The 246,466-nt window shown below is 47.4% G+C and overlaps 5 protein-coding genes and 3 long non-coding RNA genes across 13 annotated transcripts; 5 read left to right on the top strand and 3 right to left on the bottom strand.

The window, feature by feature from the left end:
* Positions 1-13,731: 13,731 nt before the first annotated feature.
* LOC309359805 (uncharacterized protein) lies at positions 13,732-38,040 on the bottom strand. The gene is made up of 10 exons (XM_081893945.1): positions 37,952-38,040; positions 31,009-31,275; positions 26,150-26,449; positions 23,783-24,958; positions 22,465-22,580; positions 22,032-22,164; positions 18,580-18,737; positions 16,861-17,000; positions 15,732-16,058; positions 13,732-15,034 (listed from the first exon to the last, which is right to left on the bottom strand). Exons 2-10 carry the CDS (start codon positions 31,205-31,207, stop codon positions 14,854-14,856), a joined length of 2,730 nt encoding a protein of 909 aa, XP_081750071.1. The 5' UTR covers positions 31,208-31,275; positions 37,952-38,040; the 3' UTR covers positions 13,732-14,853.
* A 9,893-nt stretch (positions 38,041-47,933) lies between these two features.
* Positions 47,934-59,189, top strand: HAUS7 (HAUS augmin like complex subunit 7). 2 transcript variants are annotated; one of them, XM_081894641.1, is made up of 10 exons: positions 47,934-48,022; positions 48,923-49,038; positions 51,195-51,262; positions 53,889-53,950; positions 55,062-55,135; positions 56,419-56,577; positions 56,854-56,950; positions 57,425-57,652; positions 58,166-58,277; positions 58,997-59,189. In XM_081894641.1, exons 1-10 carry the CDS (start codon positions 47,978-47,980, stop codon positions 59,068-59,070), a joined length of 1,035 nt encoding a protein of 344 aa, XP_081750767.1. In that variant the 5' UTR covers positions 47,934-47,977; the 3' UTR covers positions 59,071-59,189. The 2 variants fall into 2 exon arrangements, with proteins under 2 accessions (XP_081750767.1, XP_081750766.1); XM_081894640.1 differs by having other exon boundaries at positions 47,958-48,022; positions 48,816-49,038.
* A 31,628-nt stretch (positions 59,190-90,817) lies between these two features.
* On the top strand, positions 90,818-158,709 carry FLNA (filamin A). Of its 4 annotated transcripts, XM_081893590.1 has the most exons (48): positions 90,818-90,842; positions 92,933-93,418; positions 103,066-103,314; positions 103,798-103,895; positions 104,277-104,424; positions 104,946-105,064; positions 105,195-105,272; positions 105,372-105,534; positions 107,285-107,485; positions 107,975-108,112; positions 110,544-110,670; positions 111,953-112,089; positions 112,685-112,878; positions 113,562-113,675; positions 113,839-113,982; positions 114,338-114,461; positions 117,725-117,885; positions 117,981-118,071; positions 118,864-119,033; positions 119,490-119,607; positions 121,914-122,176; positions 123,072-123,669; positions 124,120-124,293; positions 124,807-124,969; positions 125,991-126,151; positions 127,296-127,466; positions 127,549-127,672; positions 128,343-128,499; positions 130,019-130,208; positions 130,469-130,492; positions 134,247-134,494; positions 138,555-138,662; positions 141,490-141,580; positions 142,543-142,683; positions 142,807-142,935; positions 143,323-143,496; positions 143,629-143,790; positions 143,925-144,128; positions 145,037-145,189; positions 146,216-146,338; positions 147,829-148,095; positions 149,621-149,758; positions 152,078-152,193; positions 152,939-153,071; positions 155,859-156,035; positions 156,132-156,350; positions 156,747-156,935; positions 157,793-158,709. In XM_081893590.1, exons 1-48 carry the CDS (start codon positions 90,833-90,835, stop codon positions 157,978-157,980), a joined length of 8,055 nt encoding a protein of 2,684 aa, XP_081749716.1. In that variant the 5' UTR covers positions 90,818-90,832; the 3' UTR covers positions 157,981-158,709. The 4 variants fall into 4 exon arrangements, with proteins under 4 accessions (XP_081749716.1, XP_081749717.1, XP_081749718.1 ...); XM_081893591.1 differs by lacking the exon at positions 130,469-130,492; XM_081893592.1 differs by lacking the exon at positions 138,555-138,662.
* Positions 158,710-158,823: 114 nt separating this feature from the next.
* Positions 158,824-182,029, bottom strand: LOC309360404. Its single transcript, XR_014164108.1, has 3 exons — positions 181,681-182,029; positions 172,795-174,058; positions 158,824-158,888 (listed from the first exon to the last, which is right to left on the bottom strand). It is a non-coding gene; the product is annotated as an uncharacterized lncRNA (long non-coding RNA).
* LOC309360558 lies at positions 179,155-180,527 on the top strand. The gene is made up of 2 exons (XR_014164213.1): positions 179,155-180,109; positions 180,487-180,527. It is a non-coding gene; the product is annotated as an uncharacterized lncRNA (long non-coding RNA).
* A 636-nt stretch (positions 182,030-182,665) lies between the features above and the next one.
* Positions 182,666-188,221, top strand: SSR4 (signal sequence receptor subunit 4). Its single transcript, XM_081894900.1, has 6 exons — positions 182,666-182,827; positions 185,134-185,252; positions 185,711-185,785; positions 186,632-186,721; positions 187,238-187,303; positions 188,089-188,221. The coding sequence occupies exons 1-6, from the start codon at positions 182,755-182,757 to the stop codon at positions 188,191-188,193; spliced, it is 528 nt and encodes a 175-aa protein (XP_081751026.1). The 5' UTR covers positions 182,666-182,754; the 3' UTR covers positions 188,194-188,221.
* A 2,695-nt stretch (positions 188,222-190,916) lies between these two features.
* On the bottom strand, positions 190,917-215,393 carry PDZD4 (PDZ domain containing 4). 2 transcript variants are annotated; one of them, XM_081894145.1, is made up of 8 exons: positions 214,938-215,393; positions 203,280-203,551; positions 201,595-201,685; positions 200,114-200,191; positions 197,869-197,931; positions 197,674-197,775; positions 194,647-194,757; positions 190,917-192,646 (listed from the first exon to the last, which is right to left on the bottom strand). In XM_081894145.1, exons 1-8 carry the CDS (start codon positions 214,995-214,997, stop codon positions 191,312-191,314), a joined length of 2,112 nt encoding a protein of 703 aa, XP_081750271.1. In that variant the 5' UTR covers positions 214,998-215,393; the 3' UTR covers positions 190,917-191,311. The 2 variants fall into 2 exon arrangements, with proteins under 2 accessions (XP_081750271.1, XP_081750270.1); XM_081894144.1 differs by having other exon boundaries at positions 200,093-200,191; positions 214,938-215,390.
* LOC309360398 lies at positions 196,526-197,667 on the top strand. The gene is made up of 3 exons (XR_014164100.1): positions 196,526-196,674; positions 196,711-196,996; positions 197,376-197,667. It is a non-coding gene; the product is annotated as an uncharacterized lncRNA (long non-coding RNA).
* Positions 215,394-246,466: the final 31,073 nt, after the last annotated feature.

Below are 246,466 nucleotides of genomic sequence, written 5' to 3'. Positions count from 1 at the left end.
TGCCTGTAGTTTCTGGAGAAATACTGCTGGTTGATGCGTTTCCCCCCAAACCAGCTTCCATCTGATTTGAAACCGTCAGCTGCAGTTACACTGAGCTGTATACCTTCCAGACATCCATTGCACATGCACAGATAATGGCTTCATTGAAAGGGAGCAAGGTGGGATGTTTTGCAGCTGCAGGGAAACTAACCAGGTAATGCACATCTCCCTGTCCCTTCTCTGGTGTGTACAGCAATGAAAAACATGGCTTGAAACGCAGCTGTGCTGGTAGTAGCTTTCCACCCACTGTGATGCTGGGCCATTTCAAAGCTCTGAACAGCTTGGGCCCAGGATACCTTCAGTTGGGCCTTACCCTGCATGTCCTGGGTCAGACACTGAGCTCACTGGGGGAGTACTCTTAGTAGTCCCTACCTGGACTTGTAGCACAACTCATGTCAACATGGCTTCAGAATAGAGGGTCCAGTAGAAAGTTGGCAGGCTCTGTCCTTGAATGCTACTCTGATGTTTTAATACTCTAGTATTAAATCACTCTGGGAGTTTTATGGCAAGTGTAAATGAATATTCACAGAGCCAGCTGTATGATGTGGAGCTGCCGGGGAAGGCCTTGGCACTGGGGAGCCCTTCTGAGGCCCTGGCAACTGCCCTAGGATGCCCGGTGCAGATGCAAGAGAATTGCTCGTGTGCTGGGAGAATGTATTTGAATAAAGCCGCCTTTGACAACCTTGTGCCCTCCAGATGTTTTGGACTACAACTCACATCAGTCCCAGCCAACATGACTGTAAGTTCCAGACTGATGGGACTTGTAGTCCAAAACAACTGGAGGGCACACCAGGTTTGCAAAGGCTGGATCTGATTATCTCATGAACGGAAAGTACTCCACTCCTACAGAGGAGGCTGCCCAGGACATCCCTCTGTGAGTTACTGCTCTTCTCTTGCCTTCTCCTGTTCTGGCTCAGCAACCGAGAACAGGGATTGATTGAATCATTCATCACTCTGCAGAAGCTCAGCATAATTTCCTTCCTACAGTAGAGGCAGCAAGTTGCATCTCCAGAATGGAGACTGAGGTGTACAGACTCTCCTGAGAGGGCCCTTAGAAATCTGCCTTGTGACAGGTTGGACTAGCCCAGTATTGTCTGGTCTGTCAGTGGCTCCCACAGTTTCTTTCACGTCACTTACTACCTTGTTCTTTGAATGGGATGTGCTCCAAACTGAACCTGGGGTTTTATGCATGCAAAGCATATGGTCCCTCTCCAAGTATAAGGACTTCTAACATTATAAAAAAATAAACATCCTTAGGTGAAGTAAGCATCCAGTTTCTATTGAGAAAAAAGTTTGAGAGATTACGCTTTACATAGATGTTTTAAAAAGTCAAGCCTTGTATTTCTGTTCTCCCCAGCACAGTAGCTTTGAAAGTAAAATATTGTCTGTTAAACACATTTTCACAGCATGTATAGTTATGTAAGATGGCAGTTTAATTTGGATTGCAAAGTACGTTTCTGAATTTTGGCTTTCCAAATACTTTTACTTTGGGGAAGGGCTTCAACTTTTGAAGTGCATCTGGACTAGTGTTGTGTGTGCGTTTTTCAAATTCTCTCTGTGACTCTAGGCTGCAGAGTATATTGACTACTACATCACATTTACAGCATCTCACACTGGTGAATTGTTTTCTGCAATTTGCCACCAGGGCTCTTTGGCACCTGAGGTGAACCCAGAAATGTTGTCCCCTGCTGGCCAGGGAAGAAAGGGTGAGTGAAGATCTACATCAGGGACAAGGGAGAAAATAAATATCTCCATCAGGATTTGCTGCCCTTGTGGAACCTGCCGCCTGAGGCAGTTGCTTCACCTTGCCTCACGGGTGGGCTGGCCCAGTTTGCAGCTGTTGATTAATTGAGGTCTTAAAGCTCTTCTGCAAGTCATTGTATAAGCATTTGAATAATTTTGTATATATTCAATTCATGATTTTCCATAACTTAGAACTTGATGGATGTCTGCCATTGGTACCTAGTCTGTATTGGCTTTGTTTTTGTTTTATAAAAACATCTGCTGTCTTTTGTGTTCTTTTTATTGTACAAGCAATGACCAATTGACCATGCACGAACCAGTAAATGGCTTTAAAAATGGCAAAATGGTCCGAAAACAATGCCTAGCAATCCCACGAGCCTTTGCAAGTACAATGCCAGGAGCTCTTGCACTGACCATTGAGGCCTGGGAAGAGTTGAAGTTCGAGCAAGGAGGATTGGGGGGAGCAATTGCGGTGGAGTTTGGTGTCTAGAAGTACTGCTGATTTTTCAAAGGATTTTTCAAGGGTTTGCAGAGGTTTAGAGGGCATTGGCAGGCTTTTCCAAAGGTGTTTCAAGTATATATGATTTCACGTAAATGTGTGGTGCCTTGGAATGCATCCCCCACGTAAATGGAGCGTTGCCTGTACATTGTACAACACAGAAGGGCTGACCCACCCCCCCTTGAAGCAAGGGGAGGAAATGCAGCGTAGCATCTAACAAGGGTCACCCCCCTCCCAGCAGTAAACACTATTCAGGACCTAACTGCACCATCGGGAGAGATCCCACCTGCAGTCTGCAGTGTCACAGTCCAGACAGGTTTACCTCCTCATTGGCTGTTTATAATAACCAAGCCTCAGAGAGAATGAGTTTAGAGAGGGAGAGAGCAATTCATGGCAGTGACAAAAAACCAAAGCCCTATACACCCCCCTTGTGCCCCAGCTTCACTTCCCTCTTCTAGATCTGTTATGTACTGAGTTGAATAGGATCCAGAATGCAGCAGTCTGATTGGTCCGCAGGAGCCACCCAATCCAACTCCGGGTGGAAGTGAATCTGCAACCTGATTGGCCTACAGGAGAATCCCAGAATTAGCCAATCACGTAGGGCCCATTGTATAAATAATGTATATAAAGCAGACATTTCAGGGGGAACTTCCATTCCTCACTACTCTGAGCTGAATAAAGGGCATGAAATCCACACTTGACTTGGAGTATATTTCAAGATCCCTCTTCTACCTGGCTGAGCAGCTGAGGCTGATGAGATTAGCATCCAGCGTGAGACAGTGTACCTGCAGGCTAGGTGGGGGGTGGGAATAGGATGTAAGGGGACCCCGCCCTTTGAGCTGCCTACAAGGGTTTGCAGGAAGGAGGGAGGGGCTCAGCCATCCAGTTATATAACAGGCTTTTCTGAGGGGGAGTTGTTAGTAAAAAGTCCAGTGGGGTGGGGTCATAGATGGCTAGGAACAGAGATGAGCAAAGGCCCACTAGATTGCAACCAGCCTCCCCTCCTCCTAGCATTTCTCCCTCCCTGCAGCTCTCCTCTCTCTTTTTCTCTGGCCAGCCTAGCAAGCAGCACTGTTTTCACAGCTGCAGCCGTCCTGTGCCTTGGAAACGGCATTACCTTACTGCTCCCCCCCCCCCCGGCCATCATCGCCCACCCTGCCCCAGGACGCGAGGGGCAGGAATGGTAAGGGCTGCTGTGAGATGCAAGCCAGAGACAGCTGCTTTCTGGGTTACAGGAATCAAGTCAAGGCAGACCAGAGGAAGAGGGTTGCTCCAAGGTCCAACTCCACCTTCCGCAACCGACAACAGGCAGTCAGAAACACCTCTCTTGCTTTGGTTTCTTCCAGACCCTTTCTGCCTCCCAGCGCCCTCTTCTCCATGAACTGTCTGTTCTCCGCATCATCAACAATTGTATAACCGGGGTGGTGAATGTCAAGCCCAGGGGGCAGATGTGCCACCGCAGGCCTCACCCCTCACTGGCCTGCTTTGCACCCTGAACATTTTTGCCCTCGAACCCCAATGATGCCTCTTGCCAGTCTGGGTGAAGGATAAGAGAGCATGTGTAGAAACTAGCACATGGTCCAAAAGCAAATTTTATATTTGTTACTTGGTGCACTCTTGCCTCTGGCCCTGCCTGCCACTGGGATGTGGCCCTCGAAAAATCTCCAAGGAGGAAATGCGGCCCCTGGGTTGAAAAGGTTTCCCCATCCCTGCTGCAAAACTCATACCCTCCAACATTTCTCTGCTGAAAATAGGGACATCTGATAACTTAGTTTGGTGTAAGGGATATTAATGCAACCCTTTCACGATGTATGTGGTTGGTCCCTAAGATTGTTTAACCAAGCCTGAATACTTTTTTAAATTTGTCTTTTTCCCCCAGGCAGACTGACCAGCTCCTTGTGTTTTTCGGGTTCCTCAGCAGCACCCTGCAGCATCAGGAACAGCTGCCTCTTGGTTTTTCATTGGCGTCTGTATGTGATGCAAAAAACCCCCACGTAACACTGAAAACCTGTCTGGGCCCCATGAGCTGTGTGCATCAAGGAGGGGCAGACAGCCCAGCCATTTTTTCCATGTTCCATTTGGGGCCTCTGGCTGGTGGCAGAGTCTTGGAGCCAAGTTGTCATTGGCCTCCTGCTCTCACAGTGCTGCTGTCTTTTTGGCTGTGAGGCTTGGATTAATGATGACGCCGGAGTTTCCAACCTCCCCCCTTCCGCCCTCTCCCACCCCACTTCTCCACCTCTCCAGTTTTCCCAGCCAGCACCATGACTAAGAGTCCCATTTTGCACATGGCTGCTGTGCACTGGCCTACCCTCCAACATTTCTCCCATGAAAATAGGGAGGTCCCATTCCATCATGATAATTTCACTATTTATACCCCACACATCTTACTGGGTTGCCCCAGCCACTCTGGGCAGCTTCCAACATATGTAAAAACATAATAAAACATTAAACATTAAATAAACTTCCCTATACAAGATTGCTTTCTGGCGGCTCGGTCGGATAACTCCACACCTTCCAACATTTCTCCAGTGAAAATAGAGACATCCTAAGGAAAAGTTGGACATTCTGGGATCAAATCTGAATCCGGGACGGTTTCTCTCTCTCTCTCTCTCTCTCTCTCTCTCTCTCTCTCTCTCTCTCTCTCTCTCATTGATAAAGAAATGATCGGAAATAATGCAATAGACACAAAAAAGAAAACTCTGATATAAAAAAGAAATAATAATTTTAGGATATCGAAAAATAAACAGAAAACCAGAAAGCATTCCTCCACCAACTTCCCATCCTTCTCCTTCCATGGTTCCTTTTGTCTCCTCTTTTTCTCGCATTTTCTTGGTTCACCTCGTCTATCACAAGTATTTATCTACACTTTAGTTTTTTATTATCCTACTGAAAATATCACCATCCTGCTGGGTTAATTGTGTTTTTATCATACTTTTTCATATATTCAATAATAAATATCCAGTCCTCCTTGTATCTTTCATCATTTTGATTTCTTATTCTAGTGGTCATCTCTGATAACTCGGTGTATTTTAACAGTTTAATATGCCATTCTTCTTTTGTTAAAGCTGGCACCTTAACATGTTTATAACTATGGATATGTAAATGTGTAGAATCCATGTACTGGTCAGAAATACAGGTGCTCCATGGAATAATTGCATGTTCTCTGAGGTGCAGAGAGGGCTGAGGGTCCATTCTGGCACTTGATGCAATTTCTGATTCAGCTGAAGCACAGCTGGTCTGCAGTTTTTGAAACCTGTTGAAACAATGCTCCCAGTCCTTTAAATTAGAGCTGTCTGGGCAAGGCTGAGATGCAGCCAGCTGTGATCAGTGCCATTTGTCTCCTGTTGGTTCGACATGCTGAAAAATATGTGTGGCATATGTATACATAGACAGGCACACATATAGTTGAGAACCTCACTTTTAAAAAGTGGCTATGTTTCAAGTTCTCAAGGTTTCACAGATGTATCTGCAATTATACAGGCTATGTCTTCAGCCGTTCAGGAGCACAGGAGCTTTTGCATTACACATACTGTATAGCTCAATCCAGATAAGACAGAGGCACTGTTAGTGGAGGTTCCCTAGGCTGGCTGGATGGGAGGTGGCCTGCTCTTCAGAGGGGTTACACTCCCTCTGAAGGAGCAGGTACGTAGCTTGGGGGTCCTCCTGAATCCTTTGCTGTCGCTTGAGGCTCAGGTGGCCTCAGTGGCACAGAGTACCTTCCATCAGCATTGGCTGGTGGCTCAGCTGCCCCCTTATCTGGACAGGGATAACCTAACTTCTGTTGCCTCTGCTCTGGTAACCTCTAGGCTGGATTACAGTAACACATTATAAGTAGGGCTGCCTCTGGAAACTTCAACTAGTGCAGAATTCGATGGACAGGTTGCTCACCAGAGCAAGACAGTTTGAGCAGATTACACTGATCGTGGCCCAACTGCACGGGCTGCCAGTTAGTTTCTGGGCCCAATTCAAAGTGCTGGTTTTGAACTATAAAGCCTTAAACAGCTCAGGTCCACAATACCTCAAGGACTGCCTTTCCTCATATAAACCATCCTGGACTCTGTGTTAATCATCTGAGGCCCTTCGTCGTGTGCTGCCTCCACGTGAGGTCTGGAGGGTGGCAACATGAGAACAAGCCTTTTCTGCAGTCATACATCTTTAGGTATCCAGCAAAATCCTTCTTCAACCAGGTCTTGGGCTGATTAATATTGTACAGCCTTTTAAATGTGTTTGTGGGAGGGTGGATTATGTTTTGTTTTAACTATTTATTTTGTGCTTTTATCCTGTGTTTTCATATTGTGAACTGCCCTGAGATCCACAGAGGAAGAGTGGTATATAAATTTAAACAGCAACAGCAACAACATCCCCCTCCCACTCTTTTGTCCTTCACTCCAAATGCAAAAGTCTATCAAACAAGTAAACATTGACAAGGCACACCCACACTCCTTTCCCCCTCTTTCCCCCTAGGAAAACCCCTGGTTTAGCGCTGGATTTCCCACAGGGTTTCCCACAGGTTGCCATTTGTGCTGATTTAGTGCTTAAGAGCAGGGGGGGGTTTGGGGGGGGGAGTGGCTGGGCAAATTATTTGTTTATTATTTATTCAACTCATACACCCTCCTATACCCAGAGGTCTCAGGGAGGTTCACAACAAGACCACAACATATAAAATCAAACCCAAAGCAGTAACTCCATACCCCCCCCCAAAAGCCACATTCTAAAAGGGTGCTGGATGTCAAACTGATAAACCAAAGGCCTGGTTAAAAAGGAATGTTTTTGCCTGGCGCCTGAAGGTGTGTAATGAAGGCACCAGGTAAACGTCCCTGGAGAGAGCATCCCACGGACTGGGAGCCACTGCAGAGAAGGCCTCTTCTCTTGTTGCCACCCTCTGGACCTCTCGAGGAAGAGGCACACGAAGGCAGGCCTCAGAAGGTGATCTCAGGGACCTGGTAGGTTCATATGGGGTGAGGCAGTCCTTGAGGTATTTCAGTCCTGAGCCGTTTAAGGCTTTATAGGTAAATAAGTGGATGATACTTAAAATTGATTAATAAGAGTGTTTTCTTTTTTCTTTTTGTCTGTTTATTTTTCCTTTGTTGTGTGCTTTTTGTTTTTGTGTGTGGAAATTTCAATAAAAAGCAAATAGATAGATAGATGATAGATAGATAGATGATAGATAGATAGATGATAGATAGATAGATAGATAGATAGATAGATAGATAGATAGATAGATAGATATAGATAGATAGATAGATAGATGATAGATAGATAGATAGATAGATAGATAGATAGATAGATAGATAGATAGATAGATAGATAGATAGATAGATGATAGATAGATGATAGATAGATAGATAGATAGATAGATAGATAGATAGATAGATAGATAGATAGATGATAGATAGATAGATGATAGATAGATAGGTCAAAACCAGCACTTTGAATTGGGCCCGGAAACTAATTGGTAGCCAAAACCTCTCAGACTAGGCACAGGACAAGCAGGAAACTGCTTGGACCTGTGCTTTCTAGGAGTGCACTGTTCATTATCAACACCTGAGCATATAAAAACAGCCCTGCCTAGTGGGTGGATCTTTCTCTCTCTCTCTTGTTTGCCTTTCGGATGTTGGGATACCGTGAGGCAGAAGAAAGCAGCTGGCACACGGTTGCACAATTTCTGTTTCCCAAAGAATTCAGGACAGGATGTGCAGGATATTTCTTGACCAAGAAAGTGGGTGAGAGAAGGAGGCGGGTGGTTTTAGAGAAGAGAATGGAATTTCCCCAGCTGGAGTCAGAACAGGAAACAGGGGTTAACAACACACTCCAGCTCTTGAGGCTCTGGAAGTTTGGACAGGCTTCGGTCTTCCTGGGGTACTTGGTAACTAAGAGGGGTCTCATCCGCCCCATACATTTAAAGCATTTTACAGCACTTGGAGAATCCTGGGAACTGTAGTTTGTTAAGGGTGCTGATCTTACAGAACTACAGTTCCAGCACCTGTGACAAACCCAGTCACCACCAGCTAGAGAGGAATAAAGGTTGTGGAGGAGTTGCACTTGCAAACCACTTCTCCCAGTAGGAAATTCTGATCTTTGGGGATTCAGCCACTCAGAATCTTTAGGATGTAATTTTGAAAGTATAAATAAAGTCATCCACAAAGGGGAAAAGGTCCTCAGTAGGATGCAGCAGCACAATCAATACACATTTCTCTCCTTCCTACTAAATGTTTCAGATGGGGGGTTCCCCCCTCTCTCTCTGTGGCCTTGTTGACCCCATTGGGCAGGCAGGTGAGAGGCAAAAGAAAGGATTGTATCCAACATAGTGTTTCATGAACTTTCTGCTTGCACAAGGATTTCTGCTTATACAACTGAACATTTTCCTTCTCTTCCTGCTCCTCCTAAATCTGTTCTAGGGGCTTCTTCTACCTCTATAACATATTCAGGCAGGGTGTAGTGTGCAGGGGGGGGGATATGAAGTAGTCCTGTTGCCTGGGCGGAAATGCCTGCGCTGACAGGATGGGTTGGTTGAGTACCTTCCAAAAATCTTTAAAATCCTGCTAGAGGAGCCATTCTTCCAAAAGAACAGTAGATTTGTGATGAATGGTTTACAACAAAAAGTAACACACGTGTGTGTGTAAATGTTCTATTCTGTCACAAGACATTCATTTTTGTCTCCGTGACCCCAACTAAGTTTTTAGAATAACAATTCAAATATTTTAGTACACTCGGATATTAAATATTCTGAAGGCATCCAGTTGCATAACACTCTAAGCTGATTTTCCTGGTAAATAACAGAGGCAATTCCTGCGCCGTGTTAAGTAATCTTCTACTCTGACTACAGCTGCAGTGATTTGAGGTGAGAATTGTCCATCAGATTCTCTGTTTTCACATTTGCTCACTTTTAGATTCATGTGACATTTTGCTTGTGTTTAACTATGACTGCAAAGCAGGAAGGACTGAACATGGAAGTTTCTGTATGCAAATCGTTTGCTCATTTTCCTGCATTCATTTCTGCGGAGCTTCTGTGGGAGAACTTACCTGCACAGTGTTCCCCATTATCCAACCTATCTCCTGTTACAATTCGGCTACCCTTACTGAGACCCAGCATCCAATATCTGGGAGCCAAACTATATCTGGGATACATCACTGGTTATCAGTGACTACTAACCATGATCGCTGTGCTGGTTGCTGAAATTGCAGGTGGGAAGAGTGTTGTTGTGCTCTGCTTCTGCTTTCAGACTTCCCGTAGGCACCTGGACAGCCACCGTGAGACTAGGATGTTGGATTAGATGGGCCTTTGGCCAGATCCAGCAGAGCCTTCCTTATGTCCCCATGAAAATCTCCCTCCCCAATCTGCTATTTGCATCTGGTCCCCTTGACACCAGTGGAAACTCCCCTGCCCTGGAGCTAATAGCAGCTTAAGGGGGGCAGAATGGTAGTCAGAAACAAAGTGTGAGAGGAAGGCTTAATTTCTTTCCCGCTGTGCTGCTGTTCCAATCCTGCTGCCTTCAATGACTCCCTCCCCTTCTTTCTCTTTCTGTATGTTTGTGTGAATAGACAGATAAATAGAGCTAGAGATATATTATGCACATAAATTGCTCACAGTAACTCTATCAGGTCCAGATCCCAGTAACTGGGGGGGCATTCCCCAAATCAAATATGGTAAGGGACAAGGAAGTGGGTGGGGGGACAATTGCCTGGGCTGGCACATATTCCTTCGCTTCAATAAACAAGAAAGCTGACTTTAACTAAATAGTTATTGCAAAATATTAAAAAGCAGCTCCAAGCAGCACTCTTAAAAACTCTGTTTTTCTCTCTCGGCTATTTAATATTGTTTATATCCAAGAGCAGGCCTTTAAGCCTTCCTGGAATCTTGAAATCAGGCATGGCACTCTCAGGAATCAGGCACATCTAATCTGATTGTGACTAAACAGGGCCAGGCTAACTTCAGTCTCTTGTGTGGTCTGCTGTTTTCTTCACTAAAATCCCCTATGGCCCTCCAATCTGTTTTTAATGTACGAAAAAGAGTACATCTGTAGGATATCCTAAGGCATGGCTAGTTTATATTAAATGATCCTGAGAATGCACTCCTAGTCAATATTGGAACAGACTCTGTCAAGAAGTGGTGGACTCTTCTTCCTAGGAGGTTTTTAAGGTGAAGTCGGATGGCCAATTGTCAGGGATGCTTCGGTGGAGATTCCTGCATTTCAGGGGGTTGGACTAGATGACCCTCGGGATCCTTTACAATTCTGTGATTCTATGATTCTGCCCACCCCCAGTTTAAAGCCCCTGAGTCCATCTTCCCCACTAACTTCCTCCCTATGTTGTCTGGCGCACAGGCACACACAAGCGAAAGGGTCTTGGCACAAAATTAGCTCTAGCTGTCTCGTGGGTGGTTCCTCCTTTGCGGGCTGTTGACCAGCAGGTGACCCAGCCTTCAGTGCTGCATCGCATCTTATCTGTGGTAACAGGCAAAGCAGCGGCAACAGCAGGTGCTGGAAGAGGCCTCTCCCTGCTGCTCCAGCACTCCTTGCCCTGGAGCACCAGATGGGCAGGAAGCCTGAGGAAAGAGGAGCAGCTTCTGTCGGTGATGCTAATAGGGGCAGACAAGGCTTTGGCTGGTCACATCAGGCACCGCAGCACATGGCAGGAAGCGAAGGCACTGGGAAGGGAGGAACATGTTGAGAAAGGGGGAAGACACTCATTTCCTCCGCAATTACAGCAGAACTCCACCTGTTCTTCTGCTATCACCTCACTAAAGTACAGCCAATAATGTAATTTCTTTAACAAGTATTTGGTATATACTTTGGTATATACATCCAACAAACTAATAGGGGAGATAATTGGCTGCTTTGTTAGGATCGCCTTTCTTAAATATAGGAATGACTATACTAATATTCCACTGAGCAAGGAAGTGACCACTATTATTAATTTCTGTAGCAGAGCTGCAGGGATAGAGGCCCAGAAATTGCAGGCTGCTTTCTACACTTCTCCAGTGATTCCATCTTCCCGAGACACCTTCCCATTTTTTAGATTTCACCAGGAGTGAAGGCTTTCCTCTGTATTGACAGTAGGGAGGTTGCTATCTGAACAGGGTTTCAGAACAAGGCCTTGGGGAATGGAATGCTGAACAGCTCTCAGAAATGGGCTCCCAAAGATGTGAGGGGATATTTGTCTGCCTCAATGTGCCCCTTGGCATGCCAAACGACCCATTCAGACCCCTCTCCCTCAATAGCTAACCAGCATCTCCCTCCCTAGGCCGTGCCCTCTCACCCCACCCTACACACGGGCTCCTCTGTCTTCTCCATGTTCTCCTTGGGTGATTTCCCCTGCCTGTAACTTGTCCTTGAACTTTGATAGTGCTTCTGGTCTGCCGAGACAGAGAAAAGTGTGTGTGTGTGTTGCAAAACCTCTGTCCATATCCCATGTGGCAAGGGGGATCCTCTGCCCTTGCCCCATGTTCCTTCAGTCCCCAGTACAGCATTTCTTCTCTCAGCTGACGTGCTCCTCTCCCTTCCCCACAGCTGGGCCCCACGAGGGACCCCTCAAGAGCAGAGAACAGTTAATGCCCAGCTTGCAGCTACAATCTCCTCCTGATCTGGATCACAACAAAGGCACTTCCTGTTTGGGGAAGGTCAGAGGGGCCAGCAGCAAATGCTGGCTTTGGCTCAGGCTCCTGCTACGCCTTCCAGTCCCCACGCCGGGCTGACCTAACAAATTGACCTCGCAAATTGGAACCAGCTTGGGAGGCTGCATCATAAGCTTCGAACCCCTGCCCCCACCCCCACCCTGAGCCATTTACTGCACAGACCGAACAAGGCTGTGCGGTCAGGATGAGCCTCAATGTGTCCTGCCCAGTGAGAGGCTACAGTTGCTCTTATGTGGCAGTGATGCCTCTGAGGGAAAGGCAGTGGTTATTCAAGGAGGTCTCCTTCTGAATCCATAGGGGTCCATGCATTATGAAGTGGCAGGCTGGAGGTTTACCAGATGTTGGCTCTCCTTTTTCTCCTTTGGTTTAAAGCAGCTGAGGTGAATGGGAGCATTTGGGTTGGGGCTGCTGGCCCAGAGCCTGAGGCCCAGAGCGGGTTCCCATCCCCCCACTTTCCCTAACTCGATATCCAGCTCTGTGGTTCTGTGATGTCCCTCCTGCCAGCAGACTTGCTTCCTCCTCTCTGACATCAAGGGAGAACTTCCCTCCTCCATCCCTGGGTGTTCCCTTGTGTTGTCCCACTCTCTGATTCTTCTCTTTCGTCCAGTGCTGCCAAAACATGCCAGATCCTGATGGAGCCAAGGGATCCATGCCCATGGCTTACCCAAAAGCAGGCTTGAGGGTCAAACGGATTATGTCTGAGGGCCAGAGATTCAAGTTGAAACAAAGCTCAGTCAGTAGAGCATGAGACTCTTAATTTCAGGGCCGTGGGTTTGAGCCTTGTGGGCCTTTGCTTAACAAAAACAGGGCCAAGTGCAGTTGTGCCATACAAATTACATTTCTGGGGGAATGCCTTTCTCTGCTCCCCTGGCTGGAGGCAGTGTCATCATGGTGTCTGTGAAAGGGGACAGAAGAGGCCTTATTTGCTCTCTGTGAGAAGTGAATGCTATGGGAAATCTCCATGCGTCTATTGGAATGTTAATGCTGTGACTCTTCCAGTTTGTGCTCAGTTTGTATATGTGTAAATTAAACCTTCTAATCACAGAAATGCCATCAGCCCAGTGACCTTCATTCTAAGGAAACCAAATCTGAGGGACTTGTTGGAACTCCTGAAACCTTTTCCTGCTCAGAGATTGGGGTTCATGTAACAGTACACAACGTTTTGCAAAGGGTGATGCAGAAGTTTCAGCAGCTTCTTCATTGTCCACTGCTTTACTGGAAATCAGTTATAAACAAGCATAGTGTGGCCTTTTGCACAGGAGCATCCAGCATCTTTGTTGTTCATGAGTTGCAGCCAAGTTGACTTTTTTATTCTTCATGAGGCATATCAGTGTTTTGAACTTTGGGTCAAGAGCATTTGTTTCATCATATGGTTTGCAAACCGCAAGCTCATCCTCTCCCTCTCAAAGGAGTCAGTGTTAACTTTAAACTTTGAGATACCTCGGGTTAAGAACTTACCGTAATTCGTTCTGGAGGTCCATTCTTAACCTGAAACTGTTCTTAACCTGAAGCACCACTTTAGCTAATGGGGCGTATCACTGCCGCCGTGGCGGCGTGATTTCTGTTCTCATTCTGAAGCAAAGTTCTTAACCCGAGGTACTATTTCTGGGTTAGCGGAATCTGTAACCTGAAGCATCTGTAACCTGAAGCTTCTGTAACCCGAGGTACTACTGTATATCCTGGGTCACTGTTAGGAATGATTAAGTAAGGTGCAGCAGAAAACAAAACACTTGAATTAATATGTTTTAAACTATTTTTTATTTTATTTAAAGAAGGTTTTTTAATTCACAAATTGAAAGAGCAAAAACAGTTATACATAAAACAATTGTGAAAGATTTCAACGTAAGTGAAGAAATACAGAAAGTATATAGCACCAGACATATTAATAACATTTACCACATAAGAAGGAGCTGGGATAAGAGCACTGAGCTGTCTGATAGAATTTGTGTTCATTTGTTGTTGTTGTTTTTTAAAAAAACTTCTTATCAAACTGATACACCGGAGAGAAAATGCTACCATATTGTGAGTTTTTGCTGTGGAAAGTCTAAAGAGAGAGAGTCTGGAATGCACCCCCTCACTCTTTATATGTAGCAGAATTTGGAGGGTTATGAGGTGGTAAAAGCCTCAGGTGCTGACTACAATGGTTAGGGTAGGGAGAGTAGAAACAACGCCCTTGGAAATGTTGTCAGTACCATATAGATGACAAAACACAGACCATCCATAACAAAACCTATCTACCTTCTGGTGCCAGACAGAAGATCTTGTTTAGGGATGTGGAATCGGTGGCCTTCCAGCTGCCTTTGGACTCTCATTTCCCACCAGCCTGAGCATAGCATGGCCAATGGTCAGGGATGATGGGAATTGGAGTCCAGCAACATCTGAAGGGCCACAGGCTTCTCCATGCCTGCACTAGAAGAACTTCTCTCAAGGCTTTTTCACAATTGCTTTGCTAAAGGCTCCTGCTAAAGGCCTTTGATTAACATGCTAACTGTCCTGTCCATCTGCTTGAAGAAGAGCTAAGGAGACAGTCTGGTGCTGCAACAGAGTCAGCAAAGGACACGGAAGCCTTGAGTTTTGTAGCAGGATGACAAGAGAGGCTCAAAGATATGCTGCTGCTTTGGGGGCACCGGGTGTCTGTGTGGAATGTTGTCTGCTAGGTATTCGCCTGGTCATCTGTGTTCACCTTTGTACATTTGTAATGTTTCCAGTACTCTCTCATCACAAAAAAACTGATTCCTTAAAAGACTGCCCCTGAAGCCTCTAGTGGGGAGCATGAAACAAGTGACAGAGAAGAGAGAGGTGCCTATTTCCTTGCCCCTGCAGCACTGTGATGTCTTGAAGAGCAATTATCTCTCCCCACGCCCCCAGGTTGGGACAGTGTTTGGTCCCATAGCTTGTGACCACCTCACAGCTGTTGCGAGTGATCTGCAAGGCACCTTTAGTAGTCGTCCTCTTCATTCTGTTGCGGCCGCAACACTACACTGTGGTAGGCTTTGATGCAGGAGAAGGCTGTGGGTGGGATCCGGCGGCGGTCAATCAAGTTGTTTTCCAGATGCATCGACACAATGTTCGAGTCCTCTGCCACCCGCGTGTCACAGACAGAGTTCAGGGGGACATGCCTGCCAGGAAGAGAGACTAAGAACCCTCAGCATCATGCAGCCCTTGACAGGGCTTCACATACAGTACCTTCTCTCTGCAGTACAAACAACAACCCTGTGAGGCGTCTGAGCATGATCCCCATATTACAGGTTTGGTCAGGAGAGGTGCTGACTGGCTTACCCAAGACAATGTAGTAGTGAGTTCATGGATAATAGGAGAATAAGATTAAAACTTCTTGGCTCACATGAGTCATCTTTAAAATGAGGGTGAGAGTAGCAAGGCTAGGAATCTGATTTCCCGTGTTTTATCTCAGGAGCAAAATACAACCTCAAGATACCAGGTACTGTATTTAAAATAGTTGCCTGCGGAGCCTGACAATAGCTGTTCTGTTGTGTGCTGGGCTGCCTGTGTGCTTGCTTGCTAATTGGTATATTTATATACATTCAGATTTTACACAAACGCCACCAGTCCCTACAGCACTGTTTCCTCCAAACAGACTGGCTGTAATGCCCTAGGATTTCTCATCGCTTGTGGATGCAAGAAGCACAAAGGAGCAAGGAGCAGAGTAGGCTCTCTTTTGGAGATGCAGAACCTGTGCCTTTCTCAGTACTGATGGACTCCCACAAGCCCCAGCCAGCAAGGCCAATGGTCAGGAATGATGCAAAGTGGAGTCCAATAACTATGCAAAGGGCCACTGTCTCCCCATCCCTGCTTTACCTGATGCGATTGTGGCTCAGTCTCAGAACCTGCAGCCCCTTTAAGTTCAGGATGCCACGGGGAATGGCTTGGAGCTGGTTGTTGTCCAAGAGCAGCTCAGCAAGGGAGCGGTAGAGCCCCAGGAAGGAGACGGCGTGGATGCCATCGTCCCGCAGTGCATTGTGTGACAGATGCAGAAACTCCAGGCCAGGCTTCATGTGGGCAAAGACGTAGCCAGGGATGCGCTCAATGCGGTTGTGGTGCAGAGTCAGCTGCTTCAGGTGCCGGGGTAGAAATGAAGGCACGTGCACCAGGCGGTTGTGAGACAGGTCCAAGGCCTCCAGCTTCCTGAGGAGGAAAAAGACACACACAGCCCTTGGGGATTCCTGACTTCCCAACAGTGGTGTTCTGGATTTCCTCCTATATACATGAATTGCTGCCATTCCCTTCCTTGGGGAAAACATTGCACTTGGGGGCATATTGTAGTTTAATATGGATGATAAACTTCCTGTATCTCTATTTTCTCTGTTGTCCATATGACAGTTACCTCCAGCCAGACCTACAACTTTATTATGAGGCATCTTGTCTTTGCTAGCTAAAGGAGTGGTTAGTATTGAAAAATACACAGGTGTTAGACTTGGAAGGACATGGCAATAAGTCTGGCTGGCATTCATATTTATGGTATGGTAAAGTTAAAATGCATAAAGGTTTCATGAATCATGTTATTAGGAAGAATTTATATACAGTATGAAATAAATATAAAAATCCGTTAGAAAAAGACATCTTTGTGGCTTTCTCCCATAGAAGCTATATCAGTGAAAAAAATGAAATATGAAAAACGAGTAGGCAACATGTAGAGATTCTTAATGGATGGAGATGTTAAAATAAAAAAGGTCTGGAGAAGATAAGTATAGTAACAGATTGATTACAATATCATCAACTTAATGAATTTTTCAAATTAGATAAAAGAAATAGATTTGTTAACCAAACCTCACAATTTGAAAGAGAACTTAAATAAATTTGTTTTTTAAAAAATGACAGTCACCTCCAAATCACCTTCCTACACTTTTCCCTCCCTCAATCTGGATTTTCTCATACCCTCTCCTTTTGGAGTATCACTGGCATGAGAAAATGATGCTGAGGTACTCACGGGAGGTTTATCCAGGCACGTGGAGCAATGCGATCCTCCTGCAATTTGTTGTTGCTCAGAACCAGCACAGTGAGGTTCAGGGTTTTGTTGAGGACACTCTCGGTCACCTCCTCAATGCGATTAGAGTCGAGGTGCAGCTCCTGCAAGGGTGGGAAACTGCTGATTTTAAATCTGTCTTTTAATATGACTCCAACTTCTCTCTCTCTCTCTCTCTCTCTCTCTCTCTCTCACACACACACACACACACACACAACACACAGTTGATTCCAGCATCCCCCCCCTTCCTTGGTTCCACTTCTGCTCAGTCCCTGTCCAGCTTTGTGTGGCAAGCAAATCCAGTACCTATTTCACACAACCCATCCACCTCTCAAACAACAACATACAGAACAACTCCAGAATGAGACAAGTTAAATGGGGCTGGACTGGAGACAGACAGTTGTTTTTAAAGAGAGATGAAGGTGGTATCACAGAAGCAGAGGGAAATAACCCTGCTGGACCAGCCCTAGTCCAGCATCCTGTTTCACACAATGGCCAACCAGGTGACTCTGGGAAGTCCACAAGGACATGAGGACAACATACAGTACACACCCCTCTCATGGTTGCAGTGTTAGAAAGTGAGACTTGAAGGAGCTAAATGGCACCTTCAACCTAGGTTATGGGCGCAACAACGGAATGTATAGGCACACTTTTTTATAACAAGAATACAAAGCTGAAAATGAATGAACTGCAGCTAAAATATTATGTTCATTTTTCACATGGTCTAGTCCTTCCCCTGCCTACCCCCTAATACAGTGGTACTCGGGTTACATACGCTTCAGATTACATACGCTTCAGGTTACACACTCCGCTAACCCAGAAATAGCGCTTCAGGTTAAGAACTTTGCTTCAGGATAAGAACAGAAATTGGGCTCTGGCAGCGGCAGCAGGAGGCCCCATTAGCTAAAGTTGTGCTTCAGGTTAAGAACAGTTTCAGGTTAAGTATGGACCTCCGGAACAAATTAAGTACTTAACCTGAGGTACCACTGTATTCTTAAGAGGGTCTCTTCTCCCGTCTTCAGAGAGTAGCTGAAAGTGAAGAGGCGGGAAAAGGTTCTGCTTTCCTTCCACTCTGCAGTTTTAATCCTAGGTGCAGTACTGCGCCCAGTATTTGGCTGATTTGGACAGTGGTGCTGCTGCCCTGAGCAGACAATGCAGACATCACTGGCTCACTTCAGAGCTTCTTTCTCTATCCTGGCCACTACCCAGAGGAGAAGCAGCGCCTTGTGAGAGCTCCGCAGCGCACTCCACTAGCCCGGCTAGTGACCTTCTAGGGTGGAGCGGGCAGGAGAGACCAGGAGACAGACCAGTTTGGCCCGGAGGGTTTCTAAAATAAGCACGGCTTAAAACACAAGTGTTAAGGTGGGGGGGCGGGAAGAGTAAGTTTAAGTTGAAGAACTTCATCCCTAGCTAGCAGAACCAGTGGTCAGGGATGATGGGAATTGTAGTCTCAAAACATCTGGAGGGTTTGCCTATGCCTGGGGTAGATCACTGCCTGTTTTTGATACTGGGTAGTAGTTCACAGCCTATTTGAAGTTGGACATTGCTTGCTGTATGGTATTCCTTTCAAATCTCATACATTACTTTATACCCTTTGACCTACCAGGTTTGGCTCCTGGTTCAGCTGACAGCCCCTGACTAGGGTCTGGTCCTGTTACAAAGAACAACCCCTGCTGTGCTCACCTGCAAGGAGGCAGGCAAACCTGACGGGATGGCTCGAAAGCGGTTCCGATCCAGTCGCAGGTAGATGAGTCTGCTCAGGGGCTTGAAGGTGGTGGGGAGCACGTTCCCGTCATGCAGCTCATTTGCCTCCAGCTCCAGGGTGAGCAGCTTGAAGAGGCCTGTGCAGAGGAGAGGTGAATCCATGAATCTCCTCTGACCACTTGCAGCCAACCTGCTTATTGAGCATTCATCCTGATGATGTTTGGCACAAAGATTGTGGGAACGTTATATGGCGGCAGCTATTTATTAAGCATTTGTTCTTATTTTTTTGCAGGAAGGTGATATGATGTTGCATCAAGCATATCCCACACTTTCCAGGGCATTTCCCCATCCTATTGATTGATTGATTGATTGATTGATTGATTTTGATTGATTTTCAAAATATAAAAGAGCAAGTTCCCCCCGCAACTACAATAAAGAAACTTCCCTGTTCCTTCCCATCATGTTTCCTTGCTGCAGAAAGCCCAGGTTTTTTGGGGGGGGAGGACAGTTTTGTTGCACAAGACCACTGGAGCCGTTTTAATTGTGCAATATAAATTTGCTGCTATGCCATTTAATTGTACCTGCAAAAATAACAACAATCTGGATGCGCCATCACAGTGCTGTGGCAGAATTAATTCTTTGAAGGCTCATGTATGAGATGAGAAGGGGGGCTCCCCAAATGTATTATGAAATGACATTGAGAAATCAGTCCAGTGCTGGAATTATACTGGGACAGGCAGAGCACCCCTTAAGGAAATGCACTAATCTCACTCCCTGAATTCCTCCAGGTTTAACCAAATCATGCCCTCCATAGCCTTTGAAAAACAGCTGCAAAGGAGGACCTCACAGAAGCTAAGAGGGCTCCCCCCCAACTGAAATACAGGACTGATATGCAGGTCAATATACATTTGAATATGGGTCAAATATTCCCCTCTCTGCCCACCCCCACTCTGCCTCCCATTACCAGCCTTACTCTTAAGCTCTTTGCCTTTTCACTGACATGGAGGGATTTAGCAAAGAATGGAGAAAGCTTCACCTGCCAAATTTCTGCCTCCCCAGGGTGCTTCAAAAGACATAGGGACAACAACAGTTTAACAGGGGAGAAATATATTGGCAACACAGCTATCAGAATCCCCCAATTGTTAAGGAACAAAAATTTCAAATTATATAAAATTAATGCATGTAAGCATATTAGTCCGATTTTTACATTTCCTTTCAGTTTCCACTGCTGGAACACTCTCAGGATGGACAGAGTAGAAACAACGGGCCTCTGTTAGCAGCAGAACTTGCTCCCAGGAGGCCCAGTGTGTATCCCAGCTTCCTGTTTAGCCCCCATTTATCAGCTGCTAACAAACTTCTCAGGAAACAACCCACACACATCCAGCACTGGGCAGTTATAGAAACAGAAAGAAGCTAGACCAGTAACAGCAGGCTTCCTGGCTTCCAAACCGATGGAAGATCTTCACACCGATATTGGAAATAGCATAACGTGTCTGCATGAACACGGTGCATTGCATTCAGTAGAGCGCTGGCTTTGTCAAAGGCCAATGCGGGGGCGGGGGGGACAACATATCTAGATTTGCCTTTGTAGTAGCGATCCATGAGATTTGTTTATGTGGGGGGTCTCCTTTTGCTACTGTTGTCTACTTTCAATGTGTCTGGGCAATAGTTTCAGGTCATTTAGACACATGGATGCTGTTAGCAAAATGAGGTCACTTGAAATCGCCGGGCATCCCATTATGTAATTGTTCTACTGTGCATCTTGATAACATGTGTGTGCACTGGGTATGGCTGCACCAGACACCGTAATCTGCAATGTAATTTGCCCATAAGGGTTTACAATATAAGCCTATGCATCTCTCCTCAGAAGTTGTTGGCACCTGTCTGTCTTGGGAGACAATGGAGTGTGCCTCCAGGGGGGCAGGGAGCCAAACTGCTGGAGAATCACATTGCCTGAAGTGACCTGGGGGGTGCAAGCCTGGTCAGTGTGTCTAGAGCAGGGGTAGGCAACCTAAGGCCCATGGGCTGGATGCGGCCCAATCGCCTTCTCAATCCGGCCTGTGGACGGTCCAGGAATCTGTATTTTTACATGAGTAGAATGTGTGCTTTTATTTAAAATGCATCTCTGGGTTATTTGTGGGGCATAGGAATTCGTTCATTATTTTTTTCAAAATATAGTCTGGCCCCCCACAAGGTCTGAGGGACGGTGGACTGGCCCATGGCTGAAAAAGAATGCTGACTCCTGGTCTAGAGGTCCTGGGCTGCCCAGATGACAAACCCCTCCCCCTCTTGGCCTCTCCAAAGGAAAGCAAAGAAATGAGTTTGGCACCAGCTGGGCTGCAGGAGTTGCCAGAAACAACATGTACAAAATGGCATCCAACTGTCTTGGAAACTCCACTCCAGATTTGTGTAGGATTTGCTCCTCAGCGTTTTCTTCCCCTGAATATGTTCCACAAGGCAGCAGTGGGGCAAAGGGAAATAAGAATGTGCCCTAGGACTCTGGAGACTAGGGTTCAAATTCCCACACAGCCACAGAATTCATGTTGGGCAGTCACTATCATTCAGCATCACCTACTTCGCAGGGTTGTTGTGAGGCTAAAATGGGTGGGGGAGAACTTTGTATGCTGCCTTGGGTTCCCTGGCAGCAAAGTGGCCTATAAATGTAGCAAATCATGAGCAAAAGAACAAATTCTTAACATCTTATTAAGCGGTTGCCATAGCTCTAGTCCTGCCTAAAATGTGGAGATCATAAAACAGAGTGGTTGTAATCACCACCACAATCTTAAATATTAACAGTGGCTATTCTACAGAAATGCCCACAAGCAACCTTCTCAAGAGACCTTTGGCCAATTAAACTATCTGTGGCCTTTTAAGTTGTGTATATGGGGTATTGTTTTCATTTCTTACTATCGTATGTATTTTTGTGTTTTTATATTGTAAACTACCCTGTGACCTTCAGATTAAGGGCAGTATAGAAATTTAATAAATAATGATATAATTTCCATGTCTCAGTGAAGTTCTCTTTGCTATGGAAAATGTATTTTTTTTCCTAATGACGAAGGGCTTCTGCACACTTCCATTCGTTCCGTGCCTAGAAACCATGGGGATCTGAGCAGTTTTCCGCTTGCCCCACTGAACTTTAGTGCTAAATCGGAGCAAACTTCAATCCTAAGAAAATCTGAATTACTGTTTGTTCCGATTGAGTGTTAAAGAGCACCTTTCCCTGAGGAAAGTGGCAGAACAGTAGGAAGTATAGATGAGCCCCTAGGTATCTATCCCAGAGTTTCAGAAATCTATAGGGAATGTGACTTAATAGGGTGCCGCCTTGTGTTTACAAAAATTCCGGCACCTAGGAATGAGGGCCTCTGATCATATGCAGAGTGCACACACACACACATCCAAGGAAGGACTTTTTATAAAGTGACCCCTACCTCGGAAGTTGTGTCTCTGCAGTCCTTCTAATTTATTGTCATTCATCTTTAGCTCTTGTAGTGAACTGGGCAAAGCTGGGACTGCAGTGAGGCGGTTCCCATCCAGATTCAGGCGCTTCAGCTTGGTGAGATTCTGCATGGAAGAAGAAAGGCACTGACGGGGTTGTGATCATGTTCAATAGTCATAAAGAAATAATTCGGGTATTATTGTCTTGCAAATGGGCAAATTATAGAGCAATGGCCCAACACATTCTTTGCATGTACAGTCCTAGTTTCAGAATCTCCTTTAATTGAAGAAGTTAGGAGTAATTGATCTCCAAAGGTGCCTGTAATAATCTATTTCCCCCTCAGTCCCCCCCCCCGAATAAATTGACTTCCCTCTTTGCTTCTGAACCTCCCTTCATAGCAAAAGGTCTTTCCCGTCTCCACTCACCTTGAAAGCTTCTGGGTGCAGACCTGCAGAATCCAGCTTGTTCTTGCTGAGATCCAGCCATTCTAGATTGGGCAGCCCCAAGAAAGTCCCAGCTGGGACATGTGTGATCTCATTCTCTGGGAAGCATAAAAGATGGAAGGTTACAGAGAAGATCACGCTCTGGGCCTTGTAGTGGCAACTCTAAAAGCCCAGCTCAGACATCTCAGTCTGTTCCTCCATTCTTTTTTAAAAAATCAATTTTATTAAAGGTTTTCAAACTAATATTCTATAAAATTCCAACTAAACTAAAGAGAATAATAGAAAACAATTTATCAAACAGAAACAACTAAAGAGAAAGAGAAAATGAAACACATAAATAATCCTCATATGATCCTTATAAGACACAAAATTATGCATACAGGTATATCTATATAGCCCATCAAATCTCCATAACATATTTGTCCATCTTAGTCTATAGTTATTTCCCTGTTAAATCATCCTTATGTTCCATCCTCATAGTCTCGTTCCCTCTTTTCCTTCCTCATAACCATGGTTTGAATGACCTGTGTTCCCACTTCCTGTGCACCAATTCCCTCCTCCAGTCTCTGCTTCCCAGTACCACAAGTTTGCAGGCAAACTATGGTTAGTGCTAACCTCCAAACCACTGTGATACATTGATGGGCCCCTGTATTTGGGTTCCTGTCGGAGCAAAAGTCATGATATTGATCCCAGCAGCACACAAACCTTTTGGGAATTCCAGATCTAGCTGGCTTCTATCCACCACACAGACATTTGGAAAAGGGGGAGAAAGGGCCCTTCCAAACTGGTGTTTGGCTGCAAGTGCCTTCTGCAACATATCCTCGCACAATTATAGTGGTGGATTTTTTCCTGCTTTATTTTTTGTTTTGTGATGCTTCCCCAATGCTACCACATTATTGCTGTCTAGAGGGGCTACAGTGCCACAAAAGCAAGAGGAAAAACACACCAAAACATTTGTGGTATGAAAAGTTAAAAGGATTTCAGCACTGATTGGAAATTAAACAGTCTGATCACCTGAAAACTTTGCAGGCACAAATAGTATTGAAAGCAGGATCATTAATAATGAGCGCACTGCAGAGTATCGACTGAACAAGGCTGCAATCCTATACACATTTACCTGGGAGTAAGTCCTACTGAGCTCAGTGGAGTTTACTTCTGAGTAGACATGTATAGGTTTGCACGATAAGCCAGTTATTGGGCTCAGAAGAGTGTTTACACTGGGAATGAGGTGAGGAAAGAGAAGCTGGAGAGGCACAGGTTGGTTAAGAAGAAAAATCCCTTTCCTGCCTCAGATATTCACCTGCCAGGTAGAGGGTTCTGAGCGCAGTGTCACTCAGCCTGGGCACATGTTTCAGGCGAGCATTGCCACAAGCGATGGCATGTTCAGAAAGCAGGCAGGTCACAGGCAAGGATGGCATTATGGGCTCATCTCTTTCCTTTGGCACGGCAGGTTGCCATTTTGGTGTGCCTCCTGCTCTGAAGACATTTTTATGAGATACGTTTTGCTCTTTCACAGCCTCAGTTTGGGTGACATTTCTGAAGGGGACACCAGGCAGATTCCTTGCTCGTGCCTGTCCACCTTTCCTCTGCAGGATGGCATGTTCTGCCCCTGCCAGTGACCGACTGACATTTCTGCGGGAAGAACTGGAGTCTTTCCTTGGCAATGCCCAACTGGCGTTCTGGTGAGAAGGTCTGTGCTCCTTGTTAACCTCTGCCCAACTGGTATTCCTTTGTTGGGAGCCATCCTGCTTCCCTGGCAATGCCTGGCTGGCATTCCTATGAGAAAATCTGGGTTTTTCCTGTGGCGCTGTCTGGCTGGCATTCTTATGGGTAAGGGTGGGCTCCTTCCTGACCTCAACCCAGCTGGTATTCCTGTTTGGGGTGATGAGCCTTTTCCCTGACAGTGCCTGGCTAGCATTTATGTGAGCAACTCTGAGCCGCTTATTCATCTGTGCCAGGCTGGCATTTCTCTGGGAGATGCCCTGCTTTTGCTGTGTCAGTGGCCAACTGGTGTTTGCCGACGGAATGCCATGTTCTTTCTCTGATTGTGCCTTGCTGGCCTTTTTCGGGAGAAGCCTGGGCTCTTTCACTCCCTGGGCCTGAGTGCCATTCCTAGTGAGGCCACTATACTCTTTCCGCATTGGGGTGTGACTGGCATTTCTGAAGAAGGGGCCATGGTCCTTTCTTGATGCTGGCTGGCTGGTGTTCCTGTGGGGAGAGATGTTCTCCTTCTGCAGCAGTGCCCGGCTGGCATTGCTTTGGATTATTCTGGGCTCCTTCCCTTCTTTTGCCTTGCCAGTATTTTTGTGGGTAGGACTAAAGAGTGCCTGGCTTTCATTTCCATGCCAAGGGCCTGGCACTTTTCCTATCTGTATCCGAGTACTATTCCTAGATGTGACAGCGTATTCCTTTCTTGCCTTTGCCTTCTGCGGGGTAACAGGTTCCCTCACTGGTGCTTTCTCTACATGGATCAAACCTGTGGAGAGAAGAGATGCGCAGTGAAAGGCAAAGCAGACTAAGACATTTTGGGACCTACATGACCCATCTCCGCTCCACCCCCACCTAACGGGGCCCAATACCTAATTAACAGTCCTTGGGGCACCATTGACCAGGTAGTTGCCCTGCACAAAGGCAGCATGGCTCACTCTCTCTCTTGCCCAGCTGTTCATTCAAACGGGGAGCCATGGGTTAGATCAGTCTTCCACTCAGCCACATGTTGAACTCCACTATCAGATGCAGGTGCCTTGTGCTTGGAGCCAGGTCTCTCGGAAGAGGCCTTCTGCATGCCACCATTTTACATTTCCCGCAGGGCCCCTTGGCAACACTATGCCGATGGTAGCTAAAAATGGCGCCTTGCAGCTCCCCACGACTGTTACCAAATAAACACCATTGATAAAGGAAGCGTCCCAAAGGAGTGCACTTCTCTGGGGCTCCCGACAGCCTGAGCATCAACCCTACCTGTATTAACTGTACAGTTAACCTCCACGGAGATTAGTGTGGGATGTTAGCATCCAAAATGCACGTGTCAAGGGCTGATGTTTGAAAGGACCTTGTGATTTCCGTTGGTTCTGTTATTCACAGTCTTGTGAGTCTTAGCAGTCAGAGCAGCAGGTGTCTTGTGTTGTGCTGCTGTCTGCCTTGGAGTCAGTATCGTCAGTCTGTAAACGTTTGTTAGTCTGCAACAGCTTAATCTAGGTGAGATGTTTTAGTGACTAAAAGAAACATCCACCTGTATTGTATATTTAATCTGAAACTAAGTAAAAGTCATATGTTCTTTAAACTTTAAAAGAGAGTGTATTGCGTAGTTTTTATAGGAGGGAAAAGAGAATAAAGAGTCAAACAGCCCAGGGCTGCCTTCTGCATACTCTGCAAATGGGAGCTACAATTCCCACAGTTAGAAGTAGTTTGTTAAGGGCACTAGATATAGTATCTCTGTGAGGAGTGAACTACAGTTCCCAGGACTCTTTGCAGGGTGTGTCTGCTCTAAATGTATGCTGCACACAAAGCCTTACTCAGAAGTAAGGCCCACTGAGTTTCGCAGGACTTACTTCCTAGTAAGCATGCTTGGAATTGCAGCCTAAAACTGGTAGGCAAGCTGAAAAATGAAACTGGTCCAAGCTTATTCACAGGCTGGACTTCATCCCTTTATTCCCACTCTTGTTCATACCTTTCTGAGGGTACATACTGCCTGCCTGGGTCAGGCTGAGGTTTGTCGCAGGGGCAGCGGATTCTGGTTTTGCACCCATGCTGCTGCTGGCAGTCTCTGCTCTCTTTGTGCCCAATATCTTCTTTCCAAATTTGGACAACTTCTTCGGCACACCTCCCTGCCCCAGATTTTGGCCATTCAGGTACTTGGGGAGCGCTGCCTCCTTCCTCCTCAAGACACTGTTCTTCAGGATCGAAGGCTTTTCACCTTTCTGGCGCAAGCCCTTTTCTCCTGCAACACTCTCTACAGATTTGAGGGTCTCTGCAAATTTGAAAGGGGAAACAAAAACCACGACACCTCGGTTATTTACTTAGGATTTGAAAAATGCACATCCTGCCTACCTATGTAATAGTCAGCTTCTAAAATTATGCCTCATCAGAGTGATCAGGAAACAGGACCAAAGTATGCATATTATGCTAATTAAGCAGATAGGATCAGATTTGCCCCCTAAGGCCTGGGATCATTAGGGGCAAGAAGCAGGTCAAGGTGCTACATCTGTGGTGTCCCTGAGGGCATTTCCTTTCCCCTCCCATGTGCATCAGTGGCTGCCAATAAGTCCTACCAGAAAATTCAGTGCGCTTCCCTTGGGTATACTACAGCAGGATGGTGAACCTGACTCTTGGTTCTAATGTGATGAGGGGCGCAGGGCTCACCCAGACTTCCTTTGGCACCCTGTTTCCAGGCACAGGTCCGGGCTTTAAAGTTCCCTGACCAAGCAGTTTTGTGTTTGCCCCACAGCTTTCCCTGGGAAAGCCCATGTTTTACTGCTGAAATGGAGCAAATGACCATCTGTGGAAAACCTGATTTCCATTTGCGCCCATTCAGTGGTAAAATGCAGGTTTTCCTGGGGAAAACGCCGAGATAAAATACAAAATGCTTGTATTTTAAGCTTTAAAGCCTGGACCTGTTCCTAGGAACTCTGCACAAAAGGAAGTCTGTGTGAGAAAAAGATTTTCTCTCTGGGCACTTACAGGTGGCCGATTGTTTTGGGTGGGATTCACTGGCCAATCACACATTTACAGTTGATTGGGAGGTCTCACACAAACAAACCCACTTCCCCAAAAGACCATAATTTCTTTGATAAGGAATATGGAAGAAAAATGCATGGGTGATGATCAATATGTGGTGATGATCTTTAACCTGGATGGCTTCAGAAGAGAATTAGGCTTATTCCTGGAGAATAAATCTGTCCATCAAAACCAGCCACTGGGAGAAGGCTGCTGTATTGCCTTTATGTCTGGCTAGTTGACTTCCTCGGAGGCGTCTCACTGTCCACCGTGGGAAACAGGATCATGGATCGGATCGGAATTTAGGGCTAGACAAGATAGAATCAAGGCGACTGGGCTTTAAATGCATAGTGCAGATGTAGACATTCCTTCGATATTCACAGTTTCTTGGTTCTCCAAGTGGTAGGGAGTTCCAAGGACAGCCATGACACAGCTAATTTCCTTATGCAGAAGGTGAATACTTGAGCCTGAGAGCGTTTTTGTGACAATGTGTTAGTTACATGTATACAGTTTGAGCTTGTGGGAACAAGCAAGGGCTCCAAACAGAGTTTGGGCAACCTATTTCTTGAAAGTTCATCCTGGGGTTAGTTTGTCTGCCACTGAGCATTTGTCTTGCATTCATCCTCATCTGCTATTAGTCATTTGTTCAGCCCACACTTTTCAGTGCATTTCTCCCCCATGTCTCAAACAGCAAGAAGGCCAGATTAACAGAATACCTCTTTTCCCATCCACCCCAATTTCTGGCTACATTTTAACCACTAGGTTTTTCCTGGTGCACACACTCTCTCACATTGGTATACAGTGGTACCTAAGGTTAAGAACATAATTTTGTTCTGGAGGTCCGTTCTTAACCTGAAACTGTTCTTAACCTGAAGCACCACTTTTGCTAATGAGGCCTCCGCCGCGCCGCCGGAGCACGATTTCTGTTCTCATCCTGAAGCAAAGTTCTTAACCTGAAACACTATTTCTGGGTTAGCGGAGTCTGTAACCTGAAGCATCTGTAACCTGAAGCGTCTGTAACTCGAGGTACCACTGTACACAGACATATACGCAGATAGGACACTGATCTCAACTTCCAGCATGGCTGGTAAGATGTGTCTAGTACTTAGTAGCCAGCAGCTATCGCAAACCATAAATGCTAATTTAAGCAAGTATCCTCTAGGAGTCAGTGCCCCTTTTAATAACATTCCCCTCACAATACTTTTATGTCCACTTCCCCCTACACTGCACACCTCAATGCTGTCCTTAAATTCTATTTTGGAAACTTCAGCTGGTGTAGAATTCTGCAACCCAGTTGCTTGCAAGGACATATTACTCCAGTTTTTGCTCATCTGCACTGGCTTCTTGCTTGCTTTGGGGCACAGTCAGGACCAGCCTTCCAAATGGATTAGAAAGGTCCATATAATATTAATTTATTCTATACTCTCAGTGGAGCTACTGCAGTCTGGGTCAAGTCGGTCCTGGGTGAAGCATAACATGATGAATGCTGTGACTTTGTTTGCTGAGTTCGCTGTGCACATCAACAGAATATTTTCTGCTGATTCTTGGGGCTATGCATCAAAAAATCTGGGTCAGCCCTTGCCAGAGGACACATACACAAGACCACACTTTTTTTTTTGACTTTGAATGAATGACCGCTGAATCACAACTGCTCTTTCAGGCTGTATTTCTAAGTTGATTTGCTGCTGGAGTCCTTTAGAACTGCTAACTGCCAAGAATTGCCTTTCCATATTAACTGGAAGTGGAATTAAAGCAGAAGTTCTGCATGGCATTATATTGGCATTAGTTTGTGGGTGCCTTGACTCCCCTAAACTCCTGGGTCAGGTGGGTCTTGGAGTTTGATCAGTGCTTGGAGTCGTAAGATGGGCTGCCAGGCAGTGTGAAAATACAGGTCAGCCTGATGATGGCCTCTAAGTATGAGTCCTTAACAGAGAACAAGGAGAGGGGGGATAAGCCATCAGCCAGCAAATGGATGGAGCCCAGCCCTGGGCTCTGGGTAGTTAGCAGAAGACAATGCCAGAGTTTTTAGGAGCAAGAAGTTTCAGGATTGCAGTTAGGTATGATGTAAGCAGGAGGAAATACAGCTGCAGTTTGCAAGCAGCAAGATGCTGAGGGGCTGGGGGAGGTCAGAGCACAATGTGAGCGGACACTTTGAATCTGAGGCTGCAGGAATGGGAGACACAGACCCTCCTGGAGTATGATGCTGGGAGCCCCTCCATCGGAGGCTCAGACTGTACAGATGAGTAAATAAACCACATCTCATAAAGACACCACAGTCTCTGCTGTTATAAGCACCTGGAGCCTGAAACCTAACTCTGCTCAGAGATTGGGGTGGCATGTAGCAATATTATACCGTTGTTAAACAATATATACCATAGCTAAAATCTTTCTACAATGTTTGCTGGCAAAAAGTTTTAGTCAGAAAAAGTCCTTGCCCATGTAAAATGAAAATCCTGCCCATGTTATTCCTTTCCGTTGACTGGAGGATTGTTGGTGATTGAATAACCTCAATTAATTGTCCCTGTTGCCGTTTCTCTTCCTGTCTGATAGAGAGGCTTTGATTACTGGTTTTCTTGCTCTTTTACTTTTTTATTTTTTATACTAAACAGTGTTATTTTACTATTTTTAAAAAAACAAAACAAAAACAAAAACCAAGTACTTAAAGACGACGACCACATCCATGATCAGAACACCACACTGGGCAATTAGCAGTCTAAACCTATTTACTTTGATGTCCATCTTACAGAGTCTAAAGCATGTGTTGGATTGCAGCCTAAGAGATGTTATTCAGCAGTAACCCTCCAGACGGAATAAACAGGAAGCAATAATATGGGGAGGACCTGCAAACTGGAACTTTAAAGCTGCAGTAGTCCTGAAAAGCTTCAACAGTCTGTGGAGACAACCCCCCAAAACACACACATATACCAAGTCTGCAAATTACAGGAGAATAACACAGAAACCAATGGACTACAATGATTTGACAACAGCATAATTTCTTCTCTCCATTAAAAGTATGCGAACAAAGGGTGGCAGTTTCAGATACCAGTGTGGAAGTAACCATAAATGTTGAGCAGAGGCTAGCTCCATGCATAAATGTATACTGAAAAAATGTGGGGAAATGTGCGTCCTTTTACCCCAGGAAAAACAACTGATGGCTTAAGGAACATATTTGTCCCCAGATGTTTGTTATCTGGGCCCTAGATTACATTTTGGTTTGCCTGGGGCTCATTAGCATAGCCATAGCCAAGAGGCTCACATGTAGTTTTGCCAAATGGCTCCAGTTGCTGCCATACGCCACTTGCTAAGGGGCTTATTCTCACATGGTAGCGCAATTTACACACATTCAAATTTATGGTCCACAACATCATTTATAGCATCTGCAATACTACAAATGGCACCACCACCAACCCCTACCTCTCCAGCGTGTGTAGCTTGTGGGAACATTTCCTTTTGGTTTTGCATCCTCCAGTTCTGGCAGCGGGGTAAGATTCTAGCTGAGCCTGCCTGCAAAATCCCAGCTGCATGTGGGACAACTCTTATTCGTAAATGTGGGCTGACACACTGCAGGACGGATGGGGCTAGACAAACAGGGCACAAAGTTTTGAAGCTGAGCTTCCCTTCTTCACAGTTGCCTTTTTTTCTGCAAGTGTCCAGAGGGGTGAGAGGCTGTATCAGTTTGGTACATTTCACTATTTTGTGGTAGTCTGCCCGGCGGCCCGCTTCATGTCCCACTGCTTCACTTTTCAGCCACGCCCCTTTGGAAGCCCCTCCCTGATGCAGTTCCACCACCCACACGGCCTCCCCCTGACTCACCTTCCGCCACACCCTGCCCCAAGATCAGCTCGCTTGCTGCCTGCTGCTTTCGTCGCTTCCCGGGATGGGCTGGCCCATCTAGGGCAGGAGAGGATGAGGAACTCAAGCCCTTGCTTGGGCTTTCAGGTTTTTTCCGGGCAGCCCAGCCAAGGGGAGCCCACAGAGCCAAGGCAAAGAGAGCAGGAAGAAGGAGCTTCATGCTTGCTCTGCCTTCCAGACTGCAAGCCTGCAGAGCTCCAGGCTGGTTTCACCACTCGGCGCATATTCCTGTACAGGGAGAGGTTTATATTCTTCATCCCCACAACTCTGACGATGGGGAGGAAGAGGGAGGGAGGGCTTTGACTGGAGCAAATGGAGGGAAAGCTCTGGCAGTAGCAAGGGGGCTCTGGCAGTTAATGTCTGTTGGGGGAGCCGGCTCACCTAAGACAGGGGAGTTTGTCTCTTAGCACCTGGCCAGGCTCCGAGGTCTCACTCCAATGAATGGCACTTCTGTGCATGCACACAACTGGCTACTGTGCAGAAACCGTGAGCGGCTCTTGTTAGGGAAGGCGATTTGACGCCTCCAGGGCCTTGCTGGCCATCCCAGCACACTGCCAGGTCTGTGACTACAGAAACCAGCATCCGCCTGGTGGAGGGGCCTGGGGTTTTGCTGGCTGGTGATGCAGCAGAGGGCCCTACAGGGGTCCAACATGGTCTCAGGGATTTGGGCAGGTTGTGAAGCTTCCCTTGAATGAGCCCTTTGTTTGGGGGCACCATAACGCTCAGAATGGCCGCCGTATCTCTCAAAGCCATGGCTTCCAAGCTGCCTTCTCTGGGGTATCTCGGAGGTTCCTCCTCTCAAGCTTGCCAGTCTTACCTCAGTTACAAACTGACAAGTTTACCACAGCCTACTCAGGGCACCAGTACTTTCCCTGCAATACCTAGTCCCGAGGGGTACGTGGGTCTTTAAAATATTTTGCAACCACTGATCTTCAGAAGATTCCAGGGCGGTGTACAGAAATGTTAATAAAACTGTTCACACAACAAAGGAATACAGTCTTATTTATTTTAAAAAATGTAACAACAGCAGCAGCAATTACTATATAATTTGGGGAAAGTTTGTCCAGTATTGTTGCCAAACTCAGCACAAAGGTTCCTAAGGTGGGGGGGGGGGCAGAGCCTTCTGTGGATTCCAGGGGCCATTTTGAGTCAAGATGGTGGACAAAAGCATCACTTTGGTGCAACATTGCCTGCTTTTTTGCATAGGTTTGGCCACATCTTGAGATACCATTTCCAAATTCGGCATGTGGGTTCCTGAGGAGGGGGCAGCAGTCACTGTCAATGTTTGGATGCTGGGCAGTTGTCCTTTCTTTCTCCACACTGAATAGCTGCCAATCTGCTTTCATGAAGATTAATGCTTCCCAATGTGTATGTGTATATGTATATGTGTGTATGTATGTATGTATGTATGTATGTATGTATGTATGCGGGACGTGGGTGGTGCTGTGGGTTAAACCACAGAGCCTAGGACTTGCCAATCAGAAGGTGGGTGGTTCGAATCCCCACGATAGGGTGAGCTCCCGTTGCTCAGTCCCTGCTCCTGCCAACATAGCAGTTCAAAAGCACGTCAAAGTGCAAGTAGATAAATAGGTACCGCTCCGGCGGGAAGGTAAACGACGTTTCTGTGCGCTGCTCTGGTTCGCCAGAAGCGGCTTAGTCATGCTGGCCACGTGACCCGGAAGCTGTACGCCGGCTCCCTCGGTCAATAAAGCAAGATAAGCGCCGCAACCCCAGAGTCGGCCACGACTGGACCTAATGTTCAGGGCTCCCTTTACCTATATAGCATATATAATTAGTTTAACGTCTTCTAAAAAAAACCCCCACCACACTTCACCATGCAAAAGCAGCTTGAACATAAGTGGGCGCATGATGCAAGAGGCAGTCCCATTACGTCGAAACCTCCACTTTCATCATCCCATGTGAAAGACGTGTGTGCCGCCTGCATTTCCAGCTTCTCACCAGGGGGTCCCAGGCAGAGAAGGCAAAGTACTGGGTTACTGCCTATTCTCCTGTCTCGTCCCAGTTGGTGTGTTGGTCAGTGCAGGCATGATTCACCCGTAGGGGCAGATTCTCCAGACAGGCTAAATGTTGTGTTTGTCTTCTTTGCAACCAGTATTATTTGCTTCCTTCAGTCTACCCATGACTTCCTCATCCTTCATAAATGTGTTCTGTTAGTTTTGCCATTATTGGTTTGAAGTGGCATGTGCCTCCACACAAGGTTGATTTGGGGTGAAACAAGGAGAATATTGTCCATGGTTTACAAATGTCACATTCTTTTATTTATAGCCTGAAATGGTACTACCCATAAAAAGCTATACCTGAAGCTGGGAGAGAGAGTTTTTCCTCGGGTCTAAACTAGACATGATGGGGTTTCTCCATGAATACTTTGGGACATCAAATTATTTTGAAATCATCTTGTTCAATATTATCCTGACCTGTTGGTAAAGATCTTTTCTCCACTGCAAAATATTTGACTGCCGACTCCACCCAGCTGCCATTTTAGTGGAAATAATTTCAGGAGGTCATTTTTGCTCAGTCCTACTGCTCTTTTTCAGACAGAGACACCTTACCCCTTTCCCCTGGCTGCATGTGAGTGTGTAAAATGCAGATGAGTCATGTCTACCAGCTATTACCTAGACTTCTTAGCTCCCATAGAGTCATGTCACCAGAACACCGGCTCTTCACAGTTTCCATCAAAATTTGAGACTCTGGTCAGATATATCCCAGGCCCTCAGGACAATCCATACTCAGAACCCTTTTCACAGAAATCTGTTGGGAAACTCATAAAAATATCCTACCTTGATATCAATATGTTTTGCCTCACAGGGCAAGTTGCAGCTTTGGTGTAATATCAATCAGAAAACTGCTCTATGGAGGAAAGGGTTAAACCCTCTACACACACACACACACAGAGTCACAGTCACAGTCTGAATTTAAGGGCTGCAATTGACCATATTAAGGAATCTCTTGCATCACATCCAGTTGGATTGATCATCTTTCTCCAACTCTGGTTGCCATTTTTTTTTAAATTACTACAGATGTTTCAATCCTATGAGTCACCCTAGCACTGAAGGAGCCGTGCCTTTCTCAGGTGTTTGGAAGAGATGGTGACAGGTCTGGCAACAGCTCCATGTGTGCACTGGTGTGCAACAGCTAATCATTATCCGCCACTAGCGACCAGGATTAGGGTGGTGCTGGAGTTATGGTGATGCGGATTACTACTTGCTCATTTCGGCTGAAACTGCTTCATAGGCACAGCCATTAAAAGTATGAAGTTGCACTATGGAAATGCATTAAATGCTCATTTAAAAAGACATCTTCCAGATCTGCCCCTCTACTTAAAGAGAATATTGAAATATGCCTGCAGTGAGTGTGTGTGCTGTAGAATCCAGCCTTCAGAAGACAAAGATCGAAAAAGTCAAAATCATAATTATGCATGTGCTACAATTCCACAGGAATGCAGAAAAATGTACAGAAATCATCTTCCCAATAATTTTAGATTTCTTGTTTGAAAAAGCATCTTTCTAGTCTTGATATGCAGTTATCTGCTAAAGCCTTTGAAACAGGAGAGTGGCTGAAAAAACCTGTATGCACATCACCAGCTTAAAACACATGTACTGTAAGTCATTATTTCTCTCAATTTGGATGGAAGCTGGTTTTGGGGGAAATGCAGTCAAAACACAGTATTTCATAAGAAATGGCAAGATAAATATGAATTGTGGCTAACATCATGTGTACAGCAGTGGGAGTCCACTGGATGCAAACTGGAGAGGACATTTGGCCTAATATTCCCAGTAGTGGGGCTTCAGTGCCCTTCAGTCCCTGCTCCACCCCCTAACTAGGGAAACAACCCTGAATAAATTAGACAAGTTAATATGAATTACAAATACATGCCCAATTTATATATATAATACAGGAATTCAACTTTTCTTGGCAAAAAATTTGAATGATCTAGTAGCAGAATTCTTCATTCATTTATTTATTGCATGTTTACTCAGAAATGGTTCTGCTATGTCATGGAGTTTACACATATTAACTGTGCATAGCATTGCTGCCCTTGTGTTGCACTTGCTTTATTTTTCTAAGAAATTACTACACCAATCAAAGTTTGGCTTTGTTTTTAAAACATCTCATTTGTTCTGAGCCAGTCTCATGATTTCAGTGCCAACACTTATTAAGTGTTATTAATAAGCCTGCAATTCAGGGCTATTAACCAGCACTTTTCCTAACAAACATGTTATTAAGTACTTGACAATTCGTGAATGTACTGTAATTCCCTCCTATAGTGAACTGACATTGTTGAAATGAAATGGGGACACCTAGACATAGATATGTCTACATAGAAAATGACATTTTATGAACAGCAAAGGTCAGATCAAAGGCTAATTTCAAAAAGCTTAAGGATCTACTCAGTGAAATCCCATAGTCAGAAATACTCAGAGGGAAGAGGGTCCAAGATGGATCAGAGTTTATTAAAGGTGGAATCCTGAAGTCACAAAAGCAGACAATTCTAAGAAGAAAGAAAAGTGAGAGGCAGCTAAAGAAACTAGTATGTCTGCTTAAGGAGCTTAGAGATGAGATGAGATTTAAAAAGGGCATGTATCAGAAAGGGAAGAAAGGGAAAATATATACAAGTAACCAACATTTGCAGAGAGAAGGTCAGATGAGCCAAAGTTCAGAATGAACTCAGGCTTGCAAGAGAGGTTAAAAATAATTTTAAGAGGTTTCTTTGGTTATGCTTGAAGCAAGAGAACAAGCAAGTTAACAGGTCCTTTGCGTGGAGAAGATGGAGATATGCTATTGGGTGACAGAAAGACGGTGGAACTGCTCAACACCTACTCAGTTTTCACCCAAAAGGAAAGCAGTGGCCAACCTGGTGAAAACTGGATGAAGAATGCAAGGAGGGAGCTGCAGCCCAAGACAGAAAAAGAGGTGGGAAGGCATTTAGTTGACAGTCCTACATCTCTCTCTTTGGCGATCACTCGTAGCCGAGTAAGATTGTCTTCCATAAACACGGTTTGAACAATGAGTCCGTAGGTGACTGTGGAGGCCAATTCTGGATCCACACGTCCTTCCACTGTGGGGATACTGTATTGGTTTCCGAGCGGGAGTTAGTTGACCACAGTATGGATTTGCCAAGCGTGCCTTCCTCTTGGCACGTTTCTCCCTTGCGTCCTGAGTTAGAGTGTCTTCAAAGCCTATGACACCTTTGGTAAAGGCTGTTCTCCAACTGGAGCCCTTGCAGGCCAGTGTTTCCCAGTTGTCAGTGTTTTATACTACATTTTTTTAGATTCCTACATTGCAGGGGTTGGACAACATAATCCTGAGGGTTGCATCCAACTCTACAGTTCTATGATTCTGTTATTCTGTCACCTGTGTGACAGAAACCTGTGAGTTCACAGATGCTGCATACCCACCATATATTTAAAGGCATGACCTTCTTTAAATAATCAATTAACCAATAGAGAGCTACAATTCTCAGCACCCTAAGCAAAGTAGTTCCCAGGATTCTTGGGTGAAGTCATGTGCTGTAAATGTGCATTGTGTACGTCACCAGGATGTTGATAGCCTAAAGCATACCCTCCAACATGCCCAGAGGAAAACTGGAGCACACATATTTTGGGGCTGTGATCTTGTGGGAGCCAGGTGACTCGTTGCTGCATCACACTGTTGACTCACGTTGAGCTTGTGGTCTACTAAGACCCCTTGATCCTTTTAATGTGTACTACTGTACATGCGGGTGGCGCTGTGGGTTAAACCACAGAGCCTAGGGCTTGCCGATCAGAAGGTCAGCGGTTTGAATCCCCACGATGGGGTGAGAGCCCGTTGCTCAGTCCCTGCTCCTGCCAACCTAGCAGTTCGAAAGCACGACAAAGTGCAAGTAGATAAATAGGTACCACTCTGGCGAGAAGGTAAATGGTGTTTCCGTGTGCTGTTCTGGTTCGCCAGAAGCGGCTTAGTCATGCTGGCCACATGACCCGGAAGTTGTACGCCGGCTCCCTCGGCCAATAAAGCGAGATGAGCGCCGCAACCCCAGAGTCGGCCACGACTGGACCTAATGGTCAGGAGTCCCTTTACCTTTCTTTACCGTCAAGCCAGGTGTCCCCCATCTTATATTTGTTTATCTGGTTCTTCCCGCCTAAGTGTAGAACCTTACATTTGTCCCTATTGAAATTCATTTTGTTAGTATGGGCCCAATTCTCCAATCTTTTAAGGTCATTTTGAATCCTGATTCCGTCTTCTGCCACATTGGCTACCCCTCCCAGTTGGGGGTCATCTGCAAATTTGAGGAGCATCCCATCAGTGCCTTAATCCATGTCATTTCTAAAGATGTTGAAGAACAATGGGCCCAGGACAGAAACCTGTGGCACCCCACTTGTCACTTATTTCCAGGATGACAGTGAACTATTAGCGAACACTCTTTGTGTTCAGTCAGTCAACCAGCTACAAATCCACCCAACAGTTACCTTGTCCAGCCCACATTTTACCAGCTTCTCCACAAGAATATCATGGGGAACTTTGTCAAAGCCTTTGTCAAGATACACTATGTCCACAGCATTCCCCTGATCCACCAAGCTTGTAACGAGAGAGAAAAACCCATCCTGGGGCTTAGTAATCTCAGCATCTTTTTCCAGGTACTCTTCACAAGTTTGGAGTACGAATGACTGAACTTGGGAACCTCCTATATTTGTGAAGTTGTCCGTGCATTTTAGAACCTTAATATGAGTAAGATATTTAGGGCTGGGGAAAGGTGTCACTATTCCTTTTCCTGTACCATAAATATGACCCCAAATATGAGGGGCCAGTTGTAGCCATAAAACAGAAGCATGCCACTTAGTGACTTAGGGATATGCTGCAAAATTTTATTGCAAGTCCCCCTTATAGGAACAATTTATCTGCCCACCTGTACAGCTGTCTGCCCAGATTTCCTCTCCAAGGCTCATCCCTGCCTAGCGAACACATGGCTTCAGTCAGCGGCTCCTGGTCCTCTTATGTGCGGTGATGCAGCCTTGGGAGCAAGAAGATGGGAAGACCGATAAATAGAGAGGTAAAGTTTATTACCATTCTTTATTCCAGAAGGGCTGCTGATGTGTTTCCCTCCCCTTTCCTGTTTTCATTCAACCTGGCCTCATTCTACTGATAGAAACCATCTTTCCCTCAGCCCAAGCGGCTGGTTCCCATTATGACACTACCCCCTCCCTGACCCCCTGAGAAGGCTGCTTATAAAAAACAAAACATTTTATGTAATTTTGTCCAAATAAATTCATGGCACACAAGACACCACCCCAGGCTCAGCATGGGACATTCTGAACTTCTAGCTTGGACGACTTCCCAAGCTTGGCTTGTGAGATAAGACATCAGTCAGAAGAAGAAGAAGAATGGGCTATCTCCTCCACCAAGAATAGAACAGGCCAAGGAACTAGTAACTAGTTTACTGAATCCTGGAAAAATGGGGGGGGGGGTTTGATACAATGCACTCCTCTCCCCTCTACATCTCTCTGCCAGGCTGCTCTCCCTTGTACAGTACAAATATTTGGCACTGCAGAAGCTAGGCTCAACATGGCATGCAGCAGCCAGTAACATCCATCCACTAACATCCATTATTAAGAATATATCTGTGCACAAATCTATATGTATGCTACTCTGTTTTTCATGTGCATTTGAGTCCATAGCTCCATACCAGTCAATGATAATAGAAGGTGGCAACTGATCTACCCACCCAAAACTCTGAAAAAAAATCCCTGGAGTGCTTCAGACCCCATTTGTCCACATCAAATTGGATTATCCACATATTGGGTAAACACAAATTTGTATGGGAAAGGAATCAAATTTGGTGTTGTTTGAGGGTACATCAAGTGGATTATGTGAATTTAATGGAAATGCAAACAGCTGCTAACACACAGTGAAGTCCAGTGTGAACGAGCTCTTAGTGAGGCTAGAATTGTACTTCAAATTGCACTTGTGTTGAGAGAACTGCACTGCCTCCCAACTGGATCCCAGGCATAACTGAAAAGTGCTGGTTTTAATATTTGAAGCCCTTAATGTTTGGGGTTTGATATGCCTTTTCCCATCCAAGTGTACTGATGTTCTCAGGTGGGGCCTTCATCACGTGCCTGACTTGAATTGTTGGATTTTAGGTTGGCTGGCAAAGTGGCCAAGCCTTTTCTAGGGTGATGTCTGCCCCATGAAATTCCCCGGTGACGTGTGATGGGCCTGTTTGGTTATGGTTCCCAGGAAATGAGTGAATATTGCTTTAGCTAAGAAAGCATGTGGGATTTAAACCCCCGTCCACTTCAGACCATATTGTGACTGCAGTGGGAAAGTCTGTAGCTGCTACGGTTTTGTTATACTTCTGCTTTCCTGTTTTTAATAAGTGAAATGTTATTGATGTAACTGTATATCTTCTGAGTTTTTATGTTGTAGGCCATCCTGAGGGATCTGTTAAAAACTGTGCAGCAGAATATAAACATGAATAATAAACAGCAAATCCTGAGCGCTCTTACTCAGATTTAAGTCACCTTGAGGAGTCTGTGGGATTTCTGAGTAAACATGCGTACGGCTCATGACCTGTAACCCTCAAACTGCTTCCTTGGAGGTAAACCCTCTTGGAAGATATGGGTCTAGGGCCAAATTGCACATCCACTTCACCCCATCACAGCCATGGCTTCTAGTTTGTCGTGTCGTGGGAACAGCAGAACAACTGCAGACGTTCCAGCATTTAACCAGGAACAATTTATTGTTATAAATTGTCTGGAAAATCCAGGAAAATAGAATGGTACAGTACAGAAATAGCAAGTTATCTCAGCTTTACTTTGGGGCCTAGCTCTTCCTGTGTCCTTGAGGTGATATACAGTGGTACCTTGGTTCTCAAACTTAATCCATTCCGGAAGTCCGTTCCAAAACCAAGGCATTCCGAAACCAAGGCACACTTTCCCATAGAAAGTCATGCAAAATGGATTAATCCATTCCAGACTTTTAAAAACAACCCCTAAAACAGCAATTTAACATGAATTTATTTATTTTTTACCTGCACTGATGATAGTCATTGTTTGGATGGGGGGCTTTTATCCATTTCTGCAGTCACACAATCAATCAGTAGCTGAATTGGGTTCCACACAGTCACAAAAACAAATTAACCAAAAAAGCCTCAAAAACAAAAACACAAAGTAAATAGCAAAAACAAAAGCGCCAAACTTAATCCATTCCGGAAGTCTGTTTGTCTTCCGAAATGTTCGAAAACCAAGGTGCAACTTCTAATCGGTGCAGGTCCCTCAGAAACAATAGCTGGCAGCCCCATCAGACGATCGGCTTCCGAAAAACATTCAAAAACCGGAACAATTACTTCCAGGTTTTCGGCATTTGGGAACCAAAGCATTTGGGAACCAAGGTACCACTGTACTTGCAACTGCTACCACTTCTACTGATGTAAAGGGTTTCCTGACCTGAAGGATTCTGCCCTGATGCACAGTTGCCCCTGGAAAATGCAGTAAGGCCTGGGTTACAGCCAACTCAATCTGTGTGGCGAGATGTTGTTGGTAGTCTACTGTATAGCCATCATGACTATTGGCCATGATATCCTTTTCCGCCACATATTAAGGAATGGGATGTTAAAGAGGCCTATGGAAAGAATAAAAATACTTGTCAGGAGAGACAATATGATGAGCCATTAATTTATAGGAACAGAGGGCAGAAGGGATGAAGACATGGGCTACCCAGCCCTCCTTTTCTCCCTGTGGCAAGGCTATAGTGTTTATCCAAGGTACACTGACTTGGTCTTCCCATTTTGTTGCTCCAGATCACTGGATAGTAGGATGTTCTTTAATATGACAATCTCAGTAAATTATTATGTGTGGCTTGGGATGCCTGAGGGAAGACATTTGTTACGATTGTGCAAGGATCTGTCAAACAACAGTACAAACAAAAATGTTTTCAGACAACTGAGGGACATGAGAAGGCAAATAGGACTTGGTATTATAGATGGAAGGTGCAAGGAAGGAGAGAAGGAAATTAAAAACATCATTTGAGCCAGGCCTCACTGAGGCTTTGCCCCAGAACTTGTTAACTTCTTCATATCAAGCTATGTTTTGCCAAAGGCAAAATGGGTTCTTTATTAGGGATCTCTGAAGCATGGACAAAACACAAGTAGTGAAGAAAGTCTGAAATTTATTGAGCTGCAATACCAGGCAGAGTAGAATACCAGGCAGAGGGCCTTCTCGGTAGTGGTGCCTGCCCTCCGGAACACCCTCCCACCATATGTCATGGAAATAAGCAGCTATCTTACTTTTAAAACAAAATTAAAAATTCCTTCCAGTAGCACCTCATAGAAGTGTGCATATACACAAAAGCTCATACCAATAACAAACTTAGTTGGTCTCTAAAGTGCTACTGGAAGGAATTTTTTTATTTTGTTTCGACTATGGCAGACCAACACGGCTACCTATCTGTTACTTTTAAAAGACATCTGGAGGCAGCCCTGTTTAGGGAAGTGATTAATTTTTAATATTCGGTTGGGAGCCACCCAGAGTGGGTGAGGAAACCCTGCCAGATGGGTGGGGTATAAATTATTATTACGTATTAATAATAATACTGATGACAACTCCTCCTTTCTGCTACTGGGAGCCCCAGGGATGTAGAGGCTGAGTAGACCTCCACCTGGGCAGGCTACGCAACACCTGTATGTTGGTTCAGGCCAGCATCATGGCTCCCCACTCTGCCTCTCTGACTCAAACCCTAAGGTTGTCCTGTGCCCCAAGTCCTGAGGCTTAATTGCTAAGCTAGGCTCTCCTGGCTTGATTGTTCAGCTACCTTGAGCCAGGCCAGCAGGCAAGCAAAGTAATTCATCTACAGCTGTGTTATCTCTGCAGCAGGGCATTCAAGTCAGCAAAGAGGCTGCATTAGACTCACTACTGCTGAGTTTAGGGGAGCCATGAAGCCTAATGTTATGAAGGGTTAATTGCGCAAGGCCACCCACACCTCCTTGTATTAACCATTTACCTTCCACTTTTCCACTGCAATTCCCTGTTAAAGGCACAGGAGCAGAGGTTGGAAAGCTAATAGCTACACTCCATCTTAATGTATTTTTTTACCATGGACCAGTTGGCCTGGACCTTTAACTCCCACCCCCCACCCCCACATAGGCAACTATGCTGGCTAATTTGGCCACCTCCATCTCATGCCCTGCAGGCCAAGCTCTTGTTGCCGGGCAACAGTAACACAAAGGCCCAGATGAAAGGAGGTCTTTTACAGCAGCACTTTGCTTGGTGCTGCACTCAGCTCATCCTGTGCTGCAGTGGGCAGTGGGGGTTGTTTGTGCAAAGCTGCAATGATGCCACAGTGCTGTTGTTTTTTTGCAGAGAACCTTCTCCAGATGTGGTTTTAAAAACATTTCACTCTACATGGAATGGCCAAAGCGTTTCTGAGTGGCACTGACCTCCCTTCCCCCTCCCCATTAATATTCTCTGCCATTCTTTATTTATCCAGACACTTTTGAGTCACAGGTGACCCTGCCAAGCAGTCCGTCTAGACGGAGAGTCATTCCCAAGCTATTCGGCTTTTCATTTCCTCCCTCTTGCAATTGGTGAAAACTACCCCCTTCCCCTCGACTAGGCCAGCTAGGTCTGCTTTACTTTCAGATCGCCACATGCGGAGACTGGCCTGAGCCAGGCTACATCTGATGGGTTGCCCAGCAACAAGAGCTGGGCCTGGAGTATGTGAGGTGAAGGCAGCCAAATTAGGGAGCAAAGTGGCCTAGATGGCAGAAAGCAGCATGTGGTCAGGGGAAGGGTCCTAACCAAACACACTGAGGTGTAGGGTTGCCAAATGTTTGATCTGCAGAAATCAGCAGGAGGCTTTACAGAGCAGAGATAAGAATACTACTCACATACTGTGAGAAATGTCAGTTAGTAATTTTAATAAAATTTCAGTTAAAGGCACAGGAGCAGTACAGACTTCTTTCCTAACCAGGTGGCAACCAACTTACAGAATAACATTTGGAAAGTTTGGAGTTTCTCCTCTTTTTTTAAACTGCAGAACCGTTGAATGGGAGTTCAGGGAGAAGCTGCACCTGCAGACGTTCCATTTCCCTCAGACCATTCATGCTTACATGAGCAGGCGTGTGAGCAGCAAGCAAGCTACTAGACTTGCATTTCCTGGTGCTCAAAACCTGGTCCAGGAGCTGCTCTTACGCACATGGGACAAAATCCAAAGGCTCTGTGTAGGCTTTCCATGTGTCGGGTTGTGTCCCCACATCCACCAGTGGAGCAGGAACTGGGAGGCTGCTGTCAAACTGGACACAAATGAGCTTGGGGTGCCCCCTGCTGGTGACTGGCAGGCATTACGTTAACCAAACCGGCCACTGGTGGCCATTTGAGGCCACTCAAAGCTATAATAAGGCCAAAAGAGAATGAAAAAGTAACGCATAAATAGGGAACGTAATATTGGTGTGTGCGCAGTACCAGTCTTTTCCTTTTTTATTAATATTTTATTTCATTTATAAAAAGATAGAGTGAGAAGGGGGAAAGTATGTAATCAAAAGTGAGAATGAAAAGAAATGAAAAATACATTATTACCATACATTAATATACAGCTGTGTATATTCTTATTCAGATCTGTGGACATAAAGCTCACACATTCCCCAAACAATTTTGTTTTTATTTACCCATGTATCTGTATTTACCCATGTATCTGTATTTATATATATTGACCCATGTATTGGTATTTGGATATTCGCATCTGATGCTTGTTCACAATGATGTGTGTATAATTTTTCTGTATCTTGTCTACTTTTTGAAGTATTTTTTAAAGTTACAGTAAAATCATTACCATCTATATTTGCATCATCAAGTTGAATCCAACATTTTATCCTATATGAAAACACATTTTAAGGAAAAAATCAAGGGAAGATGATGGGAGTTTGCATGGATGCAATAATAATTTTTAAAAGCTTTGGAGGCAACTAGGCAACACTGGATTGGAAGAGACCAGAAAGGCCACAACCAGAGTAGATCACAGTTCTAGGGGTGCTGCAGTAGGATTGCCAAACATAGGGTTGGCACTACAAAAAGCAGCAGAACCAATGCAAAATGTTGGCACTGAAATTAGAACTGTAAAAAATAGTACTTTTTGTTTTTTAAAAATCTCAAAAACAACTTTTAAAAAAAACTCCATATTTGAAACTATTAACTTGCAAGTTCTGCTTCCCAAAGGGACAGAGATATGTCTTGACATGTTAAAATGAAATACCTGTGTTTGACTAGTCAGAAGGCAATCCTGATAGGCTCTTTGGGGGCTCTTCTACATATGTATGTTTCAAACTTATAAGCTTACCATACAATAAAAAAATGGAAGGGGATATTACCCAGAATGTGAACTTACCAGACAGTTAGTTGTCTTGCTGTTTAGCAGTTGTGCATAAGTCTGATACATGCATTGAAAAACAAAGGGGAAGGAGGGCAAGTCTAGTAAGGCCCCACCCCACATTGAGAAAGTCAGTAACCCACTTTTTGGGGTGTAAAAATGTGGGGGGGGGGGGTTCAGTACAATAAGGTTGAAAACAATAGCACAACTTGACATATTCCTTGATGTGCTTTCTGCAAAATGTTTGCCAGACTTTGGCGGCGGTTTGGAGTGAATCAGACAACACTGGCTTTTGGGTTGACCCCATGACCCCCAGGTTTGAGGGTCTATTGCTCTGTTTGTGGGGCTTCAAAACACAGGGTTTTTGCTGCAAAACTTTTGCCAAACTTTGGTGCCAGTTTGAGGTGAATCAGACGACATTGGGGTTTTAGGTGTTAACTACAAACCCCAGTTTGATGTATCAATTTGTAGCGCGCTGCAAAACACAAGATTTTTTCTGCAAAACAGTTGCAAAACTCTAGCACCATTTTCAAGGGGATCCCAGATTTTGAGGTTCGCAGTCTTAAAGTGGTTACTAATAAATGTTACAAAATACAAAGTAACATTTTGCTTTTAAACAAGCTAGCAATGCGGTTCCATTTTCCTTAAGTCCTTAACTCACTTCAATACTTTTCCTTGCTCTGCTCCCAGAGAGAGATCCTAAGCAACTTGCTTGTTCACCATCTCAGGTTTCAGCTTCCTGCTGCGAGAGATTGCAGCTCAGTTTCCAGGATGAGTCACCAATTAGCCTAAAGGCTGAAAAAACATCCAACCTCTTTTGCCTCATTTGCCAGAGTGAAACCAGCTGCGCCAAATACAAACTTTTCTGCTTTGCATTTTAAATACAATGCATATAAACATTGCATTTTATGCGCATTAAATCTTACATCTTTAACATGGGGAAGGTTGTTGAGCCAGTGGTGGCTAGTCAGTTCAGATATGACGGGGGGGGGGGGGGAGGAAAGGATTGTGCTCCAGATTCAGAACCGAAAAAGCCTTGGCACATTGGCCGATGACCTTTGAGTAACTCCTGCCTTTCCATGCCGTTTTGGGAAACCAACGCTGTGCAATCACCTTCCGAGAAGGCTGGCAGCTCTTCCCTCCCCGTTTATCCTCATAATAACCCTTTGAGGCAGGCTAGGCCAGGCATAGGCAAACTCGGACCTCCAGATGTTTTGGGACTACAGTTTCCATCATCCCTGACCACTGGTCCTGTTAGCTAGGGATCATGGGAGTTGTAGGCCAAAAACATCTGGAGGACAGAGTTTGCCTATGCCTGGGCTAGGCTGAGAGACTGTGACTTGCCCAAGGGTCAGCCAGCGAGATTCATGGCTGAGTTTGAGCCCTGGTCTCGGGTGGTTAAAAACAAAACCCCAAATATGTGTGTGGGTTTGAGTCAGGACCTTCACTGTCCCTTCAAGAATGATTCCTGCTGGAGGCTGTGTGATAGGAATGTTGAGGTCTTAGATATATGGTAATGTTCATAAGCGTACCAACCAAGAACGTACATAGATCAGCACAGGAAGACCAACCTGAAACCATTTTGATTCCCAAACTGAGCAAATGATTTCTCTGCAAGGTCAAAGTGGGAAACCTCCCCATTGTCTCATTCCTCACAAATCGTGTCTTAAGGGCACATTTAATATATGAATAGGATGTGAGCCTGTGACTTGGCCAGGTACTCAGTATTTATCATTACAAAAGACTGGCCAGGCTCCCCAGGGTATCCAATCAAGTAACCTGCCAGACAGAAGATAGACAACAGCAGGAGAAAAACAACATTCAAATTTCTGTTTTAGACTGCCTTTTCTGTGATGTAGGTATGATGTATCTGGGGGTGGTCTTGATCTACAGGGTGGCAATTTCAAAAGTCTAAGGGCTTGCACACCATTGTTCTGGGTTCCTCTTCTCTCCTGCGTGTGGTGAGTGAGGACCCTGTTGCAACAGATAAATAAAGATCAGGCTTACTAGCTGCTTTGCTTCTCATTATTCTCTGGTTGGCCTCTGTTATTTTCTCCTACCAATAGGGAACCTTTGTTAGGATTCTATATGGACTCTTGGAGACCCCATAAGGGGAAAAAGGGCAGATTTTGTTTACAACTGTTGCAGGACCCCCCCCCCCATCATTTAGTTTGTACAAACTCGACACAAACGCTCACACACAACGTACGCAATGTTTCTGTTATAAATTCATAGAAAATCAACTGTACATCGGATCTACACCGGTCCACTTTTATTTTGCTCCATGAAGGAAGGACTATCAAAAAGGGATGGTTTGATACAGGACGGCCATAATGCCTTGAGCGTACCAGCACATATGCAGGAGCCCTACCCAGTTGGCATGCCAACCTTGATGGTCCTAGCAGAAGACCATCAAGGACACAAAGAACTTGCATATGGGAGTGGATTCAACATGGACTGAAACAATGGACAGTCATCAGCTCTTCTCTCTGGGGGCAGGAAACTGCCAGCTCTCCTTTGTCCTCTGGAAAATACTCACGGGGAGGGGGAAAGGAGGGACCAGCCAGGTGACAAGAAACTCAGATTACCACCACAACTCCTCCCTCAACCCCTCCTTTTTGTGATGTATCAATGATGTAGTCATGATGTAGTTCTAGGGGTGTAGCTTGGGGGATTAGTAGCTAATGAAAGTTGGGGTCATCTTTTGTTCGGGGCTTCCATCCTGTTCCACCTGGTGGCAAGTGGGAGTCTTGTCGAGACAGTCTTCAATCAAGACCAAGCCTCCTGGCTGCTGTTTTGCTCTATTATTCCTGGCTGGTGTCCTTGCTTTTTGTCCAAGGGAGCCCTCGGATTTCTCCGTTAACACAACAGAATGATTCCTGCTGGAGGCTGCGAGACTCAAGTTCGCCTTGTGCCATGTCTGCCACACGAATGGTAGTTTCTCGCTGCGAGTTTTGAGCCCCCTCTCCTGGCGGAACACGCCTTTTGTTGTAATTGGTTGCATGTTTTTAATAGACAGGACCGACTGAAAACATGCAGATTTCAAATCTATTTAAATTCGACCGACGTTTACTTGTATTGTGCTGTTGCTTTCTATGTTTTGGACTGTTCTTATTTTATCTGGAAGCCACCTCGAGTGAGTCCCTGTTGGGGAAAAGGCGGAGTGTGAATATTCATAATAAAAACTAGCAAGGAAGCCACAAGGGTCCAGTCGACGTCTACTTTTCCCTGGTGTGTGTGTGGGGGGAGGTATGTGTAAGATTTTCAAAACTGAACCATAAAAAACCACACCGAACAATGAGGGAACATACAACACGACGGAAACAGCAACACAAAACCCCAGTGTTTGTGAGGTGCGGGTGTGGGGGGCATAAGGCGTTCCGGAGGGGCAAACCAATTTTCAGCCTCCCCCCCCCCCCGTCCCCGGCTTGGTACAGCTCAGAAAGTTATGATTCTCCTGACGCCCCGCCTCCTCCCCTCCTCTCCCCGCCCTTGCTTCCAATCAGCTTCGAGGCTCCTCGATCCGCGGCGAATAGGAGCGGAGCGGAGGCGGCGCCTTGTACTCGGCGGGAAAATGGCGGTGGCTGCTGCTGCTGCTGCGCTTTTCGGGCGCTTGAAGGTATTCCGGGAGCGTCCTCGGGGCAGAGGCCTCGCCAAGCAGAGAGCGAGGCGGCGGCGGGGATGGGCCTCGTGGGACGCATTCAGACCCTCAGAGCCAGATTAGTGTTTCTGCGAAGAGGCTGAGCACAGGCCCTCAGCGCAGGGCTCTTCCATTACCGCAGAACTTGGAGACACAAATAAGCCGGCTGGCTGCAAAACGAGATGGTAACCGTCTCGTGAGCATAGTAGGACACGTGTAAGCCATGCCAGCAAAGGCCTCGAATGCAGACCTTGGGCTGAGGAAACCCTGAAGGATCCTGACATCTTCCTATGCAAGGTTGATGTCTGGGAACTTGTTTGATGCATTACTGTATTTTAATATTTGGTTGGAAGCCGCCCAGAGTGGCTGGGGAAGCCCAGCCAGATGGGTGGGGTAGAAATAATAAATTAGCAGTAGTAGTAGTAGTAGTATTACTAGTATTTCTGCAAAGTGGGTGAGCAATGCCCAGTGGCACTGGCTGAGCAGGACTGGCCCTGAGCACAGGTGTCTTCCGTTCTGTTGAGGTCTGGCTTATCGCATAACTGGAGACACAGTTGGGCTGAGGAAATCCTGAAGGATCCTGACATCTTCCGACCTTTTATGCAAGGTTGATGTCTGGGAATTTGATTCTGGCAAACAAGACCGCCTGCCTGCTACATTTGGTTGATACAAGACTGATTTCGGTAACATGCACGAGATTCTTTGAACACTTGCAATCCTGTATGTTTCCTGAGTATTGTCACTTGGAGTTTAAAATCGTTTCTTTCTTCAGTGAGTGCATATGAAGGTGAGGAAATGAGCACTGCATGGCTTAAAGAGACTTGTAGGGTGTTGCAGAATGTGACTGGAGTGTACCTGTCCCTGTTTGCCCTCTTACAGGAACTGGGCTGCCCTGCACTAGATGGTGTCTACCTGTCAGAGGCTAAAGACATACAGAAGTTGCTATGCGCTCCCTCCCCGCATCGCCTGGACATACTGGAATGGATTTGCGGCAGGTGACGGCCATCACCGTTTGATCCTTATTCCTTTAGTATTTGCCACTCTCTTCCTACTTCTAGACCAGTGATTCTCAAACATTTTCTCTGGGCCACACTTTCAGAATAAAAATTTGCTTGCACCACACTGAATTTGTTATGGATAAGAAATGCGTTGGCAAACAAAAAGAAACAACTCCTAGCACTTGTTGATTTATATTATAGAACACAACTACTTTATTATATGACCATAGGCCGTTCAGAAAATATAAAACAATTATTTTGATTCTATACTACACTGAAATATTTAAATGTTTCTTGGATTGTCCTTGAACCTACCCATCACACTTTGCATCCTCTCCTGCCACACCCCATGAGAAGCATTGTGCTAGGATCAGCTTCCCTGAGCAATGCTTGGCTCCTAATGGGAATCTGTAGCTTGAAGCAAAAACAGCTTTTGTTCTTCATTTACATATCTAAGACCACTTCTGCAGCTAGGCCAAAGTCCAAGGTCTGACAGCCCAGTACCCCCAAAATGACCACACAGAGAGCAGCAGATAGTGAGGGCAGCCCTGAACAGGTTTGGCATTGGCTGGGCTCACTGGGGCTGATGACGGGTCAGTCATTCTTGTTTTTTAAGCCCTCATAGGTGGAGGACAGACATGTACAGTACATGGTTACAGGTACACCTCATATTTTTGCATTAAAATATACAATGTTCTCTTATTTCTACTACAAAACGGTGTTTAACATAAGTTAGCAGAATCGTGATAGTACTGTGATTGTGATAGTACCATGACTTGAGTGAGTTTTAATGCACTATACTATACCACTCTGTACTGTCAGCTGTCAGGAGCAGGTCAGCAATAAAACACCTGGTTTTCATAGTCAACTCTTTATTCAAAGAAACCAAAGCAGTTCAGGCCGAATGATTAGAGCCACTCTTCCCAGTAGATCTTGCCCCAATGAGGCAGTTGCGAGGACTGAAGATCTCTGCCTTCCCACTCCTCTCTGACTCCTCCCCCAGCAACCTGAACCTCCTCCATCTTGTCTGTCTTTGCTTTGCCCTCTTCCTTCCTCTTTGTGTTCTGGGAGACCAGAGGGAGGAGAGCTGGTCACAGCAGGAGGGGCAGACCCCCTGGCTTCTTCAGCAGCCTGCCTCCGCTTTGCTTCTTGACCTGCTCTCTGCCACAGCCTCTTCCTGCTCACTAAACCGTGTTGCCTCTTCAGCTCCTGACACCACTTCCTCCTAGTCTTCTCCCTCCTCTCCCGCTGACCCCTCATAGTCATCCCACCACCAGTCCCCTGGCTCTGAGCCTTCTTCCCCTGGGGGTTCCCAAGCTGGTGCCCCCCCACTCCTCTGCTTCCAGCTAGTCCATGACATATACTATACACTATACTTGCCAAACAACAACTTACCAGCCACAAGCTGCTGCACCGTAACAGCCCGCTTTTCTAGGGAAATGGATCTCTGAGCAATCTGGGAATTTTGTGTAGTTGCTCTTGTCCCTTTGCTGTTGACACTTTTTTCCATACTGTGTACCATTCTACTTTCCCTGTCGTTATGATTATCCACCAACCCCCCTCAAATTGTGAGCAGGGACACGCTTACAGACAGTTTTTTTTTGTTATGAAGGCACTTTAGAAAATCATCATTATCGCCTCTGTCAGTACTGATCTGATTCTGAAAGAATCTTAGAATCAGAGAATTGTAGAGTTGGAAGGGTCCCTTGAGGGTCATCTAGTCCAGCCCTCTGCAATGCAGGAATCTTAACTAAAACATTCCTGACTGATTGTCATCTAACCTCTGCTTTAAACCCTCCAAGGAAGGAGAGGCCACCACCTTCTGAGGAAGCCTCTTCCACTGTCAAACAGCTCTTACAGCCAGAAAGTTCTTCCTTGTGTTTAGTCAGAATCTCCTCTTTTCTATATAGTTCTGTACTTTTTGCTTTCTCAAGCTTAGTCAGTAGTAGTAGTAGTTTTTAACTGCCCATCTCTCAATAATTAGAATTAATTTGTTATTAGTAGAGGGCTGGAGTAATTTGTCTGGCTTCTCGGGGTCAACTGCAGATGTATTGCTGAATCCAAATTTGGAGCAGATATGTGTCCCTTCTGCAGCTCATCAACAACGTTGCAGCAAGACTGTGGCCCTCACTTTGTTTTGTTCTTCCTTGCAGTGTGTCTCCAGCCCACCGAAAGCAGTTGTCATCTCTTGGAGAATCGCAGTCGGATTTGAAGATAAAAGGTACATATTGTGCTTTTGTTGGAAGGACAAGCATGTAATAATTGTCAGTCAAAGGGATTTGTTGGAACCGTATTGAAATGTGTTTGCATGTGTGTGGGCATGTATGTGTTCAGAGGACCTGCACGTTACAGGGAGCCTGATGGGGGAAGAGGTGAGGGAGAGTTGCAATGCATCACTGTGCTTTGTATGCAGGCACAAATTGTATTTGCCTATAATAATAATAATTATTATTATTATTTATTATTTGTACCCCGCCCATCTGGCTGAGTTTCCCCAGCCACTCTGGGCGGCTTTCAACAAAGATTAAAAATACATTAAAATGTCACACATTAAAAATTTCCCTTCAGATGTCTTCTAAATGTCAGGTAGTTGTTTATCTCTTTGACATCTGATGGGAGGGCATTCCACAGGGCAGGCGCCACTACTGAGAACACCCTCTGCCTGGTTCCCTATAGCATTGCTTCTCGCAATGAGGAAACCTCCAGAAGGCCCTCGGTGCTGGACCTCAGCGTCTGGGCAGAACGATGGCGGTGGAGAGGTGGAGACGCTCCTTCAAGTATACTGGGCCGAGGCCGTTTGGGGCTTTAAAGGTCAGCACCAACACTTTGAATTGTGCTCGGAAATGTAGGTCTTTCAAGACCAGTATTGTGGTCTTGGCGGCCACCCCCAGTCACCAGTCTAGCTGCCTATAATCTCCTTGGGTTTTATTCACAGTAGGACTGAGCAGCATGTCCTGTTGTGCCAGCAAAAATTGTTGCACACTAAGGTCAAGGTCAAGCAATGTTGGGTGTGATTGGCAGATATTATTCCAACCTGTTATTTGCCCCATCTAAATGCATGGCTAATATTTACTCCTCTGCAAGGGGAATAAAGTGATAGCATTTGCAACAGCTATAGAAATGGAAACGAAACCTGCTCCTGATGACCACAGATGGGGGCGAGGCAGCACAGCTCTTCTGTCACTTCTATCCCAGATTCCCACTTGTTTAGCTTGTCCCACAGAACTCCATGGAAACAACTGAAAATCAAGCCAGCCACTGTCTGTATTGCAGACGGAGATGAGAAGCACAACCTCCGCCTGAGCTCTGTTTTTGGTCACACTAGAGTGTAATGGAATGTAGAACTAACTTTATTTACAGATGGCTAGATATATCTGACTAGAACTGGATTCCATCTAGTCTTCTCATTGGATTACAAGGCTAGGAGGAGGATTTCTTAAGCTGCGGGGTTGTGAGTCTTGGAACAGTACACCCCCCAGAACTCTTAACAAGCAAAAGGAAGGTCTTGCTTAATGCTGTGTTTTATGTACCAGTTAAACATACCTTTTAGGTAGGACAGAGGAAATGGCCTGGTACTGAGTCGATTCTTTAATTCACCTAGATTAGTATTGTCTTCACTGACTGGCTGTGACTCCCCAGAGTTTCAGACTGTGAAAGTTGCCAGCTTTGCCTGGAGATGCTGGGGACTGAGACCTTCTACGTCTTTAGCTGTAAATCAGAATGCACTAATCTGACAACTAATATGCACTTCTGCTTAGGAAGATGTACAAATTAGAAATTTGTGTGAAGTGATTTCAGTTAACTGAAATCAGTTGCTCTCTCCCTTGCAGATTTCTAAATCAGCCTACCTTCTCTCTCTCTTTTTCACTCACTCACACCAAAGTAAGCAAATATAAAGCAAAATGATGGGAGGATGATTCTTCCCTTGTCCTTTTATGTATATATATAAAAATACTATTTCACTGCCACTCAGCACCATCAAATCAATACTTGTGGGCAAGTCTGCAGCCCACTGCAAATGCATAGCAGATCAGCTGCTGCAAGGCTGAAAGCTGAGCTTTCATATCATCTAGAAATGCTTGGGCCTCCGTTCAGAGACTGCCTTTTCTCTCCTAGTCTCAAACTTCATGACATGGTGGAAGATTCAGCCCCATCATTGACCTCTGCCCTTGCCACTTTTATTTCCACCAGGTTCATTTCTGGTATCTGAGCCTAACAGGGAGAGAAAATGAGTTCTAGTGATAGACTATGGGGAAGTGAACCCACAGATGTGGGGAGCATTCAGGTCTCTTAACCGTCTTCTGCTGCTCTAAAATTCACCACCAGCACCACCTGCTTCCTCTCTGATTGAACAGATGCTTCTGCCCCTGTTGCCTATAGAATGAACCTCAGAACAGTGAGCCAAAGGAGGACCATCGTTTTCTCCACAGGAAACACAGGATTCATGGATCAACTAGCATAGTCCTGCAAGCATGCTGAAATGGGGTCTGAATGTAGACTATGTGGTGAAGCAGTTGCAGGAATGATGACTTTCATCAAAATCCCAGTTCTTGGAGACTTCAATCTCTGGTATCTCCCATGAGCTCCAGATGTGTGAAAGGAAAACCAGAGTAGGAATGCCATGTTAGATTGGCCAGTGGTCTGACCTGTGCAAGGGGACTTCAGAGTGCCCAAAGTGCTTCACAAGCTGCATTATGGATGGGACTTTGGAGCATATTTCTGCTAAGGAAATTGATGGTTTCTTTAAAAAAATAAAACAGGTGCTCCAGATCATATTTAAATCTAGGGGAAAGACATTCATATGAGTGGCTCAAGCTATTTACCTAAAACTTATTCTGTCCTGACAGCAATGGCAAACTTGGGATATCACCTGATGCTCTGTCGAGCCAATGACTTGGATCTCATTGAGGTAAGCAGTGGGGGAATTTCTGCAAAATGAGACTGTCTCTTCATAGACAACTTATTCCATTTCTTAACTGTTCCCTCAGGATCCCCTCCCCTTTTAAATTTTTAAACCGCTGTCCCCTAATTTCGAGACTCCTGCACCTTGATTTGCCTGCACTGAATGTGGTGAACAGTTGTTCCCCTTCCTGAGATCATTTTAAACTACTTTTGAAAGTTCAGGTTCCAGTATGAAAAAAGACTAAGGGGGTAACATATCCACTCCATCCTTTCCTCCTGGCTTTCCTTTTCTAGAGCCTTTGAAATGTGTGTTGTTTTCAGTGACCCTCTGTATACAAGTTGCTGAACATGGGGAACACATGGTTGTGGGGGTGCCCTGCCCATGGCAGCCTCTGGAGGCCTCTAACAGGCAACAGTTTGGTGCAATGCTGGAGTAGAATAATAAGATGGTAGAGCTGGATGAGACTCCAAGGGTCCTCTAGTTCAGGGATAGGCAACCTAAGGCCCATGGGCCAGATGCGGCCCAATCACCTTCTCAATCTGGCTCACAGAAGGTCCGGGAATCAGCGTGTTTTTACATGAGTAGAATGTGTCCTTTTATTTAAAATGCATCTCTGGGTTATTTGTGGGGCATAGGAATTCATTCATTATTTTTTTCCAAAATATAGTCCGGCCCACCACATGGTCTGAGGGATGGTGGACCGGCCCACGGCTGGAAAAGGTTGCTGACCCCTGCTCTAGTCCAATCCCCTGCAATGCAGGAATCTCAACTAAAGCATCCATGACAGATGGCCAGCCAACCTCTGCTTAAAAAGTTCCTGTGAAAGAGAGCCCACCACCTTCCGAGGGAGTCCATTCCATGCAGACCCTCTGCCTGCCTGCCTGTCCCAGCAGGGCTAGCCTCCAAGTTCTTTCCTCCTTGTAGCACCTATGCTGAATGCCATGCTACAATAGATGGGTAGTCCTACTTCCTTTCTCAAAAACCATCTTCCTATTAACACAGCCCAAATGACCCCTACTTTTTGTATTGTATCAATTGCAGTGTAGTCTTTGTCGCTGTTAATGCTGCCACCCCCAATAACTGGAGAGCTATGTGTTTATGTGTTGTATTTTTACAGGGAAAGGTCTCTGCGCAGGAGCAGCTCCACTTCCTGGAACAACTAGTGGCTGTGATTCCTGCTCAAGCACTCAGGTGAGAGAGGTTTTTCAAGCACAAAAGGATTGGAATCTCCCTTGCCAAACTGATGAATCTGGTAACCGTTATGCTAGCGGGATCTATTGGACTGATGGCCTTTGTGGGGTATTTAGCTTTACTTTCAATCTTGTTGAGCAGGATTGAATTAGTTGGCAAAGGGTACAGAGTTCTGTGCCTGATAAGATGCCAGCAGATTCTGAAACTTGGATTAAATCAGCACATCACAAGTGTGTCCTTGGCAAGTTAATCCTGGATATTTTGTGGTCAAAGTTTCAACTGCTGTGGGTATTTTATTTTGTTTAAATAGTGGACCAGAGAATGAGGAATTAAATATTTGAGGCAGAGTTGTAGATGGACAGGAGCTGGGGGACTATGGTGAGAATCCTGGACATATCCTACATACTGGCACCCCAGCAACAGCCCCTCTCCCTGATTCCTAAGGCCTTCAGCACACCACACTTCTACCAGTCTTTCTCTGTAACCAGGAGGACTAGAAGCATTTCTATGGCTTGGCTGTAAACACCCAGGGATGCCTTTTGTCAGGCTTCATAAGCAAGGGAGACAAAGAGACCACTCCACAGTGCACAGAAATCCATTTTGAGCTTCACGACTTGGGGGCAGCTGAATAGGGCTGCAGGGGGAAGTGACCTGCTTTATATGGTACCATAGGGTAGGAGGAGAATAGATGAAGGTAAGGATTTGATGTCTTGAGTGGTGTGGTAAGATTATTTCGCAAATTATCAGCCCTAGGGGAGGAAGATTTTGTGGCCTAAAGCAGAGCTCAGATGCCAGCACTGAACAGGTTGCTTCAGATTGTTTGTAAACTTTTAAGCAGTTCCTCTGAAGAAACTGGATCAGCTTCTCCTAAAATGTGTTGTGAGCCAGTTTTAGGGTCTAACACGCTTTGCGGCCACTTTCTTCCCTTTGTTTCCTGTGCTCGTGCCTCCCCCTTCCTGCCTCAGTATCACGAAGCTGCCCTATTTTGAGCTAAGCCCTGGCTGTGGTATGTGCCATACAGCCTCTACTAGCCCCCTCCAGAATTCATGGGAGGGCCAGGTACCAAGATAGAGCTCTGAGCCTGTTCTTCCTTTTATTATACCCAAAGCAGCATATCCTTCCAATAATAGGGTTAAACCACAGCTTTCTTGATTTCTTTGCTCCACTGTTCACCTTAGCAGAGCTAGGAATAGACCAGCCTGATTGATGCCTGATAAGCTGTCCTGGGATGTGCTGCCATTGTCACCTGTCTGTAGTTCTTACCCCTCCCCTTCCTCTTCCAGCGCAGTGGAATCTTTCCAAGAGATAGGTAGGAAGAATGAGGCATTTATCAAGCAGGTTTTCACCAGCCCTTACCTGCAGAGTGTGCTGAACCCAGAGTGCCATCCCTGGCCTTCGGACATCAAGGGCCTCCTCTTGAGAGAAGATGTGCTGCAGGAAAGGTGAGCTGCTCGGTTTCTGTGCCAATGGCTGCATGCGGAAAAGAGCCCACAAGTTCTGACACCGTGTTTCTAAAGCTAGAATGAGACACGAGGCCAAACCAGAGAAAGACTTGGTTAGTGTAAGCCTGAAGTGGGCATGGAGCCCCCATGAGATGAACTCCCAGGCCCCATGGTTCCCCCATCTCCTTCATTCTCTATTGCCATATCTCCCCTTTGGACACCAGTGGTGGAATCCAGGAGTCGTGATGCCCAACCTCCCTTCCTGTGTCTATCAAGGTCCCTTCTGTCCGTGACTTCTCATGAGGAAACCCTGCTAGAGGCATCGAAGGAGCTGGAAGAGGTGGTGGCAGCTCTACAAGATCTCAGGAAAGATGTAAGCCTCCTGCAGACTGGTCTGGGTGTCTTCCAGGGAACAGGGTTGAGTGAAGAAGGGGTTGCTGCTCACCCAGTCACCTCAAACTTAATTAATTCCTGGCCCAGCTGTAAGGTGCATCAGTGCTGTCTGTGGCCCCCTATGTTCTGATGGTTCATGTTGGGAGACTGGTCTTATAGTCTGAAATTCTCTGATTATTTAGATTTTGCTAAGGATATGCTCACTAAGTGCTGAGCCTGCATATTGAACAATGACCCTAAAGAAGGCAGGAGAGTCGCCATCGCCTTCTCATCCCACCACCTGTGTTTCCCTTGGTCCTTGCACTCGCATCTGGACTAAGGCTCTTTTTGGGAAAGGCTTAACAGGGCTGGGTTTTTTGCCCTGTAGTGAAGGGCCATAGTATTATTTGTACCCTACCCATCTGTCTGTGTGGCCCCAGCTTCCTCTAACCTTCACAAAACTCTGCCTTTTCAGTGTTCCTTCCTGCACGGGGATCCGGCTGGTGCAGATGCATCCTCTGGCCATGCCACAGCTCTGCAGACCCTCAGACTGATGGCTTCTGATTTCAGCCAGCTGCTTGTGGCCTTCAGCCAGGTGTATGAGCGCCAGCTGCAGCAGCACTGTGAGCGCCCGGCTCCTGTGCTGAGCTGCCTTGGCCCCCTTGTCCAAGAGGTCCACCTTGGCCTGCAACTCTGTGTGCAGGTGAGACTGGAGGTGGGGTGGGTGGCAAGGAAGGAGCTCAAGGGTGAGCAGTCAGGTGGCCATAATATAGGGAAGCAGTTTTTAGTTCTCAAATGATGCCCAATGGCTCCGATATTTAGGGAAATGGAGTGGGGTAGTAATAATACAAATAGCTAAAGCATGTCACAATTCGTTTCTTAGCAATCACCCCGCTGTTCCCCCAGGGCTTTTGTACCTTTCCTAGGTCTGGTGTTCATTAAGTTACTAAGACCTATGTCTAAGTTGTACCACTTCAGTCTGCAGGTAGGGGCTCACGTAATGGACTGCTTTCTGCGTGAAATTAACCCTAGATGAGTATGTGAGTTAGAAGGCTGGTTAGATGATGCTGGGGCAGGTCTTTGCTCCACCCCAACTCACCTGAAATCCTGGAATCTGGAACACAATATAAGACTGTTACTAGTGATTAGGACACCAGGCTAGTGAGATGATGCAGCTGATCAGGCTCTTTGGTTTCATCAATGCTCCTACCTCCAGGAGTTGCAGGCTTTGCTCCAGGTTAAAGAAACTTCAGAGTGCATCGTGAACACTGTGAAACAGAAGGAACAGGGGAAAAGGTTTTGGAGCAGCAGTGCCAAAGCCACACTGTGTGAGTACTGTGCCCAAGAGGAGATGGTTTATTGGTGTATATCATTATTACTATTATGCTTTCGTAGATTTTCAATAGTAATATAATTACTATTATATAGATATATAGACTGCTTCACAGCATAAAGCCACTGAAGAGGTGTACACAGTAAAAACAGAATAAAATGCAGAAACTCAAGCACTCTAGGAACCATGAAGTGGATCCAACAAGTTCTTAATATGCCTGCATGCTTGGTTGTCCCTGCCGCCCTTGGCACAGAGCCTTGCCTATATATCATTCCAGTCTTCTCCTGTAGTTGGAATGGCTCCCAGCTGCAGTGCTAATAGAGCAACTCCATTGCTGCTTAAATCCAAGGAGAGGTCACAGTGTGGGGATGTGATCTGTGACTGGGATGCTTTCTGAGCTCACGTTCCTTCCATCCTAGTCCGTGAAAAAAGATCTAATTCTTTCAGGAAGTTTGCATTTTGGGGGAGCTAAAAATCTACCTTTAGAGCTATGAGGAAGAAGGGTCAGGTGCACTGTGTACTGGCCAGGTAGTGGCATCCAGCAGTTGGGTCAGTCAGTTCCTTTATGCCCCTTCTAAGCCTAGCAGCTTCCAGGAACAGAGGAACAAAGAGAATCGAGAGGCTCGAAAGGGAAAGGGAAAAAAGCCAATGACTTCAGGACCCCAGTGCCTTTTGTAGTCACTACCATAACTAGCCAGTGTTTTACTTTTCCAGCTTCAAAACTTGAAGAGTTGCAACAGAAGTACAAGGCTATCCATGCAGCACTCAAGAAGTGCCAACTACCCTGAGTTCTAGTCGTCTGCAAATTGTGGGATATTATGGAGGAAAAGACTTGCCTGTTGCGTTCCTAAATTTAAATATATTATTCTGTATATATTCCTTTGTGAGAATAAAGAGCATGTTTGTACTTTTGTCCTTATTTCATCGGGTTGAGGGAACACTCTCTCTCCATGGTCTTCTGGACTGTTGTTCAGGTGCAGTTTAGATTTCTGTAATACATTTTTTTTTTTTAACAGCCCAAGTTGAAACTCTCATCTTAGCTACTGGCTTTCCAACATTTTTTCTGGTTTTTAGTTTAACTCCTATTGAGATGAATGAGCAACTCTCCTCTGCTGCCCCTGCATCTTATTGTTATCGAAAAGACAATAGGTTTAGTTTCCACTTCTGTCATTTAAGCACCATGTTAGCTCCCTCTTTGTGACTTCTTTAGTCATTAGCTTTTGCCTGTCACCTAGTTGGTTGATCTGGCCTTGCTGTGTTGGAAAGAATTAAATTCATCTCTAAATCATGTTGGACAGGCTTGTTCACAGCTTCATAAACCAATAAGCCAGAGTTCCTGATTATGTCTGAACAGGAGAACTCTGGCTTAATGCCAGACTCTGCAGGCAGAAGCCAGCAGGCGACAGGGGGCAAGTGAGGAATACATGGCCGTGATACCCTGATGTTATAAACAATGGTACAGACATAATATGAGCTATTAACCATTGTTAGGTAATTTAGCTGGCACATGCAGATGGAGCACTCCTGCTCCCCTCCCCTCCCCTCCCTAAGGGAAACAACTTGGTTTTCTTGGCTTGTTTCTCCCAATGAGCCTTGAAAAACCACAAGCGCTAGCTAGTCTGGATGCAATGCTAAGCAGGAGCTGCCCGTCCAATTTTGCCACCTCAGGTGAAATGGAAAGGTGCCCCCCCCACCCCCTGGCCAAAGCATCACTTACGTGAGTCACATGGCAGCCGCTTCCAGTGACATATCGCCAGAAGCCACTACCATACAATCCCAATGGCAGGGGGCACTGCCCCATGAGATTCTGCCACCAAGGTGGGCTGCTTCACTCCGCCTCATGGGCCCTGATGCCCAGTCAGTTGCTCCATGGTTTGTTTCTCGCAGGAAGGAGCAAAGCTGGAGTGCTCAGGCTGAGTGCAGTCGCTAATTTCACTGACCATAGCTAATGGCACTGGTTATAAATGCAGCCAGTATTCCTTGGAGACTAAACAATTCTGTAACTCCAGAGGATTCCATCTCAAGTTGGAAGAGGTCTTCCTAAGGCATCAGATTTCTCCATAAGGTAAATTATAGAACAGGCTTCCTCAACCTCGACCCTCCATATTGTTTTGAGACTACAGTTCCCATCATCCCTGACCACTGGTCCTGCTAGCTATGGATGGTGGGAGTTGTAGGCCAAAAACATCTGGAGGGCCGAGGTTGAGGAAGCCTGTTACAGAAGGTCAAATTTTCCCTTGTATTCTGAAGGAGTGAGAACTATCAATGGATTTATACACCATGGGAGGGCTTATTTTTATACCAAAATGTCACGCTAATTCATATTTCTTGTGTCACCATTTATTATTATTATTATTATTATTATTATTATTATTATTATTATTATTATTATTATTATTTAAAAGGCCAACTTATAGAGAGAGAGAAGTCTCTGAAAGCTACCAGAATTGTTTTGTTTCCTTGCCACCAGAGAATTGAGGAAACTTGGTGCTGATTGAGGCTGATGGAAGTCATAGGGCAAAAGTCTAGAGGGCACCAGGTTGGCAAAAGCTGGTGTAGATTAGCAGGAAAACTAATATGTCTCATTTCAAGCTTGTTTATATAGAATAGAAGCGGGGCTTTTTTTCCAGCCAGAACTCACCAGAACCCAGTTCCTGCACCTCTCAGGTCGGCGCCATTGCCATTGTAAGAGAACAAGGGAGGTGTTCATGGTGAGTTCCAGCACCTCTTTTTCTAGTAAAATAGCACTGAATAGAAACATTTCCATTTTCTGCCAATGATAAGATGAAACATCGTACATTCTCCTGACTGTTTTTAAGACTGTTCTCCGTTGCTCCCAAGGCAAGAGTGCTGCTCTATAAAGATCTCACTTCAAAGGTTTCCAAAATATCCTTTTCCCTGTTCACCATTAATGGTCATCAGCTTGTTGATAAAATCTGTTGAGTCATACACACAGGATTTGATGTTGGGTAGGAAAACCTTAAGTGGAGCACATACTGAGGAGAGTGGCTCAAAGACTGAGCTGTTTGCTTGATGCAGTTGGTTGTCCTGGAGGTAAAAAGCCAGTCTTCAGTAAACCATCAGCAGCCCTTGGGTATTATGTTTATATAAAATTTATATTGATGGATGGCTGTATTCTGTTGCCAAGTTGTTTTCCAAAAAAATATTCCAATACTGGAGTGGACTAGACTCTCCTACACACTAGCAGAGTAACTTCTTATGGCCAGCAAAACTTTCAGAAGTTGCCAGGAGACATATTTGTGCTGCTGTAAATGTGTGCGCATCTTCTTAGCAGTAGAAAATGTAACATATGAAGTGGCCCTTATACAAGTTCTTTTCCATGCTATCTTCAACGCTGGATAATTGGACCAGCTTCACTTCACAACAACCCCCCCCCCCCCTTCTTGGCCTTGCTAATGTGCAGCTAGCTCACACCACTTATTTTATTTTATTTATTTATTTAGCAACAGCCCCAGTAAGCAGTAGCTGTTATACACAGTTTCTGCTCATTCCAGATCTATAATACAGTAGTTTAAAGCATTGAGCTCTCCTAAGGTGAAGGCCTTCTGGGAAATGATATATAATGAGTTGAAAAAGGTATTTAAGTATACCTTCACCAAGAAACCAGAGGCCTTTCTTCTGGGCATTGTCGACCAGAAGGTGCTAAAGAAAGATAGAATATTCTTTATGTATGCGACAACAGCAGCAAGGATACTACTCGCTAAGAATTGGAAAACTCAAGATCTACCCACACTGGAAGAATGGCAGATGCAACTGATGGACTATATGCAACTGGCGGAGATGACTGGCAGAATCCGAGACCTGGGAGAAGAAAGGATGGAAGAAGATTGGAAGAAATTTAAGATTTACTCACAAAAACATTATGAATTATTGGAATGTTAAAAAAGATGCTTAGTTATAAATAATTGGCCATCACTAAAATAGATTAGGAACTGATGACAAGAGAGATTAAGAAAAACAAGTTTGCAGGAGAACAATTTTATTGTAACTAAATAAGCGGTTTTAAAATTTGGAAATAAGATGATAATTTGCTGGACAAAATTTATTAATGATGCAAATGGGAGTGGGAGGCGTGAGGAAGTTCAAAGAGGATATGAAATGTTGTTAAACAAAGTAATACTGTTTATTGTTATTGGATGCTTTTTTTCTTTTCTGTAAAAACCTTAATAAATATTTATAAAAAAAAAAAAATAAAGCATTGAGCTCTCCTTTCCCCCTCCCTGGAGAATTAAAAGTTGTGTCAAGTGGGAAGCTGGTCATGGCAGTAGCTGGGAATCTGAACTCAGCACACCCCGCACACTGGCATGGAGCTGGTGTAACTCTCGTTCTGTGAGGATGTGGCCAATCTGACCATAAATTGCAAAAGGGGGTGCAGTTGATCACCTTGCACGTAGCAGGTTCGACTGGATGACCTTTGGGGGTCCCTTCCAATTCTACAGTTCTATGAGTTGCTCACTCAGGAGGTAAGCTCTGCATTGTGCTTGTACAGTGGTACCTCAGGTTACATATGCTTCAGGTGACATACGCTTCAGGTTGCACACTCTGCTAACCCAGAAATAGTGCTTCAGGTTAAGAACAGAAATCGGGCTCTGGTGGCAGCAGGAGGCCCCATTAGCTAAAGTGGTGCTTCAGGTTAAGAACAGTTTCAGGTTAAGAATGGACCTCCAGAACGAATTAAGTACTTAACCCGAGGTACCACTGTATGCCCTATTCCCCCCCCCCCCCATATTCTGCTGGGGAAAATGAATGATGTTCATGTGCAAAGTGGACCCTTTGGAGCTGTCTGAGATTCTGGCTGCCACATGAGAAAATAAAAGGCCCAGACTGGAGCCTCCACTACACCAACCAGAGGGAAAACTGGCTCCACTCGGCTGCATTGTTTCTCCTGGTGACTTTTAGTGGGGAAAGCAGGTCAAGTAAAACAATATATTCTAGACACAACTGAGGACAAACTCTGGAAGAGTGAGCTTCGACTGAAAACCTGAAAGGGGGACATTTTATCCCTAACACTCTAAACAGCGCCCATGGTGTGTGTTCCCATATTACAGACATTCCAGCACCGGACGACAAGCCACATGAGGTAGTTGGGGGTTGACTACTAAGCCGCAGGTGGGTATCTGTCTGCACTTCTGCATTAGATTTGTGGGAGCACTTTCAAATGCAGCAGGGTTAGGGTTAGGGATTTTGCCACACATCCAGTGTGACGATGAGCTCTGGAGAACCTGAAAGCTTACACACTGTTTTGTAAACATTTTGGTTTGTAGCAATCCTGACAATGGTGTAGGAAGATTACAGGCACACTGTGTGTGTGTGTGTTGCCCAGAATTAAGTCCAGCTCACTAGTAGTCCCATAACAAGCCATTCCTCCTTTCCTTTCTTAATACTCTCGGTCTCATCTGTGCACTGCCAAACTAGGTAATCCAGTGAAAGTAAATCTTCTCCTCGCTGCAGCCGGATCCCGACTTCAGCCTTGCTTACTGCCAACAAGCTTCTTGCGTTTGGCTGAAAGATGGACTCAGCGTAATAGTGATGCAGCCCCAACCCACCTCCCCTCTGAACTGTGTTGATTTGATAATGCAAAAAACAACGAACACCCAACCCTCATCTTAATCAATGTCATTGTTACACGCAAATATGCAACTTGAGATGCTTGTTGTTTTTTCTAAAGTCAGTGATGTGTGGGGACAAAGCCAAACACAAACATCCAGAAGTGATAATCTGAGTACCATGGAGCAGTCAGTGGTTTCCCTCCACTACTGGAGATCTTTTAACAGCCGCTGTGGGGATCCTGTTACCTTCTAGAGGCTGTTGGGACTACATTTCACATAATCCTTAACTCTTGCTGATGCTGATGGGAGTCAAAATCCATAAGCACCCGTTTTCCCTCCCTGTTGTTGACATCCATTTGTCTCAAGAGACAACGCAATGCACCTTCTGGGGTGAAGAATCACAGCGCCTGCTGTGGCTGCAGAAACCAGTAGTTGGTAACTGCTACGTTAACAGCACAGTAGTGACCTCTTTGGGGGCACAGGCCTGAGCAGCGTGTATGGAGGTCCCCTCTTGGCCTCACTGATGTGGTCCAAAGGAAAGCAGAGCAATACATTTGGCACCAGATTGGGACTCCACTCCAAATCAGTGTAGGGTTTTTAAGCCTTTTCTTCTCCTGAAGATATCCTACAAGGCAGCAGAGCTTTAGGACCAGAATTTTCCTTCTCCTGGTGGGCTACCTTCTCAGGTTTACGAGCCCCACCTGCCCCTCACTTCCCTCTATAGCACGTGCAGAAACCACCTTCTTGACCATTGATTGGACCAACTCTTGTCCGCTGAATCCACTGGAGCCTGTCTTTTCATGCAGGGGAAGCCCCTGACTCACCAAGAGTTTGGGACCCATCAGCTACCCTCATCTAGTTCAGCTGGCCTGTCAAAGCCGTTTCCCAGGGTGTGGCCTCTGTCACATGCCAACAGCTTCTAGGAGCCACAGGTGAGAATTTGTGCAGGCTGGGGGCCAAAGGTGGATAAACGACTCCAGAAGGAGCATGATGTTTCCCACACCAGAGGTACGACCCCCTCCCTTAACGCCCCATGCAGCCCTCCCTGAGATCTACCTATCACATCAGATTGTGCTTCTGAGCTCTTCCATGGAAGGTGTCTCTGGAGCACAGCACAACGCAAGCAGTAGGAGTTTCATTTCTCTGACTAGGACAGCAGGGGGCACCAAAAGACCATGAGCAATGTTCTCGTGTAGCGTGTAGGTTAAAGTTGTAGGCTGTGCCCCCAATCCTTCCATAGAGCTCAAGATGCCTGAGCCCCATTTCTTCTTATTGCCCTATTCGTTCTTTCTTTTCCCCCTTACCTCCCTCGCCCCCCAAAGAAAAAATAGCAAAAAAATCATGTGGAGGTTTCAGAAGCGAATGTTTCTTGATGTGCAATGTCTCCCTTAGCTGTTCATCTCTGCAAGTCTCTCCCATCCCACCCCCCAGAGCTCAGGAATGCAGGCCTTGAGCTGAGTCACCTTGGCTCAGTGTAAACACAGCCCCAAAGTGGAGTGGCTGCCTTATAGGGGAGAGATTCCAGTGCCCTCCCTGCCTGCCTCCCTCCCCCAGCCAGGAACAGGCCTCCACAGGCCTGGCTCTCAGCCCAGCCGCCCACCCCCATTCTGCAGCACTCTCCCCATGTCCTATCCAAGAAGAGAGGCGGCGGCGCCTGGCTTGCCGCTCTTCCTCCAGTTCACTGCAATCTTGGCAGACTCAAACGCTGCTGCCCCAGTAGCTTAGGGCTGCCTGCCTGCGCATGTGCTGTGTTTGAGGCAGCTGGTTCTACAAGGGCAGTAAAGGGCTATTAACCCCTTAGGGGTGCACATGTCTTGTGCTGCTGCATGTCAGAGCTGCGGAGGGCCGTAGGCGCATCACAATGACAGGCCAAGCATGGGAACCTTCCTTATACTGAGCGAGATCGTGGTTCCATCTTGCTCAGTCTCTTCTATGCACTGGCTGGCATCAGCTCTCCAGGATGTTAGGCAGGAGACTTTCTTGGCACAGATACTGGAGGTATGAACATGGGCCCTTCTGCAGGCAAGGCATGTGTCCTGCCCCTGAGCGGCAGAGTTGCTGCAAACTGCTCCCCTCTGCACACAGGTCACCAGGGAACTCTTGGTGGTGAAGTTGCTTCTGCGCTGGGATCCTCGGAGAGAGCAAGAAAGGAAGTGTGTGTGTGTTGATTGACTGACAGGCGGACAGGAGGAAGCTCATCCCTCTCTAACCGCCCAACTTTCCTTTCCTTTCGGAGTCAGAAGTCTTGCCTCTGGTCTTTCTGATAACACCATCCCTCCTGCAACTAGGAAAAAGAAGCCAGGAGAACTGCAGGCCCACATCCACCCTGTTCTCATCCGCTCCATTTTCCTTTTCCATGCCAAGGGAATGAACCCAGGAGTCCTGGCTTGCAAATGCCCCCCCCCAACTTCCCTTTAAGTGAGGAGACTTGACCTCCTCACCCAGCTGGTATTTCTCAATGACGCTTAGGTCTATCTCCAGCTTCTCTCCCCCCCCCCCTTTTTTCATCCTTGCAAGGCCAGATTCCTGAGGGACTGAGGTAATGGGTGGGAGGGACTGGCTGCCCTGTTCACCCCCATCCTTGCTGTCATCATCTGGCAAGAAGCCAGGCCTGGTCTTGAGCATCCGGCTCGGCTCTCAGTTCCTCTGGGCTGCAGCCAACGCCCAGGCCTGCTGCAGAGCCTCCTGGCTGCTTCATGGCTGCTTCATGTCCTCGCAGTGGGGCAGAAGCAGTGGCAGAGGGGAAGGGCCCTGTGGGCACCCATCAGGCAGCCCCTTCGCATTTCCGCTCAGCTGCTGAGTCGGCAAGTTTCCCCTTTTAAATTACTTTGAAGAAGAAGGGTCGTTGTTGAACCTGCTTCAGTCAGCTCTCCCAGGATCCTTGGAGGAGCTCTCATCCTCCTCTTGCGCTGGTTTCAGGATTTGCAGGGGGGGCTGTGCCTGTGGGGAAGCAGGCCATCATCTGTGGGCCCCCTTAACTGGCAAGGTGAGCCTGAACTGGGAGTGCCCCAGAGTCCTCTGCCCAGATGACTCATGGAAGCTAGCCAAGCTGCACCGCATGCCAAATTGTTTTTCCTCTTAAAAAATAACAACTCTGCACCTTCCAACTCTCCGTCCTGCAACTAAAGGTCAGCTTCATCATTTTCTGGAAATGTGCTGCTGCCCAGGAACATTGTCATCCCAGGTTTGTCGAGCTCCTTCACCTCCCCTTTTCCAGTGTTGCTCCCAGCTGCCCACCCTAGAGAGCTGAGCATGCATTATTCTCCCTCTAACCCATGGGTAGGCAACCTTAGGCCCGGGGGCCGGATCCAGCCCAATCACCTTCTAAATCCGGCCCAAGGACGGTCCGGGAATCAGCATGTTTTTACATGAGTAGAATGTGTCCTTTTATTTAAAATGCATCTCTGGATTATATGTGGGGCATAGGAATTCGTTCATTTCCCCCCCAAAAATATAGTCCAGCCCCCCGCAAGGTCTGAGGGACAGTGACCGGCCCCCTGCTGAATGTTTGCTGACCCCTGCCTAACCCCACTTACATGGTACAGTCACAGATACTGTGATGCGCTTAGGTGATTTTAGGCTCTGGACAGGATGGTCTAAGCAGTTGGGGGCTGAAATATCTGTAGATGGTTCCTGTTCACTTCAAATAGGCTTAGCCTGTCCCGCGGCATTTGGGAGGCCTCCTACCCATTATGCCGTGTGGGCCCCTGGAATCAACCCAAAAACCTTGCCTCGATGGCACCACTGCCTAGAGAAATTTTATCTATTGTTACATGAAAATCCCACTTTTCCTCCAAAGGCGTTCAAGGTGATATACATGAATCTTTGTCCTCTCCACACTCCCCTTTGTCCTCACAACAACCTTGTGAGGTAGGTTAGGCAGAGAGAATGTGACAGCCCCAAGGTCACCCAGAGAGCTTCATGGCAGGGTGGGTGTGCGTTGAACCCTCATCACCAGCCCAGGTCTTCATAGAGTTGGAAGGGTCATCTAGTCCAAGCCCCTGCAATACAGGAATATTTAAATATTAGAATAGCTTTGGAAGTGGATTTAGGCTGCAGGGTTAGAAGTAGAAGATAGTGTATTTTAAAATAGTATTATTTGTAAGGATAAAATGTGAAGATTTTTATGGTAAAAGTGTGGTAAGTGTGGTTTAAAAAATGGTTTAAAATTATGATATATGTAAACTGCTAAAGATGAGGTAAAATGAAAATCAGATGGGTGGACTTGGGGAAGCTCACCTAACAATGTTTAGAAAAAATAAGGATAAGACAAGAATTTGTTTGTATTGTTTGTTTTTCTGTTTGTGTTGTTTATTTGTGTTGTAAAATGAATAAAAACAATCTGGGGGGGTACAGGAATCTTTTGCCCAATGTGGGGCTCGAACCCGCAGCCCTGAGATTAAGAATCTCATGCTCTGCTAACTGAGCTGGTCCTAGTTCAACACACTAACCACTACACCACATTGGTTCTAGTGCTCTTCCCTGTAAAGCCTCTGTCTGTTCACTTTGAGGGATGCCTGTTCAATGTGCCAGCAGACTATATAGCTGGTGAAGGCAAACTGCTTCAAAAGCCAGTGTATGGCAGGGTCTTGCAGAGTGAATAAAGAGCCACCTTTTCAGCTGCCCCCTGGGCTATTCAGCTGCAGTGGGATCTGTGGCTGCTGCCTCATGCTGACAGCTTGTAGGAGCCACAGGGGAGAGCTGAGTGCAGGGTGGGAACCAAAGATGGACAAACGACTCCAGAGGGAGGTAAACCAGGTGAGGGGTCTCAAACCTTCATTGAGTTAGGGACTTCTCTTGCATGCAGAGAGCAGACAAGAGCAATAGTCGAACGGTCAAGAAGGCAGTTTCTAAACATGCTGTAGAAGGAAGTGATGGGCAGACGGGGCTTGTCCACCTGGGAAGGGAGCCCATCTAGGAGAAGGAAAACTCTGATCCTAAAGCTCTGCTGCTTTGTGGAATATATTTGGGAGAAGAAAAGGCTAAGGAGCAAACCTTCCACAAATTCAGAGAGGAATCCCTAAGATGGTTGGATGGTGCCTTGTACCAGGGCTGCCATATCTTTGGGATTTCCTAGTTATGACAACTTTTGTGTCCAGATTTTCACTTTTCGAAATATGGCAGCACTATTTGTATGCCTCCTTCTAGCAACTCCTGAAGCCAAGCTGGTGCCATACATATTGCTCTGCAGCGAGGCCAAGAGGGGGCCTTGTCATTTGGGCAGCCCAGGACCTCCACACACACACACGGCCCAGGCTTATGCCCCAGAGGGGTCACTTCAGTGCTGCTAATGCAGTGCTTTGACTTCATCCCTGGAGGCACATTCCATTGTCTCTCAAGCAGTGGCGTTGCAGCGTTTGCTGGTGCCAGGGATGCAGAGGGCGAAGAGAACGCACTGTGCCAGCCCAGACCTCAGTTCCAACCCTGCCAAATAGGAGTGCCCCCATGCCATTGGAGCCAAGCGGGGCTACGCTGCACCACCTGCCCACCTGCGCAGGGAGAAGTCTGGCTGGCCGGCACAGCCCGTAGTGGGTAAATTCCCTCCCTCCAACACTAGCCAGGCAGCCATTCAGCAAGGGGGCCACAGATGCAGCAGCAACGCCAGTCTGGGCCCTGAACACCAGGGCCCCGGGGCTCAGCGATGCCTGGTGGCAGGGCAGGGATCCCTGCATGAGGGTGTCTGATTCATGCCCCCTCAGAATTGTGCACCTGAGGCTGAGGCCCCTCTGCCTCCCCCAACACTACACCTCTGCTCTCAAGACAGGCCGATGCCAACCAATACCAAGTTTATCAGCACACCAGAAAAAAGCCACTGTCTGCTAATTGCTACAGCTATTGCTGTGGTGGAAAGCACAGCTAGACAATGTACTTATGGCAAGCAGGGAACAGCTTTCAGCAATTTGTAAATGTGGAAAAGCGAGGAGAGGAACTGAGTGATCTGCAGTGGGACAATAGAGGGTACACAAGAGTGTCCCTGTTTTCATCCAGGAAGTGCTGTGGGGAAGAGTGGGCCATGCACCCTGCTTTCTGTGCCCTCCATCCCCAGCAGGCAGGTTAGTCCTCTGCCTTTCAATATGGCCATTGAAACCATGTCCCAGCCTTTGTGCAAAACTTCCACTAGCTCCTTCAGGGTATCAATAGATGGACATCCTGTCCGGACATGGGAGACCTGCTCACTGCTCTCTCTGAGCCTTGCAGTGAGATGTGTGCCCCAGAATCAGGGTGGGAGAACAGGAGAATGCACAACCCCCAAAGAGCAAAACCAAAAACAAAGGATTGCAAAATAGCCAGGCATTTTGGGAGGGAGGGAGCCTTGCTGGTGGTTGTGCTACATTTTCCCAAGAGGCTTAATACTTCCACCCTGGAGATTGCACAGTTGCTGCTCCTTTGTCTAATGCCTCTTTGGCGATCTTCAAGCTGGTGGTCAACTGGCCAGAGCTTAGCTTTGTGTACAGAAGGTCTCAGGTTCAGTCCCTGGACCCTGCCAGATCCCAGGAGCACTGGGAATGTCTCCTTTCTGAAACCCTGCCGGTCAGTATAGACCAGGGAGGGGGAACACCTGGCCCTCCATCCTGCCTGATCACCGGCCATGCTTTCTGGAGTGGGGCAGGGGGCAGGATGGAATCCAGCAACATCTAGCAGGCCACAGGTGTGATGCAGCAGCAGCAGCAGCAAAAAAAGTCAATGCTACTCTAGGCCAGGAGGCAAGGCTGGATGAAAAAGGTTCCTCACACCTGACCTGTATCTGAAGAGAGGTTCTTAAACTTGCTATTAACTCTTCTATTAGTCTTCTTTAAGAAGCAGCTTGCTTGAAAGCTGGCCTAGATATTGAGCAAATAATATTTACATTAGAGATAAAACTAAGTGACAAAATAACACATGGCATGAAATGAAAAATCCCGGTCCCAATGGCGGTTGCGTTGCTGTTGGTGACAAGGACCCCGGCCCAGCGCAAGTGACAAGAGAGAGAAGGGGGAAGAAGCGACCTCCCTCGCCCCCTCCCTCCCTCTCCCTGGTGCTCCTCCTCAGCTGCAAATCCACTGCCCCTTGGCCCCCTCTGACACCCCATCCTGATCTCTCCTCCTCCTCCATGTTCAAGTCTCTTGAGGTGGGAAGCCAAATGCAGAGAACCCACCTGCACAAAGGAGAGGAGAGGATTTGGGGTTATGAGTGTGTGTCCCCACCCCGACCTGTCCTTTATTTTGTTCAACCTGCCCCATATTTTGCATGAAGGTGGCAACCCGAGCTGAGGCCCACTGCCCCAGAAGCACCTTCTGCCTCTCTAGTGTTGTTGATTGCACTTTTGAAAAATGTGTTTCCTCAGCAGCAAAACAGACCAGACCTGCTTGCCAGATTTACAGTTCTGGCCACCACTGGCTGCCTGGGGACCCTATCTGGACTGGATTCCCATTGTGGGGCTATATAGAGACCACATGGCTGCAATATTTGTGGATTTGCTGTTCCATTGCTCTGGGCTTACCTTGCTTCTCCCCCTCCTGCTGGTTATCCTCTATTCTAGCTTGAACAAGCCCTTGCCTGGCGCAGAAGTTCTCTCTCTGGCAGCCATCAAGTGAGCAGGTAAGAAAGGGCAAGAAGGCAGGCTTATTTCACTTTGTCTTTGGCAGGTGTGGCAGCCAGAAGGAACAGGGTCCAGGATGCTGGAAAGGAGAAATCCTCCAGAGGATGCAAAGGGGTCTCCAGGGGATAACTTTGCTAAGGAGGAAGACTAGGAGGTTTAAAGGAGAAAAGGAGACACGGAGCAGCACGGAGCCTTGCAATCTGGCACTATGGAGAGCTCTGCAGATTACGCTGAGAGAACCCAATTCTTGCAAATCACCATACCAAGAGATAACATGGCACCTTCAGAAGCATTTCATTCTTGTTATTGTCTGACTTAATTTCACTTCCTCCTGTGTTTCTTCCCTTATTTTGAATTAATTTCCTTTTCCTTGCAATTAAGCAAGACGTGTTCATTAAGCAAGACATAGAATGGGCAAGAGAAGTGAACTGGGGAATTTTTAGGGCAGGGACCGTCCATGATTTAAAGCTCTGTGTCTGAACACTCTTAAAAAATAAAAAATAAAATTAACTACTACATTGCTGCAACGCGACACTCCAACTTTACGACATCTGTGCTGACTCTCAGATTTTGGGATTGGTGAAATATATTTAACAAACAAATAACCCACTTAAATTGTGTAACCCAAATAGGGTCTACTCAACCCAAAGAATTTAAGCAATGTGGACTATAGTCACTTCTGGGGTCCCTCCAGAATCCGGGGCCCTGGACCTAAAGCATCATTAGTTTCGTAGTAGATCTGCCTCTGCTGACATACCAACCAAGGACCAGATCTGCCAGGAACCAGACCAGGCTGTCAGGAGGGTCTCAACCTACAAACACCTATTCCTCCTGAGATATTTCAATGCCATAGTTGGGGACGATCATCGTGCATGGGACACCTGCACAGACCACTTTGGTATTGGGAACATGAACAGGAACGGACAAAGGCTGCTGGAGCTGTGCTGCTATCACAGCCTCTGCATCATGAACACATTCTACACAACAAGGAAAATGACAAGTGTCCTGGAGACATCCAAGGTCGCCACTGGCACCAGCTAGACTTGATTATCACCAGGCGATTGGCGCTGAACTGTGTTCGCATCACACAGAGCTACCACCGCACTGACTGACACAGATCCCTCTCTGGCAGTGAGCAAGATCAATCTCCAGCCAAAGAGGACCCATAGTACCAGCCTCAAATCAATACTGCCGGAACAGCCACACCTGAACTGTGAATGCTTCTCTGAATCCATAGAACATGCTCTACTGAACTGCCCCAGAGATCGCATCGAAGCAAGGTGGAACCACATCAAAGAGGCAACCTACAACACAGCTCTGGCCAATGCTCAGGCATGTTGAAGACCAACAATATCTGGAGGACCACACAGGTTCCCTGTCTGCTTTAGCCAGATCCAGCCATGAGCCTGCAAGCAGCTGAAATAGTGACCAGCAATGCACAACATTACTATTCCTTCCATGGTCTTAGGAACCACAAAGATAGTATCTGGGATACTTGCTAGGTGAAGCACAGGACTGGAATCCTAGTGTGACTTTTCTCCACTCAGAGAATTGCTCCCTCTTAAAAGACAAAATCAGCCCTTCAGATCCAACTCCGCTTCCTAAATTTCCCAGGTGTCCTTTGGATCTATGGAAAATGAATAGGAATTCTGGATTAGAAACTCACACCCTGCTGTGTGGTGTTCATGGTTGTGAAAGGGCCCTTCCTCTCCCAGCCACCCTCAGACACACGCAGGGGTGGGGGGCGGGGGGCTCTTTTCATCACTGTGAGGGGTTTTGTGCCGATTGAAACATAGGAAGCTCCCTCAGATCTCTGGTCCACTGGCAGAGTCTGAACCGACTTGTGCCTCTCCAGAGTTTTGGGCAGGAGTCTCTCCCCGCCCTGCCTGGGGATGCTGGGGACTGAAGCTGGTACCTTCTGCACACAAATTAGATGCTTAGACCTTCCCCTAAGGACTTTGGGCTTCTCCTTCACAAATGGAATGTTCTTGGGTGTTTCCTCTTGCTCCTACCTCTAGTAAACACTGTGAAGTGTGAAGAGGGGAAGAGTCCCATTCATGGATGTAAACACCCTGAATGTCTCCAGGCCTTGGTGTGCAATGGTAACATCACTGCTGCACACCAGGAACTGGAGAGGCCTCAAATATTGCTTGATCTGCATCTGTCTCTATACGGCCCTGAACCCTCCAGTCTAGGGACATCCAAAGTAGACTGGGAGGTTGCAGAAGTCTCCTAATCTTGGTTCAAAATCTAGATTTGTCAGGATTTGATAGGTTTTTTTACACCATGTGAGTGCTCTGTGTAAACCAGATCAACATGCAAATCTGTCTAAGGGCTCACAGTTGGGTGTTTACTTACAGCTGAAGGAAGCATATGTCACAAGGAATCTGTTAGTCTTTGTACTGCCAAAAGACACTTTGCTGTTTTTACTTAGTGCTGGAAGACCCAGCAAGTTTACATTGTTTCCTAGTTGATATCTCAAAGGAAAGGCCGTTGCAGAGCAGAGCATCACTTACGGGCAGAAGTAGCTGAGCTGAGAGTCCTTTGCTAGGCAGCCTCATCCACTCACCCCCCACCTAGCACCCCCTATTCAAAGCAAAGGAACATCTAATCTCAGTATGGGTGTGAAACCAAGAGAAGCAGCCGTAGCTTAAACTGGAGTGCTTGCGTCAACCAGACCAAAAGGAAGTACTCTTGCTGAAGGGTGGTGTTAAAGTGGGTCAAGATTCCTCTTCTTTGAAAGCCTGCCAGTGTGAGAGCCTAAAATGTTCACAAAACTTCATTCCAGGTATGCAAATATGGTAATGCGGCAGCTGGAGGAATGCACCCCATTGCACTTCCTATGACTTTGTACCCTTGCACATATACATTCCATTAAACTGACTGGGTGACTTACTGAGCAACATCACGATTGGATTCAATTTTTGACTTAGCCACATATTTTTGCCTAGCTTTGGAAAAGTTTCTCTGGTTCATTTGCTTCGTTTGATACAAGGGCATTATTATCAATAACATTGCTTCCACATGCTCCTCCGTTTCAGCTGGTATGATGGTTTTGGGGCTGTGGGGGGCATTTATGTGTATTAGAACCCCAGCACTGTTTCTTTTTTCAAGAAGAGAACAACAGATTGGAGAGAAGCAAATTGCTTGATGTTTCTATATTCACAATTTTCCTGCCCCACATCCTCCCCACAAGCAGCTTATTCAACTCTGCATTCCATATACATTTTTTAAAGGATGTCAGGTTGGAGTGATGGCAGGGGCAGCTGCACCCGAGCCCTTGGAAACCTGCTAGGGGGGAGAACCTGTTGCCCTCCAGATCAGCATTTCTTAACTTGGTGCCCCCCATATGTTGCCAGACTCCAACTTCCCTCATCAGTGGCCATGCTGCAGTCTGAAACGTCTGATTGGGAAGCTGCTTCAGATGTGATGGACTCCAGCTCCCATCAGCTCCATCCAGCACAGGCAACAGAACACCTGGAGAGCCAGAGCTGTCGTTCCTGGAGTAGAGGGACCAATGGTCTGAGTCAGTAGGAACAGCTCCACACTCTCACTCTTGGTTGTCTTTGTCCAGTGTGCACACATCACTGAAGCATGCATGTTTTATTCTACCTCTTTGTTGCAATGAGCTTAGGTGAGTTGAACATATAGGAGCAGGTCCAATGCAACTCATCAAGATCATTGCGACAAAGAGCTAGATTAAAGAGGAGGGAGAAAGGTTGTTTTCTGCTGCTCCAGAGAAGCGGACACGGAGCAATGGATCCAAACTACAAGAAAGAAGATTCCACCTAAACATTAGGAAGAACTTCCTGACAGTAAGAGCTGTTTGACAGTGGAATTTGCTGCCAAGGAGTGTGGTGGAGTCTCCTTCTTTGGAGGTCTTTAAGCAGAGGCTTGACAACCATATGTCAGGAGTGCTCTGATGGGGTTTCCTGCTTGGCAGGGGGTTGGACTCGATGGCCCTTGTGGTCTCTTCCAACTCTATCATTCTATGATTCTATAGCAATATAAAGCATTTCATTCATTAAGGCTGAAATGGATTTGTTGAAATCCATTGGATTTGTTCCTGAGTCACCATGGAGAGGGCCAGGCTGTAAAACTGCCGTAGGCACAATCCTGGCACTCTGCAGAATGGCTGCAGAGTGCGTGCTGCATGGAGCCTCCTGTATCACATGTCATTTCCTGTGTGCCAATTTGTGCCTCTCCGCCAAATGTTATTAGATTTAATAAATTTTAACAAATCAACTTCAACTTTAATACATATTTCCCTTAACGGTTTGACTTCCCATCTTTACCTCCATGATGTTTTTAATTCCTTTCTCTGCTGCATTATGTTGCATATATATATATCCTACTTATTTCCTTTATTACAACTGTTATCATTTCTCTTCTCCTACATATATTTTGAATCCTGCTCACGACTTCATTTGGCCACAATACTTCCTCAAATAGTCCAAAAGGGGTCTCTACTTTTCAATAAATGTTCATTGTTTTGATCTCTTACTCTTGCTGTCAATTTTGCCATTTCTGCCTAGTCCATTAGTTCTAAGATCCATTCTTCCTTGGTTGGAACTTCTCCTTCCTTCCATTTCCACACATATAGGATTCTGGCTGTTGCTGTTGTTGTGTACATAAATAATCTAATCATCCTCATATACAGAGGATCCTGAGGTGTGGATAGTATATGGCAGCGAGACTACAGCCTGTCACTAGATGAGCCAGTACCTTGCTGCTTGGCCCTCAGAAGAGTGGCTCCCTCAGGAAGCCAATTTTGGACACTTTGAAGGGTGACAGATAGGTAGATCTGGCCCTTGGGGCTCAACCTACCAGGAAGTTTTTCTAAGCAAAGGAGCAGATTCAAGAGGAGGCTGTTCCAAGAGAACATCCCAATGGATTGTGCTTCATTTTACATAGGAAGCTTCCATTGGTCCATCTTGCTCAGTAATGGTCACCAATGGCCCATAGTTCTCCAGGGTTTCAGGCAAGAGTCTGTCACTGCTCTACCTGCACAGGCCAGGGATTGACTGTGGGACCTTCCGCATCATTCTGCCATTGAGATGGGCCCTACCCCAACATTTTCCATATTAATCAATGGAGAGGAAGTGGGACCATTTGGACTTTGCATTTTAGACACCAGAATGCCTGGTCCTCACTACACAGTTTTCTGGTGTAACAATTTCCAGATCTCCCCTAAATATGGGATCCAGCAGTCCACTTGCTTTTCTCATGTGCTCTGTCTTCAAGGAAATAGATTCGGAAGATGACCTCTCTCTGCCCTGCACTGGGTGTGCAGCTCAGGGCTCCATGTTCCATATTGTACAAGCCTAAAGCATGCATCTGTGCTGCTGACACACATGTGCACACACACAAGCTGCAGCACACAAGTGCCTGCATAAACACCTACACAGACATGCCATGGAGCAGGCAAATGCATTGCATAGGAACTCCAACGCATATAGGCTTGCTCAGCTGCAGACATACATCCACTCACTCACGTGGGTAACAAATCATGTGCCATTTTTTAAGTTGATAGGTTTGCCAAATTTTAGACGTAGCTCTGGGTTCTTTGTATGTCATCTATTACAAATAAGTAATTATGTATTCTTAAAACCCAGGCATGGCCAAACTTGGCCCTCCAGATGTTTTGGGACTACAATTCCCATCACCCCTGACCACTGGTCCTGTTAGCTAGGGATGATGGGAACTGTATTCCCAAAACATCTGGAAAGCCAAGTTTGGCCATGCCTGTTATAACTCTTGTCATTCTCTCTCTCAAGTCTTTTATCAGCCATGCCAGCCACTCAGCCGTCCTGACTGCGGCCATTCCCAGCAGCAGCTTATCACCCTCAACACCCAGGCCTGCCATGCCTCACTTCCTGCCACTTCCTGCCCCTCTGTCTCCGTTCCCTACCCCCGTGCCCCACGTCCCTCACGAGCTGACCCTCTTCCTTCCCCTTCTGTGCCCATGATTCATGCCCAGCCCATAGTGATGGGGCACAGAGTGGCACCATGACTAAGCGGAAAGATCCCTGGGTCAATGTGGGCATGGCCGTGGGGGCTTGCGGTGGTCTGCCTGGCATTTGGGGGGAAGGAGGTGGCCTAGAGGTGGGGGGTCATTTTGGGGCTTGAGAAGGCAAGTCCAATTGGCCCTCTGCCAATTGCCACAAGAAGGCTCTTCCTGTGTCCACGGGGTAAATTCCAGGAGGCTTGTGCAGAATGGCAGCCGTGTGAATTGTGCCCCTGGGGAGCAAGGCAGATCTGTCCGTTGTGCCCCCCACCACCCTTCAACCATGTCCAAAGCCCTGCAAACTCGACATAGCCGCTTTGCCCTGCTTGAGCCCTCCGCTCGCCAGTCCCCTTCCCCACATGGTGGCTGATGTCCCCTAGTGGGAGGAGGGGGATGCCCCTTCCGTGGCTGAGCTTCCCACGCCCCGCTTGCAGTGGGGGGCAAAAGGCCAACGACCGGCGCGCTCCCCGTGGGGCGCCCTCTAGAGGGGCAACCCTTGTACCCCGGGTGGACGTCGCTCTGCGCTCCCCCCGGGGGCGGCGCCTGGGTCCCTCCTCCTCCTCCTGCTCCCCCCATCTGCTGCCACCGGCCTCCCCCCGTCCCTCCTTCCTCCCGTCGACTCTGCTCTTTACCAATTAAGGCTTGCTGAGCCGCCCGCCCGCCCGCCCGGTGTCCTCCTCGCCGCCGCCCGCCGCCCGGCCATTCCGAGCCCAGCTCCGGCCCGAGACGCACGCACCGCCCCGTCCCGTCCCAGGCAGGCAGGAGCCCCAGCCCGAGCCCTGCCCGCCCGCCCGCCCGCCCGCCGGTCCGGAGAGGTGAGATGGGCCAGAGGGAGCTGGACGGGCGGGGGAAGGAAGAAGGCGCCGGGAAGGAGGAAGACGGAAGGTGGACCAGGCAGGGAAGGGAGGGAAGCAGGCTGGGGATGGAGGAGGGAGGCCGGGGAGCGCAACGAGGAAGGAGACGTCGGCGGGGAGCACGAGAGCCGGGATGCCTAAGCTGAGAAGAGCCGAGGCGGGGAGCCAGGAGGACACGCGGCCGAGGGACCCGCGTGCACTGCACGTCGGGATGCGGGAGCTGCGCGGAAGAGGGAGCAGGGGAGCGGGAGCGTCCGGAGAAGAAAGGGGTCCGCTGCTAAGCAGAAGAGCGGAAGGCGAGCGGGGTCTCGGGCCTTCCTGCCCTCGCAGCGCCCCCTCCTGGGCCCGGGTCCCACCCTCCATCGCCCCCCTGGGTGGGCAACAGGGGGCCTCTTCGCGTGACCGAGAGGGACTTGTGGAGGGCAAGGTGCTGGTGGGGCGTAGAACCATTTGCTCAGCTGGTTCCTCGGCATCATCCGGCCAGGGGCGAGGGATCTGTGCATCACGCATCAGGTACAACAGACACGTGATAAGTGGCCACCGCGTGAACTCCTGCTCAGTGCAGAAGCGCGGTAACCCGCCCATTCCGCCGCACCCCCCCCCCCCGCTCGGCCGGGCGATGGACGCAATCGCTTTATTCAGGTGACTTTACCTGCACGCCCTGGTTAAACCCAACAGCCTTTTCCGTTCCCCTTTCTGCCAGCGTGGATTGCATCTGTGTAGGTTTCGGTAGGCGGGCTGGGAGGACAAGTCTGGAGCTTCAGTTACAGACAGGTAGCCGTGTTGGTCTGCCATAGTCAAAACAAAAAAAATTCCTTCCAGTAGCACCTTAAAGACCAACTAAGTTAGTTCTTGGTGTGAGCTTTCGTGTGCATGCACATACCAAGAACTAACTTAGTTGGTCTTTAAGGTGCTACTGGAAGGAATTTTTTTTTGTGAAGTCTGGAGCTTGTGAGCCTGTGATTCTTGCAGCACAGCCAGAGCCACCAAAATCTTTTTGCTTTGATTAGTAGATCAGAAGATAACTACCATCGGGGAAGGTCGGGAAGTCTCTTGGAATTCGAAATAGACCCGCGCAGGTTCCGTGCGCCACCCTTAAAGTGCCCCCACTAAATAACATGGGGCACAGTCATGGCATCGCATATTACCCGGTTCTGCGCCCCCTAACATGAATCCTGCCCCTCCTAAAATAAATCCAGGCTACGCCCATGGGCACAGTCTTCTCGGAAGCCCTGCAAACCGTCGAAGCGGTGGCACCCCTGCCTATTTTAGTGAGGTGGTAGCAAGAAAATTTCCCCGCGGATTTTGTCCTCCGCGGGTGGGAACTTTGCTGGCTCTCACTCTGCTGTCCTTAAGGGAACCACCCCCAAATCCACCTTAGGGGGCTGCAGTGCATCGTTTCACAGTGAGGCTGCTTCTCAGGGAGAAGAAGCCCCACCTCTTAGCACCTCTTTAACCACATCTGATTCGGAATACAAAAGTGTGTCATCTGGTCTAAGCAATTTCAGGGTGTGTGCCTTCGTGGCTGATGGTGCTGCAAAATGCAGAAGTTTCTGGTCACTTTTTTCCTGTGTGATGGGGAATGTGCAATTATGGGCTCGTGATTGTGCCCCAGGTTGGTTTCTGACACCACTGAGTGCCAGCCACAACTGGGTGTGGCCGGTGAGAACAAGGGAGAAGAATACACATTAGAGCAAATTAGCTACCCCTGAGCATCGTTTTAAACATCTTGTCATCTTCACAATCCTGGAAGCTGTATTACATTGCATGACATTGTTTGGAATTGTAATGTATTGCATTGTACAGTATTATATCATTTATCCTTTCCCTAGCAAGTTCATGGTGGTGCACATGGCGTTATCCCATCCTATCCTCCTAACAATCCTGCAAAGCAGACTAATCTGAAATTCAGAAGCTCATAGCTACGCAGCGAGCTCTCTGGCTCAGTGGGGATTGGAACCCAGATTGTTGAGCTCTGAGGCTAACACGCTCCACCACACTGGCAAATGTGGAAATTGTTTTTCCCACCAATAATTTTAATGCATATTTTATTTTATTTATTGAATTTCTACACCACCCTCCATCCCAGGATCACAGGGTGGTTTGCAATATCAAAGCACAAAAATACATAGCATGGTAACAAACAAAAACAATAACCTCCATACATAGTTTAAATGTTATTATAATTAAATATATTATTTCAGGAGTCAAGTGGAAATTCTAATGGCCATTAGTGACCGTAAGCATTTAGTCAGGAGAAGGTGATATTTATTCTGGATGAATTAACAAAAAGTCTAAGGGTGTGATTTTGTGCCTATCGTATGAATGCAGCCTCATTTAATCCTTGTTCACCACCCATGTGTCAATAGAATTGTGGTAATTAAAGAGTACGGCCCCCACCCCTAGCTCTCAGTGCATACTCACAGGTGCATGCTCAACATAATGTAAGGCGAAAACCAGCACGACCTTATGCCGTTTATGCAGAAATAAATCCCACTTTATTCTATTAGGATTACTCCTGGGCATACCATAGTTACTTACAGTAACCATGTCTACTTGGAATTAAAACTTTCTGTATTCATTGGGACTTACTCCCAGGTAAATGGGATTAGGATTGCAGTCAAGCAGTCTGCAATCCTATATTAATTTACATGGAAATAAGCCCCATTAAACTTGCCTGATGATTAGACAAGTATAGGATTGCATTATTAGAAGTCCCTGAAAAGTCATTAACTATTCCTATATGTTCACAATTAAAGAGAGGACTTTCCTCATTCTTAAAATGCACAATTAAGGGTAGAAGTCACATTACAAATCATGGCTATGCAACCTGGAGGGGGTGATATAATCTCAGTCAATTAATCCATAAAAGAGCCATTGGACACCTGGGGCCCTCCAGATGTCTTGAACTACAACTCCCTTCGGCTCCAGGTAGCAGGGCTGATGGAAATTGCAGTCCAAAGCAAATGGAGGGCACCAGGTGAGTGAAGGCTGGCATAAAAGCTTTTATGAGCCAGTCAAGGGGTTCCAATGTGCTTTAGAATTGTGAATACAGTACAAGTATTGTTATTGCAGATTACCCTGGAAAGAATGAGTATTCCAAAAGTATATTGCATCAGAAAGAAGGGTGAGGTTCGGCAGGTGGAATAATATAGGCAGGGTGGGTGTTGGGTATGGGCACAAGGGATGAGAATGTAAAAACCTAGGACTCTGTTCTAGACCAAGTGGCCCAACCTTCCTATGCCAATCCCAAATGCTATAAGGATGTCCCTAAAATCCCTTTTAGGGATGCAGGTGATGCTGTGGGTTAAACCACAGAGCCTAGGGCTTGCCAATCAGAAGGTCGGCGCTTCGAATCCCCGTGATGGGGTGAGCTCCCGTTGCTCGGTCCCTGCTCCTGTCAACCTAGCAGTTCGAAAGCACGCCAAAGTACAAGTAGATAAATAGGTACCACTCCAGCGGGAAGGTAAATGGTGTTTCTGTGCGCTGCTCTGATTTGCCAGAAGCTTAGCCATGCTGGCCACATGACCAGGAAGCTGTCTGTGGACAGAGCGAGATGAGCGCGCAACCCCCGAGTCGTCTGTGACTGGACCTAACGGTCAGGGGTCCCTTTACCTTTAAGATCCCTTCTAGGAAGTGTAATGTGTTCTGAATTATGCTGCCCTAGGAATGTCCTGGGAATGAGGAAGGATGAAAAGATATGTCCTCAATGCCGGTTTGCTTTGTGACATGTTAAAGCATCGCTGAATACATTAAAAAAATAAGAAAAAGGAAGACCCTGCATGTCTTTTGGCAACTACAGTCCCACTTGCACAGAATCCCTGGTGATGTCCTCAAGGTGCGTTGCCACAGCTTAGAAGCCTTCCTGTCTTAGTAGCTCTGTCTGTGTGCATGGAGAAGAGAGAGGGGCAGAGAGAAAGAGCCGCTGTGTCTTGGTTAGTATGTCAAGCGAGGGCCAAGGAGCTCCAGGTTCAATGCCTCACTCAGCTCACTAGATAATCCACTGCCTCTCATCTTATCCTACCACACAGGGTAAAAAGAAAGGGGAAGCCGTGTAGGCCACCCTAAGGAAAATGCAAACAAAAAGATACTAATATGGAAGTTGGGGCTGCCAAAATCTCTTGGGGAAGTACTAGAACATGGAGGGCTACCCCTTTTATGCATGCCTGAGGGAGTAAGTCCCACACACCCTACCATGACTCCCACTATTAACACAGGGTACAATGCATAAGAGCTTAAGAAGACCCTGGCTGCCAAAGGCCCTTCTAGGCCCAAATCCTGTTTCTGAAGTGGCCAGCCAGATGCTTCTGGAACGGCCACAAACATCCTCCCGGAGGTTATATTGCATGAGCCTCACCAAAATGAACAGGAGCAGACCAGGAGTGTGGTTTGGTTTGCTTTGCTTTGCTGTCCTTCATGGCATCCCAAACCTACTGCCTCATTTGGCCTCACTCTGGGGGCTGCCCCTCTGGCAGAGATAGTCTGAGGCATTTTGGTGCCTGAGGGCAGGAAAGCCAAACAGAACTCACCAGGAAAATGCAAGCATAAGAACAACCATTGACATGCTGCTGCTGTTTAATGGACTGTCCCCCTCACAAGCCACCTGAGGCAGCTGCCTCAGATTACATCATGACATGCCCACTTTTCCTGCCATGCTGCCCCAGGCTGAACTGGCTGAGTGGAAGGCGGCTGTGTGCCCGCTTTTGGCATGCCATCGCAACTGCTCAGAAAGCTGGCCGAGCCCCTGGTGGCTGGGTGACAGGTGGGAAATGGCCAGCTTTTACACAGGCAGCCCAGAGCTTGCAGCCGTGTGGGAGAAAGTCTGTGCTGGAGGCACCAAAAGAACCATGGCCGTCATGGCCTTCAGCGGTTGTGTGAATGGGCTTTTGGTCTCACCGGTGTCAGGAAAAATGAGCAAACAGGTGGGACACCCTCAACCTTTTATTGCCATGCAGTGTAGTGGTTAGAGTGTCAGACTAGAACCTAGAAGACCAGGACTCAAAACATGCACACTCCCAGTCAGCCCTGAAGCTCATCGGGTGACTTTGAGCCGGTCCCTGCCTCTCAGCCTTGTAGGGTTCGTGGTGGTGATAAAATGGGAGGGGAAGAGCCAGGTGCACCACCTTAAGCTTATTGGAGGAAAGATGGGAGAGGAAGGCAATAAATATTCCCAGTGCTGCATCCTTCATTTAGCCCAGAGCTCCCCTCAACTACGCTGCTTCACACACAATTGGGGTTGTTAAATATTTGGGGTGGAGGGGATGACAGGGACAGACCGTCGCTTTCTCGCCCTTTCAAAGTATGTTCATGAGGAAAGTGGGGATTCCTAAGCCTGGAGAGGAGAGCAGAACAGGGGTGGGGGTGGGATGACTCTTATTCCAGATTAGGTCATGCAGAGTAAAGGGAGTTGTTGTTTTTTCAAACACCAGCTCCAAGAACTCAGCCCACCACCCTTGCTTCAGCCTTAATTTCTTACAGCTTGGGCTCCCCCTTGCTCTGCCACACACCCGCACTGCTCCCACCCCAACCAAGCCATAGCCTTCTTGCACCCCCCCACCCCCAGTGCTTCCTTCCTCAGCTGACTGACACCCTTCTGCCCTGATTTGCAGCCCACTGCAATATCCCTTTCCCCCAGGGCCCTGGGGAGGGTCTGGCTGGTTATTTTAAAAACCCAAAGAAATGAAACTCTCCAAATAAGGGGAAAATATGAAGCCAGGTCCCTAGGCTGGGAGTTCTTCTGTGTTGCTTGAAGGAGGAGCAGCAGTGGGGGAAAGAGGGGGGAGGGGAGGGGGAGCTGGGAAGGGAGTCAAGAGGGCCACCTATCGATAGAACCTCGGAACTGCATGCATCTCTTTTACTAGGCACCCCCACCCCACCCCACCCTGCCAAGCCTTTTCCATAGAGCAGGGGTCAGCAAACGTTTTCAGCAGGTCCACTGTCCCTCAGACCTTGTGGGGGGTCAGACTATATTTTGAAGGGGGGAATATGAACAAATTCCTATGCCCCACAAATAACCCAGGGATGCATTTTAAATAAAAGCACACATTCTACTCATGTAAAAATACGCTGATTCCTGGACCGTCCGCGGGCCGGATTGAGAAGGCGATTGGGCCGGATATGGCCCCCGGGCCTTAGTTTGCCTACCCATGCCATAGAGGGACTTACCTGCTCCGCGGGTTGCCATAAGGTGGAAGGGAGATGAAAGGCATTCCTTAAAGTTTATTTTCTGCACCACAAGGAAAATGATTTCTCAATATGAGTGCTCACCAAAGAAGCTCTATAAATCAGGACTGATGAGTAGTGGCTGCTTGGGTGGGGTAGGATCCATAATATACTTTACAGAAGTGTCTTTGGTTCCTCTTCTTGCTGGTGTGTGTGTGTGTGTGTGTGTTTGCCCAGCTTGTATTTGCATGAGTGCCTTGGTAGCCAAGTCTCTTCCATGATTGGCCAAGAGCAATGCATTAAGAATTAGCATTCTGTACCAAATCTGGGTGTCCTATGGTCATCTCAGCTCCACAAGCAACCCAATCTCTTGCACTACTTTTAAGGGTTCCAAAGAGGCGGTGTGTGCGATCCAAGAGGGCACAAAGACACACACACACACACACACACACACACACACACCCCTTACAATGTTGTGGCGGGTGCTAGAGCTCAACCCATGAAACCTGTGCAGATACCTTCAAGGGCTGAGCCCATTGGCATAGCCAAGGGGGGGACAAGGGGCAGTACCCCCCCCCGATCCACAAAATTATTGAGAAGCATTGAAAGTACTGTGTTAACTGAGTTTCTGCCCCCCCCAGCAGAAGCCTGCCCCCTGTAATGCTTTCTCTTTGGGGGTATATTTACCCATGATTTTCCAAAGAAAGCTCAACAACTGGAGGGGGGCAATCTCCTTAAAAATGTTCAACAACTTTGGCTCCCCCCCAAAAAAAATATAATCCTGGCTACGCCCATGGCTGAGCCTGAGCGTTATCTCTGTGGCTGGAGTGCATCTCTCAGATTGTGCAGCGGGGGGCAGAGCTGCTTAGGGCAGCCAGATGCCCCCTGGCTGGCCAAAGGTGGCTGCTGAACCACAGTCTGGAGCTGCCTTTCCTTGGCGGTATGCCAGAGCCCTAGCATCTAGCATGAGCATATTTCAGGGTCCAGTTACGTGAACCCTTTGGCACCAGTTGCCAGTGGGAAAAGCCTCACTTGTATTGATTCCTAAATACATCACTCAGCAAACACACTGCCGGTCATCATCTGTAAGCATCTTAAAGAATCAACTTTCCCTTTCTGAACGTCTGTGATGGCGCACCAGGTGTTGAGTGTGCTCACGACGAGTGCAGAAGCCTGAGCTTAGGTGGGTGGGACTGCAGACTTCATGGTGAATTTGGGGTGCTTTTATGGGGCTGGGGAGCGGTGTGGAAGACAGGCAGCAAACTGCATAAAAGTACCCCGTTCACTTCAGGGGGGGCTGATGTAGGGAAGCTTTCTGGAGGACTGTGCCTCATGTTGGGGAGCTAGAAGCATTGCCATGTCAAGCACCAAAATCCTTGGGGTGGCCCACTGACTGGCCTGGAAGAAGCCCATGGTGACCAAAAGCTAACTTGGACAAAATGTTTCCTGTCGCTACCAAGTTCTGAAAGTGTTTGGTGAATGGATGTTTCTGTTCATATCTACTTGTTCTTCACTAACATATTCTTACTTGCTCTGGGACTCCAGGATAGAACAGGATTTCAGGAATTTAAGATTTTATTTCCTTATGAAAGCCAGGTCCCAAGACCCAAAAAAATGAACTGTAGATTTGGAGGAGGGGCTGTTCTGGAGAAGGAGCTGGGCTATGTAGATAAGCACAGTCTTGATTCTCAAAGGCTTCTATGGGACCTCTATGGGAGAAAGTAAATACCGTATTTTTCGCTCTATAAGACGCAGCAGACCATAAGACGCACCTAGTCTTTGGAGGAGGAAAACAAGGGGGGGGGGAATTCTGAATCTCAGAAGCCAGAACATCAAGAGGGATAGCTGCGCAGCGAAAGCAGCAATCTCTTTTGCTGTTCTGGCTTCTGGGATAGCTGCGCAGCCTGCATTCGCTCCATAAGATGCACACACATTTCCCCTTACTTTTTAGGAGGGAAAAAGTGAGTCTTATAGAGCAAAAAATACGGTAGGTGGCAATATGGGACATAGATGAGAAGGGAACTCACCTGCTTCAGGTGACTTATTCAGGGTGTGGGTAAGAGGGAGCAGGTTTAGCCTCTATCGCAGTGGCATCCCTGAGTGTACCCTGTTACTTTCTCCCCAGATGCTAATAAGAGCAAGTAAAACACTGCATTTTGGCATTAAAGGGGGCAAAGAAAGAGATCCTTCAGGGTGCAATGACCAGAGATGTGCACCAGCACTTGCCCCATCCCTCCACAACAACAGACACTTTGCTGGTAAATGAAACTGCTTTGCAAGCCTCTAAGTGGCTCTGATGCAAAAATGCCCTGATAGAACTGTCTCTCCCAGCCACCCAACACCAACAGAAAAGGCACTGACCTGGCCACCATGACTGGGGTGTATTGCTGAGAATCATTCTGAGAACTTTAGCCTATGCATTTGCACATGTATACACAGCAAACAGACAACCACCTGCTATAGCAACTTACAGATAAAATTCACACACACAGTCCCATATACAGTATGCATACCCAGAATATGGATATAAATAATTGTGTGCATGAAAAGAATTAATTTCCTCCAATACCAACAATGCATGGCAGATTCCATTGTGAGTGGTGCACATTTGTTTAAATGGTGAGGCTTTCCAACCATGAACACACAGTATGGGATCCCAATCTTTTTCTGATCACTGTTTTCATGTTGTTTAAATAATTGCATACTGCTCATAGCTAAAAGTTCTGCATGTGCATTTGCTCATTTAAACTCTTGTGGTTTTTCTCCACTTCAGTCCGCATGCAAAATGTACATTGGGGGGAAATCTGTTCCCATGATATGTGTGCATGAACAGCAGCCATACATTTCAGACGCATGGAAGCCACTTTAACCTTACTGACTGTTCCTGATACACATTTATTTCCTCTTCCTCCACTCCTGCCCTAGCTGACAAATTAGATTTCCAAAGGGATTACAGTGCTTTAAGAAGTGCCTACTAAAATCTGAAAACTACTCTTCACCAGGAGTGCAACATTCTTAGAAGAGTGGATACACTTTTATTTTGTATCACTATCAGAGGGTGCTATTGAGTGGTTCCTAGTGACATCAATAATTGCAAAATATGGTTCTCCACACTTCTGCCCCCAGGACTGCAAATCTGGAAATGTGTGTGCGTGCGCAAATACTTAGCTGAAAAAGAAGAAGCAAGCATAACATGAATTAGTTGTATGCTGTGATATGTGCCACCAGTAATTTGACTAAGGCTGCAATCCTAATCCCACTTACCTGGGACAGTAAGCCCCATTGAATCAGTAGGGGTTACTTTTGAGTAAGCATGGCTAGCCTTTTAACTGTAAGCAACTAACCGCATGTTGATGTCTGTTTTAAACACAAAGTGTATAATTTGCTTATAAATCCCCACAGCTGACTTCATAGCCTAGGCAAGCTAATAAACTCGTTAGTGCTGCATATGCACAACTTGGAATATAGGGGAGGTGATACCGGCTTTCCTTGTAGAGATATTGTTTATTATTACTTTATCCATTTATACATTACATTGATATCCCACCTTTCCTCCAGGGGCTCAAGGTGGCGGACATAGTTCCCCTTGCCATTTTATTCTCGCAATAACCCTTTGAGGGAGAAAATGCTAAGAATGAGTGAGAGGCCCTAGGTCACCCTGTGAGCTTCATAGCTGAGTGGTGATTTGAACTCTTGTCTCCCACACTCTAACCACACCACCACACTGGTTGCAAGACTCACTTAATTAAAATGCATTATGTAATATGCTCTGAGCACTTGAAATGTGCTATATAGATGCTGCTATATAGATGGATAATGCCTTCCAGACAGGCGAGAGGCCTGTCAAATTTAACATTAAATGCTGACTTCTAGGCATATTTGTCTGCAAAGAGGCTGTGTGTGAGGAATTTAACCCCCAGTCCTGATTCTTAAAAGGGACCAAGCTCTCAGAGAGAGACACAAAAGTGCAGCATGGCAATTCCTGGCTAGACCAGCAGGGGGCACCCACGTATCCTTTTCCTTCCCTAGCTAGCCCCACCCCCACCCGTGTTTCAGCTGGGGAGAAAAATGGAGGGGGCAGGAACACTTATACGTGCTCCAGTCATTCAGAGCACCCCACACTTTGTCTTCATACGCTTTCAGAACAACCCTGCATGGTAGGCCAATAGTACTGTATTACTCCCCATATTGCAGGAGTAGGGAGAGCAAGCTGAGGCTGAGAAAGATATGCTTGTCCGAGGCCACTGCAGATGATTTGAAGCAGGCTGCCTGCCCTGGTGAAGAAACAGATCAGGCTGCACGACTCCAAGGGCAGGAAATGGGCTGAAAGGCGATGGACACAGGCAGCACCTCCTGCCCTCATGCTCAACCAAGTGGCCCCTCCCCTCCCTGTCAGAGCCTGTTGATGTTCCAATGCCAGGACTGGCCCTGCAACCAGCGTCTGAACCTGCTTGGTACCAAGTCAGGCCGCGGGTCCATCTAAAACAGGACTGCCTACACTGGCTGGCAGCGGCTCTCTTGGGTTGCAGGCAAGGCGCTTCTCCCAGCCTTTTCTGAAGGTCGGGGATTGAACCCAGGGCCTTGGGTGTGCAGAGCATGTGCTGCACCACTGAGCTATGGGACCCATGTTCCTGTGGGATGGAAATGATACTGAGTGCCATGCGGTGCTGGCCCAAGGGGACGTGTAGGGAGGAAGGCAAGGAGCCAGAGTCCATAACAGGCAGAGCCAACACCTGATGTGCAAGGGAGGCTGTGCCCCGTTTGCCCTAACTGACCAGCCTCCCCTGGTGGCACCAAACATGTGCTGTGTTCCTTTGCCACTACCACCCCGTCACTGAGTCACTCCAGCAAGCCTCCAAGGCAACTGGAATTAGAAGAGAAATCTCTTCACAGTTAACAGGGCCAGATGTTTTCATGTCTCCCCCATCCAGATAGAGTTTAAGCACTTCCTCTAATCTTCTCTAGCAATGGGGTCCCCTTACTGCACACAGTGCTTTGTCTGATCTGCCCACGACCTTCCCCCAGCCCTGCGAGATGGGGAAGTCCCAGGGTGGGGTGCACAGGAGCTGGTACAAAATGAGAAATTTCAAAACCCGTCTCAGGAAGTCTGGGTGGGGCTGGGGCTGCTTTGACAAAGCCGTTAGGCCACTGCAGCTTGTTGAATCACAGCAATGTGGGGGAATGAGTAGGGCAGAGATGGGAGCTGGGGCAGAACCACAAACACTTCCCACTTGTAGGTGTTGCACTGCTCCTCCAGCACGAGGGACTCTTATGAAGACAGTCCTCCAACTGTCCATCCCAAAGACTGCTGTTAATACACAAGCAAGACCCTGCCTGTTTCCCTCCATGCACAGAAATTGCTCTGCTCTCCAATGTTTAACTCAAAACTCCCATCATCCTCTGACTGTCCTACTGGCTGGGGATGAGAGGAATTTGAGTCCAACAGCATTGGGACGGCTGCAGGTTACTCAGCCCTCTGTTAAGGCACCCCTCCACCTTGGACCTGAGCAGGGCTTTTTTCAGCTGGAACTCAGTTCCGGCACCTCTCATGTGGGTGCCATTGCCATTATCAGAGAACAAGGTGACCTCCGGCACATCTTTTTATAGGAAAAGAGCACAGGACCTGAGGAAGTCTTATTAAGCAGAGAAGTGCTGTTCTGCAGCTGCAGACCCCCAGGCATTACCCTCTTGTAAAAACAAAAACACTGCAGTGTGCACAAAGATACATGCATGTGACTTTATTCTGGGAACTGCAGCTTGCTAAGGGTGATGGGAAGTGTAGTTCCCAGGACTCCTGTTTTGGGAAGCCATGTGCTCACCCATGCGGCTGGGCTGGGCTGCCACTCTCTGACCTCATGGGAATTCTGGGGGGCCATCTTCGCAGTAGGTGGATGTGCTGCTTCTGATTGAGAGTCAACATTGTCTCCCTTCCACAGTGGTTGCTCACAATCAGAATTTACCCACAAATGCACAGGCTGCAGAATTGCTGTCATTGCAGTAGGTGGTCTGTTTTTGTTTTTTGAACCTGCTGTGTGTTTGTTAGGAAGCGTCATCCACGGCACTGTGCCAAGGGCCTCCTGGAAGTCCGGCACTGGCCTTGCCGTCTCCCAGCATCAGCTGCCTCGCTCTGCCTAATAGTAGGGCTGGCCCTGGTTGTAGCTGCACATCTCCTCCCTCAGATCTCTCCCCGTCTCTTTAGCTTTGTGACATGGGAGTGACATAGCAAGTTGGAACAGACTGATAAGGCCATGGCAAAACACACACACACCTGGCCCAGTGTCAACGAGTAAGGTGGCTGAGAATGGACCACCTTGGCTCTTCTTAGCACTGTTGGTGGAGCGGGAAGAGGGAAGCAGTGATGTGGCGACACCAAGAGGCATGACTTCAGGTGGTGATGGCAGCTCAGCAGGACATGCCTGGCAGCTCTAGCCAAAGGGACCTTAGCTAGCCAGAGTAGACAATACCTGAGCCAAGTCACACAATAGTCCAACAGGTGGCTTCATGTGAGACCATTTTTGGTTGGGTCTAGTTAATTTTCTACAAATCAATGTTCCCAGGGTTTCTCTTTTGTCTGAAAAATTACAGGGCCCTTAACCCTAGAACGCACATGATGTGCAAATGTGTGTGTCTATGTCAGTCTGAGAGTGGACTTTGCACATGTTCAGAGGTACTCTAGCCTCTACCACAGATGACCCAACACAAACCATTCAGCAGAGAAGTGGAATCTTTGGCCATGAATAAAACCTGCTCCAGAACGCCTCTCCCCAAGCCACTTCCCTCTGTATGGTGGGCCCAAGGAGGCTTGTATAGTTGTAAAATAGAAAGGGAGCACGAAGGTCAACTAGTCTGACCCCAACCATGCAGGAATCTTTTGTGCTGCATGGGGGGGGGGGGCTGGCACACACCCCCAAGCAGCACAAAAGTTTGTGCAGTCATTTCTGCACAAATATCCACGTATTTTAATTATTTATACGGTAAGGATCTTTGATTTTTTTTTTTAAATTGAAGGTTGCTTCTTGTGGAAGCCCTGAGATTAAGAATCTCTCGCTCTACTGACGGAGCGATCCTAGAGCAGCAGCTCAGCCGTGTAGGTGTCGGAGAGGGCGCGCAGCGGAGGGAAGGCAGGCAGGCAGGCGGGCGGGCGAGCAGCTGCAAGCAGATGACAAGCCGAGACCGGCCCCGTCGCCGTGCGGTGTCGAGGGCGAGAAGGAGGGAGACACAGAGAGAGACCCTGGACCGCACCCCTCCCAGGAAGAGGAGACACCCAGGGCAGCCAGAGCCCCAGTCGAGGCAAAAGAGGCGCAGGGCCGGCCGGGGCGGCAGGAGGGGCAGGCGAGGGGCAGCTCCCGCCGTCTGGGCCTCATTGCGCAGGAATTCGGGAGACGCGCGCTTACTAGCCCGGGGGCATCTCTCCGGCGCCTTCCAGCTTGGGGAGGGGGGCTCACCGCAGAATCCCCCCGCTTCAGAGCTGCCTCCCCCATGGGGCAAGTCTCGTTTCCTTCTCTGGGACGGGGTGTGTGTGTGCGGGAGACAGAGAGAACAGCCGGGATCAGGGCCTTCCAGGGCGAGGGCACCTTTCCTCCCGCCTCGCCACTACAGCACCCCCCACAGCGCCTGGTGCCCGAGATCCTCGCTTTTAAAAAGGAAGTGGTGGGCACGGGGGGGGGGGAGAGAAGGAGGCCCCACGGAAGGCGCGCCCCCCACTCTTTCCCCAGCTGCTCTCGCGCCTCTTTCGGAGGTGTGGGGTGAGCGAGCTGGTCTGGCTGCGTCTGCAATTCCCAAGCAACGCCCCCCCCCCTTCTCCCTTGTGATCCCTTCCCCTCGCCAAGGGGCCCCGCGAAAAGGAAAGGCCTTGGCACCCTGCAATTCCAGGCCCATATGCTCCAGAAGAGGGACCCGAGAGGTTTAGGGCCTCGTCCACCCTGCTTCCCAAAGTAGCCTCCGGGAAGCCTTCGCCCGGGCAACCGGCCAACCGCGCCCCCCTCCTCCTCCTCCTCCTCGCAGGTACACTGCTTCTGCACATGGAGGCTTCCTTGGGCTGCCGTGTCCCTTTTCGCAGATCTTCCGCTTGACTCCTTTTTCAGGACCCCTCCCTAAGCTCGCTGACCCACCTTTAAGTGGGCTAGGCACTTTTGCAGCTGTTGCCTATATATAAACTTACTCGAGAGTAGATCCCACTCCACCCCCGCACTCCCAATTGGGATTGTGTGCCAAGTGAGCGTGCACAGGATTGCAGAAGCCTCGGGTCTGGGGATTCCTTCCTGCCCCGCCCGCCCGCCCGACTACCAGCCCCTGGAGGTGCGCGCAGCTTGGAGGCGGTCGCCGCTTCTGTGGGGCTGCTGCTACCGCCTTGCCCTCCTTGGAGCCCAGTCGCTGCTGCCCCCGAGGTGGGCGTGTGTCTGGCTCCTCTGCGAGCATCGCCGTGCGCCCTTGGCCGCGCCTAACTTCACCGCCTCCCTCTCCTCTGTCGTTCTGCAGGATCCTGCGCCTTTAATCCCGGGCCCAACCTACCCAGCGCCGGGGTCCCACCCACCCCGAGCCCAGCCGTTATAATGAGCGGCTCTCAAGCGCGACTCCATCAGGCCGCAGGAGCGGGAGGCGTTGGTGGCGGCGGCGGAGCAGGCAGCGGCAGCAACAGCAGCAGCAGCATCCAGGGGGAGGTCGCTGCCGAGATGCCGGCCACCGAGAAGGACCTGGCGGAGGACGCGCCCTGGAAGAAGATCCAGCAGAACACCTTCACGCGCTGGTGCAACGAGCACCTCAAATGCGTCAACAAGCGCATCGCCAACTTGCAGACGGACTTGGGGGACGGGCTGCGCCTCATCGCGCTGCTCGAGGTGCTGAGCCAGAAGAAGATGGGGCGCAAGTACAACACGCGCCCCACTTTCCGCCAGATGCAGCTGGAGAACGTTTCGGTGGCGCTGGAGTTTCTGGAAAGAGAGAACATCAAGCTGGTCTCCATCGGTAAGTCCCAGCGAAAGGGGGGGCGGAGAGGGCGAAAAGGGGACCTGAAGGGGGCATCCTAAAAGTGGGGGAGTGCGGGGTCTTTGGAGGAGGCGGGGCGGCACCCAAGTTTGTCTCTTACGGCGGGGGGAGACTGGAAAGGCACCCCGCTCTCCTCTACATGGCGAGGCCCAGGTGAAGAGGAGAGGGGCGCGCTTGGCCCCTCCCGCGAAGGGGGCGTGCGTAGCTTCGCGGGATGTGTGGCGGGCTTGGGCGGGGGGGGGAGAAGAACCGCTGGCGGCGGATCGGGGCCGCCTCGGAGTTGGGGGTCCCATTTCTGTAGTCCTGGGGTGCCTTTTGGGGAGAGTGGCGCGTGAGTTGCGGGGGGCGGAAAGCGAAGAGGCCTGGCTGGAGGGGTGGGGCTGGCGAGCGGGCGCTGCATCTGGGCGTGGCGGGGAGGGTTGCAGGAGGCGGCTCCGGTTTCAGGCTTTTTGTCTGGAGTCTGCAAAGAAGGGGGGAAGCCCCCTTTCCTTCAGCCCGGCCTCGGTTCGCGTTGCTGCACCCCAGCCCCCGCCCTCCGCCCCGCGCGCCCTCCTCCATCTCTGGCCCGGCCCACCCCGGCGCGCTCCGCTTCGGAAAGGCCCGTTAACTAGTTAGGAATGGGAGGAGGGGCGGCCTGGCGCTTGCCTTCCGCTGAGCCATTTCTTGTAGATGCCTTTTGAATCGCCGCTCGAGCGAGCTCCTGACACGCCGCACGCACATTTTCCAAGCTCAAACAGTTTTGTCTTCCTTTTCTCCCCACCCGCCGCATCAAATTTGAATTACTGTACAGCTACACTGAAGGGGAAAGTTGCCCGAGAAGTGGAAGTGGGATGTGGTTGAGCCAATATCTGCTCTCTCCTAAATCACTAGCGGCAGCCCTTTGAACCCACAACCGACACCTGAGGCAAGGGGAAGCCTTTGTCTTTCTGCTCTGATTTTGGGGTAAATCTTGGGTCAGTGCAGAGTCTGGGCAAAGATTCTCCGTTAAGGAAAGGTGTCAGGAAGTTGATGGACTCTTGAGCTCTTCCAGCTGTAGTAATGCCCTAGTACATACCACCCAACATTTCTACCATGAAAATAAGGACATCCTAAGGAAAAGTGGGACATTCTGGGGTCAAATCAGAAACTGGGATGAAATGGGGACACTTGGAGGGTCTGATAGTAGTCTGGGATATTGCTACAGTGGCACATGCTGGGGATGAACAGTAACACAGAAAGAAGCTATGGCTCCAGATGGGGCCCTTAGCTAGGCTAGACTTTTAAGTACCCAGTTTGTGGGAGAGCCTCTTTATCTCTCCATAGATCTGGAGCTGCTCATACATAAACTATAACTAATGAACTGACTGGGTTTGTATGGAATGCTAATCCATAGTTAAAGTGAGTGAACCAACAGCCAGCAACAAACCATGGCTTATTTTTGCTAACAAAACCATAGCTAACTGTAGTTAAGGTGCTGGCCTGGGTTTGTATGCAACACCAAACTTTAACTAAGGTTTATTTAAACCCTGGTTTAACACCGTATGTAAACTAGACCATAGTATCTCACATTGGAATTATGTGTACTGAGCAAAGATTGCATTCAATTCACTGGTTCTTGTATTCCCCTTGCTTTGCCATGGACCCCTAGCTCCTGAAGCAAAAGTTCAAGTGCCTCCTGTTTTGGCAGAAATACAAGAAAGCAAATGACTGTTAATTGCCCTTTGCCTTATAATAGGAGCAGCCTTTTCTTGGAAATGGGTGGTGATTCTCAGCTGCTTCCATGCTTGGGCAGCTTGAATTGGCTTTGGATGCTTGGCATTTATGGTCCCAGCAAAGGGAGCCTTTTGGATAGCTTACCAGCCATCTAGGTTTGGACTGACTGGTGGTGGCTCCGCTGGTAAAAACTCCGTGCAGTAAAATCTGTGGATGGGTGTGTCTCTGAACAATGTAACATTGGCCCTGAGCAGCCTGGCTCTTGCATTGCCTGGTAGAGGAAGTAACAGATTCTAGTTTAGGTCTGACTCATTAATGTGGGAATCCTGGATGTCTCATTAGCTCTTCAGAAAAACCAATGGCTTATGCATACCTTGCTTTTGCAGGGAGCTTCCGGTGGCCTCTCATTCAGATTTATCATGCCTGCTCAGCCACAGCACTGCTGAAACATCTGCTGTTCCCAGACAATTCACTGGGCCCAGACATCCCCACTGTTGATTCAGGGTCATGAGCATCCATGGCCTGTTCTGGGGTTGGGGTTTGCCCATAGCCCTTTGCTGAGGAAGTCAACTAGACCAAACCTGGGCGGAAGAAGAGTGACATGACTAAATACTGTTATAATTAAAAAAAAACCCCACAGTCGTCATCTCCTACTGCTATCCTTTGGCTCCTGGAATGGCTGGTGTCAATCCATGTTGCCAATATAAGCAGAAAGTATTTTCTGTACTGATGCCCCGGTCTCATTCCTGCTCTTTCCCACACTATCAGTTTGTACAGACCTGGTGTCAGCTGGGATGTGTTGACATCCCAACACATGTAGCTCCTTGTAGTCACTAAAATTGGGCCTGTGACTCTGCAAGCTAAATACAACCTAGCAGGGTCTTCATAAACCTCCTGTTTTAGCTATGTTTGGCCCAGGGTTGCAAAAATGTGGCAGCGTGTTGAATGCCTGGCAGGCCTTAGTACTAGTGGGCTATGATTAGGTGGATGCTACACAAAAGGTGTAGACCTGTGTTACCTTATGTTGGACCTGGTGCGGTTCCTTGTCCACTTGACCAGGAACTCTATATCTTGGGGTAAAGTTGGGGTAACACACCTTGTAATACAGAGACAGCTTTCAAAGGCCTAGTTACTTTGAGTACCTCAAAGTCTTAAGTAGTTGTTCCAGTGACTATCCAGAGGTACAAAACCACCTATTATCCTGAAGCTGCAGGGTCTTCTATTATTTTAAAGAGTTCCCTATTGCTTATTTCTGGCATCTGCCCATGTACGTTGCTGCAGGGACCCCTCTGTTGATGAAACCCTCTTGGTGTATCTGTCTGGGTGTGCTCTACATGGTTGTGAGCTGGTAATGATAGGAAAATCTGGATTAGATTGACTGCTGTGGTAAACTTGCTAGATATTCAGCAATGTGGTGGCTGTGTGTAACACTTGTAAAGCTGTACTGTATGGGAAGATAAGGCCCACCGAAGGGATACTGGCTTTCATTCCAGCTCCCTGTAAGTGAGGCTCTAAACGGGCCCCATGTTGTTAGGCTCCAACTTGCATCTACTCTACCCAGTGTGGTCAAGAAGGGTGGGAGTTGTGGTCCAGCAAGAGCTGGACAGAGGGCTCTATCCCCTGCTCTGTTTGGACCCTGCAGAAGACCCTGAGGACAGTGGGAGATGAGAATCCTGCGTTGCCCGTTGATGCAGTGAGTCAGTCCCTGGGCCACAGACTCTGACTCAGACAAGGTCTGGCAGCAGTTGCTGAGAAGTGGAAGGGCGTGCGCACACCATAACCATGCCTGTAGGCTAGAGATGGGTAGCCCTGTGCCTGGGTGTGCCTGTCTGTTCCTCCTCCTCCTTGGGTTGGGGCGAGGAGAAGGATGGGCTGGGCTGGGCGGGTCTTTTGCTCCTCTTCACAGAGAGGCAGGATGTAGGAAAGGCGGGCAGAGAGGGAGGGACCAGGCCAAACATGTGGAGGGGGCGTTCTTTTCCCTCCCCCTGGAAGGAGAATCCTGTTGGGACAGAGGAGCTGCTGCCTGCCGGCCACTCCATATAAGGCTAAAAAATGCTGGAGCGGTCTGCTCTGTGGCTGGGTGGGCGGTGCAGAGCTGGATGGGGAGGTGGCTGGGATGTGATGGCTTGCCTTCTCCCTGTTCCTCTCCCCCCCCCCCATCACCACCCAGGGAAAAAAAGGGGCAGGGAAAGCATGGCGTATTTAACCCTGCCAGAGGGACGCATCTGCTCTGGTACTCCAGTAACAAAAGCTCAAGCGCATGAGAGCTAATGGGAAGGGGCTCCCATCCCAGCTGCTCTAGCCTTGACTGGGACTCTGCTCCCGGGGAGGGAGGGGGCATGTGGCCTAATGTGGGTGAATCTCAGTGGCCTCTGGGTCTTAGATTCCCTTTGGCCCTCCTGTCCTCTTTGATAATGCTTGTTCTGCAGTTTACAGCTTATTCAGCTCGACAGTGTTGAATGCTCCTCTCCAGCTTTGAGACTGGCCCTGACGCCTGCCCTTTTGAATGCTCCCAGCTGCTATGGGGCTCAGTGGATATGGAGGGCAAAAGTAAAATTGTGTGTGATGGGGAGGAAAGAATGCAGATGGAAGCTTGGAAAATGCCTTTTTTCAGGATGGTACTCGCTCCGTGTTGCCTGTAACCAGATCCTGCAATCTGCTGCAGAGGAGGGAGAATAGCAGTTCCCTCTAATACTGTTGAAGGTTGTGTCATGTTAACTACTTGGAGGCCACAGACTGTTTGGGTAGGAAATGGACTGCAGCCTGTTGGGTCCAAGGGTGTATATTGTGTGGCAGTAGCACATGTGTGGATGCTAGGAAGCTGTAGTTCAAGGGAGGGAGATCCTTTTTCACCGCGAGGGCCACATTCCCATCTAGCCAAACTATGGGAGCCTCATGGAACTGGTGGGTGGGGCCAGAGCAGCAAATGTAAAATTTAGCTTTGTACACTAGGCTAGTAGTCGTACCTCAGGTTGAAGTACCGGTAGCTTCAGGATGAATATTTTCGGGTTGTGCTCTGTGGCGACCCGGAAATAACGGAGTGCGTTACTTCCAGGTTTTGTTGCTCGCACATGCGCAGATGCTCAAAATGACTTCATGCACATGCACGGAAGCGGCAACCCGCGCACGCGCAGTCGCGTCTTGCGTTTACTTCAGGATGCGAACGAGGTTCAGGAACGGATCCCGTTCGTATCCAGAGGTACCACTGTATCTACAAACGCACACTCTTCTCCGTCCAGTACCTGTTGAGTTTCAGTGGCAGACAGAGGCGCTTTGAGGGTTGCATTTGGCCCTTGAGCCTGAGATTCCGCACCCTGTTGTAGCAAAAGCAGTTCCATAGCACATGCAACAAAACACACATGCACGGTCCTGTCACTGTGGGGGTCCCTAGCCACAAGCTTTATGTAACCCGGGAGCACGTTCCCTGTAAGCATGTAAGTATATTCTTCCAGAAGGTGCCAGATACTTAATTTCTTCCTTCATGGACCATAAAACAGAGTTGCTTGTTTTCCATACTAAAAAGACAACTAACCTGTCTAAACTATGCAAGTTAAACCATTTTTCACAATTCTCCTTCCCCCTACTGTTATGGGGTGGAGGAGCATGTAGACTCCTTCACTGGAGGTCTTTAAGCATAAAATACATTATTATTTATACCCCGCCAATCTGGCTGGGTTGCCCCAGCCACGCTGTGTGGCTTCCAACACATATGAAAACACAATGAAACATCAAACACTGGAAACTTCCAGCCTTCAGCTTGGGGGAGGCTGTCAGGGATGCTGTAGTTGAGATTCCTGCATTGCGCGGGGTCGGGCTAGATGACCTTGGGCTGCCTTCCAGTTCTGCTGTTCTATGATTCTATATAAATGTAAAGGGCACTGAAAACCTGACCTCAAACCACTGGAAGGTTTCTTCAGTAATTTTTATGACTTCTGTTGCATGCACACCCACCCACACACCACATGCACTTGTGAGAAGCCTTTTCCCACTTCAGTGAAAACCACCTTCTTGTGTTTGTGCAGCTGCAGGAATTATTTATTACATTTGTATGCCGCCCTTTATTGGAAAATCAGAGTACAGTGGTACCTTGGGTTACAAATGCTTCAGGTTACAGACTCCACTAACCCAGAAGTAGTACCTCAGGTTAAGAACAGTTTCAGGTTTAAAAGGATGTCACATAGAGGAGGGAGAAAGGTTGTTTTCTGCTGCTCCAGAGAAGCGGACACGGAGCAATGGATCCAAACTACAAGAAAGAAGATTCCACCTAAACATTAGGAAGAACTTCCTGACAGTAAGAGCTGTTCGACGGTGGGATTTGCTGACAAGGAGTGTGGTGGAGTCTCCTTCTTTGGAGGTCTTTAAGCAGAGGCTTGACAACCATGTGTCAGGAGTGCTCTGATGGTGTTTCCTGCTTGGCAGGGGGTTGGACTCGATGGCCCTTGTGGTCTCTTCCAACTCTATGATTCTAGGTTAAGAACGGACCTAGAATCAACAACAAATTAAGTTCTTAACCCAAGGTGCCACTGTAGTTCACCACATAAAGCACTTAGGATGTGCTTGGCTTGGTGACGTCTTGTACATGGTGTTCCACTTCCATGTTGGGAGTCAAATGGTTGGGCTTGGGGAACCACCCTGCCCCTCAGATTGTCCATCTTACACCTAGGAACAGGTTCTGTGCTTCTGAGACTAGCCCATCGCTTTGAATTCATTCTAGGTTCTCTTCTGTTGCCTTGATCTTCATCGGTCTCTTTCACTTTGTTTCTGGAGGTTGATTCTTCCTTCATACCTTGTGCTCCAGAACCCATAGGATCTTTACGCTGGCTTAAAAAAATAGAATAAAAGAATGCACAACATCAAATGCATTTAAAGCCGAAGAATGCATAATAAATAGCAATAGTCAAGCAGTACAGTGCTGACCTTGAAAACAGCCAGGTCTTCACTGCCTGCTGAAAAAAAGGCAAACCATTACTAGGCCAGGTGGGTCTCCCTTGGGAGTAAATCCCATAATGGTGGTGCCACAACTGAAGGCAAGGGAATACAGGGCAGGGCCTTGGGCTGTTCCTTAGAGCCTGTGGGAGTTCAGCTTTATCCAGCTTGCCTACCCCTTGGGGTTTAGAGGAAGGTTGCTTAAGACTTGTCTGAACCTGAGCTGAGGGAGAATAGTTGGGCCCCTTTCAGCTGCTGTGTCTAGTCTCTGGAGAGGTTAATCTTGGCAGGAGGCCAGTGCATTGAAGGAATTCTTTGTTTCCCTGAATCTGGTGTGTTTACATCAATCTGCTGCTGCGCAATCCTGGCCAGGCCTCTTTCTACTGCTGCTGCGGCTGCTGCTTCCTCTTCTGTTGCCTCTAACCATATACAAAGGGTGGGATTCCTTCATACAGTTTCACCAAGCGGCTCTTGGGTAGTGTCTCCTCCACATGTACACTTCCCATCCCTATCTTCCTTTGCTCCAAATTCCCTCCATGACATCTTCTGACTCGCCAATTTCTTTTGAGTCGGCACGCAGTCAGCGCAGCAGAACACCTGAATTAAGGGCTGCCTGAGTGATGCTTTTGCTTTGCAACATTTCTGCTTTTTCTTGCTTCAAGACCTCAAGGTGACAAAAATCTATGTTTGGTAACAGCCCACATACTGTGGGATTCATGGCAGTATGTTGCAAACAAAAATTGTAGGAGACTCTATATAAGAGATACATATGTGGGCATAGAAATAAAGTGGGGCCAACAAAGGGCATGGGGCAGAAGAACATAGCTCTCCCCCCAAGCCCAGGCTTCATTGGCTGTGTTTCTTTATGGCCTTGTAGCAAAATTGGGCTTAACTGGGGGGCCCGCTTTTTACACATGCATGTTTAGTACTGGATTTTTTCAGCACTTGTTGACTTGCTCCTGAATAGACTCACTGGGAATAATTTTGTGTTTTAGTATTCCTTTACTTAAATTTGTGGCAAAAATGCTGTAGCCGTTAAAATGAACTGAACTGCAAGCAGATAATGTTATTAAAACAAAACAAATTAAAAGGCCTGTGCAAATAAAATGATGTTTACCTAGTCCCTGAAACTCAATTAAGGGTTGGCACCAGATACGGTGAGCTGCTGAGGGCATTCTAGAGTTTGGGCATCACCTCTTGAAGGAACCCTGGATACAGTCGACTTTACCTCAGGAGGAGGGCAAGGGAGAGAATGACTCTTATGACCTGTTTCAAGTATTTCCAATATTCTAAGGGAAAAGGCTGTTAGGTACAGGAGCAGACACTTTTATACCACTTTAACAGTCATGGTGTCCCCCAAAGAATATTGGGAACTATAGTTTGTTAAGGCTGCTAAGATCACTATTCCCCTCACAGACCTACTGTTTACCAGTCAATCCCCCTTCCTAAATAACTCTGGGAGTTGTAGTTCTGTGAGGGAAATGAGGTCACGTAACAGCATCCTTAACAAACTTCATTTCCTAGGATTCTTAGGGGGACGTACCATGACTGTTGAAAGTGATACAACTTTATATAGTGTATAATGCCGGTGGCTCCTTACTTCCAAGTAAGTGTACCTGAGTCTGATTCACAGCTACAGTAATACTTCATCTCACTGTCATGTTGCCAAAGGAGGGGGGCATTGTTGTCACCACACTTCGCAAGGAAAAGGAGAAAATGAAGCAAAGCTATAGCCACTGAGCTCAATACAATCCAGTCAGCTTCTGGTGCTTTCAGATTTATCAGGTTTTAAACTAGTTTGTGTAAAGTTTGACTGCCATCCTGAGTGGCTGGAGAACTGTATTCGGATCAGATTCAAATCTCTGCTCAGTCATGAAAGCTTACTGGGTGATCTTGAGACCATCATTCCCTCACGGCCAAAACTACCTCACGGGGTTGTTGTAATGAAACTTGAGGGAGTATGGACCATGTATGCCACCCAAAATTCCCTGGATGAAGAAGGAGATAAAAATAATAAATAGAACCCGCAGCAAGAACAATACGTCAAGTATCAATTGCAACTTGTTTATTTTCTGTTGTCACTGCTATTTTAAGATAAGGTTAGGAAGTGTAGATGCGGAAGAGACACTACCAAAGAGGCTTGAGACTGTATAAAGGAAAGCCATTCTTTGTACATGGTCAGTGGCAGTCATGGCATCTAAAGTGGCAGGGAGTGGCCAATGAGTGAAAAAGGCATGGTAGTAACCAGCACACACAGGCCACTTTTAAAATCATTTTTAAGTTTCTTCAAACATGTTAAAGGTAAAGGTAAAGGTACCCCTGCCCGTACGGGCCAGTCTTGACAGACTTTGGGGTTGTGCGCCCATCTCACTTAAGAGGCCAGGGGCCAGCGCTGTCCGCAGACACTTCCGGGTCACATGGCCAGCGTGACATCGCTGCTCTGGCGAGCCAGAGCTGCACACGGAAACGCCGTTTACCTTCCCGCTGGTAAGCGGTCCCTATTTATCTACTTGCACCCGGAGGTGCTTTCGAACTGCTAGGTTGGCAGGCGCTGGGACCAAGCAGCGGGAGCGCACCCCGCAGCAGGGATTCGAACCGCCGACCTTTCGATCGGCAAGTCCTAGGCGCTGAGGCTTTAACCCACAGCGCCACCTGTGTCCCTCTCAAACATGTTACCTGCAGTCAAATTATGGCCATTCTTCATCAAAATCCCTCCCACCAACTTCTTCAGGCCCCTAAGGACAGAATCTCTTGCTAGAAGCTTGTTCTATAGGTCTCCAATCTATTGAGGAGGTGAGAGAAGGTGGGAGTGGACTTATTTCTTGGTGGAAACTGCCTGCAGGCTTCCTCGTGGGTTTCCTTAGGTGTAGAGACTGGCCTTCCTCCTACTAAAGGAGAGAAATTCAAGGGGAGAAGGCCTAGGATGTTGCTGAGTGGGGCTCATCTTACCTGAAAGTCCAGGTCACTGTCCTCTTTTGCGAATGCTGAACTGTGCTTCTGACTCTCAGACAGCAAAGCTATCGTAGATGGGAATCTGAAGCTGATCCTGGGCCTGATCTGGACGCTCATCCTGCACTACTCTATCTCCATGCCCATGTGGGATGAGGAAGATGACGAAGAGGCCAAGAAACAAACCCCCAAGCAGCGACTGCTGGGCTGGATCCAAAACAAACTGCCTCAATTGCCCATCACCAACTTCAGCAAGGACTGGCAGAGCGGCCGGGCACTAGGCGCTCTTGTTGACAGCTGTGCCCCAGGTAAGCGAAGGAGCAGCACTGTTCATGTGGGGGTGGGAGGGTGAGCTTGAGAGGTTTGCAAGGAGGCCTCTTCTGACTTGCTCACATGGGTGCTGGAGGCCAGCACTACTTCCTGTGTTAGTTGACCCACAGATCAGGAGTAGCCAATTAGGCTCCCTCCAGATGTTTCTGAACTACAACTCTTGTCATCCTTGACCATGGCCATGCTGGCTGGGGCTGATGGGAGTTGGAGTACATCATCATCTGGAGGGCACCAGCATTGGCTATCCTTGTCATTGATGCCAACTCCATCTTGGCCCTGGGTCTAATATTCCGCTGAGGGTTTGGGATGCCTGTGTTGGATGCCTGCTCCTTTGGCTTTATTTCTACCTTATGTTGTGGACGGATGCTACAGTGTCCCAGAGCACTGTTCCAGAGATCTGTATGGAGGAAGTGTTACTACTGTGTGTGACTGACAAAGAGCTGGGACTCTCTCTCAAATAGGTCTGTGCCCTGACTGGGATTCGTGGGATGCTAGCAAACCTGTCAACAATGCCCGGGAGGCCATGCAGCAAGCGGATGACTGGCTGGGCATCCCACAGGTAAGCAGCACAGATACTTGGTCTGTGCTATACAGAACTTTGTGTTAAGCTGAACTCTGCTATGGGTAGGTGTATTGGCAAAAGTGTTTACTTCTTCCAGTTTTGGCCAGGGGCAAGTGAGCAATGTAGAGTCCGAAGGTGTGTTATCCCTTGACCCCCACCCCAGGATGCTGCTTAGATTTCCCAGAAATGCTTAAAATGGTTACATTCCAGGGCCCCCTCTGCAGCCTTCAGGGCTAGAAGTCTGCTTTTTGAAAAACAAGCACTGGGTTTCTTGGGAGGCTGCATCCTGTGCCTGCTCTGTACTTGACTCCTGGTGTGTGAGAGGTAAACATGCCTCTTCTTTGCTGTCTCCAGCTATTTGCCTTCTTTCCTCTGTAGGTGATCACTCCTGAAGAGATTGTGGACCCCAATGTTGATGAGCACTCGGTCATGACATACCTCTCCCAGTTCCCCAAAGCTAAGCTAAAGCCAGGAGCCCCCCTTAGGCCCAAACTGAACCCCAAGAAAGCCAGAGCTTATGGCCCAGGTGAGTCCAGGAACAGGTGGTAAAGGCTTGGGGTTACATGTGTGCAGAGGAGGGTCTGGAAGACTTCTTAAACAATTGGGAGATTGACCACAGTGGGGGCAGGTGGGTGTTGACAAGGGATCTTTCCTAGGACGGCGTTCTTCAACCTTGGGTCCCCAGATGTGGTTGGACTGCAGCTTCCATAATCCTGCTATTTTAGCCAATGGGATGATGGGAGTAGTAGCCCAACAATCTCTGGGGACCCAGGGTGTCGTGAATAGAATAGCTGCCTCATAGGGTTTGACTTAAAGGTGTTTGTATGCTTTTTTAACCTCTTCCTTGCAAACCCTGTGATTATCTTGTGATGGTTTGCTCTGTACCATCTCTGTGGCGCTCCCATCAGCTCCAGCTAGCATGTATGGGCTTTCCTGAGGTCATCCAGGCTGTACAGTGGAGGTGATGCTAGAACCACTGCTGTACAAGTTGATGGCGTCACGGGCCAGGGGGTAGTACAGTTACTACTGTGTCTGATCATTTCACAGGCATTGAGCCCACAGGCAACATGGTGAAGAAGAAGGCAGAGTTCACCGTTGAAACAATCAGTGCTGGCCAGGGAGAAGTGCTAGTCTATGTGGAGGACCCTGCTGGACATCGGGAAGAAGTGAGTCCCCCTGGGAGTGTGTCCTTAGAGGTCTGGATGGCCAGGCATTCAGGCGGAAGAGTAATGGGGGGTGTTTTGGGTGGGTTGTACAATGCCAACCACTACTGAACTTCCTCTGTCTGTCCTCAAGGCGAAGGTCATTGCCAACAATGACAAGAACCGGACGTTCTCTGTGTGGTATGTGCCAAAGGTGACAGGAATCCACAAGGTAAGAGTCTGTATATCGTGTAGGTGATTGGGAGAGAATTCTGGAACTGGGCCTTCATCTCAGTGATCAACATTTGACGATCTTCACTTTTTGCTCCAGGTGACGGTACTGTTTGCTGGGCAGCACATTGCCAAGAGCCCCTTTGAGGTGAATGTGGATAAATCGCACGGGGATGCCAGCAAGGTCACTGCCCAGGGTCCTGGCCTGGAGCCTGTGGGCAACATTGCCAACAAGACCACCTACTTTGAGATCTTCACTGCTGGTCAGTGGATGGGGGCGGGGTGCTGGTTCTGAGAGGGTGGAAGGGTGTTGGCCAGCTGAAGCCTGGATGCAGCTTGAAAGCAAATGACGTAGTTGGCTGGTTTCTTAGAAACTTGTTATAAATAGTTTAGCCACCGTTCCCCAACCTGGTGCATTCTAGGACCACAGCTCCCATCAGCCCCAGCATTCTTGGCCCTAATGGTCAGAGGATGGGAACTGCAGTCCAGCAACACTTGGGGGGGTACTGTGTTGGGGACACTTGAATTGTTGGCAATGAATAAACTGTTGTTGGAGAACTTTTCTCACTATGAACTGAGTAATTGTGTTGGAGGCTTCAATTTCTCGCCAAAGTGGAACCTTTCTAGCTCTCCTGCTTTCGGAGTTGCTTGTCAAAGCATCATGTCTTCAGAGACTAACAGCTCTGGGTAGATGGGCTTCCAAGTTGGGAACAAGTCAGGCTACACATAGCATTTTTGAGTGTCCAGTGCTTCACATAAGATTGTTGGGAGGATTACAGAGAATACCAAAAGGAAGGGATTGTGAGTGAGTAGCTTGCCTAAGGCTGTCCGTGGAGGAGGGCAGCTTAGTTGGCTTAACAGCCCCACTTGACTCCTTCAAGGTAGGCTGTGGCTGGAGGAACTGCTTTCCACTCCTGCTGTCCAGGCTTAGTTGGCCAACATTGTGGTGAAGTTTATGCCTGTTGTTTCAGCATGCCGTAGAGTAGGAGGCAGAATGATCAGACATTTATATTAGGAATATACAGTTTCATGATTCCACGTATTCTTAACTTTCATATGTGTAATTGTGAATTCAGAACTGCCCTGAGTAATATTGTATTCAACGTGGCAGGATATGAAACAAAACATTGATTCAGAGTACACAGTAGAGCTTGCTTTGAGATCAGTCATCCTTGATTCTCTTATCCAGGAATGTCACCCTCTCTCCTTGCCTGCCTTGAAACTCTCGGCTCTTCTCCCTTCAGGCAAAAGGCAACTTCCTTGTCCCAACAGCCCTTTGCAAACAATTGGTCTCTTGTCTTGGCGTTTCATTTTTATTTATAGCTGGATGTTAGAACAGTCTCCTCTGAACTCTTGAGGCTGAAGATGAGTACCTTTGCTTCCAGACTAGTTGCTGCCTAAGCAAGTCTGTCTGAATTGTTGGCCTCATCTTCCAAGCATGAAAGGTCTCCCACTAAATCCTAGCTGAAGCCTACCCAGTGCTAAGTAGAGCATAACTTGCAGCCCACAGTAACTGTAGCAAACAAATCTTCCATTTCTTTGCTTTCAGAAATGGGTCTGTTACCAAAAGCTGAAACATAGCGAAGTTTTAACTTGGGGACATTGTGGTGTTTTCTCCACTAGCTAGAAAGAAGCTGCAAACAAACTTTAAGGCTGCTCTTAAATGTCTTTAATTGCTAGGTGCATGGTTACAGGGCGCACTAAGCATGGAAGGTAGGGATGCAGTATAAATAGCACTTGAATTCTGTTCTTAAAATGCTGCCCCAAGAAACCTGCAATTCCTACGTAAATTAAATAGAGCAAGCAAAACTTGGATAATGTTTCTCTTGCATAGTACTGCTAACGACAGAAAATGCCAAGGAGCTGTGCAGGGTTTAATCTTTTCCCTGGAAACTCATTGCTGTGTTCTTGGTCCAGATCAAAGGCCTTCCTGTAATTGAATACTTAAGGTTGCATGCACTATCTCCACCTAACACCTGTCTCTCTTCATCTTACCCTAATCCCTCCCCCCAGGTGCTGGTGTTGGGGAAATTGAGGTAATCATCCAAGATCCGACTGGCAAGAAAGGGACAGTGGAGCAGCAGCTGGAGGATAAAGGCAATAGCACCTACCGCTGCACCTACAAGCCCACTCTGGAGGGCACCTACACCATCTACATCACCTTTGGGGGCATCCCCATCCCCCGCAGCCCATATACGGTCACCATTGGCCAGGGTGAGTCTCCCATCTGGCACGGGGCTTGTTGGTGGGGTCTCTTTTAACCTTAACACCACTGCTGCTGCTTGGTTTCCTCTTTGTGACCAGAAGGGGGGTGGTTCTTTGTTCTGCTCCTAACGCTTCTCCTCTCCTCTCTGCCTACCTCCACCTGTCCTGGCCCAGCTCTCCTCTGCTCTGTCCTCTCTTCCTCTGAAGAGCCATCTCCCTGGATCTCTGCTGGCACTCATCTCCTCCCAGCTGCTCGGCGCCTGGATCCAGGGCCAATGGTATTTCACTCTTGGCAGGTGTGGGTGGGGACCTGTGGCAAGGGTGCATGTTGCTTCTGTCCAGGGGAGCAGTCTATGGGCTTGAGATCCGGCCTCCCTCTCATGGGTGGAGCTAGTTGAATACCTGGCGTGTTAATGATGGCAAAGACCCACCCAGTTGGGAAAACTGGAGTTCTACTTGGACTCGATAGGGACGCTCACCCTCTCTCTGCTGCTACAGCATGCAACCCAAATGCCTGCCGGGCCGTGGGTCGAGGCCTCCAGCCCAAAGGTGTCCGAGTGAAGGAGACAGCAGATTTCAAGGTCTACACAAAAGGCGCTGGCAGCGGAGAGCTCAAAGTGACAATAAAAGGCCCAAGTAAGTCCAGTGTGTGTGTTTGTCTTCCCCACCCTCTGTGTTTGACATGGGAGGGTGGGATTTGCACTTCACCCAGAAGCTCTGCCTTTTGGCCTGGAAGTGCTATAGTCTAATTACCCTGTGTGGGAAATGTTGGAAGCCTGATGACATTTTGCATAGGCTCAGAGGCATTCGGGGTGCAACTGCTGCACATGTCTTAAAGCAGACCCCTAGCTTGTGTGGTAATGCCCCTTTGGAAGGCAAGCAGTACACTGCAAAGCCCATCTGGCTAGTGCATGCCCAGATCTGTTTGGGGAACATGAGGGAACTGCAGAGCAGTGTTCAAAACACCCATTGTTCTAAGCACATTTTGTGACAGGGAATTTCATTAGTGCGAGAGGTTTCTGAGCTCTGGGCGCAGAACTGTGCCTAAGATTTCAGGTTAAAACTGCGGAGTGGAAAGAAAGGAGGACTTTTTTCTGCCTCCCCACTTCCAGCTACTCTCTGAAGACTGGAGAAGAGACCCTCTTAAGAATATTAGGGGGTGGGCAGGGGAAGGACTAGACCATCTTCAGCTTTGTATTGTTATAAAAAAGTGTGCCTTTGTTGCACCCATTCCTTTGTTGCACCCATAACCTAGGTTTAAGGTGCCATTTAGCTCCTAGCCTTCATAACTCGGTTTCTAACACGGCTGCAGAGTTATTTATTACCAATGGGGGAACAGGCTGATTGCACAGGAGGCTGTTGCTTCTGCTGTGCTGGAGCATCCATTGATGGGATGATTTGGGCTCCACTGACTCTCAGACATGGCAAGCTCTAGAATCTCTTTGAAGCCTAAGAAGCTATCAATCGTGCTTGCTTGCCCATGGGCTGTTTCAAAATTCTTGGGTTTTACGGCAGGAAGTTCTTCTGGTGCAAGTGTAATTGGTCTATAGGAGGGGCTGATGGTGGCATTTGTACTTTGTGCAAGCATGGAAATGTGCTGAGGCAAGGAAGCAAAGCAGTAAATGGAGTGGCTGTTGTGGAGTCATGGCGGGGCAAGCAGAGCCACAAACCACTGTAGAAAACATAATTGGGTTCTTGTCTGGGCTGGAAGGAGAGGCTGCTGCAATGCAGAGAGGTATGTGAATGATGGAGGAGCTGGATTTTGACAGTTCTAACCCTGGGTTCAAACCGCGAGCATTCAGAGCAGAGGTTGGGTAACTAGGCCCCAGGCAGACTTCAGGAGCCTGAGACATTTGTCGGAGCTGAAGATCTCTCCCAGCTGGAAGATAACATCTTGAGAATGTGACTGCATTTTATTCCCTTGGAGGCTCTAGCCTGCAAAGAGCCCTCAAGGGATGCCTGGGTTTGTCGGTGGTGGGGAGCAGAGCGCAGTATAATGTTACGACATCCAGGACTCTTTGGAGCTGCCAAATGCAAGCTGTACTTAAGCTGGTTGCAGCTGTGTGTCAGTGTTTTGATCCAGGCCCCTTCCATGGGGCTTTGGTGTAAGTAAGGGCTGCAGTTACTAGAGAAGTGTGGTGGGGGAATTGAATGCAAATGGGCACCAGGGTGGGGGGAGACCAGAGTCCCACCCACCAGCCCCACCTCCTTGCCAATGTGAGGATGGGAAGAAGCTGCTGGTTCCTTTAGCTCAATATTGTCTAGCCAGGGGTGGGGAATCTTTTTGACCAAACCCTGTGGGCGAACCTGTCAAAGTTGACCAGCAGGAGCGAAGGGAGATAGCGGTCAAGTGTGATTGAACCCCCTGCACATTAGCTGATGTGCTAGAGTTCAGTCCCGCTTTCTGCAGGAAATCTAGCTGAGTCTTTACCTGCCTCACACCTGACATTGCACATGGTGTCAGGTATGGGCAGGTGGGCGTGCTTTGGGGAAATGGCCTGGTAGGACAGATTTCGCCCATGAGCCAGAGGTTCCCCACCCCTGGTCTGAACTGACGGGCAGTGACTCGCCAGGATTTTAGACAGGGCATCCCTGGAGACACCAGAATTTGAACTAGGGACCTGCATGCATGCATGCAGAGCAGATGCTCTTCCACCTGTGAAGCACTCCCAGTGGCAACCTATACTTGTTCTTGGCAGCATTCCCAATTGTATTCTCTTGCCTTTCCTCCAGGGTGCTCAGAATAGTGTGCATAAGAGTTGAATCCACCTTTTTGTCCTCTATTATTTGGGAGTAAGACTGTGATAGTGACTGAGATCAGGTATATTCTGTGTGCTTCATGGACCCAGTGGGCATTTGACCCTAGTAGCTCTCCCTGGGAGCCGTGCTGAGACTTGTGATAAACATGATGTACAAGAACTCATTGGCTAATCTTCTGCAAGGTGAGGGCATGCACGCATGATCTTCCTTGGTAATATGTAACTGGCAGGTATATGGGTTTTGTTTTGCTTTTTCTGTATGTTGTGAAGTTCCTTCCGCCCTCAACCACCACAATCTCTTCCCACAGAAGGACTTGAGGAACGAGTCAAGCAGAAGGACCTGGGTGATGGGGTGTATGGTTTTGAGTACTATCCCACAGTTCCTGGCAACTACACAGTCACAATCACTTGGGGTGGGCAGCACATCCCCCGCAGGTAAGAAGCAGGAAGGCTGGGGAAGAACTATTTCCATCTGAAAGAGAGGAGGGAGGGGATGCTTGCTGAGACTCCGAGAGATACTATGAGTTAAAGGGGTGCCTTGAATCTCTTCCTTGCCTTGATCTTTCTAGCATAGATGGTCTCAGCCATAGAGTTTTCATTTCATTTATATTTGAATAATAATTTAGATACTACTTTTCAGTCCTAAATAGAGGTCCCCAAACACCTTATTAGTTTATGGCAACAGGCAAAACCTTTTATTTCTGCCCATTTTTTGCATCTTCCTTGCTCATCTTCTAGACCTGTCTTTTTATATCTTACTGGTGTGTGTTTAGGTTTCTGATCTGGTTTTGGTTTTTTATACTTGGTTGAAATCTTTGCTTAATAATTCACTTTTCCATGAAATTCACGTTTCCATGAAAAAAGCAATTAACATGCTGTGAACCACCCTGGGAGCTTTGGATGAAGGGTGATGTACAAATTTAATAAATGTAAGAAATAAGTAAAATAAACAAACCACACAACTAAAATCCTAGGTAAAATACACTTAAAAACAGAGCAGATTGGGGCTTCGGTTCCAGTTAACCAACAGGAGAGCCGGCATGGCTTCCAGAGGGGGGTGGAGATCTAGCATTGGTGCAGTATGTCTCCTCTTCTGGGGGAATGAGTGTTCACTTTCAGCCTGCAGACTTACAGATGTTCCAATGTTTTGCACGCTTCCCCTGAGGGGTGAGAGGGGCAAACACAATCTGCTACTCGAGAGATTTATAACTAGGCAAACAGACTAGGTAGGACTTAATTAGCGACCTGTTGTATTTTTGGGGATGGGTGGCTGTCCAATCACAGCAGTAGTGCACACGGCCTGACCAAGGCATTTGCTGCTTAAGTGGAGCAATTGATGACTCCGCCTCCAAGCCTAAGGGCTCAATCAGCCAAGCTGTTTTGGCACCAGAGGCAGAAAATCCCACAAGGGCCACTCCTTCTTTCCCTGGCAGTGTACAACTTAGCTGTAATAAATTAACCATTTGCAGTCCTTTTGTGACACACAAAACCAGCTGGCTACCAAATGATAGGGCTGGCCTCCTGCAGCTTTCTTGTTCTGCAGTCTGATACCTCCTCATGTGATGCATTGCAAGTGTGCTAGCTGCACTGCTGGAGCAAACTGGAGCAGACAAGTTTCATTAGCAGATCGGCCTGTTAAAATAATCCATTTTATCTTAAGGCTGAGATCGAACATTGTTTTTTATTCTCCCCCCCCCGCCTTTTTTTCCCTTTTTAGCCCATTTGAGGTAAAAGTGGGAACGGAATGTACAAACCAGAAGGTGCGGGCCTGGGGGCCAGGCCTGGAAGGAGGCGTGGTCGGCAAGTCTGCTGATTTCGTGGTGGAAGCCATTGGTGATGACGTTGGCACGCTAGGTAACCGGCAAAGTTGGGAGAGGAGCGGAAGTGGCTTGGTGTTTATGGGATTGGTGTTTATGCAATGCGTAACTGACTTGGGGAATTCATTGTCACGGTGTGGTGGCCTCCTAGCTTAGATAGCTCCAAAGCTCAAACAGATTTCTGAAGGACGCGCTTCTCAGTCAGCATTGGCCTTGACGCTAAATGGAGCCTCCAGGTTCCTTGGTGATCAGGGAAAAGGGGCAGTCAGGGAACCAGTAACATCCTTACCTGGGATCTCTTTGCCTGAGGAAGCCCACCTGCCCCTTCAGCTGCAGTCGCCTTGGGCAGTTTAAGGCCTTTGCTTAGGTGGAGCTTTGTTTAGCCACCTTTTTTACTTTTACCTTGTCTGTGTATTCAAAAATTGTTTAACTGACTTTCATTTGGTTCTAAGCAGCCTTCAGAACCCGTGTAGGATTAGTAGTCAGCCTTAGACTGCTATCAGTGTTTAAGCTAAATACAAGCATCTGCAGTCTTCAGGATAACGTAACTGTTGTCTAGTGGCTGGGATAGGCATTTCCGAGTGTTGGTTTAACTGTGAACTAATGCCTGGTTCTGCATGTGCTCCTGGCAGGCTTCTCTGTGGAGGGTCCCTCACAGGCCAAGATTGAGTGTGATGACAAGGGCGATGGCTCCTGCAATGTGCGCTATTGGCCCCAGGAGCCAGGCGAATATGCAGTCCATGTGCTCTGCAACAACGAAGACATCAAGCTCAGCCCCTTCATGGCGGAAATCAAAGCTGCTCCCAAGGACTTCTACCCAGAGAAGGTAAGTGTCTGCATGAAGGAGACTCCTTTTGGGATGGTGCATCCTGGCACTCCTGTGTGTCTATGTATAATGCTATGAGGGAAGCAGAACTGAGAACCAGTAACTGGCCCACGTTGGTGGCTTGAGAGCTCGTCACGACCGCGTCCGTAGGAGTGTCTTGCCAACTGCTCTTCCTGGTGTGAGCATATGCATTGTTGGAAAGCTGATCTTGGCTGTAAAGGTTTTAGGCCTTATGGCTGTGGAAGAGCTTGGGGTAGTTGGAGGTCACAGTTAAGGGAAGGGCTGAGTGGTGCTTCTGGTTGAGGAGTGGCAATAGTAGAAAAAAAAGTCTTCAAGCACATTGTCCATTTTGGCAAACTCAACTTTTATTTTTATTTGCTGTCAGCCAGTGGGGTTCTGCTGTCCTTCTCCCCACCACCAAGTGCTCCAGATGGGGATTGTGCAAGACTAGCTCAAGCTACATGGGAGTAGCATCCCCAAAAAACATTCCCAGCATGGAGTTGTGTGCTTGGCACAGCTCTCACAACCTCAAGTGTTGTGTCCATGCTCCAGCCACTCCTGCTGAATGAAGGGACCCCCACCCACCATTTTTTAGCTGTAAACCTTATGATGACCAGTGCAGTGTGTTCTAACTGTGCAGAAGTTGCTTTGGAGTTCACACGTCTCTTCCAACCCCTCTCCAGGTCAAAGCCCATGGTCCAGGCTTGGAGAAAACGGGTGTTGCAGTCAACAAGCCAGCTGAGTTCACAGTAGATGCCAAGAGTGGTGGAAAGGCTCCTCTCAAGGTGCAAGTACAGGTGAGACTTGGTGCTTGTGCTACGGAGGGGGCATAGCTTTATCTTGTGCTGTCGCTATGAAGAATGGGAGAAGAGGCTTCCAGAATGCTGATCTTACCACAGAGGACTACTAAGGATGTGTGGTGGATGCTAAGCTGCTCCTGTTTTTGTTTCTCCGTTGCAGGACTCTGAAGGATCCCCTGTGGATGTCTCTGTGAAGGACAATGGCAATGGCACCTACAGCTGCTCCTACCTGCCCAAGAAGCCCGTAAAGCACACAGCGATGGTGTCATGGGGCGGAGTCAACATCCCCAACAGTCCCTACAGGGTTGGTGTTCTCTGTATTCCACCCTACCCCCAAATCACACTCTGAGAGCAAAGGACGGATGGATAGCTTAGTTGGTTAGAGCGTGGTGCTGATAACACTAAGGTTGTATATTCCTGCATTGCAGGGGGTTGCACTAGATAATCCTCAGGGACCCTTCCAACTTTGTGCTCCTTTGTGTCTTTCCCTTACCAAGTAGCTAAATAAACTTATTTCCCCTTGCAAGCAGATAGCTAGGTCAGGTGTAGACTATAGCTGTCTGTGTGCAGAGTCTTACTGGGCTGGTGTGCTTGTTGTGTAGATTTTTAAATTACTAATCACATGTTACATCACATTGTTTTTCCGTCTCTCACTCTAGGTCAACGTTGGCGCTGGCAGCCACCCCAACAAAGTGAAAGTGTATGGTCCTGGTGTGGCAAAGACTGGCCTGAAGGCTCACGAGCCAACCTACTTCACAGTGGACTGTGCAGAAGCTGGGCAGGGTGAGTCTAGAAGGGCTTCTGTCACCTGGAGGTCCAGGCCAAGAAGCCCCAGGGCAGGACTGGTCATGCTGGAAGCACAGCTCTGATAAAGCTAGTTGTCTTCTGTTGATGCCCCCCCAACAGAGCTGGAGGGAGAAGTTCAGATGTTGCTCCGTTCTGGAGGAAGACACTGTGTCCAGAACTTCAGGGGGCTTGCTCTGGCCCACTGCCCCAGAATGGAGACCATATACAGTGGGCCCACAACTTACACTCACATTACATACACAATCGCAACCTATGCGGGTGGGTGAGAGAATAAATAAATGGAGAGCAGGGCAAACTTGCCAGTCACCTACACTCTCCATTTGTTTAAGCCCCCCCCCCGGCCACTCGGCTGTTTTTTCTTGCTTACTGGGATCAATCAGGGCAGGTCGCAGGAGGGTCCTGGGATGCTCCCTTCCCAGAGCCCAGGATGCAGCCCTCTGCCTTGTTGAGGTCGTGGTTTCCTGACTTTGCACTACTTTTCTTTGTGTGTGGACAACTGCAACTGGAACCGAGCCCTTGGGCCAACTCTAATGAGCTTCACCAGGTCCTTGTCCCTGGCCTTCCTACAGCCTCTACCTTTTAAAATAGCAAAACAAGAGTCTCTGTAACAAATTCTGTCAGTTGAAACCCATTCACTTTTCATCCTTTGAAGCCACAAAAGCTTATGCCATAATGAATTTGTCTGTCTGTCTAAAGACTGTCACAAGACTTCATTGTACTGTATTTGTTCCCAACAAGCTGGCGCAGCTACCCTTCTGTGTATTTTTTTTTTACCTTTTTTGAGACTCCTCTAAAATATATCCCAGTGGCTTAAGCCCCCAATGGCTAAGTGGAGTGTCCATGTTGGAAGCACTGCCCTTCTGGCCCCATAAGCGGCTTGTGTCATTGTACATGTTGCCTACTATTGGGGAGAGAGGATGCTGCGCTTCGCATCAGAGTTTGTCCGCCGCATTGTGTGTTCTTCATATTCTGTTGGAGTGGCTGGAGCAACCCAGCCAGATGGGTGGGCTTACAAGTAATTACAAGTGGTGGGGATTGTCAGCTAAGTGGGAGTAGAGAAGAAGCTATTTTTCATTGAAGGGTCTCTCTCCCTCTTCTTCTGCTGACAGCTAAGGAAACAATAGACAAAGTTGTGCAATCTGTTCCTGCTCCCTCTGCAGAGATCAGCCGCTCCCTTCTTTATTGCCCAGTTCAGCAGATCCTTTTGTATCCTAATAGCTGTTGCTTACTGCCTCATTTAATGTTTAGAAGCGATGACCCTTTAGAGTTCCTGGAATTGGGAGGGCTCTCCAGGGCTACGCATCCTACAGTGCGGGGTGAGGGAGAAGTAAGGAGAAAGGGAAGAGCCATGCTTCTCCTGACCCCCAACACTCACTCACTCACTCCCTATTGTGCTTGGACCAGTGACATAGTGTTGGTTGCTGGCACCTGGGGAGAGCGCTTGCCAGCCCAAGCCTCACCACCAACGCCGCCAGAGCAAAGCAAGGCTGCCCTGAGACGCCTGCCTGCCTGCACAGAGGGGATCCTGGCCAGGGGGGATCCTTGGCGAGTGGAGAGAAGCACTGAGATCAAAAATTGTGCGCCTGGGGCCATGGCACCCCTGCCACACTACACCCCTGGCACGGGCCACACCAAACCATGGCTTTAAGGTCTCCAAACATGCTTTAAGGCTTCCAAACATCTGCTTTTCTTCCCTGCTTGGCATTTCACCTTCTAGCTAAAGTGGCCTGCAAAAGTGGAGCAACAGCTAACAACTGTGCCTTATCTGTTTCAATGTCAATGCTAAATAATAGCTAAACTTCCTTCACTGTTGTCTTGCATTAGATCTGAGTCAGGCCACACTCTAATACTGTTTAAGTGTGTCCCTGAACAGTCATTGGCAATGAGATGAGCAGTCCTTGTTTGTTTTTATCATCATTCTCTTTCCCTCAAGGCCTCTTCCCTGTTTGTTGCTGACTGCTCCTCTGTCCATGAGACACAACAAGGGCATTGTTGCATATGAAGCTAGAAGTGCCTTGAGTTATTTACCCACTCCATTGACATGTATGGCTTGCTAGATTTTCTTTGCTGTCATTTTGACAGTTGTGGTTTTCCCAAAGGGTTCTGGGCATTATAGTTTGTGGAGGAGGCCAAGAAACCTATAGCCCTCCCTTGCAGAAATCACAGCCCACACCCCAGCAAGCCTGGATGCTATAGGACAGAATGCTGGCCTCTGTTGCCAAACTGAAACCTGGTCATGAAGACTCTTCCTCTCTACTTCAGTGGACTCCTGAAACTACTTGGAATCACTTCCTATTGTGTTCAATAGGGCTTAATTTCAGGTCATAATTTCAGGTTTCATAGTACTGCTGCCTTAGGTCATGATCTCACACTGCATCTCCATCAGAGGCCAAGAATGATTATGATGATTCCCTGCTCTCCACTCCAGCTGCAAACCTTTGGAGCCAGTCAGTAGCTAGGTGTTACTTGAGTACCCACCTGTTGCCTTCAGTATTAGAGACCTGCTACACCAGGAATGCGCGTGGCGCTGTGGGTTAAACCATAGAGCCTAGGACTTGCCGATCAGAAGGCCGGCGGTTTGAATCCCTGCAACAGGGTGAGCTCCCGTTGCTTTGTCCCTGCTCCTGCCAACCTAGCAATTCGAAAGCACGTCAAAGCGCAAGTAGATAAATAGTTACCGCTCCGGCAGGAAGGTGAACAGCATTTCCGTGCACTGCTCTGGTTCGCCAGAAGCGGCTTAGTCATGCTGGCCACATGACCTGGAAGCTGTACGCCAGCTGCCTCGGCCAATAAAGCGAGATGAGTGCCGCAACCCCAGAGTCAGTCACGACTGGACCTAATGGTCAGGGGTCCCTTTACCTTTACACTAGGAACAGGGAACTCATGATCCTCCAGATCAGCAGGTCTGAACCTGTGGGTCCCCAGATGATGTTGGACTACAACTCCCATCATCCCTGAGCTCTGGCCTTGCTAACTAGGGGTGATGGGAGCTGTAGTTCAACAACATCTGGGGACCCACAGGTTGAGAAAGGCTGCTCCAGATGGTGATGTTGGACTACAACTCTCATCTTCCCTGACCACTAGCTGTTTTGATTGGGGCTGATGGGAGTGGAAGTTAAATGCCACCTGGAGGGCCACAGGTTCCGCATCTGTGTGCTGCACCTTTGGGAAGGCCACAATGAAGCAACTGGGTTCCAGTTAAAGCTGCTGTCTCACTCCCACTTTTTACTTCTTAAAAGGTGATGTGAGCATTGGCATCAAGTGTGCACCAGGCGTTGTGGGCCCAGCAGAGGCAGACATAGACTTTGACATCATTCGGAATGACAATGACACCTTCACAGTCAAGTACACACCCCGCGGTGCTGGCAGCTACACCATTATGGTGCTTTTTGCTGACCAGGTAAGAGCTCCTCTTACTGCAGAGGGGTGGGGGTGGGGAGGAGGCAACAAGGGTGTAGGAAGCAGTGTTTTCACTTGCTTCATGTTCACCTGCAGGCCACCCCCACCAGCCCCATCAGAATCAAGGTGGATCCCTCACATGATGCCAGCAAAGTCAAGGCCGAGGGACCTGGACTCAACAGGAGTGGTGAGCTGGGGGACGCTCTGTAAATGGGGGTGAATTGGGGCTGAACTGTATGGCTGGGTATCGGGATCCTTGGAGCCTAAGCTAGAGCAAGGATGACTAAAATTCCCCCCAAAGGTACCTGTTTCTCTTAAAATTTGTGCAGGAGCTTTGAAGCTCCAACTCTTTAGACCCACTGATTCCCATACTTAGAAGTATGCATGACTCTGGATCCAGGACGGTGCTTGTGTTATGGACCGCCAAATAGTGGGGGCATGACTTATCAATCCTTGGTGGGATGGGGCTTTGTTAGTCCTCAGTACTCCTTGAGTAGCATTTCTATCCCTCCCTCCCACACTGATAGGATCCTGCGCGTAACCAGGGATTATTGGGAATTCTCCCAGGAGGTCACATGGTGGGGAAGGGGCTGTGGTTGGGTTACAGGCCTTCCTTCCTCTGCTGTCCAAAGTTTCTCTCAAGTTTATGAGGAGAGGGCATCTAAGGGCATCTCTCCAGTGTTGTCCCATCTCTTAGGCAGAAATCCTCAACCACCCCTTTGGAAGTCAAGAGTGGATGGTTTGAGGAAGGAAATGGGAATACTGAGCCTCTAGTATGGGCAGCTGAAGGCAGCTGACAAAAGCATTTTATTGAGTGTCCCAATTTGCAAAATCGGTAGAACTCAAACCTAGGCAAGAGGTGGCTTTGGGCGAATGTTTGTGTCCTAAACTGGATGATTGGGGTGTGGGGATTTTGGTAAGCATTGTACTAAAGAGCTTATTAGAAAAGTTGTTTAACTTTCACCTCCCTTCACTACAGGTGTGGAGATAGGCAAACCAACCTACTTCACAGTCAACACAAAGGCAGCTGGCAAGGCTAAGCTGGATGTCCAGTTCACTGGCCCGGCCAAAGGAGAGGCTGTTAGAGACTCTGAAATAATTGACCACCATGACAACACTTATACTGTCAAATACACCCCTGTGCAGCAGGTGAGTGATGGGGAGGAGACCTGGGATCTTAAGGGCTCTCTTATCCCTGAGGCAAGATTTCTTAATCAGTAGCAGACTTCATCCCAGAATACACAAAGCCGGCTAGGATCTGGCGTCTTCAAACTCCAATAAGAGCAAGGAAAGAGGAACCTGGAGTGGCAGCTTTAGGCAAATAGGATGGTTTGTGGCTTGCATTTAGGGTTGGTGTTCTAGCCTAGTCTTGTCCTGGATGTGCTGTATGCAAGGTTTCCCCCTCCCCTCACGGAGGAGCCCTTTCTAAGTGTTGGGAGGAGTTGCTGTCCAGATACAGGCTTACAGTCTCAGTTAAAGTAGTCTTTAAAATCTACTCAGGTAAGAAACTAGATTTGGCTGTGGCTTGGGGCGGGAGAAGGCTGTCTCTTTATCACTCAAAAATGGTGTCTTTAAGTGATGACAGTCATGGTTCTTGACTTTCAGGGTAACATTGGAGTGAATGTTACATATGGAGGAGACCACATCCCCAAAAGCCCTTTCAGTGTGGGAGTGGCACCCACCCTGGACCTCGGCAAGATCAAGATCTCTGGACTTGGCGACAGTATGTATCCCAGTGACTTAAATGCATTTATGACATCATTATAGCATACTTTTGGCCAGCATGAGGGTTAGAAACCTGCTTCTAAAACGGCCATATGGATCTCCAGATTTTTGCAGCAGTAACAGGACGGGCTCTTTGTGAAGTCATCCTGGCTCTGGTTGCATCACTGCATGCCTCTGTTATTTCATCTGTTCAAAATTTCAAGCTGCGGTCTTTCTTGGCTGGTATACCCAAAGAAAATGTCTTTAAAATGTAAAAGTCTTTGCTCATTAGAGTAAGCCTAATTTTATAAAAGCAGCACAAGAGTCAAATTTGGGAATAAGGTAAGATAGCTCTAGTAAAGGTATTGTGTTCCTACAAGTTATAATTTGATCTATACCCACCCTTAAATTAGTTAGTCCCAGTTAGTCTCTGCCCCCCTCCTTTCAAATGAAGATTGAGTTGAACTAGTTCAGTCTTCCCCCAACTTGGTGTTTTCCAGATGTTTTCAACTACAATGTGCTTGGGGCGAACCATGTTGTAGTCCAAAACATCTGGAGGGCACCAGATGTGGAGGAGGGTGATGCCTGAACTGTACAGCTGCTTACACAACCCTTGTTGGGTTTCTTTAAAAAAAAAAGATTATTAAAAGGTAACCACCTAATAAAAAAATGATCTATCACACACTCTACTCTGCTTCTCTGCAGTCATTGGCTTGTCTGAAGTAGGTCGGCCATGTCAACTTAATCCCTGAGGATTACAATACAGTCAGTGTTTGCAGCGGGCTGGTAAAGCCTTCTGGGATCAGACCATGAGCCCATCTGTTCCAGCATCCCTTGGGAGGTTTTGGCCCCTGCAAAGCAGATCCAGGCAGCTCAGAAGAAATGTCCACATTGAGAAGTCTTGCATTAATAGGGTTTTGCAGGCCTGCAATTTTGCAGAGCAAATGTAGAATAGTTTTGCTCTGTTGCTTGCTGTCTTGGGTTTATGAGTTCCAGGAGGCATTGTCCTTCAAGCATACTCACTTTTGCAAATGTACTTTTACAGCCATAAAAACTAGTGTGGGACCTTTCCTGAGTCTTGGGGCCAAATCACATTGCCCTTAAAACACACAGAGTTCTGCCCAAAATGGCGGCAGCAGCACATCTAGCACTCCTGGTTCTCATCCACATCCTCTCCCCCAGCAGCAACTCACCCATTAGAACTTGTCCTGGGGTTTCAGTCAGCTGCATTTTTGCCAGCCCAGCTCCCGCCATCCTCTTCACCAGCCTGTGATGTGAAGCAGCGACATCATAATTTTATTTGTATGCTTCCCTCCTACAAAAAAATCAAAGCAGCCTTTGCAGCCTAGGAAACTGGAATGCATCTCAATCAGTTGTCACAAGAACAATTTCATGGCAAAAGAAAATCGCAATGGCAAATAATGTACAAAACCCATAATTGCAGTACTATAAATATAACAAGATTACATTAACACCACATTTCCTGGCAATAGCAAATGCACCTCCCATGATGTTGCCTGTTGTGGCAGGGCTAGCAAGCCTGCTGCATGTTAAGGGTGAAGCTCAATGCAATGGCCTTTGGAGTGGCAGCTGTGCGAGTCTGCAGAATGATTCTAAGCCAATGCAGCAGCATTCTCCTTCTGCCCATCTCCACCCTCCCCCTTGACACATTGCAGTTTCTGTGCTATGCATGTGTGTACATTCCTCCCCATACCATGTGGCAGAGCCTCCACACAATAAAAATCCCTGTCAACCCATCTGTGCTACCAGCATCAGCAAGCTTTAAACTGGTCTTGTGGAGTCTTGCCCCAACAAGATTGGGGGGATTTTGTCACACAGGCAATCATCTACTACACCCCCCCCCCCAGGAAGGGTTTTGGGGTTCCATGGAGGTCAAACCATGATTGGAAAATTCCCCATTTTTAGATGCCTCCCAAGTGGCAGCTGGATTAAAATCTTTGCTTCCTGGAGACCTGCCAGGGCCAAATGGTTGGAAGCACTCCAAGGTCTTTGTTTTTTTTCAGGAAACATTAGTCATGCCAGTATTTCTCCCTCCCCACAACTCAACCCCAGCCACAAAGTATTGTCACCTTCTCTAGGCCTTAGGAAGTGGTGCCATAAATCTGAGAAACCGCTATCTAGGAATCCAGTGGATGGTTCTGTCTTTGCAATTCTTAAACTGCTCTCTATAGGGCAGGCAGAGCAGTGTACTTGGGGGTAGGAATACTTGGCCCGGAAGAGGAGGATCTCTCCCCTCCTTTTTTAATTCAAAGGGCCAAAATACATTTAAGATTCACTCTACCTCCCACACTTTGTTTTTTGCAGAAGTGGAAGTGGGCAAGGACCAGGAGTTCACCGTCAAGTCCAAGGGGGCTGGTGGCCAAGGCAAGGTGGCTGCCAAGATCACAGGCCCCTCCAGCAAGCCTGTGCCCTGCAAGGTGGAGCCAGGCCTCAGCTCCGACAACAGCGTGGTGAAGTTCATCCCCCGGGAAGAGGGGCCTTATGAAGTAGACGTGACCTATGATGGTGTGCCAGTCCCAGGCAGCCCCTTCCCTGTGGAGGCTGTACCTCCCACCAACCCATCCAAGGTAGGAGCTCCACACACACACACACACCCCAGTTAACATGGCAGAGGAATTGGGCCTTGTTGGCTGATTCATAGTCTCTGTGTAGAGGTGCAGAACAGCCATCTACTTGCCACCTCTTGTGTTCTAGAACTCTGGGCGGTTTCTTGCAGCATGTATGTGGTGGTGGTCTCATGGGGCATGCACAGAGTGCCCTGTTTTTGAAGTGCCTTTCCTCACCGAATTTGTTTTGTCCTAAATCTTGACTTTTCTTTCTTCCTGTCTCAAACCTTCCATTCTTGTAACTTCACAGTACAATAACATTCTGACCTAGCTAGTGAGCTCTAGCCATTTCATGTACTTAAACCAAGCCAAGTGGGCCTGGCTAGGGGGCATATGGAGGCCCTTTAGTGCAGAGGTGGGGGCTGTACTGACGAATTTCTGGGTGGGGGAGCATGCTGTTCTCCTCAGTATGTTGTAAGACTCCAAGTCCTATCATCCCTGACCATTGGCCATGCTGGCTGCTGGGACTGCTAGGAGCTGGGAGTGAAATGGCACCTGGAAGAGGGGCCCTGGTCCCCCATCCTCCCTATCCCCATCCTCCCTGGACTGGAGCCTTCTCATCGCTGTGTTAATTTGTCTCTGGGTGGTTGCCGCTGTAGATGGAGATCTGCACACATCTCCATGAACTCAGTCACTCAGAGCCCTGCATAGATCTGAAGGGGCAAGTTGACCATTTATAAAGCATTTATCTTCATCTGGGTGCAGCAAATAGTCACCTTTTGAAGGTGGGAGGGTTTGCCTTGATAAATCCTTTTTATTTAAAGGTCTTGTTTGATGGGCCAAAGTGACCATGGAGCATTTTTCTTCTTCTTCTGTCTTCTCTTTTCTTGTTCCCCCTGCCCTTGGCCTGTCCCAGGTGAAGGCCTATGGACCAGGCCTGAAGGGTGGCTTGGCTGGCGCTCCTGCCCCCTTTACCATAGATACCAAAGGGGCTGGCAACGGAGGCCTTGGCCTGACTGTGGAGGGCCCTTGTGAGGCCAAGATCGAGTGCCTGGACAATGGAGATGGCACCTGCTCCGTCTCTTACCTGCCCACGGAGCCTGGCGAATACAACATCAACATCCTCTTTGCTGACGCCCATGTGCCGGGCTCTCCCTTCAAAGCCCAGGTGCTGCCTGGCTTTGATCCGTCCAAAGTGAAGTGTTCTGGGCCAGGGCTGGAGCACGCCACGGTGGGGCAGGCGGGAGAGTTCAGCGTGGACTGCTCCAGTGCCGGCAGCGCAGAGCTCACCATTGAGATCATTTCGGAAAGCGGCACACAGGCTGAGGTCCACGTGCGGGATAACGGCGATGGCACCTACACCATCACTTACATCCCTCTCTGCCCGGGTGTCTACACCATCACAATCAAATACGGTGGGCAGCCTGTGCCAAACTTCCCCAGCAAGCTCAACGTGGAACCAGCTGTGGACACGTCTGGAGTTAAAGTCTACGGGCCCGGAGTGGAAGGCAAAGGTGAGGCTGGCTGGGCCCTCTCCTCGGAAGAGACAGAAGGGGTAGAAAGTCAAACCTGTTATATACTGGTGACAAGTGGGCACAGTATGCTGGTAAACCATTTTGTCCTGAGCCTGGGGCTTCATAATAAGGGGCTTGGAGGTGTAGGCTAGGGAGGAGAGTAATGGGGGGTGAAGACCCTTCAGCTCAAGCTTGGCTGTGATAGATGGCCTCCATCTTGCCCTGAGCATGTCTTATTTGGCCTGGGGATACTTCAGGCGATGGGCGCAAACACCTTGGGGCTTTGGCTCAGACCCATATTCCAAATTACTTTCCCAGGTGATGCTGGATACAGTGTAGGGCCTCGGGTCATTCATGAAACAGGATGCAAAATGAGACTGGGTTGGGAGAGTCCTGTTGTGCAGCCTCCTTCCGTATTCCGTGACTTCTGACCCTGTTTGTGCTCACCAGGTGTGTTCCGTGAAGCCACCACAGAGTTCAGCGTAGATGCACGAGCCCTGACTAAGGCTGGAGGCCCTCATGTCAAGACGAGAGTCTCCAATCCCTCAGGAAACCTGACCGAGAGCTATGTGCGTGATAATGGGGATGGGACCTACAATGTGGAGTACACTCCATATGAAGATGGTGAGAGAGCTGTGTAGCGGCAGGGAGGGTGTTCATGATGTGGGGTACTGATGGTGCAGACCCTAATGGAGGGCTGTGGATTTCCAAGATCCTCTTCGACGCTTGTCTCACGGACTGCCCTTTTTGCTTTGAAAATGTGCCCAGTTTCATAGCCAATTAAAGCTGCTGTTTAGTCTTCAGTGTTGGCCACCTGAGACTTCTGGCCCTACTATTGGGCAAGATGAGGTGACCTCCTTTTTGGAAACTGTGGAGAGTGAAAATGTGTGTGTAGCATGCACACATGCTCTTTAATCATGACTGTTAAGCATGTTCTCCATCAAACCTTTTTGTCTCATATATCAAAATGTCTTGGGCTGCTTGAGCCTAGGCATTAAGGGAATAGTGCCAGAGGAGTGAGCTTGGCTGCCACCAGTCTGCGCACACCTGAGGTCACAGGAGGGCTTCCGCGATGCATAGGCTTTGAAGTTTGAGGCATAGCACCCAAGAGCTCCAGCTTTCCCCCTTCTTCTTCAGGTGTCCACTCTATTGATGTGACTTACAACGGCAGCCCTGTGCCGAGCAGCCCCTTCCGGGTACCAGTAACAGAAGGATGTGACCCCACAAGGGTTCGAGTGCATGGTCCTGGCATCCAAAGTGGGACCACCAACAAGCCCAACAAATTCACGGTGGAGACCAGGTAAAACTGGAGAGAGACCAAGGAGGATTGCTCTGCAAAGGGTGCGGCCTGAGAAGGGCATTGCCTCCTGGTTTGGGCAGCCGACCTGGTCTGCTCCCTTGGGAGGTGCAGTCCAGCCCTCAAAAGAAGCTGTGCTAATCTGTAATGGGTAGGAAGGAGGTCATCTGCCACCCTCTAATGGATCACCTTGGTGACTGCTAGGAATCTTGCAGGAGTGCTGGGCTTTAAAATGCAATAGCAAAAAGTAAATTAAAAGTTTTGTGCTTTTTATAATATTGCAGGCGAAGCACCTTTAGTAAAGGTTTTATTCTTTTCGTGTTTTGTATCTTAGTCAATTGCTTTTATGTGGTAAGTGACAAATGTAATAAATGTGAAAAGCATCTCTTTAATGAGATGAGATCCCGGCCAGCTTTTTGCGGTCACAGTAATGCAGCACTGAGCTAGTTGGAGAAGCAGCCTGGAAAATGAAGTCGGCTCCTAGCAGTAGCACTTCTAACTTCTAAAGGTGGTGAGAACATAAGAAAAAATGCTCTCTGTTGGGATTCCTTTGCTTTGCATCAAATCTGCTTCCTTCAGGGCCCAAAGATTGGCGAGAAAGTGTGTTAAAAGGAAAACCTTTTGGAAAACCTGGTTGGAAGGACAGATAAGACTAGGCAGGCTGTGGTCTGATCCAGCCACCCAGGCAAAACAAGATAGCATACTTAAGCTACAACTAATCCTCAAGGCAACCAAAATGGTTTCTTGCTCTGTGAATTTTAAATTTTAAAATGCATTGGCCTGTGGGGACTTTAGCTTTTTAAGAGTTCACACAAGATTCATTGGCCCACCCCAGAACTGTTCTTAATGGAAGCACTTCAGCTTCCACTGCACTTCTAAGCTGCTTGAACAGGAGCTTCCTAGTTCACTTCCTCGATCTGCTTTGCCTGAGGCATGAGTCTGTGGCGACACCCAGCTATCACAGGCTTTGATTTGTTGATCAATTGGGGTCTTTTAGAGTCAAAACTGGTTTCTTCTTCTACAGGGGTGCTGGTTCTGGTGGACTGGGCCTAGCTGTTGAAGGTCCCTCTGAAGCAAAGATGTCATGCACTGACAACAAAGATGGCAGCTGTTCAGTGGAATACATTCCCTATGAACCTGGCACCTACAACCTCAACGTCACTTATGGTGGCCACCAAGTGCCAGGTACCGATTGGGGCTGCGTTGTGTGTGTGGCAGTGGTAGGCAGGAAGTGGCATGGGCAACTGATTTATAGGTTGGTGATGGTGGTATCTTCTGTCGCTCTTGGCATACATGGCCCTAGAGAGGGAGAGGGAGCCTCTGGCCCATGGTCCTAATTTGGCCCACAATAGTTTCCCCTGAGTCCCGCCCACCTGCCATCATAAGCATTTGGTGTGAGGCAGGTAAAGATGCGGCTTCCTGCCTAAAGTGGGATTTGACTGAATTGCTGTTGGGGATTGCAATGTTTTGTGCCTTTGGCCAAGTGCTTTGATTTTGCACTGCCTGGGCAAAGGAAGCACATTGCCAGCTACCATGGTAACATCAGGTGATTGACACCTGGGCGGCCCTGCACATCTGCCAAAATGGCTGACAAGGTCTGGGTGACCTAGGGATCTGGTCCACTGACTGGAAAAGATTGCTCTTCCCTTGGCTCCACAATTCAATTGTTGCTCTTGATTTTTCACCACTTTGGTGTTTTCTTTTTTTCGGGCAGGGCACTGGTGGAAATTTAGGCTGCCTTTCTAGCCAAAAGAGAGGCATATAGTCCCATTAGGCTTTCCTGGTACCTAAATAATGAAAGCAAGATTTCAAGCTGCCCCAGGTTCCTTGGCCTAAATATTCTGCAAAACAAGTTCATATCCATCTCTGTTTTGCGTTCTTGGTGCACTTTGTCAGCTCTCCTCTGAGCAATCTCCAGCAAAGCAGGAGGGGGCTGGGCCTGCAGGATGGTGTAATGCTTAGTGTGGGATCAGAGGCTGCGGACCGTAGGGCATGGGGGTGGGGGACCTGTGGCTCCCCAACTCCCAGCATTGCTGAGCATTGGTCATGCCGCCTGTGGCCCTTCCAGCTCTACAATTCTATGGTTTTATGATTGTATGCTTCGCTTGAGTCCCCTGGAAGATCAAAGAGACAGGCAATTGGATTGCAAATAGGACTTGCTGGTTAGGAAAGTTGGCCTCCTGAAACACAAGTGTGGGTGGGACTCAAAAGCAAGAGACTTCTTTTAAAATTGCATTTGATGTGAGGAGTGTGTGCTTTACCTGAAACCCTGGAGTGGTTTCTGGGCTCAAATCCAACTTTTTTCATCCCCTTCTCTCTCTCTTCATAGGGAGCCCCTTCAAAGTGCCTGTGCATGATGTGATAGATTCATCTAAAGTTAAATGTTCAGGCCCTGGCCTGACTCCAGGTGTTGTCAGAGCCAATGTCCCCCAGTCCTTCACGGTTGACACCAGCAAGGCAGGTGTGGCACCCCTCCAGGTCAAAGTTCAGGGCCCTAAAGGTAAGCAAATCTCGTCTTGACTAGACCAGTAGTGCCTTCCTGGGGCTTGGCCCTTCTCTCACCTGTTGAACTCTTCCTGCAGGAGTGGTGGAGCCTGTAGATGTGGTGGACAATGCTGACGGGACTCAGACCGCGAGCTACGTGCCAAGCCGGGAAGGCCCATACAGCATTGCTGTGCACTATGGAGATGAGGAGGTGCCCCGCAGGTATGGGTTGTGGATTGGCCACAGCTTCTAGCCCCTCTGAGCCAAGGCAGAGACTCTAACAGTGATGGCTGCTTTTTGATGTTTCCAAAGCTTCAGATGATTTCACCATTTACTAGAAATCCAGGGTGTTTGTAAACCCAGCACTTGAGAATCTGAGGCTTGGGGACTTAACCTCTCAGGATAATGTTTTTAAAGTTTCATTGAACAGGTTGGGCAAGTTGTTTGAGAGAGGGCCTCTGCAAATCTATTAAAGACTCCCATGTAATCAATGTAATCAATGTTGGAAGCAAAACCTTATGCCACAGATCTTTTTGTCTCTTGCTGTTGTCTGGCAAATTGTGTTAGAGCAAAAACTGGCACAAGACTTGAAAGCTTTTCCTGGAACACTGAGCCCAGTGTACAATGTCTTACACTTACCAGTTGTTTCTGCTGAATGTGCTGTCCTGTCAATGGGAACTTCTCATGGGTAGAGGATTTCCTCAGGCTGCAGTGGCCTCAGATTGGTATATAATGCCTTTATTTTGTGTAAGAGAAAGATGAGAAAGATGAATGATCCTGTGGGGGAACACCTGTGCACCCTGGAATTGAGGGATGGGGGTGTGGCCATTTCTGTCAGTTGCCTAACATTAACAGAGGCACTTCTCTCCCTCCCTCTTTTATATGCTCACAGTCCATTCAAGGTTAAGGTTCTTCCCACACATGATGCCAGCAAGGTAAAGGCTAGTGGCCCAGGACTGAACACAACAGGTGTGCCAGCCAGCCTGCCTGTGGAGTTCACAATTGATGCCAAGGATGCTGGAGAGGGCTTGCTGGCCGTCCAGATCACTGTAAGTGGAACAATGTCCAAAGGGGAGATGACTGTAGGTTGGGGGTTGTTGTGAGAAGGCCTTCAGGGCAGAGGGGTCGGTTCCACGGTAGATACTTGGGGGAGAAATCAATGGGAGATGATGTGGAAAATATGGGACAAGTCTGAAGGTACACATAAACTGCAGTCAGGTGGACTGTGAGCTCCTTCATTCAGTCACGTGGTGACACTGCCTTGTGGCAACATCCTCACTGATTTCTACAAGCCCTACGGTCACATAGCCATACTTGCTGTCTTGTACAGGAGTGGGAGCTTTGATAACATTTCCAAATGGCAGAAAACACTGCCTTGTTCATTTTCCAGAGCTTTCTGCCCTTGACTCAAGCTACCCTTCTCATCCTATACATAGAAGGGCCACCAACTCTGCACTTGTGAGAGTCTCTTGACTCCTGAGTATCCCACTGCAGCAAGACAGTAGATTTCAGTACCGTGGTGCCCCGCAAGACGAATGCCTCGCTAAATGAAAAACCCGCAAGACGAAAGGGTTTTCCGATTTTTAGCGGCTTCGCAAGACGAATTTCCCTATGGGCTTGCTTCGCAAGATGAAAGCCCATAGGGAAATCTCCGGGGACAGCGGGGAAGCGCAGCGCGCCTTCTCCTCTGTTCCCGGACCTGTCCTAAGGCTTGCGGTAGGAGGTCCGGGAACAGAGGACAAGGCGCGAAGGGCTTCTCTCTGTTCCCGGGGCTTGTGGTGGGAGGAAGGTTTTCCTCCCCACCGCCAACATTCAGAAGGCTGTTCTGAAGGCTGGCGGTGGGAAGAAAAGCCCTTCTCCCCCGCCAGCCTTCAGAAGAGTTCCCACCTAGGCTGCGGATAGCAGCCTGCTGCCCCACGCGAGGGGCGCTCTTAAGCGGAGCGCCCCGCGCACGGGGCAGACATTCGCTTGGGGAGCCCCCCGCCGGCCTTCAGAAGAGGTCGGGGGACAGACTGTCCCCGGACCTGGTCTGAAGGCGGTTTCCATAGGAACGCATTGATTGATTTTCAATGCATTCCTATGGGAAACCGTGCTTCGCAAGACGAAAAACTCGCAAGACGAAAAGACTTGCGGAACGAATTAATTTTGTCTTGCGAGGCACCACTGTACTCATTTTGACCCAGAGGTCTATAGTGGTGGCAAGCCTTAAGCTGAGCTTGCATCTAAAGCACAACAAGGGTTTTGTGTAGGCCACTGACCAATTTCACAACTCCTCCCTGGTAATCCCAGTTTATTCATGCCTTGCTCAGCCCCCCCCCTTTAAACATAAAATGTCCTTTCAGTGCTTTCCTATGTAACAGCAAGAAATGCACATGGAGGTGGCTGTCCTTCTTGTGCCACACTGGGTTCAAGTGGGTTTTCACTCATACAAATTCCTGTCAGATTCTCGTGACCATAACAACTTGGGGCAGGGACCTAGGTTTTGAATGGCTGCTGCAGTTGCCGCCTCTTAACTTGAAATGCTTGCCTTCCTTCTAAACCCCCCTTCCTGGGCTGTGCCGTGGCCAGGATCCTGAGGGCAAGCCCAAAAAAGCCACCATCCGTGACAACCAAGATGGCACCTACACTGTGTCGTATGTCCCAGACATGACCGGCCGGTACACTATCCTCATCAAGTATGGTGGGGATGAGATCCCCTACTCGCCGTACCGCATCCGGGCCCTGCCCACTGGCGACGCCAGCAAGTGCACCGTCACAGGTGAGCGCTCCTCCCAGGTGAGGGTCTTGTGGGGGGGTGAGGGCTGCTGGAGGGTGGGGCGAGCCACGCTAAAATAATGCCACGCCCTCCCACCACATTGATTGCTTTTTGCCGGGCACATCCGGCCACACCGCTCACCCACCGTGGGGAGGGAAATGCCACATTGCCTACGTTCTCCTGTGTTTTATTTTAATTGTGCACTGTTCCGTGTGATTCTTGTCTCACTCTGATTACCCTTGCTCTTTGCCCTTTCACCTCAGTGTCGATTGGAGGTCATGGGCTAGGTAAGCAGCTTGCTAATGGCTTCCTTCCCCCACCCCAAGTATGCCTGCCTGCCTGCTCTCGCTGCTTCCTTTTCTGCTGCATGGTCTCACACTGGCATTGGGCTCCACCTCTGCCCCAGGTCAGAGAGGAGAGGGCAGCCAGGCTTCCCTGCCCAAAGGGCTGGTTGGGCTGCTCCATCTGGAAGGGACCTCTTGTTCTCAAAGCAGGTGCCTGCTGAAAGCTGGGTCAGTTGCTAATATAGAACTTCACAGAACCTAGATAAAAGCTGCCATTTCCCTGGTTAGGCTATAAAAGAAGCATATGTATTCCTTGGTCTGTTAAAACTTGCCAGGACCAAAATGATCAGGCGGGCGCTTAAAGTGCAGTGCCACTGATTAAAGCTGCTAGTTCAGGGATTGGGGGGGGGGGCTGTGGCACTTGCAGTGGTGCACCTCTTCCCAGGCATAGCCCAGTGGTCAGGGATGATGAGAACTGTAGTCCCTATATCTGAAGGGACACAGCCCTGTTTTAGTTGTTGTTTGTTTTGGGCTTTTTAAAAAATGATCTCCCCTGTGCTTGCTGCTAAACAAGAACTGTTTTCAGTAGCTCCCTTTGATACCTGTTCCACTTTCAGCAAACATGTGATGAGGTTGAATGATAGGACTTGTGCCAGCCTAAGGAATGCCAGCTTTACAAGTAGCGCACGTGAAGACAGTTGGGGCCCGTACTTTGTCTTAACCCATTATGGACTGCTGAAATCAGTAGTGGCTCTTCAGGGTCCCAGGTAGAGAGAGGCCTTTTGCAGACCTGCTAGAGAAGCTGTTTCTTGAAGCAAAGATGCTAGGGGTCAAAACAGGGTCCTTCCTTTCTTTTTCATTTTTCAGTTTTTTTACTTGCAGAGATGAGCCACTAGTTTGCCCCTGCTGGAACATATTCACTTTTTGCTTCTTCCAGCAGGATATGATTGCTGTGAACTAAGCCTCTGCTTCAGAGGCAGAAAAGAGACAACTTTTGGGGAGGGAGAGCTGGAAGCCGTGCATTTTCTCCAACCCTAGCCATTGATAGGAAGCAAGGAGGTGGATCTGAATGTTAGTGGTGGGTTGGATTATGGCTGTCATGGTACATTTCCCCCTTCCACCCCCTTCTCTCCACCCTCCCTGCCTCCCCAAATAGTCCTCTCCTACCCTTTGCCTCCCTCTCCATCTTCCATCTCCTGCTGTGCTTGCCTAATGAGGGGCGTGAGCTTGTGAATCAGGAAATGGATCAGGTACATGCATGTTTCTTAACTCCGGGGAAGGCTTCTGTCTACAGGCAGGCATGTTGCAAGCATTGTGGTGGCTCAGGGGACCACTTAGGTTTGTGGGAGTCCTTGTTGACGTTGTCTTGGCTTTCCACAAGAAGTGTGCTTCAGAGGTCTGTATCAGGCACGTGAACGGATTTTGTTTGCCACATTTCTTGCTGTCAAATAGCTTGAAAACTCTGAGCAGTTCACAAGAATAAGAGGCTAAAACTGTAACACATAAAAATCTAAAACAACTACAGAATAAATTATTATTTATACCCTGCCCTTCCCAGCCAAGACGGGCGGCTCACACCAAGTATAAAACAATTGATTAAAATACAACTTAAAAACAAGATTAAAATACAACATTAAAATGCAGCCTCATTTCAGTAGAAACTCAAATCAAAAACAAAAATGTCATCAAACCAAAGCAAAAGCAACAGAGCAGCAACACTTCTTTTAAATGCAAAGGCCCTGGGAGCATTGAAACGTCTTTTCCTATCATCCAAAAGATCAGTGCGGGTGCCAGGCGAGTCTCTTTGGAGAGGGCATTCCGCAGCCCAGGTGCCCCCACTGGAAAGGTCATCAGGGTGAATTCCTGGCAGCAGCTTCAGACCATCTTCAGGGAAGCTCGGTTCCCCACCCCAAGTGTAAGGGGAAAATAACACCTCATGGTCTTCCTAAGCAGATCATAAGCTGCAGATAGAGCCCGAGACCACAGTGAAGAAACATCATTATTTATTCAATTTATTTACTGTCCTTTATTAATGACACATTACAGAACATCAGTGATAAAAACATAATAAAAAAGCATACTGGCAGACAGCCTAATAATAAAATAGTCATCATCATAACAGTCCTCTCCCCCCCCCCCCCCCGCATTTTTCCAGGCTGTAGGCCATAGCCATAGGCCTGGGTAAAGAGGAATGTTTTTGCCTGGTGCCTAAACATGCACTATCTCATCTCCCCCCCCCCCCCACTTGCATCCTCCAAGCAGCTTGAGAGGCAAACTGGTAGCCCACGGCTTGTCTTTGCTATCCAGAGGGCTTAGGAGTCAAATTTGGCTGGACATAAATCTAAACATTTCCCCTTCCCAGCACTCATTCCCAAAAACACACTCTCATAGCCAGCACTAGGGGCCCAGTTTTTATTATTGTGTGTGTAGCTCTGATCATGATTTGCCATTTTACAATAGGAACCTAAGCCAACAATAGAAATCTCGATTCAGCTTGAACTTGATGCTGATGTGATGAGGGGAGAACCCAAACATTATACTTACAGCAGCTTCTCTGTTAGCAGTGTTGTTGCTTTTGGAAATCTCTTTAAGCCAGAGCCCTCTCTGTAAGAAGGATTAACCCACTGTGGTGCCTTCCAGATCTTGTTGGGCAAGCTCCCATTGGCTCCAGTTTCTGTGGCCATTGGTCAGGTAGGATGGGAGCTCGAGGGCACCATGTTGGCTGCCTCATGTTGGCTGCCTTTAAGCTAGTTTGAAAGTCTGTGGCTCAAAATCTCCTCTTGTGCTTTGATTGCATAGGGTTTGTTCTTCAGTGAAAACAAGCACTTCCTTGGCATTGGCCAACCCCTAGTTACCCAAAGCTGTAACATCCCTTGCTTTATGAACAACCAATGCTGCTGCTGCTGGGGTCCAATCATGGCTTTAGTTGCCTTAACTACATCTTGCTTTAGTCCTTTTTTAAAAATGTGATGTTATCTGACTGTTTCCTTGGGGGCTTGGTGTCAGATGGCAAGAGTTGGGTCTGATCCAGCTCCCAGCCTCCTGTGCAAGCTGAAAGGGTTTTTTAACCCCCACCTCAACACAATTGGTGTGGGGGCTCTGACAGCCTCTCCTCTGCACCTCAACCACCTTCTCCCTTGCATGAACACATCTGAAAATGGGAGTGAGGCACTGAGGTGCATTGGAGAAGAGTGTCTGGTAGATAGTGGTGGGTGGGTGGGTAACATATCTTGGCTGAGTTCTAAACATTGTCCGGCCAAAAACTTAACTGCTGACCAGGCTTTGGTATTGGCTGGAACAGCCATCATTTTGAGCCAATTGTGGTGTCTGCAAATGCAGGCCTCTCATGTGAATGCACGTATTCCTGGAAAGAGCTGAGGTGCACCAGCAAGTGTGAACTGGCCCTAGTGTTCCAGCCTGTGTTTTCCTACTTGCAGAGTTTCCTTTCATTCTCTGTCATCCATTGTAAAAGCCTTTGGCTTTATACAATGAAACTGATCACTTGTACTTGCAACTGAATGGGTGAATATAGTCCATTGGTAAGGTGCTCTGTTTTGACCTACAGTGGCTTAATTCATCTATGCAGTATTGGTCCTCCCACAATTTGGTCAACCTGCCCTCTGTCTCAAAGTCCCCATGAGGCCATGTCAGCTGGTATAAGAGGCTGGGAGCTTAGGGAGACCCATGGTGCATGATGGGAAGGAGTTGGGAATTGGACTCAAGTTCTCCATTCCTCATTGGCTTTCCCTTCTGCCAGGAGCCGGCATTGGGCCCACCATCCAAATTGGTGAGGAGACGGTGATCACGGTGGATGCCAAGGCTGCCGGGAAGGGCAAGGTGACTTGCACAGTATGCACTCCTGATGGCACAGAGGTGGACGTGGATGTGGTGGAAAATGAGGACGGCACCTTTGACATCTTCTACACGGCGCCCCAGCCAGGCAAATATGTCATCTGTGTGCGCTTCGGAGGAGAGCACATTCCCAACAGTCCTTTCCAGGTTACGGTGAGTCTTGGGGTGACCAGGGAGCAGTATGTGGCCAGAGGTGTCTGGTTCAGCAAAGGGCTTAATGGCTAGCACGGTGCTGATGTTGGAAGGCTCATAAATGTGTGCAAGGTCAAGTCTTGTCCTGCGGTAGTTCTGCCTCCTTTAAATGAGTGATAATGGAACTTCCTGCCATATTGACTTAGAAGCCCAGGAACTGTGGTGGTGAGATGATTTTACCTGAAAGAGCGGGGGCAGTATTAGCAAAGGAGCTCGGTCTTTGTTTCGGATACTTCTTGTGTGTGTCTCCCCAAACTTGTGACATGTTAGATGGAACACTTCTCCTGGCACTGAGTTCAGATCTAAGCCCTGGGCTACATCTGAGCTGGTTAACATGAATGAACATACATACATACATGCATGGGAAGTGGGAGGTGTGTCCCCTTGTCAAAAAAAAGCTCATGTGCATTCTAGATCTGAGAATTATACGTTCTGGGCTCTGCTTGTTTGCTCTAGGGTTGCATGTTCTCAATGGCAAAAATCCAAAATCCTGCAGAAAGGAGGCTCTGTTCAGACTAATTGGGGTTGTTGGGGTTTTTTTAGAAGAAACTGCATCCATGATCAGATTAGAAATATAGTGGTTGTTCCCCGTTCCCCCCAAATAGAGGGTGTCATAAGAGCACAGGCAGAGGGAGAAGTTATGTGCAGTGCAGCATAGCATATAGAATGCTCCCAGCTGCTGAAACAAAAGCTGCTGAAAACTCCACCTCAGCCTCAGATTTTGCCACATTGCAGTCTTGGGGGCCAGACACATTATTTTAAACAGATCATTGGTATGTCCAGTTTTATAACCTTCTGCTTTTTGAGGGGTGGGGGTATGGTAACTTCAGGGCAGAACTTGCTCTGTTTCTTGCCTTTAGGTACTCTTTGCCAGGAGCAGATGTCTTAGTTTGCTTCAGAATAATCAAGTGGGCAGCCCCCTGCTCACTTCTATGGTGGATACATGTGCATTGGGTGGCAGAAAAAGCTGTGCTGCTCTGATGTATAGATTGTTTATCTTGTTATTTCATAAAATTTATACACCCCTTGATGGTAAAAACAATCTATATTTGCTCCCTCTGCTCTTATTTGTGTGGTGAGGAGATCAAGTAAAAGGGATCATTACTCAGAAGTAGCAGAATTCTCATCTGCAGATGGGAAATTGCATTTTTGAAGGCTTCTCAATGTACACTCCCTGCCTGTGGTGTAGTACTGCAGCATAGGGGCCATTTCTGGGGGGACCTGGGTGCCGAGGCACCCACAAAATTTTCACTGGGTCCTGGGGGGGCACCCCAATGCAGCGCACGCATGACATTTCATGGTGCGCCAAGGCACAATGGGGCTCGTTGCAGCCACAGGAGGGACCGTTGGGCCCCATCAGCCCCCCTCAGGCCATGTGAAGACATGCGTGTAACATGCTGGGCACCCACAACGTGAGGTGGAACCCGGTGTACGTGTACAGCAGCATGTGATTTTAATGTACCCCTCTGTCTAATGATCTTCCTCTGTGCTACTACTTTTGAAAAAAATAGGGTTCCTTGAAATTTCTACTGACTGAGGGCTTATCCACACTTACTTTTTCCTCCAGGCATAAATGTACTTAAAAACTCGTGTATGTCAGAGTGTTTTTCTCTCACCTTGCCCTGGAGCTTTCTCCACCAAAACCTGCTCTTTAGTGCTCAATCGGAGCAAAGGTTGATTTGGGTTTCCTGCGGATTGCCGTTTGCTCCAATTGAGCTTTAAAGCAGTGGCAGACCTTGGGGCCCCCAATTTCAGCGTCACCCTGTGCAACACCAAAATTTGGCACACTCCCCACCTCTTGCCTCTTTCATTCTGTGTAATAGTTGTGCTCCCAAGGCTCCACGCCAAGGGCAGCCAAATAGGCCACGCTTCCCTAAACCTGCCTCTGTTTAAAGAGTGGGTTTCCGTGGGGAAAAGCCGTGAGCAAAAAGAAGGTGCTTGGACACCATGCCTAGAAAAAGTAGAGGGAAAGTAAGTGTGGATAAGCCCGTATTCTGCACAATGTGTTTATCTGGAGCCCAGCGTCAAATATGTTACATTCAAATTGCATCGATGTGAAAGATCCAAAAAATGTGTTTTGTGTTTTTTTTAAAAAAAATGTGAGCTAGGAACTTGCACACAAATGTTACATGCACGCACACACACAAAACTTGTCCTGCTGTAACATGTGACTCATTGGTTGGCTTTTGTAGACCCAGCCTTCCTGTTTAATGCATTACTCACTCTTTCCAGGTTCCAATGCAAAAGGAACCCTCTGGCTCAGTCACAGAACGTGGAGGAAGGGAGGAAGTGGTTGGGAAGGGACAGTGTCCCTTTTTTCTTTATGGGCATTGTCTTGTGTGTGTTAGAAACAAGCAAGCAAATGTCCCTCCGCCAGGGAAGTTTTGACTCAGTGGAAAGCATTTTTGAACCTGATTTCTTCCTCTTCCTCTCTTACCCCACCTCATAGCCAAGAAACTGGAGTCTCTCCACTTGAGCACAGATTTCTTGCACAACTGAACTTCTGCTTTAACTCTGTTAAAAGCATCACCAGCAACAAAAACCCGTTAATATTCTTCTTCCCCACCTCCATTTCATCCTTAACATTTTTATAGCACTTGCAGAGTTCAATAGGCCTAGCTGAGTCCCAGGAAAAATTGCCTAGGATCGCAACCAGGACCGGCCCAGAACATTTTTCTCCCTGAGGCTCTGTGTGTTGTGTGTTCTTTTCCCCTAGTTCTGCTGTAATTCAGTACTACATCACAGTAGTAGCTTATACCCATGAATTATAGAATTTCAGAGTTAGAAGGGACCCCAAGGGTTATCTAGTCCAACCCCCTGCAATGCAGGATCAAGGTTCCCCATCCAATTGGAAACCATACCGGACCCTGCTTAGCTTTGCACATGTGCTAGCACCTACCTTATTACCCAGATTTTTCTGGAGTTCTCCTGCCCCGCCCCCTACAAAGTGTCTCTGCAGAATAAAACAAGTCCTGCCTATCTTAACTCTTCTAGTCATTTATTTGCATCCACTTCATGCAGGCTTCTTAAAATGGCACAATCCCTCCCTAGGGAATAGAATGGCTATGACAGAAAATCCAGATCATAATTCATTCAGCAGGGTGTTCTCCCCCCCACACACACCTCCAGCTCTATCCCTGAGAGCTATAAGGTGTGTGTGAACTTCCCATAAAATAGCCAGAAGACTTTTTAGCATTGCAGTTTCCTGTGCTTTTTGTGCGCAAAAGGAGAAACTCCATTCTCAGGCCGCATTTTTGGGCTGTCTCCCTGCCCTAGACATAAATTGGCACCACGTTGCAACATGTGCGTTTCAGGCAATGAGATCATTATTTTGCGTTGGCAAACAGAATTGGTTTCCTTGTGCAGGCCTGGTCATACAATACTCCAGCTACATGCAAACTTGAAATACTTTGCACCAGAGTGTGTGGCTTCTATAATTGTGGACATTATTTTTGGGTGGGGGCTCACAGGGGCGCTGTCACTCCCCATCACCTTTTTCCTGGTGTACCTGTGTTATAGCACAGTTAGACTTTCTGAACATCTAATCTTAGGTTTCCTTTGAAAAGCAAGTTCCTAGCTCCATTGATTGTTTGCTACTTTGGGTGAGGGGTGCGTGTGTGGATGCCAGATTCAAGCCCTTTCTGAAGCAAATAATTCTCAAAACAATCATAGGTGCCCTATGTTGCCATATTGCTGTGGGAGATACGTGTGGGATACTATCCTCTGGCAAAGAGCTATATCTGAGAGAAGGATTGTTTTGTGCAATAATGACCGAGCATTGAAGGTTTTTTCTTTTTTAATTTTTTTTTTACTGTTTTTGCAAAGGGGCTGGACTTGTCCCAGGGAGATGGTGGTTATGGGATGACATGATGGCAGCATGCTTGCCAGAAAGGGCCACTGGGCTGTTTCCCCTGTTCCTGTGGTTTTAAGTTCTGAAATGGAAGCACGGCAGGGTTGCCCTGGCCCTGAGCCGGCCTCTCCACTGGTCCGTTCTAACACTCTTGCCCCATTCCTGCCACAGGCCCTGGATGGTGAGCGCACGACCCCCCAGCAGATGGCCCAGCCGATGCGGGCCCCACCCTACGCATATCCACCTGGTGCACAGCAGCCCTGGGGACCGGCAGTAACAGTTCAGTTTCTTGGAGGAAAAGCTAGCCCAGGGCATTCTGGGTGGGGGGAGCACCCCATGGAATTCAGCCGCCTCTGCTTTGCGCTGTTTGCCACTGCTTGGGAGGGGGGAGCTGGTTTTCTGCTTGAGGTCGCAAGATCAAAGGTTCCCTGCTCCTTTAAACAAAAACATCTGGTGGCAGGGTTAGATTATGAACCCACATCTGGAAACTGCAGATGGGTTAGAACGTGCGCCAAGAAATGGAAACCCACTCCCAGGAAAGCCTTTGCCCTGAGAGTTGTTGAAACTGATGTTCAAATTATTGTTTTTTCCATTTTTGGTGATTCTTGGTGGAAACAATGCAGGGTTTCCCAAACTTGGATCTCCAGCTGTTTTTGGATTGCAGTTCGCATGATCCCTGAGCACTGGTCCTGCTAGCTAAGGGTGATGGAAGTTGTAGTCCAACAACAGCTGGAGACCCAAGTTTGGGAAACCCGGATCTAACCCCAATGCTCTCCTCTGCCAGAGCTCCTGAGGAGCATCTGCTAGTTGGGTTTCCTTCCCAGGAGCAGCAGCAGCAGCAGTGACTTTCTCCTTTTCTCTGGCAGTTCTGAGGCCTTCTGCACACAAAGCAGGTTGCCTGTCACTGAGCTACAGGTCTCTCTCCTTGGCATTACAGGCAAGCTGTGACTCTGTTTGCGCTTGCAGCTGAACTAGACACAGTGCCATTCACAAAACTCGCAGTTGTTTGTTTCCAAAATGAAGAGTAAGCAAGGGGGCCACCAACCCAGACCAAAACTACGGTGGGGGCAAAGGGCTAATTGTCCCCTGGGTCTAGAATCTGGAGGAAGCCTCATCAGGAGGAGATGGCCTAAAGGACATTCCTTCACTGAATGGGAAAGTCACTAAGTTTCAAGACCAACTTTTCTGAGGCAGCAACTTAAAAAAAAACTGAGCCAGGAGACAATTCACCATTTCCACAAACTTTGTGATCTTGGGCTTACAATCCTTGGAAATAGCTGCCTTTTATTGAGCAGCTGTGAGTCACTCACACTCACACACACACACACACACACACACACACACACACACAGTGTCCAACGCTAGAAGCCGTGTCAACTAGGATGAGAATCAGAGCAGAATCAACGCAGTTTGAAACTCTGCTTCCTTTGCTTGTGCAGAAAGCTTTTGTGGGGTGGGGCAGTGGCTCTGCTCCTGCAAATGCCCCACAAGAACCCAAGCAGTGGGCTTTGTGCCTCTTTTGGGTGGTCTGTCTGATGCCCTGTGCAGACTCTTCATCACTTCTCTCTCTTGCCCCCAACTTTGCTTTGATGCTAACGCAGGTGGGCTGCTTCCAGACGCAACTTTATGGGCACCTCTTCTCCCCCACCCTTGCTTGGCCTCTCCCACACCTGAATTCCAAGGGGGGAAGAGACCCCCCAGAATGTGACCGGATCGGGGCTTTTCCCAGGGTGTCTTTGTCTTTGAGGTCACATCGCTTTCTCTCTTGATGCCGGGGAGGGGGGCCATCTGTGCTTTGTATGTCGTCCTTGTCAATACCTCCATTCTTTTTTTGGGGAGGGTCCTGCCAAGTCATATCTCAGGCAGGTTGTGTGATGTTCACCTTTCCAGGATGCAAAGAAGGATTCTTCTGTCCCCTGGGGGGGGGCATGGCTAGCGTTTGTCCTGGGCAGACACAATTGGGAGTCTTACTTAGCTGGCATCCTTGTAACTGCTGATAGACATATCTCGGGGGGGGGGGAGTGGGCCTTCCATATATTGTTGTTGTCCTCCCAACTCCCATCAGCACCAGCTGGAACAGTCAGTACTTGGGGATGATGGGAGTTGTAGTCCAGCAATATCTGGAGGGTCACACAGGTTCCCCAACTGTGCTGCAACAGCTGGCTGCACATCGGTGGAATTCCACTCCAGTGAAACACAGCCACATTTGGGACAATCACTGCCAAACAAATGGGGCAGTGCAGCATGGGTGTGTGTGTTGTAGAGTAGTAACTCCTTCCTGCATTAGTGCCTTACAGTGCTGTCCTTTTCAGCTGATGATCATAAAACTGGCATTCACTTTCTCTCCTGTGGATGAAATATTCAGCTACCAAATGACAGGGCCATGGCGGTGGGGACAGAATGAGCTGCACAGAAGCAACTGCTCTACTTTCCACTTGTTGCGCAACTCCCAGATACTACAGCGGATGCCACCCCATTGGGAATGCTTCCTGAAACAGCTCTAAAACCAAACCAAACTCCCTCAGCTTCTGTTTGAGCCCACCATGGAATAGAAAGGGGGCAGGGGGAATAAGTGTCATCTCTCCAGAAATGTGTTCTTGAACTAGGAACAAAACCAAAATTGAGTTCTGGCTCTTGCCAGCTTGAGTGTGTTGTATCCCAGGACCTCTTTCTGCACTGAGCAGCTGTTGGAATGGCTCTCTCGGTATGTAAAATGACTGCTGAGCTCCACTTCAGAACCCAGCATTGTGCTTAGTTCAAGAATCTGACTCCAAAACTCTCCCAAGCCAATGTTTGCAATACAAACTTACCAAAGCAAACCTGAAATTTAAAAGCATTTAAAGGGAAGAAGGTCCACCAAATCCATTTTTATGCAACAGCTCAGGTGGCTTCCTGGCCAGCTTGCCTGTCTAGAGACTCTTTCTCTCCCCCGACTGTCTGGTACCTGGTGGCTTTTCAAGGTCTGTCTTTGTCTGCTCCATGTTCCATCGCTGTTTATGAACTCCTGCCATTTCTTCCCATCCCTCCTTGTCTTGTCTGGCTCTCGAAAAAGCAAAAACGATTCTCATTGCTGTGCTGGGTTGGGGGGTGCCTCTGTCTTTTCCAGGCAACAGACCGTCCTGTCAATGGACTGGATGCCGGACTGCGGCCTTTCGACTTGGTCATTCCTTTTACCATCAAGAAAGGAGAGATCACAGGTAATGGGATGGGAGGGGGATGGGATCAAAGTGGTTTAGGACTCTGCCTTTTACAGAGGTCAGGGCATTAATTTATAGCCAGGCTGTGTTTTGAGCAATATTCTTGGAGCACAGAATGTAAATGGAGGCAAAACTCAGCTTCCTGATCTCTGTTAAGTTCCTAGTCCTTGTGGCACTTAAGGTAGATTGTGAAGCATATGGCAGTGTCTGGCAAGATCAGAGGGCTGCCTGAATAACGGTTTATAGTGGCTGGGGTGGGGGCTTCAGTGCCCTTTCTGTTTCTGTTTTTTGTTTTGCCCTCTCCATAACTAGCATAAATGGAATAAGCTCTAGAAGGTTTTATGCAGATTCTGGTTCTCTTGATAAAGGATATGGGTTACCTGGGTGCAGAACATTTGATGCAGAACACCAAACTTTCCTAGTTTGCTTCAGGACAGTCTGAAAATATAGCTGTAGCACTCGCTGTTACATGCCCTGGCCTATTGTATATAAGGATTTGGATATAGATCTTAATCATGTCTCCATCCTTGGTAGCATATTTTTATCTCTAAGAGTCATGGAGCTGGAAGGGACCCAAAGTCTAACCTCTTAGTCCAACCTATGCAGGTCTAAATATCTAGAAAGCTTATCTACTTCCTCACCTCAGATTAATCTGTTGATGGCGTAGCAAATAGAGCTTTGCCAAACCAGTTCAATTTTTCAAACTCCTAGGATTGCAGCATATTAAATGTCTCTTCTTTCAACAGCTCTATGAAAGGTAGATGGAATTACAGCTTTACATGAATCCAGTGGCCTAGCTAAGCCCAGTGAATTGTGGACCAGTGATTTTAATCCCGGCCCCCTTAAAATGTCCTCTCTGGGGTCCTTGCAAAAAACAGATTCCTGGGTCCTTGCATTCCTACGCTGGTGAACAGAACCCACCAGCTTAAAAGTGCTTTCTGTGGTTTTCTCCCTCCCCACAGGTGAGGTGCGCATGCCCTCTGGCAAGGTGGCAAAGCCAGACATCACAGACAACAAGGATGGCACAGTGACAGTGCGCTACGCCCCCACAGAGGCTGGCTTGCATGAGATGGACATCCGTTACGACAACATGCACATCCCAGGTAACACACACAAAAAGGTGTTTGGCTCTGAAATTACCAAGCTCACGTTGGTTGGAGCAACTAAATGTGTGCTAGTAGGTATCTACAAGATGTTGATGCCATACCCTCCTCCCACCTCCATAGGTAGCCCACTGCAGTTCTATGTGGACTACGTCAACAGTGGCCACGTGACTGCTTATGGACCGGGACTCATCCATGGGGTAGTCAACAAGCCAGCAGTCTTCACCGTCAACACAAAAGATGCAGGAGAAGGTGAGTCCGCAAGGCCCACTTGGTGCTTGGAACTGCTCCTGCCCTCTGGTTTTCTGGCCATTTGGGCAAGGCTGTTGATGCTTCTGCTCTGTGCACACAGTAGCTGCCTGATCCCTCCATTCCTTGCTGCAGGGAAGCAGCAGCGAAAATAGGTTTAGGATTGTGTGCTCTTAACAAATCTGTTATTGAGATGCCTAGCAAAATCAAATATGCAAACTTGTATAGTCACACACACACACACACACACACACTCTTTCTGGGGGCGGGGTCTGCCTTGATTTTCAGCACAGGAGCACACTGCCCTATTTTGGGGCTGGCTCAGTTACTGGGGCACTAGGGCTAATGGATCTTCCCGTGCTTGATGTCTGATGTTCTGCTTGTTTCCAGGCGGTCTCTCTCTGGCCATCGAAGGCCCCTCCAAGGCTGAGATTGGCTGCACTGATAACCAGGATGGCACTTGCACAGTGTCGTATCTTCCCGTTCTGCCTGGCGACTACAACATATTGGTGAAATACAATGACAAACACATCCCAGGAAGTCCCTTCACTGCCAAGATTACTGGTGAGATCTGGGGCTGGCCCACCTGGGCTAATTAAGGAAAGAAGGGGGCGGGTGGTACGCTCACACTGAAGGGGAAGGTAGGCTGCAGGCCCACCATGACGGCACAATGCCTGCCTTTCTCTGCTTCTGCAGGAGATGACACGATGCGCATGTCCCATCTCAAAGTGGGCTCCTCTGCCGACATCCCCTTGAACATCACCGAGACGGACCTGAGCCAGCTGACAGCCACCGTGATCCCACCTTCTGGTCGTGAGGAGCCTTGTCTGCTCAAACACCTACGCAATGGGCATGTTGGTGAGTGACCGAGAAGACCTCCGCTTTTCTGCTTATGTCTCAAGCCGATTGGCAGAGCTCATGGGTAGAAGAAAAGTTTATATAGGTATAACGATTCTCTTTTGCTTCTTCCTTTCCACCCCATCTTTCTGTAGGAATTTCTTTTGTCCCCAAAGAGATTGGAGAGCACATTGTGAACATCAAGAAGAATGGGCTGCACATCCCCAACAGCCCCATCACAGTGATGATCAGCCAGTCTGAAATTGGCGATGCCAGCCGCGTCAGGGTCTCTGGCCCAGGGCTCAGCGAGGGACGGACATTTGAACCTTCAGAGTTCATTATTGACACAAGAGATGCTGGTATGCAGGTTTATAATCCTTTGGTTCAAAGACAAGGGCTACTCGCCATGGTGGCTGTCCTGTCGGAGGGACCAGTTGCTGGGAGTGGCAGGTGGGGCGAGTGCTGGCAAGCTTCGTTTGGGCATCTGGTTGACCACTGTTGGGCTAAGGTGGGCCCTCTGGCCTGATCCATCAGGGCTCTTTAGTTCTTATTGCTCTTGGGGAGCAGTACACCAGAAACACAAATCACTAAGTCAATAAGATCCTTGGTTTGTTTTCATCTCTTCCACCCCACTGATCCAATCTGTTTCACCATGATGACGCTGGCTATTTGTCCTCCAGCTGACAAGCCCCATCTTTGGCTAGCCTGATGTTCAGGAATAGACATGGGAAAGGTAGCATACTGGTGTTCTACTGCTCCATGCATACTAGTTACAACCCTATGTGCATAGGTGTTTAGAGAAGCCCTTCTTGAAAAGTGGACCATGTGACTTTTGCAGGATGTACTGTTATGTGAGCAAGGTAGACTAAAGAGTAAAAAGGAGGGTACAAAAAGAGGAGATTGCAAAAAGAATTCGGAATCCCTGGAGGAAGTGGGATCCCTGAAGTGCATCTCAGTGGCCGAGCTCTCAAGTGCTTTTCACTCTTGCAACTGTTTCCAAAGCACAGTGTGTGTTCATATGTACGTGCCTGTATGCACATGTATAGCTCATGGTAAAGGTAAAGGGACCCCTGACCATTAGGTTCCGTCATGGCCGACTCTGGGGTTGCGGCGCTCATCTCGCTTTATTGGCTGAGGGAGCTGGCGTGCAGCTTCCGGGTCATGTCGCCAGCATGACTAAGCCGCTTCTGGCGAACCAGAGCAGCGCATGGTGGTGATGTCCAAACATATAACAAAGCCCTCTTACTACAAACTGCCTCTCTCTTAGGTTATGGTGGGCTGAGCTTGTCCATTGAAGGCCCCAGTAAGGTCGACATCAATACTGAGGACCTAGAGGATGGTACTTGCAAAGTCACGTATTGTCCAACAGAGCCTGGCAACTACATCATCAACATCAAGTTTGCAGACCAGCATGTTCCAGGTGCGGGTAGTCTCCTCTTTGGCGGGTTGTTGCATGGGGCGAGGGGAGCAAAGGTGCGTTCAGGAAGTGCTGGTGGGACCCTAGAACATGTCTCCAATTGAAGATGGGACAAAGGTGTCCGTAATACTTGGGTTGCTGGAACAGATTGCAAGTTACCTTCCAGTGCTTGCTTCTGGTTGAACTATGGATACAAAGCATTGCAGGAGTTGAAAGCAGGGGGTTCATCACTTGTAAAACAAATATCTGCTCCAATGTATATGCAGCCTACACACTGCATGATCAGCAGCATTGCTTGGTGCAGCTTTTTGCTGCTCAGGGTTGCAATTAAAGAGTAGTCCAGTGCTCCTCTGCATGCTCCCCAGCAGCAGACCAAGGCAAAGAGGCCTGCCTAGCTTACTTCCTGACTTGGTGTGGCTTTTTTATTTTTTATGTAGGCCTTGTATGGAGAACATTCAGTCCTTAGCTTTCCAGTTAGTGATAAGTCTAAAACGTGTGACAAAATGATTGCATAGTTTTCTTAATGAGATTTAATGCCAGATGAGAGGCGATGGCTACACTGGAGGATGTTGAGGGCGGGTGTGTGTGTGTGTGTTGTGACATTCAAAAGCTTACACAGGTTAAGGTTAAGGTTAAACTTAAGATGAAAATAAGGGAAGGATTTGCTGAATAATTGATTAAAAATTGGAATACAGAAAGGGGAAGTATGAGGAAGTCGGGGAAGTAAATTATAAGAAAATAAGATTTTGAAATTATACTTGTTTTTTTGTTTGTGGGGTCTAATGTATTGTTTTGTTTTGTTTTTGTTGTCATAAAAATTATGGAAACTTTAATAAAAATTTTATAAAAAACAAAAACAAAAGCTTACACAGGGAAGTTGATGCTTTCTTGGGCTCCTGCCCCGAAACCTACCCCCACCCAAATCCATGATCTCCTCTCCCTGAAAGGGCCAATTGGATCATGTGGCTGAGCCAGTAAGTCCCTTTCCCTCTGGCTTACTTTCTCTCCCCCTCCATCTCTCTGGTGCAGGGAGTCCATTTTCTGTGAAGGTGACAGGAGAAGGACGAATGAAGCAGATGATCACGCGCCGCCGCAAAGCCCCCTCGGTTGCCAACATTGGCAGCCAGTGCGACCTCAGTTTGAAAATCCCAGGTGAGTGGCTTAAGGATAGGCTTTGTGGTTTGGGGTGCTGCCTAAAACAAGCCCAGCAGTGGAGAGCTATTGCCCAAAACGAGCTATTTAGTACCCCTCCCACATGGTTAAAGGTCAGGATTATTCCAATCCCACCCTTGAACTTGGCACAGAGAAGTTTGGAAGGCCCATGGACAGTGCCCAGCAAAATTTTGGAACCCAGAGTATGTGTTCAAATCTCCATAAGCCTTGTTTTCCAGCTCAGAATGATACAGTGCAAAACCAAAGCATATTCAGCCCAGTTCCCCCAGTTGGCACAGAGGCTGTTAGAATGGGGAAAGTGCTGAAGTGTAGGACAGGCATGGCCATCTGGGAGTCCTTCCAAACCATAGCCAAGTTGGTGGTACACTTTGGTTTAAGACACAGGTTGGTAACTGGGAGCCACATACAGCCCTTGACCTCATGTTATGTAGCCCTCAATGCCTCCTAAAGTTTTCCCGTTCTCTCATCCCAGCACAATTACTTACTTTTCATTTCTCCTCTTGTTGCTTTCCCTTTAATATGTAGAGTTTCAGAATTTTATTCTAGTTTTTTGGTGTATATGTGCTTGCTTTTTTCCTGGTTGTAAGGCTCAGAAGTAAAACTGTGGCTAGACTGTTGTGTTTGCAAGTAGAGTGAACACTGCTTCTATTGGAATATAAATCAGCAGTTTAGGGCATTGTGTCCAAACCCCTAATGTCAGCAGAACTACTCGGAAACAATGAGGGTAATTTCATGCATGTTTTTAAAAGGGGAAAAGGACCACTGCAAATCTACCTCCTTGAGAGGGGTCTCTTTGGGAAGGCCGCATTCCTCAATGCACCACCACCATGTGCATCTTCTGTAACTGGTGCTGGCTACCCGTACAGGCCTCACGCTGTGTTAGAATTCAGATCGCCTGTGGAAGAAGTGTGGCATTTGTACAGTGAAATACCTCTGCTTGCTAGTGGTCTCTGCTCCTGCCAAGGCTATTGTGGGAGGGATCCTGTCCTGGCCTTCATCTAGCATAGGCATCCATAACCTGCAGCCCTCCAGATGTTTTGGCCTACAATTCCCATGATCCCTACCTAACAGGACCAGTGGTCAGGGATGATGGGAATTGTAGGCCAAAACATCTGGAGGGCCAAAGGTTGGGGTGACTAGAACAATAGGGGCGCAGTATCACTTGCCTTGTATTTACAAGGGTTGTTTTGTTTTTAGAAGAAATATTGGGTCTGGAGAAAATTAAGATCTGACTATTCAGACAAGGAGCAGCATTAAGTTACCTTGAGAATGGGGTAGGGAGACAAGGGATTAAGTGGTGAACTGGACTAAGATCCAGCTGCTCTGAATGCCCTGTGGGCCCCCCTGCCATAGAATGCGTGTGGGTCTTGATGGTCTTAGCACAGTGGTGTTGGCTGATGGTGGGGAAGGAGCGACGCTGCGGTCCCATGTTTCTACAGCTGTTTCATTTGCTGCCCCTTCTCCCACAGAAATCAACATCAGGGACATGACGGCTCAGGTCACCAGCCCTTCAGGCAAGTCCCACGATGCAGAGATCTTGGAGGCAGAAAACAACACTTACTGCATCCGCTTTGTGCCCACTGAGACGGGCATCCACTCAGTCAGTGTCAAGTACAAAGGGCAGCATGTGCCCGGAAGCCCCTTCCAGTTCACCGTGGGCCCTCTTGGCGAGGGTGGCGCACACAAGGTCCGGGCAGGTGGCCCTGGACTGGAGAGAGCTGAAGCTGGCGTGCCAGGTAGGACTGTGGCTGGGACGGGGGTGGGGAGGGAACAGGATAGACAAAAGGGTGTAACTTGGGAGTTGTGGGAGGGAGGGGTGTGAGATGCTAGCATTTAAGCTGGTACAACTTGGGCCTGAAAAAGTCTTTTGATGCAGTGATGGGGACTGAGGCAGGTCAGCCTCTATTGTCAGACATGACTGCAGGGGTGCCTTGGAACTCTGGAATCTCAGAACTGTAGAGCTGGAAGGGTCATTTAGTCCATCCCCCTCCAATGCAGGAATCTCAGCTAAAGCATCCATGGCAGATGGTCATCCAACTCTCCAGTGAAGGAGAGTCCACCACCTCCCAAGGGAGCCCACTCAACTGTCCAATGGCTCTGTCAGAAGCTTCTTCTTAATGTTTAGTTGGAATCTCCTACAAGTTTGCTCCCTCTTCCATGTAACAGCCCTCTAGATACTGGTAGAGGGCTTTCCTATCTCTCCTCTTAGCCAGGCTAAACATACCCAATTCCCTCAACTGTTGCTCATAAGTCCTAGTTTCCAGACCCTTGATCATCTTTCAGAAGTTGTACAGACCCACAACTCTCATCAGCCCGAGGCAGCAAAAAATGGTAGTCAGGGATGATCGGAGCTGTAGTCCATAGAGCCATAGGTTAGGCACCATTTAATGATAAGGAAATGATGGGGAAATGTGCCCAATGTCGTCTTCCGCCCACCAGGCCACATTGTCCTTCCATCTCCCTTCAGTTTTCAGCTCCCATATCCCAAGAAGAGGGGCCTGTCCCCTGGGCATGTTCTGTAAAACTCAAGTGTACTTGGATGATGATTATATAGCACCACCAGTCTTGCTATCAGAATCCCCCTGGGCCTTGTGGCTAAGGGCAAATCCCTAGCATACACTTAAAGCACATCACTTCCCCAAAGAATCTTGGGCCCTGTCATTTGTTATGGGTACTGTGACTTGTAGTCCTGTTAGTGGGAAACTGTGGTTCCCAGGCTTCTTTGGGAAGGTGCTTTAGATGTATGGTGCAGTTCTGCCCTAAGTTGGGAGTAGCCAACATGATGCCCTCAAAGATGCTGTTGGACTACAGGTCCCATCACCACTAACAAGGCTATGCTGTCTAGGGCTGATGGGAGATGTAGTCCAGCAACACCTGCAGAACACCATGTGGGCTGTTTTTTGGTTTAAGTATTGTATCAGAAGAAGCATCCCCAAACACAAGGGTCAGGATCCACACCACCTGCGAAGGTGTCCCACTAGAGCACCCTTCACCATCTGGGTGCCCTCCAGACATTTTGGACTAAAACTCCCTGCCAGTTTGGCCAATGGTTGGGGTTGATGGATCTGAAATCTCTGGAGGACACCGGGTTGGGGAAGGCTATGCAGTAGTTACTGGAACAAACTCTGCAAAGGATGTTTCGGATATTAGTAAGAGAAGGGCTTTTTGTCCCAAGCTTAGTGCTAAGGTGGAACTTGCATTAGCAAGAGGACGATGGAGTGCCAGTTATTCCTAATAAGACTTGTTTGCCTTCTTCCCCAGCTGAGTTTAGCATCTGGACGCGGGAGGCTGGTGCTGGTGGCCTCTCCATTGCTGTGGAGGGCCCCAGTAAGGCAGAGATTGCTTTTGAAGACCGGAAAGATGGTTCATGTGGTGTTTCCTACATTGTGCAAGAACCTGGTAAGTGGTCATGGGTGCTGCATGGAGAAGACGGCTGCATGGGCTGAGGGTTTTTAACAGGAGATTTAAAGAAGGGAGGGCATGGATGCAGAGGGGAGGGGGGTGTTCTGTGTGCCTGAGAGGGTGAGGTGGGGCAATTTTGCCAGCTGCAGCAGATGCATGAGGATTAGGGAATACTTAGTGAGAGATCAAAATGTTGGGCTCTGCCATCTCCAGCTTTCAATGTTGGCCTTCAGCCTTAGGAGAAGAGGGCCACCAAGATGAGGGGTATGTGGACTGAAAACAGGCTTTATCAGCACTACAGGGTGAAAGACTAGGCCCTCTCCACCAAAAGAGGGGATGTTTGGTGTCAGGGTAAAACGCCTTTTCTGGGGCAGGTCCCTGGTTCTGGAATCCCCTCCCCAGGGAGGCTAGACTGGCCCAGTCCTTGATGGTTTCCAGGGGGAAGTGGCCACCATTTTTATTACATCCAACATTTAATTCAATGTTGAAGGGTTTAACTCTTTGCTTCTTGGTTTTCAATATTGTGTTCCAATTCTATTACTGAGTGGGGTAGCCAACATGGTGCTCTCCAGATGTTGCTGGACCACAGCTCCCATCATCCCTGACCATTGGCTATGCTCCCTAGGGCTGATGGGAGTTGTAGTCCGGCAGCTTCTGGAGAACCGCCGCCGCCACCTCCATCATGGCTATCCTCACTCTTGGCCTTTGCACTGGCTTTCATACTTTTTCCCCTTGTAAACCAAGCTTGTGGAATGGCCCTTGTTTCAGCTGAAAGGTGGTATACAAATGTGGTGTTAAATGGATGTAGATAGCTCCCAATTTAACTGAATCTGAGGGGGTTGGGGTGAAGGTAGCCCTGTCAAAATAGCGGAGAATGCAAGAGCCAAGAAGGGCAGCCTTACACATCACTGTGGAGAGGTGATCTAAAAACAATTCATCTAGGTTTTCAATGGCCAGGTCAAAGGCCTGGAGATTGCAAGGCTTCAGGCTAATTCTAGGCAGAGGGATAGGAGCCAGAAGACACAGGTATTAGAGAGAAAGAGAATATGGCTGGTGTAGGGCTCAGTGCGGGGAGATCCCTGCTGCTCTTTGCTCCACAGGTTGTATATCTGCCTTAAGCAATAATAAAGTAAGGATCGTGTTCCAGCATCCGATTCAAAGAATCATATGTTGAGCACAAGGCAGATGGAAGTTGTATGTTGCAACTTGGAAACTGAGGTCTGTTCCAACGGGTGGCGGCTGGAGAAGCTCCAGAGGCAGGCCTCTCTCTCTCTCTCCAGAGCTTGTTCTAGCTCCTTCTCTTGGGAACGGCTCCCATAAGCCACTCAGGGAATCTGCAGGCAGCCAACTTCTGGAATCCAACGGGCATCGTGTTGCCAACTACCTGGAATGGATCCAGTGCTCTAAAGAGCTTTCTGTTTGCTAATGAGGCTGGCAGATCTTTGGAAGCGGCCATCTGGAACGCAAGCTGGGTAATTGGCTGCCCCACAGTTTGCAAGTAGGGGAGGGAATCTCAGCTAGATCTCAAATGCTTTTTATTGAAGGCAGGGAGGGGAGGGCTGCTTTCAACAGAAGATTGTATTTGGGAGATGCATTATTATAACCTCCATCCTTGTCAAACACAATGTGTTAATTAAGGATTGGGGCTTGAGGTAGTATGATGTTTTAGAAGAACTTCTACATGCTAGAGGTGTGAATTTTGAAGTCTACTGAAAACTTTTAAGATACAGAAATCAGCACTCAAAATGTTTTTGGAGCATCTCTCACTCCCATTTTTGGCAGTTCAGTTGTTGAAATATGTAATTTCAAGCAAACTGCTAAATATGAAATACAACTTCATGCTGTGATTCTGATATTACCCAAATAGTAAATATGTGGTAATTGTTCCATATGGGGACCCATCTGCACGTCAAACTGATAATTTGATAAAAGAGAAAATACAGTAATTACAAACATCATTAAATTAAAAAGTCATTCAATTAAAATTGGCAGTGGCAACATCTAATATTTCTTTTTTACACATTCTATTAATCAAATGCAGACTGAATAATAATAAAGAAATCTTCAGAGTGTTTCCTTAAAAATCATCAGTGATGGACCCGTATGTATTTGCAAAGATGTGCATGGCCGCTGCTGAAAAGCCCCAAATACCTGCCAGCCTGATGCAGAGCAAGGCTTCAGGTGCTGCTCTCATGCTCAGGCAGGTTAAAATCAAACAAGAAAAAACTCCCCATGCCTGGATTCCGGTTAGTCATCCATTGACTGAGCCTTTTGGATAAGCATCCTTAATTCCTCTTCCTCCCTCTTTGCTTGCAGGAGACTACGAGGTTTCTGTGAAGTTCAATGACGAGCACATCCCAGACAGCCCCTTTGTGGTACCTGCCACCTCCACCTCAGATGATGCCCGTCGACTCACTGTTTCTAGTCTTCAGGTGAGGCACTGGGAGAAACCGCCCATTTGCTCCCCCTGCTGGCTGGATTGAGTTGGCACTGTTGCTCTCCTGGGCTGGCTGTTCCTTGATCCAAGAGACTTGGATCCTGAAAGTGGGGCGGGAGGAGATGCAGATTGGGGCGAAGGTGTGCTCCCAATCTGTACTGATCTGGGGGTGGTGGTATGGCTGAGGGTTTTTGCCAAGATAAGGCGATTAAACAACTTAGGACAAGATGGGTGCAGGGGTTGGACCCATGTGGTCCCTTGCAACCCCACAGTTTTATGATTCCGTGGGTGCCTTGTGCCAGCCTTGGGACAGCCACTGTGTCAGCCCTGCTGGCCATCTAGGGATCTGCACTGGGGTTTTTCTCGTGTCTCGTTTAAAGGCTGCTAACAGTCCCCTGCTCCTTTTGGCTGCTGGGGCTTAAAGATGGAGAGCTTCCCTGGCCCATGCCTCTGCCAATCTTGCTGCCATCCTTTTGAAAACTGCCAGCCTCCCTCTTTCAGGGTACTAGCCTAACAAATCCTCCCCTGTTGCTGCTTGCCTGCCTGCCTCTTGCACTGCGGCCCAGTTTCCTGGGGCAGCTCTCCCTCTCTAAGCCACCTGGCTCTCAGGTAAGTGACCTTCTGCCTTGTCCTCAAGGGGGTGGGGAGAGCGAGGGGTGGGGTGGGGTTTGTGGTAGCCGAAGCTTGATGCCATTGCCCGTTCTGCCCTTTCTGCTGCCTAATGTGCTGTGTGCTTCCAGGAGTCAGGGTTAAAGGTGAACCAGCCAGCCTCGTTTGCCGTCAGCTTGAACGGGGCCAAAGGTGTGATTGATGCCAAGGTGCACAGCCCCTCGGGGGCCCTAGAAGAGTGCCATGTCACAGAAATTGATGAAGGTAAGGAGGGCCTGGCAGAGCAGGGTCAGGCTTGCTGTACAGTGGATGGCCCACCCCCTTCCCTCCTGAAGATAGAGCTGTTGGGTCTGTTTCTCTTTTGACAGTGGAATGGACTCCCTCGGGAAGTGGCAGATCTTGTTTTCCCTCTGATTGAAGATGCTCCCAGAGATAGATGCTGGTCTAAAACCAAACAAGTCAGCACCTTGAGCAAGATTGTAGCTGGAGTTCCCAGATAGCATTTGTCAGGTCCATATAAAGATGTGGAACCTCTGCCCCCCAGATGTTGGACTACAACTCCCATCATGCGTGAGCATTGGCCAGGCTGGCTAGGGCTGTTGCGGGTGGGGGCCCACAGGCTCCCACCATAAGGGCATTACTGTAAGAAGTCAGGTTGCCAAGCCTGTGCATGATGGTGGCCAGGAGTTTTATACGATGGCTGCATCCCTTGAGGAAAGGCACTGCAGGGTCCAGCCTCTGTCTACATCAAAGCGCAAGAAGGCCAGCCAAACTGCAAGCGTAGACTTACAAGGAGCCTGGCTCTGTCCAGAACTAGTAAATTCTCCTCCTCAAAGTTGGGAGTGGCAGTAATCAACAATGCAAACTGAATCCAGGACACCCCCCCCCCCCCAGTATTCAGCTTCCATTCTGTAACAGCAACCCATGCGTTGCGTAAAAATCTCAGCGCTTGCTTCTGGGACTGAGTGATGTTGAGCTGGGAGGTGCTGGCATCCTCCTCACTCTGTCCCCTCCCAACTTCAAACTGCTTTTCTCAGCTAAATTTTTCTCATAGTTGACCCATTGAAATTGTTTTGACCCTGCCTTTTAAAAACACAGATGTGTTTTAGATTTTTCTGTTTTGTTTTATGCTGATTTTTGTGTGACTGTTATGTGATTGATGTGATAAGCCACTTGGAGTTGCTTTTGTAAAAACAGTAACTAATAATTGGTGATTCAAAGTGACTTATCACTCCATTAGGTTCCTTGATTTCAGTAGGCATACTCTGAGTACAACTTACTTGACTACTACGCCATACAACTAATAGGTGTGGTAACAAAAAAAAAGGCTGTCTGGAGGTGGGGGTTGATCCCAGTTCCCAGTTGCTGATTCAGTTGGCAATGCAGAAGAGGAAATGGGAGGGGCAGAAACATGCCCAAGGCCAACAAAAAGACAAATTTTAAGCGCCCAGTTGCTTCCTGCTGGCTTGAGGACTCTCCCAGCACGGTTCTCTTCATGGAATTGTGAGTGGAAGTGGGCAGGGTGTGTCTTATGCTGTGCAGGACAGAAAAAAGCAAGACCCTTTCTCTCCTGCGCTGTCTCGACTCAAGCTGTAGGGTTAGCAATGGCTGCTCACGAGCCACCCGCCTAGAGTGCCCATTTTGCCAAGTTACTTTACTTAGGAGGTTGCAGCCTTGTTGCTGCAAAGGCCAGAGCTCGTGCAGTTCTCTTTGCAGGCTGCTATGTCAAAATGCTGCTGAGTCTGCACAGCTGGTTTCCTGTAGTGGCATCTGCTGTGTTGGTGGTGATAGCATGTGAATGCCCATGAGCAGCTTCCTGCCACCTGCCTTGTGAGCCATCATGCCAGCCCACAATCTCCTGCCTGGTGTGACTCCACACTTTGAGGCAAGGCTGCAGACTTTAGAATAAGTTGCAAAAATTAGGCCAAGCTCTATTGTGGTTCAAGATGGATAGATAGATGTGCAGCTCATCTATGAAATTGTGAAGGGGGGGTCCATAATATTCAGTTCCCCAAATCTGCACCTATTTAGGGTGCTCAGTAGTATTCAGGGGCAGATCGGGGCTGTTTCTGTAGAGCAGAGCTTTCCAAGCTGTGTGTTGCATGAACTCTCCCTGCACTCCTTCCAGGGTGGAAAGGGGTTAGTTTAATCTCTGGTTTGCTAGTAAAACTGAATCCCTGTGTTGTGAAATGATGCATGTCTAAAAAGTGTGTACCAACATGAAATGTTTGGAAAGCTCTGCTGTAACAGCATACAAAGTAAGACTGGCAAGGGCTGAAATATCCAAGGTGTTTCATTTGCAAATAAAAGCAAGGCGGTATAAATTGCAAAATTGTGCTTTGTAATGTAACCTGTAGCTGCAGATGTGTGTTTAGAGTAAGAAACAGGGTACCTTTGGGAGCTTTAAAAACTATTAGTAACCGTCACACTTGTGTGCATCGTACCCCTATCTGGATCAGGACCCATGTGCTTATTTTTACTAGAGAAGGAAGCAGACACAGAACTACAGGCTACATGTGAGGAGCTTGGCCTTGGGAATATTCTCTTCTAGAGAAAAGGGCAGGTGAGGGGAGTGGAAATGCTCTCCATAGCCACTTCTCCTTTGCTTCTCCCAGCCAAGCTCATTTTGGTTTTGGCATGCCCACTGGCAAATGCCTTTTGCTCTAAACCAAGTTCCACTTCAACTGTGCTTTTTTAAAACCAGAGCTTACCCCAGCAGGTCTCTGTCTGGCTTTTAGCTCTTGATCTTAAGCAGTTAAGTCAGCCCCAGCTAGCAGGCCGATGATGGGAGAGGTAGTCCAACAACATCTGGAAGGCGCCAGGTTAACTGAGCTAGCCTGTGTCATTCATGCTAGCTGAATTTGCGGGATATATTTTACTATATAAGGGTCATCTCCACTAAATGTCCATTTCCTTGGGCTTCCCTTCTGGGATCTATTTTGTGGTACATGCGCGTGTGCACACACACACACGATTTCTCACGGAGCCAATGACAACTGCTGGCAGGCCGCTTACACCTGCCTGTTCTTCCTCCTCTCACCTTTCCCACAGACAAATACGCTGTGCGTTTCATCCCCCGTGAGAATGGCATCTACTCTGTTGACGTCAAGTTCAACGGTAGTCACATTCCTGGCAGTCCCTTCAAGATCCGTGTTGGGGAGCTGGGCCAAGCTGGGGACCCAGGGATGGTGTCTGCCTACGGCCCTGGCTTAGAAGGTGGCATGACAGGTAATAAGAGAGCCTAGAGGAAGGGAGGGGGGAGGGATGAGAGGCTGCCCAGAGCCTTGAAGAGAAGCTGCCGCCTCTTGCTCTTCTCCCCTGCAGGAAGCCCTGCTGAGTTCATAGTCAACACCACAAATGCTGGGCCTGGGGCACTGGCCGTCACCATTGATGGTCCCTCTAAGGTGAAGATGGACTGCCAAGAGTGCCCAGAGGGCTACAAGGTCATCTACACACCCATGGCACCTGGCAGCTACCTCATCTCCATTAAATATGGGGGCCCATACCACATTGCTGGCAGCCCCTTCAAGGCCAAAATCACAGGTAAGAGCCTGGGCTGGGGGCAGAGAGAAGCTTGGCTTAGGCAAGAAGGTGTCCCGCTTTTTAAGGGCTTTGCCGTCACTCCAGACTATGGACCATATCTGAGGACACACGAGTAGCATTGTAACCTTCATGTTGTAGCAGAGACTGCAACCTTAACATAGATCGGCCAACCCCAATTGCCCTCCAGAAACTGGGTGACAACTCCCATGAACCCTGCCAACTGGCCATGTTGGCAGAGGCTGATGGGAGTTGGAGTGCAACGGCATCTGGAGGGCACCAGGATGATGAAGGCCAATTTTGATGGTAATTTGGGGAAGGGGAGGCAAAGAGGGTGTTGCCCAGATACAGCCTTACGCTCCTCGCACCTGTGTAATCGTCCTTCCTTTTCCTTGGCAGGGACCCGTCTCGTCCCCAGCCACAGCCTCCACGAGACTTCCTCGGTCTTCATGGATGGAGTGGCCAAACATGATGGAGCAGCCCCCAAGTTTGCCTCTGATGCCAGCAAGGTGGTTGCCAAGGGCCTGGGCCTCAACAAGGGCTTTGTGGGGCAGAAGAACTCTTTCACTGTTGATTGCAGCAAAGCAGGTGAGTGTAGAAGATTTATTGGCAGGTGGGGACGGGAAGAAAGGCACACAACTGCAAGGTTTTGTCACTGCGGTTAGAAGCTTTGGAAAGCTAATTTGGGCACTGACCAGGTGATGGTCTGGGTGGGTTTGCTTATGGGGTCAGATGAGTGTTTCAAATTGAAATGTATGGTTGGCCCCATCCTAGCTGAGAAGCTTGATGTGGGAAATGATGGATGGACAAGTCATATAACTTGGAAGTGTATTTTAAAACAAAACACCACCACAAATAGCAATCTACCCAGCTTAGACCAAATGAGGTTGCACAGTAGCTCCTAAAAGAGATTGGGATTCAGGATCTTCTTCAAGGATGGCCTCCGAGAGACACACCAGGGTGCTCAGAGGCAAAGCCTGAGGTGCCAGAACTTGAGGCCCAAAGTTGGCAACTCTAGTGAGGGCATTAATTGGCAACCTGTGCAGGCGGTGGGGGGAAGGATGGGGACTGGAGAGTTTATAAGAGGGTCTGAAGGAGAACAAAGGAACAAAAAAAGTAGGCTGTTTGCTTGCTTGCATGTTTGGACCAGTTTCCCCCAATACTGGTGCCCTCCAACTGCTTTTGACAGCAATCTCATCAGCCCCAGTCAGCAGTAAATCACCTGCAGGGCTCAAGATTGGGGAAGGCTGGTCTAGAAATGGAAGGAGAGAAGAGTGGGGAGGGATAATTGAGTTAGTGAGACATTTGGAGCGAAACACCTTTTTGCCTCTCTTGTATACTTAAATATTAGGTCTTTCAACAGGATTAGCTCTTCCCGACCTAAATATTACAGCATGCCTCACTTTTGACTGGACCCCCACTCCTGCCCCTTGCTTTTTCCGCAGGGAACAACATGCTGCTGGTGGGGGTGCATGGCCCCAAGACCCCCTGCGAGGAGATTGTGGTGAAGCACCTGGGCAACCGGCTCTACAACGTCACCTACCTGCTCAAGGACAGAGGGGATTATGTGCTGGTGGTGAAGTGGGGGGAGGAGCACATCCCCGGCAGCCCCTTCCATGTCTCCGTGCCTTAATCCTCCCCCCACCCCCCTGATTATAACACTGCCCCTCTTGAGCCCTTTTTGTAATGCCACTACCCCGACTCGCCCACCTGAGACGCTGCCTCTTAAACTCCCTTGGCAGGCTTGGTGCCGGTGTGGGTGGGGAAAGGGAGCAAGTCGCCCTTGGGATGGGGGGGGGGCGGATTCCTGTGGATCTGTTTACATGCAGCACTAACTCTTTTCAACCAGTTTTGTCAGTGATTTTCCCCCTTCCCCACCCTTTTTTGGAGGGGAGGAGTGTTGAGGGGCAGGATTGATTTTGCTTTTCTTGCCAAAGCACTGGCTTCGTGCCCATGGACTGAATTTTGTGCCTCCCTCCCTGAGTTTGCCAGGAAGGCGCCCTTCCTGCCTCAAAAACAGGCACCTGGTACCACATACCTGTATCGGTGCCATCCACTGCTTGAGAGAACGAAACAAAGCAAAAACCACTGCACCCGATGGAACTGCAGGCGGCCTGTCCCTTTTCTCTCTAGATTTTCACTTTCCCTTCTTCGGCTTGAGACGGAAGCTCCATTGATACACAGATAAGTGGCGGGAGCTGCTGTTGTGCCTCTCCTTGCTTTGCCAGTTTATAACCAAAAATCTTGTTTTAATCCTTCCAAGTCTTAAGTCGTCGTTTGTTGTTGTTATTGTTGTTGTGCACAACTGCCAGTCTCCTTTCTTTTGAGGAGGGAAGGGAATAAAAATTCTGCTTCAAATGGCTTTTGGTTGTCCTGGTCAATTCTGTTAACTTGGTCCCTTTGCAAGGGCGGACTCAGCTGTTCGTTTGTTGGGCTGCGTTGATTTCCACTTGGAGCCAGTGTGTTCGGAAGTAGAAGACACGTGGAGATCCTGTCCATGCTGTCCTGATAATGGACTCCTGCACACTGGGCCTCTGTCCTCTGGTCAAACAAACATACATAACAGAAAGGCGGTGGTCCCTGACTAGTTTCTCACAGAACAAGCGAGACCTCGTTTGTACAGTTCTACAAAGGCTGGAAACTTTTCTAAACCTAAAGCTGGGAATCTGAATTAATGGTTAATTCAGGGGAAACATCTGTATCTCTCTCCCTAATAGCTGCCCATGGCTTTATCTAGCAAAGGATTCTGAACTTTGTGCACAAGGGTTGCTCCCACCCCCACCCCCTCATAACACCAGGACTCCTGGGCATCCAGTGAAGCTGAAGTCCTTCTCACAGCACATAGTTAAACTATGGAACCTTCTCACCCATGAGTTTGTGGAATCCTATCAATGGCTGCTGGCCACAGCGGCTCAACGGTTGGAGGCAAGATGCTTTTGCACACTGGTTGCTAGAAACTCTGAAGGGGGAGAATGCTCTTGGGCTCAGGTCCTGTTCACAGGCTTCTTTTGGGCATCTGCTTAGCCGCTGTGCAAACAAGATGCTAGACTAGATGGGCCTTGGAGCGGAGCCAGCAAGGCTGCTCTAAGGTGCTTAATGGCCGCACAGCCCCAGAGGTCTGGTGGGCAACCTCCCCCTAGGAGAGTCCCTTGCTACTCTTAAGATGAAACTCCTGGGTTACTAGGAACACTTTGAAAATCATTAGCTTAGGATGCAGCAAGTATTTCTCAAACCTATCCCACCTAGACCAGAAGGTAGTTGTGGTTCAAAATCTGCCTTGCATTTCTCCAGAACTGAGCAATAGCGCTCAGCTAAAGTTTTGTGTTCAAAGTTTAGCTTGGTTAACATTTTCAGATTGTGATCAGTATTTGCCACAATCAAAATGGGCCTTAGTGCACCTTCTACTCCATGATTTCTTCAGTAAACGTCCTTTTTGCCCTTTTCATTCTTGCTTTTTTTCCCCACCCTGCTTCTCCAGGCCAACTGATCAAAATTCAGTATTTATGGAGCAAAATAAACAGCTAGGCAGAAACTGAAAAGGGTACAAGAAATAATAATGTATGTTGCTCCTCAAGCTCCATGGAGGCAAATGGAATAGCACTGAAACACACTTAAGCATCACCCTTGATGCGAGGACACTTCAAGGACAGGGCTCAGCAGTGTTGTTTCTGCTCAACTGAGCTTGCATGGCAGGTGGGGGGGGGATCAGACTGAGGGCCACAATCCCAGCTGTGCAACTATCCAGGGGCTACCTGTAAGTGGTGGGTGGGACAATAGGCAAAGGTGGGTGGAGAAATAAACCCATTTTTAACCTTTGTATGGGAGGCTGCTATCTACCAACACTTGTGTAGCCAACTCTCCATCTAGGCATCCAAGAGGCAGAGTTCAAGGATGCAGGCCAGCTTGGCAGAAACACTCAGGGAGGCTGAGAGTATGAAGTAGAATGGAAAGGAGTGTGGAAATTTTTTGGGGTGGGAGGGAGAAGAGTCATATTTGGTACAGAGAAACCTGTGCCTGCTAGTGAAAAGGACTACAGGGGGGGGGGGATAGCAATTGGTCCTTTTTGTTTAAAAGGCAGTGCATTTTATCTTCCTGACAATAAGCGTGACTAGCTCGTCTCTCTACTCTTAGGGCACTTCCAGGTGGCCTGATTTTTTATTTTTAAGCATTTGTCCTAATTGGTTTCTGGGGAAGTTAAATGGTGCATCAAAGCAAGTGCTGCCCCACACTTTCCAGTGCACTTTCCCATTACCTCCCTTAATGCAAAAAGGCCAGTCGTTTGAGGAAGTGGGGTTGTTGTGCAAAACTTCCCAACCCACTGTGATTGCCCAATAAGAATTTACTGGTGTGTGGTTGTCTCTATTTTTGGGTGGGATTCAGTCCAGAAGCGCCCTAGCTCAGCTGTAATTGTAAGCGAAGCCTACAACCAACCAACATTCCGCGCTGGCTCTCTAGAGTGGGGTGGAGCGGTGCTCATTCACCCTATATGCATCCCCCTAATAGTAGGGTTGTGTATATGCTGCATTTCTGTGGAAGTGGGGGAAATAATGTGGAATGTAGCGTTTGGCAGAGAGTTTGGTGGTTTTCCCTTTTGACGAGAGGGGAAGCAACTTTCTATCGTCTTTGATTGCAAAGATAACGCTTAATAATATGTGGGCAAAGGTTGCTGAAATCTCAGAAGCCTTTGCATAGTTGAATTGAGTGGGTGGGGGCTTCACTGCTTATTATGTCATTACTTTTCCCTGAGTTGCAAAATGAAAATTATGCAAGGTAAGAAAACTTGCATATTTGTATAATTTAGATGGGGAGGGGGGTCTATAACTTGATTATCTTGGCACAGAGTTCAGCGCTGCTTGCTTGCAACCCCAATTACATTCCCTCCAAGTCAGGGGCCCCCTCCAGATGTTGTTGGAGTCCCATCAGCCCTTGACAGTAGAACCAGTAGTCAGAGACAATTGGGAGTCCTAACATCTGGGAGGCAACCCCTATATGATGAGAAGTAACCCCCCCCCAAACAGTGCAGGACGTAGTGAACTGCTGGAATGTATTTGCAGTATTTGCTTTCTTTTTACATATGCATGCAAGGACATAAGCAGGAGATGCTTCTGCAGAAGATGTCCAATCCCTCAAACTCTGCTCCCAGTTTTCTACCCCTTGGGATGTAGCACTTAGTTCATCCTCGCCTTGCATGTGCTCCCTCCAGAGCAAACTGTCTCCTTCCACATGGCTTCACCTTCTCAAAACACTGGTGGCTGCGGAGGATTGCCCAGCTACCCAGAACATGAATGCTAAGGCTCCTGGCCACTCATTTGCAAGTTAGCCATTCTCAAGCACTTTGCCAAAGCCCTGGGAGTTAAGCTCTGTCTATTCTGATTTCATGTGCGAATATATTGTTTGATGTACTCACTAAACCTATTTTTAAACACTCTCATTCTGCTACAGCGGAAAGAGGCACAGTATGGCTGTGATCTGAGCTCACACCACTATGGGAACTCAGTAGCTGACAGTTTAATAAGCAGGCTGGTGGTGGAGGTGCTGAGGCTGCAGCTGCCTGTGGTTCATTATGGCCAGCGGCTCTACCTGTGCACAGCACGGAGACCTCTACTGTGCAGGGGAAACTTCATTTTTTTAAAAAAAATAATTTTTATTCATTTTTTAAACACATAATAAAAACACACAAACAAAACAAAAAAACAAATACATACAAAACATTTAAATCATAATGTTATTTTCATGCACCTTCTTTCCTTCGACTTCCCCATACCTCCCTTTCGCTGCATCCTTGTTTTACAGTTCCTTAGCAACCCATTAGTCAGTTTATCTACTAGTTCCCTTCCATTAATTTTCCTTAAACTTATTAGTTACAGCTGTAATTCTCTAGTTCTTACCCCTTGACATCTTAACACTCCTCAATTTTGCAACAATTTTTAAGATATATTTTAAATTTCTTCCAGTCCTCTTCCACTGTCTCTTTCCCCTGGTCGCGGATTCTGCCGGTCATCTCTGCCAATCCCATAAAGTCTGTCACCTTTGTCTGCCATTCTTCCAGAGTAGGTAGTTCTTGCATCTTCCAATACTTTGCCAGAAGAATTCTTGCTGCTGTAGTAGCATACATAAAAAATGTTCTATCCTTCTTTGACACCAATTGGCCAACCATGCCCAGGAGAAAAGCCTCCGGTTTCTTAGGAAACGTCCACTTAAGGACTTTCTTAATTTCATTATAGATCATTTCCCAAAAGGCTTTAATCTTTGGGCAGGTCCACCAAAGGTGGTAAAAGGTACCTTCAGTCTCATTACATTTCCAGCATTTATTATTGGGCAAATGGTAAATTTTTGCAAGCTTGACTGGGGTCATGTACCACCTGTAAATCATTTTCATTATGTTCTCTTTTAAGGCATTACATGCCGTAAACTTAACACCAGTGGTCCATAACTGTTCCCAGTCAGCAAACATAATGTCATGACCGATGTCCTGTGCCCATTTAATCATAGCTGATTTCACCGTTTCATCCTGTGTATTCCATTTCAACAGCAAGTTATACATTCTAGACAAATTCTTAGTATTGGGTTCTAACAGTTCTGTTTCTAACTTTGACCTCTCCTTCTGAAATCCTATTTTCCTGTCCTGTTTAAATGTCTCATTTATCTGATGGTAATGTAACCAATCTCGAACTTTAAACTTTAATTTCTCATAACTCTGAAGTTTAAACTTCTCACCATCTTGTTCTAGGATTTCACAGTATTTTGGCCATTTAGAATCCATATTAAGTTTTTTCACCTCCTTAGCTTCCATTGGTGACAACCACCTGGGAGTTTTACTTTCCAGCAAGTCTTTATATCGAGTCCAAACATTGTATAATGCTTTCCTGACAATATGGTTTTTAAAACTTTTATACACCTTTGCCTTGTCATACCATAGATATGCATGCCAACCAAAGTTATTATCATACCCCTCCAAATCCAAAATGTCTGTGTCTTCAAGAAGTAACCAGTGTTTCAACCAGCAAAAAGCTGCTGATTCATAATAGAGTCTTAAGTCCGGCAGGGCAAAGCCCCCTCTATCTTTTGCATCAGTCAAAATCTTAAATTTTATTCTGGGCTTTTTGCCCTGCCAGACAAATTTAGATATGTCTTTCTGCCACTTCTTGAAACACTCCATCTTGTCCAAAATCTGTAAGGTCTGAAATAAAAATAACATTCTAGGCAATACATTCATCTTAATAACAGCAATTCGGCCTAACAAGGAAAGTCTCAGCCTAGACCATATTTCTAGATCTTTCTTTACTTCTGTCCAACACTTTTCATAATTGTCTTTAAATAAATTCACATTCTTAGATGTTAAGTTCACCCCCAGGTATTTCACTTTTTTTGTTATTTCCAAACCTGTTTCACTCTGAAATCTCTCTCTTTCTTCCATTGTTAAATTTTTTCCCAGCACTTTCGTTTTCTGTTTGTTCAGTTTAAATCCTGCTACTTGACCAAATGTCAGGGGAAACTTCAGTGTGCCTAGCTATGAGCTGGGAGGTTTCACATCTTTGCACCCTGCTGTTTCCTGGCTTGCCACCAAGCATGCAGCAAAGAGCTCAGCAGCAAATTCCAGGGGAAGGGCCACAGCTCAGGGGTAGAGCGTCTGCCTTGCATGCAGAAGGTCCCAGGTTCAATCCCCAGTGGCACCTCCAGGTAGGACAGGGAGTGGACCCTGCCAAGCTGCTACCAGTCAGTGCAGGGGCATAGCGGGGGGGGGGGTGCCAGCAGGGCAGTGGCCCAGAGCACGGATTTTTGACCTGGTGTGAAACAGGTGCCTCCAGTGCTCTCCTCCTGGCATCAGAGGAAGCAACGCTTAGGGTGGCCATAAATGTTGTTGAGCTCCCCCTGCCCTTTTGGGCCAAAGTTGTTGAGCTTTCTTAGTTGTGGAGCCGTTTTAAAGGAAAGCTGGCAAAAATGACACGGCTGACATGGATTGCCGTATGTCTGGATTTCCCCAGACATTTTGATGATTTCTACCTGGACACTAGAGGAACACGGGTGGCACTGTGGGTTAAAACACAGAGCCTAGAGTTTGCCGATCAGAAGGTCGGGCCACATGACCCGGAAGCTGTACGCCGGCTCCCTCGACCAGTAAAGCGAGATGAGTGCTGCAACCCCAGAGTTGGCCACGACTGGACCTAATGGTCAGGGGTCCCTTTACCTTTACTTAGGTGAAGGACTGCAGGTCACCCCTGCCATTCCCACCTCCTGCCCACCCCCCCCCCGTTCCTCCTAAGTGAGTCAGGCCAATTTTAATTTGCTTACTGGTGTGAGGAGGGCACTCTGTACCTCCCCCCAAAATGGGTTTATTTTGTAACATTAATCCATGTTACCTTTTAAAACAAAAACAAAAGGCAGTAGTCAACTACCAGGGGAAATTCATGCTAAATATATCCATTCTGAACGAAATCAGCCCTGAGTGCTCACTGGAAGGACAGATCCTAAAGCTGAGGCGCCAATACTTTGGCCGCCTCATGAGAAGAGAAGACTCCCTGGAAAAGACCCTGATGTTGGGAAAGATGGAGGGCACAAGGAGAAGAGGACGACAGAGGACGAGATGGTGGGACAGAGTTCTCGAAGCTACCAGCATGAGTTTGACCACACTGCGGGAGGCAGTGGAAGACAGGAGGGCCTGGTGTGCTCTGGTCCAGGGGGTCACAAAGAGTCAGACACGACTAAACGACTAAACAACAACAACATATCTGGTTAAATGAAGAGGAGTGCTGCCACACAGCCAAGCTGGACCCAGGACCTTCTTATTTCTGCCACGACAAATGTCCCTGGTGTTTTGATCTGCCTGCCCAAGGAACAAGACTCCTGCCCCCCCCCCCCGTGATTATGCATTGAGCAGGTGGGGCAGGCAGCTGTGGTTTGGGAAATGTTGCCTCTGACCAATTTCTTCCCTCCCTCTCTCTGTACTGTCAGAGACCCCTCCCAGCATCTGCCCTGCTGTGGCTTTTTTGACTTCCTCTGTGCCAGAGAGCTGAGGAAGCTTTGCTGCTTGTTGTCTGCCAGCTAGGTGGAACCAGCTTGCAGCAAGTTGAATGCGGCAGGAGGCTTTTTTGGAGGGGGCGGTGGAAGCTGCTCACTTGCTCAGTCCATGAGCAGCAGCTCTGCCCCCAATGCTTGCAGTTGCCAATAATATTCACACGTGAGAGGGGTTCACAGCTCGCTGAAAGCCACTTTGTAACCTGCAAACTGTTTCTGTACATTCCCACAGTTCACAAAAGGATGTGGAATGTACACCTTTCAGATGTTAAGTCAAATCCTCATCAGAACCAGCAAACATGGCTGATGGTCATGGATGACAGGAAGTGCAGTCCAAAAACCTGCAGCCTTTCTCAACCTGTGGGTCCCTAGATGATGTTGAACTACAACTCCCATGATCCCTAGGTCACATGACCAGTGGTCAGGGATGATGGGAACTGTAGGCCAAAAACATCTGGGGACCCAAGGTTGAGAAAGGCTGGGAGGATCACAACCTCCTCATCTCTTTATTTGGTAGGAGGATAATTAATTTTTCTGAGTGTAGCAGCACCTGATCATTCTCTCCATGCAATAAAAAATACTTCTCCTGCTGACTGACTGCTGTTAAGGACACGGGAGCATGCCAGACTGATATTTTTAACAAAGAAAATTTATGGTCAGTTGACAATCCTACCCAGTGGTAGAAAATGCACCCTGTAGGCGCTTGCGTCTTTCTTTTTTTATATATAAATGTTTATTGCGATTTTTAAAATACAAATACATAAATAATAAACAACTTTACTTATATAACATAATTTCTTCACTTCTTTGGACTCCCTCACGTCTCCCGCTCCCACTTACATCGTTAAAAAATTTTTTCATGTAAATTATCATCTTGTTTACAATCTTATGACCCTTCATTTAAATACATCTATCATTTCTCCAAAAGGTTTATATTTTCCTTAGTCTTACTTATTGTCAAATTCAGGTCTACTTTGGTGGTGGGCAATTATTTATGATCTAGCATCCTTCTTAACATTCAACCAAATCACAATATTTTTGTAGATAAATCTTAAATTTCTTCCAGTCTTCTTCAACCGTCTCTTCTCCCAGGTCTCGGATTCTGCCAGTCATCTCGGCCAGTTGCATGTAGTCCATCAGCTGCATCTGCCACTCTTCCAGTGTGGGTAAATCTTGGGTTTTCCAGTTCTTAGCAATAAGTATCCTTGCTGCCGTTGTTGCATACATAAAAAATGTTCGGTCCTTCTTTAACACCTTCTGACCGACCATGCCCAGAAGGAAGGCCTCTGGTTTCTTGGTAAAGGTATACTTAAATACCTTTTTCAACTCATTATATATCATTTCCCAGAAGGCCTTCACTTTAGGGCAAGTCCACCATAGGTGAAAGAATGTTCCTTCACCTTCTCTACATTTCCAACATTTATTATCAGACAAATGGTATATTTTGGCAAGTTTAACTGGGGTCATGTACCATCTATATATCATTTTCATTACATTTTCCTTCAGAGCATTACATGCAGTGAAGTTCAGCCCAGTGGTCCACAACCTTTCCCAGTCCTCAAACATAATGTTATGCCCAATATCCTGTGCCCACTTTATCATAGCCGATTTAACCATTTCGTCTTGTGTGTTCCATTTCAGCAGCAAGTTATACATTCTTGAAAGTACCTTAGTCTTAGGTTCTAACAGTTCTGTTTCTAGCTTCGATTTCTCCACCTGGAATCCTAACTTTTTATCATTTTTGAAAACTTCTTTAGCGCTTGCTTCTTTCAAGGGAGCCTTGGCGTTTCATGAGCAAAGGCCTGCTGGGGGGAGAACCTTCCTCACTCTCCTGCAAAGCGCTGCCTCACTTTGCATTGTAGGCAGAGGAAGGTTCTTTCCCCCCTTGCCTTAGGCTAAGGGTTTTCCAGGAAGGGTGTGAGCTTAACAGCAGCCATGCAGATTGCTCAATGGGTTATTGTGGCAGCTCTGCAGTGATTCAGACGCCTATCTTGCAGAGTTCAGCAACAGCTGCCAAAGTTGTTGTTCAAATCAGCCCAAGCCCCACTGGCGCCTGCAGATTGCGAGTGTGTTTAAGGCAAACAGTATCTCAGCCCTAGACACCAACAGGGACACCAGGGATTTCTCCTGTGCAAGCCAGTTAATTGACCATACATTGAGTGTGTACAGGAGAACTTCCAAGGGGTTGTCTCCCAAGCTAGGTGTCCTAAATCAGCGGTGGCCCTCCAAATGCTGCTGGACTCCCAACTCCCATCATCCCTGACCATTGGGCCAGGCTGGATGGGGCTGATAGGAGTTGTAGTCCAACAACATGCAGAGGGCCAGAGATTCCTTACCACTGCCAATCCAGGGTTAGCGTAATCTATATGCTGACTCTAAGAGACCTAAGGCAGTTTCACAGTATTTTACAAGCTTCCATAAGATACACATTCAGGACCCACATAGGAATTCCTCTCTCCCACCCACTTCAGTCCCATTCTAATTCAAAATGTATGAAAATATGAAACTCCCACAACCCTGACTTTCTGTCCAGTATGTGTTGCTTTGCAAGTTCTGTGATGGACAAAGGACCTTTGTTGGGAAGGAAACAGCATTTTCCACTTTTAAAAAAATGTTTCCGTATGAAGATGTCCTCCTTTTAGGATTGTGTGTGTTGGTATTTGGTAACTAGGGTGTCCTGGACAAGATGGGCATGGGACATTTCAGGCTTCTAGATGGGGAAGCACTCAAACAGGCTTTTGGTAGACCCTGCGCATGTTCCAGTTCCAGACATCTTTCTGCATGATAATAGAGAAAGCGTTGATTGAAAATTCTATAAAATCAAAGAGAAAAAGCGCCTCATCTTCCGTCAAGAGTGCTGTAACAAGCCATTCTAGAACAGTGTTTGAAGTTGTGGATCATCATCATCTGACTTAAAACAGGGGGGAAAGTAATTTCTATACCTTAAAAAAAAGAAGTCCTGTAACAATGGGTAGATTTAGCAAGCAGCTCAGAAACAGAGCCCACAAACCATAAACTCCACTGCAGAATGCTTGGTTGTTTTATCAGGGTATCTGAGGTCAAGATGAATGGACTCTGCTCTGCTCCCTGGCAGTAAAGCATAATACACTCAAAAGCAGGTCACAGAGCAGGAGCCAAAGCCAATGCCCATTGACCAGCTTGAGCATACTTCCAGACAACTTGTTCACTGAGCATTCACCACGATTTGTTTGCAGGGAAATTAAAGGGTCAAAGCAAGTGTTTTCCCACACTCTCCAGCACTTTCCTTATCATGAAAAGTGAAGTCTTTGGGGGAAGCAGGTTTGTTGCACAAGACCTTGAAAACAACCTTAATTGTGCAGCCTGAAATTTGCCAGGATGCAGAAGCACCCCAGGACTCTTACCAGAACAGAAACCTTGGGGCCTTAGGAACCTAGGAACTCTGGGGTTGCAGCGCTCATCTCGCTTTATTGGCCAAGGGAGCATGTGACCAGCATGACTAAGCCGCTTCTGGCGAAACCAGAGCAGCGCACAGAAACGCCGTTTACCTTCCCACCGGAGTGGTACCTATTTATCTACTTGCACTTCGTGCTTTCGAACTGCTAGGTTGGCAGGTGCTGGGACAAAGCAACGGGAACTCACCCCGTTGCAGGGATTTGAACCGCCAACCTTCTGATCGGCAAGTCCTAGGCTCTGTGGTTTAACCCACAGTGCCACCCATATCCTGTCCTTTGCCTAGGCACTTCTAAAAATTAAACACAGACTCCACCGTATTCCAAGAACACAGCCGTGTGTTAAAACAGCCTGTAATGAGATGTCCACTTCCCACACCCAGATCCAGGAAGACCAGGGCTGCATCTGACAAAAAGAGCATCTATCCTTTATGCCAGGTGTGGGGAAGCTGTGGCCCTCCAGATGTTGCGGAACTGCAATTCCTATCGGCTGCAGCAAGCATAGCCAATGGCTAGGGATGATGGGAATTGTAGTTTAGTCTGGTCTGGGGAGCCAAAGGTTGCCTGGGCCTGCATTGTGATCTCTGGAACAGTGGTGCCCCCTTCATTTAGATCAGCCTGAGCCAGCCTGGTGTTGTCCAGGCAATGTGTGCAGCTCTCCTCGTCCCTGGCCATTGCCCATTCTGGTTGTGGCTGATGGGAGCTGGTCCAGTCCTGTATTGGGGTCTGCAATGTGAGTAAGCTACCAGGGAGGCAGCAAGGCAACAAGAAGTCTTTGTGGGGAAAGAGATATATAAACATAAGGAAAAAAGTTTGGATTCCAATTCTTGGCCTTGTCAAAACGTGTTCTGGAAAGGAGTCAGGAAAGAAGATCAAAGGCAGACATGACATTTTTGCAAGAGGAAACTTAGACGCTCCTGGATTTTGTTCGGTCCAAGTGTAATTCCCTTCCCGGAGGTTGAGCTCTGAACAACATTATTACAGCAAAAGCCAGCTAGGCAGGCTCCCAATTGGCTAATACCAATCATCACAAAACCCCTCTCCCATCCTCAAGCCCCCAATTCCCAGAAGAATTGCTTTTGGCTTTTGTTGTTGCTACATTCCTCCTCTTGTTGCTTTTGATGTTGAAATAAAATAGAAGGGGCAATCTGCTTGAAGGATTGACAAAGGGAGCATGACTGATGGGCGAGTCAGCGTTCAATGCTCCGAGATGCACATTTGTCACTTCAGCTGCAAAACCAGGTTCACGCCAAGGCTGAGGGAGCCACTGTGAACTCTCTTTTATGCCCTCCTCTCTCACAACCACCCCAACAACCTTCTGTGCCTTCCAGGGCAGACTTTCCAACAGCTGCTTACAAACCCCCTGCTATATAGTGCAGGTATCCCCAGCTCCTAACCTGATTTCTCACTCCTTCATCTGCCCAAAGGGGAATGATAAAACTGACCAGCCTCACAGGGCTGTGCTACGAATGACCGAAATACTACCCATGAAGATATTTGAGCACTAAAAAGAAATCCTGTGTTAATTATACTTTGACACTTTGTTTACAAGCTGTACTGGAGGTTAATTTAGAGTATGGTTACCAGACGTACCCATTTTCCCAGGGACAGTCCCCGGATTTACAAATCTGTCCCCGGACAAAATCCGTTCCCGGAATGTCCCCGGATTTCATTTAATGTTCCCGGATTTATATTTTAAGTGTTGTAGATTTATTAGTAGGCAATGAATGTTGCATGATTGGTTCAATGACAGAAGGCACATCATATGGGGATTTCCAGCGAGGCAAAATGGCGGGCACCACGGCAGCAAACAGCTCCTGAAGCCAGCCAGAGCCAACTGCGCTACCAGGCTGGCTCCAGGCTGCTGAGACTGCCGCTGCCGCTGCCACCACCAAGGGGGAACTGGGGACACCCAGCGCGTCAACTGAGGGAACTGCTGACACACACACCCTGCGACCCAAATCAAGCCGAGAGCCAGAGTGCCCGGCCAACCAGCTGACTGCCCAGCGGCGCTCCGGGGCCAGTAAAAAACACAGGGAGAAGGAGAAGGAAGAGAGAGAAAGAGGAAGGAGAAAATGGAGGAGAGCCCAGACCTTGCCGTGCCGCTGCCATGAGGAGGAGAGGCAGGAGAGCACCGGGAGGGCAAGGGCACATGGCCGAGCCCAGGCCTGACCTGAGCCTTCTCCACGGCGGCTAGCACTCCAAGACAGCAGGCAGAGGCCTGGAGGAAGGCTGCGCGACAGAGGAGACCACAGAAGAGAAGATACGTCTTCTCTTTTTAAAAAAATATTTTTTAAATAATTTTTTTCTTTTTTTAAAAAAAAAGTGTCCCTGGATTCTTTGAAAAAAATATGGTAACCTTAATTTAGAGGTATTGTTTGTGCATCAGAAAGCTAGGCTGCCTACATCCTGCATTTAAAGCAACTTTAAAAAACATGACCCCCAAAGCATCCCGAGAGACACAGTTTGTTCAGGGTTGCTGGGAATCGTAGCTCCGTGACGAGTACACTACAGTTCCCAGAATTCTTTGGAGGGAAAGGCATGTGCTTTAAATGTGCACAGCCCTCGTCTCTGCCCCACTGATGCCTCCTGCAGACGGACCCTCTCCTTGGGTGCCCCCTTGCTTGCTTCCGCGGCAGACCTGACTCGAGTTCTGATGGCGCCAGTCCCAGACCTCTCGCGCCAAGGATTTGTGGAGCCTGCTGATGATGGCTGTCAGAGCTGAAGAGAGGCCAAGGTGAGCTTAGGGTTTAGCTCTCCTGGGACGTCTTGGCTGGCTTGGCACAGAAGCGATGCTGGCACCCAGGGCAGCGGCTCAGGAGCGTCCTGGAGAGCGATGCTCCACAGCTCAGATATTCCCTTCTTTGGGCATCGCTCCCTCTGGCAAGCGGAGCGCTTGGCTCAGAAGGCTGCACCTCTCGCCTGCCTTTCCGGCTGCAGTTCACGCCAGAAGGAGGGGCGTTCCACTGCATTAAGCCCTTGTTCTTGGACCCTGATGCCACCAGCTGGGCAGGATTTCTCTCGTTAGTGTCCTTGTTCTCTCTCACACATATGCAGACACACAACCACAACCCCTGGCCTTCCCCAGACCTGCTGCCTAGATTTTTTCAAACAGCTGGACAATTTCAGCCGGTCTTGTGGAAATGGAGGAACAAGATACTTCCTCTGGACAGCTGTAAGCAGACCGCAGCACCCACACCCCCTTCACAAACCAATTTCTTGCCACTGCTGCCCCAGAGATCCCAGATGGGCTTTCGCATCGGCCTTTAAGAGCAGCATGCATGGCCACCTGGTTCTCCGCACTGGAGGACAAGTCGCAACTGCTGAAGTTCTTCCTCCAAGGGGACAGTTGAGGGTGCCATTTTATATGCAGTGTGGCACCCTGGGACATGTGCCGTGCCCACATGGGAGACGGTGGAGGTGTAGGCCTGGTTCCAGCATGAGGCCAGGCTTGCACTCTGGCCTGGCCCTCTTGACTCGGCTCAGTGCATGGGAGGCCAGACTGACCCGTCCCATTTCGCTGCCTGAGGCGAAGCAGAAGGGGCCAGCTTCCACTGCCAAAGCCTCGCTTACTGAGGTGGTGTGACGGCAGCTTGCGGGTTCTGCCCAAATCTCACCAGAAGCCAACGCTGCAGCCAGTGGGGCCCCACCCCACTGGGATTCTGCCTCCCGAGGCAACCTCTGCAGTCGGCCTCATGGGAGGGCCGGCCATGACTAGAGAGGCAAAGCACCCTAAGGAGCAGGGGCCAGGTCCCTCACAGGACTTGGTTTGTGCTTTATACCCTCCTTAGATACCAGGCCAGACTATTTGGCTGTGCGCACACTGACCTTTAAAACCCACTCTGTTCCTCAGAAAGGATTTGGCCACTGCGGTTTATCTGTCAGAGTTACAATTCCAATAAACCCTTAACAAACTACAGCACCCAATATTCTTTGAGGGAAATAGTGTGCTCTAAAGGTACAGTGTAGAAGCAACCATAGTCCATTGAGCCCAGCATTACCTGCTCTGACGGGCACCAGCAGTGATCCAGTACTTTGGCAGCGAGGGGCCTGATCCTCTGCCACCAGCTACTTGGTTGTCTGCATCTACAGCCTTCCGCATGCAACACATGTTTTCGGTCTCTGAGCCATAGCCCTGCCCCCACTTCAGACCTTCTCTGAGGCGTGCATGCCAAAATGGTGGGCCAACATTAGTTTTAAAAAAGCGGAACCTGCAACAAAGTTTTGCAGCATGGAATACTGCTGTTCAGAGTTTCTCCCCTCCTGAGCTTTCCATTTTTGCCAGCAGTCTGCTGGCATTCTGCGGTCACTGAGCATGCTCAGTGGAGCTTGGGCTGTTTGGGGGCAAGGGTGGCTGGCAGAAAGGGGTACAGTGGCCCCTGGTCTCTCATCAGCCACCTCCCTGAGCTTACTGGAGGGTGAAGGGTAAGGCAGCAGGGAGGGCAGCGCAGGAGGGGTGCCGTAGCACGAGCACTGGATTGGCTTCATCACCCCTTAGAGATTTCTAACAAAATAACTGTTTGCACTTCCACAAACCTTTGGGGTTCCCCCAAACCCACTGACACCTCCCTTTGTGCAGAGGGTGCTGTTCTGGTTACGTTAGGATCCACAGTCAGCAAATTCAGGGTTGGTTCAGCGTTCAGTGTTGGTATATAAGCTCTCCAGTTTTAGTGTAGAGCAAAAGGTTAAAGGTTAGGTTCAAAAGATGGTCTGCACATGCTGATAGAGGAGCAAGCACATTTATGTAGGTGATCTCATTGTGCCCAACATCTACAGGCAATGCCCATTTTACAGATGGATAACAGAGACTTAAATACTTGAGCACACCCAGTGTGTCCATGGCTAAACTAGAAGCTGAGCTCGGACCTGAGAGATCTGAGTCAAAAGCATGATCTGCTGGCTCTGGATCAAGCAACACTCTGCTCCTCTTCCCCTGTGATGTCATGATGAAATGGTTGCAGTTCATTCCCAGCAAAAGAGGAACGTCCCCTGCAGAAGAACAATGCTCTATTTAAAGACGCCAATTCCTTGGAAAGCAGGTCAGAGCCACATTCTTCCTTCTCCAGACTGACAGACATGTAGACGGTTGTACCACAAGTTACAAGGAGCCATGGGACAAGGGCAATCATAACCCTACTTGCCTGGGAGTAAGCCCACTGAATTCAATAGGACTTACTTGTCAGGAGACACAGGTGGGTTTGTGCTGCAAGACATTAGCCGTGGGCTCTAAACCATCATAGCCTAAGAGCATTTTTCTTAAAGAATCTGAGGAAGGAAAGACAAAACTGCATGAAAGTTATGTAGTTATTGTTGTTTAATTCCTAAAACCCAAACTCTGGTGTCTAAGCTTCAAAAGCCTACAAAATATTTTTTCTTAAAAGGATCTGAACAAGGAAAGGCAAAACTTGCATGCAAGTTACAAAGCTCTTGGTTTTCAAAAATTCCTAAAATCCTGACTCGTCGTATCCCTTCTCCACCACCACACCAGAAGACTTTTAAGATAAAACAGAAATGCAGATGGGGTTCTAAAAGCATTTAAATATATATATAGAAAGCAAAGCAAACCACAACCAGTTTGTGCTTCGAAATGTGCAGAAAAGAAAACATCTTTCAGTCTCCTCCTGACAAACCCTGAGAAGCCACATTCCTTCAGATGCCCTTAGCCTGAGCTGCTGGGCTTTGGGGAGTTTCCGCCCAGTCACAAAGGACCCTCCCCACCCGCCACAACCTCTCTCACCCCTGCAAGGCAAGGGTTAATGGCAATCGCTCCTCGCCATCTAAGGGCAGCAGAAACCCAACCCCGTCAAAAGCCATAAAAGTCCATTTTCAGGAGCGAAAAGAAGGCTGTGATTTATTCCCCTTCTCATAAATAACAGTGTTGAATTAAAGGATTAAGGAAAAGGAGACCTGTTCTGGGAAGATGGGACTCTGAACAAAGAACCGGGCGCCAAAACAGGATTCAGGACGCCTAGTCAAGAATAATTAACACAGAGATTAGTTGGCACCTAACAACATGTCCTGTGCCAGTCTGCTGTATGGGGTTTTTTTCTTTTTAAGTAATAAAAGGGTAATTTTCCTTGCATCTTCTGGTTTTTGATTGCATGGTTGGGAAGACTTCTAAATGGAGCTGTGGCCAAGGGTCTCTCAAATTTCTCAATCCCAGTTGTGGGACTTTTTTGGGGGGTGGGGTGGGGTAGATTTCACATAATTCTCCAGGAGACACAGAAATCCTCCCACATTTTCTCAGGTGTAGGACTTGTCATTCGCAGTGGCTGTGGCACTGCTCCTTTACTTTTTTCACACAGTTCCTTTCTCTTTTTTTCTTAAGGGGTGTTGTTGTTGCTGTGACAGTCAGGGGCAAAACAAGGCTTCATTCCACCCGGGTCAACGACCCAGTTTGGCACCCTCCCATGTGCATTTGCGTTCACACGCAAGCTGAGAGCCTCAGTGGCACCTTCTGGACTAACTTGGTTAGCCCCTCCGTGGCTCTGGTGACAATAAGAGCACTTTTACTGGCTGCCATGCCACCATTATGCATCCTTCACAGAGTCCTGGACCGAGTCCTGGGATTCTTTTTTGTGCTTTAAATGTTTGGTGCTTATGCAGCCTGAGACCCAGCAACTGGCTTGCCTGCCCTGCCCCCACCATTAATTCCCACTCCCAGTAATTCTGCAAACACAGGCCCTAGCAGAGGCTGATCTGTTAGGGGAATGGGGCACTGCCCCAACAACCTCAATCAACCCCCCCCCACCTGCCCTCCCTTCTCTCTCCCAGCCTCTCTAGGGGGCGGCACTGCCTGCCAGGTTTCTCCTCCTTAGTCCCAGCATTGCTCCTTGCACACTCCGCAGGGTGAAGGATGGGGGGGGGGGAACTAGAAGGAATTGTCTCTGCCAGTTGTGGGTTCTCTGGCGCCACCTACTGTTGGGCTCCCTGCCTCCCACCCAACCAGTCCCAATGGACACCAGTCAGCCATAGCAGGTCCTCAGTTCTAACTAGCAGCCCAGTTCCTCACTATTTTAGCAGCCTGACTAAGGGGTGCAGCTGGGCCTCAGGCATTAGAGTTTGGGTGCCACTAACGTGATGAACAGACCCATCTGACCCATGGAGCACAAATCCATAGCTGAATCCCCACAGAGATGAACAGGAGTTGTGCAAGAACAATGCCTGCTCCTTCATTGTAGTGGATGTTTTATCTTGGGTCCCAATACATCTGGACCAGCCCATTTCCAGACCCATCCTATCCACTTTATTCAGTTTCTGAGAGACACCTGGTGGCAATAGCGAGGAACTGCATATATCACTTTCTTCAAGTTGAAGCAAATGTTTGCATCTGTATCAGGAGTAGCCAACGTGATCCCCACAGGATGTTGCAGGACTACAACTCCCATCATCCCTAACCACAAGCCATGCTGTCTAAGGATGGTGGAAGCAACACTTGGAGAGCACCACATTGGCCATCCCTGATTGGGGGATCTTTGGATTGTGGTTATGAGAAGAAACAATGATCAGGAAAGTATCAGCTGCACAAAGTCTGGCATGTAGGTGTGCACAGAAGTTTGGGTTGGAGGGCTGAAGGAACTTTATCCTTAGGCACTGGTGATGGTAGAGCACCAGACACCCTGGTTGGAACCCTCAGGCTCAGATCCCATTCTGAAATGGGGTGGAAAGGCAATTGACTCCATAACCCTCCTTAGGGCAGGAGATGGTGTGGATCAGATTACAGGAATATCCTGGTCTGGTCACTGTTCATTTCCTGACCGGTTTGAGCCTTAAGAGGTATGCTCTCTCCAAAGGTCCAGTCTTCCTTAAGAAACTGAACCCCCTGAAGGGACCCCTCAATATTCTTATTTCAGGAATAAAGGCAGAACAGGTGGGGTGGGGATGATAGCCCAATTCTCTCCAATGCAAGTAGGTGCATATCCCATTCTTCTAGATCCAGGTTCCTTCTTAGCACGAAACAAGAACTTGGGAGACTTGGGGCGCTTGTGGTCGCACCACAATATTTTCTCCTCATTGCCTCACAATGCTGCTGAAAGCTCCACCTGTGGAACTTCTGTTTTTCTGGCAGCTGTTGAGAGAAACTCCACCAGAAAAAAAGATGTCAAGGCTCCCATTACTGGCACCTGCCCTGCAACACTCCTTGTGGGTAAAATTAGATGGATTGTTGGTTGGTATGTACCTCAGCATTAATAAGGTTTGTCTATATAAGTTCAGGGACGCAGGTGGCGCTGTGGGTTAAAGCCTCAGCGCCTAGGACTTGCCGATTGAAAGGTCGGCGGTTCGAATCCCTGCTGCGGGGTGCGCTCCCGCTGCTCGGTCCCAGCGCCTGCCAACCTAGCAGTTCGAAAGCACCTCTGGGTGCAAGTAGATAAATAGGGACCGCTTACCAGCGGGAAGGTAAACGGCGTTTCTGTGTGCGGCTCTGGCTCGCCAGATGCAGCTTTGTCACACTGGCCACGTGACCCGGAAGTGTCTCCGGACAGCGCTGGCCCCTGGCCTCTTAAGTGAGATGGGCGCACAACCCCAGAGTCTGTCAAGACTGGCCCGTACGGGCAGGGGTACCTTTACCTTTATATAAGTTCACTCCCAAATAACTGGATGATGTTTCTATGATAGCATTCACTAATTCAGACCCTCTTAAGTGTCCCTATTCTCCGGGGATGTCCCTGATTTAGAGAAGCCATCCCGGTTTATGATTTGATCCCAGAATGTCCCACTTTTGCTTAGGATGTCCCTATTTTCATTGGAGAGTATGGAGTTATCCCCGAGCCGTCTGAAGGCGATCCTGTATAAGGAAGTGCTTTAAATGCAATAATTCAATAATACTGGAAATAAAAGGCACATTGCAGGGGGGTTTCAGATGGAGGCTGAACGAATACTTATTAGATAATGACGAGATCATCGAAAAAGCCAAAGTCACCCTAAAAGAGTATTTCGACTTAAACCTTAACACAGGAACAAATATAGAAGTGGCATGGGATGCCAGTAAAGCGGTTCTAAGAGGTTTTTTTATCCAGCAAAATAACTATAAGAAGAAAATAAGACAGCAAAAGAAGGAAGAAATTCTTAAACAGCTTAGGGAGTGTGAGAAAAAATTAATAGAGCACCCGAAAGACGCAAAAAGCCTACAAACAGCAAAACTATTACAAACACAATATTCGATGTTAATGAACCAGGAAATCGAATGGAAAATCAAGTTAATGAGGCAAAGATATTTTGAATCAGCAAATAAAACGGGAAAATTTTTAGCCTGGCAACTGAGAAAAAGACAAAAACAAAATGTGATAAGTAAAATAATGGTTGAAGAAGAAGTGATAGTAGACCCAAAAAGAATACAAAAAAACTTTCTTAAATTCTACGAGGAGCTGTACAAGAAAGGAGATGAGGACCCAACTCGAATAGAAAGATATTTAGAGAACTGTAAAGGGAAGATTGTTACAGAGGAAGAAAGACTCCAGTTAAATAGACCAATAAACATAGAAGAGATACAGAGTGCGATAAAAAAAATGAAATTGGGTAAGGCACCAGGACCGGATGGTCTAACGGCCAAATATTATAAAGTTTTAGAAACCCAACTGTCACCAGCACTCTGCGATACTATGAATAACACCCTGAGAGGAGGGAAAATACCCGAGTCTTGGAGGGAAGCCTTTATAACATTAATTCCCAAAACAGATACAGATAAATTGAACATGAAGAATTACAGGCCAATATCTCTGCTCAACAACGACTACAAAATTTATGCCGACATCATGGCAAACAGATTAAAAAAATGTTTAGCAAATTTAATACATAAAGACCAAGCGGGCTTCCTCCCAAATAGGTATTTAAAAGATAATGTGAGACATGTAATAAATATAATTGAACATTTAGAGATTAATAACGATATCCCCGCGGCGTTGATCTTCATAGACGCAGAGAAAGCATTCGATAATGTTTCTTGGTCGTTTCTATTAAAATCTATAGAAAAGGCAGGAATAGAGGGCGATTTTATGAAAGGAATACAAGCAATTTATTCAACCCAATCGGCCAAATTGGTAATAAATAATAACCTTACAAACACATTCAAAATCGAGAAAGGAACAAGGCAGGGTTGCCCTCTCTCCCCGCTTTTATTTATTATAGTGCTAGAAGTTTTGGCGAATAGAATAAGATCAATGCCAGAGATACAAGGGATAAAAATTGGATCAAAGGAGTTTAAATTAAAGGCTTACGCGGATGACCTGATGATTTCCCTGGAAGAGCCGCAAGTAAGCATGGGCAGAACGTTGGAGGTCTTAGAGGAGTATAGCAACTTATCTGGTTTTAAACTGAATAAACTTAAAACAAAAATGCTGATAAAGAATTTGGGCAGCGATGAGAAAGAAAAATTAGAGAGACAATATGGAATCAAAGTGGCCAAAAAAATAAAATATCTAGGAATATGGCTTACACCAAAAAATATAAATTTAATCGAAGACAACTATGCGACAACTTGGAACGAAATTAAAAAAGATTTGGATGTCTGGAACAGAGTCAATCTCTCGTGGCTGGGCAGGATGGAGGCAATAAAAATGAACACACTCCCCAAGATGCTGTTTTTGTTTCAAAACATCCCTGTTATTAGAGGGTCCAAAATATTCAAAGACTGGCAGAAAACCCTATCAAGATTCATATGGCAGGGAAGAAGGCCAAGGATCAGGTTTAAACTACTTACGGACCGAAAGGAAAGAGGAGGACTCGCAGTCCCCAACCTAAAACTGTATTACGAAGCTGCCTGCTTATGCTGGGTTAAAGATTGGATAACCCTGGAGAACACCGACTTATTAGACCTTGAAGGGGCAGATAACAGACTTGGCTGGCACGCCTACCTCTGGTCAAACAAAGAAAAGACCTATAAAAGATTTTCGAATCACATTATCAGGGGTCCCCTGTATGAAGTTTGGGGAAAAAACAAAAAATTGTTAGAAGAGAAAACACCTTGGTGGGTGTCCCCAACAAACATCTTAACAATCAAAAAAATAAACCAGGAAGATCAAAAACTGACATATGAAGACTTATTAACAAGATCTCAAGATGGCTGGAAATTAAGACCATACGAGGAGCTGAAAGAGAAGTTGACAGGTTGGATACAGTACCATCAAATCAACGCAATATGGACGGAAGATAAAAAAATAGGAATGAATGAAAAGAAATCTATATTCCAGATCGAAATAATTGAAAATAAAACTAAATTACTATCCAAAATGTACAATATACTATTGGAATGGGATACAAAAGACGAAGAAATTAAGGAAGTCATGGTCAAGTGGGCGATAGATCTGGGGCATAACATAGGTAAAGGTAAAGGTACCCCTGCCCGTACGGGCCAGTCTTGCCAGACTCTGGGGTTGTGCGCCCATCTCACTCAAGAGGCCAGGGGCCAGCGCTGTCCGAAGACACTTCCGGGTCACGTGGCCAGCGTGACATCGCTGCTCTGGCGAGTCAGAGCTGCACACGGAAACGCCGTTTACCTTCCCGCTAGAAAGCGATCCCTATTTATCTACTTGCACCCGAGGTTGCTTTCGAACTGCTAGGTTGGCAGGCGTTGGGACCGAGCAACGGGAGCGCACCCCGCAGTAGGGATTCGAACCGCCGACCTTTCGATCAGCAAGTCCTAGGCGCTGAGGCTTTAACCCACAGCGCCACCCGCGTCCCATTGGGGCATAACATAGAATATGAGAAATGGTCAAAATTGTGGAATGAGGGAATAAAATTTACGGCAAGTGCTGCAATTAGAGAAAACCTAGAGAAAATGATTTATCGATGGTATTTAACACCAGAAAAATTAAGTAGGATGTATAAAACCAGTAATAAGGCCTGCTGGAAATGTAAAACAAAAGAAGGAAACTTTATACATATGTGGTGGGCATGTGAGGAGATGAAAAAATTTTGGAACCAAATATATGATGAGCTAAAAAAGATTTTTAGATACACATTCCCCAAGAGACCAGAGGCCTTTTTACTGGGGATAGTCGGAGATGAGATAAAGAGAGAAGATAAAACCTTATTCCAATATTCAACAGCAGCAGCCAGAATGTTGATTGCCCAAATTGGAAAAGCACAAACACACCAACGGTGAGGGATTGGCAATCAAAATTATATGACTTTATTGAATTGGCAAAAATGACGCAAAGAATTAGGAACCAAAAAAATACAAAGTTAAACGATGACTGGAATAAATTTAAGGGTCTATATTGAGGGTAATTTCAGAAACCTACCAACTATAGCAGGTTTGATTTAAAACTTCTGGTGTACAAACTAAAAACCAACACCAGCTGTAAAAAAGAAACTATTAAAATTAGAAATCCGAAATCAGTAGGGAAGGAGGCCAGGTGACGTGTATAAAATGTTATGTGCACCAACTCTTTTGTTCTTTTTTCTTTTACTCTTTGGTCTTTCTTTTTCTATTTAGTGCCTTTTCTTTTTAACTCACTTTATTATTGTGTTTAGTGAGTACTTTTTGTTTTTTCCTTTTGTTTAAAATGCCTTTTTCTTTTTTCTTTGTATGACGCAAGAAATCTAATAAAAAGAATTAAAAATAAATAAATAAATGTTTAATGTTTTATTATGTTTTTATATATGTTGGAAGCTGCCCAAGAGTGCTGGGGCAACCCAATCAGATATGTGGGATATAAATAGTGAAATTATCATTACGGAATGGGACGTCCCTATTTTCATCGGATAAATGTTGAAGGGTATGCTAATTAGCATTTAGTTCAGTGCCCTGCTGTATCTTCCCTGCTATTGTCTTTGCTCCTGGGAGAATGGAAATTTAAACACCTGTGGCACTTATGCTTCTCCAACTGCTGGAGGCCTCTCATCAAATTGGGGAGATGGAGAAAATACGTTTTTTGTTTCAGACTTACCTCCTTTAAGCTGGTTACAAATTATTTCTCTCCACCAGGCATAATATGCATGTGCCTCCAGATTTCCACATGTGATTTGTGGTCACTGACTCAATCAGAACCCCGCCTGCAGTTTCAATGTGTCTCTTTTAGGCGCTTTACTGTAACCATTAGGCTCCATCTTTCACTTCTTATAGACCACACACTTCCTGCATGAGAAACTGTGTATAGGAAGTGCAAATACTCCTGTAGAAACACACACTTTTAACTTAGGAGTGCATCTCTTTGCAGAAAACAACTCCAACTCCCATCAGCCCCGACAAGAACGGGCAAAGGCCAGGAGCGAGGAGAGCATTTCAGCTCCGGCACAGGTTTGCCACTCCAGTGAGAATCAGGCCTTGGGCACAGATGCTGTTGGAATAAATAGAACACCCACTGTTTCTGACTACAGGCCAAACTGTTGGGCCGATGGAAGTCTGAACCCAAGAACCTTGGGATCAGCAACTGGGAACCACAGGGCCAAATCCGCCCCCCTGTGCTGCACCAATGAGAGAGCAGAGCGAGAGAGAGGCTGCAGTGGCCAGCCTATAAAACTGTGACTGCCCGTCTTGACCAATTAGGCACAGTTACACAACTTTCATCCCACTGCTTATCATAAAGTGGATCTCATTGGCTTACCCGCCCATTCGTCTCCTTTGTCCAATGGGCAGGGCCAGGCAGCCAAGGATGACCAATGAGAGAAAACGTCTGACCGCAGAAGCGACGTCCAATCAGATGCTTCCGTCTGAGTTATTGGCCGAAGGAAGTTCGGCGCGAAGGAGGGAATATCCTGGACAAGAGAGGCTGTAGGAGAGATGTGTTATCACCCACCCACGCATGCGCAGTTGGAGGCCGCCACTCGGTTTCCGGCGCGACAAAAGTCGCGGGCGGCCATTTTAAGGGACCTTCCAAGGTAAGGCCACGTCTCTTTCCCTTCGGCCGCCTCGCGTCACTCGGCGACGGAGCAGCGGATTGGCTGTGGGGGCCCTCGGCCCCAGCGTCCCCCGCGCGAGAGGCGGGCCGCTCCTTTTCCTCGTCGCGTCTCGCTGGTCGGCGATGGCGGGCGCCGGGCTGAGGCTGCTTCGTCTGGCGGCGGCGGCGGCGCTGCTGGTGCTGAGCGGGGCGCGAGGTACGGTCACCTCCCGCGGCTGCGAGGGCGGGCCGGCCCTTCCTCCGGGGGCCTGGGATGGCTCGGCTGGTAGAGCCTGAGACTCGCCCCCCCTCAGGGCTGTGGGTTCGAGCCCCCCGGACAAAGAGGTTCCTGCCTCGCGGGGGTGGGCTGGATGACCCTCGGGTCCCTTCCAGCTCCGCAGTTCTCGGGTTCTGTGGGCGTCGTCGGGTAGGGGGAAGAAACGCGTGTGCGAAATGGGGACACGTGTCTTGGCCCCGGGAAGCTCGCCCACCTCGCGGGTTGCTGTGGGGGCCCAAGGGGCGGGTGAGCGAGCTGTTCGTGCTGCCCTCAAGCCTTTCCTTACAGCTCGGTTTGACTTGTCTAGCGCACCGTGTAAACCAGGCTTCCGCAACATCGGGCCTCCAGATGGTTTTTGAGACTACAATTCCCATCATCCCTGACCACTGGGCCTGCTAGCTAGGGATCATGGGAGTTGTAGGCCAGAAACATCTGGAGGGCCGAGGCTGAGGAAGCCTGGCCTAAACTCCCCACTTCCCCCTCGGTATCTCAAGGCTCTCCGCGTGGCACCATCTGCGCGCCAGGCATGGCCGCCCTGGACAGACTTTGTGAGCTGACCCATTCCAGGGGTTTTCTTAGGAGCATAGGAAAGTAGTTAAAGGATTTTCCCACCTAGCCCCGTGTTGACTGGCAGCTGCACACCAGGGTCTCAGGCAGAGAAGGGTCTGAAGGCGGTGGACTCTCCTTCCTTGGAAGTTGCTAAGCAGAGGTTGGATGGTCATTTAGTGGAGATTGCTGCATTGCAGAGGGTTGGACTAGATGACCCTCAGGTGCCCCTTCCAACTCTACATTTCTAGGATTCTATGACTAGAAACGCCTCACAGTCACATGCCAAGGCTCAGCCTGATAGGGTTGGGGGTTGTCGTTTTTCACAAAGTGTAGTTGACTCGTTATTGGTCTTATTTGGAAGTTAAGTCTAATTCAGTGGGTCTTTGGAATTATTCAATTGGGCCAAACTCTGCCTGTAGTGCCTCTATTTCATAGTGGCTTTTTTACCATATGCCCGTATGACATTTCCCATCCGCTCCCCTCCTTTGTTCTCACTGCTTAAGCTCTGGCCTGATGAAAAGTGTTGACAAACACTAAAGCTTGCTCACTTCTTTACAGCCTTCCCCATTTGTTTCAGTAAAATATATTGTCTTAACTTTGGATTTTTCCGTCATCCTGGAAGATGTTAATGAAGTATTCCTGGAGCAGTTCATCCAAACAACAGCAGGAGCTTAATGTCAAGTTAGAAAGCAGCAAGCAATCATTTGTGTTTTCACAGAGCTCTTTCTTGGGGCTAGATCTTGCACAGAACGTAAAGGAGAAGGGAGAAGAGAAAATATACAGGGATAATTAATGACTTTCTTAAAATGGTGCTTCAGGGGAACATAATGTATGCACCTTGAACACTTCATTGCAGCTCCTACTTGTACCTTTATAATGTGCAGTTTTACCAGTGTGCATGTGTATAATGAGGCAGTACATGAACCGGTAAAGGCCAGGTACATAAACCGTACATAAACTGGTAACAGCCAAGTTAAAACTTACTAGCTTTTATTGATGGGGTTTGGATTAATATTTGACACATCTAGAAACTTTATTTTATCTGACCTTTCTTAATGTTTGGACCAATTTCTAGCCAATGCTGTTGAAGCAGTTGGCAATGCAATTTGCAGAAAATGATAAAACAAAAATATGAATCATAATCAACCAACGCATACTAAGATCAATGTTCTGTAGTTAAATCTAGCTCAGATTGTGAGCCAACATTACAAACACCCTCTGAAAAGACCAGCTGTCTAGCCATTTTGAGGAAGCTGATAAGTTGAGTCTCCCTAAAATGGGAGTTCCACAGTTGGGGTGCCACCACACTGAGATGTAGCAATTCACAAAGGGCACAGTTTTATAAATATTTCATAGGTTTATGGGTATGTGCATGGACACACGTGCCTATCTTGTCACGAATGCGAGTAGCTTGTGATTATTACTAACTTTTGAATGTTGTTATTTTTTTTAACTAGTAGGATGTGTGTTTTCTTTACTACTTGAGCCTTAGATCCAGTTCTCTCAACAGGATACTTTCATTAGTCAGTTGGTAGCAGTAGGTGGTTTCAGCAATTCCTTAAGGTGCATTCTGACATCTTGAGCTCCATAGGAACATTGCATGTAGACTATCCTCTATGAATGGCCGCAGATGCTTGCTTATCCCTTTTCAGGTTCATAATGTGTTGGTTCATAAGCCATTTTCTCTTTCCTATCAGCTGAAACCTGTACAGACCCAGTCATCTCCCCATCCTACTACACTACCTCAGATGCTGTAATCTCTTCAGAGACTGTCTTTGTTGTTGAGATCTCCCTCACCTGTAAGAACGGAGCACAAGTGAGTGCTGGAATACTTGGCTTATTTCATTTCTAAAAATAAAGTGCCACCTTGTAGATTTGATAATGGGCCTTAAATCTAGGGGCTAGGGTTTCCAGTTTTGCGCATCCCATGTATCTGCATGGATTTGGATTTATGGTGGGTCCCAATCCATGGGCTTTCCATAGTGTACCCCATGCTACATTAACTTGCCTCCCCGAACCATTGGCTGGCCTGGCTTGCTGTAGTGCCAGCCACTGATGTGGGTGGCACATGTACATTTTGGGAAAGGGGCAAAAAGGGTGCATCCAGGGGCTCTCTGTTATCTTTACCAAAGACTCTACAACCCCTATAACTTGGAGGGGACGTTGGCATTTGACCTAGAAAGAGTTGCCTTTCCCATGGTCCCTGAGCTTTCAATAGGGCGTGCTGTGATTCCCTTTGATTTGATATTCATCCTACTCTCTCTCTCTCTGTAGAATGTTGCTCTCTATGCAGATGTCAATGGCAAGCAGTTTCCTGTTACTCGGGGTCAGGATGTTGGCCGCTATCAGGTAAGAACAAGCAGTGATTTCTGGTAGAGACAGCAAAATGCTAGTAACACTCTGGGCAGAACAGTGTCAGATTTGAGTTTAAATTCTAGCTCAGTCATATATCATCTGGGTGGGGCAAGCTTAATTGACATTATCTCCTGGGAATATTTTGAGAATGGGCATTTTTAATACATCGCGTGTAGAGAATGTGCTTCCTTCAGGCTTCTCTGCAACGTGTGATGCTTTGTTAAAATCCAGAGTCCTGGATTTTTCTCCCAGCTTGTTTAAGCATTTTTTAATGTTCATTTTCGTTACTTGAAAACGTAGACAAAAACAGTGAAAAATAAGCCAGATTTATCATACTTGTATAACGATCAGGGCATGTTTTACACATGAGGATAATGGTAACCAGAGCAAGAATATTGTAGAATACACCCTTTTCTACTCAATATGGTTTGTCCGTGATGGTGATGGGAAAGTTGTGCAGTTTGCCAACAACTAAAGAAAGTAGGCTATAACTGCCTTATGGTTTTTAGGCTTCATGTTTGACGTTGGCATTGCTGAACAAGTTGGCAGTCTTTATGCTGTATAAATTCAAGTTAGGAAATTGCAGTCCTCCTGCACAAATGCATGGCTCTGGATTTATGGCGGGTCTGGTTCCATAGATGCCTCCATAGTGTACTCCATGCTAAAGCAAGCTGCTACTCCAAACCATTGGCCAGTCTGGCTTGTAGTAGCCCTGGCTACTGAAGCGGGTGGCACATGTGCGCAAGCATCTTTTGTGTGCGTGCCCATCTGTGTTCCCCTCTGATCAGGGGGAGGGTCCATCCTCACTCAGCACTGATTGCCCATCCCTTTCTTTGGCAGGTCTCTTGGAGCATGGAGCATAAGCTGGCTCGCTCTGGCACCTACGAGGTGAAGTTCTTTGATGAGGAGTCCTATAGCATCTTGCGCAAGGTGAGGTTGCCCCCTGGTGGGGGAAGGGGATGGATTAGCCAATTATACAGGCTGTAAGTGACATGACCTCTCTAGTAGCATAAGGAAAGAAAGCTCTTGCTGGTACTCTTGGCCTTAGTCTCACAGCTCTTACTCCATGTCTTCTAACATTTGTTGTCCTTACTCTGCCTCTCATTTATACCCATTTTGAGAAGCACGCAGTGTCTCACTTACCACTGAGCAACTGAAGCCTGTCTGCGCACACTTGGACTCGAAAGAGTGAGCCTTCCTTTAATGGTGGATGGCAAGGATCCCATGGCAACCTGAGCTCCAGTACTTAAAAAAGAAAAGAAAATATTTCAAATCTTAATATGTTAGTCCTCCTGGTCTCCACTGGACATTTCCCTGCAGAGCTATTCCTTGTAGGAGAGTGATACCAGATCTGTGGAGAGAAAATTTATCCCACAAGGAGCCCTGTTTAACTGTATGTAAACTCACGATATCCCAATTCTATCTCTCCCACTCCTCCCCCCCCAGGCTCAACGCAACAACGAGGATGTCTCTGAGATCAAACCCCTCTTTTCAGTCAATGTGGATCATCGAGTGAGTAAAAGAGGGGGAGCTGGGCAGCCTGCTCCTCTCTGGGGAAAGGGGCTGCTTCCAAGGGTGGCCAGTGCCCAAGACAAGATGGAATGTCTTTTACAGTGATGCTAGATCTTTCAGTGCTGTAATGAGGATGGTAGTTTGTGGGTCTATTCTATGATGGGCACCATGGAACATTACCCAAGAGTCCAAATTTGGGCCCCTTGCCACAAGGCAGAAGCAGATACCTTGGCCCCACCAAAACGGGAAAGTTGAGCATAGGTCATCTGTGCACAAGGCAGAGGATATTCTCTGTACTTTGATTTTTGGGTGGGATGGAGAGGTCAGCATGTGCTGGTGGAGAACCTGCAACAAGCTATTGGGCATAAAGGGATGGTCCAGAAGGAGGCTTTTTATGTCCCTTTCAATTTGGTTGGGGTGGCTGTGATTTGCACTTCGGGCACTGGCTGAAAATGTCTCCTCAGTTTGAGGCCTGATCCCCAATTTGTTGCTTGACTATTGAGATTATTTCTACACCTGAGCCAGGGTTAAACCTTGAATGCAAATCCCTGCCCTCTGTAGAAACCATCTGCCTTCATGGCCAATAATCTTTTAAGTCTCTCAAGGCTCCTTATCCTTGGCGCTGCTGTTCTGTGATCTTCCGTGGAAGTGCACAGCAGGCCAAAAGCGGGGATACCAAAAAGATTCAGCTACAACGTTCCTGATGCCTCTCTGTATGCCTAGCTCTGTGACTTACATGTTTTCTGTTCTCTTTTCTCCTCCTCTCCCTTGCCCCAATCAATAAGGGTGCCTGGAGCGGACCGTGGGTCTCCACTGAGGTGCTGGCAGCTTTCATTGGTCTCCTTGTCTATTACATGGCTTTCAGTGCCAAGAGCAACATCCAAGCGTAATCTGTTTCAATAAAACTTTCATGCCAAACTTGCTGTGTGTGTGTGTCCTTTCCGCTGGTGGGTGAGGATTTCTTTACACTGGGCTCCACCAAGAGCCTCATCACACAGTGCAGCTCCCCCTCTGGCATGCCAATAATCAGCTATTGGGGCTCTTGCAGGGCGTGGGGGATAAGAAGAATGCAAGGACCAGCAGTGCAGCTCAGGATAACCAGTTAGGATTCAGGCAGGAAATGTTTGCTCCTACTGGACTTCTTCCCTCCTTTCCTTGTTCCTAAAAGTAGCCTTCTGAGGATGCCAGGATACTTAAAGGAACAAGCACCTCTCGTGAATCCACCTCCTAGACTGAACCTGAACCCATTTGTGCAGCACAGTCTTCTAAGCAGTGGCTGGCTCTGTGGTGTGGATGTGCTGCAATGGCAGCTGCCACCCCACCCCTGAGGTTTGGTCTCCTTTTCTTTGCCTTAATCCTGTTAAGCAGCAATATTCACACCACAGCTCCTTATCCGCCTAATGACAGCGGCTCCTGGTGTGAGCCAGTGCAGTGTGGCTGGGATTACACCATTGCTCTAAAGTTGTGCTAATGCCGGATTAGTAAGGGAAAGCTTGCCACAAAGGGGCTGCAGGGAGCATCTCTCTTGAATATCCTACTGTGATCCTAGAAAGGCAGTGAATCTTGCTGGTTATGGAGAGGTCCTCATTTGCCATCTCCTTGAGCAAGCAAAGCTATCTGGCTTGTGCTATATCATCTCTGCTTGAGACTAGCTTGGCCTTCCCTGCCTTCCTGAGTTTTTTTCCAGGTGGCTGCCCGCATCTCTGACCTGCTTGACATGATGAGTTAACATTGCTCTGTTAACCATCCAATGTCTTGGCCCCTTCCTAGACACTTGGGGACTGACTTTGAGTGCTGCTTTGTCTTGACGTAGCTAGGGTAAAAGAAGTTGGAGTCTTGCCTTTGTTAGAATTCAGGAGGGTTTTTTGAGTCCTCTAGGCAATCTAAGCCCATTGTAGAAGTCTGCTACAATGATACGAAATGTAAAATTAGTTGAATGCGATGCAAGTTCACGTTAAATATTGTTTGAAGTGGGGGTAACTAAAGGTTTCCTAAACATTTGATTGCTAAAGTAAAAAGCTAAAGAAAATAAATATGTGTGGGAGGGTAGGGAGGGAATGTTCCATCTAGAATCCGCTGCTTAATTGAACCAAGAGTAGGTATGGGCCCAATGTAAAACAAACATCCTCTGGCTGCAGCTGCCACTCCCTTCACTGAGGTGTGTGATACAAACTTCATGTACTATACCAACCTAAATGTTACGAATTTCCCTAAGGAACTTGGGGGGCTTGTAGTTTTGTTAGAGCAGTGCACGCAGGGATTTATGCCCATGCAAAAATATACGTATATTCAGGGGTTCATCAAAAGGGTAAGGAAGTAAAAATCCATAAATCAATTTTTCAATACAGATATTGTCCATAAGACTACGCAGTGATAGCATAGAAGAGCATTAAACAGCCTTCAGTTACACTTTTTTAAAAAGGGAAAAGAACCTATATTGGGAGTGAGTGCTCACTGTGTTCCTTCTGTCTGGTTCTTGCCACAAGGCCATATCTGATCTCACAATTGTGTTCATATTCTAAAACAGCTTCAAGCCTTTTCACTGTGATATGCACTAACTGGATTGTCGTGTTAAAAATGAGTCAAATGTTAGTTTAAGTTACTTTATACACTAAGCAGCAATTAGTCCATCTCCCTGTGGGCTTCTTCACTGCTCCTCTGACTAGCTCTGCAAGTTCTCGGGGCAGAACCCTTCCCAGCTCTGCTGCTTGAGATCCCTTTGATGAAGCCCTGGGCTTCATGCATGTAAAACGTGGCTGCTCTGTTAAATCTATCTGAGGTGTTTAGAATAATAAATATTTATTTACTGTGCAAATAAGTTGCATGTTTCCTCAGAAGCCCCATTAGCTTCAATGGAACATGTTCCCAGGTAAGTTCTTGCAGGATTGCAGCCTGAAGGACTGCAGGAAGGGACGCTTGCAAGCTCTTGGTTGTGGGGTGCCACCAGGATTTGGAGAGGGCTTTTGCTTATGCTCAGCTGCTCTGCAATGCTCTCTTCCCAAAGCAACTCCATTTTCAGTATCTGCCAGCATGTTGCTCCTTAAGTGAGGGGTGGGTGGGGGTGTTTTGTAGGATTGTGCCACAGTGTGAAAGGATTTGCTGTTTTCTGGTGTTCTATACCACTAAGCTTCAAAAATAAAGCCACCGTGAAACGGTTTTTTACAGGTTTTTGCAATGAGTAAAAAGTTTTCTTTTTATTGTAATAATGCAAGTTCAGCCTTGGATACAGGGTTTTACCACAAGCTCTCTGCTCCACAGTCTCTCCCCCTCCCCCCACTAAGCTAGAGCCCCTCTCCGTGGGGCAGGTGGGGCGGGGTAAGCAGGTGACAGAAAATGCAGGAAGAGGACTGTCAGTTGCTTGTGGGATGAGCCGCCAGGGCCCAAGCTTCCATTTAAATAGAGAAATGAAAAAGGAATTGAGATCCACGACCACAAAAGAGGAAAGAGAGAGAGAAAGAAAAAGAGGAAAGAAAGATGTCACAATATCCCAAGGGGAGGGGGGGAGGAGTGCCTTCATTGGCCTCGGCCAATACGGACAGGGTGAGCCTCCTCACTTTCCTTGTGCTCCGCGTACTGCACAGAGAGGAACACAGCTGAATCCTTGTGCTTCCGAATGTGATGTGCTGGGGATAAGCTGGCAAAAGCTCTCAGTAAGGGTCAGGTGAGTGAGCTTCCCTGCACAATCACCTTCAATACAGGTAATCTGTGCGTCGGGATGGGGACAGACCTCTCCGCAGCAAGCTCCTGGTGGATGCAGGATTGGGGCTGTGGCCCCTCTTGCCCTCTGGTTCTTAAGGCTGCAAGGGACTCTGGGCTTCCTGTCCCCTCGAAATTTGGTTCAAAGAGCCCAACGGAGCTCCGGCAGCAAACGGCGAACGATTCCTTGGTGTGTTCAAAGAGCAAGCTTCCTGATAACAAAGGATTGGCCCATCTAGTCATCTTTCTCCAGCAAAGCCGGAGGGAAGGAGAACATCACCGCAACTCCTTCTGTTGCTCCTCCCAATGTGCTCAAACCGTGGTGACAGACAGCAGTGGGTTGTAAACCCTGCGCCCGTCTGCTGAGCGAGTGCCATGCGCCAGCATCTCCTGGATGGTTATCCAGTTGTCCAGGATGCGCCGGCTCCGTTTCTTCATGGTTTTGCGGTGACTCAGGGCCAAGATGTTGACCTCGCCAGACACTCCCCGGGCTTCGCTGCCTTCTCGCTCCCTCAAGCAGTCCAGCCGGCTCTGCATCATGAACTCGCGGCGCTTCCGCTGCTCCCGGGCGCGGATCAGGTGCTGCTTCCGCTCCTCCTTGCTCCAGTACCGCCCCATCTTCATCTCGCTGACGGCGTCGTCGTCCGTCGTCATGCCGCTGCGCTCCTCGCGGATCTTCATGGCCCTGGCTTTGAGCAGCCGGTCCCTCACTGGCCTCTTGGCCACGTAGCGCGTGCCATCGCTGCGCACCTTCACTTTCCACTCCATGCGGGGCTCTCCTTTGCCCCCTAGAGAGTCCTTGCATATGCTGGCTAAGCTCATTGGGCTGATAGGAGCGGGCGGCTCCTCCCGCTGCCGCCGCCCCAAGTACGGGCTGCCTTCCCCGCCTGCCTTGGGGCTGCGCCGCACCCGCTCTTCACGCCGGAATTTGGGCTGGGGCGGCGAAGGCGGGGCAGTCCGGTTGAGGTTGGGGGGCTCTGCCAGGCGGCGCAGGGGGCTCTCCAGCAAGGGGGTGCTTCGGCAACTCTCCCCGGTGTTGTAGGCACTGGTGCTGTCCTTATCGGAACGTTCTGGCAGCTCAGTGATGTCGGACAACTCGTGTTTCTTCGGTTCACCTTCCAAGGTATACAGCCCTTCCTCCTCCAGCAGCCAGGCCTTCATGCAGCGCTCGCGCAGCTGCTGCATCTTCTGGGCTCGCAGGATGTTGCGGCACTTGAACTCCAGGTGGCGGAGCTCCTCCTCCAGGAGGGCCACCTCGTTGCGGTTGACGTCCAGCGCAGCGCTCACCAGGCCCGGCTCGTTGCCGTTCTCCAGGTGGCACTTTAGCTCCAGCAGCTCGCGGTAGCGCTCGTACTCTTCGTCAGTAAGCCCCGGCATCATGTCGGTGCCCACGGCGCTAGGTGGCTCCCCTGCCAGCAGAGAGTCCATGCTGTAGTGGAAGTCACGGGGCTGCAGGCTAGGCCCAAATTTGCGCAGGGTTCCCGGGGTGTTGGCAGCACTAGGTGCTTCGTCTCCCAGGAGGTCATGTTCAGAGCTCTCCTCGTTGCGAGTGCTTTCATCAGTGCGGCCAACACCACTGTCCAGCTCCTGGCTGTTGGTCAGAGGAGTGGCCGGGTCTCCAGGTGGCTTTTCTTGTAAGGGTTCATTCTATGGAGAAGGAAGGAGAGGGGACCATTCAGAGAAAAAAGCATGAACACCACCTTATGCCAGGCTTCTGGCTCACAATTTCCTACATGACACCTTTGTGTGACTCATAGACAGACCCCTGATTGGCAAGGAAGCTTCTACAGGTGCAAGGACGAAATGCTGCCTGAGGGGTATGTGTGTGAAACCCATTCCCTCCTGCACTCTAATACACCCTATTATACACTGGGGTGGCCACTGTATAAGTTGCAACACAGCAGGGATCCTAACCTAATCAAGTGTCTGTGAGTCAGGGACAGGGCAGCCTTTCATTGAAGTCATTGCTAAACAACCTGGAGTTAGAAATTGTTGCTAGACTACTGCGGTTCATCCAGCCACATGCAGGTAGATCTTGACCTATGCAGTAATGCGTAAGCTGAGACATAGAGAAATGGAAGCGAGTAACTCAAGTGCATAATAAACTAAAAAAAACAGCTAATAATAATAAACAGCTAAAAAAGCCAATGCAATTCTGGGCTGCATCAATAGGAGTATAGCATCTAGATCAAGGGAAGTAATAGTGCCACTGTATTCTGCTCTGGTCAGACCTCACCTGGAGTACTGTGTCCAGTTCTGGGCACCACAGTTCAAGAAGGACACTGACAAACTGGAACGTGTCCAGAGGAGGGCCACCAAAATGGTCAAAGGCCTGGAAACGATGCCTTAGGAGGAACGGCTAAGGGAGCTGGGCATGTTTAGCCTGGAGAAGAGGAGGTTAAGGGGTGATATGATAGCCATGTTCAAATATATAAAAGGATGTCACATAGAGGAGGGAGAAAGGTTGTTTTCTGCTGCTCCAGAGAAGCGGACACGGAGCAATGGATCCAAACTACAAGAAAGAAGATTCCACCTAAACATTAGGAAGAACTTCCTAACAGTAAGAGCTGTTTGACAGTGGAATTTGCTGGCAAGGAGTGTGGTGGAGTCTCCATCTTTGGAGGTCTTTAAGCAGAGGCTTGACAACCATATGTCAGGAGTGCTCTGATGGTGTTTCCTGCTTGGCAGGGAGTTGGACTCGATGGCCCTTGTGGTCTCTTCCAACTCTATGATTCTATGAAACTGAGAGATCTGTTGCTGCTCAGAGACAGGAGCAGGGAGACTACCAAACCAAATGAAAGTACAGGCTTCTACCTTCCTGCCAAGTGGAAGCAAAGGCGTCGCGCCATATTGCAAACCTTTGAAATGAAAGTTTGGCAGCCAATCTAAGCACCCCCATGACCATTCCAGGTTGAGTCAGCTGGGATTTGCAGTAGTCAGGGCTGTAGCTCCATGGGATATGGTGTGCTTTGCGTCTGACGGGCAGCTTCCCCCTCACAATCGTGAACTAGGTGGACCAAAGGTCTGACTCTGCCTAGAGCAGCTTCCCCATCGGTTGAAAGTGAGCTTATCCTTTAATGCACATGATGGATTTCTTTTCTATACATTCTATCTGTACATGATCCCACCCTAAGTCACTCCCTATCAGGTAATACAATGTACCCCAGAGTTAACCCTTTGCTGCTTCTTGTGTCTCAAAATCCTGCAACACATACAATATCCTAGTGTGGGGGAGGGGAACTGAATGCTTAGAAGCTAAATCTGGTCCCCAGGCCTCCTCTCTATTCTCCCCTTGGGATGCTCCTCAGGCCACACCCCTCTCCCTGGGATGCCCTCCTCTCTGGCCCTGCTCTGAAACCTCCTTTAGTGCCTTTTCCAGGCTGGAAAATCTCTTTGAGGGGTGATGATGCCTCTTGCCTGCCTGGATGGAGGTTGGGGAGTTTTGTGGGGGATGTATAGAAACCTCTGGCTTTCATGGGTTTGGAGTTTAGCCTTCTCTACAAAGATGAAAGTCTCATCCGTTGCTCCATCTGCTTTGTCTCTGGTCCCCAGAAAGTTGCCCAGGAGAGAACTCTTGGTTCTCCACCCCAACTGCTTTTCAGAGCAAACTGCTGACTACCCACAACTTCCCCTTCTAGACCACACACCTGCTGGTCTGGTGGAGAAAGGAGCCGCCGGGGCTTTGTTCCGGCTTCGTGTTCAGAGCCGAAGTCATCCAGGAAATCCTCACGGTCACTGTCCTTCCAACGCTTGGACAACTGGAAGGGTGAAGAGAACAACAGTGAACATGGCTGGGAATTCCACTGCCTCGCCCAGGGCTGGAGACCTGGTTGCCCTCCAGATGTTGTTGAACACCCATCAGCCCCAGCCAGCAGGGCCAATGGTGAGGGATGATGGGAGATGTAGGCCAGCAACCTATGGAGGACCCCAGGTTCCCTATCCCTGGCCCGGCTTCAATGAGCCCCAACCAAGTGTCCTTGCATCAAATTCACATGCTATGAACTTTTTCTTTCCAAAACAAGTGCAATATGTCAGTAAGGGAGTGAAATCAAATGCGTTTTACAAAGCGTGTGCTTTTTGGGTAACTCTGGAATCAATGAGATCCACATTCAAATCCTTGGGCCAGCCCCTGGCTCTCAGCCTAACCTACCACCCAGAGTTGTTGCAATTGCAAAATGGAGGTGTGTGGGGGGGGAGAGCCATATGCATATCTTGCTGTGAGCTCCTTGGTGGAAGCAAGACCAGATTTAGGGCGGTGCGGGCGCTTCCATCCCACAGGGCGCTGAGCCAAGGGGACACAAAATTGAGAAGATATACTCTGTTTTTTCTTCAGATCGTATAAATTAAGAAGTTCCCTAACTGAGAAGAGTGATCTGGGACTGCCAAATTCACGGTGCCATAACACCAAAGATAACCAAAGTCCATCCCTGGTGGAAAGACTGGATAAAAATATAAATGAAGGATAAATGAAGGGTGGAATTAAATGTAATGGCAAGTGTCTCATTCCATCGGCACAAGGATTTCTGCTTGCACTGTGGGAAATGATCCCCTTCTTCCCTCAAGCCCCCCAAAATCTGTTCTAGGAGTTCCCCCAACCCTTTGGAACAGATTTTGGGAGGGGTGCAGAAATCCTTGCCCTGATGGGACATGGCAGCTGGATACCACCCAAAATGCCTGGGGGGGGGGAATGGGCAGGGGGAAAGAGTGGCCGCTGAAACTATCCTTCACCCACTAATTCACAAGGCTAACAAACAAGGTTCCGGATCCTACGTGTTTGCCTTGCAACATGTTGCTCCATCCTCAGTTTGAAGTTTTAAATATAGGCTTGAGTAATACAAACTAAATGAGATATAAAGGGAGCCCACCTTCTTTCACCAGGGCAGGGGCTTGGGGGGCTTATGGAAACGGACCTGCTGAGGAGGAGCTGCTGCTGCTGCATAAATGTCAATCCATCCCTGTCCTGGCTGACAGCCGAAGCACCGGCTGTTTGAAATCAGACATGGCTTGATTATTCTGTAGCCATCCACTTTTGCCTGCTAGAGGAGAGCAGCAGCTCCCAATATATATATTCCAATATTATTACCTGGGTTGCCTCTGTCCTTAGTCTGGCTCTGCCTACTTGCTTTCTGCTTTAATTTTTTAAAAATTATAAAATTATATTTGGAATTGGCACATGATCAGTTTGCCAGAGTTTTCAATGCATATCTCCACAAAATTGCCAACATGGACCAGCACCTAAATACACTATTAATATAAATCAGTACAGAAGAAGAAGAAGAGTTTGGATTTGATATCCCGCCTTTCACTCCCCTTCAGGAGTCTCAAAGCGGCTAACAATCTCCTTTCCCTTCCTCCCCCACAACAAACACTCTGTGGGGTGAGTGGGGCTGAGAGACTTCAAAGAAGTGTGACTGGCCCAAGGTCACCCAGCAGCTGCATGTGGAGGAGCGAAGACGCGAACCCAGTTCCCCAGATTATGTGACTACCGCTCTTAACCACTACACCACACTGGCTCTCATGAAATGAATCCTGATTTGATTGCACAAGTATTATTTCTTGCTGTTATTTAAACCCAATGTGCAGTTGTAAAAGGGAGAAAGCAACTAAAACTGCAGCCAATTGTGGACATACAGGCATATGACCCAAGTCCAGATATAGAGTGTGTGTGTGTGTGTGTGTGTGTGTGTGTGTGTGTGTGTGTGTGTTAAAAGGAGAAGAATGGGTTGCTAATGCATCACTTCTGCTCTGGAAACAAGGGCAGCCTATTCAGAATTTTAAAATCAAGAGTGAGAAATTCAGATAGGGAGGATTTCACAAGCACCCCTAAATAAGAGTAGGCAAAGCTCACCAGCAGCTCACACTCCTTCTCAGCGTCAGACAAGGCAAACAATAAATATGCCAGTCCCTTTGAGCCTCTCTCTCCACCCCCCGGACTGCAAGGGACATTGGCAGGAGACAGCCTACTTCCATGCAGCTCCATAACAAGCAAGCAAAAAGGTAAAAGGTAAAGGTACCCCTGCCCGTACGGGCCAGTCTTGACAGACTCTGGGGTTGTGCGCCCATCTCACTTAAGAGGCCAGGGGCCAGCGCTGTCCGAAGACACTTCCGGGTCACGTGGCCAGCGTGACATCGCTGCTCTGGCGAGCCAGAGCCGCACACGGAAACGCCGTTTACCTTCCCGCTGGTAAGCGGTCCCTATTTATCTACTTGCACCCGGAGGTGCTTTCAAACTGCTAGGTTGGCAGGCGCTGGGACCGAGCAGCGGGAGCGCACCCCGCAGCAGGGATTCGAACCGCCGACCTTTCGATTGGCAAGTCCTAGGCGCTGAGGCTTTAACCCACAGCGCCACCTGCGTCCCTAACAAGCAAGCAAAGAGACACTCAAATGCACCTGTTCCCTGAAACACATTAAACAGCTGCAAGTTTCTTTCTTACGTGACAGGTTTCAACAGCTGAGGTTTGATCCAGCAGCCTATCTCCCATCCTCTGACTCTGGGACCAGAGGAGGTTGCCTTACACAGACTCAGATAACTTGCCCCAGTCTCTCCTTGCCCTACCTGAACATGCCAGAGATTGAACGTGGTGCCTTCTGCATGCAAGCCTTGTGCTCTGCTACTGAGCTTTGGCCCTACTCCATTCACCTTCTGCTTTGTCATGCATCTAAAGACCTCTCACCTCAGTCTCAGGCCTAGCCAGCAGCAGAGAAATATTTGTCCGCTCCTCCTGGGTGAGAATTGCTACAGCCTCCTCCCGGTTTTGTACCTCCATGCCATTTATCTAGGATTGGAGGAAATGTATAGAAGGGCAAGTTTAAATTTGTGCATTAAATTATCCTTCTTAACACCCACCACAGTCGCCCACAGGATTCACCTGGATTATGCGATCGCCTTCCCGGATTCGCCCATCCTTGGCAGCAATGCTGTTAGGATTTACCTGGCGTAAGAAAAATTAAATGAGCGTCAGGAGGTGAACTTAAGTATGCTGCTTCCTAGTTTCTCTTCCAGCCTGCTAAGAACCTACTAATCTTTGAATGCTGAACAGGGAACCCAGGACCCCTGTCCATCATCATAACTATAGCACACACCAGACCTAAAATCCCTTCCCTTAGACGCGAGCTTGAACTTGATTCTGCTTTGCTCTCTTACATCTTCGACAGTGGAATTTGCTGGCAAGGAGTGTGGTGGAGTCTCCTTCTTTGGAGGTCTTTAAGCAGAGGCTTGACAACCATATGTCAGGAGTACTCTGATGGTGTTTCCTGCTTGGCAGGGGGTTGGACTCGATGGCCCTTGTGGTCTCTTCCAACTCTATGATTCTATGATTCTATGATCTTAAGACCTGGAAGAAGTACGTGCATAAGGCCTGTTTCTCCTGAGTGTGTACCACAGCACTAGGCAATGCAGCATAGGATATGGAACAGTATGGAAATTAACTCTCCATCTAATGCTAGTTGATCTCCAGAAGTTGCTCTTTTCTAAAGGGCTGCCTTGCTAGCTGCACACTAGTATAGCAAGGATACACTTGTTCAAATCCCTCAGTGTTCCACGACACTCATTGGGTGGTCTTGAGCCAGTCATACCCTCTCTCAGCCCAATCAACAGCTAGGATTGTTGTGAGGGTAAACAGAGGGTAGAGGGATGGATGGGCGCTAGAATAAAAATGCAATACCTAAACGATTTAGAGTCAAGTGTCTTGCAAATTCCTTGCCTGCCTAAAAAAATTATTCACAACTGCACCAACAGATAGGAGAAACAGTTCCATTAATTACTGAAGAGCTCCTTGCCAGGATGCACAGATAGCTTTAGGGAGCAGTTGATGAAAATGTCTTAAGTTGACATCTTCATCTAAGCAGGGTTCTCCAGATGGCAAAGTCTACCTTTGGCTTTCTGTGGTGATAACTTGGTGCATTCTGTTTTCCCTGCCTCCAACTCTTTTCACAATAGCTATAAATTCAGCTGTGTTTTGAGCCCAGAGTACCAAAGATGCCCCCTGGGATACTCCCCACACAGTAGCCCCTAATGTTCCTTGGGCATATGCAGCTAACACCACACTTACTAGGGCCAGTGGTTTGTAGTAATTTAAGATCATACTATGTGGTGGCGTGGTAGCACTCCTGGTTATATTCAAAAGCATGCTCCTGGAATCTTGACTTTGGGGGCAAAGTAGAGGCAATGCTGATTGTATGAATGCAATGAACATGCATGGCTGTTACCGTATTTTTTGCTCTATAAGACGCACTTTCCCCCTCCTAAAAAGTAAGGGGAAATGTGTGTGCATCTTATGGAGCAAATGCAGGCGGAAGGCTCTGCTCAGCGCTCCCTTTAAAGAGCCGCGTGGAGTGTGTGTGTGGCTCTTGGGGGCTTTTCCTCAGGGAAAAGCCCCTAAGAGCTGCACACACGCTCCGCGCGCTCTTTAAAGGGAGTGCGGCTCTTGGGGGAGCCTTCCTCCCGTTGCCCGGGAGAGGCTGCGCGCGGCTAAACCAGAAGCCAGAACAGCAAGCGGGATCCTTGCACAGCCTCTCCTGGGCAGGGGGAGCCTTCATCCCGCTGCCTGGGAGAGGCTGTGAGCAGCTATCCCAGTAGCCAGAACAGCAAGAGGCTATCCCAGAAGCCAGATCTCTCTTGCTGTTCTGGCTTCAGGGATTCAGAATTTTTCCCCCCTTATTTTCCTCCTCCAAAAACTAGGTGCGTCTTATGGTCTGGTGCGTCTTATAGAGCGAAAAATACGGTAAAATGTAAAGCTGATGCACGGGGACCCTGAGCAGCACCCAGACTGCAGCAGGTGGAGAGACAGAGTTCAACCTGTGGCCCTCCAGACTCCAACTCCCATCAGTTCCAGCCAGCACGGCCAATAAACAAGGTTTATTGTGAACAAGGTTCCCCATCCTTGGTTCAACCCAATCCCAAAGAAATCTCCCTCCCTCCCTCTCTCATAGACACTTATTGTTTGCTCCTGCTGCGGCAGCAGCAATGAAACCTGGAGCTCCTTACTCTCCACAGCTTCATAATGCTTGACAGCAGCTTCCTCCCGCCACTTGCCTGCCTCTGCCTCCCCAGGCCACACATCGCACCCCACCAAGAGTTGCCCCCTCCCCCACCTCTCCAACGTAGATGCCTACATCGTCCTCATCATCAGTTCGGTAACAAACCATCAGGCCCAGCTTGTCCCGGTGACTGGATTTGTACAGCTCCACCTCCTGTGGGATAGAGAAAGCACCAGGCAAAGTCACACACGGTTGCAAGCCCTGAGCCAAGGCAGGAGAAGAAGGTTCGTTTTCACAGACCTTCTCAAGTACATTTTAATGCTTCATTCAGTCAGCCCAGGTAGAAAACCATAGCTAAACTGTCCCTTTAGTCTCTCTGAATCGGCCCTACTTAACTTTCCCATCCTTTCCTAGGTTTGCAGTCAAAGGTGCCAAGATCTTCTACAGGGGTCATTGTTACCATTATTTAAATGTATATACTGCTTGGTAGTTGAGCGACACTCAAAGTGGAACCATCTGTAACCACCTTAGGATCAGTTCACACCTGCGTGTTCATCATTAATGTCAACAATGAATGTGTGAACGATGCCCATCATAGATCAAGCTTATTCCAGGAAGAGTGTGGGTGCAGCCCCTATATGAGCAAAACCCTTAAGGATAAGGAGAACAAGGGGGGCTGGTGACAAACTGTTGCAGTGTCTTCTTCCTCCAGAGCAGGAGTGCTTCTGTTCAGGGTTCCAATCAGCCATTTCCCCCAAGCAGGGCATTCCATTTCCTCCCCGATTCTGTTTTTCTTTTCCAGTTATTATTGTGCTTACTGAGCATGCACAGTCCTCTTTGGGCTGTGGAATTGCCCCCTTAGAATTGATTTTTAAAACTTCTTTGTACTTTTAACAAATTTTCAGATTCTCCTGAGTATGCTGAGGCCCCCTGTTGTTTGTCACTGGTCCCCTTTTGGTTATAATCCTGGTGGGACTCAGGAGACCATACTTCAGCTCTTTCCTCACTCCAAGCTGCCTCTCGGCAACATAGGACTGAACTCGCAGCAAGTGGTTATTAAATGGAAGCAAATGCTCATGTGGACCTGACCTAAGAGGGATGAAACAGGGCTCACTGGAGATATGAAGCACTGAGAAGCAAACAAGCAGAGCACAGGCCACCTCAGTGTTTTCCACAGTGCCACCAGTCTCCTCACTGGAAGGCTATATGTTGTGAAATATACCTGCTCTGGGATTTGGGGGACCCTTGCGCGAGGCAACTTTGGGGTTAGCCTGGAAGAAGTGAGATTTGCCAGCTAAAACTTCTTCTATGTATGCAAAGTTCTATGCAAAGTTGAGAATGGCAGTCTCTAGGGTGGCAGGCTCTTTGCCAGCCTTGGCAACCTTGCCAATGCCCAACCTTGCAGCTCTGTGCAGACAGCCTGAGACTAAATGTCTTGTAGAAACACAGCACCGCATTAAATAACTGAGCAATGTGCTGCCATTTAATGGTACCCAGAATGGGCCACTTCACATGGTTTGCCTCGCTCTGCCTAATTGGCAGGGGGCCAGGCCCTGCTTCCTGATCTGTGGATATAAACCCAGAGACTGCCTCTTTCAGCTTCATCACATTCTCACCTCATATTCCAGCTCCTCTGCCCGCTCAGTCTCTGGGGCACCTCCTTCCATGAATTCCACAGGGTCATAATATTCATGCCCAATTGAGGGACTGTGAAGAAGGAAAGGCATAAAGCAGTTAGGTGAAGCATCCATTTGCCACTCAGGACCACCGTTACCCTTAGAAAACTCCCAGAGCAATGTCTGCACATGAACATTCAGCACATGCAAATTAGATGTGAAAACCTGATCCTGGGACCTTGAAACACGAGGTTTGGTGGCCGTGGTTAACTCAGAGGTGAGGGAATTTCATTTGTACATGCATGTGTTTGTTAGCCAGGCTGCACAATATAGGAAAAGTGAACTCAAGAAGCCAAGAGCAGCTGGGACAGCTACACGGCCCTGATGCTGGGAAAACAGGCTCATCATATGAGAGTGAACAGGGTTGCCAGCTGATAAGGAAAACAGACTGGCCTGCCCTTGTGAAGACATTTAAAGGCGTTCAGGTGTTGTTGTTGTTGTTAATACCCCACCCATCTAGCTGGGTTTTCCCAGGCACTCTAGGCTGCTTACAGCATATATAAAACATAGTAAAATATCAAACATTAAAAACTTCCCAATACAGGGCTGCCTTCAGATGTCTTCTAAAAGTTATGTATCTCCTTGACATCTGAAGGGAGGGCGTTCCACAGGGAGGGCACCACTACTGAGAAGGCCTTGTGACTGGTTTGCTGTAACTTCTTGCAGTGAGGGAACCAGCAGAAGACCCTCGGAGGAGGACCTCAGTGTCCAGGCTGAACTATGGGGGTGGAGATGCTCCTTCAGGTATACAGGGCCAAGGCCATTTAGGGCTTTAAAGGTCAGCACCAACACTTTGAATTGTGCTCAGTAACATACTGGGAGCCAGTGCAGATCATTTAGGACTAGTGTTATATGGTCCCGGTGGCCACTTCCAGTCACCAGTCTTGCTGCTGCATTCTGATTAGTTGTAGTTTCTGAGTCACCTTCAAAGGTAGTCCCATGTAGAACGCATTGCAGTAGTCCAAGTGGGGAAGAACCAGGGCATGTACCACTCTGTCAAGACAGTCTGCGGGCAGGTAGGGTCTCAGCCTGCGTACCGTACGGAGCTGGTAAGCAGCTGCCCTGGACACAGAATGGACCTGCACCTCCATGGACAGCTGTGAGTCCAAAAAATCTCCCAGGCTGCACACCTGGCCCTTCAGGGGCACAGTTATCCCATTCAGGACCAGGGAGTCCTACACACCTGCCCACCACCTGTCCCCCCAAAACAGTACTTCTCTTTGTCAGGATTCAACCTCAATCTGTTAGCTGCCATCCATCGTTCAACTGCCTCCAGACACTCATACAGGACATTCACTGCTTTCACTGGTTCCAATTTAGAAGTTAGCAAGAGCTGAGTGTCATCCACATACTGGTGAACACCTGGCCCAAACCCCCTGATGATCTCTTCCAGCAGCTTCATATAGATGTTGAAAAACATGGAGGAGAGGACAGAGCTGAGTTTATCTCAGTGCTGCTAAGTTCTGCATATTGAGCTGCTTTAAAATACACAACTACAGAGACTAGTTTAAAAACTGGCAACTCTAAAAGGACAGAGTAGTAGGAAGGGACCATGGGGCTATAACTGATGGAAGGGCATGGAGAGCGAATGCAATGGGGAAGGTTTTGCTTGGGGGAGCACTCACAGATCAGGCAACCCATAAGGTTCCAAAGTCACAGCTGGGGGGCTTGGGGGGTGCATCCTGCCTAGCCCCAGTAGGTGTTCAAAGGTGATGTCTGTCTGAGTTCCACTGTCCACCAACGTTGTGGGGTCCCCCTGGGGGGCAGCTCCTTCACTGGCACCACCCCGGCTGCGGGGGCTGCGCCGCAACACCTGGATGACCAGAGGCTCTTTGGAGCACCGCAGGGCTTCGAGGGTTTGCTCCTGTGAGAGACGGGACAACTCCCGACCATTGACCTATAGAGGAAAGGAGGAAACAGACAGACAGACAGACCGATAGAGCCTTGTAGGTCCAAAGTCTGGTGCTTCTTTTCACCAGTCCACTGAGAACTCCAACCCGCCCCCTCAGATAAGATTATTCCTGGAGTGGTTCCCTTCCCTCCTGAGGGATGTGTAAGAGATGCACTCATGCTGGGGTCTGCATCTGCTCAAGGTTTTGGCTCGCTGCCTTTTCTTCAAGAAATCTGAGCATTCAAAAAGTACCCGCACCATCCTATCTGCCATGTGTAACCTGCAGCTCACTCCTCCACAGCTGACCACGCTGTAACAAACAATCCCTCCTGCAGGGAAGGCCTCCACATCTCCCCACATCCCATCTGGGCAATGCTTGCTTAGAGCCGATTCTCCTCCTCCTTCTAAGCAGTTTCAGTCTTTCACAAACCCATTCAGACCAGGTTTGCCCAAGACATTTTGCTGCTTGAAGACCAGGGAGCACATCTCCATTCAACCCACAGAAGCCAACGGTGGAAACCTGCTTCAAAAGTGGAAACAGAAGGGCATCCTCCGCTGCATATAACTGAGGGGGTGACGGACAGGCTACATGGCTGGCGCTCAGACACAGCTCCATCCTCCGACAGAAGAGAATGGCAGGTCCACCTGACATTGCTGCCCTGCATATATACCCAAATTTCTGTTGCCAAGGGCACCTGCTTCCTTCTAATGGTAGGAACGGCACAAACATGAGTTCCCTTCTCCCAGCTGACAGTGGCATTGCCACCTTTCAACATGGCAAATTATTGGTGGTCCAGCCATTCAGCTAGTGGGGGAAAACAAGTAGAATGTCAAGGGACTTACTGCAAACATGCTGTGATAAAGAGATTCCAGCAACAAGTACTTTAATTATTATAAATATAAGGATAAAAGAGAAATGCCTTGTGGCCTTTATAACTCATTATTCTACAATATAATTTCAGTTTTCAAACTGAGCGTTACAAAGTAGTGCAGTGCACTGGGGGTGCTTGAAAACTCTCTCTCTCTCTCTCTCTCACACACACACAGAGAGAGAGAGAGAGAGAGAGAGAGAGAGAGAGAGAGAGAGAGAGATATCATGCAGTTTGAGACACACACCCATTTCATAGAATCATGGAGCTGGAAGGGACCCTGAGGGTCATCTAGTCCAACCCCCTGCAATGCAGAAATTTCAACCAAAGCATCCCTGACAGATGGCCACCCAACCTCTGCTTAAAAATCCCCAATGGAGGAGAGTCCACAACCTCCTGAGGGAGTCTGCTTCACTGCCAAACTGCTGGTGTTTAGTCGGCATCTCCTTTCTTGTAACTTGAAGCCATTGGTGACCAGTGACCTCTCATTCACGTAAAATATACGTTGGTTGTCTATCAGGATTTTGTTTCCTATGCATAATTACTATCATTTTGTCCCGACACCACAACCCTCTGAGGTAGGCTTAGTTCTCACTGAAATGGAAAATCTGTGTGAGTTACACCACAACCACTTATGACCGCAGCTGGGGACTCATCTGAGTGAATACTCTTTCAGCAAAATAAATAAACACCATTTTTTTGCACATAAAAATCTTGCAGGGAAAGGGTTCAATTAGAACTCCATCAACACACCTCTTTTCCCTGTGATACAAATTGCACACTCCAAATCCTATACTTAAAACAACGACAACTATTTTGTTTGCCTACTCAATCATTCAGTGATCCAAGCCACACTCTTCTCATGCCAGACAATGGCCAGTTTTAAACTTGAATAATTGTTGTCTACCATGCAGCTGTTAAGGGCACGGGGGCTTCCAGAAAATATGACAGACCTACTACTCATGTCTAGGACTGCCAACTTCTCTTCTGGCAAGGTTCCTCTGTCATCACTAACCTCAGGGGTTCCAGAGGGATAGCCCTGTAAGCAGTGCCAGAAATCCCCCAGGCGCCAGGTGTGCTTTGCTACTGGCAGAGGTCCAATTGTGACCATGTGGAGATCTGACATCTCCACCTGACTGGCCTCTCCAGCTTTCTTAAGCAGATAAGCGGAAGAGCATATTTATTGCAGTTATATCTGACCTTTTTCTCCAAGGAGTACATGGTTCACCCCCCCACCTTGGTTAATCCCTACAACGACCCTGTGAGGAAGGTTCAGAGGCTGTGACGTGCCCAAGGTCACCCAGTGAGCTTCATGACTGACTGGGGATTTGAACCCTCATCTCCCAGGTCCTGGTCTGACACTCTAACCACTACTCCAAACTGGCTTCCTAGGGTATTTCTGCTATGGGGCAGCTATATAAATTAGGTAGGTAAATAAATATGGGGAAAGCAAAACGTCTCTTAGAGAAGGATCTGAAATATCTTCCTTGAAGCTTGAATTTGTTTTATTCTGGATTGCTTTATTTGATATTTTAATTTGTTGTAAAGCACTTTGATATTTTTCTCTTTAAAATATAAAGCTGTATATAAACAAAATTAATAATAAAAATAATAACAATAAATTTCATTGTAAAAAAAGATGGCACCTAAACATTCTGTTGTGGCAACCATAACCATTGTTTAACGTGCCATTTGGCGATTAGATTATATATCTGAGTTACTAACACTACCTGTAAGTCTGTGGCAGCAAAAGCAACCTCAGGAGTTGTTGTAACAGGAGTGACACTTGCCTACTCAATATGAGTTTACCCACCTAAGGAATTACATATTTTGTCCTGCCACACCTCCTCCCTGAACACTTTGGGCCATTTAAAGGTACCCATTTTTCTATTCTGGTACCAAACCAGGCCTAAAACCTAGTAAGGACCAAGAGCCAAGTGCTGCGATAAAAAAAATGGCAAGGAAATTCTGGCACAAAATCTGGCTGGAAGCCTAGCTGGAGCCGAACAGCAGGCCATCTTGGGGAAAACCTGCTCCTTTGTTTGCCACCAACTGGTATTCAGATGGACAGAAACATAGGCAGCTGCCCTATCCCAAGTCAGACCAGTCAGTATTGTCTGCACTGACAGGAAGCGTCTCTCCAGGGCCATTCCCAGCCCTATTTGCAGGGACCGAACCTGAGATTTGTACCACTGGTGCGGCTCTTTCATTGAGCTTCTGTTTAGCAATCACAGTGGACAATCACTGATACAGCACTTGTGTACACCATTTACAGAGTTTTAGGATTAGACGGTCTATAAATCTTTGCAGATAAATCAATCAGTCCTCCATGAATTTGTTTCAAGCCATCTGAGCCTGGCCAGTATGTACAAAGTAAGAATAAGGTAGCAAAATCCTGAAGTGGGAGAATGACTTGTACCAATGTAAATGATTTCAAGCGCAGATGGGGGGTGGCACACCAAAATTTCAAAGACTCCCCTCTAACAAATTCTCTACAAATAGAAAACTAATCGAGGCAGGAGCAGACTGGGACACAGTTCTTCTCCCTGATGTGCTGCAGGGGGTAGGCGAGAGGGTGGGAAGGATTCCACCCCCCAGGTGGAGGGAATATGGAAAAACTGCTGGTTTACACAACTGCTTTGTTCCAGGACATGTGATGAGGCAACAGGCCCCAATCTTGCCAGGGGTTACTGACTGTCAGCCTCATGAGCATGTAAACAAATTGGAGTCTGTTTCAGGGGAAGTTGTCACAGGATAACTGATCATGTAAAAAAGCCATTACAGCAGTGGCAGTAAAATAAGATAAGGGACTTGCTTACACATTCAGAGATTGCTTCAAAGGTTGTCACAGGGTTATTATTATCCCCTGAGGCAGAAGTCTCTGTTTACACATAGACAAAGAATGCCAGGGTGCATTTTGGACTTGAATCCCTGCTATCTTGGACCACTCAGTTAAATTTTGTCTGCGGAGAAGTCTATACTCTGTTCAGCATTTGCATGTCTGGTGGAAGAGATTCCAGAGCCCTTGACTTGATCCTTGCCTTTAACCTCACTTCAGTTGCTGATTTGCCCCCAATTATAGAAGCAAGTTAGAGGCCAAAACAAAGTAGAGGGTTGCTATCCCAGGTTAGCTGATTATGTAGCTAAGCCCAAGTACTTCAGCTCATAGAATAATTGTGGCAATAGCATGAGCAACCCTAAGGCTATGGCACAGTGGATCACCTATGCTTTGAGATCTACTTGCCAGCTTTTTAAATTTCTGGAATTGAGCCTAAGTTCTTAACAGCAGCAAGATAAGAGGAAATTCAGTCAGTGTATCATTTCTGAAGATTTCTTTCTAAAGCTTAGGAAATATTTCACCTGCTGAATTTCTGATACATAATTAAAGACCCGAAGAAAAAAACCACCCTTGCACAGTTGTGTGATTTGCCTCAGCACAAGGAAATACCCAAGACATCCCTAATGCTCTCAAGTATCAGTACGTAAAGATCATGAAATGTTCCACTACCCCTCATTCAAACATTTATTTAATCTCCATTTTATCACTCCTCTTTTCCAGATGGGAACCTGAAGGGGAAATAAAGTCATTCAGGTTGTCCCCGGACTAGGTAGTATCTGATACTGGCTGTCAAACTCTTACCTAATCCAAACCCTGGCAGTTTGGGGTCCATTTTGTCTCGCCAAAGGTCCATGACAACACGCCCAGTTTCCTGTATGCACAATGCACGTAACTCAACACGTAACTCAACAGACTGCAGTTATTGTGGGAACCTACACAACCACCACTTCATTATGCGTCATGGGTTGATGCATCTGTAGGTGCGTCATTGTACAGTGTGTGCCCTCATACAATGTGCAGAGCAGTTCTGTGTATTGCGTTGCCTTTTGCTGCACAGTCTTGTGTGCGTCTCCCTCTCTTTCTCCATCACTGCAGCTGCAGTTGCCATGGAAACTAGAGTGATTGATACAGGCATCTGCAGCTGGGGAGAAGGAAAATGTGGGGAAAGGGGATCAAAAGCCGAGCAAATCTCCTCCCCACTCCCTCTCCTCAAAGTCAAGGGTATCATTAATTCCCATTTCCTCTTCCACTATGAAATATGGGGTGGGGGGAGCCACCAGGACAGCAGATGGATTGCCTCTTCAAATGGAGGGTCATCCCGCAGAACTGGAGAGGGAGAGCTTTGGGCCGGAGTGGAAAATAACTGAGAAGGGGGGGCGGGCACAGTAAACTGATGATGAGGAATCCAAAGGGCTATAAGGTGGAGAAATGAGGCTGCATGTTTAAAAGCTTGGAACGAAGACCCTAGACTGGTGGTTTGGGGAGGGGCTGTGGGTGGGAATGAGGAAGATGTTCTCTGCCTCAGGAAGACCCTGCAGGAATTTATAACAAATGCTAATCACATTCCTGCAGGCAGGTCTGGAATGAGATCCAGCCTCAGGCCTTCAGCAGATGGTTCCCACAGCTTCCCTTTGTGTGTTTCTTTTCTTCTTCATCTTTCCCAAACTGCCTTTCCAGCAACTCTCCCCGCCTCTCCCCCTCCCTCCAGATCCCGACTCTATAAGCCTCCTGGAGAGCCTTTTCTCTAATGTATTCTCTGAAGCCTTGGGCGCTTCTTATATTTTATGATTCCTCCTAGCTCTGACCAAAGCTCCCCCAGTCCCCTTTCTGCAAGAATCTCTGGCTAGTGACCAGCGTTAGAATGCGCAGCCTTGTCCCACTGCAGCAGAGAGCGTGCAAGCGAGGGGTGGTGGTGAAAAGGCGATTAATTATTTTTGTGTGAAATGTGGTTGGTTCTGGAGTGTAGAAATGTAACCCTGTATGTGAGTAGCACCTATGAAATCTCAGGAATCATAGCAGTTGTGACTTTGTAGACATATGGCATTGTTTGCATGTGTAACTACTATTGGGGTGTGTGTTTGTGGGTTATATTTAGATCTCTGTTTTTGTCTGGTCTTGGTGTGTGGGTGTCCATACAGAAAGTGTCTGCAAAGGAACTGTCTGGAAAAGTAAGTATTTGGTGTGAGCAATGTCTGTATGTGTGTACACACAGAGACACAGAAGACTTTAGCCAATATTGCAAGAGGAACAGCGTTTACACACTTTCATGGTTCTATTTTCATCCCATCGACTTCTGATAAAAGGAGCTAAGCTCTGTTTTGTCCATTTCTCTTTGGGTCTGGCACTGATTATGTAACTATTCAAATTTAGACAAGGCATATAGTGTATTTATGTCACTAGGTTTATATCACACCTGCTTTGCATGCATTTCTACAGGTGTGCTTGGTCTTTTGTGTCTAACCTAGTTTGCATGTGATTTCATTGTTGTCTTTGGTCTTTTTGTATGAGGTGTTCATCCAACTGAGTTTCTCAGAGAACCCGTGCACCAGGCATTTCTCTATCACATCTCTTTATGCAACAACTTCAGAGAAGTTCTCTGTGACATCCTCAATAAAGCAGTTAAATCCTCTACTCAGACCATGACACTCTTAAGCCACAAGTACCAATATGTATGCCCTTTGTGGAAAATACATCACCAGTCAGCCTTGTATTTGCAAAAATTCCTTTACCAGAGACAGACAACCATCATACTAGACAAAAGTTGTCCTAGTGAGTCTCCTGAAGTCACAATGGTGACAGGAGGCTTATCTGAGTCTTCAAATGGAGCTAAGCTAATGCCTCTTAGAAACTCAAAAGCAGAGTGTGAAAGCAACATCGCTCATTGATGCCTGGCATTCAAAAATATACTGACCGAACATTTTGCTATCATAGCTAATAACCATTTGCTAGGCCTCTCTTCTAATAACCTGTTTTTAAAAGCCTCCTTTTTAAAAAGCCATCAGGGGTAGACTTTGGTAACATGGTGCCCCAGGTGAGGACAAAGTTTGTACAAAATTAGTTATTTTCACAATAATTCCTTTTGGTACAGTTGCTTTTTATGGCTCTTCTCAGTAGGTACCCGTATGATTTTGATTTTGGTATTATTATTATTATTATTATTATTAACCCTCTCAGTTCAGCATCCTGAGCGGCAGGGCCGCTGGTACCACCCCAAATCCAGTGCTGTAAAGCTACCTGGCCATCATCTTGTGGCTATAAACTCCCAAGTTAAGTAAGCTACTGAAGCTCACACATCCTGGATCTGAGGGTAAGAAGCACAAGAAAATCACATTGTGTGCTTTAAAGATGCACAAGGAAGGTAACATAGAGCAAAAGTAGACAAAACAGGGTAGCCCTGCTGGCCAGTAGGTAGCCACCATCAACCAATGAGAAATATGGATCCACAGCCCACTCCCACCCCCGTGTCTGTTATAACCAGTGCTTTTTTCCTAGAAAAAATAGGTGCCAGTACTGACCATGCAGTTGTTACAGTAAGTGCCACACATTTAACAACAACAGCAACAACAACAACAAGAGATGCCGGTAACCTTGAGAACCCCCTGAAAAAAGGCATTGGAAAAAAGCACTGGTTATAACTAGGGAGTATCAATAAGATCAGAATTAACTAACCAGCAGCCTTCCAGGTGTTGTTAGATTACAACTCCCATAATCTCTGGCCATGGGTCATGTTGTCTTGGGCTGATGGGAGTCCAACAACACCTGGCAGGCCACAGGTTCTCCTGTGATGTCCTGTATTGATTGGGAGGAGCCTGAGAAGATCACAATTCTATTTCATCAACCCCTGGAATGCAGATGGAAACCAGAAGTCAGTTCTCCTGTTTGTATGTCCACTGGCAGCTCGCCACTTGATTACTCAATGTTTCGTGACTCAGACAACTACGTGAATTGGCTCCACTGAGAAAGCCGTGTGTACAAGGTGCTATGAAAGCTCCACGGCTGCGATACTTGGTTTGAGATTGCTTAGACTTGCATGTGAAGTCTTACACTTGATGCTGCTGTTAGCAGGTGGTGAACAGGCACTGTGGAATCAACCCAGGCAGGGAGGGACTCAAAACACACCCCTTTGCAATGGCCCCACAGATCACTCTTAGCACTTTGAGAACAAATGACCTATGAACTTGACAGGAACAATTCCCAAATCCCAGGACTCCAAAGCGTAAGAAGCATCTTGCCTGCTGTCAGAGCCCAGAGTGAACCTGGAAAAGCTGCGTTCCAGATCTGTCTTTGCCATGAGTAAGTTACTCACTATCCTACAGCCTTTGTCCCTCATTTGTCAAACAGGAACAACAACCACTTCCCTCACAAGGCAAAGATAGAGTTGTAAAGCTTTAAGAATGGTCTACTCATACACAGTATGGAAAGTTATAAAAACTGGCAAATGTCACTTGACATTAGAAATTCCTCATAATCGTAAGAATATTTCACAATGAAGTTCTTGGACATATCCCTGGACATGTTACTTGGTGATCTTTGGAAGTTTCATCTATAAGTGATAAATTAAATGTCTGTGAGAAATTGACCCATTACCTATGGCATATGCTACTATAGGTAAAGTGTCTTCATTAAAACGAGAATGTGTGAAGCAACCCTTAAAAACCAGCCATTATTAATTCACAATTTAACGCTAATATTGTATTTCAGAACTCATTACCTGGCTCTCCATGAAACTTGTTATTTATTATTTCTGATCACCCACATTTGTCACAGCCAGGAGCAACCCCCGCAAAAAAATCCTTCAACTTTCTAAAATTTGCTTGTTTAAATAAGCAAAAATCTGTCTAGTCAGTGCATTTCTACTTTTGAGCTTCCTTGATTTCCTGTGCACTAGACTGAATATGTAAGCAAACTCTAGTAAGTGAAGCCATAAGAATATGAATCAGCAAAGGTTTTCTGAAAAGGTTCCTAATGGCAGAAATTTTAATCTAGAGCCTCATTTCCAAAATGAATCTTTAAATGCTATTGATAAATTTTAATAACTATGCTTACAGCTTAGCTTGGAAGAATTAGCATGCATACCAAAGAAAACTCAAAACCATTTAAACTGGACAAGAGAGAGATTATTGTAGCTAGTATTGGAATCACTTGTGATAAAGGGCAGGATAGGTAGGTAAATAAATGGCCCCTGGCCATTCTCCAAAGTGACCAACAGATTAGGCAATGCAAAGCAGAGGAGCAGTAGAAGCCTCAGGTCTTCAGGTCTGTCCCTGCCCTTCCACTTGTTGGAAACTCAGCCTGAAAGACAGGGCTTCTGAGGAAGTTAGATGGGGTGGGAAACAGCAAGAACCCCTGTGAACCTCTCATGGGACAAGGCTCAGCCTCTCCCCATTCCTCTTACACAGCGATGCACACTCAGTTAGTTTTGTTATAAAGAGACAAAGAAAGGAATTACTTCCGGTTATCTCAGTCAGATAATAAGTACGTTTTGGAACCAAAAGCTTAGTTCATAACAATATTGGCCCTTCTCTGTAAAACAGAGGGGTGGAACCTGTGGTCCTCCAGATATTGTTAAACTTCCATCAGCCCCAGCCAGGATGCCCAGGGATCAGGGATTACAGAAGATGTTGTCCAGCAACATCTGGAGGGCCAGAGGTTCCTCATCCCTGCTTTAAAATATTATAATGAGACCATTAGCTAATCTGACCTTCCCTATTGGAAGGAAATCTGGTTCCCACTATTAAAAACTGAACTGGAATTATGAAAGAACATACACATCCCTTCAAAGTAGACCTTGCACACAGGTAGACTAAATACAAAGACTGCCAGGGCAAAAAGAAGGCACTTATTTGACATGGCTCAAAAGAAGAGGAAACTTTGAAGGCAAACACCTTTAAAGGAGTCACCTCCCATTTTCCTTAGTCAACACAACAGGATCCTCTTTGCTAGATTACTGGTTGCAGTGTTCAAGTAACAGCCCAAAGGAAAGGATGGGTGCTTCCAGAGATGGATGTTTAGTGTGGGATGGGGGCTCCTTGTGCATGCATTTTCTCCACAATGTCTCCACGATGTCTTTGTCATCAAAATGCCAGCTGGTAATTCCCTCCCCACTTTGGTCCAGAAATCTGGTACTTAAAAAAAAACACCTGTTCCCAACAACCCATTTGCAATATCTGAAAGACTCGTTTACAATATTATGCCGTTGTCTAGAAGACCCAAACATGCATGCTTTCTCTGTGTATGTAAATATATGTATTACTGAATATGCAGATATACATGGCATTGCCTATATATATAAGTAGGAGGTGTCAGGATAGTAGGCGAAGATGTTATGAGAACCTATACAGCATAAACCATAACTTTGGGGTCATTTCTCTCACTACACATGGCAGGCTTATTTGCCACTTGTACACTGCCTGTCTATGAATAAACGCCAAGGGAAGAGATTTAAAAAGCAAGCCAAAAAGAAAAGATACTGTCTCTTTACTGTGCAAACAAGAACATGTAAACCTACAGTTATGTCCAATAGCCAGTACAATGCACACTGGCAAATATACTGATGCCCAGGCACACAGAAAGAGGGAGAGATTGATTGCATCTGGGGGGCACCATGTTGGCTACTCCTGAGCCTAGACACACCACCTTCATTCTCCCTCAAGCCTTTCTCTGTTGCCCTGAGTCCCAGAGTCTCAACCAAGACATCTGACAGGACCAAGTTGGAGATGTGGGAAGGTGCCTTTGTACCTGTAATCTGGAGAGGGGAGGGGGAGACCAGAAGGAATGGAACATATAAATGGGCAGAGAGGGGAGATGGGGGAGAGAGTGAGCAGAAAAGAAAGATATGAATGAACAGGGGCTGACGCAGACAAAAAGAAGGGAGAGAGTCTGAAAATAGATACCTGAACAGGCAGAGAAAGGGCAGGCGGGTTAAGCAGATGCAGAACCATTCAAGGACTGAGGGATGGAAAGTGAGTGGAGATGAATGGATGAATGGATGGGGGGGGGCTGGTGGTGAATGAATGCCTCCCTCATGTGAGCCTGTCCCATTCCCCATCCTTTGCTTCCACCTCAGCGGCCCTTTGCCATTCCTCCCAATTCCTCTTTCTTCTCTTTCGCACAAGCCCCCTCCCCATTATTTCAGGCACTGTGTGGCATGGGAAAATGGGGGGGGGAGTTGGAGAAGGACCAGTTGCTAGGCAACCTCCCCCTACCTGCTCCCCTCCCCCACTGCAGCATCACCCCCCTCCAATGCCACAGAACCTCCTCCCCAGAAAACCAGGGATTCCTCCCCTGATGTGCCCCCCCTCCAATAATTCCAGGCCGCCTTCTCTTTCCCCAGTGCCCCCCCCCTCATTCCCCACCCCTTCTCCTCCCTTACATTCAAAGGGCTCTTTCTCACGTCCAGGACAGTCCCCCCACCCCGCCCCACCATCCAGGAACCCCTGGAAACTCTCGACAGCCTTGCCGAGCCTTCCTTGTCCCCAGACAACCCCCCGGAGCCCCAGCCCCCCTTTTATCCCCACAAGTACCACAAACGCGCCCCCACAGGCAACCCCTTATCGCCCCCGCCCTGCCCCATATGCAGCCAACCCCATTCCCCTCCCCTCCCAGAAGGGCTTCTGCCGGTCACCCCCCAACTCTTCTCCTTTCCCGCCCCCTTTCTCCCCCCCCCCCGCGAGGTCCCCCTTACCTGCAGCATGACCCTATATTGTTCCTCAGGCTTCTCCACCACACACATGTTACATCCCATGGCGAGGCCGCGGGAGGGGGCGGCACCGGGGGGGGGCGGCTCGCAATTCGGGAGGAGGGTCAGCTCATGGGGACCCTACAGGTGGGGGGCGCGGGGCGCTCGCTCTCCCGGCCCCCCACCACCCTGGCATAGCCCTGGGCAGGGAGGCTGGGGGTGCCCTCCGCTCGCTGCGCCCCATTCAACCCCCGGGGGGCATGGCGGCGGCGAGGGGGGGGCGCGGTGCTGGGAGGTCGGCTTGCCCCGCTCGGCTGGGGGTCAGCCGGGGTCCCCTCCCGGAGGAGCAGCGCTCTCTGCCGCGGAGAAGCGCGCGCGCTGGTCCGCCGTCTGCTCTGCCTCGCTCCTTCGCTCCGATTACCAGAGGGAGGGGAGGGGGACGCGCCGCCGCCGCCTGATAAATATGGATGACTTCGGGGAGGGGGCGAGGCGAGGGGAGGCGACTCCGAGCCCGCCCCAGTCGCTCTGGGCGCGCCGGGGCCCAGCCGCCCGCCCTGCTGCCTCGCCCGGTCTCGGCCCCGCTTCGTTGGCCCCCACCGGGCACAGCCCCCTCGCTCCCGCATCTCCCGCCTCGAGTCCTTTCCCGCCAGAGCATCTCTCCGCTCTCTTCCAACCTCCGCGCCCCTTAACGCAGCCGGCAGCCAACTTGGTCAGCAGGGGGCCGGTCCACTGTCCCTCAGACCTTGGGGACCATATGGGGGGGGAGATGACGGGAGGAACGAATTCCTCTGCCCCACAAATAACCCAGAGGTGCATTTTAAATAAAAGCACACATTCTACTCATGTAAAAACACGCTGATTCCTGGACCGTCCCCGGGCCGGATTTAGAAGGCGATTGGGCTGGATCCGGCCCACGGGCCTTAGGTTGCCTACCTATGCCTTAACGGATATGCCCATATTTTGGGGCACAGGCAGAATCTGGCCCGCCATCTCCGTGTCGCCCATTTTTTCAGTCACCCATCTCCGGAGATGGGCAAAGAGGCCAGGGACTGACCACTGGGCATGGCGTGCGGTAAGTACGGCTCCTTGGCGGTGGAGGAACTCCGGGTCCTAGGTTCAAGCACCACGTTGGGCAGAAGATTCCTGCATTGCAGGGGGTTAGACTAGATGACCCTCCTGGTCCCTTCTAACTCTAAAATTCTATGATTCTATGTAGTCATCCAGTCATCTCCGTCTGTTGCTACTCTCTGTTACTGTTATGTTTTCTACAGCAAATAACATACTACAAAGGCTAAGTCTGTTTACTACGCCAGTGTTTCCCAACCTTTTTTGGGCAAAGGCACACTTGTTTCATGAAAAAAATCTCGAGGCACACCACCATTAGAAAATGTTTAAAAAATTAACTCTGTGCCTATATTGACTATATATAAAGTAACTCTCTTTAATAGGAATCAAATAAACACAAAGATAGTATTTTATAATTACTTTATTATGAAATAGTAAGTAAACAGAAATATGAAAAATTATAAAATACTTTATTCAGTGTGCAACCTGGGCCTGTTTGGCTGAAAGTAATGCAAAATGGATTAATCCATTCCAGACATTTAAAAACAACCCCTAAAACAGCAATTTAACATGAATTTTACTATCGATAAAGACCATTGATCCATAAAATGAAAGCAATAAACAATGTACTGCAGTCACACAATCAGTCAATCAATCAGTCACAAAAACAAAACAAAAAAGTCAGAAAGACAAAAATGCAAAATAAACAGCAAAAGCAGACAGACCGCAAAACAGAAGCATGGCACGCAAAATGGAGCACGTTTGGCTTCTGAAAAATGTTCGCAAACCAGAACACCTGTGGCTTAGCCCACCGCCTTCTATAACCAGTCTTCAGCTTCCTTGCCTATAGCGGGGGGGGGGGGATTAGTTTCGGTCACTAACAACTGGAATCGAGCTGCATGGCTGCTTTGCTTGCAATTCCCAACCGCACTCCTTGCAAAGAGGTGGGCCGGCCATGCAATTTAAAGGAGATGGAATCCCAGCCCGCACCCCTGCCCCGCGCAGTCCAGTCTCGAGGCGCGCCCACCTGCCCGCCGGCAGCGAAGCAGCGAGCGGGCCTCCTGCGCCGTCCGCCTGCGGCTCAGGCGCTCCTCCAACAGCGGGTGCCGGTAACGTTTCGGGAAGCGGTGCTTCGCCACAGTTGGCCGGCCTAGGAAGAGGCCCCGGTAGACCCGGGCTTCGGCTCCCTGCTGGACCATCTCCAGCCCCGCCATGAGCAGAACAGCCGCTGCCTCGGACTCGGCGCCGCCCGCGCTCCCCTCAGCCAGCACAGCCGCCATCTTGGACGCCAACGGCCGCTCTCTCCGAGGAGGAATGCGCCAGCGCCTTTCCTCGAGAATTCTTACGTACGGCGCGGGATCGGCGAGTTGGGCCGGCGGAAACAGCCGAGTCCGGAATCTGCACTTGCTGAAAACAGCCGAGACCCGAATCTGCACTTGCTGAAAACAGCCGAGACCCGAATCTGCACTTGCCGGAAACAGCCGAGACCCGAATCTGAACCTGGCAGAGCTTCGCAATCCATTTGCTTCCTAGCCTCTCGCCGCCCAACTCGCCCGCCTCCCTCCCACGGCACACCAGGCAACGTCTCGCGGCACACTAGTGTGCCGCGGAACACCGGTTGGGAAACACTGTACTACGCTACTACTAAACCTTTATTTAGCTTCAGTAGTAGGGTAATAGATGTATTGTACTGCTACCATCCTACCCTACCATTTTAACATACTTAGCCTCAGGAGTATGTTGTTGTTGTTTCTACCTTTCCCCCAGATTGCAACTCAAGGTTTGCAGGTAACATACTAGATGTACTAATAGATGTACTACTACTATCTTATCCTACTGGTAAACATTTTTAATAGTGCCAATAGTATGCATTACCATTTTCCTACACAACTATTAGCAAACATTTTATTAGTTCCAGGAGTGTGCCGGGCACCTTCTGGCGGTTCCCTCATTGCGAGAAGTGATGTTACAGGGAAGCAGGCAGAGGGCCTTCTCGGTAGTGGCGCCCGCCCTGTGGAACGCCCTCCTATCAGATGACAAAGAGATAAATAACTACTTGACATTCAGAGGACATCTGAAGGCAGCCCTGTTCAGGGAAGTTTTAAATGTGTGACATTTTAGTGTATTTTTGGTCTTTGTTGGAAGCCGCCCAGAGTGGCTGGGGAAACGCAACCAGATGGGTGGAGTACAAATAATAAATTATGATTATTAATCCCAGTAGTAAGTTAATAGTATGCACCACTAGTAGTAAACATTTGATCAGTCCCAATAGTATGCTTAGAAGCATAGTGGTGCTGCTACCAAGAGGGCTTAGCATCTGCAGTAGCAAATGGAGGTGAGATATTGACAACTAGTGGCCTAGCAGAGAAGAGCCAGGAGCCAAGGGAGGTCCAGTCCCCTTGTTCTCACCCTTCACTTCACCCACCTTCTGCCCATCAGCATTAACCCATCTTCCCATTGATAAAGTCCTTTCACAGAACCTGCCACTGAGTTGAGTTACTTAAAAATACATCAGGATAATGTGATGGCCACAAGCATAAGGAGGTTGTTGTTTTTAACGGATAGACAAATTTATAGAGCATGGGCCTAGCAGTTTGTATAAATTAACCATGCTAGCTACAGATGGAACACCTCAGGTGCAACACATGACAGATGACTAGCTGGGGACAGATTACAAGCGGAGTGTGTGTGTGTGGAAGTGCCTGTCACCTTCCCAACTTGCTGGCCAGGTCAGAATGACTACTTCTGTGATCCATCCAGTGCCTAAATGTGGGGAGGGGGCAAGGAGAGATGTAGCTACGGTGGGGGGGGGGGAAGGTTGCCCCTAGTGAAGCCTCCAGAGGAGTGCCATTGAGGCTCTCAGCCTGTGTGTGTGTGTGCGCGCGCGCAAATGCATGTGCGCGTGTGCCAAACTGGGTTTTTGACCAGGGTGAAATAAAGCCTAGTTTCCCCCCCCCCCGGGAACCGGGAATCCTTCTCCCTACCACTGCTCTGGGAACGGAGGAAAAACAAGGCAGGGATTAGAAGGGGTAAGTGAAGAGAAAGGGGCCCCATTTGTTACAGCAGTGCTTGCCGCGGGGGTCCCTGCGACGTCTCATAAATGATTCTAGGCATGGAGGGAGTCAGGAGGTAAATTGATTCTTTGATTCATTGTGACAGGCCAGGGTTGATGAACAGCAGGAGAAGGAGCAGCTAGTGCAAGGAAGTAACAGGGTTATGAAATGCACAGCTGTTTATGAGGGGATTCCTCTCCCGATACTATCCTCCCCAAGAGCCAACCCCTTGTTGAGATGCAACTGCTTGTGAGGTGGAACATGTTGATGCAAGCAGTGTTTGTTCCCCAAGGTGTGTCCTTGCATGCACGGCTGTCAAGAGAGAAGCCATCATATCATGAAAAAGCAGGACAGTCCGCTTGCGCTGGACCACAGAAACATTCAAACAAACACAAAAATAACAATAAAAATTACTGTCCTGTTCATACAAGTTCAGCATCTAACTGGAGGTGAGTTCAATAGCTTATTTCACTGTAGAACTTGAGCCCAGGGGATTTTCTGATAGACAAAGCTTGTACGGTACAGTATTGGGATATGACCATTTCCTTGCAGACTTCACAATGGACTTCAAAATGTATGTCTGCAGTTAACAGACATACAGTTAACAGGAAATTAGAGGAAATTCCAACAGTATCGGACTGGCAAGTTAAACTTTTTGAGTATATAGAATTGGCCAAAATGACATATAAAATCCGAGATCAAAAAGGGTCAAAGTTTGAGGAAGAATGGGGGAAATTTGTTGTGTATATAAAGATAAATTGCAGAAGTTTAAAAACTGTAGCAGGTTTGATATAAATCATGTGATGTGCATAGAAAGGGAATAAGAATCTGCAGGAGAAGATATGTATTAAGAAAGCCGATGTGGGGGAGGAGGGAAGTCGGGACGTGAGTATGCGCTTTGTAAAGAAGACGGTAGAAAATGCTGACTTTAAAATATTGCTTTATTTTTCTTCCTTTTTTATATTCTATGTTCTTCTTTATTCTTTTTTGTTTGTGAAAATCAATAAAAAGCATTTTTTTAAAAAATGTATGTCTGCAGTAAGTGTCATAAGCCATGGAGAAGGAAGTTATTTTGGTTCGGTCACAGGAGCATCATACCAAGAGAATCCAGCGAGAGGAATATGTGGAGGAAGGGGCAAATCAGGTCCACCTCTATTCTCAAGGCATGTCCCTGCAATCTCTGAGAGTAAAACAATGTTCACCAATCCAGGATGCAGTTGAGGGCAACAAAGGATGATTTCCTAAACCAGGCTTCCTCAGCCTCGGCCCTCCAGATGTTTTTGGCCTACAACTCCCATGATCCCTAGCTAGCAGGACCAGTGGTCAGGGATGATGGGAACTGTAGTCTCAAAACAACTGGAGGGCCAAGGTTGAGGAAGCCTCTTCTAAACCATGGGGGTCATCAGGGTGGTAGGGCAATTTATCCCCCCCCCCCCGCCTGCACATAAATGGGGTCCATGGAACACTCTCTTACTTTCCCCCATGTAAATGAATGCCTACCATGTACTCCTATGAGTTGCATATGGAAGCAGCACTGCAAGTGGGAGCAAAGATCAAACCAGGGATGGCCTGGTCAACCTAGAGCAGGCATCCCCAACCTGCGGTCCTCCAAGTGTTTTGGCCTACAACTCCCATGATCCCTAGCTAACAGCGATGATGGAAATTGTAGTCCAAAGCATCTGGAGGGCCAAAGGTTGGGGATGCCTGACCTAGAGTAACCCTTTGGTGGGTGTAACAGTTCTTTACACATGGCACACAGTGATGTGCTGCAGCTCCTGTGAATGGACTCAGTGTGCAGCAGGCTATCCATTCACACGCAAGGGGCATTTTAGTATAACATTGCCTAGCCAGATATACTTTGCTCAACAGATCTTCTCAGAAGTTCACTCTCACCCCATTGGCAACAATGTTAGCAGGGAATTTGCTGTGGCAAGTGTGTGTTGAATATCCCATGCACTCCACTTTTCAGGCCACAGGCAGCCAGCCATGTGCATCCAGTGCACCTTGCGGCACATCACTGCCAACCTCACTTCCAAATAGCAGTTGCTGGAAACCACAGGAGGGGAGAGAGGGGGCTCTCGTGTTCAGATCCTGCTTGCCTGTTTCCTATGGGCAGCTGTTTCGCCACTATGAGAACAGGATGTACTGATATGTTCCTGGTGCAGTGGTACCTCTGGTTACCAACTTAATCCATTCCGGAGGTCTGTTCTTAAACCAAAGCATTCTTAAACCGAGGCATGTGCTTTCCCTAATGAGGCCTCTCATCTTCCGGGGGAAAGTTAGCTAACTGGAACACCTACTTCCAGTTTTGCAGAGTTCGTTGTCCGAAACGTTCGTTAACAGGGCTGTTCGTAGACCAAGGTACCAGTGTATTCATATACTATACAAAGCAACCCAAACAGGACTAGGGCACTCACTTCTTCTAAAACTTGTTAAAAGCAAAAATAAGAGTTTTCCTTCTTATAAACAGTGGCCAGCAATTCATATACTATACAAAGCAACCCAAACAGGACTAGGGCACTCACTTCTTCTAAAACTTGTTAAAAGCAAAAATAAGAGTTTTCCTTCTTATAAACAGTGGCCAGCAATTTTTATTTGTTAAAACTCTAAGGGTTCATACTTTAAGTGAAATTGTCAACTCTCAGGACCCTTCAAAAAACACCTGTGGTGAAATATTGCACTGTGCAAATCATTGAAACATAACCACTTAGTTTACAAACCGATCGCCTGTGGTGCATAGCACCCACAAAGACTTCACTGGCACCCAGACAGGGGCCGGACTTTGAGCTTTCATTAAAAGAAGCCTCATAGTCTCCAGCCCTCCTAGAAAGTAAGTTATGAAGCAGAATATGCAGTTAACATTCTACATGATTTTTGCGAAATGAGTAATCCTGGCTGCTCCCACCTGTCCATGTTTTGGTCAGTGAGTAAAATCAGAGCTGCAATTGATAAGTGATTGGAATCCTTAAAGAGCTGCAGTTTTCCTCTCCCCTTTAAAGTATTTTTCCTGATTCTGTCTCATTTTCAACAAGCTAAGCCTTTGCTCATGTGGAGATACAGTTATGGAAAAAGCTGTGTTGTGTTATGCCACACCTGCAGGGCAGCAGCTATTTTGTGACATAACTCAAAATTCAAAGTGTGTCTCCTGGTCCAAAAAGGTTGACTATCCCTGACTTGCTTCATTGGGTAAGGATCTGACAGAATCAGCTACAATATCTTTAATCAGTTGCTTGGCAAGCTTCAAAATGCTAAATAGTTGGTACCTTGTTCACCAGAAGGCTAAAAACATTTGCCTTAACAAATAGCTTTGCTCTCTCTGTACTTGAGAATTTGCCACCTTTCTCTATTGTCAGAAGAAGAGCTCTGTGCAGCTTGGAAGTCTGCATTAGACCTACATCAATAGACGTTGCACTAGTGTAAGATATCCCCTTTATTGCGGCTCTGATGTATCTTGTTCATTCAAAGTTCTTCTCAGCACTTGCCTCTATAACTGTGTGTGTGTGTGTGAGAGAGAGAGAGGGGGGGGCTCCAGCCCTATCACGCACCCCTACCTTTGTTAGCCTGGATGGTTCTCCTGCCTGATTGTGAACATGCTGGTTGTGGGTGTGTGGAAACCCAGGGTCAGAGATTGAAAAGGGGACTCATGCTGATACTGCAGACATTTCCCCAGCCTGGAGAACAAAGCCTCTCTCTCACAGTCTCCCTCCTCCTCCACACTGCTCAGCAATTCACCTGGAGCTGCAGGCACAGGCTTTAACCCAGGGGCAAAAGCTGACCCAGGTCTCCCTCCACCCCATATGTGTTTAGACTTTTTCGGATGACGCATGGGGAGAGAAGGGTTAGGTTTGCACTTGATTCTCCTGCTCCCAGCCTCCGCCACAAACATTTGACCATCTGTACAGGGCCTGTACAGGGCAATGACAAACCTAGACAGCATCTTAAAAAGCAGAGGCATCACCTTGCTGTATAGTTAAAGCTATGGTTTTCCCAGTAGTGATATATGGAAGTGAGAGGTGGAGCATAAAGAAGGCTGATCGCCGAAGAATTGATGCTTTTGAATTATGGTGCTGGAGGAGACTCTTGAGAGTCCCATGGACAGCAAGAAGAACAAACCTATCCATTCTTAAGGAAATCAGCCCTGAGTGCTCACTGGAAGGACAGATCCTGAAGCTGAGGCTCCAAGACTTTGGCCACCTCATGAGAAGAGAAGACTCCCTGGAAAAGACCCTGATGTTGGGAAAGATGGAGGGCACAAGGAGAAGGGAACGACAGAGGACGAGATGGTTGGACAGTGTTTTTGAGGCTACCAACATGAGGGAGGCAGTGGAAGACAGGAGTGCCTGGCGTGCTCTGGTCCATGCGGCCACGAAGAGTCGGACACGACTAAATGACTAAACAACAACAACAGGGCCTGTGACACCTGCCCTACATATGGTTATGATTTGGGGGGGCGGCTAGGTGTGTGCTGAGATCCTTCCAACCCCTAGATCCAGCAAGTGTTAAAAGAGAAGCCAGGCTAGCTTCCTGATGAGTTGATAGATAGGTAATGTGTGAGAAGTCTCTGTGGAGAGGAAAGTGTGCCTGGCTTGGAGAAAAGCAACTTTGAGGAGGCATGAGGGAGAACAAAATAACAACTGTGTGCACTGGGGGGGACGACAACTGCAGGTTAGAGAAAGAGGGTTTGTTTCCTCTTATCTGCATGATCCTCTTACATTTAAATGAAAACCATCACCCCTGGCTTTACACACGATTTGGATACCCCCAGGTGCGATTTTTGATTATATGAGTTTTTGATCCACTGTTTATGTCTAATCTTGGACTAATACAACATTGCCTCTTTAGTACAAGCTTATTTTAATACCTTCTGAGTCTGCCCCACCGCCTGCCTCTTGAGCTGCAGCCACGCACTGAGTCAGAGGCGTCCCCAGCAGGAGGCAGGCAGAGACTGGGCACCAGTAAGGACAGCAGAAGGGGAGACAGACCAAGCTGATCCACTGAGAAGTTCTCCTGCACAAGTCCCGTTGTCACTGTGCAGCAACATGTCTAGGAATTTTGTCAACCTCTGGTGGATTCTGCCCCACCAGTTAATTAAGCAGAAGTGATGGTGCAATTTGGATTTTTCACCTAAATGTCTTGGAGCAGTGAGCTACACCAAGTGTCAGCTTTAAATGCACATTTTTATTTGCTTTGTTTGTATGGCACATTTTGTCCCAAGAAGCCCCCCCCCCAGGAAGGCAGCTCACGAAGGTTAACTCCGAAAGAAATGGTACAAGGAAGCTTGCAACAACAATATCTCCATAATAACATATTTAAAACCACAAACCAAAAAGCAATCATATATTTGCTCCTGTCTGTCTCAAAGCAAAAAAGAGATCCCTAAATCCAAAAAGAAAAAGAGAAAGGAAGGAACCCCCAAAGAAATCAGACAAAATGGAGGATAAAGCTATCCATGGCTACTTGTTACAACTGCTACATAGAAACTCCAGGATCAGGTGCCGTGTGCCTATGAAGACCACTGGCCAGGGCACCTGAGGCAAACCACAAAATGGCTCCTCCCCACCTTGCTCTATATCAGGAACCGGGGGGAATAAAGATCTACAGATGATGCATTCCTTGGAGGCTGGATCTGCTGCTGCTGTGGATCCTGCTGCCCGAAGTTGTTGCCTCACGTTCCCTCATGAGTGGGCCGGCCCTGCCACTTGCTGGGAATCACAAGTCAGGGGGAAGACACTCCTGGGCTTCCAAGAAACACCTGGTTGGTCACTGAGAGAAGAGAATGATGCCCTAGATGGGCGTTTGCAGTGCTTTTTTTCTTTAAAAAAATGTTTATGGGTACTCATTTTGACTCAGTAAAATCACCATTTTATGGTTCAAATCAGGAAAAGTAAATACAGTAAATGGACAAAAGTACAATGATTCAAAAAATGTTTAGGGATATGCGCCCCCCTGTGTCCCCCCAGAAACAAAGCACTGGGCCTTTGAATTGGTCCTTTTTCTTATGTAAAGTCCCACATCATTGATTTTATTAATTAATAATGCTGGAATGCCCAACAATCCATGATCAATGGGGTTGATAGTTACTTTTTAAATGACAGCCGAAGCACATTAACTCAAGGGTTCAAGCTCCTTGGCCTTTGTCTCAGAGCCAGTCTCTACAGTTGCAAGTTCGATATTTGTGAACAGGTTTTTTACACTAGCATTATCTAGTTGTTTCTTCTAATATATAGAAGCAACTCCTGCAGCCAAGCTGCTGCCAAACGTCTTGCTCTGTTTTCCATAAGGCCAAGAGGGGGTCTTGTCTTCTGAGCAGCCCAGGGCAGGCCTCCATACATGCTGTCTAGGCTTGTGCCCTGGAGAGTCACTTTGGAGCTGCTAACACAGCAGTTTGACTTCACCCACAGAGGAGCACTCCAGTGTCTCTTGAGACAGCTGGACAACAACAACAAATATATAGCTGTACTCTACATATTTGACCAATGGCATTGCTGGTTTTTAAAAACCCAACAGGAAGAGCCGAGTGAAGCCAAAACACATCTGTTTTTACGGAACGCTTATACAACTCTTGCTAACAGTGATGATTTCTTCTTAATCTCCTTTATTTTCTTTTTAAAATAAGTTTATTCAACATTACTACTTTCTATTTTATTATGCCTGCCTTGATTGGGGATTTTATTTTCACACTGTTTAATTCATTTGGCATATGCATTAAAAAGCATACTGTAAGAAAATGTGTACATAAATTGGGTGCAGTAATCTTCTTAATGCATTCATCCAATGATTCACTCGGAATCAATGAGAAAATGTTTTCCACTCCTCCAATATATTATTCCCAATAAAGAACAAGTGATGTCAGATGAACTTCGGATTAAAATTATCCATCAATTGATTTTCCTGTCTTGTGTGAATGTATTATATTAAGCTAATCATTTTAGAAACTTTCCACACATATTTTGCAGTTATTCATTAACTAAATGATCTGTTTAAAGCAATTGCCACTTTTTCCAGCTGTGAGGGCACTTGTGGCATTAATTCTTTTGACATTCGATAGCTAGGGTTAGCCGTTCAGAAGGTCAGCAGTTCGAATCCCCGCAATGGTATGAGCTCCCGTTGTTTGGTCCCAGCTCCTGCCCACCTAGCAGTTCGAAAGCATGTCAAAGTGCAAGTAGATAAATAGGTACCGCTCTGGCTTGTCTAATCAAAAGATTAACCACACTGAATTCAATAGGACAACCAGCAAAGTGAGTACAGGACTGCAGCTGTGAATCCTGATTCTGTACATGTTTACTAGGAACTTAGGACTCAGCTATACAGCTGCAAATAAAACGTTTTAAGTGTGTTGTAAAGTGCAATATACAAATGTGATACTAGATGGCAATAGTGAGCTATGGCAAATTCAATATAGTTTTCAAAACTTTTTTTAAAAAAGCATTTTCACAGCGTTTTTTATATGTGTGTAGATTCTACCTAAGTCCCGCCTGATTTCAATGGAGATTAATCCTGAATAAGTATGCAAAGAATTGCAGTCTTAAACCTGGTTTGCACTTCACACTAACAAAGCCAAACTATGGCTTAGCAGCAGTGTGTTCAAGCATTCAGAGTCACAGATGAGCTCACAGCTGCTTTGCTCCTCTTTGGTTTAGCATAGTGTGTGATCTGAACCAGGGATAGTGATTCTGCTTACTCCTCAGTAACTACAAGCTGTAACTAAGAACAAACCTTGGTCACATAATCTGGCTTAGTGTGATGTGTGAACCAGGCTATGGCTGCATATACATGACATTTGATTTTAGAATCAGTGGAGGCTGAGTACTACCACCCCATCAGTTCCACATACAATCTAGAGCTACTGCATATTTTTTGTTCCTGGAAAGCACTTCTTGAGAAGCTGTTTCCAAATGAAAATGGATGTGGGAAGTCCTGGCATTGGAGGGGTGTATCCATACCTGCTCAATGACATTGTGGGTGGGTGCATACCAAGAACGCAATCACTACTTCATTCACCTGGGATATGGGCATGGAGGCAAAGGTGGGAAGAACCTCATCACGGGGAGGGTTTTCAAATGTGTATCAAGTAGCCAGGTCTAGAATCAATCTAGGCTGAAAGCAACACACTGAGGATGAGCATGAATGATTCCAAACTGAGAAAACAAAATTTTGGTTTTACCAACTGGTTGGTGCGTATGCATCCAATGTCTCTTAATTTCCATTTCAGAGAAAGAAAACAGAAAAAGAAACAGGTGTCAGTACCCTCAGAGTAAGGGCCAAATGAGATAAGATTCAGGAGAACAGAGTTGTGCTTTTTTAAAACTTCAAAGCAGCAGTGGACTTCCGGAGGCGGCGCGAAACGGCAATGGCGGTCCTCTTCTGTCTCTGAAGAGGGTCTCCGCGGAAAAGGGTCGCTCGCTGCGGCATAGCGGCGACCCACTAAGAAAAACCACGGGCAGAGTGAGCCCGTGGCCGTGGGACTCGGCGGGCACCAGAAGCCCCCCCAGAAACGGAGAAGGAACCCCGTAAGGGGCTCCGGAACGTAGAAGGGGGAGCGGTGCTGTGAGTTCATCGCTCTTTCTGCGGAAGCGAAGCCACGCGGCTACTGCTGATGAGCGCCGACCTTTCTTCTTGAAACATCAGATTACAAGCAACATACCCGTGAGTAAGGGGCATTAAAATTTCGGGACTAAATTGTTAAATTCGGCTGAAAACGGGAGACGAGAAACAGGAAGTCCGTCTTCCGATTTTGCTTATAAGATCAAAGCAAAGACTCTGAGAAGCGGGAAGCGCTCTAAAAGAGACTGTAAAAGTTGGGACTATCGTGTATCCGTTGAACTAGTTCTTAAGGGGAAAAGAGGAAACTTTTTTTCTTTGAACTTGCTGGACTTTTAACTGGAACTCTCCTCTTGTTTGTGGATTATAAGGATTAAAGAAAGACTAAAGAAACCAAGCCGTTGGGCTGCCAGACGAAAGAGAACTACTAAACTGCAGAAACTGTTACTTGAACTTAAACTGTTACTTTGGAGCACTATTGATTAGACCAGTGTTTCCCAACCTTTTTTGGGCAAAGGCACACTTCTTTGATGAAAAAAATCTCGAGGCACACCACCATTACAGCCCCGTGACGTCAGCGCGCAGCGTCACGCCGGGAGGGACGCACGAAAGTGTAACTTTCAATTTTTTTTCCCTCCCCCTTGCCGGGGAACCTCCAAGCTTTGGGGGTGGGGGGGGAGGAGGCAGCAAAGCGAGGGACTGAGGGACTCCTCCAACGACAAGGGTTGGGGAAGAAGAGAAAGGGCTATTCCGCTCCAGTCACGGGAGGGGAATATGTACTGGCCCAACTGGTGTGCAGTCTTCGGAAAGCGGGGTGTGGGAAGGAAGCCTAGGCTCGGGGTCCACCGACCTCGGCGGAGAAAGGCAACAACCGGAGCCGATTACGAGCCGGCGCGTGCGTGCAGCGGCTGGCCTCAAGCTCGGGAAGCTGCGCGCGGCGATGTTGACGCGGGGCGCGCGAGAGCTTGGGGGCGGGGCGGGAGAGAGAGAGAAAGAGTTGGCAGCACCAGGCGCTGTTACTTATTGCGCTGCGGACGCTGCCAGCAACTGCGGTGGTTGTGCGGCGGCTGCCGCTGCAGAACGTCCTCGTCAGTCAGCTGAGCTGCCTGGCGGCGTAGGGAGCCGAGGGGCGGGGCTTCCTTTCTGAAGGAGCTGAGTGTGGGGGTCCTCCGGCGCCTTCGGTGAAACGGCGCCGGCCCAGAGCGCTTCTAGGAGGCTGCCTTTGTGCGCGACGTAAAGCCCTCTTTCCCTCCCTCCAGCCCCGTGTCACATGTGGAAAAGGGGGCTGGATCCAGTGACGCAACTCGGAAAACTGTTAGGGAAGCCAGAGCAGGAAAGTGAGTGGGAGGCGGCATCGCCGCTTTAACCCACGTTTCCTTTTTGAAAGAGAAACCAGTGTTTCCCAACCTTTTTTGGACTCGCTCGCGGCACACCAGGCAACATCTCGCGGCACACTAGTGTGCCGCGGAACACCGGTTGGGAAACACTGGATTAGACACTGTTGCTGGCACCTATTTTGAAACTTTGTGACTTTAAAAAGAGAGCTCTGGAGAACCTTCCTTTTGTATTGGGACTATAGGGATTTAGTATTGGGTTTACAAGAACTTTAATGGCGGAAAAAGTTCCTTCTTTCTTCTGAACTTGTGTGGTACTCCCCCTTGAGGATTGCGGAGTTATAGAGGCTTGGGAACTACACTTTATTTTGACTTTCTCCCGTTTGATTGTTTACACTCTGGACTCGTCTTTCCCATGGAACAATAGTTAATTTGACCTTGAACAGAGGCAGGTGTGGAATGAGTGGCTTAGGGAAAACAAGAGCAGCCAAAGCGAAAGCAAAACAAACTGTACAACTTGTTCAAACAACTTTAACTCAACAACGTAGATCATCAGTCCCAGCTGTGCTGGAAGCACAGAAGGGGGAAGTTGAACAGCCTGCAGCAGAAGATATGGCAACAGGAGGATCTGAAGTAGTTTTGAAACAAATTTTGGAGCAACTGGCAATTTTAAATCAAAAGGTGGATAATCAATCAACAAAAATTGACCAAGCTACATCCTCGATCAGCAAATTGACTGATCAGGTTTCCCAGCATACACAGGCAATTGAAAATTTGCAAGGAGCAACGGCTGAAAATCATAAATTAGCTGTGGAAGCCAATCAAAAAGCAGAGCAAGCCAATAAGAAGGTTGAGGAGATCGAGGGAGAAGTGAATAAACAGATTGGTGAACAACAAGCCTACCTGTCAATGGTTGAATTGAAAAATCGGGAGAACAATCTCAGGCAGAGAGCTATTCCAGAACTTGAACAAGAAGATTTGAGTGGCTACTTGACATCTGAATTTTCTAAGTTCTGGGGTATAGAAGAAGACAAGGAATTTAAAATCGTAACCGCATTCAGACTGGGAAGAGTGGTAAGGAAAGACAAAGCCAGAGACTGTTTGATTATTCTGAGATCAAGGGAAGAAAGAGACAAGATACTAGGCCTTCATTTTAGAAAATCACTTGAAATACAAGGTAAAAGGGCTGAAATTTACAGAGATATACCGAAACAGTTATTGGATCTTAGAGCCACTTATATAGAATTGGCAAAACTGTTGAGATATAACGCAATTCCTTATAGGTGGGAGTTTCCACAAGGATTATCTTTTACTTACAAAGGAAAGAAGGTTAAAATTAAAACATCAGAAGATCAACAAAAGTTCTTGCATGACCACGGAGAAGACCTCCAAAAAGGAGCAGCAGCATCTTGGCCACCACCATTACCTGGACCAACACTGCCTGGAGCTGGACCAACGCCCTCACCCTCGGGGTCAGAGGAAAAGGAAGAGACCCCATTGTAGGATCAACGAATTAATCCAGGATGTCTCTGCAGCTACTTAGTTGGAATATAAATGGTGGAAATTCCCCGGAAAAAAGAAAAAGAGTATTTCACATTTTGAAAAAGGAACAATTGGACATTATTTGTTTGCAAGAAACCCATGTGACTAGGCTCCACAGGAAAGTGCTAATTAATAAAAGACTAGGCCAGGAATTTATCTCATCGGACAGAGTTAAGAAAAGAGGAGTGGTGATATACGCAAAGGAGAGCCTGTCACCGAAATTTCTATTTAAAGATGAACAAGGAAGAATTTTGGCGATTGAAATCCAGACACAAGGAGAAATTTTTTTGATATTAGGAATATATGCACCAAACGACGGGAAATCAGAGTTTTTCAAGAAGCTGCACGAGACTATGCTGGACTATTTGGACTATACCAACATCATCATGATGGGCGATATGAATGGGGTCGCATCTACAAACATGGATAAGTCACAAAATCAAAACATAACAAAAGACGGCAGGCTACCTAAAACTTTCTTTGAATTAACTGACAATATGGACTTGATCGACATATGGAGGACAAAGAACCCCTTAGGTAAAGAAGGAACTTTCTTTTCTGAGGCCCACCTGTCGTGGACACGAATCGACCAAATATGGACAACTAGAGGGCTGGCACCTAAGACTAGAAAAGTGGAAATCTGCCCAAAAACCTGCTCCGACCATAATGCCTTGAAAGTGGAATTGAGATTAACTCCAATCGGTTCCTTCAGATGGAAAATGAATGACACCTTACTAAGAGATCAGGAGATCGTGAAGAAGGCCCAAAAAACTTTAAAAGACTATTTTGAAATAAATTTGAATACTACGGTGGAAAAAAGAATAATCTGGGACGCAAGTAAAGCAGTTATGAGAGGGTTTCTGATACAGCAAAATACGATTAAGAAAAGACTCTGGAATGAAAAGAAGGACACGATATTGGAGAAAATAAGAGAAGGAGAGAAAAAATTAAGAACTAAGCCAAAGTCGAAGGAGGTGCTGAGAGAAATCAAATTCCATTAAGCACAATATTCGAAATTGATAAACCAAGAGGTTGAATGGAAAATTAAACAAATGAAGCAAAGATCATTCGAATCAGTGAATAAATGTGGAAAACTGCTAGCATGGCAGTTAAAAAAGAGACAAAAATTAAATACAGTTACAAATCTAGAGATTGAAGGGAGAATTGTCCAGAAAACAGAAGAAATTAGAAAGTGTTTCCAGAGATATTATAAAGAACTTTATGCACAGGGGCCACAGAAAGAGTTTGAGGTGGATCAATTTTAAAAAACTAATGGACTATCAAAATTATCTCAGGAAAAGAGAACAATCCTGAACTGTAAAATAACACAACAGGAAATTGAAGGTGCCATTCAGAATATGCAATTAGGCAAATCTCCAGGCCCTGATGGACTTACCTCCAAATATTATAAGACTTTGAAAGACTATTTGATACAACCTTTGATGGAGGTTTGTAACCAGATCATGGAGGGGAAGAAGGCACCGGAAACGTGGAAAGAAGCTTTCATCACATTGATACCCAAATTAGAAACTGAAAAGACTCAACTTAAGAACTACCGTCCCATCTCACTCCTAAATGTGGATTACAAAATTTTTGCGGATATTCTGGCAAGTAGGCTTAAAAAAGTACTTAATGAAGTAATTCATAAGGACCGGGCTGGCTTTCTCCCTGGTAGACATTTGTTTGACAACACTAGGAACATTATTGATATTTTGGAACTTTTACAAACAAATATCAATACGAGAGCGGTGTTAATTTTCATTGATGCGGAGAAAGCCTTTGACAATATTTCTTGGATGTTTATGAAGAAAAATTTGGAAGGGATGGGAGTGGGATGGGGGTTTGAAAATGGAATAGAAGCAATCTATTCAGAGCAAAAAGCTAAACTGATAGTGAACAATGTGGTGACAGAGGAGTTCAAAATTGAAAAAGGGACACGACAGGGGTGCCCCCTATCCCCTCTTTTATTTATTTCAGTCCTGGAGGTGCTTTTGAATATGATCAGGGAGGACCGGCTGGTACAAGGAATACAGGTCGGAGTGAAACAATACAAACTGAAAGCATTTGCAGATGACTTGGTTTTAACATTACAGGAGCCAGAATCTAGTACAAAAAGAGTTTTAGAATTGATTTATGAATTTGGTCGGGTGGCGGGGTTTAAGTTGAACAAGCAAAAAACTAAAGTTTTGGCTAAAAACTTGACACTTACAGAAACAGAGGGGTTTCAGAAAGAGACGGAATTAAGTGTGGTTAAAAAAGTGAAATACCTAGGGGTTCATTTGACCTCCAAAAATTCAAATTTGTTTAAAGATAACTATGAAAAATGTTGGTCGGAAATCAAAAAAGATTTGGAAATTTGGTCAAGACTGAAACTTTCCTTGTTGGGTCGAATTGCAGCTATAAAAATGAATGTATTGCCGAAAATGTTATTTCTGTTCCAGGCCCTACAGATCGTGGACAGAGTGGAATGTTTTGGAAAGTGGCAGAAGGATATTTCTAAGTTTGTCTGGCAGGGCAAAAAGCCCCGAATAAAGTTTAAAATATTAATTGATTCGAAAGAAAGAGGGGGGTTTGCCCTGCCGGACTTGAGGTTATATTATGAATCTGCAGCTTTCTGCTGGTTGAAGGATTGGTTTCTGTTGGAGAACACTGATGTCCTAGATCTGGAAGGGTTTGATAATGCCTTTGGTTGGCATGCATATTTGTGGTACGACAAGGTTAAAGTTCACAAACTGTTTAAAAACCATATTGTCAGAAGAGCAATATTTATGGTCTGGATAAAATACAAAGATTTACTGGTTATCACCGGTGGAGGCTAAGGCTCGAAAAAGACTCAACATGGAGGCCTATTGGCCGAAATATTGGGAAATAATTGAAAAAACTGGAGACAACTGGAGGTTTCAGAGCTTGGAAAAATTAAAAAATAAGGTGCGAGATTGGTTACACTATGCTCAAATCTTTTATATATATATATATAAATTTTTATTAAAGTTTTTTAATACAAATGCATAATTAATAAACAACTTTGATTATTTAACATCTTTTCATTACTACTTTGGACTCCCTCACGTCCTCCGCTCCCACTTACATTGTTATAAAATTGTTTCCAAACAAATTATCATTTTGTTTACAATCTTAAATCCATTCATTTAAATACAGTATCTTCCTTTCTCCAAAAAGAAGTATATTCTTTCCTTATTTCCCTTATCATTAAACTCAAATCTAGTTTAATGGTAAACAGTTATTTCTACTCTGGCATCCTTGTTAACATTCAGCCAAATTACAATACTTTTGTAGATAAGTCTTGAATTTCTTCCAGTCTTCTTCAACCCTCACTATGCTCAAATTCAAGAGGTTTTTAAAATAGACAAAAAGGTTGGGTTCCAGGTGGAAAAATCGAAACTAGAGACGGAATTGTTAGAACCAAAAACTAAGACACTTTCGAGAATGTATAACTTGCTGCTTAAATGGAATACACAGGATGAGATAGTTAAATCTGCCATGATAAAATGGGCACAGGACATTGGGCATAACATTATGTTCGAGGACTGGGAAAGGTTATGGAACACCGGAATGAAATTTACGGCATGTAATGCCTTGAAGGAAAACATTATGAAAATGATATACCGGTGGTACATGACCCCAGTCAAGCTTGCTAAGATATATCACCTGTCTGACAATAAATGTTGGAAATGTAAGGAGGCTGAAGGGACATTCTTCCACCTCTGGTGGACTTGCCCAAAAGTGAAGGCCCTCTGGGAAGCGATTTACAATGAGTTAAAAAAGGTATTTAGGTACACCTTTCCCAAGAAACCAGAGGCCTTCCTCCTGGGCATGGTAGACCAGAAAGTGTTAAAGAAGGATAGAACCTTTTTTATGTATGCTACTACAGCAGCAAGAATTCTCATTGCAAAGTATTGGAAGACACAAGATTTACCCACGCTGGAGGAATGGCAGACGCAGTTGATGGACTATATGGAACTGGCCGAAATGACTGGCAGAGTCCGAGACTTGGGAGAGGAAACAACGGAAGAGGACTGGAAAAAAATTAAGGACTATTTGCAAAAACATTATAAGCTGTATGAATGTTAAGAAAATGCACGATTAGGAAACTTTAGCTTCAGCAACTTGATTATGTGAACTGAAAATTAAGACATAAGAAAAAAAAGAGGTGGAATCATGAAATAATTTTATTATGTTTATTTTAAATATACAAGAATTGGGATACAAAAATGTGAACCTAGAAACATGATAAATTGAAAGTTACAGTAAGTTATGAAACAAGGTAACAAATTGCTGACGTTTTTATTACAAAGAACGCAGGGTTCGGAGGATGTGGGGAAGTCTAGTTGGATTGTTAAAAAACATTATGGAGAGTTGGATTTGTTATATATTTCTTTTTTCTCTTTGTTCTTGTTCTTTTTTCTTTAATCTATACATCTCTGACTGTAAGAAAAGAAACTCAATAAAATATTTTAAAAAAATAAAAATAAAAATAAAACTTCAAAGCAGCAGTGGAGTGTTGCAAGATTTTTGGAGGGAGGAGGGTTAAACCTTCCACAATTGCACCATTTCCCCCTCCTCCCCAAAGCTACTATAATCTCTACTGGGGAGAAAGAAAATGCAGGCAAGATCCAAGGACATGTCTGACTCCAGTCAACTGGAAGTTAAGAGCACAGGGGTTCAATCTAGCTTAAAGCTCTGCAGTTCCTTTTATTGGGAGATGTTGTGCAGGCACAGAACTATCAGGGGAAGCTGTGGTTCCTGCACTGCTAAGGGTCTGAATCCTAATATCACATAACACCATCTCCCCCTGTTTTTTTTTTTACAGGTTTTGAGACTGGAAAATATGCTGTTGGAAGCGGATCCTGGCTAACGACGCTCCAGCTGCTGAGACAGCAGTTTGGGCATCTCTGGGGTGTCAACTGTTTACTGTGCTGCTGCTGTTTAGCCCAGGGAGCTGTGATCTATGGGACTTGATGGTGTTTGCCTTTTTAATTCATTCTCTCTGTGAGTAGGAGGGATGTTAATGGAATTTCTAGCTATGGCTGCCTCTGCAGTTGATCCCTTCCCTGCCACATGCCCTGCTGCTCCTAAATATCCGGGGCTACTGACCCTGTTGAGAGTTTGGATTTCTTTGCATGGCAACTGATATTATATCGGCTGGACCCAAGCATTTCCCCTTTCCCAGACAGCTATGGCCCTGAACTTTTAGCAGTTCTTAACCCACTTTCCAGCATCAGCAGCACACACTGCACGAACTAACAGAAGGAAGGAGTCTATGATTCTATGAACCATCTTTGCAACTGTGGTTGGAAGATTCCAGGACAATCAGAGAAACATTTAAGCATTTCAGTGTAAACACCCTTCCATTTGAAGGGTGTTTGTGAATGTCAAATGTGCACCTGTAACATCTTCGTCAGCACCTTTGGTGGGGTGTGTTTTTTGGGGGGTGGCATTGTTTAAAATTGTTCTTAAGTGTTATATGTTAATTTGTAATTTGTACTAGTACTTGCATTTTTTTTTGTTTTATACGGCAGATTAATATTCTATAGCCATTCATATAATAAATAATAAAAATAATATATTTAGTATTTATACCCCACCCATCTGGCTGGGTTTCCCCAGCCACTCTGGGCAGCTTCCAACACAATATTAAAATACAACATGTTTAGAGGAGAGGGTTATTGTTTTGTTGTTTTTGTTTTAAGTATTTACTTGTGTTTTTGCCTTGCATTTTAATTCTGTAAACTGCCCTGAGATCTTGCAGTACATAAATCTAATAAAATAAATAAATAAATACATTGCTACAGTATACAGTGGTACCTCTGGATACAAACGGGATCCGCTCCGAAGCCCCTTTCACATCCTGAAGCGAACGCACCCCATGTCTGCACGTGCGCGGGTCGCGATTCGCCGCTTCTGCGCATGCACGTGACATCATTTTGACTGTCTGCGCGTGCGTGAGCAGTGAAACCCGGAAGTAACACGTTCCGTTACTTCTGGGTCACCGCAAAGCGCAACTCAAAAGCACTCAACCTGAAGCATCTTCAACCCAAGGTATGACTGTAGTATCAAAATTTTACACACACACAACCAGAATTACTATCCACACCTCTCTTCAAGAGCACTGGCTATTCTTCTACAGTTCTCCATGACATATTGCTGCAGACAGGGATTTTCAATGAATGATCAGAAAAGAGCAGAGCTTCTTTGTGTTGATGAGGAGATGAGAGTTCGTTTGTCTCAAATTAGACCTAATATAAATAATCTCATTTATATTAGGTCTAATTTGAGACAAACGAACTCTCTGGCAAAAGCAAGCTCATATCTCTCACTGATTCTTAAGAGGTTTGTTTATAATTATATTTTGGGAATGATTCATGTTGTTGTTATTAAATTTATATGCCACCCTTCACGCAAGGATCATCGAAGCAATCAGTCTACTTGTCCCACCCCGGGTCAAAAGAGAGACAAATAAACTACTGGTAGGCAGAAAATGTCCATTAGTTTTAAAAGCTGTTGAATGGGAAGCTCACTGAGGAAGCAAGAGAAGTACAGAAGGGGCAGTTCCCAGACTGACAGCCCTTGTACCAAACAGTTATTAATTCCCAGTGCTGTTTGGGAGACTGGAGCAAGCCTTAAAATGCTGCATTGTTTTATACTTTCTGGATGTCCCATGATCATATTATAAAGCAGTTGTGTTCTGTGTTACAAATCAAGCACTGCAGGGAGTTATTTCATTTTCTTTTCCAAAGTATTTCTTATCAATTACAATTTTTTATTAGGAAAATGTGGCCCAGAGAAGATGTTTGAGAACCACTGGTTTAAGGGCACATTCAGGGGGAAACACCCAAGGAAGGTACAACGCAGGGCTTGAAGGCACTGTGACTGGAGAGAGCCCTGGGGGCTAGAGAGGCTTGAAGGCCACATTCTGCCCCCTGAGCTGAGGTTCTCCACCCCTGATATCAAGGGCAGATAATTTACAGAGTTCCATGCGGAGGTAGTGTTACAGTTGATGTGAAATTGATGGTTTCATGTTGCATTTGTCTGGAATTCTTTTGGTGAAAGCATTATGGGTGCCTGCTGGCTGAGGATTCTGGTCCTTCAGACTTTGCTTGACACCTTTGCATCTTTCTTGGCACTGCAAAAGATACCGGTACAGCGGTACCTCGGGTTACATACGCTTCAGGTTACATACGCTTCAAGTTACAGACTCCGCTAACCCTGAAATAGTACCTCGGGTTAAGAACTTTGCTTCAGGATGAGAACAGAAATCGTGCAGCGGTAGCAGGAGGCCCCATTAGCTAAAGTGGTGCTTCAGATTAAGAACAGTTTCAGGATAAGACCAGACCTCTGGAATGAATTAAGTACTTAACCTGAGGTACCAGTGTATTCACCTCTTGGGCAGCATACTGTTGCTCAGTGGTGCCTTTGAAAATACTTCCCAGAGGGCTTTGCCATTTTCATTTTTTGCAACATTAACAACAAATAGGTTTGTTGCATCTCAAGCACTGCATAAAGAAAAAGGGTATAGGGACCCCTGACCATTAGGTCCAGTCGTGACCGACTCTGGGGTTGCGGCGCTCATTTTGCTTTATTGGCCAAGGGAGCCAGCGTACAGCTTCCAGGTCATGTGGCCAGCAGGACTAAGCCACTTCTGGCGAAGCAGAGCAGCGCATGGAAACACCGTTTACCTTCCCACTGGAGTAGTACCTATTTATCTACTTGCACTTTGAGCTGGGACCGAGCAATGGGAGCTCACCCTGTCGCGGGGATTCAAACCGCGACCTTCTGGTCAGCAAGTCCTAGGCTCTGTGGTTTAACCCACAGCGCCACCCGCGTCCCTCCAAGCACTGCATAGGTGCTGCCAAATTGTTTATTTATTTATTTCATAGAAATTATAGACCTCTTGACTGTAGAGAAAACCTCAAAGTGGTGTTCCTGCCCCAATGTTGCAAAACTACAACTCCCATCATCCCAAGCATTGTCCATACTGGCTGGGTTTGATGGGAACTATAGTCTATAATGACTGAAGGGCAATGTGTTAGCTGCTCTGCTGTAAGCCACATAAACTCTGTAACTAAGACCTAGTCATTGAGGGTTTTTTCCTCCTCCCTCCTAACCCCTGCTCTTTTTGTGTCATGTCTTTTAAATGTAAGCTTCCGGGCTGGGACTGTTTTATTGCTGGCATTTGCAAATTGCTCTGAGAGTCTTTTCTGACTGAAGAGCAGAATGAAAATGCTTTAAACAGATAAGCTTCCATGGACTAGAGTCCCCTTCATCAGATGGATGGAACGTTATGCATCTGATGAAAGGAACTCTGGTCCATGAAAGCCAATGCCACAATAACCTTGTTAGTCTTTAAGGGGCACATCCTCCAGATTATTGGTGGAATGCTCTGTCCCATGAGACCAGGGCCCTGCAGGATTTAACTTCCTTCCGCAGGGCCTATAAGACAGAGCTATTCTGCCTGGCTTTCGATTTGAACTTAGCCTAATCTTTTATTCCCCTTCCTTCCCTCCCGCTCCCGTTTTATGAAGATTACCCGCTCTGGGATCTACAGCTAATTCTCCCTTGGTCTCCTTGCTGGCCCAAATAGGACTAATTTAGCCAGCTAACCCTGGTGATCATCTAATGTTTATTGGGTGGATTTCCCCCTAAATTGATTTTCAAATTCTGAATTTATTGTTATTCATATTTTATACTGTATTTTATGCTGTTTTTTGTTGCATCAATTAAGTGTTTTAAATTTGTTGTTAGCTACCCTGAGCCTGGTTTTCTGAACTGGGAAGGGTGGGGTATATTTATTTATTTATTTTATTCTAAAAAATAGTGAACGATCCTTCCACAGCCACGTGAATCAGACTGGCCCTGGTGAAGTGGGAGGGATGCTAGTGGAAGGCAGGTGTTTTTTTTCCTCGTGACGCACACAGTTGTCTGCGAACAATGTGGGGAGCCAGACAGATGGACTTGCCAGCCAGCATCAGGCCCTTGCCAGGCCCTTGCCGCCACATGGGCTTGTGGAAGTGAGACATCAATAGGAGATGCAGCACTTCATGAGCCAGGATGGCAGAGGCTGGACACACTCAGCTGATTTGTTCCGCCCATGATGACATCAGAGCCATCTGCTATACCTTGGCTCACCTGCGCAGTAACATGTGCTCATACACTGTGGTCACCCCCTCCGCCGCTCCATGAATCTGAAAAAGGTGACAGGAACTAAGTGCCAGACATTCTGGAAGCTTTAGCCACTTAGTGTATTTCCATTTTTTCGGGTTAGGTATCAAATTATTATTATTATTATTATTATTATTATTATTATTATTATTATTATTTATTTATTTATTTATTTATACCCCGCCCATCTGGCTGGGGTTCCCCAGCCACTCTGGGCGGCTTCCAACAAAATATTAAAATACTGTAATACATCAAACATTAAAAGGTTCCCTAAACAGGGCCTTCAGATGTCTTCTAAAAGTCTGGTAGTTGTTTTTCTCTTTGACATCTGGTGGGAGGGCATTCTATAGGGTGGGCGCCACCACCGAGAAGGCCCTCTGCCTTGTCCCCTGAAACCTCACTTCTTGCAGGGAGGGAACTGCCACAAGGCCCTCGGAGCTGGACCTCAGTGTCTGGGTGGAGACGTTCCTTCAATATACTGGACCGAGGCCATTTAGGACTTTAAAGGTCAGCACCAATACTTTGAATTGTGCTCCGAAACGTACTGAGAGCCAATGTAGGTCTTTCAGGGCCGGTGTTATATCGTCTCGGCAGCCGCTCCCAGTCACCAGTCTAGCAGCTGCACTCTGAATTAGTTGTAGTTTCCGGGTCACCTTCCAAGGTAGCCCCACACAGAGCGCATTGCAGTAGTCCAAGCGGGAGATAACCAGAGCATGCACCACTCTGGTCTCAGCCTGTGTACCACTATGGAGCTGGTAAACAGCTGCCCTGGACACTAGGAGATGTATGAAGGATCCCCTGGTGTAGGCCCTGAGAGAGCTTCTGTATAGAAAGGAGAATTTGCATAGAAAGGAGAATTTCACTAGCTGCAGCCTTTGCAATGGTGTATGGCTAGGTATGCAGTAGCAGCTGAAAAGACAGAGGTAATTTCCGCCCCTGCTGCATTTCAAGTCGCATTTGCATGGTGCTGTATGCGTCAGAGAGGGGGCAGGCATGCCTTCACCCACGTTTGGTCTTCCTGCCCCTGCAGCCCCTGGCACTCCTGTTCATGAAGTTATCATCTCTGCACGTGTAATGGCAGACGCAAGCCACTCTGAGGCAGGAAGTGAACGCAGCTTAGGTTTTCTAGTTTGATTGAAGCTGGCTCGAGAAGAAGAAGAAGGAGGAGGAGGAGGAGGAGGAGGAGGAGGAGGAGGAGGAGGAGGAGGAGGAGGAGGAGAAGGAGAAGGAGAAGGAGAAGGAGAAGACAACAACAACACATCAAACTGGAGTGTCTCTCAAGAAGCTGCAGGATTGATATGGACTGTGGCTAACATTGGGGGGAGGCTTCAAACATCAGCAGAGAGAGAGCAGTGGATGCAGAGAAAGCGGGAATGTGCAGACAGCCAAAGAAGAAGAAAAATCTTTTGCAGGTACTGAATGAGGTCAGTCAAGTTCCTGCATGGGTTGGTCAGCTGCATGATATTCCTTATAGATGAAACTGGTTCTGTTAATTACCAGCTGAAGAAAGTTGTGCACAGGGCTGGTTAGCTGGTCTTTCCACTATCATGAAGTCATTTCCACACCCCACCCTCCCTGTCTTTCCCCAGGGCCTGGATTTTCAAAATACTGTAGACAAATCAATCCCTTGGACATAGCTCAGTGTGGTGCTGATAACACCAAGGTTGCAGGTTCATTCCCCGTGTGGAACAGCTGCACATTCCTGCATTGCAGGCGGTTGGACTAGATGATCCTCAGGGTCTTTTCCAACTCTATAATTCTATTATAAGGTGCCAAATTAACTTGCCAAACACTTGAAAACTCTGAATGAGAAAGCATGGGCATGGCAGGAGTACTGGATTTGGAGGCAAGTACATGTACCTAAGTCCAAGTAGATAAACAGGTACCGCTTTATAGCGGGAAGGTAAACGGCGTTCTGTGTGCGGCACTGGTGTTGGCTCGCCAGTGCAGCTTCGTCACACTGGCCACGTGACCTGGAAGTGTCTTTGGACGGTGCCGGCTCCCGGCCTCTTGAGTGAGATGAGCGCACAACCCTAGAGTCGGTCACGACTGGCCCTGATGGGCAGGGGCACCTTTACCTTTACCTTTTTACATGTACCATTTGAGAAGGAAATGGAGGGGGAGCCAAGTAGGGTGGGGGAATGTGGCCCTTATTCTTTCTCCTTCAAGCAAAGGTCAAAGTGGGAGTGGTGAAGTAATCAATGATAGTTCATATGTATTTTTGTTTGTATAATAGTAACGCCTCTGAGCATGTAAAGGGACCCCTGACCATTAGGTCCAGTTGTGGCCAACTCTGGGGTTGTGGCGCTCATCTCACTTTATTGGCTGAGGGAGCCGGCATACAGCTTCCGGGTCATGTGGCCAGCAGGACTAAGCCGCTTCTGGCGAACCAGAGCAGCGCATGGAAACGCCATTTACCTTCCTGCTGGAGCGGTACCTATTTATCTACTTGCACTTCGACATGCTTTCGAACTGCTAGGTTGGCAGGAGCTCGGACCGAGCAATGGGAGCTCACCTTGTCACAAGGATTCGAACTGCCGACCTTCTGATCAGCAAGTCCTAGGCTCTGTGGTTTAACCCACAGTGCCACCCGCATCCTTTTCCTCTGAGCATGTATAGACTACCTATTTCTTCACCAATGGGCAATAAATCCTGCTCCCGCATATCTAGCACTAAGCAGGGCACCCACACAGGCCTGCCCCTCCCCCAGTTCCTGTTTTAGGAAATAAGCAATGCCTGCTTCCCCCACAACAATAGCCTTCTGAGATCAGTCCTAGTCTTTAGCTCCACCAAACCTTGTGCAGTTTCCACTACTCTCTCATTGACTGCACCTCCATCCTTTCCCCACTGGGTGCCAGTGCCAGTGTTTGAGGGAGTTGTACGGTGTACCTGATATGATTCTCCATCCCATGAACCTCTTAAAATTCCAGGGGCTCTCATGGTGCATAGTGGTGCAAACAAGAGACTTCAGCAGAAAAGCAGTCAGCACAATAGCACAGAGGGAAATAAATAAAGTACCCCAGTGCCACCTGCAGGCCACCAGTACTACTGCATTTTGCTACCCGCTCTGATTATCTTTTGTCTTTCTTTTAGGGCCTGAGGCTGGGGGGGGGGGGGATGCCACGTGAGCCCCTGCATCTGTCAGCGCAAGGTGCAGTATTATTCCTCCGGACATCGGGACAATATATGTTGGAAAACTTAAGAAAGTGGGTTGTGTCCTTTTTGTTTGCTTAGGTCTGAGCCACAACGTTAAGGCTACCACAAGATGATGCACCACATAAGTCTGCTTGAGAATTGTGCCCCAGGATGTCTCTCAGAGGATGCTGAGGTGCAACTCTTTGATCACCTGTAGCATGCACAACCTGGGAATTGTATGCCAGCATCCTCTGTAACACTGCAACAGACCTGGGGGTGGAGTGTTGCAACATATCACTGATACAATAAGAGTGCATCATTTATACTGGGCTGTCCACAGGCGATTCTGATTTATTAGTTGTTCTGTGATGCTTGTTTCAATGTTACTGCATTATTTCTGTCTGGAGGGACCCTCTTGCGTAACAAATGTGATATATGCAGCCCTTCACCAAAAAGTTATGGGACAGCACTGACTGACAATGAAGTGGAAGGTGCAAATGGTATTGAAAGCAGGGACTACAGCAAAGCACCCTGATACCACCAGGAGCACAAATCACCATGAATGCACAATAAAAAGGCAGGCTGGAGTCTCCACTGCCAAGAGAACCAGTTTAGATTACTTGGGTTACATGTCCCTGGGTTACATGTCCCTGTTTATAAGGGGAATACAGTGGTATCTCGGGTTACATACACTTCAGGTTACAGACTCCGCTAACCCAGAAATATTACCTCGGGTTAAGAACTTTGCTTCAGGATGAGAACAGAAATTGTGCTCCGGCGGCGCGGCGGCAGCAGCAGGCCCCATTAGCTAAAGAGGAGCTTCCGGTTAAGAACAGTTTCAGGTTAAAAACGGACCTCTGGAACGAATTAAGTACTTAACCTGAGGTACCACTGTATCTAAGCCTTAAATTGATTGTTCTTTGGGAGGAAGAAATTCACAATACCCATGTTCAGGGGTGACCTGTCCCACTTCACCACCCAAGGCCAAAAGGGAAGGGGCACCTCATTTACTGGGGATGCTCAGGGCTTCTGGCAAGATCTCACAATAAGCTCCTGCCATTGCTTCTTGTCACTTCTCTGGTGCCTCCGCCTTGTGGGATTCTGACGCCCGAGGCAGCTGCTTCCATCTGACTCATAGGTGGGCTGGCCCTGGCCCTGGTGAAAATGTGATTTCTCTGGTGCAGCAGTTGTCAGGCTTTCCCATTATTTCATAGGTCATAGGAGCCAACTCCTTGAGGCCCTGAGGTCTTCGGTCCCCACAATAAAATATTTGCCATTCGGATAGCGTGTGTGTGCACAGTTATGTGATCAGTTATGTGGGGTGGGGCTTACCTGGTGGCTGTGAGTTTAAAATGGCAGGCTGTGACCTGCAAACTTGAGTACAGTGGTACCTTGGGTTAAGTACTTAATTCATTCCGGAGGTCCGTTCTTAACCTGAAACTGTTCTTAACCTGAAGCACCTCCTGCTGCCGCCGTGCCGCCAGAGCACGATTTCTGTTCTCATCCTGAAGCAAAGTTCTTAACCTGAGGTACTATTTCTGGGTTAGCGGAGTCTGTAACCTGAAGCGTATGTAACCTGAAGCATATGTAACCCGAGGTACCACTGTATAGCAAAGTAAATGTCAGGAAAGCTAAGCATTATTTTATTTTATTATTACCAGTGTGAAAAAACAAAACCCAGAGACTGCACATGAAAATTATGGGATTAGATTCATATATATGAAACCCACTAATGACTCTGGTCCCTTGCTCATGTTGTGGCTCTTTTGTTAAACCAATAACTTTATGTGGTTTAAGCTCTCAGGTGTAAAGAGATGGTGGCCTGGTGTGACAGCACTGTTGGGAGGCAAGAGAGAGGTGCAGCTGGAGGAGGAATTTAGTCATTCTCCAAGACCTCCAAGTGACTGATGCCATCTTCTGTCAACTGAGTGGAACTGGAAGTTGACCATCCTGGCATTCCTGCACTAGGAATGGTGCAAGGAGGAGCCCAATGCAGTGTATTCATATAACTGGGTTGGAGCCATCATTCCTTTGCCTCACACAACAGCTTGGTTGGCTAACATCTGATATCACCTGAGTTAATGATATCCATAGGAAAATAGGCTTTGCATTTTGTCTGCTTTCCTAGAAATCCTTACGAGGGGAGTCTCCCAGCAGTTACACTCATTGATGAAAAGAAACCTCCTCTTGTCAAGCCACAGAGGCTGCTATTCTGTGCCTCTTCAAACCTGTGAAGTTTCTCCTCCTGCCATTCCCTTCCACGCACCTGCCCTGCAATTGCCAGGGAGGAGTGAGGGGTCTGGATCATGTAGCACCACCTTCAGATGCCACAGGGTGGTTCAAAATCTTGGCGCAGGGTCTTAGGCATGTTTACCCAGAAGCAGGACCCACTGCGTTTGATAGGGCTTACTCCCAAGGATTGCAATGTCCTCCTTCTCTTCTCTGCTTAGAAAGGACACATGAGGTCTGATAAGTGGTAGAAGCAGATTTGAGTGATCACTGCCTTTTATTGTTTTGGTGGCCCATGTGAAATGGCTGAGCCGGATGGCAAATTGGATCCTCTTCAATCGGTGCTGAACAGCCATCATGTTTTTCTTTCACACCACACTTGATCAAACACCTGTCATTTCAGTAATTATGTGTATTTAAACCAAACACCTTCTTCCCAAACTTCAGTGTAGGGACCTTTCCCCCTAAATACACAGGTGAAACTAGTGTGTCTCTTAGATGGGATAGAACTGTCAAATGCTATTATTTACTGTGAGAAAAGTTTCAGGGGGCTGGATGTAGACTTTAGTCATGCTTAGGGGAAACACACTGAAATCAATAGGACTTAAGTTAGTGATTTAAATGGAGCGCCCCTAAGCATGACTGACTCTAGATCCAGCCCTAAGCATTTGCTTCAGGAATATGGAATACAGAATATTCCCAATTAAGTTAACACACCGAAGTCAAAATAGCTCCCCCATACAAACTAGGCCAAATTCCACAGCATGGGTTTCAGCAGTGTGCCATCAGCCTCAGCTGCCCACAGCTCTTCTTGCCTTAGCCATTTCCTCAAAGGAAGGCTTATTGGCTGCTACTGCACGCAAATCACAAGGAAAACCCACTTTAAAAAGTTTGGCTTTCATCAAAACTAGTACGAGGAGGGAGCCACTGCGGCTGTGTGGCTCTAGACACACAGCTGTGTGCCCTTCAATCTCAGACCCGCCAGTTAATCAAGGGCAAGCTTTAATCACAGATTACTCTGCCAATTAAACTGATTAAAGTTTGCCGCCCAAGTCCTCGTGTCCTTAATGTACAAAGCAGCCATCAGAGCGGCAGGCTGGCCTTCCTAAGGAGGCATAAGCAGCTGTTAGAAGAGGCAACAGCAACACACTGCCAGCTTTGAGGCACATCTTGATTGATCCAGCAGGCAGAGTGGCAGTGTGCTTGACCCAATCTGTGTTTTACAATACTGGCTGACTGAGGGTTGATAACAGAGAAACAGCTAAGGGCTCTCGGAGGTCTACGAAGGTCCTTGATCGCAGGGAGGGTTCTACTGACTGAACCTTTCCCGGGTTTTGTTCCTCTATTATCAGGGTCAAACTAGATGTTACGGCCAGTGTCTGGCTACATGGAGTTCTAGGCTTATCTCCTCCCTGACAAGCTTGCTTTCCATGTGCAGGGAAGGTTACTCGTATAG

This window comes from Podarcis melisellensis (assembly GCF_964234715.1).
Source record: "Podarcis melisellensis genome assembly, chromosome: 17".
Taxonomy (NCBI): Eukaryota; Metazoa; Chordata; class Lepidosauria; order Squamata; family Lacertidae; genus Podarcis; species Podarcis melisellensis.
The sequence above is the reverse complement of the archived record's forward strand: the minus strand, read 5'-3'. Positions and strand labels throughout refer to the sequence as shown.

Coding starts and splice junctions, on each gene's coding strand:
- LOC309359805 (XM_081893945.1), bottom strand. CDS start 31,207: ATGAAGCTCCTTCTTCCTGCTCTCTTTGCCTTGGCTCTGTGGGCTCCC. Junction 26,450..31,008: donor GGGGCAGGGTGTGGCGGAAG/GTGAGTCAGGGG, acceptor TCAAATTTGCAG/AGACCCTCAAATCTGTAGAG. Junction 24,959..26,149: donor CAGTATGTACCCTCAGAAAG/GTATGAACAAGA, acceptor TTCTCTCCACAG/GTTTGATCCATGTAGAGAAA.
- HAUS7 (XM_081894640.1), top strand. CDS start 48,839: ATGAGCACTGCATGGCTTAAAGAGACTTGTAGGGTGTTGCAGAATGTG. Junction 51,263..53,888: donor GTCGGATTTGAAGATAAAAG/GTACATATTGTG, acceptor CTGTCCTGACAG/CAATGGCAAACTTGGGATAT. Junction 56,578..56,853: donor GAAGATGTGCTGCAGGAAAG/GTGAGCTGCTCG, acceptor GTGTCTATCAAG/GTCCCTTCTGTCCGTGACTT.
- FLNA (XM_081893590.1), top strand. Junction 134,495..138,554: donor ACAGTCCTTTCCAGGTTACG/GTGAGTCTTGGG, acceptor TTCCTGCCACAG/GCCCTGGATGGTGAGCGCAC. Junction 153,072..155,858: donor TGTCACAGAAATTGATGAAG/GTAAGGAGGGCC, acceptor CCTTTCCCACAG/ACAAATACGCTGTGCGTTTC.
- SSR4 (XM_081894900.1), top strand. CDS start 182,755: ATGGCGGGCGCCGGGCTGAGGCTGCTTCGTCTGGCGGCGGCGGCGGCG. Junction 185,253..185,710: donor CCTGTAAGAACGGAGCACAA/GTGAGTGCTGGA, acceptor CTCTCTCTGTAG/AATGTTGCTCTCTATGCAGA. Junction 186,722..187,237: donor CCTATAGCATCTTGCGCAAG/GTGAGGTTGCCC, acceptor CTCCCCCCCCAG/GCTCAACGCAACAACGAGGA.
- PDZD4 (XM_081894144.1), bottom strand. CDS start 214,997: ATGGGATGTAACATGTGTGTGGTGGAGAAGCCTGAGGAACAATATAGG. Junction 201,686..203,279: donor CCTTATGGGTTGCCTGATCT/GTGAGTGCTCCC, acceptor CCTTCTTCACAG/TCCCTCAATTGGGCATGAAT. Junction 197,932..200,092: donor TAGGCATCTACGTTGGAGAG/GTGGGGGAGGGG, acceptor TTCTTACGCCAG/GTAAATCCTAACAGCATTGC.